The following is a 288,358-nucleotide window of genomic DNA, read 5'->3' on the forward strand; positions in this document are numbered from 1 at the left end:
ACTCTTTCGATTTCTTTATATATATTAGTGAATAGATATTTTTTTTAAAATTTCACACTTATCTTGATGGTTGTTCCAATAGGCTTGGCTTTATTTCTCTGTAACTTCCAGCTGCAGTGAGGTAAAGTGCTCTGTAACTTCCAGCTGGAAGTTACAGAGAAATAAAGCCAAGCCTATTGGAACAACCATCAAGATAAGTGTGAAATTTTAAAAAAATATCTATTCACTAATATATATAAAGAAATCTAAAGAGTTTTACTCGTTATATAGATGATGGAGGCTGGCAAAGGGACAATAGAAGTGTTATGATGGTCCCAAATGTACCCCAGTTCAGTGAGATCACAGAATATATGGGTATTGGTCTGAACACTTCACTAATACTAATTTAATTTAATTTGTATATAAAGAGCTGTGATAATAGTTAATAGTAAGCATACCTAAGGTTGGCCACATTACTTTGGACTTAACAGTATAACAGATTTGGCACTCAGTTGTGTAATTACAGAATACAAGCTTAGCGCCAAGTGTTTTTGGCGCCTAACATTACCGCCCTTTATTGAATCGAGCTCAAAGAGTGCAAGTGGCAAGGGAAATTGGTCGCGCTCAATGACAATGGTTAGTTAAAAGGGAGTTAAGAAGAAGCAGTGAAGCCTTATTCTAGATGGAGATTTCTCTTTGGGAGAAGTGTAGAGCGGATTCCAGTTCAGATTCTCAAGGTGTACCGTGCATAGAGATAACTAATTATATTTACTCTGCGTATACTGTTTATTTTGAAGGCAGCAGTTGTTATTGTCCACAGATGCGGAAGTGCTCTCACTCCATGAGCTGAACATAATTAGCAGGAAAGAGGCCGACTCTGCCGTTGCACCATCCACGCCACCAGCCTTCATCCACCATCTCGATGTTTGTAATGAGGTCTTTTGGATCAAAGGAAATTTCATCATCACCCTCTGCAAAAGAAAAACCAAGAGGATAAAAGGCTGCCCAACCTGTTCTGCAAATAGGCAGATAAATTGCACTAATTTTCAAAGGGAAACTAAGTGCATGCTTTCTCTTGGAAAATGACCCACATGGACTCATATTTACACATGCTGTTTGGTAAGCACACGTTTCCTTGAGGTAGGCACACTGATTCTGAGCACCAGTTCTGTAATGGCATCTGTATACCAAGATACTGTTATAGAATACTGGAATACGTAAGTTACGCACAAACAGTTACAATGGTCAATGGCAGGTATAAGTGTTCACTGGCTGTGAGACTGACAGTTTGGTTTTCTTGCCTTTCTCTTTAGCACACTGTGGGTACTATCAGATGCAGACTCTGCTTTTTGACATCTCTTGACATAACAATATATCTGCCAAAAGATGATCCCGTGTTGGATCTTTTTATCTGTCTGTGCTTTGCTTATAAAATGTGTTTTATATTCTACACTCACGTATAGGAAAGTTTTTGTTCCACCCCTATTTCTGTGAGTTCTTTGGTTTTGTTACATAGGGGGTTTCTCCTTCTGTTGCTTTTTTTATTTGCCCGCCTAAGTGTTCCCTGAACTGCCTGGAAATGGGAGGCCTATCCATGCCCTGCCCATGTGCACACACCCCTTGTAGTTATGGGCTAATCAGTGATGTAGGGAGGGACGGAGGTGCCCTCTCACTCCTTCCTCCCCTCCCCCATGCCACACTTGCACCCTCCCTTCCCCCTGTACCTTCTCCGGCCTGCTGCTCACGCCAGCATTGGCTTCCCTCTGATGTCACATCCATAACCCGGAAGTGATTTCAGAGGAGAGTTAGGCTGGCATGAGCAGCAGGCCAGAGAATTTGCTCACACCGGTGAAGATTTAAGTAGGTACGGGGCGGGCGTAAGCATGGCATGGAAAGTGTGGAAAGGTATCGGCGCCCCCATCACGATGGCACCAAGGGCTATACTTTAAAATCTTTGGGCAGCCACCGCATAGCATCAACAAGCAGGCCTGCCCCAGAACTCTTCATTCTATTTCCGGGGGCAGGCCTGCTCGTTGACACTGCTCAGCGACTGCCCGAAGATTTTAAAGTTCAGCCCCTGGAGGAGGTGTGTGGGGGGGTGGGGGGGGGGGGGTGTCAGGAGCTAGTGAGAGGCTGTGTCGCAGGATTCTGCTGGGCCCAGCCCTTGGGCCCCTCCAAACAAAATAGTGTTCCGCTGCCTATGTTTATCCCGATGTATTATTTACTCCCTCTTGTCCTTTTCCTCATGTATAATGAGTCCTGTGAGTCCAAGTACAGTGGTGCCTCGCATAACGGACGCCTCGCACAGCGAACGCTGCGCACAACGAACTTCTTGTCTTGATTCGTACAACGGACTTCGTTTCACACAACGAAGTCGCCCGAGCTGCATCGTTCAGTGGCGCTACATATTTTAAACCTCCCCCCGCCGCCACCGCATATTTTTAAACCTCCCCCCCCCCGCCGCCTGGGGACAGGACAGGACATTCCCCTCCCTCCCACCCTTTACACGCACATGGCGCGGGATTAAGCCGAAACTGTGCGCTCCTGGAAGCCTTTTCCCAGGCGAACAGACAAGCCGGAAAAAAGTCTTGTCTTCAGTTCCCTCCTTCCACCCAACTCGCCCTCAGTCCTTCCCCCTCCCCAACCTGAAGAGCACAAAGGTGCATTTACCCGCCTGAGAAAGAGAGCACAAAACAAGCCCCCCCCCTCCCCCGCCCAAGTCTCGAGGCCCACTCCGCAAACCCTCTCCCCCAGAGGTGGCCCGCGAGGACTTGCGCCCGGTTCTGCGCTTACCTATCCGCTGCCAGGCCTGGAAGAGTCCGCACAGCAGCAGCAGTAGCCGCCCCGCACCTCCAGCTCCGCACATCTCTCCCGTCCCCGGCCGCCTTCACCAAACAGAAAACTTTTGGGCCTCCGGTGGGAACTGGCGTCCCAGGCCACGGTAAATGCGTCTTGATGCTGGTCTCTCTCTCTCTACCTGGGCAGCCCCACCTCTCCCCCGTCCCTCCCCGCTCGATAAAGTAAAACCCTCTGTACCGTCTCTGCAGGGAACAGCTGATGTTAGTCAGGCTCAAGAGCTAAAATGAGAATTGTTTAACCCTTCCGCCTCCGGTTTAACCTTTGGTAGCAGGTTCGGGGCTCTTTAACAAGGATCGCTTCTCCTAGAGCAAAGGTTCTCAACCCGACGTAAGAGCCAGACAGGTTTGGAAGCGTGCGGCTGGGTGAGGGAGAGGGCTGGCAGACTCTGCATATAAGGTGAGGTGGAGGGAGGGAAATGTAGGGCTGCAGAACGAATTATTTTCTTTTACATGTATTCTTATGGGAAAACAGGGCTGCAGAACGAATTATTTTGTTTTAAATGTATTCTTATGGGAAAACGCGTTTCACACAACGAACGTTTCACATAACAAACTTGCTCCTGGAACGGATTAAGTTCGTTGTGTGAGGCACCACTGTATACCCTCCCTACATTTAATTTGAATTGCTATTGTTTTATTTTAATGTGTATATTTTATTCGATACATATTGTAAACCGTTTAGCTATTCCATGATAAAAGGTATATCAACTATGAAATAAACTTGGCAACTTTGCGCACGAGAGAATCTAGATTTGCTGTTTATAGAAAAAGGGTGTAAGTCTGTTATGCACCCAGGGGCTGATTTACAGAATGATTTAAGTGGACCAGAGAGACTCTGGCTCACTTAAATCGTCCACGGCTGCTCAGCTGCCAATATACCAGGCAGTACTGATGAATATTGAATATAACTGGCCCCCATAAAAGTGGACTGGTCAGGGGCAGTACTGGTGGGAAACCGGGTCTTAGACAGGCCCTGGTAATATTCAGCTGAGGCCTGCATAAGCTAAGTGGGTGACTTTAGGACAGCTGAAATTTGGACCCTGACTGAATATCGAGCCAGGACTGTCTGCATGTATTTTATAAGGAATGTATGTGCGCTGGAGCTGATTCTATACGCGGCGCCTATGTAAAATCTTAAGACGCCTGAAATGTAGGCGAGAGTTTTAAAGGCCTACATTTCAGGCACCTAAGTTTTTGGGAGAATCACGCTTAGCGGCGCCTAACTCACAATCTGCCCACAGAAACACTCACCTAGGCGTAAGGCGCCACTAAGCGCATTGTAATAGGTGCCTATTTTTTATAGAATCAAATAGGCGCATATCGCCCAATTACATTTTTTTTAAGCAATTACTGAGGCTGTTGAGGGTATTTTGCCAATTAACTTTAGAATCAGCCCTTCTGTGCCTCAGCCCAAACTCTACCCCAGAACACAATTACACATGTTTCAAGCACGCTGTTGTACAACTCCTTGAAGTATAAACTATTTAATCCCCCCCCTTTCCTCCAAACAAGTTAATTCTTGCCCAGACATGACTTTCATACACGTACCTCCCTGATAATCGTACAGAGCCACAGCAGAAACTCCACCAGCACCAGCTTCATACAAGTTTGGCTTTGGTTCTACAACAAAAAGAAGGTTCAGAAGCACATCACATGGGAAGCAGAGAACCAGTGAAAAACCAGACACCAATAGACCGATTCTCAAAATCTACCTCTGGGCAGTGGCGTAGCAAGGGTGGGAGGTGCCCGGGGCGGCGGCACTCCCCTGCGCCCTCCTCTCTGCCCCTTGCTCCTTCCTTGCCAATCCCCCCTCCCACACACACACACACTCCTTTTGCACCCTCACGCCACACTCGCGCCCTCCCTTCCCGCCCCTGGACCTCTTTAAATCTTCGCCAGCGTGAGCAGGTTCTCCAGCCTGCTGCTCGCGTTGGCGTTGGTTTTCCCTCTGATGTTACTTCCTGGTCCCGCAACCCAGAAGTTATTTCCAGCTGCAGGCTAGAGTAGTTGCTTGAGTTGAAGATTTTAAAGAGATATGGGGAGGAAGGGTGCGAGTGTGGTGTGGGGAGGGCGGGGCAGAGAGGTGCCGGTGCCCCCACCATGACGGTGTCCGGGGCGGTCCGCCCCACTTATTACGCCACTGCTGATGGTGGTAAGGCCACTTAGCGCAGGAATAGTGCACATAAAAATCTGCATAGAATGCTCAGAGAGCGAGAGCAACAGCCCCACCAAAAAGAAAAATCAAGGCAAAGGGTCCGTGTCACCGGGTGGCGGCACTTGTGCGAGTGTGTGTGTGTGCATTTGGGTGTTTGGTTGTCTGGGGGTATGACTGTGGAGTGTATGCTATCTGATTGTTGTGGTTTGAAGCCGAGTGCTTGGGGTTTGTGTGTGGTTGATTGGGGGTTTTGTACTTCAAGAAGGTCAATTGCGTTGGGCATCCGGCCATTGGGTTTCTGTATTGTGCCCATCTGCTGTTCTGGTTTTCTAGTATTGTTTTCTCTACCTGTTATGTTTTCTGCTTGTTTTGACCCTGGTTGTTGTTCCCTTTGCAATTGCTAATAAAGACAATTAAAAAAAAAATAAAAATGCTCAGAGAGCTTTAGTGTGCATCAGTTAATGTAGCTGGTTTTAAAAATGGTTTGGATAAGTTCCCGGAGGAAAATTCAATAGTCTGCTGTTGAGACAGACAGGGTAGTATGGAATGCTTCTACTATTTGGGTTTTTCATCATCAAAAAAGGGAGTATTATGGCTAATAAAAATTTTTTAAAGAAGATTTTTCTACAGTTCATAGACAACGGCGCGAAAGACAAAGGCGCACCCAGACAATTGAACGCAGCGTGGAGGTGTGCGCCGCTCAAAAGTACTGTTTTTAGGGGCTCCGACGGGGGGTTTTGTTGGGGAACCCCCCACACTTTACTTAATAGACATCGCGCCGGCGTTATGGGGGGTTTGGGGGGTTGTAACCCTCCACATTTTACTGTAAATTTAACTTTTTCCATAAAAACATGGAAAAAGTGAAGTTTTCAGTAAAATGTGGGGGGTTACATCCCCCCACACCCCCCACAACGCGGCGTGATGTCTATTAAGTAAAGTTCCCCCCCACGCCCCCCCCCCGTCGGAGCCCTAAAAACAGTAATTTTGAGCGGCGCGTGCCTCCGCGTTGCGCTCAATTGTCTGGGCACGCCTTTGTCCCAGCGCGCTTTTGACCTGACACCTTTTTCTACACACTGGTGTCACAATTTATAAATGACTCAATGTAATATAACACTCATACAGCACCCCGGTTTATAAACAAACTCTCTCAAGTGGTAAATAAACTAGGAGGTTGAAGTAGAGGGTTGGATATATTGTGAAGTGATCCGTGTGTTTTCCTTCTGACTATTTGGGTTTTTGCCAGGACTTGGATTGGCCTCTGTGAAGATGGGCTGCTGGGCTAGACAGACCATTGGTCTGACCCAGTAAGGCTGTTCTTATGTTCTTATCATGTGTTCATTCCATATACGGTTACAGTTTTTATCTTAAGAAAGTGATTTATATATAAAATTCATCAATATTTCAATTGCTTTTACAATGGTGCTCGTGTTATCCTGTGTCAATTAGGGTTACCACATTCAGTGCTCCCCCGGCCATTTGCGGGCGACGATTCGCGGTCCCAGTCATTCGTGGTATTTTCCGACTGTGAATGACCAGGCAGGAGAGAGCAGCCAGAGCGCTGGCGAGTGAAGGAAACCACTCGCGGTATGCTCCGACCGCCTCTTCCTGGACAAAGGCAGGCCTCACCAATCAGGAGCTGCGTGTCAAAGCACTAAGGGCACTAAGGACATGGGAAGGGGCACTAAGGACATAGGAAGGAGGCACTGAGAGCACTAAGGACATAGGAAGGAAGTAGGGAGGGAATAGAAAGGGACAATTGTTGGGCCTGAGTGTAGAAAGCGGCCAAGGAGAGAGAGGGACAGAAAGAAAGAAAGACAGAAACACACATCTACTCTAGCACCCATTAATGTAACGGGCTTAAACACTTGTTTTAAATATTTCTGGGCCATAGACCATAGTAGTCTGCCCAGTACTGTCTTTAGGTTCCCACAAGCGGAGTTGCCGTCAAAGCTCACTCCAGACCATAAAGCGTGCCCAGCACTGTCCTCACGTTCCAAATCACTGGCGCTTCCGTCGAAGCCCTCCCCAGCTCATCCTAAACCGAATCGCCACATGCAGGACACAGGCTGTGCAAGATTGGCCAGTATCAGCCTTTGTTTGTATTATACCACTCATTTTCTACGTTCATCCCACGCTTTCTTTAATTCCATCACCGTTTTCAACTCCACCACCTCCTTTGGGAGAGCTTTCTGGGCCTTCGCCACCTTCTCCAAGTAAAATAATTTTCTAACATTACTCCTAAGTCTACCACTTTGCAACCTGAGTTTAGGCTAGGGTTGCCAGATTTTGCTATGTAAAATCTGGACTCCCTAGACCCGCTCAATTCCACCCATCCTGCCTCATTACGCCCCAGTCCCGCCCCCCTGCTACCCAATGCAATTTAGAGGCAGCTTTTCAAGGTTTTGAAAGGCTGTCTGGACCCCCGAACATGTCCTCGAAAAGGAGAACATGTCCAGGGAAATCCGGACATCTGATAACCCTAGTTTATGCCCTCTAGCTTTACTATTTTCCTTTCGCTGGAAAATATTTGTTTCTATATTAATACCTTTTAAGCATTTAAACATCTGTTTCATATCTCCCCTGCCCTCTAGAATAGGGTTACCAGACGTCTGGGAAAACCTGGACATGTCCTCTTTTTAGAGGACTGCCCGGGCTCCCAGATGGATTTTCCAAAACCTGGCATTTGTCCGATGAGCTCTGGCCGCATCTGGAGGGCCTCTTAAGCATGCACGGATAACATCACATACGCATGCTCCAGACCCTCCAGATGCAGTTGGAGCTCGTCTGGAAGAAGAGAGGAGGCTTTGTGGGGGTGGGGGCAGAACGGGGCAAGATTATGTGCTTGGGTTTCCCAGAGAAAAATATGGTAACCCTACTCTAAAGTACACATAGGGTTACCAGAAGTCCGGATTTTCCCGGACATGTCCTCCTTTTGAGGATATCCGCACAACTTTTCAAATCCCAGCACTTTGTCCAGGTTTTGAAAAGCTTCCTGACAAAATCAGGAAGGAGCATCCGCACATGCTGCCTGGGGGCGGGGCTGGTGGGCGGTACTGGGGGCATGGCCATGTGTCCGGATTTTCCCAAAGGTAAACTTGGTAACCCTACGTATACATATTCAAGTCTTCCAGTCTCTTCTCGTATGTCTGTTGATGCAAGCCCCATACCATTTTCATTGCTTTCCTCTGAACTGTTTCAATTAACTGTCTAAATGATACTTACGGGGGTTTCCAATGTCTGGCACCTCTTCATAGTCACCACCTGCTTCATTGTCTTCCTCATCTGGGGGATCTATCATTTCTTCATAGTCCTCATCCTCCAGATCTTCATTGCTTTCACAAACTGGAGGTTGTTCTCTGATTGGAGCAGCTGGTATACCATCATAGTCTATTTCTAGGTCTGGCGTTCGGGGGGGAAGCTCTGGAGGTTCTTCATAATCTGCTTCTTCCTAATAAGCAGTGGAAGTACAAATGAATCAGAGAGACCTTTCAAAAATCCTTTTTAACACCTCCCCCCACTAAACCTCATGTCAATCACAGCTCCCAGTAAACTTTACATTTGCTATGGGAATGCAGCAATGTAGGTTTTTGAAATATAATCATAAAAGAGAGAGACCAAGAAATTAATAGCAAACACAAATGATATATCCTAATGAATCATGTATGGGCAGGATTGTAGCTCTGGAAGCACAGCCTGTATGAGCAGAAGCGACTGGGAATCGCTCCTGTCCTGACTATGCCTTTGCATCACAAGGGCTTATAAGATAGGGGTGGGGGCCCAGTGGAAAGGGCAGGTCCAGGAGAGGGGTGCCTGCCTTTGTTCGGGGAAAGAGAGGGAAGGATGTAGTGGAGTGTGTGTGTGGTGGGGGAGGGGAAGGAAAAGACGCAGTAAGTAGTATCTTTATTATCTGACATTTCAATTGTCCGACAATGTCAATCCCAGATAATTGGAACTCCTCCCGCTGCTTCTGAGCATATGTAAATGCTGGTGGTGTCATAAGAACATAAGAAATGCCTGCACCGGATCAGACCTGGGGTCCATCCAGTCCGGTGATCCGCACACGCGGAGGCTCAGCCAGGCGTACCCTGATGCATACATTAGTCACTCGTATCCCTCAATGTGTCCTGCAAGAAGATGTGCGTCCAATTTTCCCTTAAATCCTAGAATGGTAGTTTCCTCCACCATCTCTTTCGGGAGAGAGTTCCAGGCGTTCACCACTCGCTGTGTGAAGCAGAACTTTCTGACATTTGTCCTGGCCGTGTCCCCTCTCAGCTTCAGGCCATGACCTCTGGTCTGAGTCTGGGTCACATTCGCCAATGTGAATAAAGCTATTTCTTGCTCTCCATCCTTTCCCCCTGCTGGTGAGTGAGCTTGCTCCATTTTGTCGATTCCTTTTAGCAATTTAAAAGTCTCTATCAGATCCCCTCTCAGTCTTCTCTTCTCAAGGGTGAATAAGGTAAAATTATGTTCTTACCTGTTAATTTTCTTTCCTTTAGAAGCAGCAGATGAATCCAGAGACCAATGGGATAGCTCACTTCTACCAGCAGGTGGAGATAGAGAAACTGATTAACAGGTGTACTTATTTGCTGGCACTCCTCCTGTCTCATCAGTATAGCTCCTTGCCCAAGCACATTTAACCATCAGTAGGTATAGCATGTAAAAAACTTCTTTCCCAGAACACCTCGCGAACAGCAACGATACAGAATACAATCATGAACAACACCCAATCACTAAAAGTTGTACACGAAAAACTGACAACCAGATACCAGAAAGGGTGGGGCTCTGGATTCATCTGCTGCTTCTAAAGGAAAGAAAATTAACAGGTAAGAACATAATTTTACCTTCCTTAGCAAAGCAGCAGATGAATCCAGAGACCAATGGGATGTAGCAAAGCAATCCTTAATTTGGGTGGGAAGCAAACGCCGCCTTCGCAACGACCGAAGCATCAAAAAACCCCTATCGCATGTGCCCGCACATCCATGCAGAGACGCGGAGAGAAGGTACTCTCGGAAGACCAGTTAGCCTTGAGACAAATCTCCTCCAAGGCAAAAACCCTCTGGGCCGAGCCCAAGAAGCAGCCATCGCTCCAGCGGAATGGTCATGAAGTTCAATCGCCACCCGCTCCCCTGCCAGCAGGCAAGTATAAAGAATGTCCTCCTGGACCATTGAGCGAGGTAGGCATCGGACGCCGCCATACGCCTGAGGCGTTCCTTGAAGAATCCCAAAAAGGAGATATAAACCACTAACAGTTGTTAGAAACCGATCTCGCGTAGAACGCTACATACGTTTCAAAAAATGCAGTGAATAAAAGTACTGCTTCCACTATCTCCTTCCAGGAAGAAGGAAGGAAAAGCGAGCATGATGTAAAAGAAAGGATGACACCCCCCTAGAAAGAAATAGTGGTACCATCCGAACTGACACCCCATATGACGGAAAGAAGGAATAGGAATCCCCATTGAACAAGGCCTGCAACATCGCAACTGCAAAGCTGAAGCCATGACCATAAGGAATCCCATGGACCACCGCACAGCTCTTTAGAGCCCCAAAGGACAAGGCTAAAATGAAGCCATCGGTAACTTAGAAGAAGTACGTGAATGAATTACACCAAACCGGGCTTTCTAAGAGGTGCATGAATATACCGCCTTCTCTTTAGGAACTGAACTACAGGAAGCTGAGAAGTCAGCGAAGGGCCATATACCTAGTTCCTGTAACAAGCCAAGAATGGTAATTGAAGCTGAAGGGAATTGAACGCTATGCCATCGGCAATATACCTGTGCTAAAAAGGAACTCAGGAAGGGTGCAACTGTTGAGAAGTATTCAAGAAAGGAAACACCTCCAAAAGGAAGCAGAAGCCACAGGAGAAGACGTCTGTAGCGCCTGGATAAGAGAAGAAACATCCTGCTTCGCATTACCGTCACACGCCAGTCAAGACTGCTCAAAAGCTAGGTCGTAATACCAAAGTAGTATGAATATCCATGTTGATCTCAATCAAGGAGAGCAAAGTCGGAGATAAAAGGAAACTTCTTAGTCCGGCTGTCGAAAGGCTCAACAGATCCACATAGCAAGGATGGCGCAGCCAAGCCAGAGATTGTACCAATACTGTGCCCCTAAAGCGAGCTTGAGATGGCAAATCCAAGCTATCATCAGCCAGGGGAAAACAGTGAAAAAAGAGAAACCAGAGGATTTTTTTATTTTTTTTATTTTTTTTAAAGCCTACAGCACCTGGTATTCCCAGGTGGTCACCCATCCAGGTACTAAACAGGCCCTATCCTGGTTGGCTTCTGAGATCAGACGGGATCGGGCACATTCAGGGTGGTATGGCTGTAAGAAAGAAGCCACACTGTTACCCCCTTTAACTCCCACTTCCTGTGCCCGCCTAAGAAGCTAGGAAGCATGGAATTGTGAGACGAGGCCATGAGGTCAAGTTCCAGGAGATCTTATTTCCACCACAAAAAAAGTGGAACACCTGAGCCAAAATTCCCAATAACCAGGATGTAGAAGATATCACTATAACTAACGTCTACACTTCTAGAGCGTACGCAGTGCTGTACACAGTAACATCCAATAAATGAGCTATGCTCAGATTTCGCAGAGAGAAAGACTAACCAAACTCTTTTCCTGACCTGAAAAATGATCGGTCAACCGAATAGAAAGATGAGGGTCCACCCATCGAAGTAGAACAACCACTGTACCTGGCAACTGAGTACATCACCTACTGCCCAAGCTGCAGAGAAACGCCCCCATCATAATACTGACTGAAAGGGCCCTCAGCAGCATTCCGGAAGAATGGTCTGAAGCTCCAGAAAGGAAGCCTGACCATGCTCAAGAGTAGAAGAAGGAACCAGAACTTAGTCGCCTCTGAAGACCAGACTCCTGAAGCTGAGGATGGAAGCCACCGAGCCCCCCAACCCGACAGGCCGGAATAGTCGGTGGTCATAAGCTAGTCCAGGAAAGACCGAGGCATGCCCTGGAAAGACAATCTTTCTGAGCCCCTAAATCATACAAAGCTATGCAGGAGAAGCCTAGCAACTAATAGGAGCCCAGAGATACCGAGAACCACTGGAATAAAAGCGGCTGCTGAGCGTTAGAAGGGAAAGCAAGCTGAGGTTCCCAGAGGGGTCAGCAATATGGATGCTAGAACCTGAACAGAATCCCATACTCTTAGCCATGGTAAGCGAAGAACGCCAATCTGAGATCGAGACTCCACACTCAAGGCTCTGGAAAGAAATACAAGTCTCTCCTATAAGAATAACAGCCTCGACCCGATATACCTATAACTAGTATAGGAAAAAAGAGCACTGCGAATATGAAGATGCGCATGTAAAGAAACCACCCGCTTCGTGTCAGTCAAAAGACCCGACTGGAAGTCGTCCGAATCAAGCAGGCAGTCAAGCATAAACAGACAAATCGCCTGGCAGTGCCAACGAACCCTTGGGTAGGTGAAATGGAATGTGCCCCAAACCGAAAGCGCTGCTCCAAGAGAGGCAGGCCAACCTAGTGCAGACTCAGAGTCCATAGAGAAAATGTAAATATCTTCCCAGGTTGACTGCAGAAATGGGTAACCCTGAGAAACTAATGCAGCCGAATGGAATCCAGCCTGCCCAAAGCCCCCATCTTGGCCACCCACTAATAAGTGGTACCCTAAGAACTACAAGAACTGTCCCGAGGACCAGCCACACTTCAAAGAGAAACGCAAAACAGAGAGACTCTGGAAACGTGAGGAGGATGCAAAGGTGCAAGCATCCTGAAAAAAGTTCACAGCTCCCTGACATGACAGTAAAGCGACTACTCCTTCATGAGAAAACTGTCAACCTGGAAAAAGAACACCGTCTTGCGATGTGAAGGGGAGCATGAGGACATTCAGCAACCTGCCTGAGCTTTACGCAAGCAAAGGAAAGACAAGGCGCACCAGGCGTAATCCAGAAGCAGCATACGCCTCTCCAGAGAAACGAGCTGTACCTGGCCGAAAACAGACCAGGTTTCCACTCCAAAAGAGAGCGTAAGGGGAGAATTCATTGGGCATACAGTGCCAGCTACCCTACGACCTCGCAAGCAGAGGATCTTGCCCTTAGGGATCAGCCGCCACTAGACCATGCTTCTAGAGCGGAAGGCCGTCTAGCCTTTTTTTTTTTTTTTTTAAATAGACTTGAACCTTCGCCTCTTCTTTTGGAGCCATATCAGCTCTACTCCTTAGCTGGGGCTTGAACCTCAGCTCCTTGTTACTAACCCAGCACACAACCCTTGCGCCACCAGGTTTTCACAGACAAGCTGGCCCACAGCAAGAAGAAAAGAACCATCAGGCCTCAAGAGAGACCCTCCACTCAGAATTCCTGCAACTACCCCGCAGAAACAAGTCAAGAGCCCAAGCAGGCGGACGCAGCACCCAGGCAGAAGGCCTAAGGAAACCTCCAACACCGCCGCACGTTATCGGAACCCCGAGTGAAGAAATGAACCACACGAATGATACACTGGCACGCCCTTGACACCTACTCCACCTTGCTGTTCGCTAACCCCTAAGGCAGCAAAACCAAGCGTAGGCAGCCAAACTCAGGGCAGAAACTTAATGTGGAAGTGCCTAGGGATATAAATGAACAGCCCCCAATAACAACCTTATTTTTTTTTTTTTTTTTTTCTTGTTAAGAGAAGCATGTGGACAACACCACAGCAAATGGAGCACTGCAATACGGGGCACAGCTGATTTCACACAAAAATAAGCCGCGGTACACGCTTAAGTTAGCTGTAGGACATGAGTCAATGAACCCCGCGGCGCTGGGGGCCCAAGCGCGGGCACTTTCCTGCCAGAATCAAAACCGGCTGGCTCCCCCAACAGCGCTGTACAAAACAGACCGGGAGCTCATAGCCAAAACCGCAGCCCACCGCTCCGCAAAGCAGACGGCGAGGCCCGCGCTGAGAAAGGCAGCCGCCCAGAATAACTCCCCGAGTATTGCAGTGCTGGCGACCCAAACTCGGACCGTTTCGCGCCAAAAGAGGCCGGCTCCTAGAACATTGCCGCTCACACCGGCTCGGAGCCCATAGCCGAAGCGTATAAAAAATGCAAAACACACCTCGGGGAGGAAAGGGGAAAAGGCGCATGGCTCCCAACAGTAGGGGAGCACAAGCTCGCACCACCCACGCTATAGAACGATTCAGCTCCAGTTCAGATAATGTAAAACACACCCGGAGCCGTCCTCACAATTTGCGGCCATATCGAGAGCCACACAGTTACATTTACCCACGGGCCGTGGCAGTATCAAGAAACAATGTCCCAGAAACTACCAACCCCACAGCACAAGCGCTAGGGTAAGAAAAAGAAGCGCTCCTTAGTTATGCGCAGGAATACAGAGGCCACCAACCTCACTGAAGCAAGCTCATACAAAAACATATTCCACCACAAAACAAAACTGCCATAGTCAAAAACCCACAGCTCTCACACAACCACAAAGTTCAGAGACCAGTAGAATAAAACACATACTCACAATCTACTGGATAGTGCCGGTAGACGCCGGCAACACCTGCTGCCCAGCACGAGCAGGGCAAAAAAGTCAGCTGTGTAGGCCCCCTTTTTTTTTTTGTTTAAATGGGAAAGAAGAAAAATAGGGACCAGGGCAGACCCTCTATCATTGGAGGGAGGGTGAGGCAGGGACAAGGGGGGGCCCAAGTGTAACCTCTAAAGCCGGCACCGATTAGCCGGACACCCCTGTCTCACTGAAGAGAAAAAACTCAACAGGAGAAACAGAATGGCAGTCTCACTGAAGAGAAAATCTCAACAGGAGGTAATAAAGTTCCAGCCACAGCCAGAATCCAGGAGCTAGTTGAATAGCGACTTCCACCTGCTTGGAGATAGAGAATACTGATGAGACAGGAGGAGTGCCAGCAAATAAGTACACCTGTTAATCAGTTTCTCTATCTCCACCTGCTGGTAGAAGTGAGCTATCCCATTGGTCTCTGGATTCATCTGCTGCTTTGCTAAGGAATCCCAGTTTTCTGAGGCGATCCTTGTAGCTCAAGTTCTCCATACCTTCTACTAGCTTCGTTGCTCGCCTCTGCACCTTCTCCAGCAGTGTTATATCCTTCTTCAGGTATGGAGACCAGTGTTGGACACAGTATTCCAAGTGTGGGAATGCTCTATAAAGCTCTATAAAGCGGCATTATGACCTCCCTTGTCAATCTAGCTTCTATTTCTGCAGGATTTGTGCTAGTATTTCATAAAGATATGTGGGTGCCTATAAGTCATTTTAAAACAGGCACCTTCACCACCTGTTCAAAATTACCCTCTTATACATAAAACTGATTTTGCATTTTTTTGGTTATAGTAAACTTATGTTGGAGTACCACTCAGGGCGCTACCTGATTTTTACCTGGGTAAATCTAATATCAAGCAAGCAAAGGTAAGAAGAATACCCCGCCTTAAAGTCCAAACCAATCCAATAAAAGGCAAGGTTAGACGTCTATTCAACCAATGGGTAAAACTTTATTCAAAAATGCTTTTATTCCTAGTTTTTCCTATAGTCCTACAACTAGGAATAAAAGCATTTTTGAATAAAGTTTTACCCATTGGTTGAATAGATGTCTACTTTGCCTTTAATAATTTTCTCCCATCAAAGAACCCTTAGCTGGGGTAGAGAAAAATATCCAGGAAGTATTAGATGAAGCTTCCCATATCTCACTGTAAAGAACAGATGAGGTCTGCCATGAGATATGGGCAGCAGAAGTTCTAGTACAAAAAAGCTGTGTCCCTAGCTTGTCTTCTGGAGCACCTTCTCACCTGGCTGGTACTTTTTCCCTCCAGTGTGGGAGTCTGCCTCGGTTCCTCTCTAATGATTACTCTCGGCCTTGGAGCTGGGACATCAGTGGGGACCTCGCGGTGCTTCTCTTCTTTCTCCTCCTATACAGGATATGAAAGACAGATGAAAATCTGATTCTTCCGAAGATCACTCTGCCACTTCTGCATTTCTCCATATTGAAGCTTAACCGCTAAAAGGAAAAACCCACGTGCACTTTCCGTCCCTTGAACTAATCTCACCATAGGTAAATGTACCTGCAGAGGGGGAGGGAAATTTTTCAATGAGGCTTTTCCCGCGGGTTCCCCCATGGAAAAAGCTTTGGAATTTGTCTCTCTATACAACATTCACTTATTAAAAAAGTATCTACAGTAATTCCTGTTGGTAAAATGTTGCGATTATGATAGTTGAGAATCAACATGGAAACCTTGTTTGGGGTAGAAAGGAAATAATGAAAGACAATTTAATTTTATACCAAACTGGTCAATGCTGTGTGGGAAGAAGAATCCAGTTGTGATAGTAGATCGCACATTTGAGTGCTCGGGGCCAGGCTGCATTTTGGTAGTCTACAATGGGTGAGATGTAGTGTACAAAGAAAGAAATGCATTTAGGACTGTATAAGACTCATGGGAAGAAGAAAATCCCGAGTTGGATAAGGATTGATTTTCCGTTGATAAGTCACACTTGTATGACTGCGAGCTGGGATCAGACCTAGGTGGGACTAATTGGGCAGACTTGGTTGGCCAGCTGGTCTTTGTCTGTTGTATTTTATATTACATTGCTATAACTCTTCTGTACTTAACTACAATACTAACCCACATCAATTCAACAGTGGCCAGTCCAAGTCCCGAGAGAGGCCAGGGCTCAAATCTCCGCTGCAGTCTGTTTCACAAGTCCACTGAGCTCATAACGAGAGCTTAAACAGGATCATGTCAGTATGTGAGTTCCACACCTTTCAAATCTTACTTTTCCTTGTCTTCATACACCAATAGAAGACTAAGAATAAGGATTTATAGACTCGGCCTCCTGTACATCACCTGCTGCTGTTGCTGCTGTCTCTTTAATGCCTCTTCCCTTTCACGATTTTCTCGGGCTTGGCGGCGTGTTCGCTCCTCCTCTGCCCGCTTCCTGTTCTCTTCTTCTGAGGACTTGGCCATGTTCTCAAAGCGAGCTTTCAGGTTACTGGCGCTGCTCGATGCTGGGGAAGAGAAAGCACATGTTGTAGGAGCTGGCAATCACAGAGGGAGTTTCCAGGCTTAGGAGAAGAAATCAAAGTGATTAGGGTTTTGAATGGATATTGCACTGGGCATCCTTTTTGGGATGGGAAAGAACAAATTAATAAATGATGGTGAGGTACTGGAAGACAAAACTGAACCCAACCCAAGCTGAGGGCTTTCATGCGTAGTCATCATATCCCATCACAAGTTCTACAAACAAGCAGGTCAATATTTAAAGCCACTTATCCATATAACTTCTGCCATTATATGGATGAATGACTCTGGTAGCACAGAGTATGAATATTCAGTGGAACTGTCTGGATAGTACCACTGAATATTTGTTCAGACCGGCATGGCACTATCCAATTACCCCCAAATTCTGTATATAGCATAACGTCATTCGTTGCACGTGCAAATTGATCTGAACAGTCAATTTGTACGCACAACTTAATTGTTTAACATGACCAGTCAGTGCTAATAATTGGCAATTAGCAACTCATAATTGACGCTAATTTGCAGCTGCTTTTGGGGGACAACACCACTCACACTACAGAAGCCCAGTGTGTATAGACCCCCCTTGTGACATCACAGGTCATGTCAACTGTGCAACTGTCTGAGATGGGAAATTTAACTGCAAAACATTTGAAAGGTCAAAATAAAGAAACAGGTCTGCAGCGCCACATCTTTCTCATTTTCTCCAAGCCTGGCAGGAAAGTCTTAAGGATGATCGTTGCAAAAACGCAAGTCTGACCATGTCTCCCCACTCCTAGGCAAACTTCACTGGCTCCCAGTGATTTCCAGAATCCATTTCAAATGCTCCTGCCTGGTTTTTAAGATCATTCACAGCATCCTTCCTCCCTTAATCCCACTATCTTATAACTCCTCGAGTCCTGACTCTACCAGACCCACCCAAAGGTATAAATTATCCTTCCCCTCTCTACACGGTATTTGCTATGCAGGCAAACTGGGAAAATCCCTTCTCTTCAGAATCACAGGTCTTTGGAACGACCTTACTACCCCGCTGCGGAACCTGGGCTCCCTCCAATTGAAAACCTGGCTTTTCACTAAAATGTAATTCTATCCCCCCTTACTCTTCTCTTCTATATATAAGTTCATGTAAACCTTTTTTTTTCCCTTCTCTTCCTTTATTTTAAGTTCTTGTAAACCGTGCCGAGCTCCACAACATCCGTGGAGATGATGCGGTATATAAACTTAAGGTTTAGTTTAGTTTAGTTTAGTCTTCTGCCCAGGACTGAGGCACAGATAATAAACTCAGTATTATTCACCCTTGATCCATATACCTAGGGTTACCAGATTTTACTTTAGTAAAATCCAGACCTTCTAGCCCCGCCCAGTTATGCCCCAGTCACTCCCCCAATCCCGTCCTAGCCCTGCCCCACCCCCTCTGCCTGCTCTTGTCAGGCAGGAGGGCATCTGCGCAAGCACGGATACGATGCAATGACATTGTTGTATCCATGCCCTCCTGCCTGATGCGATTTTGAGGAAGCTTTTCAAAACCCGGACAAAGTGCCGGGTTTTGGAAAAGCCCATCTGGACCCCCGGATACACCCTCGAAAAGGAGGACATGTCCGGGAAAATCTGGATGTCTGGTAATCCTACATATACCGGTCTATGTATCGTGCAATGGTGCGCCCACATCTGGAGTACTGTGTCCAGTATTGGTCGCCGTACCTCAAGAAGGACATGGCGGTACTCGAGGGAGTCCAGAGGAGAGCAACTAAAATGATAAAAGGTATGGAAAACTTTTCGTATGCTGACAGGTTGAAGATGCTGGGGCTCTTCTCCCTGGAAAAGCGGAGACTTAGTGGAGACATGATAGAAACCTTCAAAATCCTGAGGGGCATAGAGAAAGTGGACAGGGACAGATTTTTCAGACTGTGGGGAACCACTAACACAAGGGGTCACTTGGAGAAATTGAGAGGGGACAGGTTTAGAACAAATGCTAGGAGGTTCTTTTTTACCCAGAGGGTGGTGGACACATGGAACGCGCTTCCGGAGGTTGTGATAGCCCAGAGCACATTGCAGGGTTTCAAGGAAGGTTTAGACAAGTTCCTAAAAGAAAAGGGGATTGAGGGTTACAGATAAAAAGAAGAGGTAGGTTACAGAAATGGACAGGAACCACATTACAGGTCATAGACCTGACGGGCCACCGTGGGAGCGGACCGCTGGGAGCGATGGACCAATGGTCTGACCCAGTGGTGGCAACTTCTTATGTTCTTATGTTCCTCGGAACCATGGGTAACGACACTCCTTCAATGGGGACTTCAACTTGATAGATCTGAATTAGGGGCCACAGTACAAATCCAGCACAACTCCTCTAACTAATCTAATCTAAGATTTCTGAATCGCTCTAATACTGTTTAATTTAAGGTGATTTACATCCGAAAGAAGCCGTAATAATCTTGAGCACCTGGGTATAACGTAGTAGACGGACCACTACAGGCCTCGGCTACTTGTTCGGCGTGGTCAATTCATGAGAAGCACTGCTCTTAAGATCACTAATCTGGATCACCATTAAAACTATTCTAACTAATTGAAAACATCGCAACAACCTCTCTTATTCCTCTTGGTGAAACTTGGTTTGTTCAGTTATGCAGTATGAAGGAATCACAGCAAAAAAAAACCCCTAATTCCTATCACAAGTTTCTTCATATCTGGGAGCCCCGGTCAGCTTATTGTGATTTGATTTCTACCAATGCTGATAATTGCTGATTGCATACGCTTCAATTCAGAGCCTTAATACATGCTTTTAACATATTGCACTTCTCTATTATCATCTGTTTGTCATCAGATTCAATAGACATATCTGGTCAGGTTATTTTTTTTGCTGTTAGGAAACATGACCACATCACAGAGGCATACCTCAACTCACACTGGCTTCCAATTCCGTCAATAATACTATTCAAATTCTACTGTCTACTATTTAAAACCATAAACGGCGACAGCCCAACCTACCTGAACAACCGTCTCATCCAAACTACAACAACAAGATATAGGAAAATCCACACTCCATTCACATACCCTCCAATCAAAGAAGTCAAATGGAAAAAAACTATATGATGGCCTCCTAGCCACCCAAACGGCAAAACTCGACAACTAAATCTCCGATCTACTAATTATGACCCCAGACTACAAAACATTCAGAAAAGAAATCAAGACTCTACTCTTCAAGAAATTCCTGCAAACGACTTAATACCCCTAGCTCCTTCCTACTTCCCAATACCACTCCCTAATACCTCCCCGATTCCCCAAAGCAACCTCATCTACTCCGTATCTCCTCTAGAAATGACCAGATATCTTCTTCATGTAATACCTTTATTGTAATTCTTTTGTAATTCGCCTTGAACCGCAAGGCAATGGCGGAATAGAAATCTCTAATGTAATGTAAGTAACTTCACACATGATCACCTCCACTCTAATCCTATTGTATAGTTCTAACTGAATCACTGTCAATGTACCGATCATTAGTTGTATATATTTTATGTTTTGTACATGTTTTGAAAATCAATAAAAATATTAAACTAAAAAAAAGAAAGAAGCCATAATAATTCTACGGGAAGATAAAATTATTTGGATAAAATGATATCCTTACAATTCTGTAGATAAAAATACTAACTTTACAATCTATCATATGAAAATGTTTCAAGCATTTTATGAAATCTCCAATATCTAATTTATGTCCTCATTTGCCTAGGTAAATCATTCTAAATAACAATAGCAACTTATGCAAAAGAGGAGCAAAATTGACGTTTAAAACGTATACCTCTAAGAGGGGGAAATTGCAATCAAAATGTACTACTCAATGTATTAGATGAATAGTGCAAACATGAAAAGAACACAGTGAGATGATCAGAAGTCTCTGCCTGTATAATATGATGAATCAGACATCTTTTAATAAAAGGCAGTGTATGGGAGTCATCAGTATCTCCTTCTTCTACACAGCATCTTTCATGGCTTTGATGAAGTCACTGAGACATACCAGCCTCCACAGGTCGGGTCTTTTCATAGGAACTGCTTGGTCCTTCCATCTGATTAAAGCCAACAGCACTCTGAGGACGGGAAAAGAACCAAGTGTAAAATCTTATGTTCTGCAGATTCTGGGAGATGCAGTACCCCAGTAGGAGGGCAATTCTACAATGGATAGAAGCCTATTTTATAAAGGAACACAGGCACCCACTTTCCCTCACAGAATACTAGCGTAACTGAGACAAAGCATGCCTACGAGGTCTGACCATGAAGTTCACGAACTTGCCTCCGTGCGCTTATGTCAGCAGCACTGTACAAACAGCTCGGTAAGGTCTCATAACCTAGGTATATCGGTGTCTCGCAGCTGTGTTCGTGTCGATGTGTGGCGGCGTCTTGCTGAGTGGCGTTCATTAGTGTTGCTGTGCGTTTTTTGCATGACGCCGCAAGAATGTTGGCGCTTGAATTAGACCAACGGCCAAATATTGCATTTCTTGTTAAATGTGGCAAGAATGGACGTGAAATCCAGGACATGTTTACGGGGATGACGCCATGAAAAAAACGGCAGTGTACAAGTGGATTAAGCGTCTTCTGAGGGGAGAGAAAGCGTCACTAGTGAAGAAAGGTCAGGGCGGCCATGTAGGCACGTACTTTTAGAGTTGGTGAGATCAGGGAAGGGGTCTGGATACAGCCATGTATTACACACTTACTCCCAAATTCCGTATATGTCGCCTAAGGTTGTGTGTGTACATTGCTGCGTGTAGCCAGTGTGTGTGCACAACTTAATTGATTAATTGGCCTAATTAGCACTGATAATTGGCAATTAGCATCTCATAATTGACGCTAATTGGGACCACTGACATAGTAGGGGGGCGCAGGGGTCAGTCCGCCCCAGGGGGCGGTCTTTGTAAAGGGCGCAGGCACCCGTCCTCCTCTCCTACCCCCCCATCATAAGTGTGCGCCCCTTCCCTTCCCTCCCCTCGTACCCCTCTCATTTTTCCTGCACGAGCAGCATAACGAACTTGCTGCCCGCATTGGTGTCGCCTCTCTCTAATGACACTTCTGGGCCCCATGCCTAGCAAGTGAAGTCAGAGGGATAGCCGTATACAGTGCTTCCCTGCAAATTCGCGGTTCACAAATCGCGGACTCGCTCATTCATGATTTGCTCCGACCACTTCTTACTGTAGTAAAGTTGGGCTACGCCAATCAGGAGTTGCATGTCAAAGCAGCTCCTGATTGGTGTAGCCTGACTTTACCACAGGAAGAGGCGTTTGGAGCAGATCGTGAGTGATTTCCTTCACCCACCGGCACTCCAGCTGCCTTCTCCTGCCTCTCCAGCTTCCCTCTCCCTGCCTCCCCTGCCTTTTGACAGGTTGAAATTTGCGGGGGTGGGGGTGGTTTCCTGGAATGGGAACCCCGTGAATTTTGGGGGAGTACTGTAACAAGTCTTAATAAAATAACTAAAAGTTACGTGCGTAACTCTGAAAGCATGATTCTATAAAAAGTATGCGCCAGTCGCAGTGCATGAATTTGAAACGGGGGCGGGGACAGGGGCAGATCAGAGGCATTCCTAAAAGTTATACACATTGGTTATAACTGGCTTAAGGGCATGCACTTAAGTCATGCATCGCAAACAGGCCCAAAGCACAATTCCATAAAAGGTACCTGCACCTTGCAGACTCATGCTTCATTATCATTCTAGTCGGCACCATATTTTTAGGTGCCAAATATAGAATTTGGGGATTATTTCATAAAATGCATGCTCCTCAGCAGTGTAAATGTCAGTACCCACAATCCAAGCTCCATTTCTGCAGGTTTGTGCTGGTGTCTTACAAAGACACTCAGGCCCCTATGAGCCTTTATAACATAAGCTCAAAATACGCGCCTTGCTGGGCTGTTAACCTAGGTGCCTTGTTTTAAAATCAGGGGTGTAGCCAGCTTTCTGATTTTGGGGAAACCCACAGGTGGACTGAGGGAGAATGTATTCCCTCCCCCCCCCCATAGTGTGTTAGAAATAACGCCGTTGCTGGCAGGGATACTGAAGCTCCACCATCCACAGAAATTTGCTGATGAACAACTCCCCTCCCTCCACATGCTACTGCCAGCCGCCAGCTCCAGGACTGAGCATGCACAAGGAGTCCCAGTGATCCAACTGAGGATGGCTTACCTTGTCCATATTCTCCTGCTGCACTCCAAAACGACCTCCGAATCCCTTGGCATAGTCTAAAGAGAATAAAGAAGAAACGGATTGTTTCAAGTATTCCAGTGTTGTACTTTTCAGGTTCAAAGACTAGAAATAAAAGTCCTTTCTGCTCTTTGTGGATGTGCTTTTAGAGCTGCAAAGTCAAAGATTCAGTAGCAAGGTGGGAAATTCCCTTAGGGGTTCATTTCCTAACAGTTAGCTTACACTAACAGCATTAATATATGTTGCATAAAATGGACCTCATGGTAAATAACACACATTAATGTTTTTGTCTATTTTTATATTTATTAAAATCTTGCTATATCGCTCTTTCTGATGGACAGGTCAGAATGGTGAAAACAAAATTTTTGAATATAAATAAAAGAGAGAAATAAAATCCATGAAATAGAAGCGTATCATTCAACCAGAGATAGTATTCGAGCAACCAAATCTTTTTTTCACACAGTCTTGACCTAGAGACCAAACCAAAGACTATTGGTCAAAAACCAGTGTAAATAGCAGAGTCTTTAGCAGAACCTTACATTTTTTCAAGGAGAATTCTTTCCTTAAGGAATCTAGAAGGGCATTCCACCATAAAAAAGTGTGGCAGAGCCCAGTCCTGGACCCTGTGGCCACTCACATAAACAGCCTAGACACTCTTGCAAGTATAATAGGTATTTTAAATGATCATATATACTTGAATATAAGTCGATCCGAGTATAAGACGAGGTACCCTTTTCCCCCCAGAAAAGAAGGAAAAAAGGTTGACTCAAATATAAGACGGGGTGCGTTTGTGTTAATATTCATGTGCCCTGTCAGGATCTGTGCCCTGCCTCCCTCCCTCCCCTGCCAGGCTCTTCACTCAACCCCCCTCATGCCATGCCCTGCCCGGCTCTTCACCCTGTCCCCCTTCCCTCTCTGCCCTGCCAGGTTCTCCATCTTGTCCCCCTCCCTCCCTGCCAGGCTCACCACCCTGTCCTCCCTCCCAGGCTCTGCACCCAGCCCCTTTCCCTGCCCTGTACCCTGTCTCCCCCCCCTCTCTCCTGATGTCCTGCAGACTTCCACCCATAACACAACTCACATAGCAGATAGGCATCTATGTGTGTTACACATGCATGCTTTTAGCCACAGTAAAGGAAGGCAATTTTCAGCCATCTGATTTAAACAAGTGAAATTATTTTTGCCTTTGTAAATGGCTTTGAAAATTGTCCTGTATAGTCAATTTTTAGCTGTTTCTCTGTCAGTTGTCCAGCAGAAAAAGAGCAGATGAAATAAAAATTACCTGTCTGTGATTCATGAGGCTTCACTTCCTCCTTGTAATCCCAGCTGTGGGCAGCTTTGTCCTGACGGTCCCTCTGTACTCCAAACTTTCCACCAAATCCCTTAACGTAGTCTAAAGAATGTTTTTAACAGAAAAGTTTGCTTCAAGTATCCCACCGCTTTTGCTGAGTTCATATATCAAGACCAACGAAAAGAAAAATGTCCTCTCAGAATTTTGTAAAAATGAAAATATTACGTTATAAAAATGACAAAAATGACTTCCCTCCACTTCAGACTCACCAAGCTCTGGAACAACCTTACCTCCCCCCTTCGGAACCTGCGTGCTCTCCAACCCCTTCCGTAAACATCTGAAAACCTGGTTATTCTCAAAAATCTAACACTTCCCTCCTCATTTGACATCCTAGCCCTCTAACTTCCTTCTTTCCTCTGATCCTCATCTAGCCCTTTCCTTGTAGTTCCTTTCTCATTACAATTCCTGTAAACCGTGCCGAGCTCCACAACCATGGAGATGGTGCGGTATATAAACCTAAGGTTTGGTTTAGTTTAGTTTAGACAATCGAGGGACCACCAAAGCCGTGAGTGGCCCTTCCAATAAACTTTATTTTAAGAGTGTTTCACATAGCAACATGGTAAGATGGAAAGAATTTGGGCTTGAAAATGAAAAGAATTTATGTAGGTCACTCAGAATTGGGCGCACAGTTGTGGGTGTGAAATGCAGACGAAGGCTCCGATTCTATAAATTATGCCCAAATTAGGCGCCTAGATCGGGTTCCTTTTACTAAATGGTGGTAGACGTTCCTTCCGCAGGCCGGCGAGGTAAATCCTCCGACGCGCCTAAGAATTCTAAGAGGGCTGGAGCATTTAACTTGCTAATCCGCGGTAGAAACCTCTACTGCCGTTTAGCGAAACCCAGCGTTATATAAAAAGCTTAATTGGTGCCAAAAACAAGCAATTAGGGAAGGAGAAAGGGATTGGGATTTGCATAACGCCTTTTTGTAGTTTTACAACCACAGCCAAAGTGGTTTACTTCAAGCATTTACCTCATAATTGGCTTAAATTATTTATTTATATTTTCAATTTTCTATACCTTTCTGTCACAGGAGCTCAGAACGGTTTACATGAATTTATTCAGGTACTCAAGTTCAAGTTTAAGTTTCAAGTTTATTTAGTTCTTGATGAATCGCCTATTTCAAATTTTCTAGGCGATGTACATAATATAATAAAACAACTTTAAACATAATATAATAAAATTCAAGCAGTAACTAACATGAGAAAAAGAGGAAAGGAGGTAAAGTTACAATAAGGGCATAGGAAAAAAGGGAAAAACAAAAGGTAGGGTAAATAATTTCAAGGCACGCTTTGAGGATATTAATTAAAACAAAATAGATAAGATTAGAATCTTTAAAGATCATATGCATCCTTAAACAAATAAGTTTTTAAGAAATTTTTAAAAACAGAGATATCTTGTTCTGATCTAATGTATTGGGGAAGGGAGTTCCACCATTGTGGACCTGCGACTGTGAACATATCTGCTCTTCTTGTTCCGATGACTTTTAAAGAAGGGACAGATAGTAAATTTAATTCGGATGAACGTAAAGATCGTTGGGGTTTGTATGGGATCAGCGATTTAAATATGAATTGTGGTTCACTAGATGTTAGGGTTTTGAAAATTAAAAACATCAGTTTATACATAATCCTATGGTTAATTGGCAACCAATGCGCATCTATCAGCAATGGGGATACGTGGGCTCACAATCTATCTACATAACACAACATAACATCGTACTTCTTGACCACGTAACCATAGATTCTACGCGGTTTACAAAAGATTAAACTAAAGACAATTTTGATAATGATAGAAAAATTATTTCATCAAGTATTTTGAAAAGAGTTTTCAGTTGGGCTCTGAAATGTTTATAAGAACAAGCGCCAAGCAAGAGCAATCGGAATTCTCTGACACGGGAAGCCGCCTGGAATGCTGAAGTAGGGTCTAAAAATTTCCGGGGCAATGGGGAGGATTAAGTGACTTGCCCAGGGTCACAAGGAGCAGCGTGGGTTTGAACCCACAACCCCAGGGTGCTGAGGCTCTAGCTTTAACCACTGCGCCACACTCTCCCCCTGGGTGGTAGGTGCCTACCGCTTTCAGGTAGGCGTCTAGTCCAAGGCGCCTACCAGAAAGTAGGTGTGGTTAGGGGGCGCATCATGGGCATGTTTTCAGTGTAGGCGCCTAAAGGTACATTAGATAAAGTGGGAGCCCACCAGGACAGATAGGGAAACCTGAATGTAAACCACTTAAGCTATAATTGGTATATAAATACTTAAATAAAATAAATAAAGTGGACTTAGGCCAAGAAAATTCTGGCGCCAGGTTCAGACACCTACCAGTACCTACGTCCACTTTAGGCATCGCTAGGCCCGATTCTCTAGATGGCGCCTAACTTTAGATTGACATGTGCTAAGCGCCGGGTTCCTAGGCATCCATGGTGTACGCACCGCTTATAGAATCGGGCCCTAATTGACTAAACAGGTGCAATCAATTATTGACATTAACAAATGCTAATTGGAGGTCATTATCAGCTTATCTTATTATTATTACACACAGATCTGCCCTACGCTCCTATTCTACAGCCTCTGCGCCTAACTTATCTCACATGAAACGCCAAAGGGGGAGTGGCCAGAGGTTGTTCACAGGGGGAGGCGCCTGGCTAGGCCATGGGTGTGTCAAACAATTATGCATTCCGTAGATTAACATCAGGATGCGCTAAATTGCTGCCTTCAGACGTGAACCTTTATATCTGTCATAGATGAGGTATAATAAGTGGGTATATCTAAATATTAGCGAGCAAATGTTGATTTACACTAGTATTCTATAACCGAATCTGGGTGCTGAGATACTGCTACAGAATTTGCGCTCAGCACACTGCCTTTTGACATCTAACTTTTTGGCAGATTTTATAGAAATTCCCCTTGGGAAACGGGATAGCACGAGATTAGAGCTCGTGCTACACATTTAATTTACAGAATATTGTAAGTTACCGTACATGTGTTCCCGCTGCACTTAGGGGTTCACACTCAGGCCAGCTCTATGGCTGGTGTAAATGCGAGTACCTAAAACTTAGGTGCATTATTACCCAGTTATGTTAATACTCTTATAACAGTGGTTTTCAACCTTTTTACACCTATGGACCGGCAGAAATAAAAGAATTATTCTGTGGACCGGCATCGGTCCGTGGACCGGCGGTTGAAGAACACTGGGCTAAGTCGTGGGCCAGACCCCGCCCATCTCTACCCAATCTCCACCCCAGACCCCGCCCCCATAATAGTACTAATTGCACCTTGCACGTCCCGTGCCTCATCTGGAAGCCTTCCCTCTGACGTTGCAACGTCAGAGAGAAGGCTTCCGGTTCAGGCGCAGGATGCCCGTAGGAGCCACTGCCCGTGGCTTTGTGCACTGAATCAGTTAGGAAGAGGCAGCTGGCTCGAAGGTAACGCCGCATCGATCGTACCGTGGACCGGCGGTTGAAGAACACTGTTTTGGGCCTGATGCACGTGCTGGCCCTGTGGACCGGCAGGAAATTTCTGTGGACCGGCACTGGTCCATGGACTGGTGGTTGAAAAACACTGCTCTATAAAGCAAAATAAGGGCCTACATTCCTTTATAGAATACGCTCCTACCTCGTGTCCTGTACTCCTAACAAAATGCGTGTATGCCTCTGAGTCACGGCTGCATGCACAGTGAGGAATCTTCCTTGTGATGTTTCAAGGCAGAGTACAGGAGTGGTTTGCCAGTGCCTTCTCCCACACAGTGTGTGGCTCCATTATTTTGCTGCTGCCCAACTTGGGGCCCTGCACATGGTATTCCCCAGTGGTCCCCCATCTAGGTACTAGCCAGGTCTGACCCTGCTTAGCTTCCAGAGCTGGCCTACCCAGGGCAGCCAGGCTGTAGGCTTAGGACTCAGTACCTTCACCTAATTCCTTTCTGTATGGAATATTTTAATCATAGGCAATATTAATAACAATAATAACAGCTTATATACCGCAATACCGTGAAGTTCTATATTCAGACTTCTACAATGAGACAAGCTCATAAATACTTTTTACTCAGGAACTACAGGATGTTCCAATTTTCTAAGTGAAACTGTCCATTTACTTTCATTTTGAAACCTTCCTGTGGTCGCTTGGGCTGGCTTTTTCTACAGAAACTAGTTCAATGAAAAATAAGATGCATACGAAGGGGGTGCTAAAAAGTTCTCAGCCCAACCCGAGAAGAGAATGCCGTGGATGTGGCTCAATCAAATGATCTGAAACCATGTCAAAAACGTAGAATTTCGTTTCTGCAAATTGGCACTTAACAAAATAGGATAGCGCTCTTTTCAGCTACAGTGGCAAAATAACGCTCAGAATTGAGGAAGTTGGTTGGTTGGGTTGAGAAATTTTCAGCACCCCCCTCGTAAAGTTGAAAATGAAATCTGCACATATTTTTTTCACCTCCATGACCCCCACGTCTCTGGAAATGCCTCCTCTTAATGCTATTAATAGAATGCATTATGAGCACACTTTTAGCTGCACGGAGAGCAATTTTCAGATGACCACTTTACACCGCTAAAACACTTTTTACCTTTGACAATGACTTTGAAAACTGTTCTGTACGTTCTATCAGCTCTTTAGGTGATAATTCAATGGGAGGAAGTAGATATTACCTGTCTGTGATTCATGAGGCTTCACTTCTTCTTGGTAATCCCAAGTATGGGCGGCTTTGTCCTGGCGATCTCTCTGTACACCATACTTTCCACCAAATCCCTTAGCGTAGTCTAAAGAACATATAATAGAAAGGTTTGTTTCAAGCATCCCACTGCTTTTAAAGAATTCATATATCAAGTTCTCCCTATACTTTATAAAAAAGAATCCATTGCTTTATAGGAATTACAAACAAGAGACCCATATAGCTTGAGAATATTTCTGTATCTTTCTGCCATGTTTTTTGGTCTCGGACTGTATTTCTGGTATTTGAAGATCTTTTTTCTTAGGGTTACCAGATTTTACTTTAGTAAAATCCGGACTCCTAGACCCATCCCCAGGCCTGCCCAGGTCCAGTCATCCCAACCCCGTTACTTGGACATTTCTTCGCATTCGGTAATCCTGTTGGACATCCTGATTTGGGGCCCTCCCTAGTCCCAGTCAAAACAGGCCCAAACAGTCTCCCTTGCTATTTGGGCATATGGCAGTGTTGGATATTCAAATCTTGCCTTTGGAAAATTGGGATTTGGACATTTCAGCATTTTGGGATGTCCATATGCTTTGAAAAGAAGCGTCATAGTAAGCATCAAAGTGAGTATCAATCCATTCTTTATGCTAATTTCAGTGCACCTTATATGTTATCCTCCGAGCAGAATAAAAGTCACTCTAATCGTCTAATTCTTCAGTTTAATCTTTACATCTATAAAACAGGAAATAGACACTAGGGACAGAAGGTATTGAGACCACTCACTTAGGGTTACCATATTTTTCTCCGGGAAACCCCAGACACATGACCCCACCCCCGCCTCTAGCCCCACTCCATTCCACCCCAGCCTTGCCCAGTTCCACCTCAAGTCCCACCTCCACAAGGCCTCCTCTCTTCTTCCAGACGAGCTCCAGCCGCGTCTGGAGGGCCTGGAGCATCGCGGATGTGTGTGACATCATCCGTGCAGGCTTAGAGGCCCTCCAGATGCGGCTGGAGCTCGTCGGGGCTTTACAAAACCCAGACAAATGCCAGGCTGGACACATCTGGTAACCCTATACTCACTCAACACAGTACTGCACTTCCTCTCGCACAGGGTCCTTTAACTTTGCTTATATTTACACAGATTCTCTTCCTGCATATCCTTCTGTTACCTTTTTGGGATTCATGCTTCTCTGTGGTTCCCTTGTAGTCAAACCCCACAGCAGCTTTGTCCACCTTGTCCTTCTCTACGCCATAGCGACCTCCGAATCCTTTGGAATAATCTGAAAAATGACGAGGCATTAGGAGAGGTATGTGTTGGCAGGATCCACCTTGAGAAGGACATGGAACAGGAAGGAAGAGGTGCTGAACTTGCCTTTCTGGGAGCCATGTTTCTCCACTTCTCCTTTGTATTCAAATCCAACCGCTGACTGCAAAAAAAAAAAAAAAGCAAATAGCATCTGATAATACGCCACAGTCCTTCACCCGTACATCACCTTAACCTGACTGCAGGAAGAAAAATACTGCAGGAGCTGATCCTTTTGCCATATATACCATTCTATACGTACATGAAACAGACCATTGTAATAACATTTTGTACCTGCTACCAGCCATGCATCAAGATCCAGCTGCCTCATCTCAGACCCTGTCTTAAATAACTTTGGCCTTTAACTACCCGTACTTGAAAACTGACTGCAGAAAAGACAATAGCATCAACCTGATTTCAAGATCAAACTAATGTAAAATAAGCGTCATTCTCCCTTCTTATAGGCAGTGCCTTGAATACGTTTGTACACCTAATAGCCAGCCTGTTAAACCTCACAACTGACACTGCACTGTCCATCCTTAGCATCCACTATCTCCTCCTCTCCCTATAGGCTAAGGCTCTTTACACCTGAATTGTGAGGTCACAGATCATTATTGTTATAAGCTAAGGCTCTTAACATTTGCATTGCAAGGTCATAGAAGCTTTATGATTATAGAAACTTGATGGCTCATTCGCAGCATCCACTATCTCCCTCTCTCCCTATTGCTAAGGCTCTTTACACCTGCATTGTGAGGTCACAGATCATTATTGTTATAAGCTAAGGCTCTTAACATTTGCATTGCGCGGTCATAGAAGCTTTATGATTATAGAAACATGATGGCCCATTTGCAGCATCCACTATCTCCCTCTCTCCCTATTGGCTCAGGCTCTTTACACCTGCATTGTGAGGTCACAGATCATTATTGTTATAAGCTAAGGCTCCTAACATTTGCATTGCGAGGTCATAGAAGCTTTATGATTATAGAAACATGATGGCCCATCTGCAGCATCCACTATTTCCCTCGTAGCCTAGATTTGAATACTGCAAGAGGTGGTGCTCACCTTGTCGGCTCTGTCTTTCTGCACGCCATATTTCCCTCCAAAGCCTTTCGCAGCATCTGTCTGTGATGAATGTTTTTCCAGCTCGGCTGTGTAGTCATGGCCCAGGGCACACTGGAAAATGCAATGGACACAAAGACACCCATATAATACACTAATTCAATGTAATTACAAAAAAACCAAAACATGTTTTTTGGATTCTTATATACCACCCCCTCATGAAAATATCAAGGCGGTTTATAATAAAGTAGAAGGAAAAGAACTATATCGATAACAGGAAAGGTACACAAAACCCTCAACACACCAACCAGTAAATCTAATCATCGGAGCTGAATGCCTGGGAAAAATAGTGCACACACCATATAATAACTTACACACTTAACAGAACACAAGAGAAATAAAATATTTCTAATGCTCATCACCTACCTCGTCTTACACGTTCCTTCCTCCTACCCCTGTCACTAAATTGTCTTCTACCCCTTCCCAAATCTACTGATGTTACCTCGCTGTCCTTACAGCACTTCTTGTTGTACACTGTCTTGGACTGAAAAGGTATGACGGGATATAAATAAAGCTATTATTACCATTATACGTGCAACAGAAAGCAATGGCACTGCCCATCTCCTTTAAAAGATCATATAATACAAATGTGCATGTCATCACATTGAACTCCCAGGAGCTCTCAACTTTTCACCCCCACAATGAGATGAGATCCTAACATTCCCACCAACTGTACTCCTTCTTTCAAGGAAACTGCCCTTCCTAAAAATTAACCCACAAGCCCCACCGGCTGAAGACTCAGTAGCCCGCCAACCCCCTTCAAAAAAATGCAGCCATTATGAGCATCAGCAGGTTGGAGGACTGTAATTGATAGCAACGCTGAGTCTTCAGCTGGTGGGGTTTGGAGATTCCCACCAGCTTAGGTATTTAATTTTTAACATTGTGGAACAGTGGGGGAGCAGTGGGATGGAAATATGTGGCTACCCAACCTACTTGTTGGCTTATCGAAAAACTGGCTACACCACTAATACAGACAGCACTCAGGAAAAAGGAGGAAAGAGACCACATACACTGGAATTGGACTCCAGAAAGGTTCTTCTGCTCAGCAAGGAAGTTATGAGAGGAAGCAAAGCAGATAGTCAGCCCTGAACCATATAGCTAGACGGGAATATGTACGGTAGCGACATAGCTAGAGCTCAAATATTGGGGGGGGGGGCAAGTTCAACTTGGTAGGGTATTAGGCCTATCTTCCTCTTTCTTCTCCTTCCCCATGTTGCTACCATGTCACTCACATATCATTTCACAAAGGAACCTGCCACTCCCCTCCACACGCCCTCTTGCAGCCAACACAGTGCAACCTCACCCAAGATCTCACAAGATCATACACAGCACGTGCTGTGCGAGCGGTTCTGGCGTATTCCCAGGGCTGGCTCCAGAACAGGCTCCGGACTGATTCAGCTCCCGGAGCCTGGGGATTCTTGCCAGCGCACTGAAGTTGTAGACCCTGCCCCCGGGGTGGGTTCTTTTTCCTGCTTCCTTGTTTCCCTGCAACCTTTTACTCTTTACATCTAGTTTAAAGTAGAGCCTGATTTCTTCCTCTAACATCTGAGAGCAGCCCCTGTTCTGCCAGCTGGGTTATGACACCGACTGTGGCTCCCCGGCAGTTCATCTTATCCCCATTGCCATTACCTTATCCATTCGGTCCTTTTCCGTTCCAAATTTCCCACCATATCCATAAGAGGCCTTGGGTCCCTCGCTCAGCTCTTTTTTCTTAATGGCATCATGCTCTTCGTGCACTCTGTCCCTTAACTTCTGAATGCTAAGAGCAAAGAGAAGGATTTAAGGCACAACATTAAAAAAAATGCTCATTGGGGTTAATTTTTCAAATTGGGACAAAGACTGCACATTGGCTTTGCACTCATTTTTGAAATGAAAGTTGATGCACACTCTTGCTTGAAATTCGCAGTGGGTGAAAAATCTGTGGTTATCAGCTACTTGCTTTTTTAGTTGCGGCTAAAATGTTATGTTGAAAAGGTATACCACCAAGCAAGGACTAGATATTCAAAACCTCTTAAAAAATTCTTCAATAACTGTACGTGGAAGCCTCAGTCCCACCACTCCGCCGCTTTACTGTTTGCACCTGCGGGGAGAATTACGTGGTAACCTTCATCATTGGCTATTCCGCATTCGTAAATATTTGAAGCATAAATAATTTTAAATATATTTCAATGTGCATTTAAAGTGCTATGTGCCATCCTCTTTTTATTTACTTATTTATAATACTGTACTTATCTCTGTGTCTGCCAACCTGGGAGCCAGACCCTCCTCGAGGGCCGCAATCCAGTCAGGTTTTCAGGATTTCCCCAATGAACATGCATACATGAGATCTATTAGCATACAATGAAAGCAATGCATGCAAATAGATCTCATGCATATTCATTGGGGAAATCCTGAAAACCCGACTGGATTGCGGCCCTCGAAGAGGGACTTTGACACCCCTGATCTAAGGAATAAAGAAGAACCAGCCCCTACAAGAGAAGTCAGAGAATTGCCAAGAGGACATAAAGACTGCTTCCTTTTTTACAGCTCCCTGACAGATTCCAATAGAGATGGCAGAAGGACAGCTGCTGCTACAGGCTCTTCATGTGAAGCTAGACCTCCTCATTTCTCTATGCTTCCTTTAACAGCTGGTTTCCCAAAGCCCTAATTTGGTCAATTTCAAATGGTTTAACACAGTCACAGCTTCCTCTTCCTCTTTAGTTACTTGTTGTTGGCTTCCACTTCCTGTAGTCACCCGTTGCCTTGGCAATTGATAAGGCAATAGTCAGCTCGTTTCGTGACAAGGCTGCAAGAAGATGTAATGATTTCTTTCTGGTGACCACTTCTGCCACCCTGCCTGCTGCAGTAGGTTGTCAACGAAACTGCCAGATTCTTCAGGTCTGCCCCCCATTTGTTGCTCATTTCTGTATGGGACGTGTCCTTTGCCTTTGACTCAGATTATCTAGGACTGGTACAGGAAATTATGTTACCACAGAGACTATTAGTGTGCACTGCGCTGTCCCTGAACCTTTGGAGTCTTGGTAAAAAACAAACATTTTACCAGTGACGTAGCGAGGGTAGGAGGTGCTCGGGGGTGGTGGTGCCTATCCCGCCCCCCTCTTTCCACCTCCTGCTCCTTCTGTGTGTTCCCCTCAACCTTCCTCGCCCCCTGCCACACTCGCACCCTCTCTTCTCCCCGTAACGCTTTAAATCTTCGTCAGCACGAGCATCTTCCAGGGCCAGCTTCTCGCTCCGGCGTTGACTTTCCCTCTGTTACTTCCTGGCCCCACAACCAGGAAGTAATTTTAGAGGGCAGCCAGGCCGGCGTGAGCAGCAGTCTGGAGACACTGCTCACACTGGCAAAGATTTAAAGGAGTACGGGGGTGGAGAAGGGAGAGCGCGAGCACGGCATGGGAAGATGGAGAGGTGCCAGCACCCTTATGAAGATGGCGCTCTGCCTCCCCTGCCCTCCTTACGCCACTGCATTATGGGAGAAGAATCAGCCTTGTGGCTAGAGCACCAGGCTGAGGAATCAGGAAAGCCAGAGGATGAATCCTACCTCTGCCACGGCCACGCCTTGTGATCTTGGGCAATTCACTGTCCCCCAAATTCTATAAATGGGGCCTAAAGTTGAATAGAATAGGGGCTAGATTCACAAAGCAAACCGATCATGTACCGATCAGTTTATGACCAGATTTCCCTCTCCTGCGATCCGCTTCAAATCCGTGCATGCAAATGAGGAGACACGCATGCAAAGTAGGCAGGGACATGATTCACAACACAAAATTCATGATCCGATTGGGCTGGCCGATCAACTGAAGAAGCGACTGCTGGGGACCAGTCGAAAACGTCTTTCCAACTCTGGAAGCCCTGCTCGCCGCCCTCTCTTGCCTGTTCGCCGCATCGCCGCCCCAGTTCTCTGCCCTGATTTCCCCGAATCTCTCCTGCACTTCCCCATGGGTTAAAACCACGGGCTTGCAGGGCTAAAAACTAATTTAAAAAAAAGTTTAAAGTTAAAAAAAAGAAGAGAAAAAAAAGATCATGGCTTCAACGGGCATTCGCATGCGTGGGGATCGCAGAAAACGATCCGTGCCAGCAGATAGAGGCGTTCCTCCGATCGCCCCCATCTGCATATTTTAGCTTCCAGAATTCGTCAGACCTGCCTGGATCGGGTCCGATCGGGCAGGTTGATGAATCTAGCCCTAGGTCCAATTACGTGTATAACATAATTAGCTAATTGGAGCTACATATTATCACTTAATTGGAGATACATATCTAATCTAATCTAATCTAAACCTTAAGTTTATATACCGCATCATCTCCATGAGAATGGAGCTCGACACGGTTTACAAGAACTTAAAATAGTGGGTAGAGAAGAAGAAAAAGGATTACATGAACTTATGTGTAGAAGGGGGGAGAGAAAGGGGGGAAGGATAGAGCTACAATTTGCTGAAAAGCCAGGTTTTCAGTTGTTTGCGGAATAACTGAAGGGAGCTCAGGTTCCGCAGTGAGGTGGTGAGGTCGTTCCAAAGACCTGTGATTTTGAAGAGAAGGGATTTTCCCAGTTTGCCTGAATAGTGGATGCCGCGTGGAGAGGGGAAGGCTAGTTTAAGCCTTTGGGCAGTTCTGGAGGAGTCGGGACTGGAGGAGTTGAAAGACAGTGGGATAAGAGGAGGCAGGATTCCGTGAATGATCTTGAAAGCCATTGATCATATCAATTAGTGCTAATAATTGCAACTAATTAGCATTGCGTGTATAAAGCACCTATTCTGTAAACTGGTGGCCTGATTCTAAAAATGGCTTCCCGACTGTAGGCTTCGGTAGGCATACTACTGCTGTCGAATGGACCAGTTGGGATGCCTATGGTTAAAGGCACGGTAAGTTTTAAGAATCCGGCCCACAGACCATAGAACTCTGCCTGGCGCTGGACTTAGCTCTTCACAGCGGGAGTACTTTTTTAGATTCCGTCCTAGCGACCATACTCTTGACCATTCCTTACACTTTCATAAAACTGTTCTGTTTTTCCACTTTGCATTAGTGTGTTGACCCTGGCACCGATATTAGTGTAATTTACAAAGAGACAGTTTCCCCCTCTAGATTCTCTTTAATACTAATTATGACCATTTTGAATGGAACCAGTACTAGAACAGATCCCTGTGACACTCTGCTGCCGCTCTCCGCTCCCTATCATTCAATCCGTTCTTATCCCAATTGTGCACATATGAGGTGTAATATTTACTCAGAAAATATTTGAGTTCCACATAAAAACTATGTAAGAATGATGTGCTTGTTATATACACATATCTGAATATGTGTAAAAAAGATGGAAAGATACCATGAGAATCTCACATATCTATTCTTCCTACCACCGCCCATATACCGTGTTACCCTGAAAATAAGACCCGGTCTTATATTAATTTTGGCTCCAAAAAACACATTAGGGCTTATTTTCGGGGGATGTCTTATTTTTTTCATTCAGAACAATCATCTCTCCCTTCCTGCCCTCCACCCCAATTCTTCCTCTTTCCTTTCTCTCCCCCCTCCCCCCGTACAGCATCTTTCCTCTCCTCTCACTCATCCCCTTGTGCAGCATATTTCTATCCCTCCCTCCCTCCCATCCCCCTGTGCGGCAGAATCCCACCGACCCTCCCACCATGAGACTGACATACCTCTGCTCCGAGGCCTCCAAAAACAACAGGGGGTGGCAGAGCTCTGAACGGGCTGCTTCACGGCCTTCCCCCTGTCGCATCACTGATGTCATCAGTGAAGTGGCAGAGGGAAGGTCCTGATGGGGAAGACCCCGGTGGGGAAGGCCGCGAAGCAGCCTGTTCAGTGCGCTGGTGCCCCTGCTGCTTGAGGAGGCCTCGGAGCAGAGTTATGTCGGGTCTCACCGGGGTGGGGGGGGTCGCTGAATTGACGAGTTTGATTTTTTGGCGAATCGGGCAGCACTAGTGTAAGGGATGGAGTCGATGAGTATTGGGAACATTTGGGGGGTGGGGGGGCTTAAGGGGTCGATCTTAACTAGGGCTTCTTTTTGGGGTATGGCTTATATTAGGAGCATCTTTAAAAAAATCATGCTAGGGCTTATTTTCAGGATAGGTCTTATTTTCGGGGAAACACAGGTTTTTCCTGAGGGCTAAGGACAAGGGTTGAACAAGTGAACATACTTTATGTGCTCAGCACGTCCAGAACCTTCTATGGTTTTTGCTCCCCATCTCTGCTCCTTTTCTGAGATATCATTCTGAAAAACAAACCAGCAACAAGCATCAAATTATCTTAGAAACATTGCAAACCGGGTTGGTTTACTACTAAGCAAAACTAGGTCGACACCTCAGACAGCTCTTTCTGGAGAGCAGCAAAGAGTAGGCACAGTCTAGAGACAAACCAATAGGTCTTGAAAGCTGCTCAAAGAACCATGAGCATGTGGATAGCGGCAATTTTCAAATAGATGATTCACCTGGGTAAATGACTTTTGGAAACTGCCCCTCCACATGCTAGCTGGCTCTGCAAACCCTAAAATTCAATGCCAGAGTCCAGACATTTTTGTCATTTTCTCTTTCAGAATGAATTATATTTCTCAAACTAGGCTAAGAATGATCAAAAGTCTGACCTCCTCTCTTAAACTTTATATATATAATAGAAAAGTGCCACTATAGCCATAACCTTTCAACATGTCCTTTCACCACTGCGCCATTTTGGATTTCTCGTGACTAGGCCGTTTCTAATGTTTCACAGCATTATTTGGATGTTACCAAACTCAGTGCTACCTATGGGATAGCAGGAGGTTTAAAAATATTGATCTATGGGCACCTAAGGCAGGAGTTCTTAAGCTGGGGCCCTTTATTTTAGAGATTAGTGAAAATACAGTTATACTTTTTTTCCCATCCAACTGAAATTAAGGCCTCTTCTATCAAACTGCGCTAGCAGTTTGTAGCTCGGTGAGCCGTGCTGGATGGCCTGAACTGCTCCCGACGCTCATAGAGTTCCTATGAGCGTCGGGAGCAGCATGGGCCATTCAGTGTGGCTCTCTGTGCTAAAAACCATTCCCAGATCCCGACGCATACTACAGCTATCAACCTTGTAATCTCCCTAGGAATGCCCAGGCTAATTTCTTGTTGTAAACTGCCTAGAACTGAAAGGTATTGGTGGGATGTAATGTAATGTAACTAGAGTAGCTACTGTGGATCCAATAATGTAATTTTGTCCTGGAACTATAAGGGGATAATGTTTCTAGAGAGTTTTTCAAGCATACTATACAGTAGATATATGCCTATAAATGTCTCTTATAAAATTACCCATTATGGAGGGAATTCAATAAATGGTGCCAAAAACTCATTGCCGAAAAACCTGAGCGCTAAACGCTGTTCTACAAATGGAGCATGTCCTCGTAGAATAGTGTTTGGCGTGGATCCTGCGCCTAACTTTTGGGCACTGTACTTATGACTGCTAAAAGCAGATGTAAATGTTAGCACCCAACTTAGGTGCACTTTGGATAAATTTTAAAAATCCATATGCTCATGGTTCCTGTCCCTTTTCAGATACACACGAATGAAGTTAGTTGCCATGCTTTATAGAATAGTGTGTGCATTTGTGATGTATGCACAGAGCTGGATGCAGAAATTTGGGTGCGATAGAATCCAGGGGTACATGACCAGGATAGGTTGGTATTTGGACAGAGCACAGGCAGATTCAAGCATCCACACACAGGTCATAAAATATACAATTACATGCCTACTTCAGCCATGTATATTTAGACCAGCTTCCGAGCAGGTTTAAATGTCTACAGCCATATTTCAGTTGCTTTTGTGCTGGTATCTTATAAAGACACGTGGAAGGGCATTTTCGATATGATATCTAAAGGCCAAACTCTATAAACAGAATCCCGACTGTAGACAGCGGTAGGTGTCCTACCACTCTCTAAGCAGCCAATCGGAACGCATGTTTTCCCAAAAAATAAAAGGTTTTCTAAAAACAAGCAACCCGAGGCAGGCCGCCTACATTGTAGGCGTCTGTCAGGGGTGCAGGGAGGCAACTAGGGATGTTTAAGCTCGCCCAAGGCTGGGCGTGGGCATGGTTTCACCCAGAAATAGCCTTAGGCGAGCTTAAGCAGCCCTAGACATTTCCCTAGGGCCACGATAGGTGCCTGAAATGTAGGCCAGCATAATGTTGGCCTAGGTTTCAAATAGGCGCGGCCGCTAAACTGATCATGGCAGGAAGGATGCCCAATCCCTCCTGCCGCAAACCCTGAAACAATCCCTGGACCCCTCCCCCCCCCCGGACCTTATTCAGCAAGACTGGCCAGAGGTATGCATACTCCCTCTAGCCGGCAGGCCTATCTCTTCAGAATGGCGGGTCTTCCCCTTACCAGTGCATCCTGGAATGCATCGGGGAGGGTCCTAAGGCCTTGATTGGTCCAGGCGCCTAAGGCCCCTTCCTTAGGAGGGGCTTTAGGCACCAAGGCCAACCAGAGTCTTGGGCCTTCTTTCCAGATCCCAAAGGCCACACCCATGGGGAAATCCTGAAAACATGACTGCGGTGCGACCCTTGAAGACCAAGGTTGGCCACTCCTGTTCTGTGCCTTGGTGCTTAAATTTAGGCACTGATTGCATGTGTACATTATAGAATACTAAGCACAGCTAGGGGTTATTCTATAACTTAAGTTGCTTAGCATTTAGGATTACAGGAGTAAACATGTGGGCGGAGCATATGCAGGCAATGGGTGGGTCTCTCTGTTGCACAAGTAACTTACAGAATCTCTGACAGTGATTTTCAAACCAGTCCCCAGGGACCACCTGGCCAGTCGGGTTTTCAGGATATTCACATTGAAGCAGCATCATGGGGTAAAGACCTAGAACAATTGCTTTCGCCCACTACTTATGAGGAATTTAGGAAACGTCTGAAAACACACCTGTTCCTAAAGTATCTAGATAACTGATCCTCTCTTCTCTCTCCCCTCTATAGCGATTAACTTGTTCTATTGATCACTCTCTAATCAAAAATGGATTTCCTGTCCTATTAACCCTCTTTCTTCCTCCCCTCTTAAAGTCAATCAATTTGTACCTTTGTTTAATCTTTGTAAACCGCATAGAACTTCACAGTATTGCAGTATATAAGCTGTTATTATTATTATTATGCATGAAAGGAATTTGCATGTACTGCCTTCTTGGTATGCAAATCTCTCTCATGATACTTGGAATGGGCAGACTTGGTGGGCTATAGCCCTTTTCTGCCGCTTTTTCTATGTTTCTATGTTTCTATGTGCTATCATGTACAGTTTGGCCCAGAGTCTCAACTTTGGGCAGATATTTTAATGTTTTTAACCGAGATTCAGGGTGCATACCGGCACCTAAAAAATTAGCACTGGAATTGCATCTACTCAGGCGCGATTTAGGCCGCCAAACGCCACTGTAGGCACGGGCAATGCCGCAAGTGGCATTAGGCAGCCCATAGCCCTTCCGTAGGCGTGATTCATGCAAATGATAGGCATCGGAAAGGTAGGCATGGCAAACCCTGGCTTACATTTCCAGCCTATCTCTCCTGCAGGCGTGATTCGGGAAACAGCGCCAAAACATGATTGACCCATGATCGGCAGCCACTCTTTAGGCAGCTGCCCATATCAGCACCATTTATAGAATGCAGGCCTTTGTGGTTAAACAATGTTTTTTTGATAATGAGAAAACTGAGATCTATAAGGAAATATTTTGAGATCGAACCTTTTAGGATTTTGGTGCAGTCCTTGATTTTGTCCATGATAGATGAGAATTGCCGCCTGGTATTGGTTATTTGTTCCAAATTTCTTATTAATCGATTGCAATTAGTTCAAAATTCAGCTGTAAGATTAATATTTGGCTTGTGGAAATTTGAGCATTTACAACCCTATTATAGTAAACTTCATTGGTTACCTTTAGAAACTAGATTAAAATTCAAACTAGGAGTCACAGTTTTTAAGATTATGGCAGGTAATGCCCCTAGTTACTTGGTTAATCTAGTGACCTTACTGCTGAGTCCTCTTTCTAAATATCAAACAAGAAACTCTTTTCAACTGAAATTTCCTAAGGTTAGAAAATTAACTACAGATTAGAGAGATAAGTTTCTTTGCAATCTGTGACACTAATTACTATATATTCTTATAATCACAGCTATAATCCAATTAGAAATTTTTAATTTATAATTGTGCAAAATATATTGTTTAAAATATATTTGTGAAGTGCTCAGACCAGGAAACCCATATATTAGTGATGTCACTATAATGAGGTTTGCAAGGGGACCATCATCGCCTTCACAAGTCCCCTACCCTCCCTAAATACTAAAGCCTATCTAATAAGTACATTCAGGTTGCGGTACTTATCTGTGTTGGGGAGCAATTAGATGTTGACTCTCATTGGTGACTTGTTAAAATTAAAGTGCAGGTGCTTCAGTAAAATTTGACTGTTCCTGTACTCAGTGAGCCTTTACAAGGTAATATTTGAATTTAAGATGTTTATAAGAACTTGAATAAAGGGCTCTTTATGAACTCAATAGTGTTTAGATTTTAGATTTTAAAGTCACCATTATTAAATTTATTTTTAAGTTGATACACACTGTTTGTTTGATTTTTTCTTAGTGTCCCTCCCTGACGAAGAAACGAAATCCGGGTCGGAGGGACGGGAATTTAGTTAAGAAAAGAAAAAAATATTCAGGATTTTACTGAAGCACCTGCACTTTAATTTTAACAAGTCACCAATGAGAGTCAACATCTAATTGCTCCCCAACACAGATAAGTACCGCAACCTGAATGTACTTATTAGATAGGCTTTAGTATTTAGGGAGGGTAGGGGACTTGTGAAGGCGATGATGGTCCCCTTGCAAACCTCATTATAGTGACATCACTAATATATGGGTTTCCTGGTCTGAGCACTTCACAAATATATTTTAAACAATGTATTTTGCACAATTATAAATTAAAAATTTCTAATTGGATTATAGCTGTGATTATAAGAATCTATGGTTAGAAAATAAAATCTATTAGACAATGTTCTTTGTCTGTTCAATATCAATCAATTGGCTAGTTTCTGGAACCAGCTTTCTTTAGAACTGCGTTCTTCCAGGAATTATTTTTGGTTTAGAAAAGTTAAAAATATTTTTTGTTGTTTCAACATGATTTAATTTACTTGGGCTCAATTATTGTAATATAAGTTTCTACTATCTAATTCTGTAATTTCTGGACAAGTTGGCCTGGTTTCTACTTTTGTTATCCGTCCTTGAACTAATTAGGTAAAGACGGAATAGAAGAACCAGTAGAACATAATCATTGTGGATATCCCGGAAACCCAACTGGTCCCTGAGAACTGGATTGAGGACAACTGCTGTGAGTTAAGAGCTCAAATGCAGTATTTAGGGACCAGCAGTTACGCCTGCCATAGACATGCCATAACAATTCATACTTATTTGAGCGCACCAATGCTGGAGTGGAGGGGGGTGGCCTAATGGCTAGTGCAGTGGCCTGAGAACTGGGGGAACTGGGCTTGATTTCCATGGCAGCTCTTTGCAACTCTGGGCAAGTTACTTAATCCTTCATTGCCCCAGGTCCAAAATAAGTATCTAAATATGGGGTCTTTTTATTAAGGCACGCTAATCAATTTAGCGAACACTAATCTCTAGTGCATGCTAAATCAGTTAGCATGCCTTAATAAAAGGACCCCTATAATATATAAATCATCTTGATTGAAGCCATAGAAAAGTGGTATATCAAATCCCATCACCTAGTTAGATTGTGAGCCTTCGGGACAGTAAGGGAATTTCTAAATACCTATTCTTTATTTATTTATCTTATTTTTATTGTATCCTTTAATGTATATTTCTCTGTAAACCTATATTACTTATAATTTTAATGCACACTATTGTCTATTTTCTGTAAACCGCTTAGAATCCTAACGGAGTTTAGCGGTATATAAGAAATAAATTACATTACATTATGGTATCTGGATGCACGGATGCTGTTATAGAAATAGTACTCAGTATATGGCATCAGCATGTTCAAATTATGGCACTCAGTTATAGAATTTCCCCTCATGTCCTGAGCTCCCCTGGGAGAACGGTATAGAAAATTGAATAAATCAATAAATAATGCGAGTAACAGGTTCAGGGTCCAACTTGCTAAGGTTTTCTTCCATAGATAGAGAACAGAAAATTATCCTTAGTGAATCAGCCCTGGGAAAAGGGAAGAAGGGGAAATTAGTCTCAATTTCCAGTTTTTTCAACATCCTTGACCTGTTAACAAATCACAGAACCACTTAAGGCTCAGGCTTTACTCCTCAAGAAGCGAGATCTCCTAGTTGCTGATGATTTAAAAGTGAAGGATACAAATAAGGGAGAAAACTCACCACGAAATCGGGATCTGTTTCCCAGTCATCCCCCTTAGTGTCTTCCTTCACAGTCACACTGTGACCCACCACGGACTTCCACATCTGCAAGGAAGAATAAAAGGCGTCGTAGGTTTCTAGAGAAGATGAAGCAATACGAAGGTGGCCAAGTAGACGTTGTTCTCATACTCATATTGTACCTGCCCTGGGATGGGGAAATATACACATAGAAGACAGACACAGCTTGGCAAGATTCCAAGTTTATTTAGAATTTACTACACTGCCCAATGGACAGATCTTCAGTGCGGCTTACAATCTAAACATAATTTAGAGCGAGGGACACAGTCATCGTAGCAAAGGTAAGGGGGGGGGGTAGAAACTGCTATAGCAATATAGGATAGTGGGTAAAGGCAAGTCATAAGAAAATGCCTAATGTCGTTCAAACTCGTATGAAAAGTGTAGGAAGCAGGGCCTAACAAAAGGAAGCTTTGAATTGGAAGGTTCTAAGGTCTAATTGCCTCTAACAGTGTTAGGTGCGTACATTTTTTACTTGGAAAGCTCTTGCAGTTTCTAGAAACCAGGGCTGATCCTTTCGCCTAGTACACGCAGTAGGGAGAGAGCCCTCTGTGGAAGGAAACTGAGCCTTGGTCTTTGGCTCTTTGCTCCCCTGGCCCCCCCTGCACCATCAAGAACGATGAAGTGTGTGACATAAGAACATAAGAAATGCCTCCGCTGGGTCAGACCTGAGGTCCATCACGCCCAGCAGTTCGCTCACGCGGCGGCCCAACAGGTCCAGGACCTGTGCAGTAATCCTCTATCTATACCCCTCTATCCCCTTTTCCAGCAGGAAATTGCCCAATCCTTTCTTAAACCCCAGTACCGTACTCTGCCCTATAACGTCCTCTGGAAGCGCATTCCAGGCGTCCGCCACGTTGGGTAAAGAAGAACTTCCTAGCATTCGTTTTGAATCTGTCCCCTTTCAACTTTTTCGAATGCCCTCTTGTTTTTTTATTTTCTGAAAGTTTGAAGAATCTATCCTTCTCTACTCTCTCTATGCCCTTCATGATCTTGTAAGTCTCTATCATATCCCCTCTAAGTCTCCTCTTCTCCAGGGAAAAGAGACCCAGTTTCGCCAATCTCTCAGCGTATGAAAGGTTTTCCATCCCCTTAATCAGACGTGTCGCTCTCCTCTGAACTCTCTCGAGTAACGCCATATCCTTCTTAAGGTACGGTGACCAATATTGGACGCAGTACTCTAGATGTGGACGCACCATTGCCCGGTACAGCGGCAGGATAACTTCTTTCGTTCTGGTTGTAATACCCTTCTTGATTATACCTAGCATTCTATTCGCTCTCTTAGCGGCCGCTGTGCACTGTGCCGTCGGCTTCATTGTCATGTCCACCATTACCCCCAAGTCCCTTTCTTGGGTACTTTCATTCAATAACATCCCTCCCATCGTATAATTGTACCTCAGGTTTCTGCTTCCCACATGCAATACTTTACACTTCTCAACATTGAACTTCATCTGCCATCTCTCTGCCCATTCCCCTAGTTTGTCCAAGTCCCTTTGCAATTCTTCGCAGTCCTCCTTTGTCCGAGCTCCACTAAATAGTTTGGTGTCGTCCGCAAATTTTATTATCTCACACTTCGTTCCTGTTTCTAGATCATTTATGAATATATTAAAAAGCAGCGGCCCGAGCACCGAGCCCTGTGGAACACCACTTGTGACCTTCCTCCAGTCTGAGTAGTGGCCCTTCACCCCTACCCTCTGTTTCCTACCCTCTAACCAGATTCTGATCCATCTATGCACGTCTCCGTCCACCCCATGGTTCTTCAGTTTCCGGAGTAGACGTTCATGAGGCACCTTGTCAAAGGCTTTCTGGAAATCTAGGTATATGATGTCTATGGGGTCTCCTCTGTCCATCTGTTTGTTAATTCCCTCGAAGAAGTGCAATAAGTTAGTCAGGCCCGATCTCCCCCTACAGAAACCATGTTGGTTGGTTATCAGAAGTTCGTTTTTTTCAAAATGTTCATTGATGTTTTCTTTTATCAGTGCTTCTGCCAGTTCACAGGGGATGGAACGAGTGAGAAAACAGTCAAAGAACCCGGCAATTGCTGCATGGATTTCTGGTGGATCTGGAGGAGTGCCCACTTTAGAATAGAACTGAGGCTCAGATTCTCTATAGGGCACTATAGGGTGTCAATCACGTGACGGCGCCCTATAGAAAATCATGCCACCGTGAAATATAGGCACCAGAAAAGTAGGCCAGGGTTAGTTCAGCTTGCAGTTACCCGCCTAAGTTATACAGGCAGACTGCGTGCAAAAGTTAGAGATGGAAGAAAGCAGGAAGCTGACAACATAAGAACATAAGAACATAAGAAGTTGCCTCTGCTGAGTCAGACCAGAGGTCCATCGCGCCCAGCAGTCCGCACCCGCGGCGGCCCATCAGGCCCATGACCTGTACGGTGATCATCTGAACCCTTAAATCCCCTTGGTCTCTATCTAAACTCTCTCTATATCCCATCTCTACCTCTATCTGTATCCCTCAATACCCCTATCTTTCAGGAATTTATCTAGAAGAAATCATAAGTGTGAGAATTAGAGTCACTTCGCCCTTCATTGCCTCAGGTATCAACTTAGACCTCTGGGGCAGGGACTTAACTACCTACTCGAAAACAGGCCTTGAGCTAGGACCCGGAAAAGCAAGTGATCACATGTGAGTTCAAGGAAGACAAGAGAGAGGAGGCTAGAAATGTGAGAAGGAACCTTTTGAGAAATGTTTGCCCTGCAGGCTGGGAAGTTCCTTCTCATCTGAGTTGCTCAAATTGTAAACAAACTCCAGTGAAGAAGCAACCCAGGCAGAACTTTGTAACGTTCCATAAAGAATGACTAGGACACTGTTTTCTGATTTCTCATTAAATGTTTTTTTGTTATTGATTTTTTTGCCACAGTGACTCATAGCCTAATAAAAGATTAGCATTCCTCCACCTTAGTCTCATGAGATGCTTCTTAAACCTCTTCTGGAGGCACTGCGGACTCCTAAGGCAGTGCGTCTCAATTCTCCCTAGTACCATTCAGATTTTCAGCAAAATACATAGGTTGTATAAGATGCATCTGCATATAACACAGACCCATTATATGCAAACCTGTCTCATGCATATTTATTGTATGGTGATCCAAAAACTCTGACTAGCAGGAAGGACTGAGAAGAACTAATTTCGGAATTTGAGACACCAAAACATGGTCGGTGTATACATCTCAGACACTGGTGATTTTTCCATAATCTCTAGTGCTATTTAGGTCTTATTATTTCAGTACAATTAGTAGTTAAAATCCCAAGCTGCTAAAATTATCAGTTGCGCCAAATCTGAACATTTTGAGGGAAGATCAAAGAAAATGAACTACATTTTTTTCTCAATTTTACTATTGCTCCAGTGATCTAGTGCCATTGCTGGGTGTTTTTATGTGGGAGATCTAGATTTAATCTCCAGGTCGGCTGGAGCTAGAGATACTGAGGAGATGGCCTTCGAGTACCGGCGAGGGAAGGATTCCTACTTAACACATGGATTATGGCATGTAAAATGAATGTAGATATAGGGTAAATTTAGTATTCTAAAATGGCATGAAGATAGTGTGTAAATACTGTATACGCAGTAAAGGATATGTAAATGCACCATACCAGGATGCCCAAAAGCTTCAAAACCATCAAAGAACACCATCTGAGGCTCATGTATGGAAAACACCACAGAAACACCCTAACTGTATAATAACACAATTACTAAAGCTCATATATTGTAACACCATTACTGAAGCTCATATATCGTAACACCATCACAGAAGCTCGTATTGCATCACCATTACTGAAGCTCACATATTTAACACCATTAAAGAGCTCATAAATTGTAACTCATGTATTGTCAACACCCTTACTGAAGCTCATTGATCATAGCTCATGTATCGTAACACCATCATAGGAGTTCATAAATTGTATTGTATCACCATTACTGAAGCTCATGTATCGTAACACCATAATAGAAGCCCATTGATCATAGTTCATGTATTGTATCACCATTACTGAAGCTCATGTATCGTAACACCATAATAGAAGCTCATTGATCATAGCTCATGTATCGTAACACCATCATAGGAGTTCATAAATTGTATTGTATCACCATTACTGAAGCTCATGTATCGTAAAATCATTATAGAAGCCCATTGATCATAGCTCGTGTACTGTAACACCATTATAGAAACTCATTATAGAAACAGCTCTGAATTGACTACCTAGTCATTAGTAGCAGTATAGAAGCTTTCAATAAACAATAACAGCAACACCTTATATAGGGAAGCAGGGCATTTATGTGCCATATTCTGAAGGGAGCCCTGCTCCATAGTTCATTCCTATACATTGCTGTTGCCAAGAGTTGGGCTCCAGAGAAAGAATAGCGAGGGAAGAAAAATGGGGTAAAATGCTCAGGGAGCTGTTACTGATGGATCATAGTACCACAGATCTTGCTGCTACAGCTTGTGAAGGGGTAGAAACCTAGGGGGTCAGTAAGAAGCACCCGGCCAATAAAGGCATTTCTTCAACTTAAATAAAAAATCACTTGGAGGCCATATCTAAAGATCTCAGACCTATTGCATATGAAGTTTTCCTCCAGAAAGTACTGTCTAGGCCAGGGGTGTCAAAGTCCCTCCTTGAGGACCGCAATCCAGTTGGGTTTTCAGGATTTCCCCCAATGAATATGCATGATATCTTTTTGCATGCACTGCTTTTATTGTATGCTAATAGATCTCATGCATATTCATTGGGGAAATCCTGAAAACCCGACTGGATTGCGGCCTTCGATGAGGGACTTTGACACCCCTGGTCTAGGCTAATCATAAGGAGAGGAAAGAAAAGCTTTGGGGATGGATAAGATAAAGTTCAAAGTTACATCGCAGAGGCAAAAGAGATCAAGACAGACTTATTCTTCTATTAGACTCTCTTATTCAGCCTTCCAATATGACTCTGTCATGGCTCCCACCAACTCTCAGTCACCCACTACTGCATTTTCATCTGCTGAAGCTCTCCTATCCTCTTAGTCTCGCTTGTTTCTCCCTCATTATTCTGTCCTCCCATGGGAGATTCCCTTCCTACTCTTCCTGAGATATTGCCTTTTTTGTCACTCATAAGAACATAAGAAGTTGCCTCCACTGGGTCAGACCGAGGTCCATCTCGCCCAGCAGTCCGCTCCCGCGGCGGCCCATCAGGTCTGCGACCTGTGGAGTGGTTTCTGACCACTTCTATAACCTACTTCAAGTTATATCTGTACCCCTCTATCCCCTTATTCTCCAGGAACCTATCCAAACCCTCCTTGAACCCCTGTACAGTGTTCTGGCCTATCACATTCTCCGGAAGCGCGTTCCATCACACTCATCCCCTCACACTTCTCTCTTTACACTTACACACCTAACCCATCTTCTTTGCAAATCCACCCTTCTTCCACCACTGTCTTCTGCTGACAGTGTGTTCCTGGGTGCTCCTCTGAACTTATGCTGGGTTTGTTCATTCGGTAGCTTTAAACCAGTCTGTATCTTTTCTTTGAGGAATGCCTCTAGAGTAGACCTTCACATGTGTGCTTACTTACCTCAGCTCAGCTTGGGCTTCGGCCTTGCAGATTCTTTTCTGCCCACACTCAGTGCAAATGCTGTTTCGCTTCTTTCTCAAAGGTGCATTCCTCTGCTCAAGTTCCTTGTTTAACAGTTCACTTCTCTGCATGTGTAAAAGCCACTTCCTGCATCTAAGCTCACTTGGCTTTCCGAAAAGTCTTGTTCCGTCAGTAGCCCAATCACTCTCAGGAAAGCAGTCTTAAATTTGAATACAGATCATTGCCTCTTGCCTCAGAAACTTCTACAGCAGGAACAAGAACATGTACATAACTGCTACTTTTCCGAGCAGGAATGGCTACTATAAAGAGCAGAAAAAATGCATTAATTAACTAAGCAGGAGAAAAAGTACTTTGTATTGAGTGGTAAAGCAGTAAAATATCATTCCAGAACAGGAGTTCTCAACCCAGTCTATGGGACACAGGAAACCAGTTAGGTTTCAAAATACCCACAATGAATATACATGCAATAGCGATGCATGTAATAGAAGCAGTGTATGCAAATTTATCTCATGCATATTCATTCTGAATACTGTATCTAGAACAGTGCTTTTCAATCCAGTCCTCAGGGCACACCTAGTCAGTCAGATTGTCAAGATATCAACCATGAATATGCATGAGATAGATTTGAATACAGTACCTCCTTTGTATGCAAATGTATGCAAATCTATCTCATGCATATTCATTGTGAATATCCTGAAAACCTGATTAGGTGTGCCCAGAGAATTGGGTTGAGAACCCAGGGTTACCTTATTTCTTCCTGCAAAAAAAATGGGACATGTGGCCCCGCCCCCAACCCTGTTCTGTCCCTGCCCCACCCCCACCTGAACCCCTTCCTCTCCTTCCCTGAGCTCGGGGCCGTGTCTGGAGGACCTCCGAGCATGCATGGACGCGACGTCGTGACGCCACACGCATGCATGGAGGCCCTATAGACATGGCCCCGAGCTCCTAAACTGAAAATCCACCTGGACAGTCCTCTAAAAAGAGGACATGTCCAAATTAGAGTTGCGTGGGGACAGAAATCCTGCCTGTCCTCGCAAGGAATCTCCTCTGTCCCGTCCAACCCTGTGAGGAATCCCCTCCAGCCTTGCCAGTCCCCATGAGGAATCTCCTCTGCCTCACCCGACCCCATGAGGAATCCCTTCCATTCCCGCCCATCCCCCAAAAAAAGTTACCTGTCCCCATAAAAAGCAACAATTACTTCAATTAGTTTGATTTTTTTTTTTTTTTTTTTAAGTCTTAGTTTATTTAAACCAACAATAAAATACAATATAAACAAATAACAGTGAACAGAAATAAGAGATGCGTACATCACCAGAAAGAGTTAGAATATACATTAGGTCATGTGACTGTAGGGTCGACCATTTCTTGTTAAAAGAGTTGGATTTTTTGGCAATATAAAGCTCATATCTGTAGAGCAAACAAATTTGGTTCCACCATCTAGCATAGGTAACTTGTGAGAGGTCTTTCCAAGATCCACAAATGGCTTTTAATGCAGCAATGAGTAAAGAATCAAGCAATACAGCATCAAATCATTTAAAGCAGAATTGAGAGAGGCACTTTTCAAGACAATGGTTGCATAAGAAAAATGGGCCTAAACTGAAATGGAAACCCCAAAACAAACTCAGCAAGTACTTCATTTTGTGCTAAACACAAAATGGCATAACCATGCAAGAGGACTGGCCATTTAGAGCTTAGCCCCCCTCAAAATTAACATCTCCCTTGCTGTAGCTGGTGGGACATTTTGTTTTTCCATCATCTTGGTCCCAGTTTCTGCTTTTGCCCATCTTCTACTAATTCTCTTTCCAGGCCTCAGGAACCCTGGTTCAATCCCCGTGGGAGTCCTGTGAGCCTGGGAGGGTGGGGGGGGGGGGGGGGGGAATCCCTACGGGTGTCCCATAGACCTAGGGATGTTCCCTGTGGGAGTCCCGTAGACCTGGGGGGATCCCCGTAAATCTGGGGGAGGGAATCCCTGTGGGGTCCCCATGGGACCAGTAGGATTTCTGCAATCCCCGTTCCTATGCAAACCTCTGATCTGAGTAAATCAAGATGTATGGTAACCCTATAGAAAACCAGACTGGTTTGGTGTGTCCCGAGTACTGGGTTGAGATCCTCTGTTCTAGATGAAGCTGGGCTACTTATATAAGAGAACTCCTCAAGGGAAAAAGTATTTGGTCTGGCCACAGACTGGTTAAATTGCTTGGTCAGGGCAAGCTAGGGTTACCATACATCCAGATTTACCCGGTCATGTCCTCTTTTTGGAGGACTGTCCAGGTGGTCAGACAGTTTTCTAACCCATCAGTTTGTCTGGGTTTTGGACTCTGAGTCCAGTCTAAATTTCATTTTCCTTTGGGGGGGGTAGGAAGAATGAGGAGGCAGCGGGGGTCACCCACCTGTGGGAGCTGTCTCAATCGCCTGCTGCGTGCATCCCCCTTCCTTTGTACCTCCAGTTGAAGTTGTTGCTTGCGGCGGTCAACATCGTGCTCCATGCAACTCCGTCGCACTCTCCCTCTGACATCACTTTCTACGCACGGCACCGGAAGCAATGTCAGCGGGAAAGCTGATGGGGTCGCTAAGAGCACATTCTTGACCGCCGCAAACAACTTCTTCAACTAGAGGTTTGGGGGAAGGGAAAGAAGGGGGGGAATGAGAAGAGGCGGGGGTGGGGGTGTCGGTACCCCATCAAGGCGCCCAGGGTGGACCACCCCCTCTCCCTGCCATATCTTTTCCTTGTATGTACAAGTCATATGCAGTGAAAGCTCGTATGCAGATTACAGACAAATGAAGGCTTAGTTACCTGGCCAAAGTCTCTGAAAATTCTCTCCTATTGCTGTTGCATTTCTTGGGTGCAGTTAGAAAGCAATAGGACACTAACTTTTTTCTAATATACCTCAGACCCATCGTATGGCAAATCTAACTCTTCAGAATGGTTCACTCTTGGCATGTGTTAATGTTGGTACACTTCTCCCTCTGTATTCGCGGTTTCAGCATTTGCGGTTTTTAGCTTGCTGGCTCCTCCCCTCCCAAAAAATTACATCTACTTGCAGAGAGAAATCGCCGATTCCAAGTGTTTATAGAGAAAAATTGCCGATTCCTGGCACTTTCTTCACCATGTGTTGCCTCTCCTTCAGGAACAGGACAGGTCTCCCAACATGTTATTCGCGGTTTCACCACATTCACAATGGTTTTTTAATAGAAAACAGCGAATCAAGTTTCAAGTTTATTAGGATTTTATATACCGCCTATCAAGGTTATCTAAGCGGTTTTTACAATCAGGTACTCAAGCATTTTCCCTCTCTGTCCCGGGTGGGCTCACAATCTAGCTAACGTACCTGGGGCTATGGTTTTTCTGTATTCGCGGGTCTGTTAATCCCCTATTAGAGCGAATACAGAGGGAGAAATGTAGTTTACCCACAAGTCCAGGAAGGGACTTCTTCAGATCAGGCAGGCTGAGGTAGGTCAAGGTTCAGCTACACCAAATAGTCACCGAGATCTATGCCAGACTTATCTCCAACTCCCATTGCACGTATTCAAATTTTAGTCTGCAACATTTTTCCTCAGTCACTGATATTGTACATGTTTGAGCAAGAAAGGAATGCAATCTAGAAAGACCAGAACAGAATATTTGTTAAGTGGGAGAGACATCGTGATCAACAAATCAGATTTCTGAATGCTTCTGATCATGCTACGGAAAGATACTTAAGAGATCAACTAGATTTGACTCTATTAGGAAGATCTGGGGTAAAGAATGACATGGGGACACATTTTCCCCCGTCCCCACGGGAACTCATTTTCACGTCCCGTCGACTTCTTTTCCTGTCCCTGCCCCATTCCTGCAAGCTCCATCCTCATCTGCACAAGCCTCAAACACTTTAAAATCATAAGTAGCAACATTCTAAAGCTCAGACTGTGATGTCATAATGCCTCATTCCACCAATGCCTAAGCTCCGTCCTCATCTGCACAAGCCTCAAACACTTTAAAATCATAAGCAGCAACATTCTAAAGCTCAGACTGTGATGTCATAATGCCTCATTCCACCAATGCCTAAGCTCCGTCCTCATCTGCACAAGCCTCAAACACTTTAAAATCATAAGCAGCAACATTCTAAAGCTCAGACTGTGATGTCATAATGCCTCATTCCACCAATGCCTAAGCTCCGTCCTCATCTGCACAAACCTCAAACACTTTAAAATCATAAGTGTCTGAGGCTTGTGCAGTTAAGACAGAGCTTACAAGAATGGGACAGGGACAAAACTTGCGGGGACAGGAAAACATTTGTCCCCATGTCGTTCTCTAAACTGGGGGCTTTCTTAAAACTATATTAACTATTGTGATGGCAGATAAGCTGATGCAACCACAGCTGTTATCATCCTAACTTTAATCAAGGTAAGTGTCTGGCGAACTATATGCACATATTATACACCGAAGCTGCATATTTTTGTATCCTCTCACAGTGAGCACGAGTTTGAAATGTAGAGTTTGGTGTGTTTGAAGGTATTATTGATTTTTTATTTCAAGACTATTGATTTTTGGAACAAGCTGATTTTCACCACAATTTTATTTGATTATGGTAATTACAATGCGAGAGGTCCTGGGATGTTCTCACTGACTGTACCCATCTGAATTGTGGCCTAAAGCCATTCTATGTGTGGTTCAGTCTTGGTGAACCTGCGCTAAGAACTGAGGACCCTTGAACACACTTAATATTATATTATATTTTGTAATTATTATAATATTAGTTCACACAGTGGTGACTGTCGATTCATTTATTCCATTTCAATAGCCTTGAGAGTTTATAATATATATCTAGAGCAGGAATCTCAAAGTCCCTCCTTGAGGGCTGCAATCCAGTCGAGTTTTCAGGATTTCCCCAATGAATATGCTTTGAAAGCAGTGCATGCACATAGATCTTATGCATTTTCATTGGGGAAATCCTGAAAACCCGACTGGATTGCAGCCCTCAAGGAGGGACTTTGAGATCCCTGATCTAGAAGATATTTTTGTTTTGTTCCATTTATACACCTTTGGTGGTGGTGGTGGTGATGGTGGGGGAGGGGGAGGTCTTTGAAATTACTTCATCACCAGTACTACTTGGTCTTACATACAGTCATTTCTGGTATTACCCTGGACCTGAATACAGACATCAGGGGATGTCGCTCAGGCTGCAGATAGTGTTATCACATTGGGCTTCAACCTCGCTATGCTTGTCACCCCTCCCTTAAGTCACTTCACTGGCTCCCTATCTGCCATCGCATACAGTTCAAGATCTTATTGCTAACCTAAAGTGTGTTCATTCTGCTACCCCTCAGTATCTCCTCTCTTCTCTCTCCTTATACACCTCCAAGAGAACTCTGTTCCTCAGATAAGCTGCTCTTAACTGTACCCTTCTCCTCCACTGACAATTCCAGCCTTCGTTCCTTTCATCTAGCTGCCCCCGAGTTTGTCTGTCAAGCCCCTTCCCTTGTTTAAAAGCTGACTGAAAACCCACCTTTTTGATATAGCTTTTAATCCTTAACCCTACTCCTCTGCCCTCCAACCCAGCCAGCTGATAAACCTTCCCCTTAACTGTATCCATGACATCCTGTTTGTCTGTCTTGCCTATTTAGATTGTAAGCTCTTTCAAGCAGGGACCGTCTTCTTTGTGACTCTGTACAGCGCAGCAAAATAATTCATAGTAGTAGTAGTAGTAGTAGTAATAGTGTAAAGAGTTTGTCTTTGGGAAGCAGAGCTGAGATTGTGATGTCATAATGCCTCATTCCACCAATAAGAGCCAACTTCATCAGTGATGTCACAATGGCTTGATTGTCCTGTACTCCCCTCTGCTCTTCAACCCTGCCAGCTGATTAACCATTCCCCTTAACTGTATCCATGACATCCTGTTTGTCTGTTAGATTATAAGCTCTTTTGAGAAGGGACTGTTTTCTTATTCTTTGTGACTCTGTGAAGCGCTGTGTGCCTCTGGTAGCGCTATAGAAATATTTAATAATAGTAGTAACGCAGATAAGCCTTTATTTTTGACATTTCAGTGGATTTACTTGCATTGCACAGAGCACTGATTTACACTCTTCCCCCCTCAACCTTTACAAAAGCACATTAAGAGGTTTTTAGAGCCGGCCAGCACGCCGAATGCTCAGCTCTGACACTCATAGGAACACTATGACAGTCGGAGCAGCGCAGAGCATTCATAATTCCTCCTCATTTGTATATGAAGAGGTTTTTTATACCTGAGTTGTTTTGTTTTTTTTTTTAACCCTGCTATACCTGCCATCTGTCTCTGTAGGATGGAGGTTGGGTTCTGAGGTTTTTTCCTTCTCATTTTTCATTGTATTGTTTGTTTTGCTTCTCTGGGTACTTGCTGTTGTGCCCCTTTATTAGTGTTTGATACACATATGTGCCTGTTTTGTTTTTGATGACAAGTAGAAGTGTGTTTAGTTATTAGTCTACAAGATCGAGCCTTTTTTTTTTTTTTTTTTTGCATACTTCTATAAACAGGAAAGAAAAAAAATGGACTCCAGCTCCACACCAACCACCTAGAGTTCTTAAATCTTACATTAAGCAAAAATCTGATTCATACAGAAACACTCAGAATGATAGATTAATTGCTTTTTTTTTCTCTTGCTTCTTTACTTTCTAATGCTTATGTTGTAGTGTAACTTTGGCATTCTGCTTATTAAGACTGGTAGTGTGTTTTTGTATGGACATGCTGTAACTCAAAATGCTCTTGTAAATGGGTAATACAGAGGTTGTAAGATCAAATCCCGGTGCAGCTCCTTGTGACCCTGGGCAAGTCACTTAACCCTCCAGTGCCCACCGCTTTGAATGTCAGTTTTGAATGCCAAAGCCACAAAAAGGCGGTATTACATTACATTAGTGATTTCTATTCCGCCAATACCTTGCGGTTCAAGGCGGATTACAAAAGAAGTTATCTGGCCATTTGCAGAGGAATGGAAGAGAAGAGAAAGTTGCTTCAGAGAATTGGGACGAGTCTTGCAGTGTGAGTTTGTCTTCAAGGATTTCTATTTCTTTTCTGAATGATTTGTAGTTTGGGGTAGAGAGCTGCACGGGGACGACGGGCATCCCGCGGGTTCCCCCTTCGGGTCACGGGGATCCCGTGGGGACGCCCCCTAGGGTCGCGGGAATCCCGTGGGGATGCCTCCGAGGGTAGCGGGGTTCCTGCGGGGCTGGATGTACTAAGTCGCGCGGCTTTTCTCCCTACGTGCTCTGCTTGCAGCACAGAGCCGAACGGAAATCTTCCCGACGTCAGCGCTGACGTCGGAGGGGAGGGAGGGCTTAAACAAAGCCCTCCCTCCGACGTTAGCGCTGACGTCGGGAAGACTTCCGTTCGGCTCTGTGCTGCAGGCAGGGTAGGTAAGGAGGAGTAGCCTCGCGGCTCGAGTGGCTACCAAGGGAGGGGGCGGTCCGCCCCGCCCCGGGTGCAGCACAGCCGGCCAGGTCCCCTTACTTTTGTGGCGCTTTCCCGACCGACCGACAACAGCCCTGGTCCAACAAACCTCCCTGCCCTTAACCGCGAATCTAAATTACATTCTTACAGCAGCTGTAAGAAGGAAATTTAGATTCGCGGTTAAGGGCAGGGAGGTTTGTCAGACCGGGGCTGTTGTCGGTCGGTCGGTCGGGGAAGCGCCACAAAAGTAAGGGGACCTGGCCAGCTGTGCTGCACCCGGGGCGGAAGAGAAGGAGGGGGGAGAAGGACGCTGAAAGCACTGGGGAAGACAAAGGGGTGGAGAAGGACGCTGAAAGGCCATGGGGAAGATGGGGGTTGAAGGACACTGAAAGCATTTGTGGAAGACAGAAGGGGGAGAAGGACGCTGACAGGACATGGGGAAGATGGGGCGGGGGGAGAAGGACGCTGAAAGCACATGGGGAAGACAAAGGGGTGGAGAAGGACGCTGAAAGGACATGGGGAAGATGGGGGTGGGTGGGTGGAGAAGGACGCTGAAAGGCCATGGGGAAGACGGGGGGGGGTGGTGTGGAGAAGGACGCTGATAGGCCATGGGGAAGACAGAGAGGGAGAAGGACGCTGAAAGGACATGGGGAAGACAGAAGGGGGAGAAGGACACTGAAAGGACATGGGGAAGACAGAGGGGGAGAAAAACACTGAAAGGACATGGGGAAGACAGAGGGGGAGAAGGACATTGAAAGGACATGGGGAAGACAGAGGGGGGAGAAGGATGCTGACAGGACATGGGGAAGATGGGGGGGGAGAAGGAACCTGAAAGGAAATGGGGAAGAGATAGTGGGGAGAAGACGCTGGCAGGGAAGAAGACAGAGATGCCAGACTATGGGGGGAGCGGAGGGAAGATGGGTGCCAGACCAATTTGGAAGGGGGGAGAAAGGCACAGTAACAGAGCAAATGGAAGACGCAGAAGGAAGAGAGACAGTGGATGGAAGGAACTGAATGAGAACATGAGGAAAGCAGAAACCAGGCAACAAAGGTAGGAAAAGAATTCTATTTCTTTTCTTTTTTTTTTTCTTCTTCAGGATAAAGTAGTATATTAGTTGTGTTGATAAAAATTTATAAACAAAAGAGGCTCTGGTAGAAACCCGTTTACAAAGTATGTATTCTTCCCAATTAATATTTCCAAATTAATAAAGTCTTTTTGCTTATTTGTAAATGGGTTTCTACCAGAGCCTTTAATTCAGTAGCATGATTAAATGAAATAACTATTTCTGAAGTTTATAGGGACGGGCGGGGACGGAGGGGATTCCTCACGGGGATGGGCGGGGACGGAGGGGATTCCTCGCGGGGACGGGTGGGGACGGAGGGATTCCTCACGGGGACAGGTGGGGTTCCTCACGGGGACGGGTGGGGACGGGTGAGACTTTGGCAGGGACGGGTGGGATTTCTGTCCCCGCGCAACTCTCTAGTTTGGGGTCATTATCAGTAAATTGGAGAGTTGGTAGTCTAGTTTTGCTGCTTGTGTGGCTAGAAGGCCATCGTACAGTTTTTTCGTTTGACGTCTCTGATTGGGGGATGCGTAAATATATGTATTTATTCATAAAGGGGGATACCCCTTTATGAATAAATACATATATTTACAAACCAAACTGAAAACTAGGACCAGGCTTTGGTTGATCAGAATGGACACTTGCTCTTTTCAACCTAAAAATGATGTTACTAAAATCAATCAAGGAATACACAGCATTTCACTTTAAAATATATATTTTATTTTATACAGTATATAATTCTTTTTAAAGAGTCTGTAAACATAAAAAATTTGGTCACTATATAAAGTAGAACAAAATAGAATCCACAAGAAATCCATTGGGTAATCTTTCTATAAACAAACAATTTACAGGAAGGATGGTAGGACAGCGTATGGCTTGTCATATTCCCAAATTCATTTGAAGTCAAAGCACTTCTTTATGAACGCCAGGGACTGGCCACAATATTTGTCAGAAGCTGACAAACATAACAAAATATTTTAGTGGGGGAGGAGGGAGCAAAACAGAGAAATGACAATCCTCAGAAATGATCTGCCACTCTGAAGCAATAAAATATTACCAAATGACTTGTCTGATGCGGTGGAATGGTTATGTCTCACAAGGTTAGCCAGCCAGACACACAAAATGGGTTTACAAGAAACTAAAGTATATTTATAGCTAGAGCCTGAACAATCCGGAACTATAGCTGTATCATTTTCCATTATGGTCTTGCTCTATTTATCCCTTTTGGATTTGGACAATTTGAAGTGCAAAAGTGGAGCTTTCAATAGTAATACCCCTAGCTCTTGGGGAGAAGCCCCTGCTTGCCCTGGATCAGCAGCATGGAATGTTGCTACTCCTTGGGATTCCGGAATCTTGTTATTCTTTGAGATTTTGTACCCCTTGGGTTTTGGCCAGGTACTGGTGACCTGGATTGGTCACCATGAGAACAGGCTACTGGGCTTGATGGACCATTGGTCTGACCCAGTAAGGCTATTCTTATGTTCTCGTCTACAGATCACAAATTTGGAACCCACAGGAAAAGCCAGAAATGTACTGCACGCCTGCGGACAATCTAGACAGTCAATGCTCACATGCAGTTATCAAAAAAGTTAACCCACGGTAGTTGTAAAACCTTAGGGATAATTTCAGCACTTTGGAGAAGATAGTCATGCCGCTAACATGAACAACGATCGCTTCCATGCCTTAGTGGCACGCCTGCAATGTTACCAGTTAACATGCAGTAACACCATAGCCCTTCAAGTTAACTGCAAGGTACAGTTCCACCTATTCCACACCCCATAACAGGGCTTTCCAAATTAGATTTTAAAGCATCGGTTAACACAAGCTAACAGTACCAGCAGTAGTACAGTGAGGGAGGGAGGCGCCGGGCTGGTGGCACCCGGCATCGCCGCACCGTGTAGCCCTCCTCACTCTTTCCCGCCACACAAGCGCCCCTCCATCGCGTGCCTCTTGAGAGGTTTACCGGCACAAGCAGCATCTTCCACCTCCTGCCTGTGTTGGCTTCGGCTCCCTCCTGGTGCCATGTCCTGGCCCCGCGAGCAGGAAGTGATGTCAGAAGGGAGCGGAGACTGGCACAAGCAAGAGTTAGACAATGTTGCTTGTGCTGGTGAACATTTCAAGACATACACTGGGGGAGGGGGCAGAGAGAAGAAGAGGCGCTAGCACCCCCACCAAGACAGCGCCTGGGGTGGTCCGCACCCCACCCCCCTTACTGTGCCACTAAGTACCATGGTAATTCTATAACAAGAAGCCTATTCTATAGCGGAAGGCAAGTGCTTTTTTTTTTCTTTATAGACTACTAGCCTAACCAAGTACTTATGTCCTTAAAAGTAGGCGTTAGCAATTACAGTAGCTGCAGAGCTACTGAGTAAATGCTTGTTCCTAAATGTCGGACTTACAGTGCTCTATAAGTTTTATCTCCTTGCAAGCAGGGATTAGCAGAATAGTGCTTAGGCAGAATTTTGGCATTTACACACATATGTGTGTGTGTATCTGCCCATTATTCTAAACATGCCGATTGTATGCGCAAACTGATCGCGCCCTATGTTATTGGCTTGGCCCTTCAATGCGCATCAACAGCTGCGCTAAATCCCTGACATGCATAATCAGCCCCCAGGAGGTAGTGCTACAGGCCTGAAGGCGCTTCGGGAAGGAAGCGGAAGAGGACTTTTCTTTAGTCCGATTTGTTCTTACAAACCTCCCAGCCCATTCTATGGGCTTTTACAAAGGTTATAAGATGAACATTGGTTCTTGAAGGAAAACATATTCCTTCATCTACCCCGGTATAGTCTTAGCAATTATTTCTATTTTGACCGGGACATCTTGACTGCTAAAGAACGGTAATGTACAAATTCGGCACCCAATGGGAAGTTCTTTTCTAAAATGAGTATTTGAGGTTTACAGGTCTATACTGCTGAAGCTGCCGTTGCCTCTTCATCCCTTTCGCGTACTGCTGCCAGTCATGTGATCACCGATAGGCAGAACAGCAGCTTCTGCTGGATAAAACTTTATTTTTAAGGCGTCTGAACACATGGTGCTCTGTGATCCTAGCTGGAAAGTGCACTAGGGAGTAAGCTACTGCAAAGTGGTCTCGGATGGACCCATATTTTGTAGCTCCTCAAACATCCTTCCTTTCCAAATACATTTAAAAAAAAAAATGTTTAAACCCAACCAGTGTTTGCTTCAGATTTCTATCGCACGGTTCAACCTTTCGTTCCCACCTCAGTGTGGCGCTACAAACTGCCCCAGCTATTTATAACCCCGCCTTTTCTCCTCCACCTCTTTCTTCACAGATTGATGGTTACGGGAATAGGGATTGAAGGCTGTCCCCAATGCTCAAAAGGGAATTGTAAAAATACCAATCTGTTCGGCATCTTGCATTAAACTGACGCAAAGCTAAACAAGGTACCCACATTAGCAACTGAACTACAGAAATACATGCTGTATTTCCTAATCACCTTCCGGGAATCTGATCCTTAACTACCAAACACTGATGTCCACATCATCCAAACATAAATACGCACACGTAAAATTATTTAAACAGATTTCTCATTCTAAGTAGTTCAATTGCACTTTGATATGCTGGAAAATATTTGGGGAAAACTGTACTACACAGAAAACCCCTGAACCTAGCTCCTTCACATGGAATCATCAGTGAATGTCACCGTTACATCTGACGAGCAGCACAAAAGGATGTAGAGTCTCGAGTCCACAAAAATGTAAATACTCTAGATTGTTTTTTTTTCCCCAAAGGAGGAAGGAGCATTTTCTGTTTTAAGGCTTTCATTATTTTGGGGAATCATCTCTTCCTGGGGAGGCACATTATCTCTGCACGCATTCAGAGATACACAGAATCTCCTCTGCTTGTATATACTGTATTTACTTAGGAGCCGCTGTAGGCCTGCATGGGGTGGTAGCAGGGGTCATCCCAACACACCAAGGACCTAGTTCCAATTCCAGGTCTCAGGCTATGAGAAAGGCTGGACTTGATCTCAGTCTTATACTCGCACACAAGTTAAGACCCCGTTTGAGTGCAGAGTTCTATTACTCAGGAATGGCATTGTTTAGCAGATGTAATGTTTTTGAGCATTACTTTAATGGTAAAATTATTTGGTTCCCAGTTCCTGTGCCAAAGCATCATCCTCCTTTCACTGCAATGCTATCTTTTCTTTATAAGGAGCACATTAAATGCCTTAGTAATCATGTCTCTGAAGATATAAACACCAGCTACCTGTTTTCTATGAAAGACTTTCAAGATCAAAGAAAAACCTACATATTCCCCACCTCAGTAAAACAGCTAAACAGACCCAATTTTTTTTGCTACATTAAATTAAAAGGACAAAGAGAAGTTCTCTGTAGTGAGGCTGCTCTTACCGAGTCACATCACCATAAGTCTTATTTCTCTCTCCATCTCCCCTGACAGGATCTCACCCATCACCTTCATTTTACTGGTGTCTGCTAGGAAAAGCAGCCACATGCTTAATCAAAGGCAGAAAACTAGTGTTAAAGCCACACTGCCCTCTGTCTCCTAAGAAAGAGTGGTGGTACATTCTGTGACATTACACAGCGAGTACTAGTAACAGAATCATACTTTGCATTCATTTTGCAGGAGATTCCTTCAGATGTAAATTTTTTTTTTTGTCAGTAATGGATAAAGCCAAGGATCTCTATCCTTAGCATGTGGATCAGTGATTATTCCACCACGGTGGCCACTGCTTCAGCCCAACAGGGAAAGGAGCAGCTTTCGGATAAAACATAGGACTACACACCATGTGTCTGTGAACTTTGGATCTCTGGGTGTGACTGAATTTCCATCTGTTTGTAGGAAGCAGCCACCGTAACAGACTTCAGTGAGGGAGAGACTAGAGGCCGATGTTTCAGGCTTGGGAAGAATCAGAGCCAATAAATATACCAGAGCAGATCTGGGCTCTCACAGGTGACCAGTGAAGCAGAGGAAGAGGAGGATGTGCACAACCAGGAAGTACACAGCCAGCAACATTGGTGTTCGTGTCCGGGAATAGAATATGTACTGTAGGAAACGTCTCAGGCCAGAGCTACTCCGGGGCTGCAACAGGGAAAAAAAAAAGAGAAATCATGAGGCGGCAGAAAAGGTGTTTTGTTAAGATCCGCAGACATTCATACAAGCAATTAAAATGAAAAATGCCTGTATGATGGGAGCATCTAGAAAAAGGAATGTTATGTCAAAGTCCACACCTTATTAACTTGGGGGTTTATTACAACCCCTACAAAATTGAGGAGGAATTCATTATTATTTAGACCGGGTGTCAAAGTCCCTCCTCAAGGGCTGCAATCCAGTCGGGTTTTCAGGATTTCCCCAATGAATATGCATGAGATCTATTAGCATACAATGAAAGCAGTGCAAGCAAATAGATCTCATGCATATTCATTGGGGAAATCCTGAAAACCTGACTGAATTGCGTCCCTCAAGGAGGGACTTTGACACCCCTGATTTAGACAATGACCCCCTACTTCAAGAGCAAAGAAATTCCTGTTTAGTGGACTCTACTGCTGGTGCTGCCATCGCTGCAACTATACTACATGCAAGATTTGGGGTTTGCGGGAATTACGTTTTGGCAGTTTTCAGAGCCCAAGAAAAGATCCCCACTGCTTTCAATGTTGACTTTGCTGTTGAAGCATTAGAATATCTTCAAGGAGGGTTGAAACGAGTTATGGGAATTATAGTAGAGCAAAGTGAACCCCGATTGTGAGATATAAGAGGTCATTTTGTATGTGGAAAGGGCTTTTATAAAACTGAACGTTTGAACACAAACACAACTATATGTGCTGACAAGATTTGTGTGGAAGGACCAGACGTGGAGCAACAATGCACGTGTGTATTTTATAAATATCACAGGTGCGCAAGAATAAGTGAGGTGTAAGAAAGGAAAGTTCCAGTCAGCAAACAATTTTATTCAGTTTCAATTGTAGAACATCAGCCTCATTCAGACATGCAAGATGGACTTGAAACGGCTGTGTTTCGGCAGAACATCGAGTCAACCAAAGACTTTTAAACAAACAATGTAGCTTCTTAGTATAGACATAAGCAAAGGGCTCTTAGAAACCAAACAAAGCCCAATAATGCTAATTGCAAGAGAACAGTATCTTGCTATTCGTGTAATTGGGCTTTATTCTGTTTCTAAGAGCCCTTTGCTTACTATATATCAAACGCTTTGCAGGGCCACATTTTGGATTTGTAGGTACTTGGAGGGCCTCAGGAAAAAAATAGTTAATGTTTTATTAAAGAAATGACAATTTTGCATGAGGTAAAACTCTTTATAGTTTATAAATCTTTCCTTTTGGCTAAGTCTTAATAACAATATTGTCATTTATAGCTAAAGAGACATATGATCAAGAAACTGTTTTATTTTACTTCTGTGATTATGATAAACATACTGAGGGCCTCAAAATAGTACCTGGCGGGTCACGAGTTTGAGACCACTGCTATATATCTATATTTAGAAGCTATGCTGGTTTGTTTAAAGGTCTCTGATTAACTCCTAACACAGGCTGTTCTGTTGAAACACGGCCATGTCAAGTCCATCTTGCATGTCTGATTGGGACTGATTTCCTACAATTGGAATTCAATACTGTGCTGAATGGAACTTCCTTGTCTTACATCTCACTTACCCTTGCATTTTTGTGTTCATAGAAACATAGAAACATAGAAATAGACGGCAGATAAGGGCCACGGCCCATCTAGTCTGCCCACCCTAATGACCCTCCCCATGAGGTAAGTACAAACCCCCACACACATTTACACTTTCTTTGAAGCAGGTGTACAATTGTGCACGATCATTTGCATGCTATTGAGACTAGTCCTGGGTAGGGGGTGACTAAAACTGGGTTGGGTTTTGTTTTTTTTTTGGTTTTGGCAGAAACTAAAAACAATATTGCCTACCTCCGACCCCAAAGAAAAGCAGGGCCCATTACAAACTCACTCTACAGAAACCTCGTTATGGCACGTCCAGAATTTACCACACACTGGTTCAGAGGTACGCTAATAAATGAAAATCCTGACCTTTGGTGTTCACAGAAAAATCTGTAGAATTAAAGTTTGCACCAATGAAAACATTTGCCGAGCTGTTACTAAGGATGCTTAATGTCTACTGGCCCTTAGTAGCATCTTTGTAGGACTCATACATTGAACATCAATTCTTGGAGAAACCTCTTGAAAATGGGAGTAGTCGAAAGTGTTCTAGAGCAGGGGTAGGCAATTCCGGTCCTTGAGAGCTACAGGCAGGTCAGGTTTTCAGGATACCCACCATGAATATGTATGAGATGGATTTGCATGCACTGCCTCCTTGAGATGCAAATCTATCTCAGGCATATTTATTGCTGACATCCTGAAAACCTGACCTGCCTGTGGCTCTCGAGGACCGGAATTGCCTACCCCTGCTCTAGAGGAATATTTAATGATGGGCTTCCAAACAGACGCTTCACAGAAAGGCTTAGAGAATAGAGTTATTCACCAAACACTCCAAAATAACATTTTCAGACATGAGATGTTATGACCACGATCTTGAAAATCCCAAATCCTCTAAGTTATTTAGTTTGAGAAAACTATCCACTTATAAAATGAATTCACTCGTTGAGCTGGTTTAAGAGATTTTAAAAACGCATGAATTACATTTACTATCTTTGTTCGATAGTGGCTTTTCTTACCTTACTAAATGTGCCTTCCATAGGTTCAATCAGCAGTGAGTGCTCATGGGATGAAGATACCTCAGGATCCTGGTTGTCAGTCCACTCATCTGACCTGCAATACAAGGTCACACATACTATCCCATTAATCACAAAGGAGAAATGAATGGAGACATAAGAGGGGCATGTTCAAAAACACATCTAAGTCCCAAAAAAACCCATCCTGCTCATAATGCCCAAAAAACATGTCTCTCTCATAACCATAATTAAACAGGAAAAACATCTAGATTTCCGGTTCTATTATGGCTGCGAGATAAGATGTTTTTACACTTAAAACATTCAAAGTGAATCGCCATTTTCCAAAATGAAATGTCCAACTTTTGAATGACAAAAAAAAAAGGGATGTGAACATCTGTGTGGCAACATTTTCAAAAATATAGCCAGATAGAATCTGCATAACAGAGTAATCGTCCAGTAATTAGTGCAGTGGATTGTAAAGCAAGGGACACATGTTCAAACTACCCATTAATTTTTTTTTTTTTTGTAAATGTGATCCCTCCAGGACCTGAAAAATACCTTCAATCATATATTTAGGTGCAGTAGATATTCTTCTATATCTGGAAGACTCATATTAAAAACAAAACACTTCAGAGAGTTGACGTGGGGAATTGAACCTCTGTCTTCTGGTTCACAGTTCACTGTATTATGGACCATTTGGGTCTTTATCTGCTGTCATCTACTATGTCACTATATTAACCTCTAGACCAATGGTTCCCAACCCTGTCCTGGAGGACCGCTAGGCCAGTTGGGCTTTTGGGATAGCCCTAATGAATATACATGAGAGAGATTTGCATATAATGGAGGTGACAGGCATGCAAATCTGCTCCATGCATATTCATTAGGGCTATCCCAAAAACCCAACTGGCCTGGTGGTCCTCCAGGACAGGGTTGGGAACCACTGCTCTAGACTACTCCTCTGATCTGCTTACTGCTTTGTTCAGAATGGCCAAAATACCTGCAGCTGACATACGGACTGGTTTTCCTTTCCAGTTTCACTTTCAGGGGAGAGGGACAGAGACAGCAGCCACTAGGGTAGGATTACCAGATATCTGGATTTCCCCGAAAATGTCCTCCTTTTGAGCACATGTCCGGGGGTCTGGACGGCTTTTCAAAACTCGGCAATAGGTGTGGTCTTATTAAAAACAAGAACAAATGTCTTATTAAAAACCAGTTCACTCAAAAGGCAGTAGGAGTGTGAATGTAAATCCACGCACACAATGCAATGTGTTTGCTCTCCTACTACCTTTTGAGTAAACTGATTGCAAAACCCTTCTTGTTTTTAATAAGACGTTTGTTCTCTATCAACATCATTTGCATATTTGTCCCCTGATGAAGACAATTTGATATTGTCGAAACCTGGATCCTTATTTTGGATGCAATAAAGGCTTCCCTTTCTGAACTTTTTGACGCCTTGATTGCCCCCCCCCCCCTTTTATCTCGTGTTTGCCTAGTTTAAGGGGGTGGAATTCTCTCCTTTCTTTGCTGTTGGTACTTTGGTCTATCAACACAGTCTAACATCTACAATCTGAAAAGAGGCACAAGGCGCCTGAGCAGAAGACATGTTCCCTACCTTCTGATGCGCTCTTCTGCCGCAAACAGAGCATCTTCAGCAGACAATCTCAGGTCTCGTTCTTCAGCCAGTTGCCCTTCCATGCGTCTCAGCTCCAGCTCCATAATGCTTTGATACTGTTTAGCTTCTGATAATCTAATAGGAAGAGAAACTGAATTCTAGCTTTACCCTCCTGCAATCGCATCCCGACATTTTCAGCCTGGCTCTTGGCCATCTAAATAGCCATCTAACCGCCGATATTCAGTGGGGGACAGCTGACTACGTCACGCTGAATATCCCGGTTTCCGGACTGGCTGAGGACCGGTTATATCGCTGCCAATATTCAGTGGCTCACCAGCTAAGTTCGGCGGCGAAAGACAACCACCTAAAAGAGTGGTATATCATTGGCTGTGAGACTTAGCCGGCTCGAAACTGAATACTGGCAAAGCTGGCTATGTCTTGGCCGGCCAAAATTAGACTGGAAATTCAATGCCGGTGGCCAGATATGGTGCCGGCAATGAATTTCAGGTATCGCTGCGGACTGGCGGGAGATTTTCAGTGATCTCCAGCAGTCTGAATATGAACAGTTTATCTGCACCCTCCCAGTACTTCAAAAACAACTAGACACTAGGCAGATGCTGAGGTAACCTATACCAATTCACTAATAATAACATCTCACTTTACAGAAGTAACACTCCATCTGGTGTGATGTTTAGACATCAAAGGATCTCTTTACTGAACCACCCACAGGATATTTCTGTTTTTTTTAATTTAAGACATCTATATCCCGCATATCCAAAAATCTATGGAGGTAACACAGAACATCAAAACATAAAACCATGACATTAAAACCAACATATCACACATAAAACATTCTAAAACAATCACATTAAAAGAAAAAAATCTGATCTTTAGTATATACAATTCTTTCTTCACACATTCAACTTCAATGTCTGTTATAAATTTTGAAATGCATTTTGAGAAAGGTAAGCCTTCAAATGCTTTCGAAAAAATAAAAATGAAGAGGTCTGACAAACTTTAAAGTGCTATACGGACTAGCCCCTAAATACATAACTGACCTTTTCTCCTTCTCAGCCAACAGACACAAGAGAAGCTCACATTCGAACTTCTTTCCCCCCCCCAATTTTAGGATGTAAACTGAAAAAAACACCATGATCACCTTCTCTCACATCAGGCAGCATTATGGGGTAAAGATCTAGAACAATTGCTTTTGCCCGCTACTTATGAGAAATTCAGGAAGCGCCTAAAAACACATCTGTTCCTGAAGTATCTAGACAACTGACCCATACATCTCTTTCTCCTCAATAACGGTTCTCTTGACCTACTAACCACTATCTTTCACCTCTTTTAAGTTCAATCAATTCGTATCCTTCTTTGAATCTTTTGTAAACCGCATAGAACTTTACGGAACTGCGGTATATAAACTGTTATTATTATTATTAACAGGAAGAGCGTTCCCTAATTGAGGACCCACCATTTCAAAAACACGAGAACGAATGGTAGAACGCAAAGAAGGAAGAGCCACTAACTGCTTTGTCTAAGACCTCAAAGAACGTGGGGGTACATATGGCAACATTAAACTTGCCACCATGCTCGATGAAATTGGATGCAAGGCCTTATAAACTAGTGACACGATCTTGAACTGAATTCTCCAAACCACTGGAAAAAAAAAATCAGGCTTTTTAAAAATTCTGTTTGTCTGAACAGGAACTACTCAGGATGCTAGGGTTTTATCACATTTGTCCTGAATTTCAGAGAGCAACTGCATTTCGGAATGAGATCTGAGCTATTATCTGTAGACTGACGCCTCCTGGGGTCATAAAGAAAAGGATTCAGGTTCGCACAGACTCGGCTGATGGGAGCCATTTATTTAGTGGAATGTATTACCCAATAATATGCATCCACCAGTCCTTCCATTACCTTTCCAAACAAGGGTATGGAAGCAACATGTCTGTAGTTTAAAACCATGTCTAATGAGATTATCTTAACCCTAATTCCTAAAAATAGAAGCATCACCCGAAGAATTTAGAATAAAGCCTCCAGACATATCATAATTCAATCATTTTAAGAACCAGCACAGAAAATTAGAGAAAGGCGACATAAGCAGGTAGCTGGACCAGTATCTAATACACAACATGAATTAGCAAACTTCTTAATTAAAAGGTATAATGTCTTCATCCTGAATAGGAGAGAGTCCCAGATTAAAAGGTTTTACCCAATTCAATGGCTGAACACAACTAGTTTGGAGATCAGGGCCGACTTAACTGATGGACCAGGTGAGGCTCTGGCCTAGGGCGCCGTTGCTAAAAGATGCCACCCAAAGTTGTGACATCACCGGCCCATAAGTTAAACTACCTCTCCCTCCCTCTTTGATGCTGCTGCCTGGTTCCGGCAGGGTACGGTTTCTTAGGCCAGCTGCCGCAAGGTGAGAGGGCCAGCATCAGAGGAGGAAATGCAGCCCTTCCCTCCTCTGATGCTACTGCTCAACACCGATGCTACTGCTCAACACCGATGCTGGCCTAGGAAGCTGCAGGACAAGGGCAGTAGCGTTAGAGGAGGGGAGCCTTAATCTCTTGATCCGAACCCGCTCGGAGATCTGTTGGTACAAGTATGCATGTTGTACCACAATGTGTGCACTTTTGGCAGACCCATCTTGGGATTATTTAGTTATTATTTAGCTCATGCTTTTTTTAAGACTCCTACTACTGTTATTATTAAATATTTCTATAGTGCTACCAGATGTATGTAGCACTGTACAGAGTCACAAAGAAGACAGTCCTTGCCCAAAAGAGTTTACAATCTAAACAGACAAGACAGACAAACAGGGTGCCATAGATCAGGGCCCCATAGATCAGGGCCCAAGTCCAGTCCTCGAGATCTACTGGCAGGCCAGGTTTTTAGGATATCCGCAATGAATATGCATGAGAGAGATTTGCCTGCACTGCCTTCTTGGTATGCAAATTTCTCTCATGCATGTTCATTGTGGATATCCTGAAAACCTGGCCTGCCAGTAGATCTTAAGGACCGGACTTGGGCAGCCAATAGATACAATTAGGGGGAATGGTTAATCTGCTGAGTGGGTTGAAAGGCAGTGGGGACTAGGGTTATGGATTGAAGGCTATATCAAAAAGGTGGGTTTTCAGTTTGCTTTTAAACAAGGGAAGGGGCTTGGTGGACAAACTCGGGTAATTTATTCCAGGCATAGGGGGGAAGCTAGACGAAAGGAATGAAGTCTGGAATTGGCAGTGGAGGAGAAGGGTACAGCTAAGAGCAGCTTATCTGAGGAACGGAGTTCTCTTGGAGGTGTATAAGGAGAGAGAAGAGAGGAGATATTGAGGGGTAGCAGAATGTAGGTCAGCAATAGGAGTTTGAACTGTATGAAGGCAGATAGGGAGCCAATAAAGTGATTTAAGGAAAGGGGTGACATGAGTATAGTGAGGTTGGTAGAAGATGAGTCATGCAGTAGAGTTTTGCAGAGATTGCAGGGAGGAGAGGCGGCACTGCGAGAGATCAGTTAGAAGTAGATTGCAGTAATCTTAAGTATAGTTTAAAGTGAATTATATATAGGTACAATGGATAGTTCTTGTTCCTGCAGGACTCATAATTTCATTTTGTATCTGAGGGTTAAGCTGATATATCCAAGGGCATAAGGAGCATCACTGGGATTTGAACTCCCTGGTTCTTAAAACCACTGCTTTAGCCACTAGGGTTATTCCTAGACTGGGTGGTGTTTTTGCCAGAAAAATAGCAGATCTTTTCCATGGGTGACAGGACTTAAATCCTCACATATTGGTGATGTCTCTGATGGAGCCTGGTGTGGGAAACATTACTCCAGCAACTTTTCTAGATGCCTTTGAGTAAGTTCACTGCCTGTCAGACATTACCACCTGGATGTCTCACTGCCATCTAAAATTGAATTGGGCTATAACTGGGCGCCTAAATGTTATAAGAACATAAGAATATCCTTACTGGGTCAGACCAATGGTCCATCTAGCCCAGTAGCTCATCTTCACGGTGGCCAATCCAGGTCACTAGAACCTGGCAAACCCCCAAATAGTATCAACAATCCAAGCAGTGGCTTCTCCCATGCAACTTGGGAGGGGCATGGAATTCCCAGTATTCTTATGTGTTCTTTCTCTGAACTACTTGTACCTTTCATTAACTTTTTCTTCTTCAGTTTTTATTGCTGTATATTCCTTAAATCATCTGTGAATTTGTATCTAACCTCTTCATGTAAGAATATAAACTATTATTCTACTACAGGGGTAGGCAATTCCAGTCCTCGAGAGCCACAGGCAGGTCAGATTTTCAGGATATCCACAATGAATATGTATGAGATGGATCTGCATGCACTGCCTCCTTGAAATGCAAATCTATCCCAGGCATAATTATTGTGGTAGCCTGAAAACCTGACCTGCCTGTGGCTGAGGACCGGAATTGTCTACCACTGTTCTACTGTAATATAAACAGTAAACCCCAATTGCTTTTTATGGGCCTCTTAAATGAGAATTACTTGAACCTGTATTCAATATTTCCCTGCTATTATGTAACCTTTACTTATTAAGATAATGTAATTCCCCATGTTACTATATGGACCTCTTGGCTTGTAAATCACCTTGAACCTGTAGTGTATAAGTGCAATAAAGAAATTCAGATTACCGTATTTTCACGCATATAACGCGTGCGTTATACACGATTTTTACAAACCGTGCATAACCTTGCGCGTTATACGCGTGAGCGCGTTGTACAATGTTTTTTTTTTCATTCCGATCTGGCATCCCCCCCAGCACCGCAAAACATCTCTTACCCAATTGGGCACCGGCACCAGCACCAATGCACAGGATGTGCCAGTGCCAGTGCCCGAAGATCCTCCCTCATTGGGCTGGGCGGTGTGAGGGAGATCCTCCTTCTTCCTTGTGCCGGGCTGGACTGGGCTTTGAGCATTTGCGCATGCTCAAAGCCTTCTGGTCTCGCTCTCTCCGAGATTCTCAATCTGAGAATCTCAGAGAGAGCGAGACCAGAAGGCTTTGAACATGCGCAAATGCTCAAAGCCCAGTCCAGCCCGGCACAAGGAAGAAGGAGGATCTCCCTCGCACCGCCCAGCCCAGCCCAGCAACAACGAGGGAGGATCTTCGGGCACTGGCATTGGCACGTCCTGTGCATTGGTGCTGGTGCCGGTGCCCAATCGGGTAAGAGATGTTTTGCGGTGCTGGGGGGGATGTAGGATTGCGGGGGAGGGGGGGTGACGCGAGCGGGGGGGAGGATGCCGGTTCGCAGGCCAGAAGAGTAAGCGGGAGTGGGAGGAGGTTATAGCAGCATGCGCGGTATACGCGTGTGTGTGCTATATAAAAATTTCTTTACAGAAATGCTTTGGACCCGCACGCTATATGCGTAATACACGTATGCGCGTTATATGCGTGAAAATACAGTAGATTATTCGCATTTAGGCGTGCAATTGCTGCATTTAGGCCTGATCATTTACATTAGCCATCTATAGCATAAGTGATCATGCCTGAAGTTGGCTGTGTAACGAAACAAATGCTAGACTTCTATAACAGATTTGGTTCCTGGCCAAAGAATTTACACACACTGCCACCTATGTTCCCTCATGTAACCTGATTTCTGAACTGATGCCTTCATGTGAAACCAACAGAGATATGTAGGCAGGCATTTTGTTATGCAGATCCTTTTATCTGGATTAAGCTTGGGTGGATCCTAAACTCAAGATAGCATAGTTGGTTTTAAGAAAGGTTTGGACAATTTCCTGGAAGAAAAGTCCATAGTCTGTTATTGAGAAAGACATGGGGGAAGCCACTGCTTGCCCTGGATCGGTAGCGTGGAATGTTGCTACTCTTTGAGATTCTAGAATCTTGCCACTCTTTGGGGACTCCACATGGAATGTTGCTACTCTTTGGGGATTCCGCATGGAATGTTGTTACTCTTTGGGATTCTAGAATCTTGTTACTCTTTGGGGTTCTGGAATCTTGCTTACTCTGAGATAATGGAATGTTGCTACTCTTTGGGCTTTTGCCAGGTACTAGTGACCTGGATTGGCCACCGTGAGAATGGGCTATTGGGCTTGATGGACCATTGGTTTGACCCAGTAATGCTATTCTTATGTTCAACTTAGCCATTGACTTTTTTTTTTTTTTTTGCTGGATGCAGGAATTCAGAGAGTATTACTGTCTCAGATCTCCATTTTTTAGCTGATTGTTAACGCTAGTTAATTGTGGGTTTTGTTTGTACAGCCACCATGTTATTGTTATTTTCATTGCTATTGCTTTTGTTTTACATTTATATAAAAGTTACTTCGCATATAATTTTACTTCGTTGCCTTGGCGTATTTTTGAGAAGGTGTTTTTGGTCTCTGCCAGTTATGAGAAAACGTTTACTTATGGCTTTGATGGAGAAAATTCAAGAAAAAGGATTTAATTGCTCAGGATAAATGGAATGACAGGAATAACATTCACCAAAATTTCAGCAGGGTCTCTGGAAGAGCAATCCAAATAACTTCAAAGCCAATCACAGAAAAAGCAGGTCATCTTTGCGGGGAGCCAGCAGACCCTGTATTAGGAATGATGCCATAACAGGACACAGCAGCAGACCTTACCTTAGCTGAAGTTCCTTCAGATCCATGGGGCAGGTCTCAGCAGGTGGTTCATTTCTCTCCTGAGGCGCTCCAGGAGCAGTATCCGCCATAACAGTTACCTAAAAAAAATGGTCTCTTTAACAAAAATGTTCTAATTAGTTGAAACAATGCAGAATCAAGGGAACTGGATCGCTCAAGAAATAGTCCATAACGAACAGTAGAGAGAGCTTTTTTCAAAGTGAAAGAAGAAAGATACCATACACCTAGAGATGGATCACAAGTTTGTGAGCCCCTGGTTCAGCTAGCACATAGTCCCCTCCCAGGCCACAACTGCCAAGTATATAGTTTTACTATCCATCATACAACATACATGCAACTGTGCAAGTACATTTATATACGTAAGCATATAACATCAAGTGATGTTTTAAAGTTAAACAAATATGTGCACTGACAGAAAGCAATTACTAATACATGTTGTTAGGTGCCATCGACTCGTGTTTGAGTCCTAGCGACTTGATGAATTGCAGATCTAAAAAGAAATCGGTTTTGTGCCAGTCCAGAAAGGTCTTCCAGCGTCCTCCTCATGGCTGTTTTCAATGTGTCCAGCCATCTGACTGCAGGTCGTCCTCTTTGCTTGGTTCCTTCGATCTTTCCAAACATGATGTCCTTCTCTAGTGATCTCTCTTTTCTGATGGTGTGACCAAAATATGACAGTTGTAACTTCATCATTTGGGCTTCGATCTCTTCCAGAACTGATTTGTTAGTTCTTCTGGAGGTCCATGGCACACCTAAAATCCTTCTCCAGCATCAAAGCTCAAATGAGTTGATCTTCTGTCTTGTTTCCGTAGTGTCTAGCTTTCAAAGCTTAACTGACCACTGAGAAAATGAGTGAGTGAACAAGTCTGATCTTCGTTTGGAATGTTACCTCCTTGCCTTTGAATACTTTGTCGAGAGCCTTCATTGAAGAGTGACCAAGTGCTATTCTGTGAAGTATTTCCTCCCTGCTATTTGCTTCTTTGTTTACAAAAGAGCCTAGGAGATAGAATAGAAGTTACAAAGGATTTCAATTGCCTTCAAGCTCAAAATCTTTATCATTTTCTGTGTTCACGATCTTTGTCTTATGTTCAGTTCTAATACCATGTTATGACTTTCGGCTTAGAATTTTTTTCAGTAGATACAGCATGTCTTCTTTGCTAGTGGTGATGAGCGTTGTATCATCTGTTGTTTATATTTTGGCCACCAAGTTTGAAATAGACATTCTGTTCTTCTAAATTTGCTTTTCTGAAGATGGTTTCACTGTACAGGTTGAACAGGTAAGGTGACAAGATGCATCCTTGCCTGATGCCACATTTTTATTGGAAACCAATCAGTGTTGCCATATTCAGTTCTCACTGCAGCGTCTTGATTTTCACATAGGCTCTTATCAGCTGAGTTATGTGTTTGGGTATTCTCATTTGCACCAGAGTTCTCCATAGTTTATTGTGATTCAGAGAGTCAAAAGCTTTGCTGTAGTCGATAAAGCAAAGGTATAGGGACTTTTGGTATTCTTTGCTCTTCTCTAATATCCATCTAACATTGGCAATAATGTCTCTTGTTCCTCAACCTTTTCTGAAACCAGCCTGAACGTCAGGTAGTTCTTGCTCAATGTATGGAGCTTTCATTGTATTATTTTCAGCAATATTTTGCTGGCATATGGAATTAATTGTCCTTGGCATCACCTTTCTTTGGTATAGGTACGAACAGTGATCTTCTCCAATCGGTTGGCCATGTTTTTTCCTTCCAAATCTGTTGACATAGTCGAGTGAGAGCCATGATAGCACTTTCTGAGCCTTTTATTAATTCAATTGGAATATCAAGCGACTTGTTTTTCAAAAAAGCTTTAATTGCTGCTGTAACTTTTTAAAATATCTGGTTTTCCTTCAGCTTCAGTTTCCAGTTCAATTTCCCCAATATTATCCTCATTTTAATGCTTTCTGGTTCATTCAATATCATTCCATTGCCATCTTTAAGCATCCCTAGTCGAGGTTGGAATTTCTGCTGCAATCTCTCAATCTTCTGATAGGCTAATCTGGTTTTTCCATTTACAGGTTCGGATTCAATTTCCTGTCAAATTTCCTTGAGGCATTGTTTCTTGTCTTGCCGAACTTGATGTTGAAACACTCGGACCATTTGTGAAAGTTTTGCTTTTCTTCTTTCTTCTGCTATTTTTCTGTTTTTTTCCAAGATCCAAGGTGATTTCTTAGCTTTCTTTTTCTTCTGGAGTGTTTTTTTAGCTTCATCACTAATTACAGTTTTGATGTCATTCCATAACTCTTTGGACTCTCTTATCTCCTCTATCAAGCAAGGCAAACCTGTTGTTTAGTTTTATCCAATAGTCTGATGGAATGTTTTCAATGCCGTATTTTGGGAAGTCTTTAATGATCTTCTTGCAAAGTTTTACCTTGATCTTGCATGTCAAAAGCTCTGTTGCTCACTTACTCCCTTGTTTTACAAAGCCGCGCGGCAACGGTCCCGAAGCCCTTTAAATCTCTATGGACTTCGGGGCTGTTACCGCAGCGCAGCCACTAGTGCGGCTTCGTAAATCAGGCCCTTAGACATAGTACAGTACAGTATTTTCACAGAAGTTTTCACTTGCTTTTCTCCATGAAAACTCATCCATCACATTGTATAGAATACAAAATGTAGTCTATATAGATACCCGTAGATAGAAAAGAAAACATTTTGCTTGGTCAGTTGCTGTTAGCGTTATAGGGTACTGACACAAGCATTAACAAATGGTAAACATCAGGGTTTCAGCAGAGTTTATAAATAAATTTATCACCCTCCTGAAAAACACAGCTACTGGACAGTAAAAAGGTAGGCTACTACACAAAGCTCCCCTTGATAATGAGAAGCCCCCCCACCCAAACGTTTAAGCCCTTGAGTCTGGGCTTAGTAGACCCTGCAGGGATCTGTTCTTGCATATACCACAATACGACTAAAAATATACGCTGGATCTTAAGACGGTTAACATCGACTTTTCCTTTGCGCACAGATTCTGCTACCATAATTCTTCATTGCTCTACATACTTATAACTGCATATTTATATTTAAATTTGTTAATTTTTTTTTGAAACTTTTTGAAATGTATAATTAACTGCAAAAATTTCTTAACTGAACTATATGTGTTATTTTACCTCAACCCATATGCATTCCTGGGAATGTTTCCTCTAAATCTACCTATTTGTACTGCAGGAACAATGTGAATTAATTTTCTGAATGAGGGATGAACTGGGATATGTGCGTTGGTGTATGTACGATCCACAAACACCAACCAGCTGTTCTTTGGGAGATATGGAAGGATAGTACAAAGTGAGTTCATTTTGAACGTTGTTGAGATGGCGATTCAACAGCCTGAGGTCTAACATAGGGTGAAATACGCCATTCTTTTTGGGAATGAGAAAGTATTGAGTAGAATCCCAGACCTTTTTGGAGGAACTTCTTTCTATACAATGAAATTGTGGGAGAGATGTTATCTTGCTTTGAAAAGTCAGCAATTACTGTGGAGGACAACAAAACTTTGGGAGTCAAAGAGGGGAAATTGTCTGCACCCATTGTGGATGATAAGAGAGGACCCAAGAGTCCAAAGTGATATTCTTCCTCCTGCGATGGTTAAAAAAAATTTAACCTGCTTCCCACTGGCTGATTCGTGTAAGGTGGGATGAGAGGAGATTGACAGTCAAAAGCTTGGAGGCGGATTTTGTTGAGGCTGTGTGGTAGCCTAACTATTTTCGGTCTCTAGGATGTTGTCTGGAAAGTTGGGTGGAAGCTCATCTCTGGTAATGAGGGTTGTTATAATAGCGAGACTGTTGATATAGCAACCCAAAAAGGACAGTGATGTGGACCAAGATTAATTGTGATTAAAATGTTTAATTATGCAAAAAATTGACTAATCACATTAACTCAATTAATTAATTAATTGTGATCATGGTACAATGTTTAATTATGCAAAAAATTAACTAGTTCATCACATTAATTAACTCGATTAATCCACACCCCTAATGTTAATACACGTTAACATGTATTAATGTGCATTATTTAGTACAGGGCCCATTTTAGACAATAGAATCTATTTACTAACAGAGAAACATAGAAATATGATGGTAGATAAAGGTCAAATGGCCCATCCAGTCTGCCCAACCGCAGTGTCCACTATCTCCTCCTCTCCCTAAGAGATCCCTCGTGGCTGTCCATGCTTTCTTGAATTGAGATACAGTCTTTTGTCTCCACCATCTCTACTGGGAGACTATTTCACGCATCTACCACTCTTTCTGTAAAAAAGTATTTCCTTAGATTACTCCTGAACTTATCACCTCTTAACCTCATTCAAATGAAAGAGACTCACTTCATGTGTATTTATGCCACATAGGTTTAAACATCTTTATCATATCTCCCCTCTATTGCCTTTCCTCCAAAAGTATACATCTTGAGATCTTAAGTGTGTCCCATATGCCAGTGTCTCTCAAACTGTGTGCCATGGCACAGTGGTGTGCCCCAAAGAGATTCAGGGTGTGCCATTAGAGATTCCAGAATTTTATTTTAATTTTCAAAAATTCCCTTCATAAGTATACACTAGAATAGATGACACGTGTGTCGCATATACATGACTCTGAGTGATACAACCGCCCAGACAAGCATCATTCTTTGACATGATTGGTTCTTGAAAACTAACGATAAATAATTTTAGTTTCATTTTTACTTTTTATGCAGTAGTTATCCGAACTTGAGCAACAAAGCAATCAAGGCTTTGCTACTGTTTGGATCTTCTTATCTTTGTGAACTTGGATTTTCAGTTCTAAGAGAAATTACATCGAAAAATGAGCATGGCTGCAGATGGTGGGTGATGAAATGCGTGTTTGCTTGTCTGTTGACTATCAAGCCGTGTTTTGAGTTAATTTGTACTCAAAAACAAGCACAACTATTATTGCACTGATTAGCAATTCTATCTACTTTAGTTTCACCATTGTTACAGTTACCCACACATAATTTAAAGAACTTTAAATAAATAACTCTCAAATTTACCCCCTCCCAATTTACAAAACTGCGCTAGCATTTTATATCGCTAGTTGCGGCAGTAACAGCTCTGACACTCACGGAATTCCTACGAGCGTCAGAACTGTTACCGTCACGGCTGGAGCTAAAAGACGCTAGCGCGGTTTTGTAAAAGGGAGGTGGGTAATTTTTTGTAGGATTTGCAATTTTATCATTTCAATTATAATGTGCCGTGAAAAACATTTGCTCTGTTTATTGTGCCGAAGCTAAAAAGTTTGAGAGACACTGCCATATGCCTTATGACGTAGACCACTGAACATTTTTGTAGCCTTCCTCTGGACTGACTCCATTCTGTTTCTATCTTTTTGAAGGGTGGGGCCTCCAGAATTGTACACAATATTCTAAATGAGGTCTCACCAGAATCTTATACAGGGGCATCAATTACTCCTTTTTCCTACTGGCCATACCTCTCCCTATATAATCTAGCATCCTTCTAGCTTTCACCGTCGTCTTTTCAACCTGTTTGGCTACCTTTAGATTATCACATACTATCACACCCAAGTCCCACTCCTCTTTCATGCACAAAAGTTCTTCAACCCCTAAACTGTACTGTCTCCTCGGGCTTTTGTAGCCTAAATGCACGACCTTGCATTTCTTAGCATTACAATCTTAGCTGCTAATTTCAGACCATTTTTCAAGCTTCGCTAGGTCCTTCCTCAAGTTATTCACACCATCAGGGGTGTCTACTCTATTGCAGATTTTGGTATCATCAGCTAACAAGTTAAGGCCAGATTTACTAAAATGTGCCAAATCTGAAGCCCCTTCCAGACCTATCCAACTGAATGAGGATTTTATTCCTATAGCAGGATGAAAAAGAAGGGCATGGGGAAAATCATCTTTCACGTCATAGTTTATTTTCTGTATTCTGTCTCCACTGTCCTGATTTATTCCCAGTGCCACACAAGTAATGAAGGGATTTTTTGATTAGTATCTATTGTGCATTTTCCTCTGTCCAGATTTCCTCTCACCATGTCCTTGTGCTGAGGTCGGAGTTCCTGCAGTTGTCTTTCAAGAGTAGCGCAATGGGCTATAACTTCACTGTAGCGCTGATTGCTCTCCCGCAGGTTCTGGCTGCTGCCTCGCAGCTGAATGACGAGCAAATTCTTTTCCTCATAAATATGAGAGAGCTGCAGAGAAAATGGATTATGCACAGTTAGAAATAACAAAGACAAGAAACAGGGGGACCTTATAGACCGCTATCCGACTGAACTTCAAAGCGGTTCACAAAATAACAATAGTAGTCAGAACAGAAATACATACCACATTTCCCCATATATAGGCCGTGGCCTATACATGGGTTTTGCAAGCCTGCCCAATGAGTGCAGCTTGCATAACTGAGGCGGCCTATAGTGGTTTTTAAAATCATTCCCCTTCCCTCCCTCACTGGATGGCAGACAGCTGCCTCCTCAAATCTCGCGGCCAGCGGTACAGGGCAGAAGTGATCTTTTCGATCTCCAGCCCAGACCCGCGCTGCTTCCTGCATGGCTTTGCCATCAGTTCTCATGGGACTGAGAACTGATGGCAAAGCCATGCAGGAAGCAATGTGTGGCTGGGCTAGAGATCGAAAAAACTGCTCCTACTGCTGGCCGCAAGATTTAAGGAGGCAGCTGTCCGCCGTCCAGCGAGGGAGGTAAGGGTGGGAGGGGGGATAATTTTTAAAAACAGTATAGGCTGCCCCAGTTACTGGTAGATAAGCCATGGCTAATACAATGGGGCGGCTTAACTATCAGTTTTAAAACTTGCATAGGCATTTTCTGCGGCTTATACAAGGGGGCGGCCTATATGTGGGGAAATACGGTAATAGTAAAGTAAAACACAACAAAAACACAAATTTTGATTCCAATCCAATACACCACTACTTCTCATTTCTTGCTGCAGCAAGGGTGATTTGAGCAGTGCCACGGAGATGTTCCATTAGACCACATCTGATCCAATTCCATTAGTTACTGATATTGGCACGGTGGTATTTTAACTTTTAATGTACGTAGATAAAAGGGCATTACAAGGAGGAGGTGGGGGTGGGCTGGAGTTAAAGTACACTTAGAAATTCAACTTTTTTTTTTAAATTTATTTATTTATCATTTTACACAAAAAAATTATCAAGCATTATATCTTGTACAGTAAGATTGTATCCTAATACATATATAATAAGAAGAAACATATAACATATTTTCTTACACTTAAACACTTATTATATATGTATTAGGATACAATCTTACTGTACAAGATATAATGCTTGATAATTTTTTTGTGTAAAATGATAAATAAATAAATAAATTAAAAAAAAAAAAGAAATTCAACTTTCCCCTCGAGGCCTGACCTGAACATGTAGCGAGTACCAAGTTGCATCCAAAGACTTTGCTGGTCCAGTTTTGAAAGGGAAAGTCCACAGGGTGATCCTACTGAAACTGTTCTTCCAAGTTCAAGTGAATTTTGGAAACTGGCCCCCTAACATTTTTGATTTAGTAGTTTAGTTCATGAAAAGGGAGAACAGAGTCTAGCATTCTTGTTAGAAATACGTAGATTTCTTTGGAAAATGCAGGGTGCTGATGGAGGAGTTTGTTTTAAGCAGCTGCAAACATGTGGTAAGAGCAGATAGCGTATCTGGTTTTAAGAAAAGTTCCTGGAGGAAACGTTCCTGGAGGAAAAGTCCATAGTCTGAGAAAGACATGGGGGAAGCCACTGCTTGCCCTGGATTGGTAGCATGGAATGCTGCTACTCTTTGGGGATTCTGCATGGAATGCCGCTACTCTTTGGGATTCCGGAATCTTGCTACTCTTTGGGGATTCTGCATGGAATGTTGCCACTCTTTGGGATTCCGGAATCTTCCTTTCTCTGAGATTATGAAATGTTGCTAATATTTGGGCTTTTGCCAGGTACTAGTGACCTGGATTGGCCAACTTGAGAACGGGCTATTGGGCTTGATGGACCCAGTAAGGCTATTCTTATGTTCACTATTGATGTTCCTTGCATTTCTCAATGGCAACACCATATTGATGCACAATGCAGGTATCGACGAGACCACTGCCTCTGAAAGCTCTTGCACAATAGTAGCTCTAGATACTACCAATATTTTATCTTTTTATTTAATACATTAAAGTCTTGCTTATCCAACCTTCACTTACCTGACCCTCTGGATTACTCAACATACCCACTGATGTCACAGTATTATTATTGAGCTCTCTTTCTCAGCATTGCTTTTAGTTAAAAGGCAGCAGTGTTAGGTAAGTTAAGTTTTACACTCTTTTATTGATATTTTATTGATATGGAAAAGGGTGGGAGGTGGGGGGGGAATAAAAACATGTATAATAATATTGTTTAAGAATGCCAAGTGTGTTATGTAAATTAATTGTAATAATACTGTACACTTGTTGAAAGAAATAAAAAGGAATAAAGATTTAAAAGAATCCCATATTGCCCGATACAACCACCACAAAAAAAAAAAAAAGTTTTACACTCTTTTTTTTCACTGCTTCCTCTATTCACTATTGTTCTTTTTTATCCCCCCTTTTCTGTATTATCCGACTTTTAGATCTCCAACAACCCGTCAGTTCCACTTACATCAGATAATCGAGACTCCACGCCAAAGGTATAACAAGTCACAAAAGAAACCATTTTCAGTAGGAACATCATAACTGAGTCTTACTGGCAGACTTTTACCAGTGCAGATAACACCGAGTTATACCATGGACTTAAAGAAATGCCACTAAGGTACCCTCAAGTGTTAACAGGCCCAGGAAATAAAAGGCACTTGCAAATACGGTTTGCAAACATTAGTCTTAGCACTCAAAACAGCAAGTAAAACATTAGACCCGATTTTCTTCACTGTGTTTTGGAAACAGAAATTGGGATATGGTTGGCTAAGGGAAAAGTAAACTGGAGGATGTTAAAAATTTGAGACTTGACATGCTGAATTATAGAGCTACCAATTAGCTCCAAACCATGAAAGAGACCTTTACCTCTTTGGGTTTTTTTTTTACCATTTTGTGTATTACTTTACTCTGGCAACACATGTTCAAAACGTTGTACTAATAAAAATGCTTACATCTGAACCACTTTAATCCGGTCTTCCATTATTTTTCTCTCTACTTCTCTAGTTTTTCAAAATACGAGACCTGGCTTAAATTAGTCTTCATGGATAAGAGCTGCCAGGATGACTTGTGTGGGAAAGACGCATCAGCAGCCCATGCTGGCCCAGAATTCTCCCTAAATCGTGACTTGGTTGGGAGCGGCACTACAGAGCAATTGCTGTACCTTGCTGTTCAGCTGCTGGATTCTCAGTTCTTTCTGGTGCAGCTGATTAAGGGAGTCACTGAGCTGGGATCGAAGGTGGTCAGACTCGGCATGATCCCCATGATGGGCGTCTGGGCAGCTGGCTGAATCCAAAGAAGCCTGAATAGAAACATAGGATGATGTTCAAAAATTCTCCCCTCCTCACTACTAGGATTAAACAAATAGTTCTGAACCATTGGCATTGTCATGCAGTTGCTTGATGGATTTCATGAACCTCCTATCAAAGAAACGTAATATTGGTGAACTTTTACGCACACCCTATAACGGATGCAATAGGGTAACCAGAGTATGTGGGGTCACTGTCAGTGGTGTTCGCAAGGAGAAATGTGGGTCCATCCCCAGACTGGAGAACAAATCTATACCACTGTAAATACCACCTTCATTACTACGAATGTGGTGGTGTTTTCTTCCCCCTCCTGGTAAGACAAGTCAGCAAATGCTTTTAAGAAATCTTTTTTGCCATTGCTTTTACAGACTGTTTTATTGAAGCTTGGTAAATGATATTTGAGCTCTTTGAGCCCCGCTGGAGGTTTGTGCTGACTTTTTCTCTGGTGTTTTCTCCCATGTTCAGCACTGGATTCTTCCTCTTGGAAAAAGAACAGTTGAAACACGATCTGTGGCGAGGAAGTTAAGGGGAGCTTTCAGAAATACTTGGATGTTACCGTTTTGGACGTGGAGTGTGGATGGGCTATTTTTGGATGCAGTTTTGTTTTTGGCTTGATTTTCACTGAAGATTTGGGGACTTGGGAACACAAGATTTTGTTGGCCAGATAAGACAGAACGCCATGGCACATTAACTATTGCCTTCCTGATCAGGAGAGGACATCAGAGAAAACAGCTGAGATAAGCATTTTTAAAAATCTTTTTCCTCTGTTTATTCATAATTGGAGGTAGGGAGGGTGTGTGCTATGATGGATATGTTTAACATTTTTTTAGTCTGTCTTTGGCATTGCTGATGTTGATTTCACTCAGAACATTTATATTTACATTACATTAGTGATTTCTATTCCGCCATTACCTTGCGGTTCAAGGCGGATTACATAAGGGTTGTCATGAAGTTACAAAATACATAGGCGGATTACATAAGAATAGTCGTGAAATTAGGTAATACATGATGGGTAATTTGAACATTTTAGATTTGATAAGGAGTAGATAGGTCAGTGGTCTCAAACTCGCGGCCCGGGGGCCACATGTGGCCTGCCAGGTCCTATTTTGAGGCCCTCGGTATATTTATCATAATCACAAAAGTAAAATAAAACCATTTTGATCATATGTCTCTTTACCTATAAATTACAATATTATTATTAAGACTTAGCCAAAAGGAAAAATTTATAAACTATAAAGAATTTTATCTCATGCAAAATTGTAATTTCTTTAATAAGAAGAAATTAACTATTCTTTCTGCGGCCCTCCAAGTACCTACAAATCCAAAATGTGACCCTGCAAAGGGTTTGAATTTGAGACCACTGGTATAGGTGGAGCTTGGGATTGATCTGGTCGTGCTAAATAGGTTTTATGTATTTTTTGAAGAGTAGGGTTTTTGTTTCTTTTTTTGAAGGTTTTGTAGTTTGTGGTCGAAGACAGCATATTGGTGAGCTGTCTGTCTAGTTTTGCTGCTCTGGTGGCCATTAGGTTGTAATATAGTTTTCTTCGTTTGACATTTTTGGTTGGCGGATGTGTGAATAGTGAGTGGGTTTTTTGTCATCATTTTGCTGTATGTGTTTTTGAATCTACTTGAATTCTCTTGTTTTGTGATATATTATCCAATGCCCATGCAATAAGATCTGTGTTGGACGTACTAGTAGATCTATTAAAGTACGCCTCACTGAGCACAAGTCTAGGGTAAATACTGATACTGACACTGCTCCAACTGTGGAACATTGGAAAAGAATGGGTCACACTATATCTGATATCAAATGGAGAGTAATTGATATGGTTTCTGTTGGGAGGGAGGGTGGTAAATCACCAGAAAGCTGTAAATGTAAAAGAGCAAAAATGGATTTTTGTTCTAAATGCCCTAGAACCAGAGGGATTTAATGAAGAAATAGATTGGATGTCCCTGGTTTAGTTTTAAAAAGCATTTTTTGCTGTGTTCAGTTTTTTCTGTATTCAGATTCCTTTGCCACTTCTTGTGTTGCTATTGGTCCCTTGGTTTTGCTTTCTGCTTGCTGTGATTGCTGGAATCAGCTGCCTGTTCAACTCAAAAAAAAACGGAAGTGAAGACAGACGCCAACACTTTGAATGAAATTCACTGGAGTGTGACATCAGAACTGCCTGCTGTAAGTGCTTTTTTCCTGGCTGATAGTTTAAGTCTTTTAAATACTTTTTCTACAAAATGCTTTTTTTATAAAGCTGTTTTCTATGAAGCTGTTTCTTATATATTTGAATGAGTTCACATTACTAGTGCAACTAAGGCATTGTAGGTTCTCTGATTTAAATGGGATCTTTGAACATATATTTTCTATACTTCTAGAATTTTGGGCTGGAAGTCTTGACCCTGATGAAAATTTTGAAACATGGCATGTCGGTGGAGGCGCTCCCATAATGCACTTTAAGAATAAGATAAGGTCTTATTTTTACTTCTAAATTTGCACAAAAAACTGCTGCATTTGCACTTTATATATAAGAAGAAAAGGTTAAAAATATACAAAAAAAGGATCCATTGAAGATATTGGCTCATATTATCCTTCTATAAACTCTAAATAAAGGAAAGCGAACCCTCTGAGGATTCTACACACTTTAGAAAAACATTCAATGGTTTATAAGATAGTACTATGAATATGTTTTGATATGCTGGGGAGATTCGGTGATCTATGAATATATTAAAATCTTTATAGGAGTAGACTCCCCCGTAAATTTGCGGTTCGCGAATCGCAGACTCAGTCATTTGCGGTATTTTCTGACTGCCTCTTCCAGTCAGAAAATACAGGGAATGACTGAGTCTGCGAATCAGCCTTCTGCACAGCCAATTCCTCCTCCTCTCTCCCCTGTCAGCCAATCAGCCTTCTGCACAGCCGATTCCTCCTCCTCTCTCCCCTGTCAGCCAATCAGCCTTCTGCACAGCCAAACCGCCTTCCAGCCTAAATATTGTTTTTTTTAGCACCCGCTGCTGCTGATCCGCTCCTAAACCGCATTTATGGTTTTTTGAAATTCATGGGTGCTCCTGGAATAGAATCCCTGCGAATTTCGGGGGAGAACTGTATACCACATATACAGCCAAAAAGGATCAATTCAATTATAATCATGAAAAGAACTCCATTTAAATAGAAAAGAAAAAAAATAACATTTCTAATACATAATATTATATAACATCTAAATTAATAAAATTAAATTAAAAATTAATACAAATTATAGGCCTAATTTTTAAATTGTGCACACACAGTACTAGCATATTGTGTGTGTACTGGCACATTTTTGAAAACTTCAGGGGTAAAAGGTTGACTTTAAGAGGGTGTCTTAATATTAAGAGATGAAATAGCCTGCACTGAAAGGGCCATGATGAATTGTCCTGCGCTGAAAGGAACACTTTGAAAGGGCTGGGCTGAACTAGCCATGCTGAAACGACTGTGCTGAATTGTCCCATTCCCACTTTAGAACCCTTTCAAATTCTGTTCAAATCTTTTGTCTCTTATGCTAGAAAAAGACTTACCTGTTTTTGGTATTGGTCATTGGTGACCTTTGCCTTAGAAAAATCAGACTTCATTTCGTGCAGAAGTCTCTGGAGGTCACTGATGTGCTGGTCTTTGTCAGCCAGGGCTGTCAGGTATTGCTCCTTCAGTCTCCCACCCTGGGATTCCCAAAATGTCTTTTCCTCTCTGCAGAAAGCACAAAGTAAATGTGCTTAATGCTGATCTCTATGACTCTCCACTGGAAATAGCTGGGGACTGTCCAAAGTGCTGTCTTAATTATCAAATTACTTCAAGGCTGGCAGTCAGGAGGAGCCGAATGAAAATTAGGGCTTTTCACAGCATTAAGGACCCCTTTTACACAGCTGTGGTAGCGAGTCCTGGCGTGGCAAAAGCAATGCAACCCATAGGAATTGAATGGGCTGCGTTGCATTTGCCACGTGGAAATTGTTACCGCTGTTTTGTAAAAGGAGTGCTTAGCCAGCCAATATCATGGGTCAAAATCACAATTAAAAGTAAATGAGGAACTAGAGATTTTAAGGGCAATTCAACAACCTAGGTGACCATATTTTACACAGTATCTGGCAAAAACAGGAATCCCTCCCCCAACATTTTTCCAAATAACTCCACAACAAATACTGTTGACAGGTGTTACTGCAAGGTCCTCTAAAAACTGGATGATCCCTGGTTTTCCAAATGACATCCTTCAGAAAGTGACCATTAAGAGCCATTTTAGCAAAATGGAATTTAGTGAAAAAGAAAAAGCTGCAATTCAATTTTTGCGACACAATAAGGAGTATAGTGCAAAGCATCTGCTATGGGAATTTCCTAATAAAGGTTGGACCGACGTGTTTTCAAAGGCCAGACTAATAATTTCCAGGGTTTATTTTAAATGTGCCTGCTTAACATTTAAGATCTTGCATGGCATCCTTGCCCTATATTGGTAGCATGGAATATTGCTACACCTTGGGTTTTGGCCAGGTACTAGTGACCTGGATTGGCCACTGTGAGAAAGGGTTATTGGGCTTGATGGATCATTGGTCTGACCCAGTAATGCTGTTCTTATGTTCCTTTCATTTCCCTGTCTTGGAATTCTGTAAGATCTGACATTACCGGATCTGCTCAAAAATGTAAATTGTCCTTTCCTACGTTGAAAGGCGTTACCCACATTGGCAAACTAGGGAGGTCTCTACTTTTCAAAATTATTGAGCTGTGGAATAATTTTCCTATTCAACTGCGCGATCTGGGCTCTTTCCAGCCATTTCAAAAACATCTGAAAACGTGGTTATTTCCAAAGTTGTAAATTCCGCTCCTATCCATACTATTCCAAATCCATATTGTATCTGTTCTCCTTTCTAAACTGTGCCGAGCTCTACTGGTATAGAGAAGATGCGGAATATAAGCTTAAGGTTTAGTTTAGTTTAAACAATTACAAAATATTTTGAAACGATAATGGTACATGTTTAGAACAGCAGTGCTTACACAACTCTGTGCTCGGGTACCCTTGCAAATGCTAGCAGGGTATCTAAGCACATATTTGCAAGGGGCGGAGCATGGGTAGAAATTAGGCGGGAGTCCCACTTTCAGAGCATTGTATATTATGTGCATCATTGTCACATTTAGGTACCTGCTCTTAAGCCAGCTCTAGGGTTGGTCTTACAGCAGGTGCCTAAATGTTACTACCGTGTTTCCCTGAAAATAAGCCCTAGCAGAGTTTTCGGGGTAGGTCTTAATATAAGCCCTACCCCTAAAATAAGCCCTAGTCCCGGGATTCGCCGGCAGTTTCCCTTCCTTCCCTCCCTCCCATCCCTTGTGCAACAGAACCTTTGAGCAAACACCATCTCTCCCCCTCTACTCGCTGCGCAGCCGAATCCCCATCCTTCCCTCCCTCCCATCGGAACCCCACTGTGAGCCTTACTTACCTCCCTAAACAGTGTCAGGCTAGCAGCGCTCTAACAGGCTGCTTTGGCCTTTGCCATGAATTCACTTCTGCGTTACTGATGAGATCATCAGTAACACGGCAGAGTGAATTCATGGGCAGACAAGGCCGAAGCAGCCTGTTTAGTGCTGCCGGCCCGACGCTGCTTAGGGAAGTAATAGGGCTCGCAGCGGGGTTCCAATGGGAGGGAGGGAAGGATGGGGATTCAGCTGCGTGGCGGGTGCTAGGGGTGGTGCTTGCTCAAGGGTTCTGCTGCAGAAGGAATGGAAAGGAAAGGAAGGGAAGCTGGGTAAGGGTCCTGCTGCACGAGGGATGGGAGGGAGGGAACAGTCCTGCTGTGTGAGGGATGGGAGGGAGGGGAGGAAAGATGCTGCACATGTGGGGGAGAGAAAGAAAAGAGGAAGAATTGGGGTGAAGGAGAGGAAGGGAGAGATGATCATGTGCATACCCCGAAAATAAAACCTAGTGCCTTTTTTGGGCCTAAAATTAATATAAGACACTGTCTTATTTTTGGGGAAACACGGTAGCATTCTATAATGGAAACTTGGCACTTATATTCTATACCCCTAAAAACTGAAAAATATAGGATGTGTACATATAAAAATATATAAATTACAGTATACCCCCAATGAATTCGCGGTTCAGAATTCGCAGCCTGTAGTTCGTAGTTTTTCACTGTTCTCTTTAAAAAAAAAAGGTACACAAGCGCCAAAGTCCCTGACTAGAGGCAACACTGCTGAGATTTTTGGGGTTTTTTTTACAGCAACCGGCAGCCTCTTTATCCAGGTGGTTGCTAGGACCGCAAAAACTTCTCTTCATGGACAGGATGGCCTCTTCAACGGCGCTTCACGAATCTGGTGCCAGGAAATCCCCGATGCCACATTCTTTGCCAATGGCTCCTCCCGCCTCAGGGCCAGAGTCAGGTACCACCAGAGGAGGGAAGCCCTTTTCTGCCGCCAGAGAAAAAGAAAACGGCATCTGCAGTCAGCACGAAAAAGATGCAACCGAATCCGGAGGCTTGTAGAACACCTCCCCTGCCAGTTTGCATGAAGCCAGTGTGAGGCCAGCAGAAACAGCCGACGTCTGCTTCATCTTCTAAAAGAGTTTAAATTATGAAAATATGCTTTTTTTTACCACATCTAATATTCGTGCTTTTTAAAAAATTCACGGACACTCTAAGAACATAACTCCCGTGAATTTCGGGGGTCGACTGTATATGATATAAAGCAAAAAAAAAAAAAAAAAAGATATAATTTATACATTTTTATGTTTACATCCTATATTTTTAAGTTTTGGGGGTTTTTGGACACTATATGGGATTTTTTTGTGTTAAACTCCTTTATTTTAGTACCTGTATTCTATAATCATGTGGTCTCAGGGAACCTAAATGGAGGCACCCACTTAAAGACTACTTGGGCGACAATGAACAGTGTCACTACCCACCTCAGTCCAGGCATTTCTCTGCTTCCCAAGATATCATTATGCCAGTCTTTCTCTGTACTCTCTGATCTCATAAACAAAAAGAAACAAAATCTTCCTATCTTATTTTATTGCCACTGAGAAGTCAAACGTGTCAAAAACACTGGTTGAATATGCTAAATTTGGTGAGCCAAAGCAATAAATCAAAATAATAAATGAAACCTATTAAATTTGATTAAGTTGTTAAAGGTCCTCGGTATTCACTCCTCTGTAGTCAGGACAAGCCTGTAATGAGAGTTGTGAGCCAATGTTACCCATAGAGAATGACACGGGGAAAAAATCTGTCCCCATTACTGCCCCGTCACTGGACCACCGTCCCCTTCACCGCCCCATCCCTGTAGCATCCACCCTTCCCTCTCGCCACCTCACTGCCCTTTGGCACCCTTTGCGTGGTTGCGGAAGTTGCGTTAGAGGAGAAGCTTCTGCCCACACACGCACACGACGGCACATACGCTCCAGCGGCTTTCAACAAGTCTCAAACCTTAAAACACGCTGTGAAAGTAAGGGGAGGGAAGGAGATAGATAGATTCGGGTAGGTAGGAAGGAGGGAGGGGGCCTTGCACAATCGGTGACCGTGCGCGTTCCCTCCCTTAACTGTGGCAGGAGAGATTGGGCATCTCTCCTGCTGCGGGTCACAGCAGTTCGGGTAGAGGGGTGATCGCATCATGGAAGGGGAGATGAGCCATCTCTCCTGCTGCGATGGTTGCCGGGCCACTAAGCTGATTGCACCAGCCGCCATCAGCTCAGCAGGCCCTTTTTCAGCACTTATACCTGTTATGACTTGGTCTAAGTCAAAATGTATAAGTGCCGACTAGGTAACCTGTCGGAAAGTTTGGTTATACCTGCCATATGCCTAGGTGTAGGTCGGCCCACCTCCCGCCCTTTCCCCTCCTCTAAAAATGTCTCTTTTCGCTCTATGCATTTAGAGGCAAGGGAAAGGCCTAAGCTGCTTTTAGATATGTCTACAACCAGCTTTGGTTATGGGTACTTAGACGATCAGGCTTTTTGGTCGTCCAAGTACCCATTTAGGCCACTTTTTAGACTTTTTTTTTTATTATGAGCCCCAATGTATCTCAAAGTAAAATGGTGCTTCAGGTTATATCATTCAAACTCTCTGATCTCATGCCAGCCATATTTCAGTTTCCAACATTTCATGTCAGTCATCTGTCTGGCTTCTCAGCTGTATCAGATTTGCCCCTATGCCCACCCCAACATCCCCATGTAAATCTTAAGCTACAGGAAGAGAATGTTCCTGGATTCTTACTGTAGTAACCTCTTGTTACTATGAAAAACCTTAACTTTCATTGGTCTTTGGGTAAAACTATATTTGGGTGCATATTGCACCCGTTCCCTACATACTGTCTGCAGCAAAACCAGAGACTGCAGTACGAAAGGGCTGTAAATTGTGGACAGATAACAAGGGGCAAAGTACAATTGTGTAGCAAGATGGCAGCAAGAAGAGCAGATTGATATGGTTATGTGATCAATTCTAACCTGAGCAGCTGGAGCTCCTGCTGCTGGAAAGCATTATCCAACCTCAGCTGCTCCTGGAGATGTTGCTCCTTTTCTACCTGCTGCCAACTTGCCTGTAGCTGGGCTTTTAGGTGAGCAATGTCAGATGTTTCCTCTCCAATCCGCAAATACTGCTCCTGTAGGTTCTTTAATTCATTCAGCTTTAAACGAAGAAAAGAACAGCCAGAGACTCAACCAATTCTACACCACAGAACAGATTAAATATTAAGAGAAAAACCACTCTCTAAAATTCACACTGAGGGATTGCAGAAGGTACACAAACATACATAAAATCCACTCACAGCATTAAGAGGCTTTCACACACACGGAATTTGGTCACATTTGAAGAGCAAAATGTAATCAGTTGTCAAAGGATGTGATGGGATAGAAGATGATCGATGGCTTACCAGTATGTCTCTGTCATTCTGCAGTGATGACAGAGCATTTTTCAAGCTTTGAATTTCTGCTGGGCTAGATGACGCCGATTGCTGCTTCTTGTCTTCCAGCTTCCTGATCTTATCCAGCTCGCTCAATAGTTGATCCCTTTCATCCTGCAGGCTTGCCATAGCTTTGAAGAATGACTGTAGTTGAGTAGAAGCAGCCTCCAACTCTGATGCTAAATGGTTTTTTTCTTCATCCTTAGATCGAAGCTGGTGGCTTAGTTGCTCAATTTGAGATGACACGCTGCCTTCTGTTAAACTGCTCCTCAGGGTTGTAAGATCAGCACTTAGAGTGTCTCTTTCCTTTACAACTGAGCTACGTTCTTCCTTTAGGTGAACCAATTCTTTCTCAAGATTCTGAATCATTGAGTGCTGGACCTCTAGATCTGACAAGTATTTCTTTCCCAGTTTTGATAGTTCTTCCTGGGTTTGGTCTCGGCTGTCTTGGAGAGAACTCATGGACTTCCCAAAAGACTGGATTTGGGATTTAAGGTCTTTGTTTTCCTCAGTTATGGTAAAAAGTCTCTGTTCCATCTCCATTAGCTCTCTAGCCAACTCTGCCACCCTCTCTTCTGCAGTTTCCGTTTCATTCCTCATGATTCCTGTATCATGTTTCAGGCTTTGCAATTCCTTCTCATGTTTTTCTTCCACTGCCTGTACCTTATTGGCAGCCTCTTTCTTCACACAGATTACTTCCTCTTCCAACTCTTCTATCCTCTTCTGCAGATCAGAGATATTATTGTTCAGCCTCTCAATGTTTTCCGCTTTTTCCTTTAATTGTGCCTCAAGTTCCACAACTGTGTTATCTTCTTTCAAAGCCATCACATTGTCATTCAACTGAGAAATATGTAATTTCAGAGTCTCTGCTTCTTCTGTAATTTTCTGCTTGTCCTGTTGAAGAGCATTAATAATATGTTTGAGATCATCCACCACCGTCTCTGAATCTCTCAGCTGCCCTTCCATATTGGCCTTTGCATCCTCTAAAAGCTGTATCTGCTCCAGTTGTTCTTTGAAAAGTTGTTTTTGCTGGGAATCCTTCAAAGTAATCACATAGTTCAAATCCTCTCTGTACCTCACTAGTTCGGCTGCCAACTTGGCATTTTCAGAGTTGGTATCATCCATCCTGCTAAGCAGACCTCGAACTTCCTCTTTCATTGTGTTGTTCTCAGTTGCTGCCTCCTGAATAAGCTGGTCTTTATCAAGGATCACGCTTAAGTGACGTTCCTCAAGCTGCTTGTACTCTCCAAGCACTTGATCTCGGTCATCCTGAAGAGAAGACATGGACTTCATAAAGGAATCCAAATTCGACTTGAGCTGTTTACTTTCCCCTTTCATGGTCGTCATCTTTGCAGCGAGATTAGTGAGCCTGTCTTGTAGTTTCTGTCTCTCAGTTTCTAAAAGTCCTCTTTCTCCTTCTTTCTCTCTCAACCTGTCCTCAAACTCCTTAACATCTCTTACATTTTGCTGTTGAAGCTCTAATATGGCTGTTGCCACAGCCTCCTCCTTGGCAGCAAGTAAGTTGATAATCTTCTGCTCTTTTGTCCCTATCTCTCCGTGCAACTTGTTGATTAACTCTTTGGAAGAAAGGAGGTCAGCTTGAAGCTGTTCACAACTAAATTTGTAGTCCTGCAATTGGGCCTCTTGCTCCTTGACTGCTTTTTCTTTTTCTTCTTTCACTGTCTCACTCTTGGAATATGATAGAGTCATTTCCTCCAGTAGGACTCTTAATTTCTTGTCTTCCTCAACCAGTTTCATTACATCTTTCTGGCAATTATTGTGTAGTGCATTTGAGTCGTTCAATTGTGATTGGAGCCTTTGGATTTCCTCTTGAAGGGTTTCCAGTTCTCTTTGGCGATTTTGTACATTGGTCTGCAGTTTTAATTCCCAGTCCTGCTTCTCATGTTCCAGTCTAGAACAGACAACAGGGAACACATTCTCCTATAACCATTCATTTCAATTTAACAAAGACAGACATAGAAATTGCATGGATTTTGTTGCCAGCAATTACAGCTTACCTGAATATTTCCGCAGAATAACCAACAGACAAAACAAATTTAAAATAGGCTAAAATCATCATAACGTCAAACTTTTTTAATGATATCCTTTCCATTATATCTAAGTACATTTTACTAAAGCAATACAGGTTGCAAACTCCATGGCAAATGATTTTCCCCTTCTCATTCCCACCTGTGACAGTTCTTGTACTTTCAACTGGAAAATAACAATGCAGTTAGAACAGAAGCATAGAACATGAAAGCAAATAAAGACCATATAGCCTATCCAGTGTGCCACACCAGCTGGTTAGCTCTACAATCCCTTCTTCTCCTTCAGGGATCCTCTAGGCTTGTCCCATGTATCTTGAATTCAGACATTCACCTTGACTCCACCGTGTCCAACAGAGGCAGTTCTGTGCATCTACCACTATTTCGGTAAATAAATATTTTCTAAGGCTTGCTCCCAAGTCAACTCCCTTTTAACTCTCATCCATGGACCTCTCCATTTCAGAGATTCACCTCCTAGCAATTATGTATTGGAGATAGTTAAGTGTCTTACTCTTATATCTCCCCTTTCCTACTCCTCTTCCAGAGTATACATGGTCTTTGGGTCTGTCCCCACATGCTTTATGATGAAAATTGTTAATCATTTTAGTAGCTGCTCTCTGGACCAACTCTATTTGAATGTGTGGTCTTCAGAACATACACAGTACTCCAAATGGAGAGACTTACACAGAGGCAATATCATAATATGAGCAGCTTGATTAATTGGAACAAACTGTGCTATTCTCCTGGAAAATGCCCCAGTTCCTATACTTTACTTTTTATAATGACAGCTTTTAAAATGATCAATCAACATCTCGGTGGGGGGGGGGAAGAAAAAAAAAAGACCTCAAAAACTGACTGAACATGTATACAAATTTAATTCTTGATGATCTCTATATGCACTAAATTTATCCAAAAGAAGAACCTCAGAGAGAGGCATAAATTGCAATTATATACTTTCTTAAGCTCCTCCAGAAAATTCAAAGTTTGATAAAACAGTTGCCACTGCTGCTGTGTTCACCACTGAAGTACACTTCCCCCTCCATATTCACGGTTTCCGTATCTACGGATTCGCGGTTTTAAACCAAAAAATGCTTTTTCATTTTTCTGGCTATTTTAAACCCCCTTAAGCCTTACCTGGTGGTCTAGTGGGTTTTCGGGGCAGGAGCAATCTTCCCACGCTCCTGCCCCATGCAGATCGCTCACAGGAAATGGCTGCCTTGAGCTCCTGTCGTAGCCATTTCCTGTGAGCAATCTGCAGAGGGCAGGAGCATGGAAAGATCGTTCCTGCCCTGAAAACCCGTTAGACCACCAAGTAAGGCTTAACGGGGGGCTTACAGGGCTTAACCTTTTCCTATCGTAATAAATTTTATGTTACGCTGGTTCCAATCGTAATTATTTTAGCAAATTTTTGTATTATTCACCACTAGTCTTTAAGCCCGTTACATTAACGGGTGCTAGAGATTCCTCGGCTTCCTCCCCCTCCCTTTCCCCTTCCAGTCTCGTCAACCCCCTTGTTTCCCTTTGCACAGTCTCCCTGCTTCATCCGCTCCTTCTCCTGCGTGGGCCACCTGAGCAGAGAGGACTGGGCAGAGGGGGCTGCCAGCCGGGGCCGGCAGAGAGGAGCTAGGCGGTTGGAGGAGTAGCAGCAGCCACTGCCGATTGAAGGCTCCGTCCCGCCTTCGCCTCCCTGGATTTGCTAGAGCGGCCTGCAAGGTTCGCTACAGTGGCTGGCGAACCTCAGCAGGCCGCTTTGAAGAGGACCAGCAGTGGGAGGGAGGAGTCGCTGGCACATGCGCTAGCGCAGGCGCCGTGAGCACTGGCACAGAAACACAGCTCACGCCACCAGGACTCACGGATTTTCGACAGCGCATGCGCGCTTAGCCTTTTATTATTATTTTTTTCACCATTATCATTTACGTCTATTGTAAACATCTAATATAATAAAATGCTAAGCGCGCATGTGCACTCTTACCACCGTGTTGCCTGATCTGTAGTTCCGTGGTCGGCAGAGTGCGCATGCGCGCATACAAAGGTCCCTCTCTCGCAGGTGATGTGCGATCTTGCCAGCTCTGTCTCCCTTACACTTCACGGCCGACATTTGCAACATGGAGGCAGGGAACACGCCAGTGACTCCCCCCTCTTCCCCTCACTCCATCTAACATAGCGGTCTCGGCAGCAACTCCCCCTCCCTTCATCAAACACAGTGTTCAAGACCAGACCGACGACCCCAAAACAATTCAAATTTGGCTGTAGTCCTCCAGGAAACATGGCACAGCAGACCGAAGACAGCAGGAGAGAAAAGAGAAGGCAAGTCGCGACCAGCCACTCAGACTTCAAGCCACCTGAGAGTGAGTCATGTAAAAACCGGAGCACTGCAAACACAGATTGAGGAAATGCCACAGCCAGTCGCGATCTCCCGGAAAACAGTAGGGGAGCCGCACCAAAGCAGAAACTCCACCAAGGGGAGCAGCTGAGGGGGTCCAGTTGGAATCCGCATCCCCCAAGCAGCAAAGGAAGGCCGATTTGACCGTTGGAGCCAACGGTCAGAAAGTTATTATACTCCTGGATTAAATAATAAGATCGAAAAAAAATGAATTAGACCAAATTAAAATTAAAAGAATAGTTAAAAGAATAAAAGATGCTAAATAACATAAAAGAAAACAAATAAAAACCCGGAGGCACCGAAACTGACACCCATACCAGGCACAGTCTTTCAATACTGTAGAACCCCAATTAAAAAGTGGAGGGGGAGGGAAATGCTGCTGCACAGGGAAGTAGGGGGAGGGGAGGGAAAGGGGGCCAGGGAGCCAACTTGCTATGCTTTGAGGAAAGGGGTGTCAGGGAGAGAAACAGACAGAAAGAAAGACAGGGGGCCAGAGAGACAGAAAGAAATACAGACAGACAAAGGAGGCCAGGGAGAGAGACAGACAGAAATAAAGAAAGACAGACAAAGGGTGCCAGGGAGAGAGAGAGAATAGCAGGAGAGAGAGAGACAGAAAGAAAGGAAGAAAGAGACAGGAGTAGGGAGAGAGACATAAATAAAGACAGACAGGCATATATTCTAGCACCCGTTAATGTAACGGGCTTAAACACTAGTAATGTAAATAAGTCATGTCTGTAAATTCAAATATTTTGTGTTCCTGGCTCTTTATTAGTCCCTACAGACTGTTCATCCACTGTCTATGTAATTTTTGGAATGTCCCGTCATCTGGGACACACGATAGGAAAAGGTTAAAATAGCTGCGGGAAGCGGGGGTTAGGGGCAGGACCGGCCCAAATATTATTCAGTTTTTCAATATTCACAGGCCGGCTCTGCCCATAACCACCACGAATACGGAGGGGGAAGTGTACTCTAAATTGACTGTTTCAATGCTTCTCTAGAATTGGGAAAGGGGCAAAGGCGAGTTCTTTCCTTAAAAGCAGAAATAAGGAAGAGGTTTGGAACTACAGGGATTAGTCAATTAATGGAAACACTTCTTAAACCGTGGATAGTGAGGTTTTCAGTGGATTGCAGGACCCATTCAGCATGGTTTTACTAGATGTAGGTCTTATCAGACTAATCTAATCTAAACCTTAAGTTTATATACCACAATCTCTCCATAATTATAGAGCTTGGCACGGTTTACAAGAGCTTAATATAAGGAAGGAACAACTTAGTGAGGTTGGAGGTTGAGTAGGGGGGAAGGAGAAATTAGGTTCTTACCTGCTAATTTACTTTCTTTTAGCTTCTCCAGACCAGTAGAGGTTAACTTTACGATTGGGTATATATCTAATCATGACCAGCAGGTGGAGACTGAAAACAAAACTTTGGGACAGTATATCCTAGCCCCTCCTCTCTATTTCCCTCAGTCTGCCGAATAGCCAAGCAGAACCAAGAACTGGAAACAACAGAGAGAAAAAACAATACTCCGAAAGGAGTAACAAATAACATACCCAAAAAAATGCTGTTGGAAAATGCAGAGGAGAAATTCCCGAAGGAAGAAGGTCCCCACAGCTCGCCAGCTAAGCCAGCCGAGCCACAGCCGCTGTTCTTCAATTCTCCCCGGCCCTAGAAAAATACTAGAACCCGCAGCAAAAACCAAAAACTGCCCGCGCAACAGCCCCAACAACAACAACAACAGACAGGGTGGGGACCTCTACTGGTCTGGAGAAGCTAAAAGAAAGTAAATTAGCAGGTAAGAACCTAATTTCTCCTTCTTTAGCACTCTCCAGACCAGTAGAGGTTAACTTTACGATTGGGACGTACCAAAGCAGTCCCTCTCACGGGCGGGACCCCCGAAGGGCCGATACCAGAACACGCTCACCGAACACCGCGTCCCGACGCGCCTGAACATCTACCCGATAATGCCGAACAAATGAATGCAAGGAGGACCAAACCGCAGCCTTACAAATATCCACCGGAGGCACGAGCGACGACTCAGCCCAAGAAGCCGCCTGACCCCTAGTGGAATGAGCCTTGAGAAACTCCGGAACCGGCTTCTGACTCAGAAGATAAGCGGAAGCGATCGTCTCCTTGATCCAGCGCGCAATAGTAGCCTTAGAAGCGCCAGCCCCCCGACGAGGACCCGCCAGAAGCACAAAGAGATGATCGGAGCTCCGAAAATCCCGGGTCCGCTGCACATAAGCATGGAGGACCCGACCGACATCCAACTTGCGCAGCTGTCGTTGCTCAGAAGAACCCTCCCGACTACCCAAGACCGGGAGGACCACCGATTGATTGACATGAAAAGGAGAAACTACCTTCGGCAGAAAGGAAGGAACAGGCCGCAAAACAACCCGCTCCTTTGAAAACTCCAGGAAGGGAGCCCTACAAGAGAAAGCCTGTAGCTCCGACACCCGTCTAGCGGAAGTAATGGCCACCAAAAAGACCGACTTCAGCGTAAGGTCCTTCAACGAACAGCCATCCAACGGCTCGAAAGGAGGGCGCACTAGAACAGAGAGAACCAGATTGAGATCCCAAGAGGGAATCGAGGGCCTTATGGGAGGCCTGAGCAACTTGGCCGCCCTAAGAAAGCGAATCACATCAGGAATGGCTGACAAACGCTGACCTGTCACCAGCCCCCGAAAAGCCGACAGGGCCGCCAGATGAACCCGAAGAGAAGACCAGGCCAGGCCCCTATCCAGGCCATCCTGCAAAAACTCTAGAATGTTAGGCAGAGAAGCGCGAAAGGAGACCACTCCCCGCGCTCGGCACCATTCCTCAAAAAGACGCCAAACCCGTACATAAGCCCGAGAGGTAGAAAGCCTCCGGGACCCCAAAAGTGTAGAGATCACCTTGTCGGAATATCCCTTCTTACTCAGGCGGCCCCTTTCAAGAGCCAAGCCGTAAGACAAAAGGGAGACGGGTCGAACATGGGAATGGGACCCTGCGTCAGAAGATCGCACTCGAGAGGCAGAGGAAGAGGATCCGCCACCAGATGCCTCACCAGATCCGCATACCACGGACGACGAGGCCAATCCGGAGCCACCAAGACCACCAGCCCCGGATGGCGAACAATGCGAAGCAGTACTCTGCCTACTAATGGCCAAGGAGGGAACACATACAACAGCCCCTCCGTTGGCCACGGTTGGACCAGAGCATCCAGACCCTCGGCCAGACCGTCCCTGCGACGACTGAAGAAGCGGGGTACTTTGGCGTTGCCACTTGTAGCCATCAGATCCATCAGGGGCTGCCCCCAAGCACGCACTAGCAACTGAAACGCCTCGGCGCCGAGACACCACTCTCCCGGATCCAAGAAGTGACGACTGAGGAAGTCCGCCTGAACGTTTTCTACCCCGGCAATGTGAGAGGCCGAGAGGTCCAGAAGATGCGACTCCGCCCAAACCATGAGCCGAGCCGCCTCCTGCGCCACCAGAGTGCTCTTGGTGCCCCCCTGACGATTGACATAAGCCACCGCCGTGGCATTGTCCGACAGGACTCTGACCGACTTGCCCAACAAAAGGGAGTGGAAAGCCAACAGCGCCAGCCGGACCGCCCTGGTCTCCAACACGTTGATCGACCAGGAGGCCTCCTCCGTGGACCAGGTTCCCTGAGCAGAGTGACCCAGACACTGGGCCCCCCAACCCAGGAGACTCGCATCCGTAAGGAGCACCGTCCACTGCGGAAGATCCAGACCCACCCCCTGAACTAGGTGAGGGGTCCGGAGCCACCAACGCAGACTGCAGCGCGCCAAGCCTCGCAGGGGAACCGGAACATCCATCCCGTGCCTCTGGGGAGACCACCTCCGGAGCAGAGCATACTGAAGAGGACGCATGTGGGCCCGCGCCCACCTCACCACGTCCAGGGACGCCGCCATCGACCCCAGGACCTGGAGGAAATCTCGCGCCCGAGGACACCGGGACGCCAAAAGCAGGCGAATCTGAGACTGCAATTTGCTCACCCGGGCCTCTGGGAGGAAGACCTTCCCCAAGGAGGTGTCGAACAGCACCCCGAGGTACTCCAGACGCTGAGCCGGAACCAACCGACTCTTGGAAAGGTTGACCACCCAGCCCAGCGACCGGAGAAACTCCACCACCCGAGCCGTAACCCGGTAGCTTTCCTGCAACGACTTGGCCCGAATTAACCAGTCGTCCAGGTAGGGGTGTACCAGAATGCCCTCCGACCGCAAGGCTGCCGCGACGACCACCATCACCTTGGTGAACGTCCGGGGAGCCGTGGCCAGCCCAAAGGGAAGCGCACAGAACTGATAGTGCCGACCCAAGATCGCAAAGCGCAGGAAACGCTGATGAGAGGTCCGAATAGGAACATGCAAGTAGGCCTCCGTCAGATCGAGAGAAGTGAGAAACTCCCCCGGCTGAACCGCCAGAATGACCGACCGCAGCGTTTCCATACGGAAAGAGGGAACCTTGAGAGCCCTGTTGACCCCTTTCAAATCGAGGATGGGCCGAAAAGTCCCCTCCTTCTTGGGCACCACAAAGTAAATGGAGTACCTGCCCGTGCCCCACTCCGGGGGGGGCACCGGAACTACTGCCCTGAGATCTAGCAAGCGCTGAAGGGTCTGGCGAAAAGCCTGCTTCTTCCCCGGAGTCTGACACGGAGAAGCGAGGAAAAAATCCGGCAGAGAGCGGGCGAACTCCAGGGCATAACCGTCCCGCACCACCTCCAGGACCCACTGATCGGACGTGATCTCGGCCCATTTGGGAAAAAAGTCGCGCAGCCGGGCCCCCACCGGAACCAAGGGGGGCGCCGGCAAGGCGTCATTGTGCAGGACGGGAAGCGGGGGAACCGGCGGAGGGGTTCCCTGCCCCCCGACGGGCCCCCCGAAAGGGCTGCATGCGCTGGAAGAACCGACCCCGGGAAAACCCCGGAGACTGGAAAGAAGCAGCCCCACGCCCAGGGCGATACTTGCGAAATTCCCGCAAACGCCCCCGGGCCGCACCCCCCCGAGACGCCGGGCGGGCACGGTCCTCCGGCAAACGGGGAACTTTCGAGTCCGACAGAGTCTGAATTAACTTATCCAAGTCCTCTCCAAATAAAAACGACCCCCGAAAGGGAAATTTAGTAAGCTTAGCTTTGGACGCAGCATCCGCCGCCCAAGCGCGCAGCCACAACACACGCCTTGCGGCCACGCCAAAAGCCATGGACTTAGCCGAGATCCGCACCAAGTCATACAGAGCATCCGAGAGGAATGAGGCAGCCATCTCAATCTTTGCTACCTCCTGATCCACCAGAGACCAGTCGTCAGACTCTCGATCCAAGACCCGCTCCGCCCACCGAAACACGGCGCGAGCGACCAGTCCCCCACAAATAGCCGCCTGGACCCCAAAGGCAGAGACTTGAAAATTTTGCTTAAGGATGGTCTCCAATTTGCGCTCCTCAGAGTCCCGCAAGGCAGAACCGCCCTCAACAGGCACGGTATGCCGCTTGGAAATAGCCGAGACCACCGCATCCACGACTGGCGAAGCTAACGTAGCCCGATCCCCTTCAGGAATGGGATACAGGCGAGCCATGCTGCGCGCCAGCCGAAACGGCGTCTCCGGCGTTTTCCACTGCTCAAGAATAATATCCCGAATATCCTGATGCATAGGAAAAGAGCGGGAAACGGAACGGATCCCTCGTAACAGAGGGTCCCCCACACGCGGAGTCTCCGGCGGCGCGTCCTCAAAACGCAAAGCCGAAGAAACCTGTTGAATAAGGTCAGGCAGCTCATCTCTCTGAAAAAGGCGCACCACGGACGCCTCGTCACTGGAGAACGGGAAACCCGACAACCCGCCGCCAGCTTCCGTCCCCTCCAGAGGGTCCTGGAATTCCTCAGAAGGGTCCAGGTCCTCCTCCATACCGACACGTTCCTCCGACCACAAATCCTCGTCCCACGACACCCGCGGACGCTTGGACAAGAGAGGCGGCGGAGGGGACGTCACGTCAGACGAGAGAGGCAAAGCCGCAGGGAGCGCGGAGGAAACCCCACCCCCCGAGACCCCCTGGGCGCAACCGGGACCCCCAGCCGCCTGAAAATAGGCTTTGCATAATGAAAAGAAAAAATCAGGGGAAAAACCCCCCGAGGGTCCCAAGGGACTCCCTGCCACAGCAGGGGACCCAGCAGAAACCTGCCCCTGCTTAGACAAAACAGGGGGAAGGTCACCTGAGGTGGAAGACAAAATGGAGGGGCCAGACAGAGAAGATGGCGTCTTTCCCGCCAAAACAGCTCCCTCCACAGCCTGAAGCGGCTGAGAGACCTGAAAAGTCTCAGCCGCTAAAACAGGCAAGCCGGCATCAGCTGTCAAAATATCAGCTGAGAGGGAATCCTCTAAAACCCGACCGTCGGCGGCTCGGGGAATCCCTCCGTGGGCGGACGGAGAAGACCGGGCTTCTCCACCGTTCCCTGCCGACTCGCGAGGCACCATCGGCGGGGAGCTCTGGGCGCCTGCAGCCGCTGCCGACGGAGCTCCTCCACCGCACCGGCCTGAACACCGCTTGCACAGGCCGGCCGCGAGTGCCTCGCGTCTGGAGCACAATGAGCACTTTTTCCCTTTAGAAGTGCTCATTGCTCCATACGCGACCTAGCTGTAAAAAAGTGCCGGTTAGTTGAAAAAATACAGTAAAATACAGTTTTCTTAAAGGGATACAACCCTCCAGACCAGCACTACCTCAGGATTTTTTTTTTTTTTTTTTTTTTTTTTTTTACAGAACAGACTCCACAGGCTCTCGAAGCAATATGCCTTGCTTGATTTAGGGGGCAAGGCTTACTGCTGAGGCTCCTCTAAAAAAATATGGGGAGGTGGAGGAAGTGGGGGGAGGGACCCCGCTCGTGACCCGCCGGGTTTGACACCCCCGAGGTCGGACGAACCCCCAAACAGAGTCCGTCCAAGCTCCGTCCGGCTAAAAACAGGGACAATAAACCTCTAAACAAATTCCAACAGCCCTACCAAGGGAGATGGGTACAGATCACTCAACACCTGCTGGAGACTGAAAGAAGACTGAGGGAAATAGAGAGGAGGGGCTAGGATATACTGTCCCAAAGTTTTGTTTTCAGTCTCCACCTGCTGGTCATGATTAGATATATACCCAATCGTAAAGTTAACCTCTACTGGTCTGGAGAGTGCTAAAGAAGAGAGCATTACATTTTTGTGAATAGTATAGTTTTCAGATGCTTTCGGAATAGTTGGAAGGAGCCCAGATTCCGTAGTGGGGCAGAAAGGTTATTCCAAAGCCCTGTGATTCTGAAGAGAGATTTCCCTAATTTTCCCGCATAGAGGATACCTTTTAGCGAGGGGAAGAATCGTTTAAGTTTTTGGGAGGATATGGTGGTATCAGGACTCAAGGAATCTGATAAACTGACTGCATGACCAGAGTTGAAATCAAGAGAGCACGCTAAATGCTGTGTGCTTAGATTTTAAGAATGTTATTTAATTCATTTTTTATTCAGTCCTCCCCAAAAAGCTTACACAGTTCTGCACAGGCAACTTATAAACTGAGTGCCCTGGTTTAGACCCTAATGTTACTGACCCGAGTAAGAAACTGGTTGAGCAAAAGGCGACAAAGGGTAGTGATAAATGGAGTTCACTCAAAGAAAAGGGGCATTACCAGTAGTGTGCTACAAGAATCAGTTCTTGGGTCAGTTCTTTTAACATTTTGTAAGTGATATTACAGAAGGGCTCTCTGGAGGTTTGCTGGAGATACTCCTGTTGGTGTGGATAGCATTAGGAGAGATCTAGCAAACTTGAAGCATGGTCCAGAATTGGCAGCTAAGATTTAATGCCACAAAATGCATGGTCATAGATTTGGGCTGCAAAAATCCATGGGAGAGGTACAATATAGGGGAGTGAAGTACTTCTTGTAAGGTTTGTTAGCGGCTCCCACAATATATGGTTGGTGGGGTCACTTGAGAGGCGCCCTTACACACGCCAGGTCCCAGGTTCAGTTCCCTCACTGAAGATTCACCAGGAGTAGAATCAAATAAGAAACACAGCAAAGGTGATTGCATAAAGAATATATTATAGAAATAGTCTTATAGAAAAGCAATATTTATAAGCATTACAATTAATGAGAGAGCAAAGCAGTTTCCCTGCCTTACAGAGTCCAGAAGGAAGCGTGAAGTTCCAGGGAAAGGCAGAGAGAGAGAAAAGGGGGCTGGGGTGATGCTTCGTGTTCCATAGATAAAGAGAAGGATAGACAGAGAGATAGAGAAAGAGAGAGCTGCAGATGTGTTGCAGAAAGGAGGCTTTTATAGCTTGGAATCTTATTCTGTGTATAGAAACTATTGTATGTCCCAGTATCTTTCTGTTTAGAATTTGTAAACTGTTTGAAACAATGGTTAATTTAATTGATAAGGAGGGTGTGATAAGAACATAAGAACATAAGCAATGCCTCTGCTGGGTCAGACCTGAGGTCCATCTTGCCCAGCAGTCCGCTCACGCGGCGGCCCAACAGGTCCAGGACCTGAGCAGTAATCCTCTATTTATACCCTTCTATTCCCTTTTCCAGCAGGAAAATGTCCAATCCTCTCTTAAATCCCAGTACTGTATTCTGCCCTATAACGTCCTCTGGAAGCACATTCCAAGTGTCCACCACACGTTGGGTAAAGAAGAACTTCCTGATACTTGCAGGCATGGTAGATGGGATTAGTCTCTGGCTTCTTTGTCCCATTCAAGCAGCCTATCTTCTTGATAAACAATCCAGTCTGGCTGAATGATTAATGTATGTGAATTCTGTGCAGGAGCACAGAATTCTGCATCTAGAGTCAGATAATTTCCCATAGGCCTTTGCTGACATTAGTTATGCCAACTGAAAATGCTGTTTGCTAGCAATAGCTATGCTGACACTTCTGTGTACAAAAGAAGAGCAGGCCTTATGGGTTATTGTATCCGACGATATTAAAATAGTCAACCATGTAGAAAAGGTGATGGCAGAAGCCAGAAGCCAGAAGGATGCTTGGGGGCATAGGAAGAGGAACAGCCAACAGGAAACAGAGAGGTGATAATGCCGATAATGCCTCTGTATCTCATTTTTCAAAAAAGCTATAAACAGGATGGAGTCGGTCCAGAGGGAGGCTACTAAAATGGTCTTTATCAGAGCATATGTGGACAGACTTAGAAATCTCAATATGTAATTTTGGAAGAAAGGCAGCAGAGTGAAAATATGATGGAGACATTTAAACAGATCTGTGGTATACAGTACTTCACTGAAATTCGCGGGGGTTCCATTCTAGGAGCACCCGCAAATGCGGTTTAGGAGTGGATCAGAGGCGGGAGAGGACTGCAGGGGTGGCGGCAGGTGCTAAAAAAACAATATTTAGGCTGACAGGTGGTTTGGCTGTGCAAAAGGCTGATGGGGGAGGGGGAGGGAGAGGCTGTGCAGAAGGCTGATTGGCTGACCGGAAGGAGAGGAGGAATCGGCTGTGCAGAAGGTTGATTGGAATCGATGGCTGTGAAGAAGGCCGATTTGCGGACTCAGTCATTCCCTGTATTTTCTGACCAGAAGAGGCAGCCAGAAAATACCGCAAATGAATGAGTCCGCGATTCATGAACAACAAATTTGCGGGGGGTCTACAGTAAATGCACAGAAGGCAAATCTTTTTCAATTGAAAGGAAACTCTGGAATAAGGCTAAAATAGAACTGCTCATCTTCCTGCCTAAATCCATCTCTCCGTTTCCCTCATTCTCTCTCTCTCTGTGGACAACACTCTCATCCTTCCTATTTTGTCTGCTCGTAATCTCGGGGTCATCTTTGACTCTTCTCTCTGCTTCACCGCCCAGATTCAACATATTGCTAAAACCTGCCACTTCTTCCTCTATATTGTTACCAAAATCCAACCTTTCCTCTTTGAGCATACTACCAAAACACTTATCCACGCTTAGATTACTGCAACTCGCTACTCTCAGGCCTTCCACTTAGCCATCTCACTCCCCTCCAATCCATCCAGAATTTGGCTGTACGACTCATATTCTGGGAGAGGCGCTATACTCACATTACCCCTCTCCTAAAGTCATTTCATTGGCTTCTCATCCATTTCCAAATACAATTCAAACTCCTCTTACTGACCTACAAATTTACTCACTCAGCTGATCCTCACTCTCTCTCTTCACTTATTTCCCCCTGTGATCTCCCCATGAGTTCTGCTCAACTGCCAACTCCAGACTCTGTTTCTTCTGCTTTGCTTCACCGTATGCTAGGAGCAAACTGCCCGAATCCCTACGGTGAGCTCCATTTCTGGCAGTATTCAAGGCCCAGTTAAAAGCTCACCTCTCTGAGCGTGCTTTCGACTCCTACCTCCTCTCACCTTGAGTTCTGCATCCCCAACCCTATATGTCATGTCTGTCTGTCCAAGTTAGATTGTAAGCTCTTCTGAGAAAGGACCATTTATAAATGTCAAAATATACAGCGCTATATAAGTGATAAGTAGTAGCCGTAGTAATGAGGGACACAGGATGAAGGTTAAATGGGATAGACTCAGGAGTAATCTAATTAAATACTTTTTTTCTGATAGAGTGATGAATGTGTAGAACAGCCTCTTGGTGGAGGTGAAGACTGTATATCGATTCAAGGTATGGGAAAAGTACATATAATCTCCAAGGCAGAGGAAGGGACAGTACACCATATGGATAGGCAGACTGGATAGACTATATGGTCTTTCTCTACTGTCATTTTTCTGGGTTTCTACGACAGTTCTATAACTGGTTCTGTTATTAAAAAAAAAACAATCAAGTGTAACCTACTGTAGGTGCACATAATATTTAGTCAACCCAAATTCTAACAGCCAGAGAGTTGGTGGAAGGGGAGGTGGGGACTTTAAATGTGGCAGGGACAGCAAAACGTACAGTATTCTGTAAGTTATACATGTAAGTGGGAGCCCCCACCTATGTTTCACCCAAGCTTCATCCCTGTGTACATCCTCTTGTAAATAAGAATCATGCAAGTTAAGTAGCTATTTGCATAATAATGTAAATACAAGCACCTAGATTACAGAATTGTCCTTTATGTTTAAAGGTCTGAGACAAACTCCAAGACCATGCATTATCAATAAAAGCACTTGCCTGGGGGATACCATTGCTGAACTATCATGCACTTAACATGCCCCTGCTCAAGCTGATGCTCACCAGTAACCAGAACTGTTAGAGAATAATGTTAAAGTTCTAATTAGTGTTTATTGTCTCCTTTTGAAATAACCCATGGCCCTATTTCTGCCTCTTCCATGTATGGACAGAAGTACCAAATGCACCATGATAATTAGATGATCTTCTTATATCAAATTACCTGGACACTTTAATCCGTAGCTCCTCAACATGAATGGCCATCTGCTTCACCTGATCTTTCAGCACAATGCACATGTCTTCCTTGGCTCTGATCTCCTCTTCCTTTTTCTGGATAGCATCAGTGAACTTTGCTTCCCATTTCTTGGTTTCATCTAATACCCGATCCCTGTCATCTTGGAGGGATGACATACTTCGAGTGAAAGCAGCTAGCTCGGCCAGGTTTTTATTTAGGGACCCCTGAAGCTGCTTCGCCTCCTGGTTCTTATTGTGCAAGGAATCTTGAAGGTCTCCGATCGACGCTTCCATGTGATCTTTTTCTCGCTGTACACCTTCCAGTTTTTCTTGCACATTCTTCAGCTCCTTCACATGCTTCACTTTTTCTTGTTCTATTTTTTTCTCAAGTTCTTGATCCTTTTTCTTCATTTGACTATTAGCGCTTTCTTTGTGTGCCTGCAGCTCTTCTTTCAGTTTGAGGCTGTCTGCGAGAATCCTTGCTGCCTCACTCTGGGTATCATCCAAGATAACTTTGAATGAAGCCAGTTCAGCCTGCGCTTTCTTGCTGTCTTCAATTGCTTTGGCTTGGATCTTTTTCACTGCTTCATGCTCCTTTTGAGACTCATTCTGGACAAATTCCAGAGCTTTCACAGTTCGCTCTAGGCCAGTGATTGTCTCTTGATATCTAATGCAATCCTTCTGCAGCTGCTTCACTTCCTGCTGCTTTTCTTTCAGCAACTCTTGGAGTTCCTTTGTATGCATTTTTCTTTCCTTATCTTCTTTGTGAGCAGATTTCAACTTCTTCGTGTACTCTTTCTGTACCTTTAACTCTGTCTCTGCTTTCTCTCTCATTAGTTGTCTATTCTCCTCTTCCAGACTGCATATTTTTCTTTGCAGGCTCTGCAATTCTGACTCCAGGCTGTCGTTTTTGGTCTGGAAATCTATGGCATCTTGCTGATAGTTTCCAATACTTCCATTGAGTTCTGCTAGTTGATTCATGAGCCTTTCCTCCAAATCGTCCTTCTCAGCTTCCAGAGATTCTTTCAGCTTTGTCATTTTAACCAGTTCATCTTTAGCATGTTTGTTATCCAGCTCCATCCCATTTGCTGCCTCCTGAAGGACTTTTAGTTTATCGCATATGCATGATAATTGACTTTGTAAAGCATTCTTCTCTTCTCCCACATTCTGAAAATCTGCTTTAATGAAGGATATTTCTTCTTCCATGTCTTTTTTCTTCTTTTCTAGTTCTAAAATTTGTTCTTTAAGTTGATTCACTTGTTGAATATACATATTGATCTCATCATGAGAGCTGCATTCAGTTGGTTTTACTTCTTTCTGCACTGTAGATGGATCAGAAGATTCTGAACCAACATCTCTACACTTCTGCTCTTCAGTTACCTTTTCAGGATTTGCTTCTGTTGCAATGACTTGTTTTGCTTCTATCATGGCTCCTTGGGCAAGGCCAAGTTGAGTTTTCTCTGCTGTTTCCTTCAATTTAGATTCCACATTTTGTAACTGGTGTTTCGAATCTTTCAACTCTTGAGCAAGAGAATCATTTTCCATCTTTGTAATTGTAAGCTGATGCAAAATTGATTCATATTCTGATTTCATTCTCTCAAGCTCCTCGTTAAACTTGGACTTCTGTGAGGCAGAACTATCTTGCGCATCAGCAGGTTGTAACTCTGTTTGTAGCCTCTCATTCTTCTCTTCCAGCGCCAGGATCTTCTGTTGCTTTGATTTTGCAAACTTTCTCATCTTCTCCTTCATTCCCTCTATTTCCTGTTCCGTTTCCTGCAGTTGTTTCTCTACTACTTTTTTTTCTGCCTCCACATTTTTCATCTTGGTGAAGAGTTCCTGTTTCTCCCGTCTAACAGTCTCTATGGCACGCTGCATTCTGTCTGTCTCATTGCTGACATTCTCATAGGACTGCAAGAGCGTTTCATACTCTTTTTGCAAATTTTTATACTTATCCTGATACTCTGATCTTTCAGCATCCTGGGAATTTCTGAGACACTCTCTCTCTTTTTCTAGGTTTTCTTTGTCCTGTGTGATGCTCTCTAGAGCAAGCTTCAAGCTTTCGCAAGAAGCGTCCAGATTTTGATTCTCTACGAGGGCTTTGTCAACCTCTGCAATTAGATTTTCTCTTTCTTCTTTAAGATTAGTTATGGTTTGTAGCAGCGTATCATTTTGTTTAGTCAGATTTGACATGTTATGCTCCATGTTAATTAGCTTGTTTGAAAGATCATCAACAGTAGCTCTGGCTGCAGCTAGATCCTCTTTTAATGACTTAGTCTCCTTAAGTGCCTCTTTTCTAGAGATTAAAGCAGCCTGTAGTTTTCTCTGCATTTGATGATTAGACTTAACTTCTTCAGCCCCTTCTTCTTGTTTCTGTTGAAGCTCAGCAACTTTCATTTGGAACATTTTGCTCTTTTCTTCATACTCCTTGGTTTGACTCTTCAACTGACTTTGCAGAGCATTGATCAAGTCTTCTTTTTCTAACACTACCTTCTCCATATTATCAAGAGAGATATTTTTCTCTCTAAGCTGAGTGCTAAGGAGTTCGGCTGTGTCACTTTTAATATCTACAAGGTTTCTTAATTCTTCAATTTGTGGTTTTAGGTCTTTTAGATCTGATAGACTTAAAACCTCTGATTGACTATGTTCCAGCTCAAGTGTTAAACTTGATACACTAGTTTCTGCTTTATCACACCTCATCTTAAGATTATCTATCTCTGAAACCAATTCTGTAATATGTTCTTTTAAGTGAAGGACTTCAACTGATTTCAATGCAAGATCATCTTCCACAGAACTTGCCTTTAACTCAAGTTCTTGTTTTTCAATTTGTAACTTTTCCAGTTGTTCTCTCAGCAGCTCCTGAGATATATCTATAATCTTTAAAGAGTTATTGTCTCTGTGTGTATCTTCTTCTATTTCTGAACTAGAAACTTCCACCCACTCTTGCCCCCAGCTGGAATCCTGGGAGGTGACCTGCGGCTGTAATATTAAACTAGATACTTGTTCAGAAGAGGTCTGAAGACACACTACTGTTTCATTACCACTACCTAATGTCCCTTGACTTGCTCTATACTGTTCTAACTGTTTTTGGTGCTCTTGCAACTGCTCTTGGATGCTCACTTGATATTGTGTTTGTTCATCAAACTTTTCCTGAAGCAGGTTATAATCCTCCTTCCTCTGTTTCAACTGTTCTCTGTGGTGTCTGTCCTTCTCCTGGGCTTTTTTTATTGTGTCTTTGCGAGATGCTAATACCTCCTGAACCTTTTTTTGAAGTTGCTCATTTTCTTGTTCCAGTATTGAAATTCTACATTGCAATTCCATCCACTGTTGGTCTTCCTTTTGGCCATCAGAATCTATGTTCACTGGGTCATTAGCAACGGACAAACCAGCATCTTCTGCGTTCTGGTTACACGTGGTTAGTTTTTGGATGACTGATAGTTCCGTTTCTAAAGCCTCGATGAGATCAGCTTTATCCTGTATGTCTAGTGTCATTTCTTTGATCAAGGCTAGTAATTGCTCTTCAGAGGATGCTGTCTTTGCCAAGTCTTTCTTGTTTATTTGTAGCTCTAATTCTTTTTCAGAAAGAGGATAATTCAAAGATATTTCCTTTTCTTGAATTTTGGAAGTCTCCTCTTCCTCTGTACGTACTTTGGTTGTCTCATGGCCATCGCCTTCCCTGGAAGCAATATTTTCTCCAGATTCCGTCTGAAGCAGCACCAGCTCCCTTTCGAGTTTGTCAACTTTTTTCACCAGTTCTTTCCTGTTGGCAACAGCTACTTGTAATTTCTGTTTTACCTGCTCATTTTCTTTATTCTGATGCTGTAAAAGACTTTGTAACTCTTCTTTCTCTGCTAGCAACTTATCACTCACTTCACCTTGTGGTTGGCACGGTACATATCTCATTGCTTCCAGCTGAACCTGCAGCTCTTCCTTCTCCTTCTGTAGTATCACTATATGTTTGTCTTGATGGACCTGATTTTGTCTTATTACGTCTAGCTGATCCAGCACAGCTTCCTTCTCATTAATCTCCATCATTTCACTGAACTGATGAAGTTGTTTCTGGAGTTCTATTTGAATCTGAGGATCTTCCTCTTTTCCCAATATATCTTTTGCTTCCTCAAGCTGTAGAAGTTGTTCTTTTTGGAGAAACGAACATTCCTTTTCATTATAATTTTCTATCTTATGTTCTTTTATCACTTCATTTTGCTGTAACGAGCTAGTATGCTCTTTATGACGTTTTAGCTCTTCCCTAAGAGTATGCTTTTCTTCATTCAGCTGAACAATTTTCTCAGACATGCTATGACTTATTTCTGCAGCCTGCTGATCTTTCTCTAATAGAGATAGTTTAAGGTGTTCCATTTCCTTAGTTTTTTCAGAAAGCTGCTGTTCCATCCTTGCAGTTTCCAATTCTTTTGAAGCAATCTTCTGAGCAAGTTCTTCCACTTTTAAAGAACCCTTCCTCAGATGTTCTTCTAAACCAAATACCTCTTTCTCCTTTTCCTGGAGCTGGTTTCTCAAATGCTTTACGAGTGTTTCCCGTTCAGAAAACTGAAGTTGTATTTGATCTAGATCTTTCTGTATAGCTTTAATTTTCAGGTCTTTAGACTTAGATTCATTTTCTAAACTAGTTATCTGCTCTCCTAGCATACTCTGCTGCATACTCATGCTTTCATAGTCGGACATCCTCTGTTTTTCTACATCACTCACATCATCCTTTAGTTTTCTGACCTGCTCTTTCAGCTCTTGTACAGCAGAGGTGTCCCTTTCTTGAGATATAAGGCATTCCTTTTTAGTCATATCATGAAATGTACTGTTAGAGTCTTCATTGATCTTCAGACCTTCTATTTTATCTGTTTCTCTCTCTACATCTTGATGGAAGTATTCTTCTGCATTTTGTGGATCTGGGATATGCTTTTGCAATCTCTGGCATTCTTGATCCTGGGATATATTGAGTTCTAGAGCAATGCAAGCTTTCTCTTCTGCAAGTCTTCGTTTTCCCCCTTGTTCCTCTGAAGAGTGAAGAACTTGCTCTAGGTGAAAAGCACCATTTTGCTCTTCTTTAGCCATTTCAACATACTGCAATGGTGAGGCCTGTTTCTCTTCAGTCTCCTCAACTCTTCTTATTCCAGAGAATACCACAGATTCAGTTTCTGTCTCCACTTTCTGTAGCTTTGCTACTTCCTCTATCTGTCCCTCTGGATTGCTTTCAACTTCCGTCTCAACCCATCTTCCTCCTCTGTCTTGAAGCTGCTTTTTCAACTTTGATATCTCTTCTAGTGCATCATGCAGATCCATCATCAGTATAGAAAGCTCTTTGGTTCTGTATGTAGTTATATTCACCAGCAGATCCCCTTCGAAGCCTGGCCTGCTCATCTCACAGTGTTCATCTGTACTGACCTGCATCAAGAAACATTGAAAACCATCTGAAATACTCTGGAAAGTTCTCTGAAGGAAGCATTTAAGCTAAAGCCCTTTTGATAAACAGAAAACTTACTAAAATCATTAGTCTTAAGTTGACTAATGCAAACAATTTATTTTAATTAAGCATTTGGTAAGCTGGTCTTACTTACTAAAAATATAACATTAATTTCTGTATCATCCGGTTTTGACATGTAAAGTTCCTGTTTGACATCATGTATTCAACTACAACACAGAGATCGACTAAATCTAACTTACTGGATGTGCCTTCTTATAAAATAATGCATCTTGAAGAATATCGGTCCGCAATATTTTATCTAGTGGGCCCAATCCTCTGGAATGTTTTGCTTCCTAATGTACAGGCACAGAGATAGAGATGAGTTCAAGACTATTTTGAAAACTTTTATTATTTTGAAAGGCTTTATCAACTAGCCTGAATATTCATGATGTGATAGTTTGGTACCACTGCTACTGCCTAAGTACTGACAGTTCAGGTCATTATTTTTATTAATTAATTTTTGTCTGTCTTATGAGTTTATTGTTTTATATACTGTAATTGGAAATATGCATGCTTGAGTGTCATCTGCCTAGAGCAGGGGTAGGCAATTCCAGTCCCCAAGAGACACAGGCAGGTCAGGTTTTCAGGATATCCACAATGAATATATATATATGATGGATTTGCATGCACTGTCTCCTTGAGATGCATTTTTATTGTGGATATCCTGAAAACCTGACCTGCCTGTGACTCTCAAGGACTGGAATTGCCTACCCCAGGCCTAGAGCACAGGTGTCAAAGTCGGTCCTCGAGGGCCACAATCCAGTCGGGTTTTCAGGATTTCCCCATGAGATCTATTAGCATACAATGAAAGCAGTGAATGCAAATAGATCTCATGCATATTCATTGAGGAAATCCTGAAAACCCGACTGGATTGTGGCCCTCAAGGAGGGACTTTGACACCCCTGGCCTAGAGTAACAGAGATAGTGTACAATTTAAAATTTGTAAATAAATGTATCTAAAACATCCTGAAGCTGAAGAGGGCTCATATCCAAGTAAATTTTATTCCCTTATACCTTTTCTATAAATCATTTCATCCTATTTTTCAACTTGCATATAAAATATATAATTTCCAAAGCATTTCATACAATCAACTTGAAGTGGAATTCATACAAGAGAGGGAAAGTCAAAGCAGCAGCAGTAAATGGAGGAGGAGGGAAGGAGAGAGGAGTGAAATTCTAGGATCTTGCTGGGAGTGGGTTGTTGAACTATTTTTAGACAAAATAAATTTAGAAACTGGTTTGCTATTTATTACTGAAAATTAAGCACAAGCTATTAGGATCCTCTCTCACACACCAAAACAATTAATTGTTTGCCATGCAGAATGTCCGAGTTGAATTCCCAAGCCTGGCTTCTACTCCTGGGTCTGACCCACAATGGAATTGTGTGTAAGCAGTGTTCATGGTTCCCAACCATCACACATAGGTAACATGACAGAGACTAGGGCCTAGTACTGACTTACTAAACATAAGCATCTCGCATACTGGAAAAGAAACCCCCAAACTAAATACAAATTGGCAATCTAAACATATGAACAAGCTAAACTGAGAATACAACCAAGTTTGGTATAGTAGGCTTGTTTTTCAGTGGAGAAAGACGCGAGAGACCTGCTAAGTTCCAGGTGAGGTCAGAGGAGAGTAGAAAGATCCAGGAGAACTGTCACGACTATGTTTGCAACCATTTAACATTGGAAGATCACCCAAACTTACTAGTTAAAAAATGTTATATAATTTTCTGGAAGCTTCAGACAATAAAAAAATTCTTTGATAGGGCATCATTTAGATTATTGGTACAATCATCCATTCTGTCCATTCTGGATTATTGTAATATAATATATGTGGGATCCCAAAAAAAGCTTCAAAAAAGACTGAGACTTATACAGAATATGGCAGTCCATTTAATTTTTGGGGTGAAAAAACATGATCATATTACTTCATCCTACAAACTGTTGCATTGGTTGTCTTTTGAGGTTAGAGTACTGTTTACGTTTGGTTGCACCAGTTTTAAAGTACTGTTTGGTCTGGCTCCTAATTACTTGTCTCTGTGTTCTGAAAGATATAAACCTAAAAAAATAACTCGAGGGCAATACTTATTTGTTTTCCTGATTATTAAGCCTTGTCGCCTCAAGAGATTATTTGATAAATTGCTTGGTTTTCAGGCAGGTAAAATGGATTCATGGCTAAGTTCTATTATTTCTCGGGCCCATTCATACATGTTCTTTAGGAAACTATTGAAAACTGATTTTTATTCGAAAAGTTTGTAAATTGATGTTTCAGAATATGGATTGGAAATTTGTACATTGATTTTACAGTTGTACTTTTTAAGGAATATCTATCTATTTTCACGAATGCATTTTATTCAATTATTGTATAATTTTAGTTGTTTTTAGATTTCGTACTTTTATTCACTGTTTGTATATTTTTAGTACTGTATGTGAACCGCCTAGAACTATGTGATAGGGCGGTATATAAAAAAATAAATTATTATCATCTCTCTTAAGTGTCAGGAGTTTTAAAGAACAATGAGAGAGAGGATATGGTTGGGAACAGAAGGCAACAGGCAAGGGGAATCTCATCATCTCTTTCCATCCCAACATAGAGGTTTACCTGCAGTAATTCCTCTGCTGCCCCCACACCTTTATTCTGAGCCTCCAGAAGTGCAAGACGAGAGTTCAACACCACTGAAAAACATAAAAGAAGAGAAATATATAAACCTTTGACCAAAACAGTAAGCTTCAGAATACAAAAATGTCCCCAAACCTACACTCCTTGGAGCATCCAGTCTCTCAGGTCTCTCCCCTCCCCAAGGCTGATAAATTATATCTGCTTTGGCTGTCCTTCCAAACCACAGACTTCAGCAGTATCATGCAGGGTGAAAACATTTGGTCTATCATTTTCTTCCTCTTCCCCAGGTCTATTCTATTAACCAACTCCATCATTATTTGAAGGGGTAGCCTAATGGTTAGAACACTGGGCTTGATATCTGGAGGTACTCAGCTCAAATCCCACTTCTACTCCTACTGATCTTGGCCAAATCACTTAACCCATCATTGCCCCAGGCAGTGGCATAGTAAGGGGGAGCGGGGGTGGAGGGTGTGGACCGCCCTGGGCATCATCTTCACGGGGCCGGGGGGGCACCAGCACCTCTCCTCCTCTGTGCTCCCCACCCTGTATACCTCTTTAAAAGTTTGCTGGTGCGAGCAGCATCTTCCACTTGCCTCAGCTCCCTTCTGATGTAAATTAAAGAAGTAAGGCCGGTATTGGACAGACCTGCACGGTCTGTGTTCCATATATGGTGATTCGGTGTAGGATGGGCTGGGGAGAGCATCAATGGGAACTCCACTAATATGGAACATGAGGATGAAAAGAAGGAACAGTACGCATCACAGCAGAAATCCATAATATGCAGAAAAGATCCCTGCAAGAGAAAGCTTGACGCTCCGATAACCTGTGGGCTGAGGAAATAGTCACCAGGAAGACGGTCTTGATTGTGAGATCCATCAGATATGCCTGTTCTAGAAGCTCATACAGAGGACGAGCCAAAGAGCGAAGAACCAGATTAAGGTTCCAGGTCGGAGAGGGAAGGTGCAAGGGAGGCTTTAGTTGCAGTGCGTCCCACAGAAAATGAACCACATCTGGATGAACTGCCAAGGAGCCCCTCAGGGAAAGAGAGCCTATACAAAGAAAGACCAGCAATCTGTATTCAGAGCGAAGCTACTGCTAGGCCTTTCTTCAGGCCATCCTGCAGAAACTCCAGGACCCGAGGAATCGATGAAGAGAAGGGTTCACCTGTCTCAGGGCACACCAGGCCTGGTAACACCTCCAAGCCTTCCTGTGGACTTCCGTTTGCTCTGAAGCAATGCGGCAATAACCATCAAAGAACAGCCCCGGCTAGACTTTTTAACTAAGTATGCCTGATAAAGCATAGTCACAAATTCCAGGGGAAAACCAACCTCTGCACCTCAAATTTGGAATGCTTGGAAGATTTGTGAGGTTTATTGCCAGACCTGCGCTTGCGTTGTTTCACTGAAACATCGCCAGCGCACTCCCCAGGGCCCCCTGACGCTATTTTTGCAGGTGTCAGGGCAGAAGGCGCATGACGACCCTCCCTGTAGGCCGAAGGCACTGCATCCAGACAAACCTCGCCCCCTCCCCCCCTTGCGAGCCGCAGCACATCTGGAACACGGCTGCACATCCGACAGCCATCCATTGCAAATGAGACATGAATCCATAACATCTTGTCCTGGGGAGGTCATCTATGTGGTTTTCTTTCAAAAATGAAGGTAGCAAGTATAAAAAATAACTTTATTTATTTATTTAGATTTTTATCCCGTCCTCCCAATAGCTCAGAACGGTTTACAAATGAACATACACAGTGCGGAGTAACTAGACATATAAGTAGTACAACAGGTTTAGTGGTTGGATTTATAGTTTTTAGAGAGAATTGAATACAGGGAGATTAAGCAGAGAGAGAGAAGGGGGAAATACAGTAGTTTAATTTAAGGAAAGTTATAAGCATATAGATGCAATTTTTTAGTGGATAGAGTAAGAGAGGGTCATACTGGAATTTCGGGAAGGAGATAGGAGAGTGGAGGGTGGGGCTTAAGGGGGGGAGAGACAGAGGAGATCTTTAATTGAAGAGGAGGGTCTTTACCGATTTACGGAATGCTAATAATGAGTTCTGTTGTCTAAGTTGGGGGGGAAGTTGGTTCCAGAGGTGTGGAATGAAGTGGCTGTAGGATCGTTTGTGGGCAGTTTCTGTGAGCAGGGATCTTCCGGGGGGGACGCATAGGCGTGTCTCTGACTTTGAGCGGAGGGTGCGAGTGGGGTTGTAGATGGGGAGTTTGGATTTTATGTAGGAGGGGGTGGTGGAGTAGATTCTCTTGTGGGCAATTGTTAGGGCTTTGAAAGTACAACGTTGGCTAATTGGGAGCCAGTGTTCAGCATGGAGTGCCGGGGAGATGGAATCGCGGTAGTTGAGGTTGTGTAGGAGGCGGATGGCTGCATTTTGGACCCGTTGGAGGCGTCTGATATTATTTTTGGTTAGTCCGTTAAATAGCGAGTTACAATAATCCATTCTGGAGAGGACATATGCGTATAGGAGTTGGGCGAGGTCTGGTTTGGAGATGTAGGGTTTGATCCTTTTCAGTTGGCGAAGGTAGTAGAAGGAGGTGGAGACTACTTGGGATATGTGGTTGGATAAGGATAGGTGTCCGTCTAGGGCAGGGGTCTGCAACCTTTAAAACATAAAGAGCCACTTGGACCCGTTTTCGAAAAGAAAAAAAAAACTTGGAGCCGCAAAACCATTATAAAACAAATCTAACACTGCATATATTGTTTCTTATCTTAATGCTATATACAGGATCACTAAATTGAAAATAAAATCATTTTTCCTACCTTTGCTATTTGGTGATTTCATGAGTCTCTGGTTGCACTTTCTTCTTCTGACTGTGCATCCAATCTTTCTTCCTTTCTTTCAGCCTCCTGTATGTTTCCTCTCCTCCAGACCTCATTCTCTCCCCCAACTTTTTCTTTCTGTCTCCCTGTTCCCCCTTCTTTCTGTCTCCGTGCCGTCCCCCAAGCCACTCGGTTTGCTGCCACCGCAATCGGGGAACAGCCCCCAAGCCACCACCGTCCCAAGCTTTCCCTGCAGAAGTGTTGCGCTGACCAGCATTCCGCTCCCTGACGTCAATTCTGACGTAGGAGAGGAAGTTCCGGGCCAACAAGGCATTTCTCCTCATTCCATCCAGCCTGAGCCCCATCTCTCCTTGATCCAGCATTTCCCTTCTGTGTCTGTCAGAATTACCATTCCACCTATTTTCCAGCATCACCCTTCTTTGTGTCCATCTCACCTATATCCCTATCTCACCACTTTTTCAGAATCTTCATTTGTCTCTGTCCTTATCTTTACGCCATGTTCACCATTTGCCCTTTCAATGTCTTTATCTCCCCCCCCCCACACACACTTTTTCAGCATTACTTCTATGTCTCTATTTCACCTCCTCTTCATGTCCCCTCTGTATCTCTATCCTTATTCAGTAGGTCCTGCTTACCCTTTCTCTTCTTTGTGTCACTATCTCCATTTTCAGCTTCCCCCCCCTTTTCCTTTGTTAATGCACCCTGTAGCCAGAATCTTTCCACCCTCCCTCCACTCCGGCCCAGCCCAGTATGAAATATTTCCTTTTGTTTCCCTCCCCTCTCTCTTTCTCTCTCTCTTCTCTTCCCTCACCCACGAGTCCTGCATCTGGCCCTCTCCCTTCTACCTGCACCTGGCAACACCCCCCTGCTCCGCGGCTCTCTTCAGCAACTCGTCAGCAGCGGTGATCAAGACAAGCTACCGACATCGAGGCCTTCCCTCTACGAGTCCCGCCTTTGTGGAAAAAGGAAGTTGAAACAAGCGGGACTCGCAGAGGGTAGGCCCCGACGTCAGAAGCTTGTGTCGTTCGCTGCTGCTGAGTTGCCGAAGAGAGCCGCGGAGCAGGGGATGTGGCCGGAAGCAGGTAGAAGGGAGAGGGAGATAGGAAGGCTGTAGATCTCCGGAGCATGACACCGACCCCGGCCAGGATGATTTCTTTTTCAGGCGTGCATCTTACAAGGCGTCGCGGCGGGAAATAGCCATGCTGAGCAGTGAGCTCAGCACTACACAGATGAAAGCCTTGCTTGCTGATTGGTCCGGCGGCACGGCGGGGCGGGGCCGCCGGACCAATCAGCAAGCAAGGCTTTCATCTGTGTATGTGCTGAGCTCACTGCTCAGCATGGCTATTTCCCGCCGCGACGCCGGACTTGTAACTGCATGCCTGCGTGACACACTACCGGAGCCGCAGCAAAGGTGGAAAAGAGCCGCATGCGGCTCTGGAGCCGCAGGTTGCCGACCCCCGGTCTAGGGTTACTCCCAGGCTGCGAACTTGATCTGCTGCCGTTAGTCGAGTGGAATCCCATGTTAGTGTAGGTCGTAGGTATTTGGTGTTTTTGTTTCTGATCCATAGGAGTTCGGTTTTGGATGCGTTAAGTTGAAGCTTGTTGTTTGACATCCAAGTTTTCATGTCAGTGAGGCAGAGTTCGAGGTTAGCAATTTGGGATGGCCGATTTTCGCCTAAGGGGAGGAGCAGCTGGATGTCATCTGCATAAGAGTGGATTTTGATTTTATATTTTTGCGCTATATCGATGACGGGTTTGATGTAGAGATTGAATAGAAGGGGGGATAGAAGGGCGCCTTGAGGAACGCCATATTTGATAGGCTTAGGGTTAGATTTATGTGTCCCTAGTAGGACTGTTTGGGTCCTTTGGTGAAGGAAGGAGGTGATCCATTGGAGGGCTGTGAAATCAAATCTGTACGCGTGCTCGCAGTAGACTTTTGAATCTTTAAGATTTTATTCCCACTCTCAGCTGTTGGACCGGCCATGGATTCTTGGGGAGGGGAGGGGATGGGAGTGGAATTGATTATATTGTTGAAAATGTTATTTCCTGAATGGTACTACTGTTTGTATTTGCTTCTTACTGCTGGAATAATAAAAATCATTTAAACATAAAATCAAATCTGTAAAAATCCAAGATAGAAACTGAGGGCCTGTTTTGAGTAAAAATAGTCCGAGAAAACCATAGCGAACCCTTAAAAACAGGGTCAAAGCGTGTCAAAGGAGCTCCTGATTGGTGAGGCCCGACTTTAGTGCAGGAAGAGGCGGTCGGAGCATACTGCGAGTGATTTCCTTCACTCACTGGCGCTCCGGCTGCTCTCTCCTATCTCCCCCACTAAAAACCGTATTCGCGGTTTTTCAGCATTCGCGGGGGTTCCTGGAACGGAACCCCCATGAATATCGGGGAAGTACTGTATTGCACTATAGAGGAGGAAACGTGATGAGGCGTAAGTGATTAATCATGCAATTAAAATTTTTAATCACAATTAATCGTGCGATTAAAAATTTTAATCGATGTACAGCCCTACTTAATACTTATCATCCATTTCTATTCTCCTCTAACACTGTTTTACTGTACCATTTTCAGCTTTCACTTTCTCCAAATCAGCCTTGCGGACAATCAAATTTTTCTTTTCTTCTTCCAACTTCATTACTCTTCTCTGCAGTAAAGTCACTTCTTGCTCCCAAACCGGTTGGGAACTGCTTTCATTTTCCTCCGGTTTCACCTCTCCCTGATCTACACCCTTCTACAAAATACAAAGCACAAAAAGAGCCAATCAGGAGTGGACATGCACAACAGAACCAAAACAACCAAAGGCGACCATTGGAAAGCCATCTCTATAGTAGCGTGTCCATTCCACAATTATCTGGTTTTTCCAGTACAGTAAAACCTTGGATTGCAAGTAACTTGGTCTGCAAGACAAGCAAACCATTTTATCAAATTTTAACTTGATATACAAGCAATGTCTTGCAATACAAGTACATACAGTATACACACTTGACAACTGAGCCGATGGTTCGTCTCTCTCTGATGCTGCAGTTTAGTGACTGTTCTAAATGAGTGAGGTCTTGCAATACAAGTACGTATAGTATTTTGAATTAAAGTTTTTGGGTTGTGGAACGAATTGTCTGAGTTTCCATTATTTCCTATGGGGAAATTCGCTTTGCTATACGAGTGCTTTGGATTACAAGCATGCTTCTGGAACGAATTATGCTCGTAAACCAAGATTTTACTGTATTTTTAATATCTAAGAATCCATCAATAAGAAAACAATTCAGGCTGCCAGCAAAAAAAGTCAACAGATCTCTAACAATATATGTGAAAAAGACTCTTTGAAAAATTCATAAAGACCAACTAGTACCTGTTCATATTAACTTGTAAATATCAGTATGGGTTCACTATCTGGGGTCAAAGCTGGACAGACATTATAAACCACAAAGCCTTTCAACTTTATGAGGGGAAGGCTGACTGCTCAATACATAAATCATGTGGAATGATGGTGTAGGAAGCCAAATGCAGCATTTCAGTAATTAAATGAAACCCTTAATTGAATTTCCTGGGAAGATTATAAATGTTTATCATCAATATTTGTGGCAACCTCTTTAGAGAGGACAAATGATTTAAATATTTCAAAAATTACAGAAAATTTATATGCAACCAACATACATTTATTTCTCTGGGGACAATTAATTATATTAATACATTTATCAGCTGTTTTAGACACTCTTTATAGATTTGTAAAAAAAATAAAAAAGAACTGAATATGGGAGGAGGGTAGCCTTCAAACAGTAAACTCTTATTATTTTTACCTGCAGGTTTTACATCTGTTCTCAAGGGAAAAGTACAAACATCTTTTCCTTTTGAAAATTGTCATGGAAAAACAAAATGCCCCCCCCCCCCACTATTTGTCAATGCTTTTTCTGCAGGTATTTTTCCTCTTGAAATTAACAGGGGTATAAGTCAAAATGCTTAGCCCTTAACTGGCAAAAAATGTACCATGTTGTTGATCCCACTTTTCACCAAACACAATGTCCTTCTCCAATGATCTTTCTCTTCTGAAGGTATAACCAAAATAAGACAGTCGTAACTTCATCACTTGGGCTTCGAGTGACCTAGTGACGACTGTCTTATTTCGGTCACACTGTCAGAAGAGAAAGATCATTGGAGAAGGACATTATGTTTGAGAAGATTGAAGGAGCCAAGCAAAGAGGACGACCTGCAATCAGATTGACGCTGGAGAACCTTACCAGACTAGCACAAAACCGATGTCTCTAGATCTGTAATTCATCATGTCGCTAGGACTTGAGCATGAGTTAATGGCACCTAACAACAGCAATAGCTGGGAAGTATTCAGACAGTCGATTTACCTGGGTACATAGCTTATTTTCTACTGGATTTGTGAACTGAAATACAGGCAGAGGTCCTTAAAAATATCTACGAAATACAAAATAAATTAGCTAACAAAGAAATCAAAAGAAAAAATTCCTTGAACATTGGGGAGGAAAATTAATCAGCTTTTTAAAATGTTAGTTTGGCAAGGATTAGAGTATTTCTTCTTCCATTTAGCTTTTTATTAAACATTTTTAATAACAGCAGAAAGGATTAGATGTTTCTATGTGTCCCAGTGAGAAGACTCTGCTCATCAAATTTCACTGTGCAAAATTTCCTACATCATCCACCCAGTTTACTATACTGATGTTTCCCATCGTCTTTTCCAGTTACTTTTCTAAAAAGTGTTTAGTTCTGCTTTTGTCTAATGTTAAATAAATATAATTGACTTAAAAAAAAAATATTACATTAAATTTTCTAGGGAATTATCAGAAAACCCCATCCACCAAATAAATATGAAGTTGTTAATCCTTAAAATTTCCTATCGATTTAAGGCGCTAACAGCAGCCAAGCACCTGCTGGTTTGGAAAGACGAGCAATGTGCATTGTTCTCCATTTCCCCCCAAAACTTCTGTACCTGGGAATTTTCCTGTGACTCTTCCTCAGTGCAGATGGCTTCTTTCAACTGCTCCTTCAGGTTTTGCAGATCACCTCCGAGCATCTGATCCTGGATGTTTTTCTCCGACTCCAGCTCAGTTTGGAAGCCTCTCATCTCCTCCAGTCGCTCCTTAAGACTCTGCATCTCTTCTCTATGCTTCTGATTCTGAAGCTCTCTCTCAGACTTCAGCTCAGCGTGGACTGTCTCTGCCTCCTCCAACTTTTTCTTAAGGATTTGTACTTCCTCTTTCAGATTCTGTTCATCTGCATTAGCACAGATTCGCCTTGCTTCTTCCAACTGTTCCCTAAGGCTCTGTATCTCCTCTTCACGTTGTTGCTCTTGCATTTTTCTTTTAGGTTCCAAATTAGCACCGATTCTTCTCGCTTCCTCCAGCTGCTCCTTAAGGTTCTGCACCTCCCCTCCATACTTTTGTTCTTGGATGTTCCTCTCAGACTCAACGTTAGCGCAGACTTTCTTTGCCTCTTCCAACTGCTCCCTTAAACTTTGCATCTCACCCTGTAGCTGGTGAAATAACTGTTCCTTCTCCTTCGTTTCTGCTTTTGATTTTTCCAGCATGGACTTAGAAGCCTCTCTTTCTGTATCCAGATCAACTTTCAGGGATCTCATCTCAGCCTCCACCTCACACAATTGCTGTGAAAGAATCTGTAGAAATCAAGAAGTAAAAAATATAAATCTATAAGATAGAGTTCTACTCAGAACTAAAGGGCCTATTTTCCAGGACACGCGCACACATCCAACGATATGAATGCAGCTGAAAATATCTCATCCATGTCAATTACTCCCTCCCATCCTGACACATTCTGAAAATTAGACGTGAATAAGACTCTAAACTCCAAAATTATTTGAGGACATACAGATAGATATTCATGCACACACTGATCGTCTTTCCCTTTGTAGACAGGCTAATCAAAATGAGCTCCTTAAGAGTTTTTAGATTATCAAAACTTGACAAAGAATAATTTTGCCTGGGCAACATGCTGCCTAGACAAAAAAGCAGTGCTGGACCATTTCAGGGTACGCTTCACTTTGGCAAGTTCGCGCTCAAAGTCTGTGCTGACTGATCAAAGCTGTCCATGTAACTGACACCACCAAAATAGCAAGCCTATGATCTGGATGATGGCTATTCAGACTGAATACCTGAATTAAGTTAACTGGATGACTCTGGTTAAACTATACCCAAAAAGTCAAACCTCTTTCTTACACAGTTTCAGACCCATCAGCTTGAACACTCTGAAGCAAGCTCAAAAGAAGATGCATCCACCAAAATGGAAAGAGTCACATTCAAGACTAGAATAAAAAGTTTTTAACTAATTCATTAAAATAGCAGGAACCACTGCAGGACACTTCTGTAGTTGTTATAATTAAATCAGACATGTATGTTTCTCACTTTAATGTTTCCTCACACCTATTCCTATTATAAACACAAGTTTTGGGACACACTAAGCATATTAATACAAGTTAACCTTTTAGTACAGAAATTCATGCATACACAAGCTCTTTAATTATAAATACAGTTTTAACAGACAGCATTTGTCTTCAGCTCTTGTTACATCATTCTACTTTTAATTTCTAGCCGATACATTTTTTTGTGCAACTTTGCCTCAAGCTAAAATTCCATAAGCCTATTGCCCTATTAACAGATATTCAATTTTCATAAGAATTGCCCTACTGGGACAGACTGAAAGTCCATCAAGCCCAGTATCCTGTTTTCAACAGTGGCCAACCCAGGTCCCAAGCACCTAGCTAGATCCCAAGTAGTAAAACAGATTTTATGCCGCTTATCCTAGGAATAAGCAGTGGATTTTCCCCAAGCCATCTCAATAATGGCCTATGGACTTCTCTTTTAGGAAATTATCCAAGCCTTTTTTAAACCCTGCTAAGCTAACTGATTTCACCACATTCTCCGGCAACAAATTCCAGAGTTTAATTACACGTTATGTGAAGAAATATTTTCTCTGGTTTGTTTTAAATCCACTACTTAGTAGCTTCATTGCATGTCCCCTAGTCCCAGTATTTTTGGAAAGAGTGAACAAGCGATTCACATCTACCCTTTCCACTCTACTCATTATTTTATAGACCTCTATCATATCACATCTGAGCCGTCTCTTCGCCAAGCTGAAGAGTCCTAGCCATTTTAGTCTTTCCTCATAGGGAAGTCGTCCCATCCCTTTTACCATTTTTGTTGCCCTTCTCTGTACCTTTTCTTTTCTTTTTTTGTAGTCAATGCTTTTATTTATTTCTGGAAAGATGGTGTTTTGTTCTGCTTCCAAGCATCATCCAGTACAGAGAGAAACTAGGAACCAACATTAAATTATTTTTCTTTCACAGCTGGAGTTTGTTTTTTAGGCTTTAGTTTGAAATAAAGAAAGGTCATCGCAATTCCTACAAATGTTGCCAACACACAATTCCTCCTGCCTGTCATCGTGTACGAGTTGAAGAATTTCTGGATTCCGGTGAAGTTGTACTGTGCACCAGAATCATGTCCTGCCATAGTTGCTGATTCTTCCCCTACCGGGCAGCCTCTCTGTACCTTTTCTAAGGCCGTTGTATCTTTTTTTGAGATATGGTGACCAGAACTGCACAGTCTATGTACAAAGATAACAACTGTGTCATCATGTGCTTCACAATCACAAATCCACACTGAAAACTAGTACAAATTAAGAGATTCAATGTTGCAAAAGGTTTAGCAACAACTACAGGCTGCAATTGACAGAAAGGGACACGAAGCTGTAATGCAATTATACACTCAATATAATCCAAGAAAAAGATTTTGACTTAATTTTTCAGGGGCTCAGTATAACCTAGAAAGCCAAAGCCAGGGTTAATGTGAAAGTCATGTCTCTTTAAAAACTTGCTATACTTGAAATCAAAAGAGACAAATGTAGGTGACAAATCTCTGAAGATAACAGCAAAACTACATATTTAATATAATTAAATTAGAGATTATCTGGGAATAGGGGTCAAACAAGTGATTTCCTATAAACCTGTGATGTGGGGGTTGGGTTTCAGTTTGGGGGACATTTCTTATGTATCTGGGTAGTTTGTTGGTACTGTACATTTAAAATTTCAATAAAGTATTTTCTAAAAAAGAAAAAAAAACCAAAAAAACACACAAAAAAATAACTAAAATGATACGTTAGATTACATTAAAACACCGCATTTCAAGATTTTTAAAAAAAACCAAAACTACTGTGTGCTGAAAGCCCGCTATTTCAAAATTCATGTCTCAAGAGACTAATTGTGTCTATATAGCTTTATAATTATACCACATAGCATATTATTCCATGAGTTAGTCAAACTGATTTCCAGTTAAAAATAAAAGCAGCGCAGAGAAATGGGGAGTACAAAAATTGGGGGGAAAGAAAAATGAACAACATAAGGACATTTGACTCTAATACCTGTTTCTTCTGATCAGCATTCTCCAACTCCTGTTGCAACATCTCCACCACTCGAGTGCGGGCAAGCAGTGCCTCTTTCTGCTCTTCCTCCTTCCTCTGCAGTGCCTTCAGTGCCTTAGGGAGAGACAATGGCTATAGCACCTCACACAATGCTGGCATTTTACAGTTTCAGTATGGGAATAGCAGCACATAACACCATGGTTATCATAGACAGATGGAAGAGGTTCTAGAAAAGAAGTGAGAGAGGGTAGACATAGAACAGTGGTCTCAAACTCACGGCCCGGGGTCCACATGCGGCCCTCCAGGTACTATTTTGAGGCCCTTGGTATGTTTATCATAATCACAAATATAAAATAAAACAGTTTCTTGATCATATGTCTCTTTAGCTATAAATTACAATATTATTATTAAGACTTAGTCAAAAGGAACTCCATTATAAATTATAAAGAGTTTTACCTCATGCAAAATTGTCATCCTATATAATAAAACCCTAGAGCGCGCATGTGCTTTTGAAAAATCGTGATCCCTGGGGCCGTGTTTTCTGATCCCTGGCCGCTTTCCATTTTAGAACGCGGCCAGGGATCACTCTGGCCACTCCCCTCCTCACTCACCAATCTGAAGCAAGCTCCTCACCAACAGGAAGCAAGCACCTCACCTCCCGGCCTCGCTCACCGCTGCTGCTGATCCTTCTCTTCGGGCAGCCTGCGATCGTGGCCGGCTTTGGCGGGCCTCGCGGGCCGCTTTCCAGCCTCGGTGGCAAGTTCCCTCTGATGCACGGGATTGCGTCGTGAGGTAGTGTGCTTCCAGGTTGGGGAGCGGCCTGTGAGGTTCACTGAGGCCGGCCACCATGATCGCGGCCTGGAGCAGGCCAGAACACGCCGGGATGCAGGGAGGGTAAGCAGGGGAATAAATACAGGGAGCCAGAGGGAGAGGGAAAGGGGGCTGCTTTGGGGGAGAGGGGTGTGCTGGGGGGAGACAGAAGGGGCCATGGAGAGATAGGGAGAGGGAAAGGGGGCTGCTTTGGGGGGGAGGTGTGCTGGGGACAGACAGTTTTGCTCTGGGGGGAACACAGAAGGGACCATGGAGAGACAGGGAGAGGGAAAGGGGGCTGCTTTGGGGGAGGGGTGTGCTGGGGGAGACAGAAGGGGCCATGGAGAGATAGGGAAAGGGGGCTGCTTTGGGGGGGAGGTATGCTGGGGACAGACAGTTTTGCACTGGGGGGAAGACAGAAGGGGCCATGGAGAGACAGGGAGAGTGAAAGGGGGCTGCTTTGGGGGAGGGGTGTGCTGGGGGAGACAGCTTTGCTCTGGGGGGAAGACAGAAGAGGGCCATGGAGAGACAGTTAGGGAGAGGGAAAGGGGGCTGCTTTGGGGGGAGGGGTGTGCTGGGGCAGACAGCTTCTTCGGGGAGGGGGAGACAAAAGGACACAGACAGTGGCCAAGGAGAGAGAGATAAAGAAACACAGACAGACACACATATGTTCTAGCACCCGTTAATGTAACGGGCTTAACGACTAGTTTCTTTAATAAGACATCAACTATTTTTTTCTGAGGCCCTCCAAGTACCTACAAATCCAAAATGTGGCCCTGCAAAGGGTTTGAGTTTGAGACCACTGGCATAGAATATATCTTGAAGAAATTGTGAGAAATGGGCTCAACTGAAGCCCAGTTAGCACTGAAGAAAACATTGTGACATTTTTGACGTAGCCGTGCAGTCCTCTTCTGAAATGGGGAACAAACGTTTAGGGTTCCTTTTATCAAACCGCGGTAGAGCTTTTTACCACGGGTCGACGAAGTAAAAGCTATAACACTTAAGGGAGAAATTCTGTAAAAGGCATTTAAAAATACAGGCGCCTATCTCTTGTCAATCACACTTAAGCAACTATTACAGAATCGCACTTGTAATGTAGGCCAGGGTTTTAAAGGCCTACGTTATAGGCCCCCAAGTTCTTTAGAGTATCGGGCCTAGCAGCACCCAAGTCCTTTTCCACCCTTAAACACATCTACTTTGGAGTTAGGCGCCTATCTTTTATAGAATTATGCTTAAGACAGGCGCCTATCATCCAATTAATTTTTTCCCCCCCAATTATAAGCTTGTTAAACCTCATAATTGAAGCCAGTTTACTAATTAAGTTAGGCATCTATCTTTAGGTGCCTCTTATAGAATGTCCTCCTAAATGTCCCTGGCTGAGATACAGGCAGCCAGTGTGCAGCGTCTTTAGTTCAGATGGCATAAGATTCCCTTCTAGAATATACCGAGAAGTTGATCCCCTTGAATCCACAGGAAAACCTAAATGTCTTCCTCAGGGGTCCCGAGTGGTCTCTTCAAAAGATAGGTGGATGTAACAACCTACGTCCAGTACTTTCCTCTAGCATTCCTGTTCCTTAAGACTCTGCACCTCCTCTCTATGCTTCTGATCCTCAAACCCTCTTTCAGACTTCAGCTCAGCGTGGACTGTCTCTGCCTCCTCCAACTCTTTCAGATTTTGTTCATCTGCATTAGCAGATTCGCCTTGCTTCTTCCAACTGTTCCCTAAGGCTCTGTATCTCCTCTTCAAGTTGTTGCTCCTGCACCACTCTTCTCGCTTCCTCCAGCTGCTCCTTAAGGTTCTGCACCTCCTCTCCATACTTTTGTTCTTGGATGTTCCTCTCAGACTCAACATTAGCACAGACTTTCCTTGTCTCTTCCAACTGCTCCTTTAAACTCTGCATCTCACCCTGAAGCTGGTGAAATAACCATTCCTTCCTCTTCGTTTCTGCTTTTGCTTTTTCCAACATGGACTTAGAAGCCTCTCTTTCTATATCCAGCTCAAGTTACCTGTTGGAACGCTAGAGGAAAGTACGGACTTAGGTTATTATATCCACCTATCTTTTGAAGAGACCACTCGGGACCCCTGAAGAAGACTTAGGTAGAAACACGGACCGTATTGGGTCCTCTTCAATCTTTAAAGTTGTGGATGATTTTCACTGCTCCAAAGTTGTGGATTATCTTCTTAATAAAGTCTGCTTCAGTAACATCAGACTCCACAATCTCTTCTAGAATATCCCATGAGCATTCTACCAGCTGAATTTTGCACAACCTGCAACACCCTCACAAATTTCGTAGGACCACATAAGTAATAATCTAAAAATGACACAGAAAAATCATAAGGCAGTAAATACCATAAATATTGTCAAAGTCTTAATTTAAAGAAATACTAATGCTAACCACTTTTTAAATCTGACACCTCCTGAGATCCAAAAAGCTTTCCAAACCCAGACACACTGAGATGGCTTTGTTCGATGCATACCTCCTGCATTTCGGCACCAGCATTTGACTGGGCAGCTACCTGAAGAAGCTCCTCTTCGTGGCGATGGACCTGCTCCTGAAAACGGGCATCCTTCTCCTGGATCACCTGCTGCAGGGAACTCAGCTAGGGAACAAAGTCAAGAGAGAACACTCCCTCAGTACACACTATGGACTCTAGCTAGCTAAGCCGTTTTCATTTCCTGGATGTCGAAGCGCTTACTGTCGAGATTCTGTTTGTCAGATGTTGCCTCACTGTTTTTATTTGAGGTTTACGATTCGTAGGCTAAACTATACAGACTAGTTTGTAAATCTGTAGCCCACAATCTCTAAATAATACCATATAATTTCGGTACTGTTTTGCACATTTTGAATAGCACATATAGTTGAATTTTATTTTTCTCCTGCTGCCATCTTGTTTCCTAATTATAGACTTTTCCATTTTATGTAGAACTTTTAGCTTTTGCGGCAGCTGCAATTTTAGGAAATCCACAACATAGCAAATGACGGCAGATAAAGACCTCTCTGCCCCCCACGCCAGGCTTGTGTCCTTCCTTCCCGCCTCCCCATACCTCTTTAAAATCTTTGCCAGCATGAACAGCTATTCTAGCCTGTTGTTGACGCCAGACTGGCTCCCTCTGAAATTACTTCCAGGTCAAGGAGCCAGGAAGTGACGTCAGAGGGAACACGAGCACCAGGCTGGAGAAGCTACTCAAGCTGGTAAAGATTTAAAGAGGTATGAGGGTGGGAAGGGAGGGCATGAGTGTGGTGTGGTGGTGCAGAAGGAGTGGGGAGGGGTGGGGTTGGCGCAGGAGGGGGCAGAGAGGAGGGCGCCACTGCGCCTCTTACCCTCATCACGTCACTGCAAACAGTCACATTTATTTTATCAACACAATGTTGAACCAATATTGCTAACTAATAAGTTAGGCATGAGATGGATTTGAATACAATTGAGTCCCTGCATGGCAATTTATCTCATACGTGTTCATCCTAAAAACCCGACTGGCTGAGCATGTTCCAAAGAACGAGTTACGAGCCACTATTCCAAGCATGGTCTGTCCACTGATTAAACTTCCTATCATCGTAGATTTATGACGCTGGATTATAAGAATATGAAAATATTGATGGCATAGAATCCCTAGTACGTAAGGAGATGTGCAAACTTCTTTAAAAGATCAGGACTGATGAACACTAAACTTTTTCTGCAAACCTTGTTTTCTGCACTCGGTTTTTGAAGGGTGCATCATGAAAAAGAATTGATTTCTTTTACTGATAAATAATGGTTTAGAATATTTTGACTCACTTTTCATCATTACTCTCCGAATTACTGCTCTGCCCATAACAATGCATTAAAGCTATATTGTTACAAATGTTTTAATTCATCCATATTAAAAAAAAAAAACAACAACAACATGACTGCAAAAGTATTAATATAGTCTGGAAAGCACTAATATAGTCTGGAAAGCACAAACCCATTCTATTGCTGCTTGCCAGATGCCATAGGCAGTAATTTCCAACATGCATTTCAGTTCTCCACTGAGTGACAACTGGAAAAGTCTTTTAACACTTAAAGATACTCTGTAAAAAGAGCCTGTACAGCCTGCTGGTCACTCAGGGCTGGCTGCAGGGGTTTGCAAACTGTGCAGTCACAGCGGCCTCACAAATCTATCTAATGTACCTGGGGCAATGAGGGGATTAAGTGACTTGCCCAGGGTCACAAGGAGCAGAAACATTCAAGATAATGAAGGGAATAGACTTAGTAGATAAACACAGGTTGTTCACCCTCTCCAAGGTGGAGGGAACTAGAGTGCATTCTCTAAAGTTAAAAGGGGATAGATTCCGTACAAACGTAAGGAAGTTCTTCTTCACATAGAGAATGGTAGAAATCTGGAATGCTTTCCTGGAGGCTGTTATAGGGGAAACCACCTCCAGGGATTCAAGACAAAGTTAGACAAGTTCCTGCTGAACCAGGACGTACGCAGGTAAGGTTAGACTCAGTTAGGGAACTGGTCTTTGACCTACGGGCCGCCGCGGGAGCGGACTGCTGGGCATGATGTACCACTGGTCTGACCCAGTAGTGGCAATTCTTATGTTGGGTTTGAACCCAAAACCTCAGGGTGCTGAGGCTGTAGCGTTAACCACTGCACCACTCTGGAAATCAAAATGTATTAGAAGTGAGCCAAGTAAAGGACAATCAAGCCATTGTGACATCACTGATGAGGTTGGCTCTTATTGGAGGAATGAGGCATTGTGACATCACAATATCAGCTCTGGTTACCAGAAACTTTTCATATTATTTATTCAGTTTTCTATACTGATCTCCCAGGGGAGCTCAGAACGGTTTACATGAGTTTATTCAGGTACTCAAGCATTTTTTCCCTTTCTGTCCTGGTGGGCTCACAATCTATCTAATGTACCTGGAGCAATAGGGGGATTAAGTGACTTGCCCAGGGTCACAAGGAGCAGCGTGGGTTTGAACCCACAACCCCAGGGTGCTGAGGCTGTAGCTTTAACCCCTGCGCCACACTCTCCCGATTACTACTGATCCCTCTATGCCACAGTTTTACCTGTTCTGTGTGTTGGGCTGCAGCTTGTTTTAGACTGTTGTTGGATACCCCCAACTGTTCTTTCAAGCTGGTGACCATATCCTGGAGCTCCCTACACAATCCTTCCTTCTCCTGCAAATTGCGCTTTAATGCTTTGAGTTCCTCCTGGAAATTGTGCAAACCAATCAGCTGTAAAGATAAATAACAGTGTAATAAGACAGATAACTGGTCCGCCCCACCCTTACCACCAAAGGCACTGCCAATGCCAGCAATACATGTTGCCGAAGATGACCCTATTTTGGCTATGCCTTAATAGTTCCCTGAGCTGTGATATAGGGGAAGGCAAAATGAAATACTACCACAGCAATTCAGTTTACAGTAGAAAATTGTTATCTTTCCCTACATCAGTACATAGAAAGAGCAAGTGAACCTTGTTACTTGCAGATACTTTTGCAATCTAAGAATTTTTCCAACTACCCCTTTTAATATACTTATCTTCATCTACTTACCATATATACTCAAATATAAACCAACCCGAATATAAACCAAGGTAACCCTTTTTTTCCCTCAAAAAAGGAGAAAAAACGGTCGACTCAAATATAAACCTGGAGGGTTTATATTCAAGCGCCCTGCCAAGCTCTGCACCCAGCCTCCCTGCCCTGCCAGATTCTGCACCCAGTCCCCCCTCTCTCACTCAATCCCCTGCCAGGCTCTGCACCCTGTCCCCCCTCCCTCCAGATATCTTACAGGCCTACTCCGGACCTGCTGTAAGACCTGGTTGTCCAGCGGTGGGCTGGGACAGGAGCGACGCTCCTAGCATTTATGAGCGATTGCTCATGTGCTCAGTTTAGAGGGAACACAGATGCCAGTCTGGTAAGAACGCCCATAATACCTGAAGCTATCATAGAGCTTGGTATCCCTTGCCAGTTTCACATTCAGGAATAGCAGCCAACTTTTCAGAATAACTGAGGGGTCCTTTTACTAAGGTGTGCTAGTGCGTTTTAGCGCGCCCTAAATGCTAACACGTCCATTATATCCTATGGACACGTTGCCACACGTTAGCATTTAGCGCGTGCTAAGATGCACTAGCGCGCCTTAGTAAAAGGACCCCTGAGTATGCTAAACCCATCGTAAAACTAACCCTCTCTGGACAAAGTGAGGGCATTTGCTCAATACTGAGAGTCCTCAGGTACCCACAAAGCTGGCACATATCAGGGGAGAGGGAAAGGCGATGGCAACCATTGGAGGATTAAGAGGTGTAATATTTAATTCCTCCAGTGGACAGCTGCTCAATCAGAGCACCTCTCTGTAGCCTGGACGTGCCAAGTACCAGATCTAAATAACAAATGTCCATCTTTTTAGACATCAATGTCACTTCTCCATCTGTGATCAATCTCTCGGCCCTTCCTTAGTCCTGCCCAAAATATACCCAGACCACATACACCCCTTGCCACATGAACATGTTGCAGTGTTAAGACATCCATACACACTTCAAACTCTAAAATAACCTGTTCTCCTGCTTCTCTTTCTCTTTCCATATCAAAGCAAATTGGCCTGAGCAAGTTTTAAACTATGGGTGATGGCCTTCCCGATTATCCAGGGTCATGCACCGAAGTATATGATGGATCTAAATAACATTTTGTACCTTCTACTAAAACATTTCTTAACTTTGAATTACACAAGTTTACTGCATGAAAGATACAAATGTATCCATTCAACTGCTTTTCCTGACCAGGATGCTAGAATTTGGAATATGTTACCTGTATCAGTCAGAAGTTATCATCCAGTATGGGCAGTTTCAAAAATATTTGAAACATTTTTTTGTTTAGAAAATATCTATTAAAGCCTGAATGAATGTTTATAAGGTTCTGAATCTTCTAGACTGTGATATTACTGGAGAATTATTTCCTTATCTCTTAGTTTTATATATCAATTCGTGTAAGATGTTTTATAGTTTTATTTTAATCAAAATTATAATGATAGATCCTCTCTTTCTCTACAGACTAATTATGTTAATTTTGAATAAAAGTTATAATGTAACCTGTTAGCGACCATATTTGCTCTTATGATGTATTGATTCTCTGCTTGTTGAATACTTCCTTGATCTGTCTCTGGTATTGGCGGGCAATAAGCGCGAGACGTAATATAATGAAAGAGAAGCTTGTTTTTTATAAACCAGCTTGGCTGCTATGATCACATCAAAGCAATTTACTTAAAGTTCCAGGTACAGAAATTGGGCTATATTCACTAACCCCCGTTTCCATGTCCGATCCATGCCCGAGTCAATTTTGGTTACCTGGAGTCGGAGTCGTGGGTACCAGAAACTGAGGAGTTGAGTCAAAGGATTTATCTACCGATTCCACAGCCCTGCTAGGGCTGTGGAGTCGGAGTTGGAGACAATTTTGGGTACCTGGAGTCATGGGTACCAGAAACTGAGGAGTCGAAGCATTTATCTACCGACTCCACAGCCCTACTTTTCCTAGCCACACAACCAACTAACCACTAGGCAGACAGAAACACCATCATGAAATCAATTATAGCTAAGGTTTAGATACAGGACATGCCCCCATTCTTACCTGACCAGGCGACTCCTGAGGCTCTGCAGAAATCCCCGACGATGCCTTCTTCAGCTCATCAATTTGTTTATTCAGAGAGACCACTTTTGCCTTTGCCTGAAGTTTTAGCTTTGCTAATTTAGCATCTCCCAGATCCTTTTCCTCCTAAGAAGGATAAAGAATCTCAACACAAATAATAAAAATATGCACACATACAGTGGCGTAGTAAAGGGGGGTGTCATCATGGTGGGGGGCGCCGGCATCCCCTCTCTTCCCCCCATACCTCTAGTTCACTGCCCCAAGTAACAACTCAAACGTGCTCCTCGCGACCGCGCTGTCTCCCGCTGAAGTCTCTTGAAGGTGCCGCACATAGGAAGTGACATCAAAGGGAGAGGAAGTGGTCGCAAGGAGCACGTTGAAATTGTTGGTCATGGCGGTGAACAGCTAAAGCTAGGGGGGAAGGGAGGGGCCGTGCATGGCAGGGGGAGGCCAGGGAAGGAGCAAGGGAGTGGAGACGAGGGCAGTGGAGGGGGTGCCACTGCCCCGGGCGCCTCTCACCCTCGCTATGCTACTGACTAGAGGTATGAGGGAAGGGCGGGGGGATCGGGGAAGGAGCGCCACCGCCCAGGCGCCTCTCACCCTCGCTATGCTATTGACTAGAGGTATGGGGGAAGGGCGAAGGGGGTCGGGGAAGAAGCGCCACCGCCCAGGCATCTCTCACCCTCGCTATGCTACTGACTAGAGGTATGGGGGAAGGGAGGGGGGATCGGAGAAGAAACGCTACTGCCCAGGCATCTCTCACCCTCGCTATGCTACTGACTAGAGGTATGGGGGAAGGGAGGGGGGAATCAGGGAAGGAGCGCCAACGCCCAGGCGCCTCTAGCCCACGCTACACCACTGCCCAATTATCAATATAAATAGTGACTGAAATTTTCCCCAACATTTCCTTCCTAGAAAGAAAGTAGCATGAAAATGGAGGCTGCAAATATAAGGCTCTAAGACTTGCATCCCCAATCTATCTATCTCATCATTTCGATTTTCCAGGCACAACTTGTACACGTAGTGCCTACTTGTTCGCTTTCCCATCCTTGAAGGGCTGTATCTACAAAAGATTCCTCGATAGAACATTATCATTCCAAGCAGGCAAATGGAATAAATGTTTAACCAACTTTATCTCAAACGCTCTTTCTTACCAAACTTTTAGGAAGTCGATCAAAACTTATGTCTTTGACAAATTTCTCCGACTCCATTTCTACCATGATGTACTTCTAAAACGCTTCCAGGAAAAATTTGATTAATCTTACTATGCTAACGCAATTTTGAAAGGTTTTTGAAATATCGCTGTCTCCTGGAATCCTCAACCAGAGAGATGAATTAAAAATAATGTCAGTATTCACGTGATAAACCTCCCTGATGATGGTCTCAACTGAAACTCAGCTGGAGTTGGAGGCTAGCGTTGATAACTAAAAGTGGATCAAAGAGTTGGCTCAACGTAGTGAATATGATACTTTTTTTAAACTTGTGGATTTTGGACACTTTGAATACCGTTTGGGTCTAGCTACTGGACTGTGACAATTGAAGAAGAAAAGGTGTGACAATTGAAGAAGAAAAGGACTCCGATTAGCTTAGCAGAGAGATAAGTGTGCATTGATTTTCTGGAATGAACTTATAATCTTCATACTTAGATGAACTTTGAAGACCAATTGATGATTTATGTCAACTATATAAATGAAGAAACCAAAAGAAACTCTGTGGAATGACGATGTTCCTTAAATGAACTTTATTTGAAAAATGTCAAAGTTCCAAAGGTACAATAAAGCATCCACATAAAATAAAATCATCCACACAAAAGTAATTCTGAAGCAAAACCAGATCAGGACATCCAGCAGCTGCTCCAGTGTTCCACTCTGGGTTTTAACAGCAGATCCATGACTGCACTTCGTCGAGCAGGCACTTTCAACACTTCCCAGCTCCAGCCAGGATTTCTGGACTTGAAACTCAAGTTCTCTGGGATTTTATGCCTCCAGAGAGACAAGAGGGGGCTAAGCCAGTAACTCCCCCCCCTTTTCTTGTGTCGCGCAGCAGGTAGGACATGGACGGTGCTCTGCCAGCCATCCAGTGCAAACCTGGCACGATACTGGGTATTCTCGCCTGAGGATTTTGAGCCAAACAGAGGTGTTTTGAGGCAGGTAGAGGATTTTATTTTAAAATCAGGAAATCTAAGATGGCCGCAGCAGCATCGATTTTAGCATCAAAAATGGCCCATGGTAGCTAAAGGGTCAAAAAACTTAGTGAATAGGATTTTAGAGGTGGGGGACCTTATCCCTAGCCCCCCAAACCCTCAGAAATCACTTTTATGGACCCCTCAATTTTTCTCAGAGGCTCTAACCGCCTGTACTCACTGGGCCATATTGGTGCTGGGAGCTGCCTGGACTTAAAATGCAGTACGAGAACCTCTGCCTCAGACAAACCTGTAAACCGGGATAGTTCATTTCTTCAGACTGCTCCTCAGTCCTACCAGCCGGACTGAGACCTCGAACCCTCACCAGAGCTCACGTGCGCAGGCGGAGGGGAGGAAGTGCAGTCAGCACGCGATCCTGGTGAAAGCCCACCACAGGGCCACTCAGTTTGCGCTCAAGCACTCTGTGGACAAAACCTGGAGCAAACCTTGCTTTCAAGGGAACGGTCACTGAGCTCAGGCTGGCCAAGCAGTTTGCTTATTGGCTACCGACTTCTGCCCTCAGAGTCTGTGTTCTCTAGCAGCCAGAGATGTCCCGAGACTAGGATCCTCTGCAGCACCAAAAAACCTCATGACTGAATAACAAAAAATCTGAAATTAAAGAAAAATAAACACGAGAAGAACAGACAAGCTCCTACAACCTCATACATAGAGATAAAACTGAGGAATTAAGAGGAAAGCCCATAGTGATGGGAGATGGAGCAGAAAAGTATAAATGAGGCTCTCTACACCAGATCTCATGAGCAGAGATACACAACCCACGTGTTCAAGAATAATGTGCCTTCAGGATTAGAAGGTATAAAAATAGCTATACATATGACAAAGACATATTACTGAGGATGCCGATTCCCAGTCTTTGTTCTGGTATCTCTCTTTCTCTCACACAGTGCTCCACTCTGCAAACTCAGGGTACAACAATTTGCCTCCAGCATGCTCAGTACCTTCAGTGCTGCTTCTTTCTGCTGTAACTGGGCATCTTTATCCCGAATCAGTTCTTTCATCTGGACTACTAACTGCTCTGTGTGTGCCAGACGCGCCAACACATCTTCCGACACCATGTTTCTGGTCTCCACATCAATCTCTGGCACGGGTTCCTGCTAACACGAAGCAGCATGTTAAAAGTATGGAGGAAAAAGCCACATACAAATCACCAGGCCAGTAAAATTTCCCTAATCTGAGGCGAGGGAGAAATACAATCGGTAGATTATCAACTATATAGTTGCTTTTTAATATTTTAACAAAGTTAAAATAAAGAGTTGAAAAAAAATCTCACAGTTAATCTGCTCCTTAGTGTCAGTATTCTCAAATTCAGGAAAGGAGAAATGTTCATAGAAAGAACAGTGCAAATTGTGTACAAAACAATTTCCTTAGGTCAGAGGAAAAGCTAGAGGCTAAGGCTCTTCAGTTTGAAGAAAAATGGGCGAGAGAAGATTCAATGGCAGTTTATCAGCTCATGAGGGGGATGACCGGGTAAACAGGAAACTGGGGTTTACCTTTTCAAGTAGTATTAAGATCAGGGGATATGATAAGAAGCTGATATGTGGCACTTTAGACTAATTGAAGAACGGTACCTTCTCACTCAACACACCACACAAAAGCTGGGGAGTTTGTTGCCACATGATGTGGTTAAAGCAGCTAACAGTTTTGAGTGGTGGGATATATAAATGTTTAAAATAAATATATGGAACCTAAGTGGATCACAATACAACATCAGAAATTTAAGTCACACAAACAGTAGAAAAATGAAGACAGACAAAAATATCTGGAAAAGTTAAGATAAGCGGGAAGAGTAGGCAGGAAAACAAAGATATAAATGGAAGAAAAAAATAGCCAACACAGGCCCGGATGCACTAAAGTCAACATGCGTCTAACAATCGTTGCTAAACTGGTTGAACCGGTTTAGTGTTGACCTAATTCAACCGACTGACGTACACAATGGCTCACCATGCGCTTTTCTGTGCGTCCGTTGCAGCCACTGACTCTACTATGCAATTGATCTCATTAGTATTAAAACGAGGTCAATAATATTAAAATCAGCCCTAATATCACTTCGCGATGCACAAAATATAGAGATTATTTCTAATGACCCGAAAAAAAACCATAGGAGGGGCCTTAGGGACTTGGGCCAATCAGGGTCTTAGGTCCCCTTTCCAGTGCATCGTGGTAGACTTTCCCAGATCCTGGAATCTTCCTCTTTGGTTCTGACAAGTTTCATGCTTAATCTAAACACACTGTCTGTCCTAGGCAAGGTCCAATTGCATCATGATTTTGACACTGCTCCCTTTGCTAGTAGGCAGTTCTAGGCATCAGCCACTAGCCACCCTCTCAAGAGAGATGCATTTTCTTGTGATTTTTTCTGAACTGTTCTGCTGTAACTTCAGATCATGGTTATTGCTAATGAATTTCTTTTTCTATGGAAAATTTCACTTTCATGTACTTTACTGCAATCCGGTAATTAAGAAAGCACACAATTTAAAATATTACAGGGTTTTGGTCATCAGAGGCACATCATTTTGTAAGAAAATAGGAAGCACTCACTGTATTAGAGAATTCTGTTTCCTCGGCATCCCCATCTCCTGATAGCTCATGCAGAACCGTGTTTGCAATTCCTGAGAGACGACTCAACATCTTTAAACTGAAAGCAAAATCAAAACCACAGATATTATTGATACTGTTTGTTAATAATATTCCACACTAGCCTATAGACCGAAACAAAACAAGAAGTCTACCCCAGCAAAAGGGGTAAAGGGTCATGGATTTGATATGGGTTACAACCAAAGCACTTCACATTTATTACATGCAGGTACTTTTCTCTGTCCCTGGTGGACTCCCAATCTTTTTGTGCAAACATAATGCAAAAATTTTGCTCCCCAAAGCAGTAACCAATAGACTGAATGCAAAAAAATGTGCAACAGAGAGAGAGAGAGCACACTGCATGAATGTGCAGGTCTGTGCTAGCAGCAGCAGCTATATCTTGCACACGTTATCTGAGTACAAGAAATTATATCAGCACTCTGCCCTTAAATATTGGTACTGCAAAGCTTTTATGCACACAATAGCATTCCACAGCACTCAAGCTATATCTAGAAGACAGAGGCCTGCATACCAAAGCTCTATAACAAAGATAATAAGAGTCTACTAATTATAGACCCTGTACTCCAAAGCTTCTGATAACAAAACCGTTACAAGCCTCAAAGAACCAGTCACAGAATATCATTTGCACACCGTATATAGTTTCAGTGAAATTCTTTTGTTATTCTTTGTTATTCTTTTGTTATTCTTATTCCCTAGTTTATGGACATCCACTGAAGTACTCCTGAATGAGAGCTGACCAACTTCTAAGATTCCATCAATATAAAGGTGATAATGTATTTCGTTTTGCAAAAAATAAATTATGGGTAATAAGGACCTGATTCTAAGGACCTGATTTTAGGCAGCGGTAGATATCCTTGTCTGGCAGCCAATGAGGACACACGTTTTCTAAAAAAACAAAAAAAAACACTCAGGCAAGGAAGGACACCTACATTGTAGGTGTCTATCACAGGTCTACAGAGATGCATATGGACACTTAAGCATGCTCAAAGCTGGGCGCGGTTTTGCCCGGAAGTGGCCTTGGGCATATTTAAGCATCCCTAAGCATCCATAGATCCGTGGCAGATGCCTGAAATGCTGGCCTGCGTTTCACAATTGTAAAAGTAGACAACTGCAGCTGGCTGAGCTGGTTGCAGCACAGGAATCCCCGCAGTTTCAGGGAGTCCTGCCGGCTCAGCTGATCAGAGATTCCCATGTCATGATCAGCTGATGGCAAGGGATCCCTTGGCAAAGATAGGCGGCTTTATATTTGCAATCTGGCAGCTGCGATTCTCTAGCCAGCGCCAGTTAGAGAATCAGAGAGTAAGGCGTCTGTGCTTTAAGGTAGACGTGATTCTGTTTGGGATGCCAGTGCATGATTGACTCATGATTCTCAGCTGCTTCTTAGGCGGCCACCGAGACCAGCATCCTATACAGAATCAGACCCTTGGTGTGTTAATGATATCTGTCATAAACATAGAAACATAGAAATAGACGGCAGATAAGGGCCCACGGCCCATCTAGTCTGCCCACCTTAATGTCCCTCCCCTACCTTTGCCCTGTGAATAGATCCCATGTGCCGATCCCATTTGGCCTTAAAATCAGGCACGCTGCTGGCCTCAATCACCTGTAGTGGAAGACTATTCCAGCGATCAACCACTCTTTCAGTGAAAAAGAATTTCCTGGTGTCACCTAGTAGTTTCCCGCCCCTGATTTTCAACGGATGCCCTCTTGTTGTCGTGGGACCCTTGAAAAAGAAGATATCTTCCTCCGCCTCGATGCGGCCCGTAAGATACTTGAACGTCTCGATCATGTCCCCCCTCTCTCTGCGCTCCTCGAGCGAGTATAGCTGTAATTTGTCAAGCCGTTTTTCGTATGGTAGATCCTTGAGTCCCGAGACCATCCGGGTGGCCATTCTTTGCACCGACTCCAGTCTCAGCACATCCTTGCGATAATGCGGCCTCCAGAATTGCACACAGTATTCCAGGTGGGGCCTCACCATGGATCTATACAATGGCATAATGACTTCCGCCTTACGATTGACGAAACCCCTTCGTATGCAGCCCATGATTTGTCTTGCCTTGGACGAAGCCTGCTCCACTGCCTTGGACGAAGCCTGCTCCACTTGGACGAAGCCTGCTCCACTATCCACTAAATATCATTAAACTTGGTATACTGTAGTTTCCAACTGACATAAGTTCAGGGGTAAGCAAATCAGGTTCTGGAGTGCCATAAATCAGTCAAATTTTTCTGGATCTCTACAATGAATATATATGAGGTTCATTTGCATTCACATCCTAATAACTATGAATTAGATTTGGTTTTTGTATGAAATTATCATTGCACGTGGGCGATTGGGATAACACCACCGTGGGACTTGAGATAGAGAACTTTGAAGAGGAGTGAAAGTGGATCAAACCTTGAAGCAACAAACAGAAAAGTGGATTTATCTACTGCTTTTGGATTTGTTTGGTTTGTGATACAAACATATGGATAATTGAAGGGAATGATCACGTGCCCGACACTATGAGGCAGGACCTACTTTTACTCGAAAAATGGTCAAATACTTGGCAACTGAGTTTAACGACAAAAAGTGTAAGGTTATGCACCTTGGTAGTGGTAACCCCAGCAGAACATACATCCTGAATGGTGAAACCTTAACAAGAACTGTCAAGGAACGGGGCCTGGGTGTAATCATTAGCAAAGATATGAAGACTGCCACTCAAGTGGAGAAAGCTTTGGCCAAGACTAGACAAATGCTGGGTTGCATCCGAAGAAGTTTTGTCAGCCGAAAGCCTGAAGTCATAATGCCGTTGTACAGGTCCATGGTGAGACCTCATCTGGAGTACTGTGTCCAGTTTTGGAGGCCACATTATCAAAAGGATGTGAAGAGAATGGAATCGATTCAGCGAATGGCCACTAAGATGGTCTCAGGACTCAAGGATCTCCCATATGAAGAACATCTAAACAGGCTACAGTTATATTCTCTCGAGAGAGGGGAGACATGATAGAGACGTTCAAATAACTTACAGGCTGTACCGAGGTGGAGGAAGATATCCCTTTTCCTACAGGTCCTATGGCAACAAGAGGGCATCCGCTCAAACTTAAGGGTGGGAGATTTCATGGTGACATCAGGAAGTACTTCTTCACCGAAAGGGTGGTTGATCGTTGGGATGGCCTTCCACGTCAGGTAGTTGAGGCCAGCAACGTGCTCGACTTCAAGAAACGATGGGATAAACATGTGGGTTCACTTCGGGGAATTGCTTAGGGGAGAGTTATTTTAAGGGGAGGGTTCTTTTAAGTGGGCAGACGTGTTGGGCCGACGGCCCTTTTCTGCCGTCATACTCTATGTTTCTGTTTCTAGTGTTGCGTTTAACATCTGGAGAGGTTACAAGGAGAACGGAGTGGAGCAATGATGGTTCTCCGTATCATTGGTCTCTATTCCAAGTGACTGGTGCATGTGGGGGTACTGAGCACACTCATTACACTAATGGAATATATTATATGAAAATTACAAATTAAATTTTTATAAGCCGGGACTTTATTAGTAGCAAGGGGTGCTTTTTTCATGTTTGGGTTCCCAAATTGTTATATTAGTTCATTTGCATTCAAACACTCTACAACTCACTAATGGCTTTTGAAGATCAGAGTTGCTTATCCCTGGGCTAGTAGAATTTGACAACCAAACTCAGAAAAGGAAAACCATAGTTCTGGATCATTTAATTAAATCTCTCAACTGGACTACTGATTTCAGTCAAACTGTGAAGGGCTGTGGCAGGTATGCTCTTACAGTCTCCAAGGCAGACAGACCTGTTTCTCCTCAAATTGGTTTCCTTTTGAAATGGACATCCCGTGAGAAAAGAAGCAAGAGGCTGCAGTGGAGTTTGTATTGGCTCACAGTTCCACCTGCAGACAACCCGGGAGAGCGGTACCGGGTTGCTGCTTAGCTAACCAGAAGAGCAAAGAGGGAGATCCAGCGAGTTGGGGTGTTTTCTGTACTTCTTGAAGATTACGGTAGTTTATTCTTCCTTTATGTATCACACTGAAAGGAAGCAGTACCTAGATTTTATGAGCAAGAAACTGGATTGAAAATTATCCCTGCTCCTCGACACTGACCATACAATGCCAAGAAGAAAATATGTTTTCCAACTGATACACAAAGCAGCTTACAGTATTGTTAAACTTTAGAAACAAACTGTTAAGTTCCTTTCCTCAAGAGCTTACATATGGTATAATGGTGGAGAGGGGTCTGAATTCTACCTCTCAGTTTACTGCTGTAACAACTAGGCTTATCTTTTTCTTCTGATGTTTAACAATACATGCAGAACAATAAAAATTACAGGTTTAAATAATATGATATAGGAAAGCAGGTTGCACGAGTGCAGAATTCATAAGTAAAATATTTCCCCCAAATGACCATGCTACTACCCTATTTGCATTCAGTATTATTCAGAAAACATTTTTAAAATATTGAGGAAGAGGGATGCGACATGCTAAAGCTCTCTCTCTCTCTCTTCAATTCCAAATCAAATCCTCTTCGCTTATCCTAATGAAACATGTTCTGTACTGTCTTTTTTTGTCTGAAGCCTGGAGGAAGGGGAAAGGTCAGATAAAAAAGACATCTATAGTAGTGTGCAAAAGTCTGGCAGCTCTTAATTCTGTTTTGAAGGTTCACTGTAAAAATCAAAAAAACTCTGGAGTGACGATGTTCCTAAATGGACTTTATTTGAAAGTGTCAAATTTCCAAAGGTACACTGAAATCATCCACATAAAAATAAATCATCCACATAAAAGCCTTAAAGGACCTAGTCCGCTAGGGATACAGGACCCAACACGGTCTGCGTTTCGACAAAAAGTCTTCTTCAGGGGTCCCTGGGGGTCCTATAAAGGTGAATACGTGGGAAACAATTGTGTGGTGAGCCGGAAGTGAGACTGAAGAACACTTTTTTTCGAAACGCGGACCGTGTTGGGTCCTGTATCCCTAGCGGACTAGGTCCTTTAAGGCTTTTATGTGGATGATTTATTTTTATGTGGATGAAATTATTTTATGTGGATGATTTCAGTGTACCTTTGGAACTCTGACACTTTCAAATAAAGTCCATTTAGGAACATCGTCACTCCACAGAGTTTTTTTGGTTTTCTCTGGATTTTCTTCTTTGGATTTTGGGGTCAATTCCTTTTGTTTTTTGCTTGAAGGTTCACTGTGCAATTTTTCACATAACATGCATTTCAGCAATTGCTCCTCTTTCAAACGCAACTGCGTTTTTTATGTTGGATATGTATTCATATTGTCCACTGCTTTGCAAATAGTAAAGTTAAACAGAATCAGATCATGCAGCATAAGTGGATTTAATGCCAGGCAATCCCAGTTACAAAATCCTGAGCAGAGCTCACCTCAGTTACTCAGGCAGTGCTTTGACAACTACGTGGTGGCAGTTCTTCATCTACAGTGAGCAGAAGATGTTTGGAATGTGGACTGAGGAATGTAAAGCAAGAAAAAGCCGTTGTTGACAGAGAGAGTCAAGCGAACAAAGAAGTACGGTATTCAAAATGGACTTGTGGGATGTGGAAGAGGTACTTCCCAGTCACAAAAGCACTTTCTGGCTTGTACATACATAAGATGATTTTCAGGTGAAAATTACAAGCTAGGATGTTTGAACATGTGTTTGTCAAACACCCACTGAAAATCATGTCTTCGGGTTGCATAAGAACAAGTGGTACTGGGTCATCTACAAATCGTCAATGGCATGGAACATGCCAAAGAATATATTAATACTGTATACTGCTGAAGTGCATGAATCCATCAACAAAGGAACTTTTTTCCAGGTAACTACATATTTCAGGACACCACCACCTATACTATCAAGCAAAAGCAGCTGTTGATGTGAAGAAATCCAAATCTCTGTACTCCGTTGGCCAACCCAAACACCAGACTTCAATTTAATTTAAGTTATGCCACAAGTTCTCAAAGTATCCTGCATCAAAAAACATAGAACCATGATGGCAGATAAAGGCCAAATGGCCCATCCAGTCTGCCCATCCACTATCTCTTCCTCTCCCTAAAAGATTCCACATTCCTGTCCCTCGCTTTCTTGAATTCCGACGCAGTCTGTCTGCACCAGACTCCACCACCTCTACTGGGAGAATATTCCATGCATCTACCACCCTTTCTATAAAAATGTATTTTCTTAAATTACTCCTGATCCTATCACCTCTTAACTTCATCCTATGCCCTCCTATCCGAGAGCTTCTTTTAAAATGAAAGACTTACCTCATGGGTATTTATGCCATGTAGGTACTTAAAAATTTCTATCATATCTTCCCTCTCCTGCCTTTCCTCCAAAGTCTACATATTGAGATCTTTAAGTCTGTCCCCCACATACCTTATGATGAAGACCACTGAACATTTTAGTAGCTTTCCTCTGGACTGGTTCTATTCTTTTTGAAGGTGTGGTCTCCTGAACTGTACACATTATTCTAAATGAGGTCTCAACAGAGTCTTATACAGGGGTATCAAACCTTTTTCCTACTGGCCATACCTCTCACTATGCACCCCTAGCATCCTTCTAGTTTTCACCGTCACCTTTTCAATCTGTTTGGCCAACTTAAGATCAACACATACAATCACACCAATGTCCCACTCCTCTTTCGTGCACATTAAGTTCCTCACCCCTAAACTGTACCATTCCCTCAGTTTCTTGCAGCCCAAATACATGACCTTGCATTACTTAGCATTAAATCATAGCTGCCAAATGTCAGACATTCTTCAAGCTTTGCTAGGTCCTTCCTCATGTTATTCACACCATCAGGGGTGTCTACTCTATTGCACACTCTGTATATTACAAACACACTTAAAATGAAACATGGAAAAAAAAACCCCGATGGTTATAAAAAGGATGACGGTTTACTAGCATCACCTTAAATTCCAAAGCTATACAAGGGAAAGGGGATGGGGACCTGTATACACCTTTTTTTGAGGTTACACATTCAAAGTGATTTACATATATACAGGTACCTATTTTGTATCTAGGGCAATGGAGGATTAAGTGACTTGCCCAGGGTCATAGGGAGCAGCGCTGGGATCGATCTCAAGGTGCTGAGGCCACAGATCTAACCACAAGGGCACTCATCTATGATGAAACAGTATGACAATTTTACAAATACAGGCACATTAAGAGTTATAGGCAACCCATCTTACCAGATCAATATAGAACAGAACATATACAAGAACTGTCATACAGTACAACGTGATTTTAATGAATTTATACGCTTAACCAAAGAGCGTAACTGGACATGGAAGGCAGATTTTTTACATAGGAGCAAGTGACCATGATTTATGATACATTTCTTTGCTCTTTCTCTGCCCAGCCCCCTTAAGATACCCTGTTTCTCCTAAAATAAGCCCTAGCATGATTTTTAAAGATGCTCTTAATATAAGCCCTACCCCGACCCCCAAAGCCCCCCTCCTGAATGTTCCCCGACTCCATCCCTGACACTAGTGCTGCCCAATTCACCCAAAAAAACCGGAGTCAGGCCTCTGGCGAGGTATGTCAGTCTGACGGTGGGAGGGTCGGTGGGGTTCTGCTGCACAAGGGGGATGAGTGAGAGGGGAGGTATGATGCTGCACATGGGAGGGGGAGGGAAAGAAAGAGGAAGAATTGGGGTAAAGGAGAGGAAGGGAGAGATAGATGATTGTTGTACATCAGGGATCTCAAAGTCCCTCCTTGAGGGCCGCAATCCAGTCGGGTTTTCAGGATTTCCCCAATGAATATGCATTGAAAGCAGTGCATGCACATAGATCTCATGCATATTCATTGGGGAAATCCTGAAAACCCGACTGGATTGCGGCCCTCAAGGAGGGACTTGTACATGAAGAAAAATAAGACATCCCCCCAAATAAGCCCTAGTGCGTTTTTTGGACCCCCAAATTAATATAAGACACTGTCTTATTTTCGGAGGAAACACGGTATTATCCCTTCCTTATGTAAAGCAGCCGTTTAAAAAGCCTGTCAACCTACGCTTCAGTGTAGTTTTACCACAAACGCTTTTCTCTTAAAGCCACATATTGCGCTCAGAGGATTCGCACGCCGCTCTTTTTCCCCTTCGTCCGGCTTCTCCCGGACTCGCCGCCACGAAATCCCGGACTTCGTCTCCGCCCCTCGGCCACATCAGCACCCGGGAAGCAGAACCGCACTTCCGGGTTGCCCTAAATCCCGCCCCCCACCCCAACCACCTTTGCATGTATTATGAAGCAGTTTAAGACGCTTCCCTTGCTTGACCTCATTCAATCAATATAGGATAGTTACGGCATCCCCCGCCCCCTGAGGAAGGAGGCTTCTTGGACTTCCAAAAGCTAGGCAACCATGAGTGGTTAGTCTAATTAAAGGTATCCCCTTACTTCCTTTTGTTTTCATTGAGTATGATTTAAAGCGATCGCAGCTCTTTAGCCTTTCTTTCCCGGCCCTCGGAGCGAGGGGGAGGAAAGAAAGGGTTAATTCAGTTTTGTTTTGCTTGGTTGGCGGAGGTGTGGCTGGTTTGCAATCTAGACCAGGTCTTTTCTTCCGGCTGTCATTGTGATGCCAAGCCTCATTCTGGCGCTCCAATAGTTTCTTTCAAAAATATCTCAAGCCTCATTCTGACGCTCCAATAGCTTCTCTCAGGGTATTCTAAGCTTCATTATGGAGTCGCCACCCATTTCTTTTTGCGGCATTCAGCGCGGTTTTAAGGTGATCGCTTTGATTTGATAAACGTGACGAATTTTTGTTGCTAGGCGCTTTATCAATCCTATATCACCAGTATTTGACCTTGTTCTCTTCCCCACTTTCCTTGCTTTTCCTCCTCCATTCCTCCAGCAGTTGTTTCCACTATTCTCATTCCCACTATGTTTTTCGGTGGGCTACTATGGCACCAGAAACAGCAGGACGGATTGAAGCATCATTGCTTTCAGTAGTGGTAAAACCCGGTTATCTTAATCCATCCTCCTTCTGGAGTCATTGTTTATTTTTTTAGTATTGGTTATCAGAGATGACTGTTCTCTTCCCCCCCCTCCCTTTTTTTTTATATTTTATAATCCTCTTCAAACTATGGGGTAAGCTGCAAAATGTTAGACTCTGTATTGTGTTCCTTCAGCATTTGGTTATTATAACACATTTTCTCTTCCCTAATCAAAATACCACAAATGTAAGTACCAGGGCTGTGGAGTCAGAGTCAGAAGCAATATTTGGATTACTGGAGTCGGAGTTGATAACAATGTGCCAACACCAACTCCTAATAGAGTTAAATTGTATGTCATTCAAATATTATAATGCATAAGGGCCCCCTTTTTAAGCTGCACTAGAGGTTTTTAGTGCGAGCTGGTGCAGTAAATGCTCAAACGCTCATAGAATTTCTATGAGCATTGGAGCACTTACCTTACCGGCCCCCGCTAAAAACCTCTAGCGCAACTTGATAAAGGGGGGGGGGGGGAGTTAAATTTCTTATTTCACAGAAGGCTCTTGACAAAGGGGTCCTTTTATCAAGCTGCGGTAGGGGTTTAACGTGCGTAATACCACGCGTTAAACCGCCTGCCGCGCTAGCCATTAACGCCTGCATTGAGCAGGCGTTAATTTTTTAGCCGGCCGTAGGGGTTCGCACGTGATGAAATGTCCGACGCGCTAACCCTGCTAGCGCGGCTTGATAAAAGGACCCCAAAGTATTCAAAGGCATAGAAATAATACTCCAAAAGAAGATCAGACTTGTCCACGCACTCATTTTCTCAGTGGTCAATTTCGGATGCAAAAGCTGGACACTATGGAAACAAAACAGAAAGAAGATTGACTCATTTGAGCTTTGGTGTTGGAGAAGGATTTTATGCGTGCCATGGATCGCCAAAAGAACTAACAAATCGATTCTGGAAGAGATCTATGTCACTAGAAGCCCAAATGATGAACTTACGATTGTCTTAATTTGGTCATACTGTCAGAAGAGAAAAATCATTGGTAAAGGACATCATGTTTGGAAAGATCGAAAGAACTAGGCGAAAAGGGCGACCTTACAATTAAATGGCTGGACACATTGAAAATAACCATGAGGATGACGCTGGAGGACTTTACCAGATTAGCACAAAACTGATTTCTTTTTAGATCTGTAATTCATCAAGTCGGTAGGACTCGAGCACAAGTCAATGGCACTTAAAAAGAATTTGATTAACCCATTTATTTCAGGATATGTTCTTTGATGATTACAAAATGTAATATATTTTTTGATATTTATATTAGTGAAATTGTCTCCGTCCCATCCCTGCAAATTCTGTCTGATCCCAGCCTCACAAGCCTCAAATAGTTATGATTTTATATTGAAATCACTTTATTAAAGTATAAAAAGAAACAATACAATATTTTGTACAACTGCCATTTTATAAATCAAATACAGAAGGATCAACAATACCAGTCTCTCCCCTTCCCCCTCACAAATATCCCCTCCACTATTGAGGCAACTGAACAAGCCAAATTACAACAAAATGCTGCATAGAAAAATCATGCAAAATGAATCTGTCACACACATAACACAAATGCCAAATCCATAATAGTTGACCAAAAATGATAAAACATAAACCAAAATCCTAAGAAGCCACACCTTGCATTTAGTACTGTACAACTCCTATATAGATATATAAATAAAGGAGTCAGAGTTGAAATACATGAATAAATGAGTCAGTCAAAAATTTAAAGTACCAACTCCATAGCCCTGGTAAGTACAAAGTACAGTGAAAAAACAGGAAATGATGTCATTGATGGTGGGACACGGTAGAGGGAAGCTTGCAGGGCTGGCACTAGTTACCTATAAGAATTGCTGCCAGCGATGGCTCTGGGGAAGGGGGACAAGGTATTTCAGGGAAAAATGGGCAAATGCTGGGCCATAGGCTATCCTGAAGAAGTAGGTGCCGGTTTGGGGTAGAGGAGAAGAGTAAGACTCCACCACTGTCTTGGGGGCCTCATGGCCCTATAAACTAGATGGGCCTGAGGAAAAAATGGGTGGGTCTGAGCTTATCCATGGCTACACCACTCCCATTTTTTGTGCAGTTGAAACAACAAGAAAAATTATATTAAATATTAACAATCAGTTACTTATAATCACATAATAAAGGTGTTAAAAATAAAATAGTACGAGAGGTTTTTAAAAAAAAAATAGGATCAGTGACTGACATCTGGAACTGATAAGGTTGATCCTTAATCCCACAGAAAATGCGAATCCAGCAAAAACAAAAACTGTGGAGATGGTGATGTTCAGGATGCAGGCTTTATTAAGAAATATACAAATCCATAATCCACATAAAATATATCTAGGAACCAAACCGTTGAGAACTATGGACTGAACATAGTCCGTGTTTCGACAATACTGTCTTCCTCAGGGGTCCCTAAAAGTCCTGATATAGAAACACGTGGATTAAAAACAATACTGAGTCATAACTCTGCGCGAATGAGTTACAACTCAGTATTGTTTTCAGTTTTTAATCCACGTGTTTTTATATCAGGACTTTTTACCCCTGAGGAAGACAGTATTATTGAAACACGGACCGTGTTCAGTCCATAGTTCTCAACGGTTTGGTTCCTAGATATATTTTATGTGGATTATGGATTTGTATATTTCTTAATAAAGCCTGCATCCTGAACATCACCATCTCCACAGAGTTTTTGTTTTTACTGATAAGTTTCAGACTTGAATCTTTTAGTATTCCATCAGTTTCTGAGCAGGTTTCTAATATCCCTTTTTCCTCTCTCATACATATTTTTGAACACCTTTGTTTTTGAAAGGTCACTTGGGTAGACACGAGACCAGAGACGTGAAGAAAGTACAAAATATCTTTATTCAGCATATGTAGGACTTCTGAACAGCAAACGTGCTGCAAGGAAATACTACAGTCATTTATACCATTCTCATATACATATTTGGATGTCACAAGGGGGTTTCTATAGGTTAACTATTGACAGTTTTACATCTTTTAATTGGTCCTAACACAGAGTGCACCATTGGCTATCTGAGTGTCCTTATAAGCCTATAGCAAGCTACACAACTTATCTATGCTTTGCAGTTTCACTTTTACATGTCCAGGAGGGCGAGGTACATTACCACTTTCTTTAATATACGTTAAGCAGGCTATAGTGTAGGAAGATAAGGCACACATTTTTACAGGCAAAGTAATGCAGGCATAATCACATTAGAAGTTTGGTAGCCCCTTCAGTTTTGTCACTGGAAGTCACAGTTTCAATTGAGCTGGGTCTGAGCTAGAGGTTTGCACGGGAATGGGGATCGCGGGAATCCCGTGGGCCCCGCGGGGTTCCTGCGCGAATCCCCCCCTAACCCACGGGGACCCCCCTCTGGCTCACGGGACTCCCACGGGGGTGGAAGGCTTTGGAAGCAGGGTTCGTCCATATAATATAATGGACACGTCAGCCTTAGTAAAAGAGGGGGGTTTATAAGTTAATTACCTGAACAGAAAACAAAAAAAGGGTTCCACCAAAGAGATTCCACAAGCAGCGCAAACACAAAAGAAACTGTGGAATTGATGATCCTGTCAGAAGTAATTGCTGCTTTTTATGGGGAAGGGCGAGGATGGAGGTAATTCCTTGCGGGGACAGGTGGGGGACGGAGAGGATCCTGACGGGGACAGGCGGGGATGGGTGGGATTTCTGTCCCCGCACAACTCTCTAGTCTGAGCTTACCCATGGCTACACCACTGTCATTTGTATTTTGTGCAGTACAGGAGAAAATACATTCCTGCTTCTATTTCTCCAGTGTTGTACTGCATGCAGAATTCAGCTTTTGACGTTTCCAGTTTAGATTTTGTCTGCACAGTACAGTGGTGCCTCACACAACGAACTTAATTCGTTCCAGGAGCAAGTTTGTTATGCGAAAAGTTTGTTATGTGAAACGCGTTAAGCGCAGTGACTAACGACTGCCTGCAGTGCCTGCGCGGAAGGATGCAATACATCGGCAGCGATCGTGGAAGCTCGGGCGACTTCGTTGTGTGAAACGAAGTTCGTTGTATGAATCATGACATGAAGTTCATTGTGTGCAGCGTTCGCTGTGCGAGGCGTTCTTTATGCGAGGCACCACTGTACTCATTTGTTTGCTATTTGCAAAGGACATCCATATTTTCCATAGTGATATATTTCTTGAACATGTAGAGTCTGTGTGGGGATTTGCAGCAATCCAGCGTGTCTTCTTTTCTCAATAATAGGAATGTTCTAAGAAACTGTGTAACATTTGTAATGCTGCCTTTCCCTAGACTCTGTGGGCATTGCTGTTGGGGGTGGGCTAAGGATGGCCTTGCTTGTGAGTACTGGCACCTTTTATGCTAAAGAAAGCACTGCTTATCATTGTTAAATCAGAACTGACTGCGCCTGCCAAATTGGAAGTGACTAATCGAAGACTATGTGTAAATCCTCTTTCAGCAGTTAAAACCATAGCTGGCTAGAAGCGGTTCTCCAGCTGCCTCTCTGCTCATTGACTGCTGCAATAGGGGAAATCTGACGGGTGAAAGTCCACAGAAAGCAAATGGACACTGATACGAAACCAATCAAAAAATGTCAGATGGGTACCTGCTCTCTGAAAAAGAAAAAAAAATAGCTTTAGCGCAGTATTTCAGACAGACCACATATATATGAGTGCCTAGCAAGCAAAAGAAGGAGCAGATACAACTTCACATCTCTCAAATGTTTCTTTTGGAAGCTGCAATGATGTATGGCTGAGATTCATGTTTATGTGTATACTAGTATTTTAGCCCATTACATTAACGGGTGCTAGAATATATGTCTGTGTGTCTTTATTTCTATCTCTCTCTCCCTCCCGCTGTCTGTCTCTCTCCCTGGCCCCCTTTGTCTGTCTTTCTGTGTCTCTCCCTGCCCCTGTGTCTTTCTTCTTTTCTTTCTATCTATCTGTCTCTCTCCCTGCCTCCTAAGCAGCACCATTTCTCTCCCACCACTTCCCTGTGCAGCAGCCATAGCAGAATTCCCTCCCCCTCCATTTCCCTCCCCCCATACCACTTCCCTGTGCAACAGCAGCATTTCCCCTACCCCTCTTTCCCTTCCCGTGGTCTGGCCAGCTCCCTTAGTCCCTTACTGCCCCCCCCCTTCCCTTCCTGCGGTCCCAACAAACCTTCCAATTCCAGCAGCGTCTGCAGCACTGTACACACGCTGCTTCGGGGCCTTCTACTGCCCAGCAAATCAGGGCAGTAGAAGGCCCCGAAACAGCGTGTGTAGAGTGCTGCAGACGTTGCTTGAATCGGAAGGTTTCAGGACCCGCAGCCCTTGCTGGACCCAAAGCGAGCTCTGGGGGTTTTTGGGTTTTTTTACGTGGGCCCAGCCGGAGCAGGAGGAGAAGCCTGGGAGCCAGGAATTAAAGTCCGTTGGAGGAGGGAGGAGAGCAGCTCCTCTCCCTTCCAGCTCCGGTCCAGCCCCCGCTGACATCACCCTGGCCAGTTCACAATCCGAAGCCGTGGGAGATGCGGCGCTGTACGGCCTCTTCTTTCTGCTGCCGCGAGTGTGGGTTCTGGGGAAGGACAGCAGCGGCGGCGGCAAACTTACAGGAGGGAGGGAGGGAGTACTATTTACTGCAACTTACAGCCTTCTCATAAGATCTTCAGATGTGCTTCTTATAGATTTTGTGCTTCTTGGCTTTATCCTTCAGACGGCAAGAGCCGCCGCGGCCGACAGGCTCCGTGCCACCGCACGCATGCGCACTCCTACCTGCGGGTCCCTACAGCGCATGGAAAACGGGAGCATGCGCACTTAGGGCTTTATTATATTAGATTGACTTGATTATTACACTTCAACCATTTAGGTGCATATGATGAGCATCTGTTCTCTGATCACCTGATACAAATTACTATATAAAGGTTTGCTGTATGTTTATGAAAAATGTGTCTAGGCACAGAGCCTGTATCCTGTCAGCTCATTTAGGCTGTTTATGGCCCCCCTGTGATCAAGCTGCGTTAGGGTTTTTATCGTAGGCTGTGGTGGTTTTATGGTTGGAGCGATGCTTGTCGTTGATGCAACTTGTTTGTTAGAAGTAATTTTAAGGAGAAGGGGCAAGATGGCGTCTGGAGCAGGACGCTGAGAGGAGCACTTCTCTCTTCTGGGGAAAAATTTCCTTTATTTCAACTTTAACGTTTATATTTCAATGCCTAAAAGAAGAGGGAAAACGAGGGGTATCCCTCTACCTACCTCGGGCTTCTCGACGCCGAGGCAAACTGTGATAACAGCTTTCACAGTTCCTCCTTCCATGTCGGGCGCTTCCGCTGCTGTGGAGAGGGAACTCCACAGCTTGGACAGCGAGATGTCTCTCTCGCTGAGCCCACGAGGACCGCATACCCCTCCCATCCCAGGAGAATCTTCGTCGCAGAGGAATTGGCAAGAGGGCTCCCCCGGAGTGTGGGGGGAGGCTCATTCACTCTCCGAAGTGAACCCGGAAGTGAAACACACAGCAGATACGCTGACTCCGATGTCGGAGAGTCAGCGTCCTGGGGGAGAGGAGCCATTGGTAACCAGCGTCGGGGAGGCTGTAGGAGTTCAGAATTCCATCGCAGGAGCAGGAGCCGTACCAAAGCCGGCCAGTATCCCCCTCCTCGGATCGTTGGTGAAACCACAGGCTGTTACCCTGGATTCTATCTGGACTGCGATAGAGAATTTGCACCTGGTATGTTCTAATTTTCTTACTACAACTCAGAATTCTACTTCCAGGATAAGCTCCCTAGAAACTATTACCCAGCAACACCAAGTGGACTTAAAAAAATTAGATAAAGAAACAACAGAGACTAAGAATTTAATTTCTAAACAAACAACAGATAAAATGATGATTTTGAGGAAGATTGAAAACCTGGAGAACCAGCAAAAGAATTTAAATTTGAGGATTCTTAATTTTCCGGTTGCCAAGTTCATGTCTCCTCAAGAACTGTTTAAGAACTTTATGTTGAATGTTTTAAATGTACCTGAAGTAAGTCTTCCTCCGATACAAAGAATTTATTACTTAAAACAAGTGCAGAAAGAAAAAGCCTTAGTGGATGAAAATGCTCAATTAGATGTTTCCGCTATTCTGCAATCTTCTGATATTGAAACTCAGGGAAGAGCAACTTTATTGGTCTCGTTGGTATTTCTTCAAGACAAAGAGATGTTGCTTAAATTATATTTTAATTTAAAGCAGATTACATATTTGGGAGAAAGGGTATATATATTTCCTGATGTTTCGAGGTGGACACAATCTAGGAGGAAAGAATTTCTGCTATATAGACCAAAGGTGGTTGCTTTGGGGGCAAGTTTTCAGTTGCGATTTCCTTGCAAATGTTTTATTTCCTATCAAGGAAGTAAATATATTTTCTTTGAACCTGCCCAATTAGGTTTTTTCCTTGAAGGTAAAGGTATCTCTACACAGTCCGAATGATAAAGGTTAATAATGCGGTTGATTTATTTTGGATAGGATAAGATCAGGCTGCTCTATTTCTTTATTTCTATTTTTCTTTTGTATATTTCCCCTTTCCCGAGGGGTTTTTATTTCATCTTGTCTCTTCTCTCTAGGTTGTGGACTGTATTATATGATTTATTTTGAATGTTTAAATTTCGATTCTTGGTTTGTATTATGACTAAGAGACAATATTTCTGTATTTCTTTAAACATCTTTGTATATAGGATGTATTAAAATGATAAATAAAAAAAAAAAAAAAAAAAAAAAAGAAGTAATTTTATATTTTGTATGTCATATGTATTGTCATATGTAATTTTATGCTTTGTATGTAAGTGTGTACCTCGCCCTGGATAAATAAACAAACATACAAGCAAAAGCGTTGATGTTCATAGAATTCCTGTGAGCGTCCACACTTTTACTGCAGTGGCTCGTGATTTTAAAAAAACCCTAACAGCTTAAAAAGGGGACTATAGTTTTAAAATATAGGTGATGATTTCTACTTCTGTAGTACCTGTGGGCCATTTTTGAGCTTGGCATCAGCAGCATATAAATGCCTTCTGCCGTGTTGTATAATGAGTATTTGAGGACCTTTGTCTTCACCTCTGAAGACACATGCATACTACCGTCATTGGATAATTTCTGTATTGGTCCTGCAACTGTAGGAAAAGGACATATCTACAGAATTACTTAAGCAAAATCGTCAACAACAAAAAAAATAAATGTTTAATATAGTTTAATTTACAAAACATACAACCCAGATTTTACAAGGTAGATTAAAAATGTTTTGATGAAGGCTTTATTTTATAACAATAAAAGAGTTGAATAAATATAAGGCAAAAATGAAAGCCTCTGTCTCAAAAACTGACTGCTTCAACCTTTTCCCCACTGGTATATTTTCATCAGAATCTTAAGGAGCCTTGCACTAAAATGTATTAAGCAGATAATGCACGGCAAGCTCAAAACTAATGCTGCATCAAGGAGTGTTCTCACTATTTTTTAAATTGCAATTGTGCATTAACGCTTGGGTTAGTGTATGATGCCTACTCCTGGTTAATGCAGGAGCAGTTAGGACCGAAAACTAGGCACTAGGAAAAATTAGCGCTATTCTATAAAGAGTGACTCACATACCCGACTTTGGGCGGAAGAACGTATACCAGCTGAAACCCGGGGCTCCTATTACAAAGCCGCACTAGCGGTTTATCACGCGTAATAGCGCACGCTAAACTGCCAGCCGTGCTAGCCGCTACCGCCTTCCTCTTGAGCAGGCGGTAGTTTTTCGGTCAGTGCAGGGATTAGCGCGTGATGAAAAGTCGCGCGTGTTAAACCCGCTAGCGCGGCTTTGTAAAAGGAGCCCCTGGTGTAAATCCTGGTGTACAAGTTGGGCATAGAGCCCCGGAATTCTGTAACAATGCGTGCATCTTTTATAAATGCCTCAACCTAGGGCAGGGGTAGGCAATTCCGGTCCTCGAGAGCCGGAGCCAGGTCAGGTTTTCAGGATATCCACAACAAATATGCATGAGATAGATTTGCATCTCAAGGAGGCAGTGCATGCAAATCCATCTCATACATATTCATTGTGGTGATCCTGAAAACCTGACCTGGCTCCGGCTCTCGAGGACCGGAATTACCTACCCCTGACCTAGGGTTACCAGATTTTTCCATGGAGAAACCCGGACACATGGCCCCACCCTATTCCACCCCAGCCCCAGCCCCGCCTTGTTCTGCCCCATTCCACACCCCTCAGTCCCACCTGTTCTGCCTCCTTACCCACCCCCACAAAGCCCCGTCTGTCTTTTCCGACCTCCTGACCGCATCTGGAGGGCCTCTGAGCATGCGCAGATGTGCGTGTGACAGAAGCCTCACTACCTACAAAGTTATATTTTCCCTCTGTCAATTTCTGTGTAATATGTTGTTCCCTCACTTTCTGCATATTGCAATTCGCTGATTGTCCAGCACTATTCCTTGGGTTGCATAAATGAAACCTAAATTACATACTTAAGATTCATATTTTCCTTTTAACTATTCCTTGTTAATAAGTTGTACCCTCCCTACTTGCATTCTGTAATTCACTGACTGTCCAGTTTTATTCTGTAACTCATTTTATTCTGTAATTTGCTTCATTCTGCAATTTGCCTTATTGTCCAGCTCTATTCTAAAATTTGCAGATTATCCAGCTTTATTCCTTGGGTTGCATACATGAGATCTATTCTACATACTTAAGATTCATATTTTCCTTTTAAGTATTCCTTGTTAATAAGTTGTACCCTCACTTCTTGCATTCTGTAATTCACTGATTGTCCAGCCTTCTTCGATGTGAACCACCCAGAAGTCATTCGACTGTGGCGGTATAGAAGAATAAAGTTATTATTATATTATTATTATTATCATCACCATCTGTGCATGCTCAGAAGCCCTCCAGACACAGCTGGGAGGTTGGGGTTTTCCAAAATCTGGATAACCTACCAGGTTTTGGAAAGTCCGTCCAGACCCAGACAGTCCTCTAAAAAAGGACATGTCTGGGTTTCCCCGGACATCTAGTAACTCTACCTCAACCCTCCTGTTCCCCCTCCCATGGCCACATCCCCTGCTGGATTGCACGAGAGAGGATTTGGGCACGGATCTTCATAGAATCGCGCACAGCCATATCCATGCACAAATCCAAATTTAGAGGCAAATAATATCAATAATTGCTCATTAACAGCCAATTATTGATTGTTGATGACGCATTATCTAACTTGGACATAGATCTCGGGATCGCATGCAAATTTGGGTGCCCAAATTTGGATGCTATGCATCAGTGGTTCTTAAACCTGTCCTGTGGGACCTCCAGCCAGTCAGGTTTTCAACATATCCCTAATGAATATGCATGAGGCAGATTTGCATGCCTGCCACCTCGATTATATGCAAGTGGGAAGGAGCAGGAGGGCAGAGAGGAGAGGTGCCGGTGCCACCCCCAAGGCGGCACCCAGGGCAGTCCATTCCCCCACCCCCACCCGTGTTTTAGCATGGATCCCTTTTATGTAATAAGACCTAATAACTGGCGTTAATGGTAAAATAACACATTGTAATGGTAGCTCTTGTTTATAATTTCCCCCTTAATCCCTCCTTTAAAGGGCTGGCCAAAACAAGCACTTTATAAAAATCTATAGATGCCAGGGATTAACTGAAAACTCCCATATGAAGATATTGGTCATTCCCTTTCTGAAATGGGGAACACATGAGCAGTTTTTTTGACCCACTCATGCCAATCTCCCTTGTAATTTCTCTATATTATGGACATCTGTGGGTGAAAAATCTATATGTACACTTGGATGTTGTTTCGATGTGTAAATGCTGGAATCTCCACTTGGATATAGCGCATAAGGTTTGTAGAATAACCCTCACCATCTTATATTGCAGCAGATAATGTAAATCAGTGTTTCTTTTTTTTATTATTATTTATTTATAAAGTTTTAAAATTTTAACAAGCATACCATCTTGTACAGAAAAGTGCAATCAAGAAAACATATCTTTGATTATTCTCAAAATGAAAATAAACCAAAATTACATAAAAGGTAGTAATTCCAACTTAACCGTACACTAGTCCTCAATAATGGATCCAAGATTCAGGAATTAGGAGTGAGTTTAGTACAATAACAAAATTAACCAAAACACGTCATCTGTGCTGAAAGAGAGCTTAATAATTAAGACACCGATGTTACTCTTTTTCAAGGCGCTTCATGGAGAGGAAAGCAGTCAAATGAGACGGTTCAAAGAAAATATATTTAAGGGAATTATACCTTATTACACACTTACAAGGGTATCTAAGAAAAAATAATCCCCCCATCTGAGTCACACCTGGTTTTAACAATAAAAATTCCCTCCTTCTTTTCTGAGTTTCTCTTGAAACATCAGGAAAAACTTGAATATGGAAGCCAAGGAAATCTCTGGATCTATTTTTTAAAAAAAGTTTAAGAATCCAATCTCTGTCTGGAGCCAAAGCTACAGTCAGTAAGAGAGTGGCTGGACTAGCCACCTCTCTATCAGATTGTTCCAATAAAGCAGTGACATCCAAAGGATTTTCCTGTGGACTACCATCGTCGTCTTTTTTTTGAGATTCCTGATTTTTTTTAATAGGCAAATAGTACACTCTTAACAATGGTGGCAATGAACCTTCAGGAATTTTTAAATTTTCCAGAAAGTAGCGTTTTATCATTTCTCCTGGAGGAATTGAGGCAACCTTTGGAAAATTAATCAAACGTAAATTGTTAAACCGACTATTGTTTTCAAATACTTTAAATCAGTGTTTCTTAACTCAGTCCTGGAGCACCCTCTTGCCAGTCAAGTTTTCAGGATATCCACAGTGAAAATACATAAATTTGATTTGCATACACTGCCTCCATTATGTGCAATTTTTTTCATGCATATTCATTGTGGATATCCTGACAACATGACTGGCAAAAGGGTGCTCTAGGACCGAGCTGAGATACAACGATGTAAATCATGTAATGCCACCTCTGTAGGTAGGGTTACCAGACATCCGGATTGACCTGGACTAGAGAGTTGCACGGGGACAGAAATCCCACACATCCCCACCCATCCCCGCCAGGATCCTCTCCGTACCCATCCATCCCCGCCAGGATCCTCTCCGTCCCCACCCGTCCCCATCAGGATCCTCTCCGTTCCCACCCGTCCCCATCAGGATCCTCTCTGTTCCCACCCGTCTCCACCAGGATCCTCTCCGTCCCCACCCATCCCCGTCAGGATCCTCTCCGTCCCCACCCGTCCCCGCCAGGATCCTCTCTGTCCCCACCTGTCCCTGCCAGGATTCTCTCCGTCCCTACCCATCTCCGTCAGGATCCTCTCCGTCCCCGCAAGAAATTACCTCCATCCCTGCCCGTCCCCATAAAAAGCAGCAATTACTTCTGACAGGATCATCAATTCCACAGTTTCTTTTGCTGTTTTCCTTGTGGAATCTCTTTGGTGGAACCCTTTTTTTGTTTTCTGTTCAGGTAATTAACTTATAAACCCCCTCTTTTACTAAGGCCGATGTGTCCATTATATTATATGGATGAACCCTGCTTCCAAAGCCTTCCATCCCTGTGGGAGTCCCGTTGGCTAGAGGGGGGTCCCCGTGGGAGTCCCGTGGACCAGAGGGGGGTTCCCTTGGGAGTCCCGTGGGTTAGGGGGATTCCCGTGATCCCCGTTCCCATGCAGACCTCTAACCCGGACATGTCCTCTTTTTAGAGGACTGTCCGGGTGTCAATGTCTTTCTAACCTGTAAGGAGTTTGTCTGGGTTTTTGACTCGGGGCTGTGTCTGGGAAGGCCTCCGAGCATGCATGGATGTGACACGATGGCATCACGTGCGTGCATGCGGACTTCATTATGTCGCATCTGCCACGAGCTTAAAAGGTTTGTTTGGGGGCTGGGGTGGGGCGGGGCCACATCTGGTTAGCGACCGATAGACCTGCCCAGTTCCACTCATTCCCTGCCCCATTATGCCCACGCTGCGCCCCAGTCCCGCACCCTCAGCCTGATCTCGGTTGGGAGGGCATCTGCGCACGCTCAGTTTCTAGGTGATGATGTCACGGACGTGTGTGTGTGACATCACCACATCACCTGCGCGGATGCCCCCTCCCGATGCATAAGAACATAAGCAATGCCTCTGGTGGGTCAGACCTGAGGTCCATCATGCCCAGCAGTCCGCTCACGCGGCGGCCCAACAGGTCCAGGACCTGTGCAGTAATCCTCTATTTATACCCCTCTATCCCCTTTTCCAGCAGGAAATTGTCCAATCCTTTCTTAAACCCCTGTACTGTACTCTGCCCTATTACTCCCTCTGGAAGCGCATTCCAGGTGTCCACCACTCGTTGGGTAAAGAAGAACTTCCTAGCATTCGTTTTAAATCTGTCCCCTTTCAACTTTTCCAAGTGTCCTCTTGTTCTTTTATTTTTCGAAAGTTTGAAGAATCTGTCCTTCTCTACTCTCTCTATGCCCTTCATGATCTTATAAGTCTCTATCATATCCCCTCTAAGTCTCCTCTTCTCCAGGGAAAAGAGACCCAGTTTCTCCAATCTCTCAGCGTATGAGAGGTTTTCCATCCCTTTTATCAAGCGTGTCGCTCTCCTCTGAACCCTCTCGAGTAACGCCATATCCTTCCTAAGGTACGGAGACCAATATTGGACGCAGTATTCCAGATGCGGGCGCACTATCGCCCGATACAATGGCAGGATAACTTCTTTTGTCCTTGTTGTAATACCCTTCTTGATTATGCCTAGCATTCTATTTGCTTTCTTAGCGGCTGTTGCGCACTGTGCCGTCGGCTTCATTGTCATGTCCACCATTACCCCCAAGTCCCTTTCTTGGTTGCTCTCATTCAATAATATCCCTCCCATCGTATAGTTGTACCTCGGGTTTCTGTTTCCAACATGCAATACTTTACATTTCTCAACGTTGAACTTCATCTGCCATCTCGCCGCCCATTCCCCCAATTTGTTCAAGTCCCTTTGCAATTCTTCGCATTCCTCTTTAGTCCCAGCTCCACTAAATAGTTTTGTATCGTCCGCAAATTTTATTATCTCACACTTCGTGCCTGTTTCTAGATCATTTATGAATATATTAAATAGCAGCGGCCCGAGCACTGAGCCCTGCGGAACACCACTCGTGACCCCCATCCAGTCCGAGTAGTGGCCCTTCACCCCTACCCTCTGTTTCCTACCCGCCAACCAGTTTCTGATCCATCTATGTACGTCTCCGTCCACTCCATGGTTCTTCAGTTTCCGGAGTAGACGTTCGTAAGGCACCTTGTCAAAGGCTTTTTGGAAATCAAGGTATATGATGTCTATGGGGTCTCCTCTGTCCATCCGTTTGTTAATTCCTTCGAAGAAGTGCAATAAGTTCGTTAGGCACGATCTCCCCCTGCAGAAACCATGTTGGGTTGTTTTCAAAAGTTCGTTTCTTTCCAGATGTTCATCGATGTGTTCTTTAATCAGTGCTTCCGTCAGTTTCCCCGGAACCGAGGTCAAACTCACTGGTCTGTAGTTTCCCGGGTCACCTCTTGATCCCTTTTTAAAGATGGGCGTGACATTGGCTATCTTCCAATCCTCCGGGATCATGCCTGTTTTCAAGGATAGGTTGCAAATTTGCTGCAGTAGTTCCGCTATCTCCTCCTTTAATTCCTTCAGAACCCTGGGATGGATTCCGTCCGGACCCGGGGATTTGTCAGTTTTAAGTTTTTCTATCTGCCTGTGTACATCATCAAGGCTCACTTCCATGGATGTTAATTTTTCTGCTTGATTTCCATTGAATATTTGTTCAGGTTCCGGTATGTTGGTTGTGTCTTCGTTTGTAAATACTTTCAAAACTCAAAGTGCCAGGTTTTGAAAAGCCATCCGGATGCCCGGACACGCCCTCTAAAAAGAGGAGATCTCTGGGTAAATGTGGACATCTAGTAATCCTAGACAACGCTAGGTGTAGGTGGGATCTGAGTTATCTGCCATGCCCTTAACATGTGGTAGGTTTTTGTCTTTGTTTATATATTGTAGACATTGGTATGGTTTATGGTTTATTAAACTTGTTATACCGCTCATTCATTTTACTGGTCCAAGTGGTTTACAAAATATAGTAAAACTAAAATGAAAATAATATTATCCTATGATACTATTCTGTTTGGCATGGCTATGAGGAAAAAAAGTCAAATATCAGCACATAATAACAAACTATTATTAATCTTGACTGGGGTTGCTATTCAGCATATCACCAATAACTGGAAAAATTATACTAATCTTAATTATACATTTTGGTGGAATTTGGTATGCCATATTTGGTGTCAGGTCAAAAGCGCGCCGGGACAAAGGCGCAAGCAGACAACTGAGCGCAGCGCAGAGGTGCGCGCCAAAGAAAAAGACTGTTTTTAGGGGCTACGACAGGGGGTGTGGGGGGGAACCCCCCCACTTTATACAGATTGCACCACGTTGTGGGGGCGTTGTGGGGGGTTTGGGAGGTTGTAACCCCCCACATTTTACTGAAAACTTTAACTTTTTCCCTGTTTTTAGGGAAAAAGTTACATTTTCACTAAAATGTGGGGAGTTACAACCCCCCAAACCCCCCACAACGCCGCAGCGATCTGTATTAAGTAAAGTGGGAGGGCTCCCCAACAAAAACCCCCGTCGCAGCCCCTAAAAACAGTCTTTTTCTTCGGCACGCACCTCCATCTTGCACTCAGTTGTCGGCGCGCGCCTTTGTCTTCCACGTTACTGTCTATGAACCGCCATATTTTTAAGATGGAAAGAGCAATTGCAATACAGAAAGGGAACTATAATAATTTTATAAAGATCTGGGGGCCATTGGAACGATATTGTAAGGAGTAAACATCATTTTCCTTGGATGAATATATGTACACATTGGGGGGTGGGAGGGAGTTTTTCTGGAAATTTCACTATATTATATTTATGATATAATTGATTATAATATTTGAAAGAAGGTGGGTGGGACGGGATATAATTTTTATGTCTGTAGAATTATATGAGAATTACAAGTGTTATTATTGTTACTAATGATATATTCCTGTACGCTTGCTGTAAGTTTTCAAAATGAATAAAGAATTAAAAAAAATAAAATAAAATAAAATGAAAATAAAACAAATATAAAAAGGAACTCCATTATTAGATAGTATAGACCAGGGATTTCAAAATCCCTCCTAGAGGGCCGCAATCCAGTCGGGTTTTCAGGATTTCCCCAATGAATATGCATGAGATCTACGTGCGTGCACTGCTTTCAATGCATATTCATCGGGGAAATCCTGAAAATCCGACTGGATTGCGGCCCTCGAGGAGGGACTTTGAGATCCCTGGTATAGACCTAATCCATATAAACAGCAGGCACACTAAGGAACATTCACTCTTACAAAAGACATTCACTCCTAAATAAAATCATATAATTACCATTAAGCTTAAAATTATCCTAAGACTGCTAACTGAGAATCAAGAAGATAGGTATGAGTAATATAAGATTGATTTAAATCTAGGGCTCCTTTTACTAAGTCGCATTAGGGCTTTAACGCGTGGAATAGGATTGTGCTGGCCTTAGTTCTAGAAGCGTAGCGTGCGGTAATTTCCTGCGTGCGTTAAAAATGCTAGCGCACCTTAGTAAAAGGAGCCCCTAGTCCAAACGCTTCTTTAAAAAAAATACTGTTTTTTTAACATCATTTTAAAAGATTTCAGATTTGCCTCTTGGCATATGATTCCATAAATTTGGAACTGCAAAATAGAATGCTTTATTTCGAGTAGACGCCTATCTAGCTCTATGAACAGAAGGCATTATCATTCTATTATCCTGAATAGATCTCAAAGTTCTTAATGGCGAACAAGGAATCGAATATGAATGTAGATAAGCAGGCTGTAAACCAGTGGTCTCCAACTCAAACCCTTTGCAGGGCCACAGTTTGGATTTGTAGGTACTTGGAGGGCCTCAGAAAAAATAGTTAATGTCTTATTAAAGAAATGACAATTTTGCATGAGGTAAAACTCTTTATAGTTTATAAATCTTTTCTTTTGGCTAAATCTTAATAATAATATTGTAATTTATAGCTAAAGAGACATATGATCAAGAAACTGTTTCATTTTACTTTTGTGATTATGATAAACATACCGAGGGCCTCAAAATAGTACCTGGCAGGCCACATGTGGCTCCCGGGCTACTAGTTTGAGACCACTGCTATAGGCTAAGGCTCTTTACACCTGCATTGTGATGTCATAGAACTTTATGGTTATGGAAACATAGTAACACGATGGCCATCCACAGCATCCACTATCTCCTCCTCTCCCTATTGGCTAAGGCTCTTAACATTTGCATCTCCTCTTCCTATAGGCCAGTGGTCTCCAACTCAAACCCTTTGCAGGGCCACAGTTTGGATTTGTAGGTACTTGGAGGGCCTCAGAAAAAAATAGTTAATGTCTTATTAAAGAAATGACAATTTTGCATGAGGTAAAACTCTTTATAGTTTATAAATCTTTTCTTTTGGCTAAATCTTAATAATAATATTGTAATTTATAGCTAAAGAGACATACGATCATGAAACTGTTTTATTTTACTTTTGTGATTATGATAAACATACCGAGGGCCTCAAAATATTACCTGGCGAGCCGCATGTGGCCCCCGGGCTGCGAGTTTGAGACCAGTGCTGTAAACAGTATCAAATTCTATGCGCAAGAAATAAAGCTTTAAATTGGATTCTATAACAAATGGGTAACCAATGATATTGAAAATAAAGGGACGTTACCCTATCAAATTTTTCTTAAAGCCTAAAACTTTTATTGCAGTATTCTGTAGGGTTTGTAATCTTTTCAGATTCCTATTAGAGGTCCCCAGGTAAACCTGTTTCTCAAAGAAATACACAGCATACAAATGGGGAAAAGCACATGGGCACATGGATTTGGCTTTCCTATTTCCTCTTTCGCCTGCAAGACCAGATTTGCTCTGACGGCCTGTTTTGGAAGAGAGCATCACAAGGTCGGCAGGAGAACTGACACCGTTCCGAAGCATCAAGAAATAAAAGTCATTCTACAGAGCGCCCTTAACCAGCATCACCGCCTCCAGTGTCTAAAAAGCAATTTAGGAGAAAGAAAAGCAGGACTACTTTTAAACAAAGCAGCTACCGAGAGTTTTATCGCAAATGCAAATTAGGCAATACTCTGAAATGGAATATTTTATAATGATCAAGCTTGGGATTTAAGCTCTCATATGGGTATGGGGGAGGAAGACAGCCAACATATCCATCTTATATTTTTCATTTATTAGCATATTTATAAAAGAGCCTGTATTTCAATTTCACTGAATGAAACATTCATGAGGGGGGGGAGGGGAGTGGATCTGCATTCAGGCTTGATCTTAGAATACAAAGACTATACACTTCCCCCTCCCCATTCGCGGTTCCTGCACTCGCGGTTTCATATAATCGTGAATTTTTCTGGGGAGGGGTAAAATAAAAAAAAAAACCCCAGTCTTAATGTAAAAAAAAATCCATCTTTTTTTCTTCCCTGCCACCTTCCCGGCCTTACCTGGTGGTCTAGAGGGCTTTCGGGGCAGGAGCGATCTTCCTATGCTCCTGCCCCGTGCAGATTGCCATGAGGAAATGGCTGCTGGGAGTTCCCGTAGTCTCTCGAGACTACGTCGGGAACTCCCTACAGCCATTTCCTGATGGCGATCTGCACGGGGCAGGAGCGTAGGAAGATCGCTCCTGCCCCGAAAGCCCTCTAGACCACCAGGTAAGGCCGGGAAGGCGGCAGGGAGGTGGGGGTGGGTCAGAGCCGGATAATTGCGGTTTTTTGGCATTCGCGGTCCGGCTCTGCCCGTATCCCCCGCGAATGACGAGGGAGAAGTGTACCTGTATTCTTCATCATACCAATCCTTCAGAAAAACTCTGAAAACTCACTTATTCGCCATGTTTATCTGATCCTTCGAACCCCATCCAATCTAACCACAGTCCCAACACGCACCTCCTCCTACCTGTACAACCCACCCTCTCCCACTAAACCAATGCTGTAATCTCCCTGTTCTCTCCTCTTGTATCGATACCTGCGCTATACACACTGTATTTCTACTTTACTGTATACCGTCTTGAACTGAAAAGGTATGACGGGATATAAATAAAGCTATTATTATACAAAAAAAATCCAAAAAGATGCCAAATTGAAGTATATGTGATAAAGGCAATAAAGGCACCAGGGAGGAAATTCTGTAAGGGACAGCTGAAGTTAGGTGGCGGTAGGCGTCTGAAGCATGCCTAACTGTAGCGCAGTTTTTAACACCTGCTGCGGCGGTAAAAGCTCTGACATTCATAGGAATTCTATGCGCATTGGAGTTGTTACCCACCTGGCCGGTGCTACAAACCGCACTATGATTTTGTAAAAGTGTGTGTGTGTGTGTGGGGGGGGGGTGTTAATTATTTTTAATCGTCTTTAAGTGGCGCTATAATTGAATGTGCCTTTAAAAGCCAATTACAAAATAACATAAAAAATAGGCAGTGCTAGATATCTTCCATGACTACCGTATTTTCATGTAGATAACGCGCACCCGTGTAAAACGCGCACAAGGGTATAGCGTGTGGGGAACACAAATCTATGTAAAAAAATTATTATATACCGCGCACACGGGTATACCGCGCATGCCGCCCTGACTCTCAGTTCGCCGCCCCGACTCTCCGTTCACCTGCCCCGACTCTCCTTTCACCCGCCCCGACTTTCCGTTCACTGCCCCGACTCTCCTTTCACCCGCCCCGACTTTCCGTTCGCTGCCCCGACTCTCCGTTCGCTGCCCCAACTCTCCTCTGGCTGCCCCGACTCTTCTTTCACCCGCCCCGACTTTCCGTTCGCTGCTCCGACGTCAGAGAAAGGGCGGGACCACCAGAAGAGGAAGCAGCGCAGCAGGGCTCAGAGAAGGGGCAGGACCGCCGGCAAAGGAAGCAGCTGGGCTCACTGGCATCCGGAAACAAGGTAGACAGCTTCTCCATGGGGGAGGGGGGGAGGCTGTGGGGGTGCGAGCGGTTCTTCGGGTGGGAGTGCGAGCGGTGGGGGTGCGAGCGGTCCTTCCGGATGATGAATCGGGCGTCGGGGGGGGGGGAACTATGTAAAAAAAATTTTATATAGTGCGCTCACACGTATAACGCGCAAGGTTATGCACGGTTTGTAAAATCGTGTATAACGCGCACGTTATATGCATGAAAATACGGTAGTGCCTCTGGGGCTCATAATCCAAAATTTAAAACGTCTAGAAACAAGCCTAAGTTGGCACTTGGACGTCCTAATCGCAGGGACGTCCAAGTGCCGATAATTAAAACCAACTTCTAAGCTGCTGTGCGTCCAGAGATCAAAGGGGTGTGTTGGGAGATGTGTTATGGGCAGGAATCGGGCAGGCTTCAACCTGGAAGTACCCCAGCCATAATCAAAGCTTTTTTTAGAGGGAACTTAGATGCTGGCAGTTAGATCTGTTTGAGTTGCGTCTAAGTTCCACAAAGGCGCCCCAACTGACCAGAAGACCACTGGAGGATTTAAGGCTTGACCCCCCCTTAAACCCCCAGTGGTCATGAGCCCCTCCCACCACACAGAGAGTGAAAAAAAATTGTAGGCTTCCCATCAGCTGATCGCGGCAGAGGAATCCCCCATCAGCTGAGCCGATTTCAGGGATTCTTGGTGGCTCAGCTGATGGGGGATTCCCCCTGCCAGGATCAGCTGAGCCGCAGAGCCTTACACCCCTCCCCCTGTCATACCGGACCTCCCCGATCACCCCCTGAAATCCCTGACATTCCTCTGTCATCCCAGACCTCCCCCAATATCCCATGACATCTCTGCCCCCTTCCCCCAACATTCCTGAGGCCCCTCCCACATCCCTGGATCCCTTCATACCTTCCGGTGAGAAAACAGCAGGACCATGTGCTGCAAAAGGCAGGGCTTCCCCTGGCCATGCATCTTGGAATGCAGTGGGAGGGGGCCCTAATTGAGCCCTGATTGGCTCAAAATGGTGATTGTGGTTAGAGCAGTAACAGTTCACAACCTATCAAATGTTTCCCTCTTTACTTCCATTTTCCCCGCCTCTGTTTACCTCCCATCACCCTAATTTCTGAGACCACCAACTCTATTTCCCACTACTTGGTTATTCACATGTCCCATCCTTCTATCACGTGTCCATCCCTTCAGCTACATTCTTATGTCCTTACCCTATGTACAGAAGCTTTCAATAAATTATTGTCCGTTGTACTGTAAATGCTGAGCCAGCATGTTGTGGAGGTGCTTCGTGCTTAGATAGTTACAAATAGGCTGTCTCAGGAATGTCTCATGTCCCTCCCCTCTTCCTTCCTCAATAATATTACCAGTTCTGTAGACCTCTGCAGTAGAGGTCTGCATGGGAACAGGGATCACGGGAATCCCGCGGATCACACAGGGGTCCCACGGGAATCCCCCCTAACCCACAGGACTCCCACGAGGACCCCCCTCTGGCCCATGGGACTCCCACGGGGACCCCCCTCTAGCCAACGGGACTCCCACAGGGATGGAAGGCTTTGGAAGCAGGGTTCGTCCATATAATATAATGGACACGTCAGCCTTAGTAAAAGAGGGGGTTTATAAGTTAATTCCCTGAACAGAAAACAAAAAAAGGGTTCCACCAAAGAGATTCCACAAGGAAAACAGCAAAAGAAACTGTGGAATTGATGATCCTGTCAGAAGTAATTGCTGCTTTTTATGGGGATGGGCGGGGATAGAGGTAATTCCTTGCGGGGATGGGTGGGGACGGAGAGGATCCTGACAGGGACGGAGAGGATCCTGGCGGGGACGGGCAGGGATGGGTGGGATTTCTGTCCCCGCGCAACTCTATTCTGCAGTTTGCAATAATTAACACTAGTTTATTCAATTAACATTACCACACATTATTACTGTATCAATGTGTTTCTGTGTATGTGTTGTTACGTATTCCCTAAGTTATGTGTTGATACCTTTTTCTATTGTCTCTATATATTATTACATTCTGCAATAATTAACACTGTTAGAAACATATTAGTAATTCATTATATTATGAATTTCATTTCTTACAGCGGCACTAGAAAAGGTTCAAAGAAGAGCAACCAAGATAAAGGGGATGGAACTCCTCTCGTATGAGGAAAGACTAAAAAGAGATGACTAAGGGAGAGATAGGACTGAAGTCTGTAAAATCCTGAGTGGTGTAGAACGGGTACAAGTGGATCCATTTTTTTTACTGCATCAAGATTTACAAAGACTAGGGGACACTCGATGAAGTTACAGGAAAATACTTTTAAAACCAATAGGAGGAAATATTTCTTCACTCAGAGGAACGCGTTGCCAGAGGTTGTGGTAAGAGTGGATAGCATAGGGTTGAACCATTTCCTGGAGGAAAAGTCCATAGTCTGGATCGGTAGCATGGAATGTTGGTACTTTTTGAGATTATAGAATCTTGCTACTCTTTGGGGATTCTGCATGGAATGCTGCTACTATTTGGGGATTCCACATGGAATGTTGGTATTTTTTTGGATTCTAGAATCTTGCCACTCTTTGGGGATTCTGCATGGAATGCTGCTACTATTTGGGGATTCCGCATGGAATGTTGGTACTTTTTGGGATTCTAGAATCTTGCCACTCTTTGGGGATTCTGCATGGAATGCTGCTACTATTTGGGGATTCCGCATGGAATGCTGGTATTTTTTGGGATTCTAGAATCTTGCCACTCTTTGGGGATTCTGCATGGAATGCTGCTACTATTTGGGGATTTCACATGGAATGTTGGTACTTTTTGGGATTCTAGAATCTTGCCACTCTTTGGGGATTCTGCATGGAATGCTGCTACTATTTGGGGATTCCGCATGGAATGTTGGTATTTTTTGGGATTCTAGAATCTTGCTACTCTTTGGGGTTCCGGAATTTCCGGAATCTTGCTTACTCTGAGATAATGGAATGTTGCTACTCTTTGGGTTTTGGCCAGGTACTAGTGACCTGGATTGGCCATTGGTCTGATCCAGTAAGGCTATTTTTATGTTCTTAGGGTCTGTGGTAGCCACGATTCTGGGTGTGGTGCCTGTTGGTGTCTGATACGCGGCAGGTGATCATTATGTAGGTGCCCGCCACAGCAGGCACTGCTTCCAGAATCAGCCCCCTACTGTATTTGCTTTTATATTTATTTCTAAAATTTGTAGGCTGCCCAACGGTTTAAAAATAACATACATAATTGTGTAATAGTACATACAAAACAATGTTAATAACTAAAACAATATCAAACAATATCAAATTATCTCAGCCATTTCAATAAGTCCATTGTCCCCAATTTGAAATAGATATGTAGGTCTTCAGTGATTTTTTTTTTTTTAACTGAGCTATGCTCCTACAGTAAAGGGTCGACTCCCACAGTTTGGGTTCAATAACATAAAACAAATTGAGGCTCTATACTGTGCTAAATGAATTAGGTGAAACGAGGGGCTATTTTCCGCCATTTTAATTTAGCTTATTGGTGCAAGCGTTAATTATAAGTGACCTGGCTTAATGTAATCTAACATACGTGAGGCTGTTCACAGAGGTCGATGAATCGATTACAAACAGTACAAAATACAGCACTGCATTGACCCCCCCCCCCCCACACACACATAGCGCAGGTTTTAGCACAGGCAGCGGCGGTAACTGCTCCGACGCTCATAGAATTCCTATGAGCGTCGGAGCAGTTACAGCTGCTGCCATAGAAACATAGAATATGACGGCAGAAAAGGGCCACCGGCCCAACAAGCCTGCCCACTCTAAGAACCCTCCCCCCTAAGCACTTCCTCGAAGTGAACCCACATGCTTATCCCATTTTATCTTAAAATCGAGCACGTTGCTGGCCTCAATTACCTGAAGTGGAAGACTATTCCAATGATCAACCACCCTTTCGGTAAAGAAATACTTCCTAGTGTCACCATGAAGTCTCCCACCCTTGATTTTTAACGGATGCCCTCTTGTTGCCATAGGTCCTGTAAGGAAAAAGATGTCTTCTTCTACCTCAATACGGCCAGTAACATATTTGAACGTCTCTATCATGTCTCCCCTCGAGAGAGTATAGCTGCAACTTACCTAGACGTCCTTCATATGGGAGATCCTTGAGGCCTGAGACCATCCTAGTGGCCATTCGCTGAACCGACTCCATTCTCAGCACATCCTTTTGATAATGTGGCCTCCAAAACTGAACCCGATATTCCAGATGAGGTCTTACCATGGACCTGTACAACGGCATTATAACGTCAGGCTTCCGACTGACAAAACTTATTCGGATGCAACCCAGCATTTGTCTAGCCTTGGATGATGCTTTCTCTACTTGATTGGCAGTCTTCATATCTTCACTGCCAGCTCTAAAACCCGTGTGCCCACTGCCAGCTCTAAAACATCCAGGGTGGGGGGAGGGAATTGTATTTTGAAAATTGATATTACTTGTTTATACTAATGTAATCACTAAACGTGTCTTATTATATTAATAATTGAGAGGAAGGTGGGTGGGTGAAATTGATGGTATTCTATATTATTTGTATAAGAAATAGTGCGATCTCTGTAGTATTTTATGTTCAATCAAATGTATTGCACTGTTTTTAGTTTGAAAAGTAATAAAATTTTATAAACATACAAAAAAAAAGGATGGGTTAATGCTTTCCTTAAAGAAATGCGATCATGTACCTGATGGCTATCTTGAGTTACATTGGTTGACCGTACAAGGAAGGGAGCAATTTAAGTTTGCTTGTGTATTCTACAAGGTATTGAATGGGTTGGCCTTTTCTTACCTGGTGGAGAGATTGAAGTGTGCTGTTTATCTTGGAACTGCTCAAAGAACCAGTCCTTTTGCTTTCCCTATAGTTCGGGGTTGATCAAGATGCAGTTATGTGGAGAAACTGCTTGTTTTTCAGGTGGTCCGGCTTTATGAAGAATTGGCCTGTTATTTTTGATCTCCTGGTGCCAATCACGGTTTTAGGCGACAGCCGAAAACTTATTTGTTGGATAAGTTTATTGTACGTGCTTTGTCGTGAATTACGATGATGTAGTATTGCTGTATATCTCGATAATGTCTGGTTCTTTTATTTGTATACATCACTGAACTTTTATAGGTTGCTATGGTATAAAAGTCAATAAATCTAACAGATTCTCTGAAGCAGATCTCAATTGGCTGATGGAAATGTAATGTGGCATTAAATCCAGCAATACCTTAAACACTAAAATAAACATAGCACTAGGGCAGTTCTTGATGCCCAAACTCATTAGTTCTTTCTCTGCTATTGAAATAGCAGTCTTTATTGGATTAACCAACAGCTTTGCTGCTTCCTTGGGACACAATTTATAGATTGCAAACATTAGCATCCCTTTGAGTCAGCATCTGAGCAGATTAGAAGCTTACTGGCAGCTCTGCAGGGTTGGTCTGCATTTAAAAAGAAGCTGAAGGAGCAGACTGATCACAGAAGGGAGCTTTGTGAACATTAATACCACAGAAGACGGCTCGTCAAGGCGTTTTGACTTGCCACAACAGGATGGGCAATGCCAGCAGTTGCACTGTAGATGACCTACAGGCTGTAGAACTCCATCACTGGTACAAGAAATTTATGGTAGAATGCCCCTCCGGACAACTCACGCTACATGAATTCAAACAGTTCTTTGGGCTCCGAGGGCTAAGTGAAGAAGCCAACAGCTACATAGAACAGATGTTCCGCACTTTTGATATGAATAAGGTAGTGTGTGGATTCAATTTACACTGTGTTTGTGTAGAGAGAGAAGGCTGGACACGCTTGCTAAGTGGCGAGGTAACAATATATTCCTCCTGGTTCTTCCAAATCTATAGGTAAACGTGACTTAGGGACATTTCTTAAATGGTTATTAAGTTTGTATCCAAAATGGTTGGAACTGAATCTGTTCTGACCATAATTTAATCTGCCCCTTTTCCCCAACACTCGGACTAGCCCACTTCCCACCTCTTATATCGTAGCTTAACCCAACCTGGCTGGCAATCTGACTCGCTGCTTTGGCACCTTGTTCTCTTGCTGGATTCAGCTCAGCGGTGGTGCTCTCTAGGCAGTGTTTCTCAACTCAGTCTTGGAGGACCCCCTTGCCAGTCAGGTTTTCAGGATATCCACAATGAATATGCATGAAAAATTTGCTTATAATGTTGGCAGTATATGCAAATCAAATTTTTCCATATTCATTGTGGATATCCTGAAAACATGACTGGCAAAGGGGTACTCCAGGACCGAGCTGAGAAACACTGCTCTGGCGTGCCTCAAAAAGATTCTGGGTGTGCCACAAAAGATCCTAGAATTTTACTGTATTTTAAAAAATTCCCTTCTTAAGTATGCGCTAGAATAGATGGCATATATGTCGCTTACGCAAGAGTCTTTCAATGTTACGAGCATCTGCTTGCATAAGGATACAATTGCCCAGACAAGCCTCATTTTAAGGCATGATTGGTCTTTGAAAACTAATGGCAAGGATTTTAATTTTTCTATGTAGTAGTTATGCTAACTTGAGCAACAAAGCCATCAAGGCTTTGTTACCGTCTGGATCTTTTGATCTTTGCGAACTTGGATTTTCAGCTCTGACAGAAATTTTAAACCGAAAAAAGAGAACGACTGCAGATGGTGGATGATGAAATGCCCTTGGCTTGTCAACTATCGAGCCACGTTTTGAGTTAATTTGCAGTCAAAAACAAGCTCATCCGTTGATTAGCAATTCTATTCTCTCTACTGTAGTTTCACCGTTGTTACAATTACTCATACATAGTCAATATGCAGTATATCAATTTTTAAATAAATAAATAGCTTAACGAACTATAGATCTCAAATTTAAGTTTTTTTAAAAACTTGCCGATTTTACTAGCTGATTTAGCGCACGCTAAATATTAGAACATGCTACATGCTAACGCGTCCATTATATTCTACGGATGCTTTAGCTTTAACGTGTGCTAAATCGGCTAGCGTGCCTTAGTAAAAGCCCCCCTTAATTTTTTGTTGGTTTTGCAATTTTATAATTTCAGTTAGACACTGCTCTAAAGGATCTGTGATACCATATAGGTGCTGATGAAGTGGGTGTGAGAAGTGGCACAGGGTAGGGTGGAAGTAATTCCTTGTTGGGGGGGGGGGGATACAGGAGGAGAAAGAGAAGTGAGAGTGGAAGAAGGAGAGCTACAGCCTCAGCACCGGTTGTGGGTTCAAATCTCATGCTGCTCCCCTGTTACCCTGGGCAAGCCACTTAATCCTCCACTGCCCCAGGTGGATTAGATAGGTTGTGAACCCACTGGGACAGATAGGGAAAATGCTTGAAGTACCTGTATGTAAACTGCTTTAAGTGTGGTTACATAGCTACAAAAAGGTAGTGTACAAGTCCCAATCTTTTCCCCTATAGAAATAGGCAGTGATACTCAGCAGCCTTATATATAAGCAAAGAAAAAAAAAAGACTATCCTAAATTACATAACATATAACATAGTAACATAACATAGTAGATGACAGCAGATAAAGACCCGAATGGTCCATCCAGTCTGCCCAACCTGATTCAATTTAAATTTTTAAATTTTTTTCTTAGCTATTTCTGGGCAAGAATCCAAAGCTTTACCCTGTGCTTGGGTTCCAACTGCCGAAATCTCCATTAAAACCTACTCCAGCCCATCTACACCCTCCCAGCCATTGAAGCCCTCCCCTGCCCATCCTCCACCAAACGGCCATACACAGACACAGACCGTACAAGTCTGCCCAGTAACTGGCCTAGTTCAATATTTAATATTATTTTCTGATTCTAAATCTTCTGTGTTCATCCCACGCTTCTTTGAACTCAGTCACAGTTTTACTCTCCACCACCTCTCTCGGGAGCGCATTCCAGGCATCCACCACCCTCTCCGTAAAGTAGAATTTCCTAACATTGCCCCTGAATCTACCACCCCTCAACCTCAAATTATGTCCTCTGGTTTTACCATTTTCCTTTCTCTGGAAAAGATTTTGTTCTACGTTAATACCCTTTAAGTATTTGAACGTCTGAATCATATCTCCCCTGTCTCTCCTTTCCTCTAGGGTATACATATTCAGGGCTTCCAGTCTCTCCTCATACGTCTTCTGGCACAAGCCTCCTATCATTTTTGTCGCCCTCCTCTGGACCGCTTCAAGTCTTCTTATGTCCTTCGCCAGATACGGTCTAAAAAACTGAACACAATACTCCAAGTGGGGCCTCACCAATGACCTGTACAGGGGCATCAACACCTTCTTCCTTCTACTGACTACGCCTCTCTTTATACAGCCCAGCCCACTCAGCTATACAGATGGCATATGAGTAGCTCAGCAGGTGCTGTTTCCTAGATAAGCAGCTTTGATGGACTTTCAGTCTCTCCCAGTATGACAATTCTTATGTTGGAGAATGTGGCCCTTTTCTGCTGTCATTTTCTATGTTTCTATGTGGTGAAATCAGCTTAGCGGGGTTTAAAAAAGGTATGGATAATTTCCTAAAAGAGAAGTCCCTAGGGCATTATTGAGATGGCTTGGGGGAAACTACTGCTTGTCACAATCTCTCTAATATGCCTGAGGTAATGGGGGGGGGGGGATTAAGTGACTTGCCCAGGATCACAAGGAGCAGTGTGGGTTTGAACCCACAACCTCAGAGTGCTGAGGCTGCAGTTTTAACCACTGCATCACACTCTCCCCCTATGGCTGAAAATCTGTTTATGTAGATTCAACCAATTTAATCCTATAACGCCTTATATTTGTACATGTAGATCCCAACTAAGCATTTGCAGTTTATCCCAATTATGATACTGTATTCATCATTTTTATTGTTCTTGCAGGATGGATATATTGATTTCATGGAATATGTTGCAGCTCTCAGCCTTGTTCTTCGGGGGAAGATAGAACAGAAATTGCGGTGGTATTTCAAGCTTTATGATGTGGATGGAAATGGTTGCATTGATCGACATGAGCTGTTGAATATCATCAAGGTAGAGGATTATCTGAATTTTGCTGCATCCTTCTATTACCTAGGGTCACTAGACATCTGGGTTTCTCCGGACATGTCTGGATATCTGGACGGCTTTTCAAACCCTAGCAGCACAGTGTCTGGGTTTTGGAAAAGCTTCCAGAAGAAGAGAGGAGGCTTTTGTGGGGGCGGGGCATAGGGTGGAATGGGGTGGGGGCTAGAGGCGGGGCTGGGAGGTGCTGGGGCTGACTGGAGTGAGGCTGGAGGTGGGACAGGGCGGGGTCATATGTCTAGGGTTTCCTGGAGAAAAATATGGTAACCGGAGCGGTGACATTCCGCAATGAGCTGCAGATTATTGCTGTGATTTTAATGAGCAGTAGTCCTACTGCTTCCCACAGCCTTTCCACAGTGGCACTTTCATGTTCAGCAGAGGTCTCAAAGTCCCTCCTTGAGGGCCGCAATCCAGTCGGGTTTTCAGGATTTCCCCAATGAATATGCATGAGATCTAGGTGCATGCACTGCTTTCAATGCATATGCATTGGGGAAATCCTGAAAACCCGACTGGATTGCGGCCCTCAAGGAGGGACTTTGAGATTCCTGATGTACAGCTTTAGCTTTGCTGTGAGTCTTGCTGCATCTGCCCCAGAGTGTTCATAGAACACCCCAAAAAGACTGAACAATGAACATGAAGGGGAAACACCTTCTTTCAGTGCAAAATCCGTTACACGATCTTCCTGCTCTCTTGTTTGTTTCAGGCTATCCGCGCTATCAATGGCTGTGACTATGATATCAGTGCAGAGGAATTCACCAACCGTGTCTTTGAAACGATTGATGCCAATGGAGATGGTGAGGGCCCTTCTGCTGTTGTTGTGTTTTCCGCTCAGGTCTTTGGTTATTTTCACCCAAATGTCTCGTATATTTGAGGTGAGCATAACAATTTGTTGGGTTTTTTTTTTCTTTTTGCTTTCATTTTGTTAATAGATTGTTTATTTAAAACAACAACAAAAAAAGCAAACACTTTAAAAAAGAAACAAAAAAAAAAAAAGCGAACACAATTTTTTTTAAAAAAAGAAAGAAATAATATAAAAAGTTTGGCTCTGGGTCCTGTTTCCAGAAGAGACAAGAAATTACTCCTGGATCCTCTTCCCATACCTTCCAGCTTCCCAGATTTGAGCCTCTTAGTCCCTCTATGGGATTCTTCACAGGATGTGAGAAGTCCCAAAATGTAGCTGTCCCACTGCTATACCTCAGGCTGAACCATATTTAATTTCTGCCATAAAATTAAATAGTGATGGCCTTAAATTGGCCAGAACCAGCTTGTATTAGTGTATCAGTCAAACAGGAGTAGCTGGGAATCACTTTTATTCTGGGGTCCAAGGAGAGGGCCCAGGAGGGATTTTTTTTCCCATACCATGCAGGCCCCTCATGATTAAGGTCCCCCCCCCCACCTTTCTGGCTCTCCAACCCTCTTTTTCCCCATACCATGTAGGCCCCCCCATTTGCTCCTGCCCATGGCCGTGCTGGATCCAATATGGCAGCCTTGACCTTTCACTAAAGTCTTGTAGTATCACCAGCGGTCATGGTAGCACTATTTGACTATAGTGAAAGGTCACAGCTGTCATAGTGGATGCGGCACGGCTATGGGCAAGAGTGGATCCCGTCAGTCCACCATGGATATTCAGGTAGGCCCAGGGGGACCTAAGGGAAGTGGAAGGGTTCATGAGAATGAGGGGTTGTCTGTTCTTTTGGGGGGAGGGGGAAACTACAGGTATGGGGCCCTAAAATGTTTATTTTATGTTGCCTCCCATGACAACAAGAAAGGGGGTCGAGAACCCCTGAACAAAATGAATACGTCTATAAATAACCTGGGAAATTAAAATTTTTTGATTGCGCAGTTTCTGTTGAAGAAGCCACGCAGCACTCGAGCGATACACCACTTATGGAAACTTTTCATTCAGAGCTTCCCTGGGAGTTTCTCACGATGTGAGATTTAGATGTTTAAATGCTTTTGCGCCATCTACTGGATGACCATCCACACCCCTGAGGCAGGCTTCCTCTTTGGAGCCGAAACACGGACCGTGTCGGGTCTTGAAGAAACCACAAGAGTTTGGTTATTTTATATTGTAATAATTGACTGTATCTAATAAATTTTACCATATCCAAGGTTGAAGTGTACAGTCATCTCCCACTTTCTTTTTGTTGCATATTGAGCGTGGGCTGATTTGCCTTCTTCTGTGCATTACACTTGCCCATTCTTAATGAAATCAATCCAAAACAGGAAGCAGATAGGAACTCTGTTCCAGAATTGAGACAACCTCCTAATATTGGGGGGGGGAACCTGGTGATCCTAATTGTAGAAGGTCAGGGTTAAGATAATATCTTATGAATTTCACGGTATTGCAACAGTGACCCCCCCCCCTCGAACTAAAGCTTCAGAGAAACACAGAAAAATGAAGGCAGATATGATCATAAGAATAGCCTTACTGGGTTAGCCCAATGGTCCATCAAGCCCTGTAGCCTGTTCTCACGGTGGCCAATCCAGGTCACTAGTACCTGTCCCAAATCCAAAGAGTAGCAACATTCCATATAGAATTCCAAAGAATAGCAAGATTCTGGAACCTCAATGAGAGCAACATTCCAGAGCTGAGATTGTGATAACATAATGCCTCATTCCCCAGTGCCTCAGAGCCAACCACATCAGTGATGTTACAATGGCTTAATTGAGTAGCAACATTCCATGCTACCAATTCAGGGCAAGCAGAGGCTTCCCCCATGTCTTAATAACAGACCATAGACTTTTCCTCCAGGAATTTGTCCAAATAAAGATCATGTGGTATATCTAGTCTGCCTATCCATGATATCTACTATCCCTTCCTCTCTCTTACAGATCCTATGTATTTGCCCCAAGTTCTCTTAAATTTAGATACAGCCTTTGTTTTCACCACATCCACTGGGAGGTTGTTCCACGAATTCACCACCCTTTCAGTGAAGAAGTATGTCTGTGGATTACTCTGGAGTCTGTCCCCTTTCACCTTCATCCTATGTCCCCTCATTCCAGAGCTTCCTATGCATTTATGCCATGGGGGTATTTAAATATATCTATCTCTTTCCTCAGTGGACTGCATTTACCATGCCCTCTGTCACCTTCTACTCATCTTAACCCAGTCAATCGCTTTAGGGCCCATATTATGGGCACTCAATTTTCATTTATAAGTCATCTATTTGGAACTGTGTCAAAGGCTTTGCTAAAATCTTAGTACTGGGACTCTTTTCCCTGGAGAAGAGGAGACTTAGAGGGGATATGATAGAGACTTACAAGATCATGAAGGGCACAGAGAGAGTAGAGAGGGACAGATTCTTCAAACTTTCAAAAAAATAAAAGAACAAGAGGGCATTCAGAAAAGTTGAAAGGGGACAGATTTAAAACAAATGCTAGGAAGTTCTTCTTTACCCAAAGTGTGGTGGACACCTGGAATGCGCGTCCAGAGAGCGTAATAGGGCAGAGTACGGTACTGGGGTTCAAGAAAGGATTGGACAATTTCCTGCTGGAAAAGGGGATAGAGGGATATAGATAGAGGATTACTGTACAGGTCCTGGACCTGTTGGGCCGCTGCGTGAGCGGACTGCTGGGCACGATGGACCTCAGGTTTGACCCAGCGGAGGCATTTCTTATGTTCTTATGTTCTTACACTACATGTAGCGCTCTCTCTTGATCTAACTCTTTAGTCGTTCAGTCAAAGAAATTAATTAGATTTGTCTGACAAGACCTGCCTCTAACAAAACCATGCTGCCTTGGGTCCTGCAACCCATTGGATTCCAGAAACCTCACTATTCTCTGTTTTGGAAGCATTTCCATTAATGTATTTACTGCATAGGTCAAACTAACAGGTCTCTAGTTCCCAACTTCCTGCTTACTTTTTCTTTTATGGAGAGGAACCACATCTGCCCTTCTCTGTTCCTCTGGGACTATTGACTATAGGGAAGCATCAAAAAGGTCAGAAGGAGGAGCCTCCAGAACTTCCCTAAGTTCCTTCAGTACAAATGCATGCATACCATCTGGTCCCCATTGCTTTGTCCATCTGTATATTAGCTACTTCCTCATGAACACAAAGCTCTGAAAATCATTCAGGGTCTAGCATACTTCCACTCCTATTTGTCATCTGTGGTTCTACTCCTGGCCCTTCATCTGTGAACACAGAACAGAAATATTTGTGAAGCAATTCCGCCTTCTCCATATCTTCTCCATGAGTATCTACATCCATACCTTCACCCTTGAGTCTCACAATGCCACTTTTGCAATTCCTCCTATCAATAACATATCTGAAAAATATATCCCCGCCCCCCCCCCCCCCATTTTCCTTTTATGGATGGGCCTGCCCTAGGCCATGTTTTGGCAAAACCGCTTGCATCAGGGGTTGGTTCCACAGCTCTTTCCAAAACCCCATAAAGGGCTCAGGACTGGAGAGTAGATGGAGGCTGAGCCCTATATGGGGTTTGGGAAAGAACCATGGAGCTAACCACTAAGTGCTATGAGCCGCATTGCCAAATTTTTAGGTGCCATTTATGGAATCTGGGCCTAACTGGGCATATTTGGTGGCACTATTAAGTGTCACTGCGGGTTCATAGTCAGTCGCGTGCGAGACACCAGCGTGCCGACAATCGAGCGCTGACAATCCGGCGCAAGAAAGAAGCATGCTGCGGGAAAACTTAGTTTTAAAGAGCTCCTAACTGGGGTGTGAGTGGGGAAACCCCCCCCACTTTACTGTATAGTGTTCGTGCTGCTGTTGTGTGTGTGGTGGGGGGGAGGGGTTGGGGGTTTGGAACCCTCCATTATAGAGAAAATGGAACTTTTTCTGATTTTTTTCTGGAAAAGTTAAGTTTTCTCTATAATGTGGGGGGGTTGCACCCCCACACACCCCCATGGCAGTGCGAACACTATGCAGTAAAGTGTGAGGGGGTTCCCCCCCACACCCCCGTTGGAGCTCTTTAAAACTAAGATTTCCCATGGCGTGCTTCTTTCTTGCGCCGAATTGTCGGCGCTCGATTGTCAGCGCGCTGCTGTCTGGTGCGTATGCCCAGTTAACCCTGGACAAGCGATCCAAACCACCAGGCGCCTCTCCTGACTGTTCAAATCGCTTTGAATATCAACCCCGTACATTTCAAAGTTAGGAGCAGAAGTCCTTGGAAGACTGGCGTTCCGGATGATTACCGATGTGTCTGATTTTGATGCCTAGCCCAATGGGATACAGGTGAGCTACTTGAATTGGGAACGGTAGGGGAGGATGACAGGGCGAGGTGATCTGAATTCGGACATTTTCTTCCTTCGTGTGATGCAGGTGAGCTGTCATTAGAAGAGTTTGTGGAAGGCGCCCGGAAGGATGAAGAGTTCATGGACGTGATGATGAGGAGCCTGGACTTGACACACATTATGACCATGATTAGTAATCGACGGCACAGTGTCTAACGAAAGAGAGACAAGAGGGCCGTGCAAAATAAACATTTTGCAAAGGAAAGAATGAGTATGGGAAGACCAGGGTCTCTGACTAATTAAAGTGGACAAGGTGGTCTTTGTGATATGGAAAGAGAATGATACCTTTATGTTTTTCTCATCAGGGTGGGGTCTCTCTCTCTCTCTCTATCTGTCTGTATTAATCTCAGAGGTAAGAAACAATTCTGTCTGTTGCATGAAAATTAGGGGAAGGGGTAAAACGCGGACCTGGCGGACCTCGCGGGTCTAAAACTGCACGTCCTTAAAAATCTGAGGTCCGTGCTGCTTGTAGTTAGTTTCTGGCTCTGACAGACCTCGATGACAATTTAGCGCTGACAGATCCGTCTCAGCATAGGGAGGGAAAAGTATTAGGATCCGTCAGCGTTAAAATCTCATCGAGGTCTGTCAGAGACAGAGACTAGTGCTGGCGTTTGGAGACTTCTTTTCCATAACGCACGTCCAAAACCTATGTCCCCGCTCTCTTGGCTTCTGCTCTGTCGCTCCAGCACTAGTTTCTGGCTCTGACAGATCTCGATGAGATTTTAGCGCTGACAGATCCTAATACTTTTCCCTCCCTATGCTGAGACGGATTCATCAGCGCTAAATTGTCATCGAGGTCTGTCAGAGCCGCGGACCTCAGATTTTTAAATTTACTGGGGCTGCAGGAAACCGGTTTAAAGGATTCGTTTTAGAGCCGCTCCAGCACTAGTCTCTGGCTCTGACAGACCTCGATGACATTTCAGCGCTGACGGATCCTAATACTTTTCCCTCCCTATGCTGAGACGGATCGCTAAATTGCCATCGAGGTCTGTCAGAGCCAGAAACTAACTATAAGCGGCATGGTCTCAGATTTTTAAGGACTTGCAGGTTTAGATCCGCAAGGTCCGTCAGGTCCGTGTTTTACCCCTTCCCGAAAATTAGTTTTAGATAACCACTTCACTAATAAGAAATATTGAAACTAGCTTTTGTGTGTGTGAGAGACAGGCTTTTTAATGATGTCGCAGAGGTGCAGGACAATTTACAAAACAATTTTTATTTATATACTGCAAATACCTCAATAAAGATCACTCCGGTTATTTATTTATTTATATACCACTTATATCCTGAATGGTTTACATTCAGGTACTTTATCATATTTCCCTATCTGTCCCGGTGGGCTCAGACTCCATCTAGTGAACCTGGGGCAATGAGGGGATTAAGTGACTTGCCCAGGGTCACAAGGAGCAGTGAGGGATTTGAACCCACAGCCTCAGGGTGCTGGGGATGTAGCTCTAACCCCTACGCCACCCATTCCCACATAGCAAGAGATGGAGACAATGTCAAGAGTTACAAATCTAAAAACAACACAAATTAAAACAAGTAAAATTACCCCTTTAACACGTGGAGGGGCATTTTCGATAGGATGCCTAAGTCTAAATTTGGACGATTCCCGAAAAATGTCCAAAATTGGACTTCCAGAAGGGTCCATTTTCTAAAATGATGGATGTCCACACTTTTGGGGGGGAAAATCGCCTCGTTGGATGTCTTGGCCACCAGGATGCCCAACTAGATGTCTGACCTCAGGACGTCTAACTTTATTCCCCATTTTCGACCACAATAATGTCCAAGCTGAAAACATCCAAATGAAGCCCAATTGGACATAGGACGGGTCAGCTTTGTAATGGACCGGCTACACAGAAATGCCAATAGAACATTGCGGCACTTTAGAAGACATAACCTCCTAATAGAAACATAGAAAGATGACGGCAGAAAAGGGCTATAGCCCATCAAGAGTGGGCAGACTTGATGGGCTATAGCCCTTTTCTGCCGTCATCTTTCTATGTTTCTAATAATGTATAGTGAGCCCTCCAAACCCCCCCCCAAACCTACTATACCCACTTGTCCACCTCCCCAATAGCCCTTATGGCTGCAGGTGGCACCTAAGTGTCCAGAAAGTCAGTTTTGAAAATGCCTACTTGGACGTTTTGACTAGTAAGATGTCCAAGTGTCAGTTTATGCTGTCTTTTGGATGTCATTAACATTATACGGTCTGGTAAATTTTTCCAAAATTTTGCGGCTTGATAAGCAAATGTGTCCTGCTTTACATATCTGAAGCACAGCTCAGATCTGCGATGAGGAAAAGAAGTTCCACATGCATGGCGATAGTGATTCATTGCAGAAAACACAGGATGTGCTACCTTCACAGACTGTGAAAGCAACAAAGGTGACTGAATGATGTTTGATCTTGTTTATTGAATAGAAAGACTTGACCCGATATTTGCAGGCAGCGTTAGAAGGACATTTCTGGATGCCGATTTTTCTTTAGTCATCAGCATACATGTAATGTAATACAGAAATAAGTCTTGAAGACTGAACGTTTTCACGAATATTATCTTGACATAAGTTCAGACTCCTGAGGCAGGCCCGTTAAGGGCTGAAACACGATCGTGTCGAGTCTTTCTATTCAATAAACAAGATCGGACGTCATTCAGTCACTTTCGTTGTTTTTTCTGATAGTGATTCATTCACATAATAATATGCCCCAACCTTGTTTAAGATATGATTAGGGCCCCCTTCACTTTCAGCAGGAGGGGTTTCAAGTGCTGTTGTTTCTAAGTCACAGACACATGAAAAGTCTTATCTGTATTAGTGTCACTGGATTTCCATCTTGGTAATAAAGAAATAACACATTTTACCAGTGTTTTGGATGTATATAGATTATGCTACACATTATAATCTATAGATCAGACTTTATTAGATAAACTTATACAGTGTCTTGATTCCCTAGTGGTAGTATCATGAGATTACCCCTAGGAGTTAACTGGTGCCATTTTTAACCCAGTGCTAGAGAATGACACGGGAACACAGGGCAGGGGTGGGGACAGGGATAGAGCCTACGAAGACAGGAACAAACATTGTCCCTGTGTCATTCTTTAAAAACTAGAGATAAGTATCAATATGTCTTAGACAACTGGCAACTGAATTCAATGATTTAAAAAAACTGCAGAAGCTGCTTTTGAAATTAAATGAACTACTGTTACATGACATTTTGTCTTGCCTACCTTTGATGTGGCAACAAGACTCTTGTCTGCTGATCAGACTCCTACCACCTGCAGTGTCCTTCCATCATGTGCCCAGCTGCGCAAGCATATAACTGTTACTGCAACAGATTCATCCATTGGAGGGCGACGAAAATGATAGGAGGCTTGCGCCAGAAGACGTATGAGGAGAGACTGGAAGCCCTGAATATGTATACCTTAGAGGAAAGGAGAGACAGGGGAGATATGATTCAGACGTTCAAATACTTGAAAGGTATTAACGTAGAACAAAATCTTTTTCAGAGAAAGGAAAATGGTAAAACCAGAGACATAATTTGAGGATGAAGAGTGGTAGATTCAAAGGCAATGTTAGGAAATTCTACTTTACGGAGAGGGTGGTGGATGCCTGGAATGCGCTCCCGAGAGAGGTGGTGGAGAGTAAAACTGTGACTGAGTTCAAAGAAGCGTGGGATGAACACAAAGGATCTAGAATCAGAAAATAAGATTAAATATTGAACTAAGGCCAGTACTGGGCAGACTTGCACGGTCTGTGTCTGTATATGGCCGTTTGGTGGAGGATGGGCTGGGGAGGGCTTCAATGGCTGGGAGGGTAATGTGAGTGGGCTGGAGTAAGTCTTAACAGAGATTTCGGCAGTAGGAACCCAAGCACAGTACAGGGTAAAGCTTTGGATTCTTGCCCAGAAATAGCTAAGAAGAAAAAATTAAAATTGAATCAGGTTGGGCAGACTGGATGGACCTTTTGGGTCTTTATCTGCCGTCATCTACTATGTTACTATATTGTTTCTGACATCAAGGAACATTTCCAACATTGAAAAGGCACTTGTTTTCCTGTTCATCCACTACACATTGTAGGTTCTCTTCTGCACCCATGTCTGAAAGACATTGCAATTATCATCCTAGATGTTGTAGAAACACAGGCAACTGAATCTTTGGGAAGGTTGTAATGAAACCAGATCAAAATGGAATGGTGCTGGGATTTGAAAAAACCATCCGGTGGAAATCCGGACATCTGGGAACCCGACTGCATCTCTGATTTCAACGGGTAAAATCAAGGATTACAACTACCGCATTGCTTTGGGATATAAGTTCAAAAACAAGACTGACCAAAAAGCCTCCCTCTTGAAACTGATCCGAGGGGGAGGGAGGGAGATGATGATGCATATAAGAACTGAGATGCAACTCTACCAAATGGGCAGATTGGGTGTGTGTGTGTGTGGGGGGGGGGGGGGGTTTGTGCCATTATATACTAGGTTGCTATATTATGATAACAAGTAAGAGGCAGTAATTAGTAGAGATTTGAAAGATGGAAGCAAGAAGGGGACAGTGAGGAAATTATGGAGACTACTGGGGGAAGGGAGGGGGCACAGGGAGAAGTGAAAAATAAGCACCAATGGTATAAAAACCAAATTTTATAGAAGAGGTGCAAATCCAAGTGGAAGAACGGGAAGTGTTAAATGAAGAGTCACACAAAGAAGTGCAAAACAGATGAAGGTGCAAAGAGAAACACTGTGAAGTTGCAATTTCTTCTTCATTCTTGAGCTTCTTTAAAGCATTAAGCAATGCTGCCATCCTGTGGCCATTATAAAGAAGTGCCCTTTATTTACAGCGGTTTCTACTTTTTATGGCTTTCTGACATGGATTAACTTACACCAGGGGTCTCAAAGTCCCTCCTTGAGGGCCGCAGTCCAGTTGGGTTTCCAGGATTTCCCCAATGAATATGCATGAGATCTATGTGCATGCACTGCTTTCAATGCATATTCATTGGGGAAATCCTGAAAACCCGACTGGATTGTGGCCCTCAAGGAGGGACTTTAAGATCCCTGACTTACACTGATCTTTGAATGTAGTAGAAGAGGAGAGGAGGGGAATCACAAGTCACGGGAGAAGTAAGGAAGGCTTGGGATACTTGTGGAGAGCTAATGCAGGCCTACTGCTACTGATCTTTTTCTCTAAAGCAGTGTCTCGCAAACTTTCTGGCCGGCGGCACACTAAATCCAGTGCCCCGGCCGGAAGGCACCTGGAAGTCCGTGGAGGCACATCTGGCCATGCCCTGCTTTAGTAGAGGGATCCGAGAGGTGCAGGGAGAGGAGGAGAGCCATCTGCGCCTTCTGACTTCCTACAGGAGAGGCACGTCCTGTGGGCAGTCAGCCAGCGTGGATGACTCTCCCCCTTGGCAGTGTTTCGTGGCACATCTGAAATCTCAGGAGGCACACTGGTGTGCCACGGCACACAGTTTGCGATACACTGCTCTAGAGATAAGTATGTTTTGAGCTTGACCTCTCTAGTTTCTTGCCTCTGATGCAGCCTTCAGGTGAAATGTAGCCATGTCAGGCACATGTTTTGTTGAAATTAAACTATTCTTGCATCGCAGATCATCTGCCTCCCTTATATCCCCTAAAATGAATTGAGAAGTATGAGGTGGGATAAAGGGCAAAGAGAGAGAAGTGATGGGGCATCAGAAAAATTGTGAATGAGAATCAGAATAGGTGTGAAGAGAAAGTGAAACAGTGGTGTGTGTGTGTGTGGGGGGGGGGGGGGGAGGAGGGAGGGTAATGTGAGTAAGACACAGGGAGAAGCATGAGAAGGACCCAGAGAGTCAGGGGAGAGATATACATTGAAGGACATTTGGTTTAATATCATAGGTATCTAATATGGCCTATATATTCTTGATGATGGGAGGAAGACTGTGTAAGCAATTTAAATAGAGAAAAGCATATACTGTATATGATAAGCTTATCTTTAGTAATATTGGCACTAAAATTAAAGGAAGGACCATAATTAGGGTTAAGATAAAGGTGTATGGATGTATACATTGTCACAGGGTGACTTTGGAGACAGAGAAGGCAGGTCATATGAAGTCTACTCCCTGGCCTAAACCCCAAAAGATCCATGAGAAAAGTACTCCTGAGCAGCAGTGTTCCCATTTGTTTTCTGCCTGTGGTTGGAAAGGAAGGGAACAAAATATTATGGGAACCAATGATACTCGGGAAGCAGTTTCTAGGGGGGAAGTTAAATCAGGTGAATCACAACATCTACGGGGGATCAGATTCACAGCAACACCAGGTAACTTTCAGAAAATACCACATGAGGGAACAGCTGAAGCCTATCAGGGTTCCTATAAAAATAGGCAGTTTGCTGTGGGGGAGAGAGCCACAGGAAAAATATAACCACAGAGAAAGATGCCTAGAGTCAGGAGAAGTATTGAACACCATGGAACCCAGGTTAGTCCAGAGTTAGATTAAACCTTTGATACTGCTGGTGTTGAAATCACGGATAGTTGCCTGGAAGGTAATGTTAACGAAGTTTACCCGGATGACTTTGTGGACTTTGATGAAGCAAACTCTGAATTAGAGGAGACTGCTATGGAGACAGACTGTGGTTAAAAGCAATGCCGGTGTGAATCTGTGTTTCAGCAATGAAGATAGTTTTTGGTTTATTTTTTTTCAAGTAACGCTGTGGCTGGGAACCCGAGACAATTTATGCTGAATGCTAATTCTCTAAGAACTATGTTTTTTTTAAGGCCTAAGTTAAAGGAAGGTTTTAATTGAAAACTGTTTTGTTTTCCCTTTTTGTCTGTGCTGGATATGGGAGTATAGACTAGTCCAGGCAGTGGCTGGCAGAGATTTTTGGGACCTACAATTGGGGACAGACCAACCACCTGTAAATGTGGAAGGAGGCCCTTCTGCCCTGAGTGTTTGGCTGTAAGCTCAGGGTGGCCAGTCAGGCCTTACTGATTAAAGAGTTTTTTTTACATTTGTTATGCGAATATTCCCTGTTTAGAAGGTTTAACTCTGAAAGGAATTTGACTAAATTGGAATCCTACTTTTGGTAGGCCTCACCAACGACCTGTACTGGTTACACCTCTCTATACAGCCTAGCATCCTTCTGCAACAGCCACCACCTTGTCACACTGTTTCTCTGCCTTTAGATCTTCAGACACTATCACCCCTCTCCCGTGCATATCAGCCTCTCACCTCCCAGCACATACGGCTCTTTCTGATTTCTAATCCCCCAAGTGCATTACTCTGCACTTCTGTGCATTGAATTTTAGTTGCCAGATAGTAGACCATTCCTCTAACTTTTGCAGATCCTTTATCATGTTTTACTGATGTACTATAAAGCACCCCTTTTACAGTATTAAATGATCTCTCACTTGGATTGCTGTAACATTGCTCCTCTCTGATTAGTCATATTTAGTCAGTCCAAAATACAGCACTTTAAATCCTAAGTCACACAAAGAAATTTGACTGCATAACCGCCCTTGTGATTCACTAACATTAGCTTCCTGTCTTCTATCTAATTCAATTCAAAACCCTCTTAGGTTCACCACCACTGGTTCCCTATTCTGGACTGGATTCAACCCAAGGTCTTAGCATTGTGTTTCAAGGTTCTTCATTCAGGAAACCCACCTTATCTTCTCTAATCTTGTCATATACCCCAGTGGACATAAAGCTGAATTCAGAAAAAACAGTTTTTCATTGCTTCTCCATGTCCATATGATCATTGATTATAAATAAGCGTAATTTGATATTGGACCAAGGCCTGACTATATGAAAAATCAGGTGAACTCTTTGGTTAGAAAATGATTCTTTACCCTCTGGAAGCTTCGATCTATCGGGACTTATTTTGATGTTCCATTGTTTAGACCAGTGGTTCCTAACTCTGTCCTGGAGGACCACCAGGACAATCGGGTTTTCAGGATAGCCCTAATGAATATACATGGAGCAGATTTGCATGCCTGTCACCTCCATTATATGCAAATCTCTCTCATGCATATTCATTAGGGCTAGCCTGAAAACCCTATTGGCCTAGTGGTCCTCCAGGACAGGGTTGAGAACCACTGGTTTAGATTATTGGTGCAATCTTTTATACTCTGTCAACTTGATTACTGCAATATTGCTTATTTGGCAGTATCTCAGGGAAATATGCAGCGATTACGTATGATTCAAAACTCAGCGGTTAGATTGGTTGGGGTTTTTTTGTTGTTGTTGTTTTTTTTGGACTGAAGAAGTATGACCGTATAACACCTTTTTTTGAAAACTGCATTGGTTGCCAGTGGAGGTGCGGGTGAAGTTTAAGTTTGGTGGCTTTTGTTTTAATTTGCCTTGCCCCTGAATATTTAATCGATCTCCTCTCTTTTGCAACTAATAAACATAAGAGAAGTTTGCATATGAATTTTGCCTTTCTGACCGTAAAAGGTTGTAAACTTAAAAAAAAAAAAATCAACATCTTTTGTCGTACCAGGCAGCTTCATGGGGGCAAGGATTTGGAACATTTGATTATGTCCTCCAATTCTTATTTGGAATTTTAGGAAGTATTTAAAAAAAACATATTTGTTCTCTAAATATTTGAGTAATCTTCCAAACTTGTACTTTTATAAACCGCATAGAACTTCAAGGTCCTGCGGTATATAAGTTGATTGTTATGTTTTGTTTTTTTTTTGTCATTTGGCCCAATTAGTTTCGTAACGTACTATGTATCATTGTACTGTCTACTTGCATTGAGATATCCTGCATAAATAGTTCGAGTTCTCCCTTACTTGAATCCTTTCTCAATTCTTGTTTCATTGTCTTGTCTTTTTATTGTTAAATTGTGAGTATTTTCCTTAGATCTCGTGTATTTCTTTAAAATGCACATATATATTTTATATGGATTATTGATATAACTAAGAGAAACCACCACAAATTCTGCAGCCCTTAAAGATATACCTTAATTAGGTGGCACTATAAATAATTCATCCCTGGCCTCTTCCACTAGCACCTGCAATTTAACATGGCTCCTTTAAAAGTGAATTAGAATTCATATCCTGAAGTGCTAATTTTCTAGAGAAGAGCTGAAAGCCAAGACAGCAGCCTAAAGTATCTTTTTTTTCCACCGAGTGAAAAGATACTAAATTATGCCTTCACATTTTATGCAGTTCTTCAGTATTTATAATGCATAAGGAGCGCGTCTCTCCTGTTGGGGATGGAAATGTGGTATTCTCCCGTGGTACATGTCAGCTGCTGATGTCAGAACCTCGTTAATTAACCACCGAGCTTCGGCTGAGTTATTTATCGACGCTCGGGCTCCCTGTTGAAATGGAAGTTGTCTCAAGCCTGCTGATCTGAAATGCCTTTAAAAAAAAGAACAAACTGGCAAACTGGTCCGTCGTCTGGGTGATATGCAATACGCATAATAGGGCTGATTTATTTCATTGTAGCTCTATCTATATAGCACTGTCCCCTTCAAAGAGAAATGGAGTGTAGATTTAATAATATAGCCTGGCATATGACACTTCTGGGGTTGTTTTTTTTTGCTCACGCACTGCTTTCTGTGTATCAGTCTGCCTCTTTCACTAGTCAAATTTCATTTCACGCGTTGGGGCACCAGCTTCTGGTACCTATGTCTTTTGTATTAACTCATGAGCACGACAGAGTTTCGAGTCAATTACGTGCACTTACGAAATCATTTTCTCTATGCATCCTTACCTGAAGCATACTTTTCCATTCCATGACTCCAAGACATTTTATCACCGTTTTAATATGTGCTACAGCTATTGGGCTTGATAGTCAAAGGATTTATGATCTAACTCGAGAGCTACGCCTCTTTGAAAATTTACTGCAACTAAAGTTTCTAAACTTATGCTCCAAAACTCTTAAATGGAGTTGAGGGTGGGGGCAAACAGGGCAGCTGCCCTGGGTATCGCAGCTCCACGGAGCCCCCGTGGGCTGGGATGATTTTCCCTTCTCCCCACCTAGTTCCAAACACCCCTTCACCTTAAAAAAAAAAAAAAAGTAAAGGAGTCACTGGCAAGGCATCGATTCTCTAGCGCTGCTTGGCGGCTTTCCCGGCGCTGTTCTCTGCTGCAGTCCACCCTGTCTCGACGCAAATTCCTGTTCCCATAGAAGAGAACAGAAGACCATAGAAGAGAACAGTGCTGGGGAAGCTGTGAGCAGCGCTAGAGAATCGCTACCATGCTGTTGACGCCTTTGCATTTTAAAAGGTTGGGTGGGGAGAAGGGAAGGGACATTTCTGGTCCGGAGGATTTTTAAATGAAGAGAGGGCACTTGGTGGGTGAAGAAACTGGCAGAGGAGGCAGGGAGGAGAGGAATGGAGGGGGGGGGGGGGTCCCCCCTCAATTTCTATCCTGGGTCCCGGCATGTTTAACACTGGCTCTGAATGTTCATCCCTAAGTGTTTTGTGATGTGTGTAACTTGTAGTAGTCTATACAATATGTACACAAGGTGTAGACACTTCCTTACTCTGCCCATGTGTAGACTCCCTTGCAATTATGTGCTAATGATAATCACTATTTTACAGAATAGCAGCGTCCCGCAAACTGAAAAGCCACGGCACACTAAACGTAGCGGCAGTGGCTCGAGGCGTCCAGAAGTGCGTGGACATGACTTCACACGCATGCATGGCATCACACTGATGTCCATGCATGCGCAAAGGCCCTCCAGACTGGCCCTGAGCAGCCAGTGGGGGAGGGGTGTGTATGTGCCAGCAGGGAAGAGAGCCGTAGAGGAGAGGCATGTCCCGTAGACAATCAGTTGGCGCTGGCGCCTCCCCTCTTCCCCAGTGTTGCAGCACACCTGAAATCTTAGCACATAGTTTGTGATACACTGGAATAGCATAGAAACATAGAAGATGATGGCAGAAAAGGGCTGCAGCCCATCAAGTCTGCCTACTCTGCTTACCCACCCCCTGTCTATGCCCTAATGACCCAATTTCCTTATCTTGACCCTCGTAGGGATCCCACATGGGTATCCCATTTATTCTTAAAGTCTGGCACGCTGTCTGCCTCGATCACCTGCACTGGAAGCTTGTTCCAATGATCAACCACTCTCTCTGTGAAGAAATACTTTCTGGTGTCGCCATGAAATTTTCCGCCCCTGAGTTTGAGCGGATGCCCTCTTGTGGCCGAGGGTCCCTTGAGAAAGAAAATATCATCTTCCACTTCGACACGTCCCGTGAGGTACTTAAATGTTTCAATCATGTCTCCCCTCTTCCTACGTTCCTCAAGAGTGTAGAGCTGCAATTTGTTCAGTCTCTCTTCGTACGAGAGACCCTTGAGCTCCGAGATCATCCTGGTGGCCGTCCGTTGAACCGATTCAATTCTGCGCACATCTTTACTGTAATGTGGCCTCCAGAATTGCACACAGTACTCCAGATGAGGTCTCACCATGGCCCTGTACAACGGCATTATGACTTCAGGCTTTCGGCTGACGAAACTTCTATTGATACAACCCAATATCTGCCTTGCCTTAGATGAAGCCTTCTCCACTTGATTGGCAGTTTTCATGTCTGCACTGATGATTACTCCTAAATCTCGTTCTGCTGAAGTCCTAGTTAAAGTTTCTCTGTTCAAGAAGTACGTCCTGCATGGATTTCCGCTTCCGAGGTGCATGACCTTACATTTCTTAGCATTGAAGCCTAGTTGCCAGGTTGAGGATCAACTTTCCAATGTAAGCAGGTCCTGCGCCATATAATTCTGTAAACTGCATTCACTTACTATATTACATAGTTTGGCGTCATCGGCGAATAGTGTTATTTTACCTTGAAGCCCTTGAGTCAGATCCCCTATGAATATGTTGAAAAGGAGTGGACCCAGGACCGAGCCCTGCGGCACTCCACTGGTCACCTCCAATGTTTTAGAGAGGGTACCATTAACCACCACCCTCTGAAGTCTGCCACTCAGCCAATCATTGACCCATGCAGTTTGTGTCTCTCCTAACCCCATCAATTCCATCTTGCTTAGCAGCCTGCGGTGTGGGACACTGTCAAAAGCTTTCCTGAAGTCCAGGTACACGACGTCCAAAGACTCTCCCAAGTCCAACTTTCTTGTTACCCAGTCAAAGAAGCTGATGAGATTGGATTGGCAGGACCTACCCTTGGTGAATCCATGCTGACTGGGATCCCGAAGATTCCCTTCATTCAAGATCGTGTCCAATTTGCTTTTAATTAGTGTTTCCATGAGTTTGCACACTATTGATGTGAGACTCACCGGTCTATAATTCACAGCCTCTGCCCTGCAACCCTTTTTATGCAGAGGAACGACATTAGCTAATTTCCAGTCCAGGGGAACTTTCCCCTTACTTAGGGAGAGATTGAATAGCTCAGCCAACGGTTTCGCCAGGACATCGCTCAATTCTCTGAGCATTCTTGGGTGCAAATTGTCTGGTCCCATGGCTTTGTTCACCTTGAGTCTTGCCAGTTCACTGTAAACTTCACCTGGCATGTAGTTCATTTACACACAAGTGCCAATTATCTTGGCACTTACACATGTATGCATGTATAATTACACCTGCACAGTGATAGAACTGACCTTGAGGTGCTTAACTTAGGAGTATAAATTATAGACAGGCTTCTAATTCCTTATGCTCCTACAAGATCTCTCTGTTCGAACACCTAAGATCTGTTACCTATTCCCTCACTTCACCACATTAACACGACTCGCTCAACTTTGGAATTATCTACCAATTTACTTACGCGAAGAAACCTCACTAGATCGCTTTAAATCTAATTTAAAAACATACGAGGGTCATTTCATAAATAATGCACTTTTATTTTTTTTTTTAAATTTGCATGTTTGTTTGTTTTTTTTCCAAGTATTTCTTTACAATCCTTCAATAGTTTCCTTGCTGTGCAATGACCAACTCCCAACGTCCGGGAAACTTCCTTATTCCATCCAAGACACTGTTTTGTTCAGTTGCCGAATGGCTCGGGTACTGGCGGAAGAAAGCTCTTCCAGAGATGCAAAACGATGTCCATGCATAGGTTGTTTCAACTTTGGAAAAAGATCAGTCTGGTGGTCTCATGTCTGGACTGTAGGGAGCATGAGAACACCTCCCAGCCGTATTCACATAGTTTTTCAATGATGACATTCCCTAAGTATGGGCGAGCATTGTCGTGAAGAATGAGTGGCCCAGCCAAGAGCAACTGAGGTTGGGTTTTGTGTATTTTTGTGGGTATGTTTTTTTGCAAACAATCACGATAATACACTGCTGTAAAACTTCTTCCACGTAGAACTTTGTTTGTGATGATGATGCTTTCATAATCATAAGCAAAAATCATCATTTTGTTTGACTTTTGAGCTCATTGAAATTTTTTTTGGCTGTGGGGAAGATGGAGCTCTCCACTCATCATTGGAAAAACTACGCAAATACGTCTGGGAGGTGTTGCCTCTTGTTCCCTACTGTCCATTAGACTTCGACCTGTTTCCAAAGTTGAAACAACCTATGCGTGGACATCATTTTGCATCTCTGGAAGAACTTTCTTCCACTGGTACCTGAGCCATTCGGCAACTGAACTAAAACGGTGTCTTGGATGGAATAATGAAGTGTCCCGGACGTTGGGTCTCGGTCATTGCAAAGCAGGGAGATTATACTGAAGGATTGTAAAGAAATACTTGGAAAAAAACCAAACATGTAAATTAAAAAAAAGTGTGTATATGTATGAAATGACCCTTGCACTTATTTAAAGATGCCTTTGATCTATAGACCTCGATTTCCACATCTTCTTGCAGACGGGACACCCCTACCACTTGTGTTAACCCTAAATGTCTTGTCTGTCCTGTCAATTAATGGAGTTCTCCCCTCTTTGCCCTTATGTTTCAGTTTGTCTCTCATGATGTGTTCAACCTAGTTTTTAATTTATGTAATCCGCTTAGAAAACTGATAAGCGGATTATGATTAGCAAATTTTAAATCTTGAAACTCGAACCTTTTTTTTTTTTATGGTTCATTTATATTGAGTTCTAGAGATGCCCGGAATAAAACAATAAAAAAATGAAGCAAATTCAGGAAGATAGAAAATAAGAAATCAGAATAAAACAGGCCACACTTATTACTTACACAATCCCACCTGGCTAGAGATCCAGCAGAAAGCAAAAAAAAAAAGTAGGGGGAGACCCAATACAGTTCTGACTCGAGGTTAAAAAGCCATTTTATTAGTCGGACTCGATACAGATTTGCGTCTTTGTGTGGAGGCACTTGCCTCAGGATTCAACACATTAGACTGCATGGGTATGAATACCAGTAATTGACAGCAGAAAAAGACCTTCTCGGTCCATTCAGTCTGCCCAACAAGGTGAACAGAGCCTCATCCACCAGTCCACGTAGGCCCAGGTCAGCCATGTTTAAATGCTGGTTGTGAAGTCGCCACCATACCAACCATGTAGGCAGCCAAATGTGATGGAGATGATACATGGAGGGGCATAATCGAAAGGGACGTCTAAGTCTGTTTACGTCCGTCTCGTAAGTCGTCCTCTCGCCAAGATACATCAATCCCCTCTTTAACCTTTACTGCTCCAACAAGAAATCCCGCAGAATTCAACTGTTCGCCTACCCCTCGCTAAAGCTCTGTCATCTTAAAAGATTCCTAGACAAAACCTTTGCCTTCCAAGCAGCCAAGATGAACCCATGGATCGCCCAAATGATTCTAGAGGCTCCCACTTACCTCGACTTCAGAAAAACACTCAAAACTTATCTATTCAACAAACAAGCCCTGTAACGCCTCCTCTCCGGAAATACCTGGCCACACGCTCGACCCTTTCCCCCCACTTTATTGATCGCTGTCTTCCAGCTCCCCTACCCTCCTCCTTCTTCATCAGCCAAGTTCGGCTAAAGTTGTTGTAAATCCAATAAATGGTGGTAAATCGGCCAGTTCGGCCCTGCCCCCCCCCCCTCTATTGATCGCTTTCCTCCTTCTCTCCTTCCCACTTCCGCTTCTTCAGCCATGTTCTGCTGAAGGTGTTGTAAATCTAATACATTGTTTGTAAATCGGCATGTCAATGCGGATCCTAATGTAATTGTTGTGAACCGCCTAGAGCTCAATGGGCATGGCGGTATATAAGAATAAAATTATTATTATTATTATTATTATTAATAAAAAGAGCCTAAGACACTTTTTCGAAAGAGACGTCCAACTTTTTTTTACTTTCGAAAATCATCTAATTATACGTCCTGCCAATCTGATCGTCCAAGCCGCTAAATCATCCATCTTTATACATTTCCATCCAACTTTCCGTCCAAGTCCAAAACGCCTAGAACAAGCCCTGTTGGACGTGGGAGGGGTCTGCAAAGTGATGGATTGAACATCCAGACATGCCACCTAAATAGTGGGGTACCTTACAGGGCACTGCTGTGAACTTCACAAAAAGGGTGCCAAGGCTTCTCCTCCCTACAGCTCCCTTACAGGTCATGGTAAGTCCCCCAAACCACCTCCAGAATCCCCTAGACCCTCTTATCTACTACCCCAATAGCCCTTTTGGCTGCAGGAGCCACTTATATGCCAGTACAAAAGGGTTTTGGGGGTGTATAGGGCAGTGCACATGTTTCAGTATCAATGCAGTGATAACAGGGGCTTATGGGCATGGGTCCTCCTCTCTATGGGTCCCTAACCCACCCCCAAGACGACTTAAGCTGCCTCTGGGCTGGACGACTAGGCTTTCCTATGCCAGGCGGCCAGGTGATGATGGTCTGGAGGCTGAAATTTAAAGTTGTGAATAAAATTTTTGTGGGGGGGGGGGTTTGGTGATCACTGGGGTAGTGTGTGGGGGTCTGTGTTATGTGTTTGCAGTGCTAATTCCACATAACACGACACGTTCTCTGCGTTCTACAACTCAAGGGTTGCTTATGGTTCCTTCCTTGAAAATTATTGGAACCAGACGTCATGACATATTTTCAGTAATGGCCCCTCTTACCTGGAATGCCCTCCCTTTATACATAAGAGAAGTTAAAGACCTTAATATATTTAAAACCAATTTAAAAACATTTCTTTTTAAAGCTTCTTTTAATCTTTAAACAATCCTTTTTAACAATTTTATCCCAATCCTTATGTTTTTCCCCTACCTGGCTTTTTCTTTTTTCTCATTAGAATAACAGTAATTTTGTAATTTTACCTTATCTTTTCCCTTCCCTTATGTATCTGAGTCTGTCTGTTCTGTCAGTTTGTTTTTATCCCCTTTTAAAGCTGTACAACATATTTTAATGTTACTCGCTTAGTATGTAATAAGCGATTTATCAAATTCGATTAAACTTGAAACTTGCTTATCTGGTGACCAGTGTTCCCTCTAAGCGGGCGGGTGTTGTGAGCAAACTTTTTTCACCGTGAGCCAAAAATATCGGGCGCCAGCAAGTTATGAGCCAACTCGCCCGATTCTCCTCTCGCCGCCCTGCCATCTGCCGTACGCCTCTTCCGATCGTGCGCTGTGACGAGAAACGTGTGCGCTGCGATGTAATATTTTGTGCGCCAGCGCACGCCAGCGCAGCTTAGCGGGAACACTGGTTCAAATGGTTTTATTTATTTCCCCAAATTTATTTTTGTTATACGCATTGAAAATATTTGATATTGCGTTTAAATCAAAATCTCAATAAACTTGAAACGAGTGCCCGTGAGATTGTGGGAGGGTTAAATACTCAAAACTTAGAAGTTTTTGCTACGCCAGCTTTCTGGTATCTTTACATACAGTGGCGTACCTAGCATATGTAACATCCGGGGCCCATCATTTTTTGGCACCCCCCCCCCCCATCTGTAAGAAAAACATGATTTTTAGTAACAAACCACACGTCACACATGAGTACCTAGGAAAAGGCAGCATCTTACATATTGCAGTGAGCAGTACATCAATACACCCATTGTAAAACTAAACAAGCCAGACCAGCACAGATCAATCCTACACCGTCAATCCTAACAGAAAACCATGTCTTTCGAACACACAGAACACAGAAAACACCTTCGCCTAGTAAGGAATATGTAATCACAAACTAACCCCTCCCTCTTTTACAAAACTGTAGTGTGGATTTTAGCTACGGAGGTAACAGCTCTGATGCTCATAAAATTCTGAGCATCAGAGCTGCTACCACCAAGGCTGGTGCTAAAAACGCTTCACAGTTTTGTAAAAGGGGGGATAAAATAAAAATACATAGACAAAGGTTAAATTGAACCAGCAAGAAGCTGGACTCTGCATACAATGCTTCACAGAAACAGTGACACATGTCTCCTAAAGCAATAAATAAATAGAAATTTTTTTCTACCTTTGTCTTCTGTGGTTTCTCCTTTCCTCATCTTCTTGTAACTCTCTTCCTTCCATCCACTGTCTGCCGTCTCTCTTCCCCTATATGGCATCTTCTCTCCTTCTATGCCCCTTCCAGAAACTGTATGCCTCCCCCTTCCATCTCTCCTTTCACCCCATTGGTCTGGCATCTCTCTCCTCGCCTTCCCTCTCCCACACCTCTCCTCATAGTCTGGTATCTCCCCTTCCCTGATTCTCTGGCATCTCTCTCCTTTCCTTTTCTTCCATCTTTCGCTCCCCCTCCATGCTCTCACATCTCCCCCTTCCTTTTCCCTTAGACTGGCATACCTTCCTCCTACGCTCCAAGCCCTGGCATCTCCTTTAATTCCCTCCCTCATCTTCCTTCTCCCTCCAGCTGGGTACCGCAACACTCTTCCCTGCAGCTCTGCACTTCCCCACAATTGCCATGCTTCGGTTCCTCTTCTTCCTTCCTTCCTCCCCCCCCCCCCCCGCGGGACCCTGCGGCACCATCAACTCTTACTCCCTCTAATGTCGGCCCTGCAGCTCCAGACTTCCTCGCACCTTCTCCCCTCCCCCTTTGGATCGCTATTATTTTAAATGTTATAGCCGCGGAGCTGTATCCATCAGTGGAGATGTCTAACCTCGGCCTGCCCCGGAACTCTTACTGCAGCAGACGCCCGTCTAGGCAGGAACAGGAAGTCACTGTTGCAGTAAGAGTTCCGGGGCAGGCCGAGGTTAGACATCTCCACTGATGGATACAGCTCCGCGGCTATAACATTTAAAATAATGGCGATCCAAAGGGGGAGGGGAGAAGGTGCGAGGAAGTCTGGAGCTGCAGGGCCGACATTAGAGGGAGTAAGAGTTGATGGTGCCGCAGGGTCCCTTGGGGGGGGGGGAGGAAGGAAGGAAGAAGAGGAACCGAAGCATGGCAATTGTGGGGAAGTGCAATCCCCCCAATGCGTCCCCTTACCTTACCGACGCGTGTGTGCGCTGTGAAGAGAAACTTTGCGCTGCGATGTAATATTTTGTGCGCGAGCGCAGGCCAACGCAGCTTAGCGGGAACACTGCTGGTGACTTTAGGTGGGTTTTTGTGACTTAGACCATGTTTTGCATGGTCTAAGTCACAACGTCCAAGTTCCGTCGATCCTGGGCTGTAACTTTCGGTTCTACATGCTGTACGACTAAGTCTAAGCCAGCCCACGTCCTGCCCAACTCCCACCCTCGACACGTCTCCCGAAACGCCCCGTTTAGCTGTGGACGTTGAGCGGCACTATGAAGGCCTATGTCGTTTAGAAATACGTCCAAAACCCATTTTTATTTTCGGTGCTTGGACGTTTTAGAGAAATGTTCATCCAAGTGCCGACTTAGGCCGGTTTTTGGATGTTTTTCTCTTTCGATTACGAGTCCCTTGGAGTATTCTGACAGTATTCAACTTGCCAATCAAGATGGCTCCCTCTCCCTCTTTAGCTGCACAGTTCCCCCACTTGGTGGCGTAGCGAGGTTGGCGCCCCTCCCTTGCTCTCTTCCTCACCCCCCTCTTGCCTCACGTGAACCGCTTCCCTCCCCCTACCTCTAATATTCCTGGCGTGAGCAGCAATCCCCCCCCCCCAACCTGCAGTCGCAGCAGCGTCTGCTCTTCTCTGTCACTTTCTAGGCTTGGGTCCATGAAGTGACATCAGAGGAAGAGCTGACACTGGCATGACAGCAGGTTGAGGGGTTCATGCTCGTGCCAGGAATGTTACAGAGGTATGGGGGGGGGGAGTGGAGGATGGGTGCCTATGCCCTCACCAAGACAGCACCCAGGGTGGACCGCCCCTCTTCCTAAGCCACTGCCCCTGCTTGCGTTACGTGATGATAAAATGCTCAACCCACTGGAGTTGGCAAATCTCCACCTGTCCCTCGCCATGTGTGGGACACTAAATTTCAGGTTTCAAAAAAAGTGTAGCCCAAGGAGAAGCAGTGAATTTGGTTGAACATTATTCTACTCACTTGGTATTTGTGTAGTATATTTGATAGGACAAACTCTTTCTGAACTTGCTTCTCTGTGGCGTTATGGCATCGGATGTCACTGAGTGTGGTGTAAAAAGTCAGCCGCTGTAAAAACTGTGGCTTTTAGTTTCAGATTACGTTAGCCGTGATCCTGGGTGTGGAAGCTATATTTCCTGGACGTGAACTATAGTCTTTAATTTTTTTTACATTATTATAGTCTGGCTTAGAGACTGTGGGGTTAGCAGAGGGAGGCAGACTGCAAGCTTTGACGATCCCCAGTGGCCCTCACTGGTTCACATTCACACAACCGATCCTGAGTTTCCGGTTTGTGTTGAAAGCTTTCAGACCGTTTCAGTGACAGTTTTGGATTTGGCCAAAACTGGGGGGGGGGAAAAAAAACAAAACACAGTTTGGGCCAGCATCTAAATAGAAGGCACGCCTCAAAATTAACCATGAAGTACTTGCAGGAAAAAAACCCAGAACTTGAGTGGAGATGGCCAGTTCTGTTCAGGATTTGTGGGGTGTCTGTCTTCTAGTCTTACCATAATTATAGATCAGGGATCTCAAAGTCCCTCCTTGAGGGCTGCAATCCAGTCGGGTTTTCAGGATTTCCCCAATGAATATGCATGAGATCTCTGCATGCACTGCTTTCAATGCATATTCATTGGGGAAATCCTGAAAACCCGACTGGATTGCGGCCCTCAAGGAGGGACTTTAAGACCCCTGTTATAGATGAAGGGTTTGCAATGGACTTCACAATCCACAATATTTTGTGAGACCTCAAACATACAATGCATGCAAGGGGACTAAGGGTTCCTTTTACTAAGCCGCGTTAGGGCATTATTAACACACGGAATAAACACAGAAACATAGAAAATGACGGCAGAAAAGGGCCACGGCCCATCTAGTCTGCCCACACTAATGACCCACCCCCTAACTTCCTCCGTGAATAGATCCCACATGCCAATCCCATTTTTTCTTAAAAATCTGGCACGCTGCTGGCCTCAATTACCTGTAGTGGAAGATTATTCCAGCGATCAACCACCCTTTCGGTGAAGAAATATTTTCTGGTGTCGCCATGAAATTTCCCACCCCTGATTTTCAACGGATGCCCTCTTGTTGCCTTGCGCTAGACACTAATGCCAGCATTGAGCTGTCATTAGTTCTAGCCGCCTAGCGTGCGCTAAAATGTTGCATGCGCTGAAAACGCTAACGCAGCTTAGTAAAAGGAGCCCTAAGGGTTTCTGAGCTTTTTGGGAGAGCGGGGAGAGTGTGGCTCAGTGGTTAAAGCTACCGCCTTGGCACCCTGGGGTTGTGGGTTCAAACCCACGCTGCTCCAGGTACATTAGATAGATTGTGAACCCCCTGGGACAGACGGGGAAAAGTGCTTGAGTAACTGAATAAACTCATGTAAACTGTTCTGAGTTCTCTTGTGAGAACGATATAGAAAACTGAATAAATAAATAAGGTGATACTGAAGGGGCTTCCAAACATTTGCACCTGCCTTATTGATACATATATTTTTCTATTATCTGTAAAACAATTGCAAATAGTAATTATGCATTGAAACTGCACAAAGATGTGGTTAATTCTATATCATAGAGATTGTTGGCTTTAGTTCACTTAGGGATTCACTGAAACATAACGTGCCCTTTGGTTCTTGAGTATTTGCACGCAATTGTAATAAAAGAGAAAAGGAGAACTTATACTGGAGAGCTGTCAGACATGCTGCTACTATTATTATTATTTCTAAAGTGCTATTGGACGCAGCCCTGAACATTAAACACACAAGACAGTCCCTGCTCTGAAGAGCTTAGAATTTAATTATGAAAGACACGCTGGACAAAAATGGTGAATCAATATGTGCTGCTCATGCAAAAGGAGAAGAGGTAGTGTAGGGGGCTTCAGGGGGAACGGCAGACAAACGTGGTAGGGTTAAGACTTTAAAAAACACAGTTTTGAAAAAGTGGGCCTTCAGCCTGGACTCGAATGCCGCCCACACAGCCAACCCAGGATTAGGATGCTGCCATTTGCTCACAGCAGTACTTAAAGCTACAGCCTCGGCACAGCCTGCTGCTCCTTGTGACCTTGGGCAAGTCACTTAATCCTCCCCCTCCCTTGCTCCAGATACATTAGACAGATTGTGAGCCCACCAGGACAGACAGGGAAAAGTGCTTGAGTAACTGAATAACTTCATGTAAATCGTGCTAAGTCCCCTGGGAGAACGGTAGAGAAAATTGAATAAATAGTGCGTAATAAAGTTTTAGCCTCTGATAACCAGAGCTGGTATTGTGACATCATAATGTCTCATTCCACCAATACCTAAGAGCCGATATCATCAGTGATGTCACAATGGCTTGATTGTCCTATACTTGACTCACTTTTACTACGTTTTGACTTCTAGAGTGGTGCAGTGGTCAAAGCTACAGCCTCAGCACCCTGACACAACATTGTGGGTTCAAATCCACACTGCTCCTTATGACCCTGGGCAAGTCACTTAATCTCCCCCCCCCTCCCCCCGGCTCCAGGTACATTAGATAGATTGTGAGCCCACCAGGACAGTAGGGAAAAATGCTTAAACCTGAATAAATTCTGAGCTTCCTGGGGACAACATTATAGAAAACAGAACCAATCTATTAATTCCTTTCCAAGAGCAGTGTAATTCCCTCCAATTGCTTTCATGTACTTTTTCCTTATCTTCAACTGCTCATCCCAGGCTCACTGCTCGGGGCAAAAAGGTTTACAAGTGCCCATGCTGATGTCTGCAGTATTTATCGCTAATTAAACCCCCTTTTTTCAGGTGTTATGCTTGGCCCGGCGTCTTCCCAGCGGGAGTGAAAGTTCTTTTTGCCAATTTTTCTGGACTTTTGTTATATACGTATTGACATTCTTTAGATTCTTTTCTAATTTTAGTCACTTTAATGGTGTCAGGGCGTTAAATGGGTTTCCAATTTAGGCAAAATGTACCTCATAATTCTATTATCGCTTGCGAAAACCACCAGTATTACCAGGAGAATTCACAAAATGCAAATTTTGATCTCAAAATTTGACAGGTTTTCCAGCTTAGCCTTTCATTGACGAATTGTGCATTGTGTTTTATGATGCCTAGGACCGAGCCTTGCAAAAATCCGCCTAAATTTCAGCAGTGCTGAGCCATCACGGCCTTCAACCAGTAAAGGATTTATGCTGACGCTAGATGAGGAATGCGGTTCTTCAATCACTTTCCAGCTCTAACTCCTTTGCTTGGAATGCTAGTCTCTCCTCTCACATCCTCCTCAGCTGGGAGTAATTGTTGACCATACAGTTCATTTTCTTCATCATTTCCCTCCCTAAAAGCAAAACGGATGCAAGTAAATCTATGTTCCTATGAGGATGGTGGCCTGGATAAGACTTAACCAATGCTGACCACTGCTCTTTGCTCTGACTGAATGGAGAGGTGTAAATCCATTTACTACTATTTATCACTTATATAGCACTGAAAGGCCTACACAGCGCTGCACATTTTGACATTTAATAGTCGGTCCCTGCGCCCGCTTCCTCAGTGCTCACGAAACCAGGTGGGCACAATTCCAGGAGGGCTGGTTCGGCTTATGTGCATGCGGATACAGGCAGGCACAATGTAAGCAGGAGGGGGGGGGTTCAGCTTGCATGCTCACGAAGACATGTGTGCACAATGCAAGCAGCACGGATCCTCGTGCACCAGATCCGATCAGTGGACGCATAATTCATGAGGATCCAGTGCATTCATCCTTCTCCTGCATCCCAGTCATTTCTTTTGATTCAGGCATCTTCAAGTGATGAGTAGAAAAGTTGTAACGGAGAGCTGTAGAAAATCCGACCGATGGGAACGGGCGGAAACTAAAGATTGGGGATTAGGGGGAAGCAGGGGGAAATGGGTAATGCTCGGGCATGCCCAGTGGGGCCCGGGCACTGCACGTGCTCAGAGAGAGAGAAAAAAAAAATCTCTCTGAGCTATTGCAGAGCTTATCTGCAAATTGGGAGCTGTTGGGGCAACACCCATATGTGACTGACTCATCCTGCTTGTCCTAGGACAAAAATGCAGATCCCTAAACATACATGTACAGATGCACATGTTCTTCCTCCTCCTCCAGGAGTGGTAGGAACGTACACAAAATGCTGTACAAATTTGCCCTGAAATAAAGTGTTTGCTTCAGAGCTGGGAAGCCTCTGTTTGATGGGCCCCTGGATCACGGTCTTTACAGCTCAGCCCTCACCAGGGCCACTGAGAGAAAATCTAGGCCTCGGTACAAAGATTTCCGAGATGACATGTTTAAGGCCAGTACCTGAAACGAAATATAGAACATAATTTGCCATATTGCTATTGAGAATTTTGTTAGTGGTTCGAAAGTTAGGACAATATTGCTATTGGCTTTCCGCTAACTGTCAAGTCGTTTATATAGTCTTGAATCTCTCTAACTTAGACAAAAAGGAACACAATGTCAGTGGGACCTTTATGCTACAATTACAGCATTTTCAAGGAACTTTACCTGTGGAATTATTTCTTCCTTTACTGTCCTGTAAAGTTGGCTTTGCAGTCCACGGTGAATCAGTGTGGCTCGTGTCCCGTTTTCTTCTTCCACACAGGATTCAGTGGGGGAAAGTGGAGTAATCCGAGCTATAAGTTTGAAGCTAGGAATGAACACGTAGAACACTTGTCGATAGTCACTTGAGCAAAATTTTGTTCGTTGAATCTTGACTGCACCGTACACACCGTATTATGTCACCAAGTGCGTATCATTGTTATGGCCTTCTATTGCTTCGCGCTCACTCAACGCTTCACAATCTTGCGCCATTCTTTGTCTTGGTTTGTAAGGACATCTCCTTCTCGAGACAACGGCATGTTTTGGTTTTTGTGATGTTTCTTGGACTTCATTGGGCCCCCTTGAGCTTCATAGGCCCTGGAGCGATGTACCAGCTGCACCCATTTTTCCTCAGGCCTGGCCCTCACGGACTCTCTCCCAGGATACTACTATTACTATTTATCATTTATTTAGAAAACATGTTCCAAGTGACTTCGTTTTTTATTGGACTAACCTAGTACACCTGTGGCTATTAGGTCTATGAATGGAAAGCTTATTGGCTTATTTTTTTTGACCCTTCCGATTTTCCACAGGAGTCCCCAGTCTGTGGGATCTCGGTACCATAGGTTCCCGATTCTCTCTTAAATGAATATCATCGCACTGAGCCACTTGTTGTTACAGAGCGTTGTTCCACATTCCCAGGCCACATCATAAAGGAGCTGGTCACACGTTCCACTTTGAGTCCTCCTCCAGCACAATGACCCTCCCGAATGCTTATCTAATTGTAAATAGACTGAACATTCATCTACTTATTTGCAAAGGCTGTGTTTGCGTCCTTATTCAAAAACCTTAATTGTTTTGTACCGGGGCCTGGATTTATTATTTGCAGCACAATTAAGATTATTTGTTTTTTTGCAATCGTATGATTTTACAGGGGCCATTTCCAGTGACTGGCCTTGGAATATCTGTATTTTTTGGCCAGCACCAACTTAACCAGTTAAGTCAATATTCCACGCTGGCTGGTTATGAGCATTAATAAATGGTAAATCTTGGGCTTCCTGAAAGATAGCCCACCCCCCCTGACTTTTGGGTCCCTGAGCCTGGGCCTATTAGTCCTGTGCAGGGTTACGTCTTTGGCTCCACCCACATGCACACTCCCTGTGCAGTTGTGTGCTAAAGCATTCAGGCACTCACTTGTAGAGTATTGCTTAAGTGTAGTTAAGCACCTACTGACACTTACCCCAGCATACTCCTCTCAATATTTAAAGCTATTTAACCAGTCCGACTGGCTAAATAGCATTTACTATAACTGGCTGATTCAGGTTGGAGTTTGGACATGGATTGACTAGGGTTACCAGATGTTTGAATGTCCCCAAACATATCCTCCTTTTGAGGACATGTCTGGGGGGTCCAGACAGCTTTTCAAAACCCGGCACTTTGTCTGGGTTTTGAAAAGGCTGGTGAGATTGGGGCCTGGGTGGGGGTGGACCTGGGGCAGAACAGGGCGGGGTCATAGAAACATAGAACATGACGGTAGAAAAGGGCCACGGCCCATCCAGTCTGCCCACACTAATGGCCCATCCCCTAACTACCTCCATGAAGAGTTCCCACATGCCAAATAGAAACATAGAACATGACGGCAGAAAAGGGCCACGGGCCATCCAGTCGGCCCACCCTAATGGCCCACCCTCTAACTACCTCCATGAAGAGATCCCACATGCCAAATAGAAACATAGAACATGACGGCAGAAAAGGGCCACGGCCCATCCAGTCTGCCCACACTAATGGCCCACCCCCTAACTACCTCCATGAAGAGATCCCACATGCCAATCCCATCTTTTCTTAAAATCTGGCACGCTGCTGGCCTCAATTACCTGCTGTGGAAGATTATTCCAGCGATCAATCCCCCTTTCGGTGAAGAAATTATTTTCTGGTGTCGCCATGAAATTTCCCTCCCCTGATTTTCAACGGATGCCCTCTTGTTGCCGTGGATCCTTTAAGGAAAAAGAGATCCTCTTCCACCTCGATACGGCCTGTGACATATGCATCTTTTTACCAGATGGAAAGTCTGGTAACCCTTCGATTCTATAAACAGTGTTTAGCTTCTAGGCACCTTTTGGAAAGGTTGTCAATCAACCGCTAGAATTTATAGCATTCCGTAGATGTTGAAACCTTAGGTGCGCTGCCAGTTAGGCCAGGGTTTTCTTGACCTAACTTAGCGTGCCTAAGTCAATCCTAGGGTGAACTCGATTTTCCCGAAGGAAAATCCGGACCCATGGCCATGTTCCCGGGCCCATCCAGTTCCGCCGCATCAGTCGGTTCCATCCCCAGCCCCACCCCCAGACGGCATCCACACATGCGCGGACCCGATGCAATGATATCTCATGCATGTGATTTGTCATCGCATTGCGTCGGCAAATGTGTGAATGCTCCTTCCTGATTTTGACAGGAAGCTTTTCAGAACCCAGACAAAATGCTGGGTTTTGAAAAGCCGTCCAGCGGGAATGCTATGCTCGTATATTATATAGAGGGTATATTACCCAAGCTCAGCTTTTCAAATTTGGTGGCATTGCCTCGCCTCTGTGTCTCAAATGTGGTCGAGATCCGAACACGTTTTCACATGCCTTGTGGGATTGTCGGTGTATTCGGGCTTTTTGGGATGAGGTGGTTAAATATTTGGGCTCCCTTTTGGAAAACATTTTGTGGTGGGCACCGTTGATCAGGTGGTACTGGATATACCGGGGGCTTTTGGATCCTTGCCCAGGGAAGCTCGTTGGCTGTGTCATAAGGTGTGTCTCCTGGTATATTAGGCAGCAATGGACCTCATCGAATCCTCCGTCTTTTTGGCATTGGAGAGCTCGTCTCCATGCGTTAGTTCTGTGGGAGGCGCGTGAGGTGGGGGGGGGGGCTCCCTTAAACGTCGTCGGAGCTTTTTGCTTCTTTGGGACCCCTATTTACGTTCCTTGTCCCCTAGGGGACGCAGCCTTCTTCTTAATACCCTGGCTTAATGGTGCACTCTCCTGGCTGGTTCTGGATCCCGGCATCTCTCTGCTCTGGGGGGGGAAATAGGATTGGGGGGGGACCGTTTTTGGAGGGGATGCCTTGTTCATTTAGGTGCCCTGGGGGGAGTCCAGACCCTGGGGGGAATTTGGTCTGTGGTTTTTCTTATTCATGCCCTTGCATTCCTCTCCATTTCAGGATAGGGGGGGATGGTGAGTGTGTTTTGCGGGCAGGGGGGAACAAAAGGGGGGGGTCGGGGGTTTATGGGTGGATATAGCTGACACATGATTTGTCATGCTGTACTTTGTTATGCAGATTTTTGCCTCCGTTCATTATGTTCTGTCACCTGTTTTCTTCGTTCTGGTGTTTTCATGTCAATAAAAATTGTTTACAATTTGAAAAGCCGTCCAGACCCTCGGACATGTCTGGGGAAATCCAGACGTCTGGTAACCTAGTCAATCCATGCCCAAACTCCAACCTGAATCAACTACTAACCACATCCTGCTTGCCATGTAGATGCCAGTGGGTGCCTTGGCATAGACACCTATCTTGAAGTGGCAGGTGCTGCGAAGAATTACAAAGGGACCTGAACAAGCTAGGGGGAGTGGGCGACGAGATGGCAGATGAAGTTCAATGTAGAGAAATGTAAAGTATTGCATGTAGGAAGCAAAAACCCGAGGTACAGTTATACGATGGGAGGGATGTTATTGAGTGAGAGTTCCCAAGAAAGGGACTTGGGGGTAATAGTGGACACGACAATGAAGCCGTCGGCACAATGCGCAGCGGCTGCTAAGAAAGCGAATAGAATGCTAGGTATAATCAAGAAGGGTATTACAACCTGAACGAAAGAAGTTATCCTGCCATTGTATCGGGCGATGGTGTGTCCGCATCTGGAGTACTGCGTCCAATATTGGTCGCCGTATCTTAAGAAGGATATGGCGATACTCGAGAGGGTTCAGAGGAGAGCGACACGATTGATAAAAGGGTTTGGAAAGCCTTTCATACACAGAGACTGGAGAAACTGGGGCTCTTTTCCCTGGAAAAGAGGAGAATTAGAGGGGATATGATAGAGACTTACAAGATCATGAAGGGCATAGAGAGAGTAGAGAGGGACAGAAAGAGAGAGAGAGAGAAAGAAAGGGAGAGAAACAGAAAGAGAGAGAGAGAGAGAGAAAGAAAGGGAGACAGAAAGAGAGAGAGAGAGAGAGATATAGAAAGAGAAACTGGGACTCTTTTCCCTGGAGAAGAGGAGAATTAGAGGGGATATGATAGAGACTTACAAGATCATGAGGGGCGTAGAGAGAGTAGAGAGGGACAGATTCTTCAAACTTTCAAAAAATACAAGAACAAGAGGGCATTCAGAAAAGTTGAAAGGGGATAAGATTCAAAACCAATGCTAGGAAGGTTTTCTTCACCCAGCGGGTAGTGGACACCTGGAATAGGCTTCCAGAGGGCGTGATAGGACAGAATACGGTATTAGGGTTCAAGAAGGGATTGGACAAATTTCTGAAGGAAAAGGGGATAGAGGGGTACAGATAGACTACTACACAGGTCCTGGACCTGTTGGGCCGCCGCGCGAGCGGACTGATGATGGACATCTGGTCTGACCCAGCAGAGGCACTTCTTATGTTCTTAACCCTCCATTACAGAGGAAACTGCCGTTTGACTTTGTTTTTTGGGTATTCGGCAGTTCCACTGTAATGGGGAGTTCCCCCGACACCCCTCCCCATGCAAGCGCAAACACTTGTAAGTTTAGTGGGGGTGTTCCCTCCCCACACCCCTCCTCGGAGCGCTAATAGCAACTGTTTTAATCCGGCACGCACAAGTCCTTCTTGGCATTGTCTGCACGTTCTTGTCTCGCGTGGTTATGATGCGCCACAGAAAAATTAAATCTAACAAAGCAGACTAACCATACAATCAAGCAAACGGCTTCGGGCAGTAGGTATTAATGAGTTCCAAAACGGTTCCCATGTAGATTGCAGCCTCTTAAATAGGTTTTTAATGGTGCTTTCAATTATCAGTGCTGATTAAGCCAATTAAAAAAATAAGTTAGATACCTAAACCGGCTAGGTATGCTGATCTAGTCACCTAACTGAAGGGGTCCCCAAAGTCCCTCCTTGAGGGCCGAATCCAGTGGGGTTTTCAGGATTTCCCCAATGAATATGCATTGAAAGCAGTGCATGCACATAGATCTCACGCGTATTCATTGAGGAAATCCTGAAAACCCGACTGGATTTGGCCCTCAAGGAGGGACTTTGGGGGACCCCTGTCTTATAGAATCAGGACCTAGATGCCCATTTTCCTTTGTAGAATAGGGTTCTAAGGGGCACCCAGTGGTGCCCAGTTATACAAATACCCCTTAAGTGTCTGCACTAATGAAATTAAGCTAGCAAACATGATCTATATCAGGGGTGGGCAACTCCAGTCCTCGAGGGCCGGAATCCAGTCAGATTTTCAGGATTTCCCCAATGAATATGCATTGAAAGCAGTGCATGCAAATAGATCTCATGCATATTCATTGGGGAAATCCTGAAAACCCAACTGGATTCCGGCCCTCGAGGACTGGAGTTGCCCACCCCTGATCTATATACAGCAGGGGTCTCAAAGTCCCTCCTTGAGGGCCGCAATCCAGTCGGGTTTTCAGGATTTCCCCAATGAATATGCATGAGATCTATTTGCATACATTGCTGTCAATGCATATTCATTGGGGAAATCCTGAAAACCCGACTGGATTGCGGCCCTCAAGGAGGGACTTTGAGATCCCTGATATACAGTACAAATGCACAGTGGCTACTGAGAGGGAACAGATGCTGGCTTTATTCATGACTTTCAGGCTACAAACACATCTATTTTTTTTTTTTTTTTTTTCATTCTAGTAGCTCTCGATTTTTATAGTCTTAATGAAGAACAAGATGTAGTATCGCCGTCATATAATTTAATTTTTATTTTATAAATATTCATTGCCACATGATAGGCACAGAACAGTAGTCTTTTAAAATAGCTGGTATATATTTAATAGCATAAAAACAATAATCGTTTAGCAAATAGAAAACACACCACATGCCACAGCTAATTGGTTCCCTTCAAAAATGTTTTCATAAACTCCCTGTAAGCAACAGAGCTTGCAAAAAAATAAAATAAAAGTCCTTTTGTCAGCTAAAACAAATTTAGAATGTCATTCCTGAGAAACTGTTTTCAAATCTCCTGTTTAATATCATTTAGGAGCTGTCTGACTAAAGATATAGTCCAAATGATGTATAAAGTAGAAAGCCCATCATAATTAGAAAAGGAAAGCATAAAAATGATAAAAATTAAAAACCAGTGAAACATTGGAATATGCTTTCACTTCTGTACAGCACAAGAAGAATCTATAATTCTTTAACGTATAAATCTGCAACAAATTAGAAAAAGCATTTTACCTTTAAACAAAATAAATTAAAAGCAAAGAGTGTAGAAATTCAGCTGGTGGCAGCCAGCAGTGTTCAGGATTTTGAGTGCTGGGTCATAGTACATAGCACTGCAAGGGTCTTTCACCCCCCTTCCTCCTTAATCGCCAGCTGCCACAGGGGATCCCATGCCCTCCCTGTCCGCCCCCCTCCACCAAAGTGCCACCGGCGGTAGGGATCCCATACCCTCCTTCCGACAAAGAGTTGACCCAAAAAGGCTTCCTTCTATCAAAGCTGACAGCAGAGGGGAAGCTTTTTCAGGTCAGCAGAAGATCCCAGTTACCTCCTTCAGGGCTGCACCCTCCAGCCTTCAGCCACACAGGGATGCGTCACAGGCAGCGGCTTTTGCACGCTGCACACGGCTGACCCAGAAGCCTTCTCTCCAGAGGGAAGCCTTGTGGGTTAACCATGTGTAGCATGTAAAAACTGCTGCCCGCAATGCAGCTGAAGGCAGGAAGAAGCAGCTGAGCTGGATGGCCCTGAAGGGAGTGAGCGGGGACATGATTGTGGGAGAAAGGAGTGGAGGGGGGCATGAACTCGGGACAAAGGCTGGAAGGGAGGGGGGCATGAACTCGGGACACAGAAGGGAGGAAGGAAGGACACACCAACTTGGGAGAATTGTTGGGCATGAGTGAGGGAGGGAAAGAAAGAGACGATGCTTAGGATAGGCGCATAAGATGTTTTCCTCTCTGTTAGAAATCTTGGTATTATCTGCAAAAAGGCTAACCTTAACCTTCTAACCCTTCAATGTAACTCGGAATCATATTGAACAAAATCAGCCTGCACATAATTAACTTGCCTCTTGTTCGCTATGTCTGTATCTTGTATGCCTATCTTACGTACGGGCTGATTGTAACCATTTATGAGAATGACTATATATTTCAGTATACAGTATTATAGGTTTGTAATTGATATATTCTTTTTTTTCCAATAAATTTGATTTGTATTTAAAAAAAGTTAACAAAAAGTATGTGTGTGTGTGAATATATATATGTGTATATATATATATATATATATATATATATACTAGAATGAGAGTGTCATATGTGGTATAATAATGTTATCAGATGATGCCCAGCAGTCAAATATAGCTGCAAGCAAAGAGACAGCAGAAGGAACTTAGGGCTCCTTTTACAAAGGTGCGCTAGCGGCTTTAGTGCACGCTTAGTGCACCTTTTAAGCAGGCGGTAATTTTTCAGCTAGCGCACGCTATAACGCGCGCTAATCTTGTGAAACAGAGTATGACGGCAGAAAAGGGCCCTTTTTGTTAACTTTTTTAAATACGATCAAATTTATTGGAAAAAAAATCAAAGAATGTGATAGATTCAGTAATAAACTGAACAAAGAGCAGCCGTTAACGCCACCAAGGGCCCTTTTCTGCCGTCATACTCTGTTTCACAAGATTAGCGCGCGTTATAGCGTGCGCTAGCTGAAAAATTACCGCCTGCTTAAAAGGTGCACTAAGCGTGCACTAAAGCCGCTAGCGCACCTTTGTAAAAGGAGCCCTAAGTTCCTTCTGCTGTCTCTTTGCTTGCAGCTATATCTGACTGCTGGGCATCATCTAATAACATTATTATACCACATATGACACTCTCATTCTAGTAGAGAGGTGAATAGCCTGCCAGGGCTTTTAAGATCAGCTGGTTTAATTCTAAGGACTGCAAATCCACTGTAATTCCCTGTTCTCCTTTCAGCCTACATTCTTTGTGCAGCATAAGCAGTACAGCGTTTTTGATATTTACTGAAAGGATTCTCCTACTGTTCACTGCTTTCATCTGAACTATTTTAAGAGGTTTTATATTGTAATCTCCTAAGCAGCTAGTGTCGGATTCTTTAAGGTAAAGACTTCTGAAAAGCCCTGGGGAGTCCCACATCGGTCAGGATATCCACTCTAAAAAGCATTTGAGGGAACACACGTCAAGTGTGCTCTTTGCGCAGAGGGAGCGCACGTCGAGCGCGCTCTTTGCAACCAAGTTTATTCCAGTTTTGACATCCTGCTTATCAAAATATGTCTAGACGGCTTACAACTAAAAATAAGATAACATAAAACATAGAGACATGATGGCAGATAAAGGCCGAATGGCCCATCCAGTCTGCCCACCTGCAGCAACCATTACCTCTTCCTTGGTAAGCACTACAGTGAATCCTTACCGATCCTCACAGCGGTGGTATACTGTGGGTTTTCAGCAGCTACGGGCAAGTGTTTCCATTTGGAACCACACAAGGAAACGGCGATAGAGACAAACAAACTGGACGGCAAGAGTCTTCTGTTTTTCTGTCTACATTTGGACCCCACCAACACACATCACAGAAGCCTTACACTTTTGTTTTAGGATCTCCCAGATCTTCCACCAGTGCCCCTCCAGCTCAAATGTGATCACCAAAAGGCATATACCTAACGAACCTATTGCACTTCTTCGAAGGAATTAACAAACAAATGGACAAAGGGGACCCCATAGACATCCTATACTTGGATTTTCAAAAAGCCTTTGACAAGGTATGCCTTGAACGCCTACTAAGCAACGTCAGAGGGAAGGCTTCCAGATGAGGCATGGGACGTGCAAGTTGCAATTAGTACTATTATGGGGCGGGGTCTGGGGTGGAGATGGACGGGGTCTGGCCCACGACTTAGCCCAGTGTTCTTCAACCGCCGGTCCAAGGACCGATGCCGGTCCACAGAATAATTCTTTTATTTCTGCCGGTCCATAGGTGTAAAAAGGTTGAAAAACACTGACTTAGGCGATCTAAAAACAGGTCAAGTGACCAGATAACCACTGCAGACACAGCCTACACCACCATACAAATCGGAATAAAAACATACATACTTGCCTCCAGAACATCAGCACCTGGCATAGGAAAGCCAGAGATGGCATAGGGGGGGGGGAGAGGCTAGTGAAACATAGAGAAGAGGACCCAGGCCCATAAGCCACTCTAACCACTGCATTCACAGTGAGCCCACCAAAAAACCCTAAAACCCCACTACTGCCATATAGGTGGCACCTGCAGCCATAAAGGCTATTGGGGTTGTAGACAGGTGGGTATAATGGGTTTTGGGGGTCTCACCATGACTTGCAAAGGAGTTGTGGTGATATTTTTGTGGCACCCTTTTCGTGATGTTCACAGCAGTGCCCTGTAAGGTGCCCCACTACTGTTTCCATGTATGGGTGTCCAGTCCATCACTTTGTTGGCCCCTCCCATGTCCAAAAGATCTTGTTCTGGGCGTTTTGAGACTCGGATGATTTTCTGGACGAGAATGGGGTATAAAGATGGACGTCCTAGAGGTCTGGACGATCAAACGGCTGGACGTAGAAGTAGACAATTTTTCAAAGAGTTTTTGGATGTATTTTTTTTTTTTTTGAGAATGGACTTTGGAGCGACTAACGCCTGGGCCCAAAACGGACTTAGACATTGTTTTGATTATGCCCCTTACCAATATTGGTATTGGATCCCTAGTGCAGTGGTTCCCAACCCTGTCCTGGAGGAACACCAGGCCAATTGGGTTTTCAGGCTAGCCCTAATGAATATGCATGAAGCAAATTTGCATGCCTATCACTTCCATCATATGCAAATCTCTCTCATGCATATTCATTAGGGCTAGCCTGAAAACCCGATTGGCCTGGTGTTCCTCCAGGACAGGGTTGGGAATCACTGCCCTAGTGTGTGTCAAGTTAGGATACAACCTTGTATCGCAGACTAACTCATTGTAGGTTCATAGACAAAATCGCGTGAGACAACGGCGCGCCGACAACTGAGCGCAAGGTTGACGGCGCGCCGAAGACAAGCACTATTTCAAAGAGCTCCGAAGGGGGGTGTTGGTGGGGAACCCCCCTATTTTACTTAACAGACATCGCGCTGGCATTGTGGAGGATTTGGGGGGTTGTAACCCCCCTCATTATACTTGAAACCAAACTTTTTGCCTGTTTTTTAGGGAAAAGTTCAGTTTTAAGTATAATGTGGGGGGTTACAACCCCCCAAACCCCCCACAACACCAGCGCAATGTCTGTTAAGTAAAGTGGGGGGGTTCCCCCCCCACACCCCCCGTCGGAGCCCTTTAAAATAGTGCTTTTCTTCGGCGCGCCGTCAACCTTGCGCTCAGTTGTCTGCGCGCCGTTGTCTCGCGCGATTTAGTCCCGTCACTGTCATTGTAACCTGTTAACATATATTATGTATGTTTAACCTGTAACCTGTTCTGAGTTCTTTTGGGGAAAACGAGTTAAATAATAAATACATTTTGTATGCATCAGATGCTCAGGTCCTCTCTATGACTACGCAGAAAGGCCTATGTCACATAATGGGGTTTCAATGTTTTTATGCTCCGGTAATATGAGGGGCCGTTAAAGTTCTCAGCTCAACCGAGAATGATGGGGAGCCATGAAATGTATGAGTTATTTCACACTTTTCTTGACCCCTTTCATTTCTTTCCATATCACTGAAACGAAAAGTGCTATGAAGAGTGTGGAATAACGTGTAAGTTTCATGGCTCCCCATCATTCTCTTCTTAGTTGGGCTGAGAACTTTTCACCTGCCCTTTGTATTGTGATGTCATAATGCCTCATTCCACCAATGCCTAAGAGCCAACATCATTGGTGATGTCACAATGGCTTGGTTTCTCTATACTTGTGCCCTTTTTACTAGATGCATTTGTCTCACTGAAGGGAAAAGTGTCAAGAAAAGTGTGGACTAACGTGTAAGTTTCATGGCTCCACATCATTCGTTTCTTGGCTGGGCTGAGAACTTTTCAGTAATATTTGTTTATTTAACATGTGCTATACCACAATTTCTGTACCCGACAAGTGTAAGCAGTTTACGGTCTAAAAATGTTTGTCGAAGCCTATTAATACGTATTCTGTGTTGCATGGTGACAAAGTCCTACTTAAGAGGATCCTTAGAGGGGAGCTGTTAATTAACTGATTAATCGGCACCTGTACAATCCACGTGCCTGTTACTTTGTAATGATGTTTTCCAATAATTGAGAACGCTGCTTAATCCACATTCATTACTGTGACCGTCCAGGGCTAAGAATCAAATACTTTAAATGATTTACGCAAATGGAACTTGTAAATATTATCATTTTGAAGAGCACATTTTTTTTTTCCCCACGATTGCCTCGGCATCATTAATTTTGATTTTAATTAATTAAATGAATTATAGTTTTTAGTCCTAAGTCTGATAGTTAACACTTTGCCTAGCTGAGGATGAAATTTGTGTGCTAATTGCATATAATTACCATATTGAATTAGTTTATGTGCTTATCATTTCAGAATCTTGAATTGAGGTTTCCACTGAAGCGATACACAGGCATTTAGGGTTCCTTTTACCAAGGTGCACTAGCGTTTTTAGCGCGTGCTAGAGGAAAAACTACCACCTGCTTCAAAGGATGCGGTAGCTAGCGCGCGCGGCATTTTAGCGCACCTTTGTAAAAGGAGCCTCTAATTTTTAATTTTTTTTTTTTAGAGACTAGATCAATGGTTCTCAACCTTTTGAGTGTTGGAACACACCTGACAGATGATGTTTACGTATCTGTGATACACAACGTATGTGTTGATAGATGGAGTGATTTTTAGAAAATGGCACTTATCTCATAGAGGCTGAGGACCATAATTACCAAAGGGGAAGGAGATGGAAAGGGAAAAGAAGCTTTAATGTTTGGTCAGCTGTCGGTTGCAAAGCTGACTTGGTTAAGTGCGAGGCCCTGCCTTCAAAAATCATGTGTGACAGTGTTCAAAAACTAGTTCTTCAATCCAACAAAAAGTGAGATTTTAACACTCCTGTTATGACACTGATTTCAAATTATGTTTCTTGAGCCGCGGCACACACATAAGGTAGTGACCGCAGCTCAAGGCACACGAAAGTGCACGGGCGTTGCCATGATGATGTCATGCTCATGCGTGATATAATCAGGCTGATGTCCGAGCATGCGTGACGGACCTTCAGGCAGGCCCCAAGACACCAGTGGAGGGTGCCAGCAGGGAAGAGCGCTGGAGAGGAGAGGCACTGGCTGATTGCCGACAGGACGTCTCTCTCACCGCAAGAGGCATGTCCTGTAGTCAGTCAGCCGGTGCCTCTCTTCCTCCCCAGTGTGCCGCGGCACACTTGAAATCTCAGGAGGCACACTAGTGTACCACAGCGCACAGTTTGAGATACCCTGATCTAAACCATAATACACTTCTCTGAAAATCTGTGCAATAAACTCCATTCGTATTCCTCTTCTTGCTCCGTTTGCACTGTTGTGCACTATGGGGAAAGTACCAGAAATGCCTCCCTACCAATGCCTGTTAACGCTGTTTATAATGGCAAAACCATGGCACCATTAAAACAGTGGCAAGGGTAGGAGGTGCCCAGGGTGGGAGGCAGTGCCCCACGCGCCCTCCTCGCCCCCCCGCCCCCGCTTCTTCCACACCACACTCATGCCCTCCCTTCCCCCCTATATCTCTTAAAATCTTTGCCAGCGCGAGCAGCTTCTCCAGCCTGCTGCTCTCGCTAGCTTTCCCTCAGACATCACTTCCTGGCCCCCCGCGACCCGGAAGTGATTTCAGAGGGAGACAGGCCAGCGTGAGCAGCAGACTAGAAATAGTTGCTTGCACTGGGGAAGATTTTAAATGGGTACTGGGGAGGCAGGGAAGGGAATGTGAGCATGGCGTGGTGGGGGTGGAGAGGTGCCAGCACCCCCACCATGATGGCACCTAGGGGGGTCCACCTCTGACCCCCTTACTATGCCACTGCCATTAAAGCACCTAGTTACACCTAAATATGATGGGCCAAATTTGCACTTTCATAGATGCTTTAGGCCACTGAATGCCATTATGGGCGTGGCTAATGCTGGAAGTGGCCTAAAGTGCTTACACGATAACACGACAAAGATAGGCACTGCCAATGTGGGCCCAGAAAACCCTGGCCTACATTTCTGGTGCCTATCTTTTTCAGAGGCGATTCTCTATAGGGCGCTGTCGTGTAATTTGACACGCAATTGGCGGTCACTGTGTAAGCAACCGTCTATCGGTGACCTATAGAGAATCCAGGTCTATGTTAACTGAATCTTCTCAATCATAAAATGCCTAATGTGTGGCGGCAGCCAAAAATGCAAACAGGATGCTAGGAATTATTAAAAAAGGGATGGTTAACAAGACTAAGAATGTTAAAATGCCCCTGTATCACTCTATGGTGTGACCTCATCTGGAGTATTACGTTCAATTCTGGTCTCCATATCTCAAGAAAGATATAGCAGCGCTAGAAAAGGTTCAAAGAAGAGTGACCAAGATGGTAAAGAGGATGGAACTCCTCTCGTATGAGGAAAGACTAAAAAGGTTAGAGCTCTTCAACTTGGAAAAGAGACGGCTGAGGGGAGATGATTGAAGTCTACAAAATCCTGAGTGTAATAGAATGGGTACAAGTGGTTTGATTGGTTTTTTTTTTTGGGGGGGGGTTCCCTCCACTCCATCAAAAATTACAAAGACTAGGGGACACTTGAAGTTACAAGGAAATACTCTTAAAACAATAGGAGGAAATTTTTTTTTTTTTTTACTCAAAGAATAGTTAAGCTCTGGAACGCGTTGCCAGAGGATGTGGTAAGAGTGGATTTTAAGAGAGGTTTAGCCAAGTTTCTGGAGGAAAAGTCCATAGTTGTTTTTGAGAAAGACATGAAAGAAGCCACTGCTTGAACCTTGTATTGGTAGAATCTAGAATCTTGTTACTCTTTGGGATTCCAGAATCTTGCTATTCTTTGGGATTCTGTATGGAATGTTGCTACTCCTTGGGTTTTGGCCAGGTACTAGTGACCTGGATTGGCCACCGTGAGATCAGGCTACTGGACTTGATGGACCATTGGTCTGACCCATTAAGGCTATTCTTATATTCTTACCCCGTTAAATAGCATTTTCAATCCTTTTTTGACAAATATCTGCCTATAATTGACCTTGCATACTGTACACCTATGGCTAGTTTTACTCTAAGAGTAGAAAGTGCATTTGGTTTTCATCTCGATGCAGACTTGTTTTAAAATGACTTTTGAATGATTCAAAGACTGCCATTTTTTAAATTTTTAATTGTCCAAGTCTGTGTGAAGTGATGGAATTCTCTAATTCAAAAAGCGAGAAAGTGGGAGCAGATGCTGGGCTAGAAGAGACACAGTCAGTATTTGAAGATGCGTGAGAAAGCGGGAGCAGATGCTGGGCTAGAAGAGACACGGTCGATACTTGAAGATGCGCGAGAAAGCGGGAGCAGACACTGGGCTAGAAGAGACGCGGTCGGCACTTGAAGATGTGCCTGCTGAATGGAAGAAAGAGTGAAGAAAAGAGGAAAGCAGAAACCAGAGACAGCAAAGGCAAAAAAAAACCCAACCTTTTTTTTCTGTAGGATATCCGATAAAGTAGTACTGTAGCTGTGTTAATAAACATTTATAAACAGAAAATGGAAATAAGATTTTTTGGACTCATTTTAAAATATTTTTGACTAACTTTACCAAAACCCTGTTCAGGTCAGGATACCATAACTTCAGCATACTGTACTGAACTGAGGAAGGAGGTTTTGATCTCTAAAAACTAATTTGAAAAATGTATTTGTCCAATAAAATGATATCTTCGATCTTTTTGTTTTATTTCTGATACGTTAATTTGCCTTGACCTCTCTGAAAAATGCAGAATATAAATGATAAAAAAATTTCTGCATACAGTGAGCTTTGTGGAGTTTAATTATGTGACTACCATTGTGTATTAAGATTATTAATATGAAGAATGGATGGAAGAAATGGCATTACAATTGGTACTATTTTTATGGGGGAGGAGTCTGGGGCAGAGCTTACAAGAACATAAGCAGTGCCTCCGCCGGGTCAGACCACAGGTCCATCCTGCCCAGCAGTCCGCTCCCGCGGCGGCCCAAACAGGTCATGACCTGTCTAAATCACCAGAAGGGGCCCCCATGCCACCTTGGTTTCCTATTGAGTCCTATCTTCCCATCAAAGTCCTAGCCCTCCGGTCTTGCACATGCACGACCTGGTTGGGATTCTATATTTATTTTCTGGTTAGCTTTCTCAGTATCCCACGATCCTTTTATCCTTCAGGAATCCGTCCAGTCTCTGTTTGAATCCCTGTACCGTACTCTGCCTAATCACTTCCTCCGGTAGCGCATTCCAAGTGTCCACGACCCTCTGGGTGAAAAAAAACTTTCTTGCATTCGTTTTGAACCTATCTCCCTTCAGTTTCCACTGCCACCACACCACGTTCACCATAATTGAGCTCGAACTACAGGGTTTCTGGGTACAGAATACAATAGCACTGATGAACACAAAGTAGAATGCTAACTAAGGGGAAGCACGCCAGTGGTTACTTATAAAAAAATTACTGCTTAATTGGGGAAGTGAGGCCTAGATTTGTTTGAATTGAGTATATTCTTTAGTGGATGCATTGATTTCTTGTAATTGGTGGCATTTTGCTACTGATTCTCCCATATTTTGACCCACCTTTCCCTTACAAGTTTCAACACAATTTCTCAGAACTGTTCTACTCAACCTAATTGCTTATCTGTTCTCTTTTCTGGCAAATCCTGTTGCTTTGCAAGCAACAAATCCTTTCTCACACCAGCCCTACACCGCTACTTCTGGGGAAACCCGGAATGATTGTAATTAGTGACATCACATATGGAGTGGTATCTTTGCTGTGCCTCACCCTACTGGAGAGGTTGGTGTTATGGTGACTCTGAGAAGACTAGAAGAACCCTACCATCCTGCCATACCCTGTCTGTTGCAAGGACCACAATAAAATTAAGAAAGAGAAAGGCGTGACTAAAACACTCAAGTTGGGAATTTAAGAATAGCTTTACTGGGTCAGACCAATGGTCCATCAAGCCCAATAGTCTGTTCTCATGGTGGTCAGTCCAGGTCCCTAGTACCTGGCCAAAACCAAAGGAGTAGCAACATTCCATGCTCCCCCCATGTCGTTCTCAATAACAGACTATGGACTTTTCCTCCAGGAAATTGTCCAAACCTTTCTTTAAAAAAAGCTATCTGCTCTTATAAATGCATTCCACAGCTTAACTATTCTCTGAGTGAAAAAAAAATTCCTCCTATTGGTTTTAAAAGTATTTCCCTGTAACTTCCATCGAGTGTCCCCTAGTCTTTTGTAAATTTGACGGAGTGAAAAATTGACCCACTTGTACCCGTTCTACTCCACTCAGGATTTTGTAGACTTCAATCATATCTCCCCTCAGCCATCTCTTTTCCAAGCTGAAGAGCCCTAACCTTTTTAGTCTTTCCTCATAAGAGAGGAGTTCCATCCCCTTTATCTTCTTGGTCACTCTTCTATGAACCTTTTCTAGCGCTGTTATATCCTTTCTTGAGATAAGGAGACCAGAATCGAACGCTTTTGAGAAGCCAATAATATTAGTAGAGCTCATGAGAGATAGATCTGACAGCTTTTTATCACTGCTTCATTCTGCTTTGGTAATTAGAGCATGGTTATTGTACTCGGCATTTACGGTATATTGATCTAGAACCTAATGGGATTTTTTTCAGATAGTTACCATTCTTTCTTTTATTCTGTGAAATCACTCAGTTTATGAGAAGAAAAAAAAAAATCTTATTACCATGTTACTGGGATGATTCAGAAGTTTTTTTCAGGATATTCTATTATGGTTCTACTGCGTCACTGTAGTATTTTTATGAGGTGGTCAGAAGCCAGATTAATCTGAATCTCTCTGCATCTGTTTCATAATAAATCCTATGAATGTTAATAACCACCCTATACATCTGCTAGCTGGCATTTTGAAAGTTCAGCACGAGCAGTTGCGGTTTATATGCCAGTTGGGACGGGACAACATTAGCACTGATTACCAGGGCTGTTTCTCAGAGGCGCAGCACCTGCTACAGGGGACGCAACTCAAGGTCGGCTCTGCCTTCAAAGTCTTTGCAAGAAATACAGGTCCCTGGATTCTACATTTTATTTCAGTCTTTATTGTAACATCTAAGAGTGCAAATATGTTGTCTAAATAAAAATGGCAGCTTTTTTTAAGCATCTGGGAGTGAGAGGTTGTATTGTACATGCCAACAGGAAGGCGTGAAGTACCTGGTTCTATAAACGGTGCTTAACTATGCCTAACTTTTAGGCGCCAGTTGGAGGAGTCAATCTACTGCTAGATGCCGCTTACACAAGGGCGAATCAAAAATGAAAGGCAATTGTTAAATTATGCGATAACCGGAACAGATCTAGCGAAATGCAACATATATACTCGTACATTGTCCGTTGGATAGTTCATCCACACACAGTGCAACGCTCGGCCTTTGGTCATGTGGCAGCCACAAGGTCAGAAACATGGGCGCCCCATTGCAAGATTGCACCACAGTAGCGCGCTTTCTTTAGGCAGAGGGAGTGAAGCCTGTGGAAATTCACCGTTGGATATTGACTCAGTATTTACATAGCACCATAAATCAATAACAAGTTCATGAGTGAGTAAAAAGGTAGGCACTAGTGCTGCCCGATTCACGATTCGAATCGGTTCACCGATTCACTTAGGGTGAATCGATTCGAATCGGTTCAAAGCAAAAAAAAAATCAGCTTTAGAGGGCGAGGGGGAGGGTCAGTCGGGAAGTGCTGTTGTCGGCTCCCACCCCCCTGGCCTTCTGCTTCCCCCTGGCCTCCCCGCACTGTTTACCTTCCAGGAACAGCCTGCAAACAAGATCACGGTGCTAGCGATCTTAGTACCGCTTCGGAGCTGTTTCCTCCGTCGCGGTCCCACCCCTTTTCTGATGTCAGAGGAGGGGCGGAACTGCGACAGAGGAAACAGCTCCGAAGCGGTACTAAGATCGCTAGCACCACGATCTTGTTTGCAGGCTGTTCCTGGAAGGTAAACAGTGTGGGGAGGCCAGGGGGGAAGCCGGACCCCAGTGGGAGGCCAGGGGGAACACGCAGGCCTTCCAGTAGGGGGGGGGGGGGGAGAGTGATCAGGCAGGCAGGCCTTCAGGGGGGACAGGCAGGCAGGCCTTCAAAGGGGGGGGACATGTCTTCAAGGGGGGGGGGACAAGCATTCAAGGGGGGACAGGCCTTTAGGGGGAACATGTAGGCCTTCAAAGGGGGGGGAGAGGTCTTCAAAGGGGGGAGAGGTCTTCAAGGGGGGGACAGGCAGGCCTTTAGGGGGAACAGGCAGGCCTTCAAAGGGGGGAGGCAGGCCTTCAAAGGGGGGGGGGAGAGGTCTTCAAAGGGGGAGAGAGGTCTTCAAAGGGGGGAGAGGTCTTCAAGGGGGGGACAGGCAGGCCTTTAGGGGGGACAGGCAGGCCTTTAGGGGGGACAGGCAGGCCTTCAGGGGTGGGATGCAGACCTTTAAGGGGGGGGACAGCGATAGGAGACAAGAAAAAATCATTCCGGAAATGGAAAAAGGACCAAACTGGGGAAAATTGGAAGGAACACAGGAAACGCCAAAGAGAATGCCATCAAGTGGTTAGGAGAGTGAAAAGGGAATACGAAGAGAGGCTAGCCAGGGAGGCAAAAAACTTCAAATCGTTCTTCAGATATGTTAAAGGGAAGCAACCGGCGAGGGAGGAAGTAGGACCGTTGGATGATGGAGACAGAAAGGGAGTGATAAAGGAGGAAAAAGAGGTAGCCGACAGGTTAAACAAGTTCTTCTCGTCGGTCTTCACAAGCGAAGACACAACCAGTGTACCAGAACCTGACGTGATCTTCCATGGAGACCAAGAAGGAAAACTGTCAACAATAGAGGTGAGCCATGAGGATGTCCTCCAACAGATAGATAGATTGAAAAGCGACAAATCACCAGGCTCAGACGGAATCCACCCTAGGGTACTAAAAGAACTAAAAAATGAGATAGCGGGAATACTCCAACGAGTTTGCAACCTATCCTTGAAAACTGGCGAGATCCCGGAGGACTGGAAGATAGCAAATGTTACACCTATCTTTAAAAAGGGGTTGAGAGGAGACCCGGGAAACTACAGGCCGGTAAGTTAGACATTGGTTCCGGGCAAGATGGTAGAAGCACTGATAAAGGACAGCATCTGTGAGCACATCGAAAAAAATGGGCTGATGAAAGCGAGCCAACATGGCTTCTGCAAGGGAAGATCATGCCAAACAAACTTACTGCACTTCTTTGAGGGGATAAACAGCCAGTTGGACCAAGGGGAACCCATAGACATCGTTTACCTTGACTTCCAAAAGGCCTATGACAAGGTACCCCATGAGTGGCTACTTAGGAAGCTGTGGAACCACGGGGTGAAAGGGGACATACACAGATGGGTAAAACACTGGTTGGCAGGCAGAAGGCAGAGGGTTGGAGTGAAGGGTCACTACTCGGGCTGGAGGAGGGTCACGAGCGGTGTTCCACAGGGGTCGGTACTTGGACCGCTGCTGTTCAATGTATTTATTAATGACCTGGAAACAGGGACGAAGTGTGAAGTTATAAAATTTGTGGATGATACTAAACTCTGTGGCAGAGAGAACGGGTACCGGCACCCCCACCAAGACTGCGCCTAGGGCGGACTGCCCCTGCTCCCTCTTACTGCACCACTGAGAGGGAGGTGTCTTTCATTGATTCCATCTTGCAGATATCTGTGCCTCTCATTGGTTGGTTATTCTCTTGGGAAGAGCTTGTGCTGGTCATAGGCATGTGTGGTATTTCAGCATTCAAATTTATGGAATAGTTGTATTTACATGCCCAACTGCTAATTTTAGGCAGTAGAATTTAAACCAGCCGTAGACATGGTGCATGTGGTTGCACCAAAAGTTTGGCATGTACACTCTCCCTCTGTATTCGCAGTTTCAGCAATCGTGGTTTCAATTATTCAGTTTTTAGCTTGCTGGCTCCTCCCCCCCCCCCCCCCCCCCCAATTATGTCAGCTTGCATAGAGAAATTGCTGATTCCAAGCATTTTACAGAGAAAATCGCTGATTCCCAGCACTTTCACCGTGTTTTGCCTCTCCTTCAGGAACAGGCCAGGATTCCCACCATGTTGTTCGCGGTTTCACCATATTCACGATGGTTTTTGTAATAGAAAACAGCAAATAACATATGAAAAAAGTATTTGCGGGTCTGTTAATCCCCCCCTATCACAGCGAATATGGAGGGAGAAGTATATAGGGGTTACCAGATTTTCCTGAGGGAACACCATGCCCCCAGGCCCACCTAGTTCCGCCCCGCCCCCAGGCAGCGTCCGTACATGCGCAAATGCGACGCAGTGACATCGCACGCATGTGACGCCACCGTGTTGCGTTTGCGGATGCACAGATGCCCCTTCCCGACGCGACCTTGACTGAAGCTTTTCAAAACTCGGACAAAGTGCCGGGTTTTGAAAAGCCGTCCGGACCCCCGGACATGTTCTCAAAAGTAGGGTATGTCCGGAGAAATCTGGATATCCGGTAATAGAGAATGACACGGTGACAAAATTCATCACCGTTCCCGTCCCTGCGGATAACCGCGGGAAACCATCTTCATGTCATTCTTTAAGGAGAGAGGGAAGAATCAGAGTATGAATGGCCACAACCACTGACCCGCAAGCTTTGCTTTGAAGAATGCCAGTGTAGAAGGACTGAGGTTGAGATAGACACTACAGAATGACAGTCTCTGGAGTGCCGCAGGGCTCGGTCCTGGGTCCACTCCTTTTCAACATATTCATAGGGGATCTGACTCAAGGGCTTCAAGGTAAAATAACACTATTCGCCGATGACGCCAAACTATGTAATATAGTAAGTGAATGCAGTTTACAGAATTATATGGCGCAGGACCTGCTTACATTGGAAAGTTGGTCCTCAACCTGGCAGCTAGGCTTCAATGCTAAGAAATGTAAGGTCATGCATCTCGGAAGCGGAAATCCATGCAGGACGTACTTCTTGAACGGAGAAACTTTAACTAGGACTTCAGCAGAACGAGATTTAGGAGTAATCATCAGTGCAGACATGAAAACTGCCAATCAAGTGGAGAAGGCTTCATCTAAGGCAAGGCAGATATTGGGTTGTATCAATAGAAGTTTCGTCAGCCGAAAGCCTGAAGTCATAATGCCGTTGTACAGGGCCATGGTGAGACCTCATCTGGAGTACTGTGTGCAATTCTGGAGGCCACATTACAGTAAAGATGTGCGCAGAATTGAATCGGTTCAACGGACGGCCACCAGGATGATCTCGGGGCTCAAGGGTCTCTCGTACGAAGAGAGACTGAACAAATTGCAGCTCTACACTCTTGAGGAACATAGGAAGAGGGGAGACATGATCGAAACATTTAAGTACCTCACGGGACGTGTTGAAGTGGAAGATGATATTTTCTTTCTCAAGGGACCCTCGGCCACAAGAGGGCACCCGCTCAAACTCGGGGGCGGAAAATTTCATGGCGACACCAGAAAGTATTTCTTCACAGAGAGAGTGGTTGATCATTGGAACAAGCTTCCAGTGCAGGTGATCGAGGTAGACAGCGTGCCAGACTTTAAGAATAAATGGGATACCCATGTGGGATCCCTACGAGGGTCAAGATAAGGAAATTGGGTCATTAGGGCATAGACAGGGGGTGGGTAAGCAGAGTGGGCAGACTTGATGGGCTGTAGCCCTTTTCTGCTGTCATCTTCTATGTTTCTATGTTTCTATGGTATCCAGAGCAGATATTGTGATGTCATAATGCCTCATTCCACCAGTGCCTAAGAGCCAATCACATCAGTGATGTCACAATGGCTTCATTATCCTTGGCTCACATAAGAATCAGAGTATGAATGGCCACAACCACTGACCCTCAAGCTTTGCTTTGACGAATGCTGGGGTAGGACTGAGGTTGAAATAGACACTAGAAAATGACATGGGATTATTTCCCGTGGTTATCCGCGGGGACGGGAACGGTGATGAATTTTATCACCGTGTCATTCTCTATCCGGTAACCCTAAACATATTCCTTTGGGCTTGCTCTAGTATTCTGTAACATTATAGAATACTACCTGAGCGCCCCCTGTTTTGACGCATAACTTTAAGCGCCATTTATCAAATTCCTCACTCAGGGCCTGGATTCTCTAACCAGAGCTATTGTCCGCTGCGGCAACAATGCTAGTTACAGAATCGCACCTCCGGCAAAGGTAGGTGCCAGCATTGTAGATCAGGGTTTTTCAGGCCTATACCTTTGATGTGGATTGCACCTCCATGGGCACTTTACAGTGCCTCATGCCACATCTGGCATGAGCCATACCTACAGTGGCATTAGGTGCTGTGAAGTGCCTACAGAGTTGCGACTCCAGTGCTGATTTATAGGCACAGTTTAAATGGCATTTTTCACCGAGCTTAGGCACCTACCAGCACCTAACAAAATGGCGCTGTTTAGAGAATACAGGCTAGAGAATGACACTGGGACCGTTTACCACGCTAAACCGTGGTCACCGTAGTAAATCCTCATTAATGGGGACAAGACCTTTTACTGCCCCGTGGAAGCGGTGAAAAGTCTCTTGCTCCTTTGGTAAAAAAAATTGCACCCGTGTCAGACTCGGCATCTCCTCCCCAGCTCCTCTTGGGCCTATTTTACCTTCAGGAGCCAGCCATGCCATGATGAAGACAGAAGGAACCTAAAACCAAAGCCTGAGACCAATGTGATTTGAAGAATAAAATTACCATACAACAAAAGGTAGAATTATTTTTTTATTTTTAAATATTTTGTGATAATATTTCAGATTTGAAATATGTATCCTGCTAGAGCTGGTATTAGACATAACTGGGAACCGCAAAGCCCAGGCTGTGCTTCTTTAGCTTTCAGCTGGCTTAGGGCTCTCTCTCTGACCAGGGGGCAGTTGCCCTGGTTGCTCTCCGCTAACACTATTCCTGCCATGTGTGACTGAAGTATTCTGTAATCTTGATTTTTCTATGTAGCATTCTGTAGTAATTTGGTTTGTTCAGTTTTCGCAATAGTGGATGGGATATTTGTGAAAGGGAGGGGAGACGGGGGTTTGTTGATCCTTCTCTGTATTATTTGTGTTCATAAAATGACAATTGTATAGAATAGTCTCTTTTTATACTTTAATAAAATAAGTTCAATATAAAATCATAACTATTTGAGGCTTGTGCAGGTGGGATCTGACATCTTGCAGGGCAGGGATGGGGAAGAGGTGGGAACGATGATTTTTTTTTTTTTGGGGGGGGGGGTTCCCCCCCCCCCCCGTGTCATTCTCTAATGCAGGCCTTAATGTCCCATAACTGAAATATATGTGCTGACCTGGTACTTTATTATCTTGGCAAAAAATGTCCCAGTTTTATCTTAACATCCGTTACTTGGATGGAAATTCATTTCTGCAGAGTTTCAAACGAAGAACCGGTAAACCCCGAAGCGTCAGCAGATCATTAATATTCGCAAGCGGGCTTAAAACAGAAGAATAACAGAACAGTTACCAGATTAATGTGTCTTTTAGCTGGTCATTTTAAAGGTGAATACATTTTCACTGCTGGAAGATTAATTAAAGCAATCATTTCAGGGAAAATACTGTCACCTGGAGGCTTCGGGCATCATAGTTAATGGACTAAAACCAAAGCAAACAGCAGTTAACAAATTGGTGACTTTGAGTAAAATGCACCACTACAAATTAAGGCTTGGATAATGCTGGTATTTGTCCCATTTATATTCTTGTGTCTGATGCTCTATACTCATCCGATACTTGGATTTGAAAAATGAGTTTCTTCCATGACTCGGCCCTCTGGCTGTTTTCTCTTAGTTGTCTCGTAGTTAATCTGAAGTTTTTATTCTTTCTTGAAAGTTACTTGCTAGAGTGGCAGTACCATCATTTCTTATCACTATCTTCCTTCTCTGTTACTTTTTACATTTTATTGAAATGCAACATCTGGATTTTAAAGTCAAGTTTCTTTGACTTGTTCCGTGTAACATAACATAAGAATAGCCTGGATCAAACTAATGGTCCATCTAGCCCAGTATCCTGTCTTCACTGAGGCCAATTCAGATCACAAATACCTGGTAACCCCACCCCACCTCCCCAAGTAGTGGCAGTCCATGCCACTGATCCAGGGCAAGCAGTGACTTCTCCCATGTGTGTCTCAACAGCAGTTTATGGACTTTTCCTCCAGGAACTTGTCCAAACATTAACTGCTACATTAACCGCTCTTACCACAACCTGTGGCAATGCATTTCCTCCTATTGGTTTTAAAAGTATTCCTCTAACTTCGAGTATCTCCTAGTCTTTGTAAATCTTGATGTAGTAAAAAAAAAATCGATCAAGAGGTGCAAATCATTTGCATGTAAACTCCCCGACTCAATCGCTCAGTGAGTGATTGAGTCGGAGAGCTCTGACAGTAGTGACAAGCCCTGTCAGTGTCACTGCTGTCAGGGCTTCTGCCAGCTTTTTTTTTTTTTTTTTTAATAGGCCAGATATTTTGCAGATTAATACATGGAAAATATCTGGCCCATTAAAAATAAAGAAAAAAAAAACCCGATCCAAAATAGCCAAGCAATTGTTAGTGAATTAATCGCTTGGCTATTTTGCATGAGGTTTTACTAATTTGCATAGGTGGATCGGATTGTAAAATAGGCGGTAGACCATTTAGTGAATCGGGTGAGTAGCAACGATCGCTGACTTTAGTGAATTGGGGCCTTAGTACCAGATTCTAGCAAGTCTTAAAAAGGCTTCACTTAGGGCCCTTTTATCCAGCCCAATAGTGTGGGCTGGTGCAGTAACATAAAGGCCATAGGGATTTAAACGGCTTTGCCTTTAACCCCGTAAAATAAGCCCTTAGTGAGCTTTCACAGATAGTATGCAGGCAGTCATGCCATGCCATTTGTTCTGAGCTCACTTACCCTTCATTTGCATGCATGACCTCACAAATGTTTGTTTTGCTAATGCTAAGATCTATCGGGATCTCTTTTAATATGTTCAGAAAGGCCTTCCCATAACTCTAATTCTAGTATGCATGAGAGCAGTTTGGGGCATCATAACGATTTTTGTGTAGAAACCTAGGTCCTGTTTTAACATAGATGCAAAAAAAAAATTAACTTAGGCTCACATTAAAACATTCTTACCATTCATTTTGTTGCGTAGACCCTTAGCCATTTGGGAATTTTAATGGCAGTGCAGTTTCTTAAATTGTCATGCACGTGAATTTGTCGATCGGTGGGTTTGCACTTGTGTGCCCTCAACAGGACGCCCAATGTCGCGATATTTGGGGAAAAGGACTTAATGAAAACAAGAACGATTTATAGCTGATGGCTTCAAAAGACTCGGCGGGCCTGAATTACGAGAGCTCAGCACTATTTTTCAAATAAGAATAAGCCTGAGCAAAAGTTTGACTTGTGACTAATACTTCTAGCCCTGTAGGCACATTCTTTCACTGCACACCTTGTCAGAGCTGGCAGTTCTGCTTATGAGTTCTGGGAACTAGCTCCGGACCTTTCCCAGCTGCTTGGCAAGACTGTGGGGCTAGGAGGTGACGGATATCTTGTCAGCATGGGAAGGAAGGACTGTTAATCTGTTTCTGTTTTCTTTTAATTTTAAGTTGTGGTCAATAGTTCATGGGTCACGTGCCAAGAAATCAGTAAACCAGATACAGCTGCCAAGGGCTGTTCATGAAAACCGAGCCTCAGATTGTTGAGGTTTCTCATCAAGACAGGGAAGTGCTGTTTCTTTTGTAAACAGAAGTTTGACACATGCTCAAAAGCTGGAGGTATTCATGGCTGTGAAATCACTGCTCGGTAGGGATAAGCTCATCTTTATACTTCTAAATATATCATAATAGATAATACTCTACTTGAATCAGTATCTCAATTGAAAATTCTAGGAATATTAATTGATACAGATCTTTCATTTCATAATCATATAAGTGAAATAGTTAAATCTTGCTTTTATAGATTGCGGCTTCTTCGATCTATTTCCTCCTTTTTAGATTCCAAATCAATCAATATTTTAGTTCACTCACTAATTATCTCAAAATTAGACTATTGTAACTCTCTTTTGATCAACATAACCCAAAAAGAAAAGAGACGGCTTCAAATAATCCAAAACACCGCAATCAAACTAATTCATAAAGCAAAAAAATATGATCATGTAACCCCATTTTTTATTAAATCACACTGGCTTCCTATCTCACATCGAATCACCTTTAAAGTTATATTCTTGGTTTACAAAACATTAATCTTTAATGAGCCTCTATTCATATCAAAAATGATTGTCCCTTATAATTCTTCTCGTTCTCTACGATCATCTTCATTGAATCTGCTTTCAATCCCGTCTTTGAGGGTTATCGGCACAAGACGAAATGATATGTTCTCAGTAGTGGCACCTTCCTTGTGGAATGCCCTTCCAAATTTTATTAAACTTGAAAAAGATATCACTTCTTTTAAAAAAATTTTAAAAACATATTTATTTCAAGATGCATTTGATTTATGATAAACATATTCCAATTTCCTGCATTCTTATAATAATCAACAAAAAAAATTTTTATATACCTATTCCATTCTTACCTAATGTGCTTCCCGTTTTATGTAATTTCACTAAATATTACAATTGTAACTTTTTCCCCTCTTACCTACTCATTCATGTATGTCCAAATCCTCTGTCTAATGTCTTGTCCCACCATATTAAATGTATTACCAATATCTGTTGGTTTTTAAATTGTACATCGCTTAGATATTGTAATAAGCGATTCATCAAATGAAAATAAATTTGAAACTTGTAAATTTCCCTTCTTTTCCAAGTTTCATTCAGGAGAAGGGATTTTGCCCACGCTTTTTTTTCAGATGTGGTTCATGGTGAGTTAATAATACTCACGTGTAGTACAAATTTTCTTGTTTCTAGAAGGCTTGCCATCTAAGGAGTCCTTTTTAATAAGCAGTGGTCCACACTAATGGGTGCTTGCCGCAGCAAAAAATGTCTTACCGTGGAGCATATTCAGATGTTCTGTGATCATTTTGGGATGTATTTAGCAAAGAGCAGGGTCTGGGTTGGACAGTGGGCATGTTTTGCGTTAATCAGTGCAGCTGCATTGCAACACACTAATTAGAGCATGCTTTGCGTGTGAACCCTTACCGCATATCATGTGAGCGGGTCAAGTGGTATACCTGTCACATATCCACCCCCCAGGCACCTGCTAAAACCAAACACACAGGGTTACATCCATACAGCAAACACTCCATTAAAATCCCTGACCAGGTCTTCCCAACTCCTCCTGGTCAATCCCTGGATCCTCTCTGGATTTAGTGTACCCAGGCTTCTCCTGAGTCCCTCCATTAGCCCTCCAGGTCTTCGGCAGTGTCCGATGTCATTTACCGGACCCTCCGCTGGATGTCACAGTCCCAGCCGGTCCCTCCACTGGCCCACTCCTCATTCCTTTGGCCAATGCTAACCAGGTCCTTGGTCTCTCCCAGTTTCTCCATCGCTCCGTCATCTTATCCAGTCTAACAACGGCGCCTTAACGTAAGATTGACATGTACTATCTTTGCTAAAGTGGCGTAAGGCTTTGGTAGGTGTCTCCAGAGGCGCAATTCCTTCTCCTTTTATGTAGGCATCAGGAGGGGCTTCAAACTGAATGTTGACCGCCATTTTGAAACTGAGATTCTCAATTAGGCACCGGTAGGGCGCTTATGTTTAGGCTCGGTTTTAATAGAATTTCCCCTTTAGTGCACATTGATGGCAAATCTAACGTGTCCCGCGTTAGGCCATTTTTTTGCTGTATTAGGTGCACTTTAGTAAAATCTTAATAAAAGGCCTCTTTGTAGGCGATGTATCAAGGAAAACTGAAGCATCAGAGGAAGGAATGATAGAAGGTATGGATAGGTGGATTAGATAGGCTACATGCCTTCATTTTTCTGTTTTTATGGAACGCGCCAATTATGTCTATACTTTCTATGTAGCCTTTTCTGAACCCCCCCCACACCCAGTTCAAAACAGTGTACATAAAACAAACATAAGAACATAAGAAGTTGCCTCCGCTGGGTCAGACCAGGGGTCCATCGCGCCCAGCAGTCCGCTCCCGCGGCGGCCCATCAGGTCCATGACCTGCAAGTGACCCTTTGCCTAAAACCTTTTAATCCCCATTATTCTTCTATCTATACCCTTTCATAATCCTATCTCTACCTCTATCTATATCCCTCAATCCCCGTATCCTTCAGGAACTTGTCTAATCCCTCTTTGAATCCCCTTAATGTACTTCTTCAAAGGCTTAGAAAGGAACTCCAATTAAAACGGAACAGGCAACACTCAACAACTTCATGCAGCCCCTAATCTAATATTCTAAAACTATTCCAAAAGGCCTCAAGGGCCCCAGAAAAATCCCGCATCCAGAACGAACATCAAAAGCCAAACCAAAAAAGTGAGGTTTTTAATCTGGATTTAAACTTTTTATTTAAAGTACCATAGTCACATGTGACGAATTCAGTCTCGGGTCCCTTACAGATGGCACAGACATATCGCCACGATGGACAGAGCAAAATTTTGACAGAGGGACATAAGCATGAATAGTGCCCACCGAACTTGCAGGAGCCAATCCCTTCAAACACAAATATACCATCACAAGCAACCTGAAATGTATACGATCTTCTTATTTCAGCCAGTATAGCTTCACATAGTATTCGGTGACATGCTCAGTCCTTTCCAAACGGAAGAGGGTTCTAACCACTGAATTCTGAGCGCTCAACAAGGTTCCTGGTAAATCCAAGGTGTTAGTTCAGGGTTGAAGGGGTCAGGCCAAGGGTGTGTTTGTGGGGGCTTTTAGAGCCTCAAGGGTTTAAACATTCTCCAGCTCCTGTCAAATCATCTCCGGGAACATCGTATCCCATGTTAGCGTGCCGGTGTTTTGGCGACACCTTAACAACCCCTCTTGAGGAGCTAACTCTCTATGAATAACGCAGCGTCTGAAGTTCAATGAATTCTGCCTCGTTCATTTTGCATAACAATGAGCTGCTTTACATTTAGTCACAGCTTATTAATATTTTAACATGTTGAATTCAATTTATGTCAAGCTGCATAATTTTCAAATAACATACGTCAATATCATAATGCAGCTTAATAAATAGAGCCTATTGTGGGGGGGGGGGGGGAGTACACCTGCGGGAAGACAAGTCGTCATGATCAATTCGAAAACAAAGATCAGAGAAACTACTGAATTTGGAAAGCAAGATCTGTTCCACTGTGTACTTGACACATACTGTAGAGCAGGGGTGCCCAATACGTCAATCGCGATCGACCGATCGATCAGGAAGGCAACGCGAGTCGATCGCGGAGCCCATCCCGGGCTCCGTGATAGACTCGTGTTGCCGTCCCGATCGACTGGCCAGTCAGCCTTCCTCTCCCCGATGTCCCCCACCGCCGCCGTAAGCTCTCCCTGCAGAAGCCTCGCTGACCAGCATTCCGCTCCCTGATGTCAGTTCTGACGCCTAAGCTCTTTCCGTTTTTACCATGCACCTCAATTTTGCGGGGCCGCAGGACTCCATCACGGGCACCGCCATGTCCGTTGTCGCCACCGCTGCTGCTGCGCCCACATGAACAAACACCGTGCATGGGCCGCCAGGGCGGGCTGCGGGCTCACGCGCCAATCAGCTGCGACCCAACTCTGTCACGTGCCTGTGGGGAAGATGGCAAAGTGCGCGGCCATTGGTGAAAGTCCCATCAACTGTAAAATAGTACTTCTCTTGGAAACGAAGGCTTTAAAAACAGTAAAGGCAAAAATCCATGACTTCATCAGTTTTTCACAGAAGACAACAACGAAGCACTTCCTTTTATCAGGCAAAACTACCAGTCCACAGAGCTGCAGAGGTGTTAACAACTTGGTCTCCAGATTTGCTGAGGATTTCCTATAAAAGACTGCCTGGCGCAATTAAGAGCCTTATTTGACCAATATACTATTTCATTCCCTATTTGACCATACGTAGATTGCGATTTTTAGTTATAGATGCAAAAACTCTTATTTTGTGATGCGTATTCTATTTTGAATAATATGTAGGATTTTTAATTGAGAATGCAGTTCTGGGCCAAGGAGCAACTCCCAATTATATTATCCCACCAGCTTTCCTGAATTTATTGTAGTTTTTCTCTTTTTCCCTCCTGCTTATGTCTGTCAGATTTGTTTTTCATGTACAACAATTATTATTAGATTGTAAGCCACCTAGAATGATTCCCAATGGGTGTGGTAGTAAATAAATGATAAACTTGAAGAAAAAAAGAAAGAAAGAAGGGAAACAGAAAGGGAGACAGAAAGAAAGAAAAATTGGGGGAAAGAATGAGGTCTGGAGGAGAGGAAGCATACAGGAGGCTGAAATAAGGGAAGAAATATTGGCTGCACAGTCAGAAGAATAAAATGCAACCAGAGACTGATGAAATTACCAGACAATAAAGGTAGGAAAAATGATTTTATTTTCAATTTAGTGATCAAAATGTGTATGTTTTGAGAATTTATATCTGCTGTCTATATTTTGCACTATGGCCCCCTTTTACTAAATCGCAATAGCGGTTTTTAGCGCAGGGAGCCTATGAGCATCAAGAGCAGCACAGGGCATTCAGCGCAGCTCCCTGTGCTAAAAACCACTATCGCGGTTTAGTAAAAAGGGAGGGGGGTATATTTGTCTATTTTTGTATGGTTGTTACTGAGATGACAGTGCATAGAGTCATCTGCCTTGACCTCTTTGAATAAAACCCCGGAATATAAATGATAATTAGCATTTTATCTGCGTACAGTGTGCTTTGTGTTTTTTAAAATTTTATTGTTGGTAGATCTTTTTGACTTGGTCATTTTAAAAGTAGCTCGCAAGCCCAAAAAGTGTGGGCACCTCTGCTGTAGAGCTTCATGTCTGTTAATACAGGCAGTCCCCGGGTTAAGAACAAGTTACGTTTTTAAAGCTGTTAGTTCAGATTTGTATGGAACTCAGAACTTGTAGATTTTAAGATTCTTGCTGCTTACCTCTGCTCCCAGCTGACAAAAGGGCCAACTGTCCCTAGTCTACCAGTGTTCCCTGTAAGGTACTGCATTCACAACCACACTGTTCTTATTGTGGCCATTCATCATTCCCGAATCTGCTACAGGTGAAGTTTAGGAGTCTGTGCCACTGGAAATGCTGCTTGGTGAAATCATATGAAGCTGCAACCACGTTCTTAAGAAGCAACATTCGAGAGCTCATATTGTGATGTCATAATGCCTCATTCCACCAATGCCTAAGAGCCAGTCTCAGCAGTGATGTCACAATGGATTGATTATTCTATATTGGCAATTCCTGGGTTAAGAACAAGATACGTTTTTAAAGCTGTTAAGTTGGATTTGTATGTACGGTACTCAGAACTTGTAGATTTTAAGATTCTTGCTGCTCCCAGCTGACAAAAGGGCCAACTGTCCCTAAGTGTTCCCTCTAAGGTACAGCATGCACAACCACAAACTGTTCTTAAAGTGGCCTGCTTCATTCCTGAATCTGCAGCAGGAGAAGTGTAGGAGTCTATGCCACTGAAAATACTGTTCAGTGAAATCAAATGAAGCCGTGACCGTGTTCTTAAGTATGAGTCGTACTTAAGTTGGGCATTTGTAACTCTCGCATAAGAGTTGCCATACTGGGACAGACCGAAGGTCCTAGAGCAGATATTGTGATGTCATTATGGCCACATTCCACCAATGCCTAAGAGCCAACCTCATCAGTGATGTCACAAAGGCTTGATTATTCTTATACAGGCAGTCCCCAGGTTAAGAACGAGTTACGCTTTTAAAGCTGTTCATAAGTTGGATTTGTATGTAACTCAGAAATTGTAAATTTTAAGATTCTTGCTGCTTACCTCTGATCCTAGCTGACAAAAGTGCCAACTGTCCAGTGTTCCCTCTAAGGTACTATATAAAATAAAATAATACCACAATAGCACTGTAAATCCAATCAATAGCTTTTAAAGGTTGAATTATTGCAATTACTATCGCACTGTTGTAATTAAAGTGTAACACGTTTTTAAGGATCATCAGAACGCCACCCAAGCCATAATACTTAAGTGTGACAGCACTCCTCATAGATCCCTATCTCTACGTGTCCTTACACTATTTAAATACTTTAATTTTTTTCTACTTTATTCTTTTGTAACTTCATATTTTCTTAATTGATATGCACTTAGCTTTGATTAAGGTTGTGCCACCCCCCACACCAACGCGCTTCATTCCTTCAGGGTCGGGGATGGAACCAAAGCAATCAAATTATTAACAAAATCTAGGAAATACGACCATGTAACCCTCCCTGCTTCGGAAGGCCCATTGGCTGCCAATCTATCAAAGCATCTCATACAAAATCTCATTAGAATGAATCGTTTTAAACATTATTAAATTACCCCAATTTATTGATAAATATCTTATTCCATATGCGCCATCCCGCATCCTAGATCGTCTGATTGTAAATTGTTTACGGTCCCTTCCCTTCGTATAATAAAGGCAGGACATTTTCTCAGTTGTGGCCCCACAACTTTGGAACACCCTACCAGCTCCCGTAAGAGAGGAGACTTACCTTGAGCGTTTCAAAGGCCGACTCAAGAGCTATGTATTCAAAGAAGCTTTCAACACTTAATTTAATTTTTAATAGTATCTTTCTAATTCCCTCAAGGAACTAAGTAGCAATGTTCCCTTTCCATTTGTTTTTTCCTTATTTGGCTTTCATTCATATCCAATTTGTAGTTCTAACCCAATTTCCTTTTGTCTCAAGTTTGTCGGTCTCACTTGTCCCCTTTAATATGGCATGTACTAGTTGTCTCTTAAATTGTACTTCCTTTGTGCATGTTAATGGCATTGTTTTTACTTTTATTTTTATTATGTTTTTTTGTTTTCCTTTTTATATTTTACATTGTAAACTCGCTTAGAAATTGGATAAGCGATCAAATCAAATTTTAATAAAAACTTGAAAAACTTGATGTGATGCCAAGTTCCCAATCTGTGATAATTATCTAGCTCCAGCAATCACTAAGGAAACTATAATGCTATTCCATTTCGTCAGTCTTAAGTGTGAACATGACCCACGTACCTCATTTCATCAAACCGAGTTTCTGCTAGTTTGCAACTCATTCTGTGGAATTCCCCATATCGCATCCTTTCTTCAATTGCGCCTCGAACCTGCTATTTTTTGAATAAAGGTGGTAAAATCATCACCCCTTTTGCTGCTACACGTTTGTAGAAACTGCAGCTGTCATTTTTCAAATGATCATGATTCTCTTGTTAATCTTACATGACCCAGCTAATGTTAGGAAAGTCTTAGATTTGCCCTTTCACTATAACAGGGAGCTTAATGATAGCTAGTTATACAATATTCTGAATGCTAAGTAACAGTCTTTGCAAAAAAAAAAAAAAAAAGGAAGAAAAACTCCACCAAGTAGTACAACCCTCCCCCCCAAAACCCCCAAAACAGAGATGACCAGACAATCAAGCTGGCAGTGAAAATGTATTGAAAATTCAACTCTTAGAGAAAACAGGTACCCAAGGGCCGTGTTTTGGCTAAACTGCCTGCATCAGGGGGTCATAGAAACATGACGACAGATAAAGGCCAAGTGGCCCGTCCACAGGGTCACTGTACATCTTTAAAAACAAATGCTGGCTTTTACAAAGTCATGGTAGAGATTTATACCTATGAGCATAGGAGCATTTACCTCACCGGCCTGCAGTAGAAACCTCTTAATGCGACTTTGTAAAAGGATCCCAAAGTCAATAAAAGCACATAAATAAATAAATAATAATAATAGATAATGCCAATAAAATAAATAGTCTCCAACAGATCAGTCTCTGAATTTAAGTAGCTTACATGTTAGATTTTGAATACCTCAAGGGGAGGGTCATAAGGACATAAGAATTGCTGCTGCTGGGTCAGACCAGGGGTCCATCGTGCCCAGCAGTCCACTCACGCGGTGGCCCTTTGGTCAAAGACTAGTGTCCTAACTGAGACTAGCTTTACCTGCGTATGTTCTAGTTCAGCAGGAACTTGTCTAACTTTGTCTTGAGTCCCTGGAGGGTGTTTCCCCCCTATAACAGCCTCCAGAAGAGCGTTCCAGTTCTCCACCACTTTCTGGGTGAAGAACTTCCTTACGTTTGTACGGAATCTATCCCCTTTTAACTTTAGAATGCCCTCTCGTTCTCTCTACCTGCCGTTCTCTCTCCCCACAACATTTCCAATTTGTGACCAACGAACTTTCCCACCATAATTCAAATTCATCACCAACGGTCCTCCCTGTTCTCAATCAAGTCAGTGGACCCACTATATATAAAGACAAACTGCAGACCTCACAGCATACCCTGAAAAAAGCCACAGCATGATGACTGAAATATTGGCTCTACCTACCCAGATGTGCTGAGACCCGGACAACAGCAACAATCACAGGAGGGTCTCGGGAATTCCTGAAAATTAGCCGCACTGTTATAGAATAAAGCCGATTTACACACGGGTGTAGGTATTTAGGCCAGGTTTGTATGGGTGCCAAGTGTGAATATAAACTGCCCATGACTTCAGAGGTATTTTATAGAATCATGTTAAGCGCAGTCCTTTTCAGCGCCAATTTTTTAAGCGTCATATATAGATATCTATAATTGATTATAGGTTTGTATCTGTTATTATGTATGTATTGTGTGATTGTGTTTTTTTTTTAATGTATTTGTGATTTTAAGTTCTATTAAATTTTATTGCCTTAATTCCTATTTTATTTTTGATGGATATGTATATCATACTTTTTTTTTCATGTTCTTTATTTCCCTTGGCACTTTAACTTAGAATGTGAGCCTGTTCAGGACAGAGAAGGAAGTTTCCAAGTGCCTTAAGACAATGTAATTTACGTAAATTGTAATCCGCTTAAGTTTAAGCGAAATAGAAATGTTAAAAATAAATAAATAAATGTATGATTTGTAATGCACCTAGCTACTAGGCGTGAGATAAAATTTTAAAATAAATAAATATGGCCCCTACTTATGGAAATAAATATGGCCTCAACTTATAGAAAGGGTAGATTGGAAAGAGTAAACAAGTGATTCACAAGATAGTAGAAATACGGGGCATGCGATGAATCTACCTCAAAGTAGATTTAAAACAAACTGGAGAAAATATTTCATCACACGACGTGTAACTAAACTCTGGAATTCTTTGCTGGAGAATGTGGTGAAATCAGTTAGCTTAGCAGGATTTAAAAAAAAAAAGGTGTGGATAAATTCCTAAAAGGGAAGGCCATAGGTCATTATTATGGCTTGAGGAAATCCATTGCTTATTCGTAGGATAAGCGGCATAGATTGTTTTATTACTTGGGATCTAGCCAGGTATTTGGAACTGGGTTGGCCACTGTTGGAAACGGGATACTGGGCTTGATGGACCTTCTGTCTGTCCCAGTATGGCAATTCTTATGTTTTTATAGAATAGAAATCAAGGGACGTTATGCACATAACTGTTAATTGATGCCAATTAGTACCAATTAAGACTAATTATAGCCTATTATCGTTCATTAATATGCAAAGTTTCATACAAGTTACAGTTTTGAGCACACTACTTTCTAGAATTAGAAGCAAAAATGGGCAGTTCTGTAAAAGTACAGAATTACCAGCGCTTTTGACAGTAATTGTACAACATAAGTGACAACAAAGCAACTAATTTTGGGCTTTTTTTGTGTGTATCTTCGATGAGACAACAGAACAGTTTGAGCTACCTAGTCTGGAACCATGAAAGAAGAAAGATAAGTTATTTTTGAATTAAGAGACAGGAACTATAGGAACCAATTTTTAAAAATGATTGGGGGTACTATACCCAGTGTGTAAATTATTCGTCCCTGGATACAGTGGAGGAGTTTATTCAATATTAGGGCTGCTCAAAAACCCACAGAGCTGGATTCTACAGCAGAAGTCAATTTACTATCTGGAGTATGTAGGCCTTCTCTCAAGCATTTGCTTGAGGCTTCGGACAGTAATTCTTCATTCAAGTGGAAAAAATGTGATTAAAAAGTTGGGGATCAATATTCAAAGCAATTTTAACTGAATATTAATCAGTGGCAAGCTAGAGTAGGAGGTGCCTGAGGTGGTGGAACCTTCTCCCCCGCGCCCTCCTCTCCACACCCCTCTGCTTCTTCCACGTTCCCTGCTCCTTCCCTGGCCCACATACCACACTTGCGCCCTTCCTTCCCCTGAAACTCTTTAAATCTTCACCAGCGGGAGCAGTTTCTCCGGCTTGCTACTCACTTCTGGCCCCATGACCTGGAAGTGATTTCAGAGGGGAGCCAGGCCGCCGCGAGCAGCAGGCCAGAGACGTTGCTCGCACTGATAAAGATTTAGAGAGGCCCCACTCATCCAACTCTTCTCAATAGCATGGCCTACTTCCCGCAGAACCCTCAACCGGATGCTATTAAATCTGCCATCCACTAAAGATCTTCACTATAAACGAGTTTTCCACTCCATACTTACCTTCCTAGGAGTCAAAACTTGGAATGGCCTTACAGAAAAGACCAGAACTGAACCTTGCCACATCATCTTATGAAGAAAACTGAAAACCCATCTGTTCGATACTTAATCTCCTTTACCCTCTCTTCTCTCCCTTTCTCCCTTCCTCTTCTCTCCCCTCTTTCTCTCCTCTTCCTCTCCCTCTTACCTATCGACCTCCTCTTTCTCTCCCCCTCTTACCTCTCTTTACAGTCACCTTGAGCCTGTATAGGTATGAGCGACGCACAAATAGAAGATTAGATTAGAAAGGAGAGTGTGGGCATGGCTGGGGGGGTGCAGAGAGAAGCCGATGCCTCTGCCAAGACGGTGCAGGAGTGGTCTGCCGCCTGCCTCACCTTACTGTGCCACTGCCCTCCCTTATATTTCTACCATGGAGGTATTGAAAAGAAAAGTGTTAAGACAGCGCAATCTTTCAGGCACCATTCAGCAGGAATACTCGAGCAGTCCTGTATTATCACAGACTTGAATATGCAAAGACATGCTTATCATTCCCTACATTACTAAATTGCATGACAGCACTGGGTGCATGGGGAAATTTCTTGCAGGATAAATGTCCTTGATAATCGCGAGTTGTTCGAAGGAGGAGTTCATTTATCACTGAACTTTCTTATTCTTCCTTACAGGTGCCGCTGCTACGCTCGTAATTCAGAGAAAATGAGTTTTTAGTTGGTGATTAGGTTCTTCATTAGAGCTGAGACAGAGTAAACAAGGGAAACTATGAACTATACTACTCAGATTGTTTAGAAGTTGTGCTGCATAATTGGAATGACAGAGTGCATTTCTAATTCAAATATTTCTTCCCCCCTTCAAACCTACGGAAACATTAAAAAAAAAACAAAAAACAAACACACCCTAGATCAGTGGTCTCAAACACGCGGCCCGGGGGCCACATGCGACCCGCCAGGTACTATTTTGAGGCCCTCGGCATGTTTATCATAATCATAAAAGTAAAATAAAACAGTTTCTTGATCATATGTTCTTTAGCCAATGACAATGACAATATTATTATTAAGACTTAGCCAAAAGGAAAGATTTATAAACTATAAAGAGTTTTATCTCATGCAAAATTGTTGTTTCTTTAAGACATGAACTATTTTTTCTGAGGCCCTTCAAATACCTACAAATCCAAAATGTGGCCCTGCAAAGGGTTTGAGTTGGAGACCACTGCCCTAGATCAACAGAAATTCCATAGCTTGTTGGGTGAATCTAAACTGCACTGATAAGAAATTCAACGGTTTGCTCAAAGCAATAAATCCCCCCAAATCAGTGGTTCTCATCTCTGTCCTTGGATGGTCACAAACAGGTCTGGTTTCCAAGATAGCTGCACTGAATATTCATGAGATTTATTTGCGTGCCTTTGACTGAACCAAAAGGTTAATTGCATGCGATGGTTGTCCTGAACACCAGCCCAGTTTGTAAGAGACTGGAACGGAGGCCCATTGGTGGTTGTAAATATTCAGAGGCTCTTGCAAAGGGAATCATAAAATCTGAATGGCAATATATTTTTATCCTGACCTCTGTGTCGCATAAACATTTTCTATAGCACTACGCCACGTAGGCAGAGCTATAAACAAACGCATACAAGACAGTCCTGCTCAAAGGAGCATATAATCTAAGGGAGTGTAGGGAGTTATTGTGGGAATGATTAAAACCAACATGGCGGCTGAACAAATGAATAAGGGGTAAAGAGTTGAAAGCAGCCTCCATAAGGTGGTTTTTAGTCTAGATCTGAATACAGCCAGAGGCGGAGCTTGATTAGGGTTGAAGCAAAAAAGAAGACATGTGGTTCTGCCCCCAGCCCTGCTCTGGCAGGGACTGTATTACATGTTAAATGCACATGTATATAAGGTTGTCAGATTTTCCAATTGGAAAATCTGGACTCCCTAGACCCGCCCCACTGCTTGTTCATATCGGACAGGGAGGAAGGGAAGAAGTCCCTGCCTGACGCGATTTTGAGGAGATTTTTAAAAAATCTGTCCGGATTCCTAGACATGTCTGGGGAAATCGGACGTCTGGTAACCTATAAATAGTAGTGGTAGTAGTAACAGAGGCAGAAAAATGCTGGGTTTTTTTTGGGGGGGAGGGGGAGGGAGCTCTAAGAGCTCCTCCTTAGCCCCAGCAGAATCCTGAGGCATGAACTCTCACCAGATCCCGACTCCCCCACCCCACCTTCTCCCGGCACCGTCCTCTTAAATCTTCGGGCAGCCACCGCGCAGTGTCAACGAGCAGGCCTACCCCCGGAAGTAGAATGAAGGGTTCCGGGGAAGGCCTGCTTGTTGACACTGCGCAGTGGCTGCCCGAAGATTTAAAAGTACAGCGCCGGGAGGAGGTGGGTGGGGGAGTAGAGCCATAACCGACCGGCGACTGCCAATTTTTACATTAGTAAAACCCAGACCCCTAGACCTGTCCAGTTCCACCCATCCCCCGCCCTGTTACGCCCCAGTCCCGCTGCCTACATGGTGCGATGTGGTGAGGTCACACGCATGCGTGGATGCTCTCCTGCCTGACGCGATGTGGAGGAAGCTTTTCAAAACCCGGACAAAGTGGCAGGTATTGAAAAGCCGTCCGGACCCCCGGACTTGCCGTCAAAGAAGGACATGTCCAGAGAAATCTGGATGTCTGGTAGCCATAACCCCTGTGGCCTCCCCCGCTCTGACGCCCATGAGTAGTAAAATGCAGTTCTACTGTCCATATGCGAAGTGACCATGCTGGCATCATCAGTTTTAGATCTATGCCTCCTATTCAGTAAGTTAAAACAAAATAGGTAAAAAGGCATCACTTTGAAGAGGGTAAGTAGGCCCCTACTTGGGTACTATTTTATAAAACAGAATAGTGAAAGATGTATACCAACAATAAATATAGCAAGATACAACAGTAAGTTGGTAGTAAATAAACACATATGTATTCTCCCTTTAGTTTTGTGGTAATAGGTTTCTTTCATCGATCAAAAAACCTCCATAATATTATGGAGGTTTTTTGATCGATGAAAGAAACCTATTACCACAAAACTAAAGGGAGAATACGTATGTGTTCCTTAAGTGGTTTATCTGAGATCTTTTCCTCCATTTAGGTTTATTTACTACCAACTTACTGTTGTATCTTACTATTTTATAAAGACAAGTAGGTGCTTGCCCGTCTTTATAAAATACTAGTGTAAGTTGCAGAAACTGTGCCCAACTTGCATGCATGGATGTTTACACTTAGCCTAGAGGAGGTGTAAATATCTGTGACTATAATTTTATGCACACAAATTAGCACATTTTTATAATCTACACGTATTCTTGTGGGCTCTATTCACGCTCCACTCAAACTCTGTCCTTGTAAATACTGTAAATTTCCTCCTCTTGGTTTTAAAAGTATATAAGCCTAAGATTTAGATTAGATTAGATTTTATCTACTGTAATATATGCTTCTGTGCAAAATGCTAAACTTCTCATTTACGCTTTTGTAGCTGAGCCTATATGCTGCGGATCTGCCCGATTCTGTTATCCTTTATGCTTTGTCGATAAAGCAGCTGTTAATTGAAGGAAAAGATATCTATGACGGAAGAGGCATGATGTGTACTTTCTTCCGTATTTTCTAAAAGGCAATGCTCAAGCATGTGTGACCATATATGTGCAAAAAAGACTGCATCAAATTACCACCTTAGTGGCTAAATATCGCTGCAGAATGGATAATGTCTGGAACCATCTCCTCATTACCCAGATGCATATATTTTTAAATCTATGGATAAGCAAGTTATGTGTACAGCAAGTCCAAGTTTTGCTGTCTGCTAGCAAAAGCGTAGCTTGCTTTGAACACCAGGTTGCAGTATGAGGGGGTTCTTTTACTAGGCCGCAATAACAGATAGCCTCAGCGTGCTATTACTCGTGTCTATCCTGCACACTAAAACAACTTTACCACAGCCATAAAAAGCCCTACATTTATGGCCATGCGTTCCCCCTGCCCATGTCATGCCACCTCCCCACAAAATTAAAGAAAATTTAAGTACTGTGCACTCATGCAAGGTGCTAATGTCATACTAGGGCATGTGTTAGTGCCTAACACAACTTAGTAAAATCGCCCCTAAATCTGGCTCTATATAAATGATGGGGCTTATATTCAGCTGGCATAGGGCAGCAGGCAGTCCACTTGACGCTGGCACTCAACCCAGTTCCTCAATGCCAGGCCATTTCCGGCGACCAGCGCTGAATATCTGGTTATCTGTTTAGCCACTCAGACGACATACACGGATCCATCTATGAATTTATCCAACCCTCACTCAGATATATACCAACTAACACAATGGGGGTTTTTGTGGATAATTTATAAATACCTACATTAAACAATTTTATTTTTGCACATAAAGTGCTTTAGATTATTAAAAGTTGGTGTTTTAATTCATTTATTTTAAACATATAAACGTGTGATAGCTTTGAGGTATGCACAACGGAGTCATTAATATAGTGGCACAACAGCAAATTCTCCCCCTCACCCCCCCCGAGGAAGGCTTCATTAGCTGAAACGCTCCAAATCTAGTGAAAGCATCTGAAGGCGTCGGGTAGTTTATGATTCTAACGTTGGCTATGGCTGAGAAGCCATTAAGATAAGTGTTGTTGCTCTTGCATCAAGTAGATAGTTTTGAATGATATATAATTTAAAAGAAATTTGCATTTTCTATCCGATTTAGTTAGTTAAATTATTCATCTTAATTAATAAATTAATAAATTCAACAAAAATTTAGGGTAGACAGGAGGTTTTGAAATAGATGATTACATTATATGCATTCAGAATGAGGACTTGAAATAACATCTAAGTTATAAGAGGTCTCTTTCCTGAGAATTATGCATTTTTATGATATGTCAACCTCATTATTAAAATTTATAGGGATGAGTTCTATTTTTTAATGTAGGTGTTGGTTTATATGTTTAAAATAAATGAATTAAAACATCAACTTTTAATAATCTAAAGCACTTTTTGTGCAAAAATAAAATTGTTTAATTTAGGTATTTATAAATTATCCACAAAACCCCCCATTGTATATGTTTAGCCACGACAACCTAGCCGCTTATGCTAATATTTGGCATTAATTAGTTAATTACTTAGCAGCTAAAGAGGGGCCTGCTAATTTAGCTGCTGAACATAGCTGGGTAGGCAATGAATATCTGTGCCTAGCTGACTGTTACGTACTATAGCTCAGTGGTTCCCAACTCTGTCCTAGAGGACCACCAGGCCAATCGGGTTTTCAGGCTAGCCCTAATGAATATGCATTGAGCACATTTGCATGCCTGTCACTTCCATTATATGCAAAACTCGCTCATGCATATTCATTAGGGCTAGCCTGAAAGCCCGATTGGCCGGGTTGGGAACTACTGCTATAGCTAGTTAGCAGCTAGCCCAGTCATGGGCAACTCCGGTCCTCGAGGGCCGGAATCCAATCGGGGGTTTCAGGATTTCCCCACTGAATATGCCTTGAAAGCAGTGCATACAAATACATCTCATGCATATTCATAGGGGAAATCCTGAAAACCCGATTGGATTCCGGCCCTCGAGGACCGGAGTTGCCCATGTCTGGGCTAGCCGCTAACTGCAAATATTTCATGAGAGAGATCTGGCTATCTCCTGCTGGACATCTGTGGTTAGGGCGGTGCTGATATGTTATTTAACTGGCTTCTAACATGTGCAATATGCAATTGAAATTTCAGACACAAAAACATAGAATGTGATGAATCCTACGGTTTTTCTAGTCTTCTGCATTGACCTCTCAAAGCCTTATTCCCTGGCTATGCTTCACATTCCCTTCTCTTCTCTGCAGCTGTCCATGAAGCGTGATGGAAATCCTTTACCGCAACTTATTTCTCACTCTGATCTACTGGAAAAAAAAATTGTTTGCTCTTCTCCTGAAATATTTCAGGCGCGTGTCGTCTAATGATCATATATTTCCATGCATGCTGGCAGGAGCACACGTACCCATTAGGATGGAAAGTGCAACGCTTCTGCTCAATGACAGAGCTTATCATTTTCAATTTCCTTAAAAAAAATGTATAAATATTTAATCTTGCAGTGAAATATGTTTAAAATAGCATTTTATGCATTAGGATGTATTCTACTTTGAAGGTTAGAACACAGCGGAAATAACTTATTTCATGAAATAAAAATTTTGCATTTGCATATTTTGTACCTTGAGTGCAGGTTTTAGTTTCATGGCCATTTACGAGCTACATTCTCTATTTTGCCTGTCTAAATTTGTCTGCGTGTCAAATAGACAACTTACATGTACATATACCGGTACTTCAAGGTTGCCTCATAGGAGGCTCTTGAACAAACTTGAACGGCTGAAGTTAGGACCCAAAGTGGTGAACTGCATTAGAAACTGGTTGACGGACAGACGCCAGAGGAGGGTGGTTAATGGAATTCGTTTGGAGGAGGAAAAGGTGAGCAGTGGAGTCACTCGGAGATCGGTGCTGGGGCCAATCCTTTTCAATATGTTCGTGAGCGACATTGCTGAAGGGTTAGAAGGAAACGTGTACCTCTTTGTGGATGATGCCAAGATTTGTAACAGACTAGACACTGAAGAGGGAGTGGAAAACATGAAAAATGATCTGCAAAAGTTAGAGGAATAGTCTAATATTTGGCCTCTAAAATTCAATGCAAAGAAGTGCAGAGTAATGGATTTGGGGGATTAGAAATCAGAAGGAACTGTATGTGCTCAGATGGGGAGAAGAACCTTGGGGTGATAGTATGACAAGGCAGTGGCTGTTCCCAGAAGGACTTCTCCCTGCCCGCTGTGATTTAAGGAGGCTTTTCAAAACCTGGACAAAATGCCGGATTTTGAAAAGCTGTCCGGACCCCCTCAAAAGGAGGATATATCCATGTAAATCTAGATGTTTGGAAAGCCTAATAAACACAGGCTGTGGAATATTTGTGTACGACATGGCGATGACTAAGAACTTTCAGGAAGGCCTTTCTGGGGAGTGAGTAGTGCATTGGTTAGAGCCACAGCCTCGGCAATCTGAGGTTGTGGGTTCAAATCCCATGCTGCTCCTTGTGATCCTGGGCAAGTCACTTAATCCAATAATTGTCTCAAAATTATATACTTATTTAGACTATTAAAGGGGAAAGAAGCCTCAGGTTGTAAGTATAAAACTAAACAGCCCTGGAAAGGGTAATTGCCTCATCGGTCCCTCAACCCCCTCCTGCCAAGTCCATATAATGCTAGTGTTCCAAACTTTTGCTTAATTGCGCCTTTTGCTTATAAGCATGTTATACATATCAAACAGCCTAATGGAAAGAGCACTGGACCAACCACTGCTTTTGCACATCTGGGATTTTGGGAAGCCCCTTAACCAAGTGGAATGTTATGATTTATTCCAAAATGGTGCATAGAAAACACAATAAAATATACAATGACACAAAATACACAGTATAATGGTGTCGTAGACCCGACACGGGCCATGTTTCGGTCGTACAACAACCTTCTTCCGGGGTCCTAAAACGCAAATTAATTACATGTATGAGAAAAGAAAAATGTATAATGTATTAGAAATATGCGACATAGAAATAAGTCGGAGAATGGGAGCAAAAGAGGCAGAGCCTCGTGAACCGTGGACAAAGAGAAAAAGAAGGAAGCACATATCCCCAGTTGTGTGAACTAGAGAATAGTATCCACAGAGAGTGAGCAAAAGAGCTGGTCTTTATACCAAAATGCAAAAGGGTCTAGACCAGTGTCTCTCAAATTTTCTCGAGCTGGGCCACACTAAAGGTAGTGGCCACGGCTTGAGGCACCCAGAAGTGCGTGGACGTTGCCGTGATGACATCATGTGTATGCCTATCAACCTACACACTTGGATCAATTAATAGATTATCCAACCCACAACTGAATATCTGAACAAAGGAGAAGGGGGTATGAAGGATAATTTATACTTTCTTTCAACGATTTTCTTTTGCACACCGGTGTCTTATTTTATTTACAATTAATAGTATACTCTTATTAACCCACTGTTCTAACCGTTTAAATGGTACCCTAATTTAAAAATAGAACTCATCCCCAAAATCTATGAAGAGGTTGAAGTATCATAAAAAGAACCTCAACAAGCTGAGATTAATTCAGAACATCGCGATCCGCCTAATCCACGGTTTAAAAAAAATGGGAGTGCATTACCCCTTATTATCAGAAACTCCACTGGTTACCTGCAGAATCCAGAGTCCTCTTCAAGTTTGCTTGTATTTGTTACAAAGCTATCTTTGGGATTCTTCCAGCTTACCTAATCTCCCAGTTCTCTCCCAATGAGTCCAACAAGAGCACTCGCAGAACAAACCTATTTAATTACCCCTCCTTGAAATCTTACCAATACAAAAAGTTTCTAGATAGAATGTTATCATTCCAGGCAGCTAGGCTGAACACATGGCTTTGAAAACCCATACTTGAGGCCACTACATACACAGGCTTTAGAAAATCCCTGAAAACTCGATTGTTTAACAAATTCTAAATTCCCATACCCAACTCTTCCTCGCTACGACCCTCTTCCCCACCTCGCCCCCATTTCAAGGTCCGAAACTAATTTATACTCTTTCCACCTTGAATCTCATGTACTGACAAAATGTATCTTTATTGTAACCCACCTGTACCCCATGTACTGACACAATGTATCTTTATTGTAACTCATCTGTATCCCATGTACTGACAAAATGTATCTTTATTGTAAACCGCTTCGAACTTCACAGTATAGCGGTATATAAGAAAGAAATTATTATTATTGTTCTCAGTAAAGAGACCTCTTATAACTTAGATGTTATTTCAAGTCCTCATTCTGAATGCATATGATGTAATCATCTACTTCAAAACCTCCTGCCTACCCTAAATTTTAATTGTTTATTACATATTTATTCTTTTTTTTTTTTTTAAAAATCATTTTTATTAAGGAATTAACAAAAGAAACAAGTGAATTACATGGATAAAATAGCAAACAAAGGCAACAACGGACAAGAATACAGGAAATGTAATGTTCTTGCTTTTGGACATTCCTGTTTCTTCTTGGTGTGCTAAATATTTATTAATTAATTAGTTAAACTGACTAGCTAACTGGGGGTACAATCCTTTAATCAATGTTTAACATAATTACTTTGATTTATATTGATATCAAAACTTAACATCCATTTATCAATTGTGTATTTCTAAATGTGTGCTTTATAGAGAAGCAACAACACTTAACTTGATGGCTTTCCAGCCAAAACCAACGTTGGGAGACCTGACGCTCAAACTAGACTTGGAGCTTTTCAGCTAACAGCCTTCTTGCTGATTTCTGTATTGATCCCATTCAATTTTTAATATGATTTCTCTCACTGTCCTCTTGTTTTTAACCTTAATTGTACTCTTTTCTTTTAAATTGTATTTCCCCCCCACTCTCCTCTTGTTTTCATGTATGTTACGTCTTGTCATTAACAAGTATGTTAATTGTCCCCCATTTTAATTTTTAATGGTTAAAACTCTTTGAATTTAAGATTAGCGTTTCATCAAATTTTAATAAACTTGAAACTTGGACTGTTTTTGTGTTTTCCCGAGTGTAACTCACCACGAGCTACTACTAAAACGAGGTGACAAATCCAAAAACCCAATAACGAAAAGCTATATTCCACAATAGTAAATTTAACTTTGCATGAATTTCCACTATTGTGTTCAATTCTAATATGATGTGTGAGCATGCTAGAATGTCCAGGCTTTATCTACTTTTGGCCATTCAAGAGTTAAGTTTAACTTAATCATCAAACAGCTTTTCCTCAATCTGTCTGACCTCTATTTTCTCCCCAGGACATTAATAACACTGATTCACTGTTTTGATTTCTTCAGTGCTATAGTAAATTTACAAAGATCAGCCAGAACCAAGGAACTGGCCCACAGGAAATCATCTAGACCAACTTATCTCTTCCATCCTGCAGACTCTTACCAGTCAAGCATTACCTTGTACGAGTTTAAGCCCCATAACCCATTACAAACTTTAAGGATTAGCACATAGAACTGTGACATTCTTATCTATGAGCAAACCTCTCCTAGACCCTGGAGTCGGCCTCCTCCAGGTATTCACCAGTCAAGCACTACTGAACACATTAAATCAAAACTTAACACTTTTCCTATTAGTTCAGCTCCTTAATCTTCCCATTTTGGATTTTAATTCTGCCATGCTTCTTGTTGTTCTTCACATGCAGGATTTGCCATAGGTTTCTAATTCTTTTCCATTATCAGCACTGCACGTTATTGTTATGGGGAATTGATTTGGAACTCTGAAAACGTTAGTAGATCTCTTATTCATAGAGTTTAGTCAAATAAAAATCCTACTTGAAAATGCAGCTCACGGGCTCTGTATATCTTTGAAAAATTGTATTAATCCTCTTTATGCTGCCTTATAGTACAGCCCTTGCCAGAATTATCTAATGCAGTGCTTCCCAAGCCTGTCCCCACTCCAGCCAATTGGGTTTTCCGGATATCTGCAAGGAATATGTAATAGAGGCAGTGCATGGAACTCCTATCAAATGTATATGCGTTATCCCAAAACTCAACTGTCTAGCAGTTGCCCAGAACAGGTTTGGGAACCAGTAGTAGTCTCCAAACAAAGCAAATCCTCACTCAACAGGAAAAGATGCAAAAAAAAGAGTAAACCACCTTGTACTTTCTTCTTATGTCTTTATTGAAATTTCTTCATATATTCAAGAATTCTTGCTCCAAGCTATACTGCCCGACGGGACCCATTTCGCCAACAATGGCTTTTTCAAGGGTTCCAGCAGGGAGCACTATACAATATAAAATACACATATTATAGTTTACAATATATACAAAATAAATTGTTATAACATAATTTCCTGAAAAATACTGTATTTTAACTTTAATTAATCTCTAAATCTATGTGTATATACATACTAAATTTATCAATTGTTAAATTATTGAATTATTATCAAGTTCATCCTGACTCAAAAAATACCTCAGATATTAATACCTTTGAGAATAATTGCATACAATAGAAGATATAATAAATAATATAAATATTGAATGATATATAAATATCCAATGGATACCAATCCAGTCAAAATAAATAACCAACCAGTCTAAAAAATAATCAAAAATTAAGAATTTGGCTATAAAAATCAGCATTGAATAAATCATGATCATAAACCCAATTATACTGTATAATAACTTTATATATATTAAAAATATATTATAAATACTCTTTTAAAATTGTTATAATAATCTTTACAATAATAAATATATATATAAATTTATTATATAAATTTATTAGAAATGTATTATAAATACAATCTATATAAAAATATATAATAGTTTCTACACAGTAATAAATATATATATATAGATTCATAAATAGATAAAAATACTGTGCTAATTCATTTATAAGTAAATAAATTTGTTAAATTAAATTATAATAAATAAATATAACAAGAAAAGTGTTTAAAAAATTAATCATAAATAAGTGAAATAATAAATACATAATTCTTAATACTTATTTCGTGAACAACCACCTGTGTTTAATTATAGAAATTAATTAATTATTTTTTTAAAAATTTTTAATTGTTCAATTAATTTTTTAAAAAAATATTATGTCCATTGCTGACTATTATTGATAAATTATTAACCTTTTTATATAAATTTATAATCTCCCATATTAAAGTAATTGCTAATACAACGTAATTAATTTTAAGATATAGTAAAACTTTTATTGAAAATAAAACCTGGTAATCATTTATTAAAATTAAATTCATCTAATTGGAATAAAAACTATTGATCATTCAATAAAATTAACTTAATTGATGAAGGCTTAACAATACGTACTAAATTACAACTGCCACTGGACTATGTAAAGCGGACGTTTGTCTCAAAGAATAAACTGATGCAACTCATTAAAGGGTTAACAAAGCCACTTTAGTTAATTCATAAAGATAACATTAAATAACCGGTAAAACGCTACTCGTGTCTGCTTAAAAAGCGTAATATTAATGGTATAACTATTTCTCTTAAAATCGTACGGTATAAAGTGAGTAAAACTCATAAACGGGCTTACAGATAATAAATGAAAAACCCGTTACAGAGCAAAGCTCGCTTTTTAATTACATGACAAACCAGGGAGACGGCTTAATCGTAACTAAAAACTATACTTCTGTTAACTCTTGAAAGGGAGCAATGAGGTCTCTTACTGATTCTATAGCATTCTGAACAAACCTACAGCGATAAAATGTTATATTTAAAGTTACAAACCTTATTTTGGCTACCTCATAGTTCCAGGGCAGGAGCGTACCGCAGCCATATTGTTTTGGCTTATATAGTCGCAAACGCATGCGCTGATCTGTGGAAACATACCACGTGGTCTTCGATTTAGATCAGCACATGTGCAAGCTACAGAGACTAAATTGTATTACAAAACCTACATTAAACACAAATATATTCTGGAATAATTTAAAAAAATAATGAAAAGTAATAAAAAGAAAAAGAAGAGGAAAATACTTTTCATGTTAGTATATGTATAACGACTGGGTGCCAATAAACAAATCATTGAAAAGGTATAAAAGCCGCTTGAAGTATAGAAATACCAAACTGAAGGATTCAAAGACTATTAAAAAGACTATAATGTTAGAAAAAAGGTTTCCAATCTATAAAGCTGTTTAATCCTGCAGGTTCAACGGATCCTAATTTAAAAATCCATTCGCTCTCTTTTTGTGATAACTTCTTTTTTCTATTTCCTCCTCTCTTGTCTTCTCTTACATGGTCTATCGCTAAATATTTAAGATCTTCAAATTTATGTTGATGAACTATGCAATGTTCTACAAGTGGCTCCGATGTAATAGAACATTTAATATTAGATTTATGCTCTTGAATGCTCTAGTGGTCATCCCAACATATATTTTGTTGCAGGGACAGAATATAATATATATGATGAAAGTTGATCTACAGTTCAAAAAATGATTTATCTTATATTCTTTATTATCTATAGGATTACTCCAAGTTTTAGTTTGTATACTCATTTTACAGATGTTACAGGAAAGCTGCTTCAATGTGTGGACCTACTCATGTTGGAAACGGGATGTGTTCTCTCCATGGCGTAGACAGTCTATAGAACTATACATGTGGAAGGTAATATGTGTGAAGGTCATGCAGCACCTATGGGTCAGATGCACAAGCAAATATTAATGAATGGCAATTAACATCAATAAATTTCAAGTTTATTTGGTTTTTATATACCACCCATCAAGATTATCTAAGCGATTAGCACTTAATTAGCACTCGGTTATTGATGTCATTGACCACATTAAACTATTAAATTCTATGTGTATCTTGGGCACAAGCACAAAAACACCTTTTAATAAAATTGCCTTTGTATTCTCTATTTTGCAAAGGCCTTAAGTGGTGGCCAGCTGACCACCGATGGTAACTTAAACCCAGATATTCAATGCTGGGCTTTATCTGGGCCCTGGTAATGATACGAGGGTGAATGAAAAATTAAAGGCAATCGTTAAATTACACGATAACTGGAACAGAGCTAGCGAAATACAACATATGTACTTGTACATTGCCTGTTGGATAGTTTGTCCACGCACAGTGCAGGGCTCGGCCTTTAGTTGTGTGGCAGCCATGAGGTCAGAAACATGGGTGCGCCATTGCAAGATTGCACCATCGAAGAACGGTGTGCAGTAGTACACTTTCTTTGGGCAGAGGGATTGAATTCTGTGGAAATTTTTATGAGTGGGTAAAAAGGTTTAAAGTGAGAAGAACAGGTGCAACCGATAAAGATTGTTCTAGTCACCCATCAACATCACGTACATAAGAGCATATTGACAGGGCCGATGCCTTGATTAGAGAGGACCAACAGATAAGTGTCTCAATTGACTGCAAATTTGGATATCAGCTATGGATCTGCATTTGTCATAATGCATGGTGTTTGTTTATTTTGTATTTTTATACACTTCTCCCTCCATATTCGCGGTTTCAGCAATTGCGGTTTCGATTATTCATGGTTTTTAGCTTGCTGGCTCCTCTCCCCAAATTACGTCAGCTTGCAAAGAGAAATATATGATTCCAAGCATTTACAGAGAAAATTGCTGATTCCCAGCACTTTCTTCATCGTGTTTTGCCTCTCTTTCAGGAACAGGCCAGGTCACCCACCACATTATTCGCGGTTCTACCATATCAACGATGGTTTTTTTTTAATAGAAAACAGCGAACAACACATGAAAAAGTTATTCATGATTTTTCTGTATTCACGGGTTTGTTAATCCCCTATCACAGTGAATACGGAGGGAGAAGTGTACCGCTCTTCGATAGGTCAGTGCGGTGTACATCCAATTAAAAGGAAAAAAAACGACAAATATTCACGACAGAAAGATAAAATGAAAAAATAAAATAGATTAAAAAAAAAAAAAAAAAGATGACTTGGGATACAGGAAAGTCTGCTTACTGATCTGCACAAGCAACAGCGCGTGGAGGTTGTGACCCAGTTCTTGAGACAGTATGAAGAAGATCCGAGAATTCTAGAGAGAATTGTCACCGGTGACGAGACATGATAGATCATGAATGAAGTAAAGGAAGCGGTGATCACCTGGCTTTGGGAGCAACCAAAAAAACTTCTCTGCAGGAATGCAGAAGCTAGTTGAACCATCCATCAAATTTGTCGTCTTGCATGGGGACTATGTGGAAAAGTGATATGTTCAATTGCTCACAGTTACTTCTATTAACCCTTTCAGGACCATAAGGATCGTAGGCCAATTTTTGTGGTTTTGACGACATTTTTATGGTAAAAAGGGCTTGCAGATGCCAAAATATAGATTTTTTTTTGTGAAATATCATTATATTTTTTTTAAAAAAATCACACTTCTGGCTTATGGACAGTGTGGCAAGTGAATCTTCTCGTCAACCTGGCAACGACGCTAATGAATGAATGTCGGAACCAGTTTGTTTACATAAAGGCAGTATCATATGGAATCCGTACATATCAAATTTAGAACTGTAGACTATCCCAATCAAAATTTATAGGATTTTAAAGTTATGGGACAAATATGTCCCTTGGTCCTGAAAGGGTTAAAGCCGTTAAATGTATTTTGCCTTTACTTTTTGATTTACCCTCGTATCTAGGGCTGGAAGTTCTTCCAGCATGGCCAATATTCAATGTTGCACCCACATAAGTAACAGCTAGAGTTAGGACTGCCTTTTCTGTGGTCCTATATGCCTGGTTAGCTATACGGTCACCAGCATAGAATATCATCGGTGCTCCTATAACTCCTGGCTCATTGACAACTCCCCCCCCCCCCCGACACTGCCCCTTGATCCAGCAGGTGTCACAATGATCTCACTGGATTTTAAGCAGCATGGTATGGAAAAGTGCTACTGAAAATCCAGGGATGACCTTCTCACTGTAATTTAACGGGGATGGAACATCTCCTGCCTAGTTAAACCGTTCTGAATATTGACTACATCGATAAACACAATGGCAAAAGAGGTGACTGAAGCCCTCATAAATAGCATATCATTGATCATGGCTAATTTGCATACATGTAAATCCCTTCACAAGCACGACTTCAACCCTCCAAACATCCCATTGTAGCATGACATTATGATCTCTCTCCTATTCCGATTTATGAACGCAGGCCAGGACTGTGTGTATCACTCGGATAGTAAATCAAATGAATTCTACCAAATACTAGCCCCGTTCGGTCTGCGATTAAAGGAGAAAAATATTTTAGCTATAAAAGAGATGGACAGATGGAATGAAGTCCGGTTACTGAACAAAATTGCTCTTTAAATCAGGTTTGGCTATTAACCAGGAAAAAAAGCATTTTCAGCTGCTGGCTCCGGTTTTCAGGAGATATAAGATGCACAGAATGAGCCACACTGTATCTTGTACATCTTATTGTGTCTGAAACACTCAATTGTTGTGCACAAGGCATAATTGTATAGTACCGAGCACTGCAGGGCATCAGTCCAATTTGTACCAGCCTGTAGTGATGCCAGAGTCTGTAAGAAAATTACTAACATTGCTACCAGTCAGGAAATAGAAACCAGCTTTAGAAGCAATCCACTTTGATTCCTTATCTCCCAAACGCAGGAAATTAAGAAACAATCGTGAAACAATTGGAAAGAATAGCACTGGAAGCAATTTGGGTCTGTTCTGTTGTTCAGTGTTCACCCAATTAGAGAATAGATTTAGGACCAGACGCTCTGTGCATTTGTCTCAAAGCCATAAAAATAAGAGAAACCTTTTCATGCAGCTGGACACTAGAGCTTAATAGCTGAAGCTAGCGATTTAAGGATAACATTAACAATGTCATGTGGTAGCTGGGTAAAACAAGATAAAAATCGAGGCCTCAAACATTAATGGCATGGTTTTCCTCTTTAGGATTTGGCTAAGTATGACCTTGAACTGGATTAAGGGTGCAATTCTGTAAAAGGCACCCAATGGAACACCATATAATTATCGCCAAAAATCATGGCACCAAGAGGGATTCTATAGGCGAACTTATGCATCCTTTCATGCTTTAAGCAGGGACTTCAGACTTTTACTTTTAATGATGCTTTTAATGGCTGTTTGATCTAATATTTTATTCCTGCCTTCAACCCTTTGGACAGAGGGGAAGATTGGCTCAGCACAGGAATTGATCTAGAATCTTTAATTTTTTCATCTTCCTCTTCACCTATGGACATTTGTATTTTCTTTTATTTATGTATATATGGAGTTCTTGCATAACTGTCACACTGGCCCCCCCACCCCCCCACACACGCTTGTTTTTTGTGAAACTGAGCATGTGCACAAGGGAGGCCTGCCTCCAATGGGTGCTCAATTTTTGCATATGCATGGGGGGGAGCCCTCTCTTGTGCTTGCTCAGTTTCCCCAAAATGCAAGCATGTGTGTGTGTGTGTGGGGGGGGGGGGGGTGTTTGGCTGGCGTGGTGGCCTAGGAAAAGTGCCACCAATTGCCTGGCTTTGCAAGGAGGAGGGCTTCCACTGGTGGGGCTTGGGATCCCTCGCCAATTCAAATATGTGGATATGGGTGTGGTTATAGGTATGAGTAGGGTAAAATTTGGTGCCCCACCTTAGACTCAGCACCTCCCAAATCTGAGGTCTGGCTACCCGCCTGTTTACATCCTTTTTGAAGGAATTCACTCAAGATGGTATACAGCAAGAATAAGTCAAACAGCAATAGACAATTACAGCAGTACAAAAATATTCAAATTGCAATCCAAAGTATGGCATAGGATGCTCCATTACAATGTATTAAACACCATTTTAATGGACAACATAGGATGCAAGTAAAGATGGAATATATAGATAGACAAGATGGAGTAACAGGAATAACCAAACATGAGAACTAATTTAAAGAAATTGTCACATGACGTCAAAAAGATGCTCGCGTATTATCTCAGCTAGGATAGAAGTCGGAACCATTTGTATAAGTGTATTTACAGAGTAGCACTTCAGCAGAATTTTTCAGCATTCACACGCGTGTCTATACATATAAATGCATATATGCCAATATTAGACCCGCCCCCCCAGGCCCACCCAGTTCACCCATCCCTGCCCTGTTATGCCCCAGTCTTGCCCCCCCACCCTGTTGCCTGCTCTCATCAGGCAGGAGGACATCCTCGCAGGTACAGATGCAACGCAATGATGCCATGTGCGCGTGATTTCGAGGAAGCTTTTCAAAACCCAGACAAAGTGCCGGGTTTTGAAAAGCCATCTGGACCCCCCAGACATGTCCTCAAAAAGGAGGACATATCCGGGAAAATCTGGATATCTGATAACCCTAGCCAATATTCCAATCATTTATATGTATTAATCAGTGAATAATTATATTAGCACACAGTTATAGAATTACCCCTTTCATGAACAGAGGGCTTCATTTGCGAGCTTGTAGCTGTTAAGACGAGGAGGAGAGTGTGACGCAGTGGTTAAAGCTACAGCCTCAGCATCCTGAGGTTAAGGGTTCAAACCCTGCACTGCTCTTTGTGACCCTGGGCAGGTCACTTAATACTCCACTGCCCCAGGTACATTAGATAGATTGTGAATCCACCAGGACAGACAGAAAAAAAATGCTTGAGTACCTAAATAAATATAAATTCATGTAAACCGTTCTGAGCCTCCCGGGGAGAAGAGTATAGAAAATTGAATAAATAAATAGTGTGAAGAGTTTCAGCCTCTGATAACCAGAGCTGCTATTGTGACATCATAATGCCTCATTCCACCAATGCCTAAGAGCCAGCCTCATCAGTGATGTCACAATGGCTTCCTTGATTGTCCTATACTTGGCTCACTTTTACTACATTTTGACTTCTAGAGTGGTGCATTGGTTAAAGCTACAGCCTCAGCACCCTGAGGTTGTGGGATCAAACCCTGTGCTGCTCCTTGTGACCCTGGGCAAGTCACTTAATCCCCCCATTGCCCCAGGAACATTAGATAGATTGTGAGTCCACCAGGACAGACAGGGGAAAATGCTTCAGTGTCTGAATAAATTCATTTTAAACCATTCTGAGCTCCCCTGGGTGAACAGTATAGAAAATTGAGTAAATAAATAGTGTGAAGAGTTTCAGCCTCTGATAACCAGAGCTGGTATTGTGATGTCATAATGCCTCATTCCACCAATGCCTAAGAGCCAACCTCATCAGTGATGTCACAATGGATTGATTGTCCTATACTTGGCAAGTCATTTAATCCTCTACTGCCCCAGGTACATTAGATAAATTGTGAGCCTACCAGGACAGATAGGAAAAATGCTTGAAGTACCTGTATGTAAACTGCTTTGAGTGTGGTTGTAAAACTACAAAAAAAAAAAGGCAGTATACAAGTCCCAACTGTTTTCTCTTAAATTGTATTTTCTCGTTGTCAGATCAGAAAGACTTGAATCCAGCTGGTCTACAACAGAACTGCACTTTTGCTAATACATAAGAAGTCATCAGGTCATATTGCTTCTGTTTTGGCTGCTCTTTCTTTCTTTTCTTTTTTTTTAATCTTTAAGTTTCAAACAATCATAATGCACAACAATTATGCACACAAATAATAGTACAACAAAAGCACTTTGAACTAATAAATGTACCTAACAATCACTTTAACCCTCACACTCCCAAATTAATAATCAACTACAAATAATCAGCTTAAAATAATCCTGTGAATCCTCCCTTCCCCCTGGATGTGTATAATGAAATCACCAAAAATAAGATCAATCCGTACAATAACTTATCAAAGGCTCCCAAACCCTCAAAATTTTTTTATAATTACCCCGTTGTACAGTCAACATCCACTCCATTTTAAAAAATGACACAAAGATTCCCACCAAAAACTGTAACTCAACCTGTCCCAGTTTTTCCCATTTCTCAAAATCAGTTGTATAGCAACCCCTATCATTATAAAAAGAAGTTTATTATTGTGAGATGAAATTAGACTTTTAGCTCTCATCATTGTACCAAATAACACCATGTTATGGCTGCTCTTTACCGGTTGCCCGTCGAGTATTGGGTTCTATGTCTAGGGTTTCAAGCCTTATTTTCAGAGGGGTCTTGATACTGCTTCTGGCATATAAGCCTTTGAAGAGTTTGAGTCATCCCAGTAATCTCTGCTCCTTCTGCCGGATGATGTAACACTTCAGTGTATTCTTTGCAGACATTTGCAGCTCTTGACCCCAAGCTCTAAAAGGCGATGCCAGTAGACTTGCGATGAAGTCACAAAAACCCAAAAATAATGGAAGGTGAAAAAATCAATACAAAAACGAGAACCTCCCAAACCCCAAGAGCACTAGACAAGGGGGAGAGACAAGAGCGGGAGCGGCAGAGCTACACACCACAATCTATAAATTATAATTATAAATACACGGGAGAGCCCTCAGTCACACAGCCACCCACTGGAACTCCCAGTGGTACAGGCTGTCACTTGGCTTACACCCAGAAGAGTGTTAACTGTGAAACATCCCCGGGCTCTACTCCGTGTTTTTTATGATAAAGTGCACCCAACAGTGCTAAGTGTGAAAAAAGATATAAATAAATAAAAAAAACACACTCTACCATTCCCGTTGGACGAACAATATCTCTGCTGGCTGTTTGTTTCCACGGAGAAGCTAAGTACAGTACTTCCTGTTGGTATTTTTTGCTCTGCTGGACTTGGACGTTTGATGTTTTGGGCCCCTGGACAAGGGATAGAGACAATTGTAGTGAATGGTAGAGTGTTTTTTTTTTATTTATTTATATCTTTTTTCACACTTAGCACTGTTGGGTGCACTTTATCATAAAAAACACGGAGTAGAGCCCGGGGATGTTTCACAGTTAACACTCTTCTGGGTGTAAGCCAAGTGACAGCCTGTACCACTGGGAGTTCCAGTGGGTGGCTGTGTGACTGAGGGCTCTCCCGTGTATTTATAATTATAATTTACAGATTGTGGGGTGTAGCTCTGCCGCTCCCGCTCTTGTCTCTCCCCCTTGTCTAGTTACAGCTCTTGAGGTTTGGGAGGTTCTCGTTTTTGTACTGAGTAGACTTGCGATGGCATTACGCAACATTAAAGAGGGCGTTTAAAGCGTGGATTTTTAGACAGTCAATTGGTAGTTGAGCTAACGTGGGTATTTTTTTTAGCTTTGAGAGTTTATGGGGTCGGGAGTTGGAATGGGAGGGTAGGAATTTTTGGTTATATTGAAAGATTTATAAATTAGACCCTGAGGGTAATTCTGTAAGTTTGCCATTAATAGGCCCCCAGAGGGCATGTAATTATTCTATAAAGAAAAGTAGGCGTCTGTTTCCCTGTATATAATATTATCTTAATAGGGGATATGTACTTCTTCACCATTCACCAAGGGGAGAGTGTGGCACAGTGGTTAAATCTACAGCCTAAGCACCCTAAGGTTGTGGGTTCAAAACCATGCTGCTCCTTGTGACTCTGGGCAAGGCACTTAATTCCCCCATTGCCCCAGGTACATTAGATAGATTGTAAGCCTGCTGGGACAGACTAGTGGTCCATTGTGCCCAGCAGTCTGCTCATGTGGTGGCCCTTAGGTCAAAGACCAGTGCCCTGAGACTAGCCTTACCTGCGTAAGTTCTGGTTCAGCAGGAACTTGTCTAACTTTGTCTTGAATCCCTGGAGGGTATTTTCCCCTATTATAGCCTCTGGAAGAGCGTTCCAGTTTTCTACCACTCTCTGGGTGAAGAAGAACTTCCTTACATTTGTACGGAATCTATCCCCTTTTAACATTAGAGAGTGCCTTCTTGTTCTCTCCACCTTGGAGAGGGTGAACAATCTCTCCTTCTCTACTAAATCTATTCCCTTCATTATCTTGAATGTTTCGATCATGTCCCCTCTGAGTCTCCTCTTTTCAAGGGAGAAGAAGCCCAGTTTCTCTAGCCTCTCACTGTATGGCAACTCCTTCAATCCCTTAACCATTTTTGTCGCTCTTCTCTGGACCCTTTCAAGTAGTACTATGTCCTTTTTCATGTACGGCGACCAGTGTTGGATGCAGTATTCCAGGTGGGGGCGCACCATGGCCCGGTACAGCGGCATGATAACCTTCTCCGATCTGTTTGTGATCCCCTTCTTAATCATTCCTAGCATTCTATTTGCCCTTTTCGCCGCTACTGTTCATTGTGCAGACGGCTTCATTGACTTATGTATGAGTACTCCCATATCTCTTTCCTGGGGGTTCACTCCAAGTACTGCACCGGGAATGTAACTGTGTCCAGTCCTGGTCGCCGTACCTCAAGAAGGACATGGCGGTACTTGAGGGAGTCCAGAGAAGAGCAACTAAACTGATAAAGGGTATGGAAAACCTCCCATATACTGACAGACTGAAAAAGCTGGGACTGTTCTCCCTGGAAAAGCGGAGACTTAGAGGAGACATGATAGAAACCTTCAAGATCCTAAAGGGTATAGAAAAGGTAGACAGGGACAGATTTTTCAGATTATGGGGAACCACAAGTACAAGGGGGCACTCGGAGAAATTAAAAGGGGACAGGTTTAGAACAAATGCCAGAAAGTTCTTTTTCACCCAGAGGGTGGTGGATACATGGAATGCGCTTCCGGAGGCTGTGATAGGCCGGAGCACATTACAAGGCTTCAAAGAAGGTTTGGATAGGTTCCTGGAGGATAAAGGAATTGAGGGGTACAGATAGGAGTAGAGGTAGGTTAAGGGATAGTCTGAGACCACTGCTCAGGCAATGGGCCTGATGGGCTGCCGCGGGAGCGGACCGCTGGGCAAGATGGACCTCTGGTCTGCCTCAGTGGAGGCAATTTCTTATGTTCTTATGATTTTTGTTACCAACATGTATCACCTTGCACTTATCCATGTTGAACCTCATTTGCCATTTCGCAGCCCATTCCTCGAGCGTGTTTGTCTCGTTGCAGGTCTTCGCAATCCTTCTGTGTCCTCACTGCTCTGAATAACTTTGTAACGTCCGCAAATTTAATCACCTCACTCGTCGTACCAATTTCCAGGTTGTTTATAAATATGTTGAAGAGTACGGGCCCAAGCACCGAACCCTGTGGCACTCCACTCGTGACACTTCTCCAGTCCGAGTATTGTCCATTTACTCCCACTCTCTGTTTCCTATCCGCCAACCAATTTTTAATCCACATGAGTATATCACCCTGGATTCCATGGCTTGCAATAAATTCATGTAAACCATTCTGAGCTCCCTGAGAACAGTATAGAAAATTAAATAAATAGTGTGAAAAGTTACAGCCTCTGATAACCAGAGCTGGTATTGTGATGTCAAAATGCCTCATTCCACCAATGCCTAAGAGCCAACCTCATCAGTTATGTCACAATGACTTGATTGTCCTATACTTGGCTCACTTTTACTACATTTTGATTTCTAGAGTGGTGCAGTGGTTAAAGCTACAGCCTCAGCACCCTGTGGTTGTGAATTCAAACCCACGTTGCTCCTTGTGACCCTGGGCAGGACACCTGATCCCCCAGGTACATTAGATAGATTGTGTAAAGTCTACCTGCAGGGAAAAATGCTTGAGTATCTGAATAATTTCATGTAAACTGTTCAGAGCTCCCCTGGGAAAACAATATAGAAAAGCGGTCTCAAACTCAAACCCTTTGCAGGGCCACATTTTGGATTTGTAGGTACTTGGAGGGCCACAGAAAAAAAATAGCTGAAATTATCAGAAGCAATTAAGGAAAGATGTATAAACTTTAAAGAGTTTTACTTCATGCAAAATTGTGATTTAGATTCTAAAGATTTTCGTGTAGTCCTCTAGGCTTTTTTTGTAGAGGGGAGAATCAATATCCGACTTCTGCCTGGAAAACTTGTGCCTTAAGTGTCCGGTGGTTGCCTCCGCAACCGCCTTCAACTCTCACCTCCTCCAGCACCGGACATAATCACCATCTTACATCAAGCAGTCACCGCCAGGAGAGGTGCCGAATTTCATGAGATTATGTACACACACAAGCTGCACTGCCTCCAATGGTTACCTTACGTTCTGGAACGTTCTGGAACGTTAGCCGCCTCACAAGTGCTTTCCTGTATCTGTATGTGATTGTCCTCTCCACTCCACCTCACAGTCCAGAACAATGGCAACATACTGAGGGCCTCAAAATAGTACCTGGTGGGCTGCGAGTTTGAGACCACTGGTATAGAAGATTGAATAAATACCTAAAATCATAAGAGCTGGTGTAAATACTTGTGCCTAAGTCCCAGTGCTGTTGCATGCAAATGTATGCCCTGTCCATGCTCTACCCAGAGGCTGCTACAGTGTTTCCACAAATAATTGGGTTCTTTTATGAAGATGCAGTAAAAAGTGGCCTTTGCATGCCCTTACGTCAATCTTTCCTGCACACTAAGGTCATTTTTAGCACAGTCAGAAAATGGCTGATTTTCCACTTTCCAAATTAATGGCCATGGGCTAATGTTACTTTTTTACCAAAAAATACCCACAACAAAAGAATAACAAAAATATAACCAAGAAAAATTATTTCTGTGTATTGAAAAGGAGCTATCGATACTCAATAGAAATATTATGATAATTGACCACAAGGAAACAGCATGAATCTCACCTTCAAATAATAATAAAATAAAATAAAAAATATTGTGAGTGTAATGAGGGCCCTCAGTTTGCAAAACTCATAGGAACAACAGTCCCATTAATTAAGAATTGTTTAATAGACCTAAACCTGTGACGGTAACAAGGCTTAGAATATATGAGATACATATTTCTTTTTAAAATTCAAACTCCTGAGGCAGGCCATGATGGCCGAAACACGTTATGTGTCGAGTCTTGATCACAATAAAGGGACTGAGCATCACTGGTCACCTTTTCTGTCTTTCTTGTGCTTCTACCGTGTGAAGGTAGTAGGATCTCCTGTTATGGTGTGATAACAGCACCTATTGAAGGAGCATTAAATCATTTACATTATCTACTGTGGTAACAGTTAAGGGCGTACACATTATCTGTCATGCATTTAACGGTGGTGGGTGTATTTTCTCTTACTTTGTTGCATGGGTAGATGCTGTGCATGGATCCAGCAGGTGCAGTAGAAGCTTTGAAGTTACTGCACAGTAATGTCACACTTTAGACAAAGGACTTCATCGTGGCAAAATTCCTATGGCAGAATTTACTGGGGCAGAAGGGTGGTCAACTTTATAGCTACTGTTTTACATGGCCAATGACTTATTTATGATATCATTCTGTCCGTCTCCAGTGACAAAAAAAGCATGGGATAAACATAGAGGATCTCTAAAGAAAATGAAGAATGTAACTTAAAGAGCTAAGGCTACTACTGGACAGACTTGCATGGTCTGTGTCCCATATGTGGTGATTGGTGTAGGATGGGTTAGGAGGGCATCGATGGGAACTCCACTAACTTGGAACATGAGGCTATTATTGGTCAGACTTTATGGTAGATATCCTGCAAACAGGATGGTTGGATAGGCTGGAGTGAGCTTGGACAGCGACTTCAGCATTTGGAACCTAGGACAATACCAGGTGGACTTCTATTCTATGGCCCAGAAATATCAAAGAAGAGACAAGTTAATTTAATCATGTATTTGTAATGGGTATAACTAATGGGCAGACTGGATGGACCGTTCAGATGTTTATCTGACGTCATTTACTATGTTACCTGGCAGAAACCCAAAGAGTAGCAACATTCCAGAGCTTAGATTGTGATGTCATAATGCCTCATTCCACCAATGCTTAAGAGCCAACCTCAGCAGTGATGTCACAATGGCTTGATTAGATGGCAACTTCAGCATTTGGAACCTAGGACAATACCAGGTAGACTTTACAGTCTACGACTCAGAAATATCAAAATCATGCATTTTTAATGGATATAACTAATGGGCAGACTGGATGGACCATTCAAGTCTTTATCTGCCGTCATTTACTATGTTACCTGGCAGAAACCCAATGAGTAGCAACATTCCAGAGCTGAGATTGTGATGTCATATTGCCTATTCCACCAATGCCTAAGAGCCAACCTCACCAGTGATGCCACAATAGCTTGATAATATGGCAACTTCAGCATTTGGAACCTAGGACTGTACAGTCTATGACCCACAAATGTCAAAGAAGAGACAAGTTAATTTAATCATGCATTTTTAATGGATATAACTAACGGGCAGACTGGATGGACCGTTCAAGTCTTTATCTGCCGTCGTTTACTATGTTACTATACAATAATCAATCTATGAAGGAGATTTACATAAGAACATAAGAAGCGCCATCTCCGGATCAGACCTTCGGTCCATCAAGTCCGGCGATCCGCACACGCGGAGGCCCTGCCAGGTATACACCTGGCTTATTTTATAGCCAACCATATCTTTATATGCCTCTCTCAAGGAGATATGCATCTAGTTTGCTTTTGAAGCCTAGGACTGTCGATTCTGCAATAATCTCTCCTGGGAGAGTATTCCAGATGTCAACCACTCTCTGTGTGAAGCAGAACTTCCTGATATTAGTCCTGAACTTGTCCCCCCTTAGCTTCATTTCATGTCCTCTTGTCCGTGTCAAATTGGACAATGTAAATAATCTCTGCTCTATTTTGTCGATTCCTTTCAGTATTTTGAAGGTCTCGATCATATCCCCACGCAGTCTCCTCTTCTCAAGGGAGAACAATCCCAGTGTTTTAAGTCGATCCTCATATTCCAGTTTCTCCATACCCTTCACCAGTTTAGTCGCTCGTCTCTGCACCCTCTCCAGCAGTTTTATATCTTTCTTTAGGTAGGGAGACCAATGTTGGACACAGTATTCCAAGTGGGGTCTGACCATTGCCCTATAAAGCGGCATTATAACTTTCTCCGATCTACTTGAGATTCCTTTCTTTATCATGCCCAACATTCTATTTGCCTTCTTTGCCGCTGCCGCGCATTGTGCCGACGGCTTCAGGGTCCTATCTATCAGTACACCCAGATCCCTTTCTTGTTCACTTTTTCCCAGAGTTGCACCTGTCCAGGTTGAACCATTGAAAAGAAAAATCCCTTCTAGTTTAAAACACGCAGATGCAGTGCCATTAGCTGTGGCCTCAGGACTAGAGTAAAGGTACTATTTCACTTTTGCTGCATCGCGGGTTTGTCTGGCAGGGATATGTTCTTTTGGGCTACTCCTATTAAGGTCTGCGAATTAAACAGCACAGTCCTTTCAGAGGAGCTGGTACAGGTCATTACTCTTAGCTCACAGAGTCCTCAGGTCCTGGCAGAGTTGCTTAACTCTGAACATTTACATTTGATTTTATGATCCAATTTCTTTCCTGAAATAATATTAGCAGATTGACTTTGGTATTGTGCTTCTGGAAAAATTTGTCTCCTAAATTATTCCTGAGTGAAAAAAAGCAATTACAAGATTTACATATTTAGCATACTTGATACCAAACCATATTTTGTTTGCTACACCATGTGAAGAACATTTTTCTCCTAGGTACAGTTTCCTTGCCAGTAAAATATTCTGTGCCTCATCTAAGTGTGTTTTATCTACAGTAATGTTTGTTTCTTGCTGTTGGCAAACAAAGATACCCACACAAACGGGCACCCCTCCCTCCCCGAAGTACTTGTTCCATTACTGTTATTTATCTAGAAGATGAACCGTTTTGTAGTTCACTAAATCCAAAAAAAACATGTTTGTCCAAAATGGATTGCAATTAACCTGCAAAATTGGATGACACACATCATGAGACATTTAAAATGAGACTAAAACAGATTGGATTATAACATCAATAATAGAGAAAGATCTTTTATATGATGCTGATATGAAAGTGAGTAGAGAGGAGAAATAGCCTAGTGGTTGGAGACTCCTTCCCCTGGCACTCTTTGTGGGCAAAGCATTTGCCTCGCCATTGCTTCAAGTAAACAGAATTGCAGAAATAAAATGGCATGCGGTAAACCAGTGAAGAGTGTGGACTGTTATTCATCAATGCAAAATAGCAAGCACCATTACGGCCAGTGTGTCCTCATGAACTCTCCCTAGCAGGCCACCGTATTTTCCACAAGCTTGAGTAGAGAAAGGTCAGAGTTTGTCAAAGTTTTATTGTCAGTCAGCATCGTGTATCAGGATTTCTCCCATTTTGACACTGGGGTTTTCAGCTCCAAACAAAAACATGCTTCATTTAAATTCAAAGAAGAGCGGTGCTTGGGTGAAATCGTATATACTGTTTTTGCTGTTGTACTTGCTTAATAAAATAGATTTGAACATAAATTCAAAGAAGAAACCCCCCCCAAAAAAACCACGCCAGCAATTAGTCCAAACCACAATTCCCACAATGCCCTTCATTCACCTTCCTTGGTTTAGGCACTTGTGCAGTTTCAGTGATTTAGTTCAAATTGCAATACCCACAATGCCTATAAAAACATAAGATTTGCCGCTGCTGGGTCAGACCAGTGGTCCATGGTGCCCAGCAGTCCACTCACGTGGCGGCCCCAGGTCAAAGACTAGTGCTCTACATGAGTCCAGCCTCACCTGCGTACGTTCCAGTTTAGCAAGAACTTGTCCAACTTTGTCTTGAATCCCTGGAGAGTGTTTTCCCCTATAACAGATTCCAGAAGAGCGTTCCAGTTTTCTACCACTCTCTGGGTGAAGAACTTCCTTACGTTTGTATGGAATCTTTTCCCTTCTAACTTTAGCGAGTGCCCTCTCGTTCTCTTCACCATGGAGAGGGTGACAAAATTCATCACCGTTCCTGTCTCCGCGGATAACCGTGGGAAATAATCCCATGTCATTTTTTAGTGTCTATTTCAGCCTCAGTCCTTCTACGCCAGCATTCTTCAAAGCAAAGCTTGAGGGTCAGTGGTTGTGGCCATTCATACTCTGATTCTTATGTGAGCCAAGGATAATGAAGCCATTGTGACATCACTGATGTGATTGGCTCTTAGGCACTGGTGGAATGAGGCATTATGACATCACAATATCTGCTCTGGATACCAGAGACTATCATTCTGTAGTGTCTGTTTCAATCTCGGTCCTTCTACACCAGCATTCTTCAAAGCAAAGCTTGCGGGTCAGTGGTTGTGGCCATTCATACTCTGATTCTTATGTGAGCCAAGGATAATGAAGCCATTGTGACATCACTGATGTGATTGGCTCTTAGGCACTGGTGGAATGAGGCATTATGACATCACAATATCTGCTCTGGATACCAGAGACTGTCATTCTGTAGTGTCTGTTTCAACCTCGGTCCTTCTACACCGGTATTCTTCAAAGCAAAGCTTGTGGGTCAGTGGTTGTGGCCATTCATACTCTGATTCTTCCCTCTCTCCTTAAAGAATGACATGAAGATTGCTTACCGCGGTTATCCGTGGGGACAGTAACGGTGATGAATTTTGTCACCGTGTCATTCTCTACACCCAACCTCCTTTGGCCACCAGATGTCAGGTGTTTCAGGAATTTCCCCCTTGTATTTTTCAGTGTTTGTAAAAGGCAACTTTCTCCTTCCCCACCTGAAATCTCCTGGGTCAGGGAAAAACTTACTCTGGAGCTTTGGCACAGCATAACTTTTCTCTTTTCTATCCCTTCCCCCAACCTTGTTCCTATTGGGGCTCAGATTACTAGCAGGCTTTTTAAACCAAGGAAAATAAAGTAAGCTGGTTTATCTCCTAACATAGGAGCTGGCATAAGCACGGGTAACGTTTCATCGGCGAGTGCAGTGTGTCTGCCATAGTACACGAAAAAAAGGCACATGTTAAATTCCACAGGCCCAGTCCATGTGCAGATTTTATGCTGGGAATTTGCTGTCTGGAAAGCTTGAAGAAGACAACAGCGAGGTAATACACTGCGCAAGGAACCCCGTCAAAAATGCAGAACAAAACCACAATGGACCTGATACTATAAACAGCGCCTAGGGAAACGGTGCCTACTTCATGCCAATCCAAAATTCCCAACAGCCAAATGGAGATAACGAACTCTGACAAAATGAATAAAATGATCAATCCAAGAGAGAGAAATTTAAAATACAGTAATTTAAACATTTATAGAATCGCGTCTACTGGCGCCTAAATCAAGTTAGGCACTGGTAGGCATCTACAACGTAGGCGCCAGTGTATTAGGCCAGGGTTTTCCTGTCCATATTAGTCCAACAAGCGGTGGTGTCATGACGGAGAAAAATTGAAAACGTCTCCTGAGGTACCTTTATTGAGGAAGCGAAACAGGTGGACCCCTGTCGGGGAAAAGTTTGGATGGCCTGCCCCAGAGCTTCAGAAGCAGAACAGATACGCTTTTAGAGATAAGTGAGCTATGCTTTTTTTTTTTTGTTCAAAATGTTTTATTGGTTTTAAGGTAAAAGTACAAATATATGGAACATTGTAACATACATAACATCACTGTGTATGGAACATAGGTATATTGAAGCATATACATGGGTACTATTCGGATTACATTATAATATACAGAAACAAATGAGTTGTTAAGGTAAATTAAAAATCATAGACCACATCTAAAAGGGGTATATGTTAATTTGGAGATTCACAATACCGGGTAAGAGGAGACCATATAAGATCATATTGTATCAATCTTTTGTTTCGTTCAGCTATGGCCTTTTCATATTTTCCTGTCAAGCAAACAGAGTTCCACCAGGTGTGAAAGTCAACTTTGGATAAATCTTTCCAGTTGTATAGAATATTTTGGATATAAGTGAGCTATGTTTTAATTTTTCTGGCTGCAAGCTACTTAATAATTCTGAAAACAAGACATAATGAAGAAATAAGAAAATATATATAAAAGGAATTTTGTACAAATGATTACTATTTTTTGTTGTGACGATATGGGTCCCAGGAAAACACCTTGTGTGTTATGAACCAAAGTATTGAGGTCTGTTTTTGTCCACTTTGTCTATTATTATTTATAGAAGTCTCAGTTATGTTTGTGTGAATGAGGTTCCAACTATACTTGCAACAGTACATTTTTTGATTGATAGAAGTGGCATAAGCTTATGCCTTTACATGTACACATCCTTATGAATATCCAAACTCTAAGATAGATAGTTTTCATTAATTCAATCACATTTCATTGTCTCTTATAACTTCCAAAACCTCAACTGAATTGAAGTGAATAGACAATGAAATGTGATTGAATTAAAGAAAACTATCTATCCTAGAGTTTGGATATTCATAAGGATCTAGAGATATTGCTCTAAGAGAAAATATTGAGAGTTTAAGCCATTCTAAATATTAACTATTTGTTCTTTACATGTACACATGCATATACCCAATTAAGGAAGGTGCACACCTGTTTTCCTTTTTTGAATAGGCTCGAAACGGGCACCCTCCAAGTCGATGTTCTTCAATGCAAGGCCCTGCGGCCAATGATGGCCCCTGGAGGGCCTTAATCATCATTCTGGCTTATTTTTCTGCTACTCTTTGCCTGTTTACCCAGGCTCATGATGAAAAGGAGGAATCAGATGGGCGGAAGAGCCACTTGCTTGAAGGACAAAGCATTTCTCAGTGGACAAAGAGAATTTTCCTGATTGCATGTTAATTATTGATGTGCTTTTGTGGTTGAATGAACCTGACCTTTAATAAAACTATTATTTTCATGAAATCACTTATGCAGTCAACATCACCGGCAGACACATAAATGTTTCTGCATACCAACTAGATGATTTTCAAATCTTCGTGTTCATTAAGATGTTTTTTTTAGGTGGATGAGTGCTGGAATTATTGCATATTCTTCTGTCCTTCAAGGCCACAATTAATTTTCTCAACATACCAAATCAACCTGCTGAACAGTTAGAAAAGATTAAACTTAAAAAAAAGCATATTTTATTTATTTGGTTGAAGGCATTTTTCTGCACTCAAAGCGAAGTCGATAATCCCCCAGGGATGCAAATATCAACCATAAATTATTCATTACGGGGGCAATTTTCAAAGTGCTGGGTAGCTTGCAGCTCTCTGGGTACATAGTACATGTTTGCTACAATTAGATACTGACAGAGTTTTCCTTAATTTTGCACTGCATGAGACGTATCAAAAGTACACATTTTATTAATTTACTGTAAAACGCTTACCTAGTCCCTGTTTAATCATGGAAAGAGAGGTGATTGTAATTGTAAGAATACTTCAGATCTCTGTCCTCAGGTTGTATGAGGCTTGTGTTCAACAGTCCTCTACATTGTTTATAGTTTATTTCTTTATTTGTATCACACTTTATATAAAGCGGATCACAACAAATGCATACATAGTAAAATAACAGACATCATAACATGTTAGCGGCCAGCGCTCAACTATACAACAGGACATTCAGTTCCCATAATTCATCTTACAAACTAAGTATACGAATAGCCTTACTGGGTCAGACCAATGGCCCAACAAGCCCAGTAGGCCGTTCTCACGGTGGCCAATCCAGGTCACTAGTACCTGGCTAAAACATAAGGTGTAGCAACATTCCATATAAAATCCCCAAAGAGTAGCAAGATTCTAGAATCCCTAAGAGTAGCAACATTCCATGCAGAATCCCCAGAGAATGGCAATATTATAGAATCCTAAAGAGTAGCAACATTCCATGCTACCGATCCAGGGCAAGTAGTGGCTCCCCCATGTCTTTCTCAATAACAAGACTATGGACTTTTTCTCCAGGAAATTGTCCAAACCTTTCTTAAAACCAGCTACGGCTATCCGCTCTTATCACAACCTCTGGCAACGCGTTCCAGAGCTTAACTATTTTCTGAGTGAAAATAAATTCCTCCTATTGGTTTTAAAAGTATTTCCCTGTAACTTCGTCGAGTGTCCTCTAGTCTTTGTAATTTTTGACAGAGTTAAAAATCGATCCACTTGTACCCATTCTATTCCACTCAGGATTTTGTAAACTTCAATTGTATCTCCCCTCAGCCGTCTCTTTTCCAAGCTGAAGAGCCCTAACCGTTTTAGTCTTTCCTCATACGAGAGGAGTTCCATCTCCTTTATCATCTTGGTCACTCTTCTTTTTAATAATTTTTTAAAATTACTTAAGATTTCCTGTTAGCGTATACTGTATACAGTGCGATCTCAGTCCATTCTCAACGGCCTATACAGGAAAACATATGTGGCCTATTTTCTTTCAACCTTAATTGTTTGTCCGTTTGAATGTGTAGATCAACACGAACTACAGAGCGCAACTTTGGAAGCGGAACATACAGCTGAATACTAATTGGTGCTAATTGATTCACACAAAGATAAATCATCAACAGTAAATTATAACGTATTCGCTAGGTCTTTCTTCATGATACGAGATGGGTCATTTCAGAATGGCATGGTTATGTAATTTCCCATGTCCTTTATGAAAACGTTTGGCTTTGCATTCTTTCGGAAAAAAGTGCGTTCTCTTCCAAAAGAGCATTCACACTTTCCAAGAGTGCACACTCTTTCTCAATATGTTGTGTTTTCCCCATTATTTTTGTTTGAAAATGACATAGAATGACATGAGAAATGTTGTTGACATTTCCCACATTTCAAATGAATACACATCACTACTTTCCCAACAGTGACAGATTTTCCTCTCAGATATTCAGCACCACTCGGAATCCGGACAGCAGCATTAAATATCGGTTTTATTTAGCTGCTGTGGCTGACCTTTAAAAATGCTGATCATGGCAGCAGAACATTGGCCCATTAATCTATAATTTTTCATATCTACAATAGATTGCTATTTTCTGTGAAGAGGTCCTCTACAGTAGGATATATTAAACTAATTAGCAGAATTATCTCATGGTTTATAAATATAACTGATTCATGCAGCCATCTTTCTAATTGTCTTTTCTGGTTGTATGTACGAGTGACTTCCAACTTAATTTCTGGGAACAAATCAGTAGCAGTGCCCCATAAAATCTGTCCCATTAACCCCTTTTCTACAATGTAAATTAACCTTACTAGAACACCAGAAATATTGTTAAGACCACATCTCGACCTGTTTTTCTAGAATTCTTCAGCTACAGGCAATCACTGGGTTAAGAACAAGTTACATTTTTAAAGCTGTTCATAAGTCGGATTTGTATGTAACTCAGAACTTGTAGATTTTAAGATTCTTGCTGCTTACCTCTACTCCCAGCTGTCATAAGGGCCAACTGTCCCTACCAGTGTTCCCTCTGGTATAGCATGCACAACCACACACTGTTCTTAATATGGCCATGCATCGTTCCTGAACCTGCTGCAGAAAAGTGTAGGAGTCTATGCCACTGAAAATATTGCTCAGTGAAATCAAATGAAGCCACGACTGGGTTCTTAAGTATGAGTCTTACTTAAGCTGGGTGTCTGTAACTCGGGGACTGCCTGTATTTTTCTGGTTTCCAAGATGGTACGCACTCAGGACAGTTTTGCTCTTCAGACATCTGGTGGTGGTCAGTGATTTTAAAGGCATTTGACCACTGTGGGCTGATTTGTACCAAATATTTAGTGCCAGCCTCTATCTGGGTACCAACGGTGAATATCCAAGCATTCTCTCAGGAGTTAGCCTGATGATATGTGTTGGCACACAGATAGCTATCTAAGCTACTTAGGATGGCTATTTATGTGGACCTACTGGCACTAAAGATCTCCAGTGTATGGACAATTTCAGGGACCATCCTGATTCAACCACTAGGATTATCGCTCCCTTATTTAATAAACTTACATGTACAGGTTCAGGTTTAACATAGACAAGTTATAGAATTGTGTCAGTTAAGCATTTAACTTAGTATAATAATTAGCCATTAATCAATGTTGACAACCAATTATTGGCTACAATTGGTGTTAATTGTTACTAAATATCTGTTATGCATGTAATTGTGTTTAGTAGGGATTCTATGTTGCACATTAGAGAATGACACGGTGACAAAATTCATCACCGTTCCCGTCTCCGCGGATAACCACGGGAAATAATCCCATGCACATGTAAAATCAATGGAGGGACATTTTGAAAAGGACATCTAAGTCCGATTTGGATGTTTCTCACAAGATGTCCAAATTTGGAGTCTCAGAAATATCCATTTTTGAAAGGTGAACCGCTAGACATCTAAATAGTATATATACACGTATATAAACACACATTCATAGACCCCCCAACATTTTTCCAAATAATCCAAAAATGTCCTACTGCAGCGAAAGCTTCTGCCTGAAATTTGAGACATTTCAGAGTACTTTTGTATTCAACAGGAAGGAGTATGTACCTGGTCACGTATGACAAAACATGGAGGAACTGGAAAAAAATTCACAAAAAACCCCAAATGATATTTCAGTTTAAATGTACACTGGTGGAAAATGCTCAATACCTTAACCCCTCAAGAGCACTTAACTGTAAACTATCTTCAAACCATTATAACTAAATAGGTAAAAAAGCCTCAGATGCTGCAAAGCAAACGTTGCTTTTAGATTTAAAAAAGGAGCTTATGCAATTTGTTGGCTCCCTTTCAGCTTTCTATCACTGGCGAGAAACCCAGTCTTTTTCAACCTTTTTACACCTATGGACCTGCAGAAATAAAAGAATTATTCTGTGGACTGGCATCGGTCCGTGGACCGGCGGTTGAAGAACACTGGGCTAAGTCATGGGCCAGACCCCGCCCCCATAATAGTACTAATTGCACCTTGCACGTCCTGTGCCTCATCTGGAAGCCTTCCCTCTGATGTTGCAACGTCAGAGAGAAGGCTTCCGGTCCAGGCGCAGGATGCCCGTAGGAGCCACTGCCTGTGGCTTTGTGCACTGAATCAGTTAGGAAGAGGGAGCTGGCTCCAAGATAACGCCGCATCGATCGCACCGTGGACCGGCGGTTGAAGAACACTGTTTTGGGCCTGATGCACGTGCTGGCCCTGTGGACCGGCAGGAAATTTCTGTGGACCGGCACTGGTCCATGGACCGGTGGTTGAAGAATACTGCCCTAGATTATGCTTGAAAGGACAATCCAAAAACAACAAGCAGCACTTATCTTTCACTGCCATGACTGCTACTTTCTCTTTTGAGTAAATAAAAGCTGACCATGGCCAGCATTTCATGATCTGCTGATCATTTCTTCAGGGCTCTGAAGTGTTATCAACACATAGGGCTCCTTTTACTAAGGTGTGCTAGCGTTTTAACCCCGCGGAAAATACTAACACTAGCTCTATGGAGGCATTAGCGTCTAGTGTGTGCGGCATTGTAGCGTGCGCTAAGCGCGGGCTAAAAACGGTAGCGCACCTTAGTAAAAGGAGCCCATAGAGTCTGTGGGGTAAGGTCACATATGTACATAAAAGATATTTTTAATAAAATATCAAGTGTGTGCCTTGTCAAGAAAGGCGCACATAGGCATAGGCAGGGGTGAGTATGAGAGTTTGCAAGTACTGTACAGTATGATTCTAGCTTACACCGAAGTTAAGAATAGTGTAGAGCTGGGGCTACTGTCCGTGGTTCTGGAATATTTTCATTTCCTTTCTGGTTAGGATCTCAACCTCATGAAACATGGAAAGTAGGCTCACTCGTTTGCATGGCAGTCTATTTAGAACATCCCAGGTACCAAAATACAGGAGAATGTATCCAGAAATGTCAATTTATACCAGAAGAAGGGGATCTTTTGGAAGAGAATCATTTCAACATTCAAAAAGAGATATCTCCCAGATTCTATAACATTTGGGTGGTCTAAAATTGGGCACAGTGGTTAAAGCTACGGCCTCAGCACCCTGAGGTTGTGGGTTCAAACCCACGCTGCTCCTTGTGACCCTGGGTAAGTCACTTAATCCCCCCATTGCCTCAAGTAGATTAGATAGATTGTGAATCCACCAGGACAGACAGGGAAAAATGCTTGAGTACCTGAATAAATTAATGTAAACCATTCTGAGCTCCTCTGGGAGATTGTATAGAAAACTGAATAAATAGTATGAAAAGTTTCTGGTAACCAGAGCTGATACTGTGATGTCACAATGCCTCATTCCTCCAATAAGAGCCAACCTCATCAGTGATGTCACAACGGCTTGATTGTCCTTTACTTGGCTCACTTCTAATACATTTTGATTTCCAGAGTGGCGCAGTGGTTAAAGCTACAGCCTCAGCACCCTGAGGTTGTGGGTTCAAACCCACGCTGCTCCTTGTGACCCTGGGCAATACACTTAATACCCCCATTGCCCCAGGTACATTAGATAGATTGTGAGCCCAGACAAGGAAAAATGCTTGAGTACCTGAATAAATTCATGTAAACTGTTCTGAGCTCCCTTAGGAGAATGGTATAGAAAATTGAATAAATAAATAAAAAAGAATTAGTTATTAGGTTCCAGTGATTAGAGCTAACAAGCACATAATTGACACTCAATATAATCTGAGCACCAATCTGGCTTCTTACTATTTGGTAACAATAAGAACATATGAATAAAAGAATAGCCTTACTGGGTCAGACCAATGGTCCATCAAGCCCAGTAGCCCATTCTCACGGTGGCCAATCCAGGTCACTAGTACCTGGCCAAAACACAAGCTGTAGCAATATTCCATGCTCCAATACAGGGCAAGCAGTGCCCCCCCCCCCACCCCCGTGTCTTTCTCAATAACAGACTATGGACTTTTCCTCCAGGAACTTGTCCAAACCTTTCTTAAAACCAGCTACGCTATCCACTCATACCACATCTTCTGGAAACTAGTTCCAGAGCTTAACTATTCTCTGAGTGAAAATTTTTTTCCTCCAATTGGTTTTAAGAGTATTTCCCTGTAACTTCATCGAGTGTCCCCTAGTCTTTTTGAAGGCGTGAAAAATCGATCCGCTTGTACCCGTTCTACTCCACTCAGGATTTTGTAGACTTCAATCCTATCTCCCCTCAGCTGTCTCTTTTCCAAGCTGAAGAGCCCTAACCATTTTAGTCTTTCCTCATACGAAAGTAGTTCCATCCCCTTTACCATCTTGGTCGCTCTGCGTTGAACCTTTTCTAGTGCCACTATATCTTTCTTGAGATAAGGAGACCAGAATTGAACGCAATACTCCAGATGAGGTCGCACCATGGAGCGATACAGGGGCATGATGACATTCTTAGGGCTCCTTTTACAAAGGTGCGCTAGTGGTTTAACGCTCGTAATAGCATGCGCTAAACCGCCGGACGCGCTAGTCGCTACCGCCTCTTTTTAAGCAGGCAGCAGGTTTTGGCCAGTGCGGGGGTTAGCGCGTGATGAAAAGTCAGGCGCGTTAACCCCGCTAGCTCACCTTTGTAAAAGGAGCCCTTAGTCTTGTTAACCATCCAACGGGCACCAAAATTGAATCATGCGCAGTTCAAAAGAGCGGGCATGGCCATGGGCGAGGCGTAGGTTGGTCAGGGATGATTCACCCAAGATTCATGCAGCGTTACAGAATTGTGGGCTTCTGCATCCAATCTGTGTTCCAAGAGTTATTCCAGGTTATAGTCCTTGAGCCCCAAAGTTGAGTGCCAAATTCAGTGCTCAATGCTATTCTACAGAGTGTTTATCCCAAAGACCCCTTTATAGAACAGCATTGTGCATTCACTTTTATCAGCACTGAACTTTTGGCACCATTTATAGAATCTGTGTGTTTGCAGGCAGACAGTTTTCAAAGGCACTCTATAAGCAGGAGCTTCCATTTAGGTCCAGACAATGAAAGTCCCTTCTACAACAATGGCTGGGTACTTGGATTCCATTACTGAATACTGGTGTAACCCAGCTTCAGTGCACCTAACATTTACATGCCTGCAGTTATGCTGGTCATAGAACTGGTATAATCTAACAAATGGAATTTGTTGCCAAAGAATGGTAAAAGCAGTTAGCGTAGCAGGGTTTAAAAACATTATTAGGAGGGACATTGGGGAAATCTGAATAAATTCATGTAAACAGTTCTGAGCTTCCCTGGGAGAATGGTATAGAAAATTGAATGAATAAATAAATAATTGGATTTTATCATTTATTATTTGTTGTTAATAAAAGGAGGTGTTTGAAGACTAGGCATGCTCTGCTCCCTTTTTTTGGATTTTGTAATCTGTAGTGCACCAAGTTTTGTATCGACTGGCCCCAATGAGTTTCCAACCGCTTTGAATTTTGACAAGGCGGTATATCAAATTTTTTAATAAACCTGAAACCTGAAATATATCGACCAGGAAGTGTGTTTGAGGTCTGAGGGAGGGATGAAGCTGACAGTAGTCAGGGAACTGGGACTGCACTTTGTGGTGACGAAAGCTGCAATGTTTTTGATAGTGGGTGTGAAATTGTGGAATGCTGTACCAGGGAACTTGCGACTTTGCGCAGATTGTGCGAATTTTAAGAAATTATTAAAAACTCAGCTATTTGTCAGTGCCTTCGTATAATATGTTAGAAGTGGATAGTTAAATGATACAGTAATGCAGTTGTGCGATATACAACAAACAGGAAAGAGAATGACAGACAATGTCTTTGTTTTATATGCTGTCTTATTTTAATAAGTGTATGGTTGTGTGGGGTTTTTTTTTTTTTTTTTTTTTTTGTAAACTGCTTAGTTATAGGCGGTCTATACATTTTTAAAATAAATAAATAAATGCATTTAACTGCACGGCCAATTTGCATGCACTGCTTTAGTCGTCATATATGGAATCTGAGGGTTAATGGCCATGTGCTAATATTGCCATTAATGCACGTCAAAGCAACAATAGCAGAGATGATGGAGATCAAGTCCAAATGTTTAACTTTATTAACAAGTATGGCTTCCTAATGACTCGATATGGACCTGTGTTTCGGCTCAACAGCCTGTATCGGGAGTCTGTGGGTCAAAAAAGCCACAGGTGAAATAATAGAACTGGATGTTAAAATACACTTTAAAACAAACTTCGATAGTCTCCGAAATCAAATGTGCTCGTCAGTGAAAAGATAACACCACTCAACGAACGGCCTATGTTCGATCTCCAGCATTGAGAAAATGGCATAAAATTAGTTTTGAATATTAGCCAGTGTATTTCTACACAACAGATGTTTTTAGACTGTTTGGAAACTACTGTATCTGAGATGACGTCTCTGTTTACTGTATTCAAAGGACAGCTTGTAAGGGGAAAATTAAATGCTGGCAAACATTTTTGACTTTCAGCCTATTCTCCGCCTTGAAGCTGGCATCTGAAGCATATATGAAAATCTCTCTCCCCACTTTCCAGATGTGCAGGCGGACAGCTTGGAAATAACTATAAACTATGAAATAATTATTGGATGCAACAGCTTTAAATAGGGAGGAGGTAAGTGGCAGGGACTGAAACCTAGTCAGACACTAGTTACACATAAGAGCTCGGACACTCGGCATCAATAAGACTGATTCCATCTCTGAATCCAATCATTTTAATCGCACCCAAATACAGACAATAAACACAGTTGTGTTGCTGTCACATGTCGGAAGAACTGAGATCATAAGAACCCTAATTAGGTTTTTGTGGAAGGAACCTGATATAATTATAAACAGGTTTGTAAATCTAAGTTGATTACATTTCTACTACTCATAAGAAAGGTTGAACCAGTAAATCATTTAAGACAAAAACTAGTGTGCTCTCTCTACTGATTCATTTCCAAATATCTTATTGAACAGAAGCAGCTTAGAACAGTGTTCTTCAACCACTGGTCCATGGACCAGTGCCGGTCCACAGAAATTTCCTGCCAGTCCACAGGGCCAGCACGTGCATCAGGCCCAAAACAGTGTTCTTCAACCGCCGGTCCACGAGCGATCGATGCAGTGTTATCTTCGAGCCAGCTCCCTCTTCCTAACTGATTCAGTGCACAAAGCCACGGGCAGTGGCTCCTACGGGCGTCCTGCGCCTGAACCGGAAGCCTTCTCTCTTGACGTTGCAACGTCAGAGGGAAGGCTTCCAGATGAGGCACGGGACGTGCAAGGTGCAATTAGTACTATTATGGGGGCGGGGTCTGGGGTGGAGATTGGGTAGAGATGGGCGGGGTCTGGCCCACGACTTAGCCCCGTGTTCTTCAACCGCCGGTCCACGGACCGATGCCGGTCCACAGAATAATTCTTTTATTACTGCCGGTCCATAGGTGTAAAAAGGTTGAAAAACACTGGCTTAGAATAAATAACACATATCACAGTATTAATGTTGACTTGTCAACAGTTCAAAACAAGGTTTGTCTTTGTACCATAGGCAGTGGAATACTATACGACTCAGGAAACTGGGACTGTTTACCCTCGAGAAGAGAAGACTGAGAGGGGATTTGATAGAGACTTTTAAAATATTAAAAGGATTTGATAAGATAGACCAAGAAGCAGAAATGCTAACATTTTCAGATGTGACACGGACAAGAGGTCATAGCCTGAAACTGAGTGGCAGCAGGTTTCGGACAAATGTCAGGAAGTTCTGTTTCACTCAGCGCGTGGTGGGTGCTTGGAACGCACTCCCGGAGGAGGTTGTGGCGGAGACTACGGTCCTGGGATTCAAGCGCAAGTTGGATGCACACCTTCTTGCATATCATATTCAAGTTTCAAGTTTCAAGTTTATTATGTGATTTGATTAATCGCCTAATCTACATTCTAGGCGATGTACAAACAATAACGAATAAATAAAAACTTGGGTAATTATTAAAAAAACAAATAATATTACATAATTACAAAAACTTACAGTCATAAAACATTAGGAAAAATATATTTAAAGGGTTACAATCTGGTTCAAATTTTATATTTCAGGATTAAACAACAGGGAGGGAATAAAAGCACAAATATGAAAATGAGATGATAGGAAGAAATATAAAGTTATTTAATTAACTAAAAGCATCATTGAAAAAAAAACTTTTAAGCTTAATCTTAAAATTAACTAAATTCTTTTCTTCTCTGATAAAAATAGGAAGATTATTCCAGGTTTGTGGAGCAGTTACTGAAAAAATAGTAAGCCGTCGAGTGTTGAGGGATACGGTAAAGTCGGGTCTCCAAAAAGGAGTACCTAAAATGGGCCGCCGCGTGTGCGGAGCACCGGACTAGATGGACCTCGGTCTGATCCGGTGAGGGCGTTTCTTATGTTCTTACTATTTTGTTTGGGGGAGGGGCCCAAGGGCTCCGCTCTAGCCAGCAGAATCCTGCTGCACAGCCTTTCACCAGCTCCTGACTCCCCCTCCCCCTCCTTCTCTTAGCTCTATACTTTTAAATCTTTGGCTAGCTGCCGCGCAGCGTCAACGAGCAGAATGACGGGTTCTGGGGCAGGCATGCTCATTGACGTTGCGCAGCGACCGCCCAAAGATTTAAAAGTACAGTGCCGAGAGGGGGGTGGGCGGGAGAGTATGCCATAACCGACCAGCGACCGCCAATCTTTGGGGAGGCCATGGCCCCGTGGCCTCCCCTGTTCTGGTGCCCAGGCTTTGTACAGAGCTGTGAATATATCCTTACAGTTAATTACAAGAGCTCTGCCAACGTCTCCAGATCCAAGAACCGAGCCTTGTCTCGCTCACTTTCACCGAACGACTTTAAAGAAGCCATTGGTCGTTCTTAACGCAGCCGTTTAGTTTCAGCTCTGTACGCTTAAATAAATCTTGCCTGATGCCATCCTTAATCACTTTTCTCCTAATATAATTGTTCAAAATTATATGAATTGATAAGGTTTATAAATGCATATATTCTATGCAGTAGTGGTGGTTGAGATTAAATTTAATGTTTCTTCAGTAGGATTCCTCCTTCTCATCTGCCTGTGCAGAAGGCAGACGGGGGGGGGGGGGGGAGGAGGAGGAGGAATCAGCTGTGCAGAAGGCTGATAGGAGGAGAGGCAGAAGAATCGGCTGTGCAGAAGGCTGATTGGCTGATGAGGGGGGAGAGAGGAGGAGGAATTGGCTGTGTAGAAGGCTGATTGGCTGATCGGGGGGGGGGGAAGGGAAGGAGGAGGAGTTGGCTGTGCAGAAGGCTGATAGGGGGAGAGGGGGGGAGGGAGGAGGAGGAGGAATCAGTTGTGCAGAAGACTGATAGGGGGAGAGGCAGAGGAATCGGCTGTGCAGGCTGAATGGCTGATGGTGGGAGAGAGAGGAGGAGGAATTGGCTGTGCAGAAGGCAGATTGCTGACCGGGGGGAGGGAAGGAGGAGGAGTTGGCTGTGCAGAAGGCTGATAGGGGGAGAGGGGGGAGGGAGGAGGAGGAGGAATCAGCTATGCAGAAGGCTGATAGGGGGAGAGGCAGAAGAATCGGCTGTGCAGAAGGCTGATTGGCTGATGAGGGGGGAGAGAGGAGGAGGAATTGGCTGTGCAGAAGGCAGATTGGCTGACCGGGGGGGGGGAAGGAAGGAGGAGGAGTTGGCTGTGTAGAAGGCTGATAGGGGGAGAGGGGGGGAGGGAGGAGGAGGAGGAATCAGTTGTGCAGAAGGCTGATAGGGGGAGAGGCAGAGGAATTGGCTGTGCAGGGGAGAGGGGGGAGGGAGGAGGAGGAGGAATCAGCTGTGCAGAAGGCTGATAGGGGGAGAGGCAGAGAAATCGGCTGTGCAGAAGGCTGATTGGCTGATGGGTGGGGTGGGGAGAAGGAGGAGGAGTTGGCTGTGCAGAAGGCAGATTGGCTGATGGGGGGAGAGAGGAGGAGGAATCAGCTGTGCAGAAGGCAGATTGGCTGACCGAGGGGGGGGGGGGGGGGGAAGGAGGAGGAGTTGGCTGTGCAGAAGGTTGATTCGCGGACTCAGTCAGTCCCTGCATTTTCTTACCGGAAGAGGCAGTCAGAAAATATCGCGAATGACTGAGTCCACGAATCACGAACCACGAATTTGCGGGGGTCTACTGTAATAGGCTCAAGTGTTCCAATGATTTAATTATTGCAGCTAATGAACACTTAATTAACACTAATTATGATGTGAATGGTGATCTGGCTATGTACAATTCTGTACCAATAGGCCTCTAAATTGGATTGCGCGTAACTCAGAAGGGGAGGGGGCTATGTCCATGGGAGGGACATGAGTGGTTCAGGGGCAGTCACAAAAGATATGCACAGTGTTACAGAATAGCACGGATCCATGCCCAATTTGGATTTACAGAAGGTTTCTGCTGGCATAAGTCATGCTCAAAGTTGAGTACCAAATGTGGTGCCCAAAGGGTCTGTTTCTATAAACGGTGCTCAACTTGTAGGTGCTGGTATGCGCAGTTGTCAATCAACCGCTAGGTATGCTTTATAGAATCATGCTTAGTGGTGCCTAAGTGGACTTAAGTGTTGCCAGGCATCGTTGAGGTAGGCAGCTGTATCCCCTCTTTGATGACCTCAAGGCTTTATAAGGACTTTCCTGGGATTAATCATTCTGCCCAATGGTCTTGGTGATGGCACTATGTCTGGGTTTTGAAATGAAATCGCATTGGGAGGAGGCATCTGCTCATGCCTTCCTGTCCAACGAACAGGCAATGGGTGGGAGGGGGGCTGGGCTGGGCTGGGGCGGAGCTGGGGCAAAATGGTGCGGGGATGGATGGAACTGAGCAGGCCTGGGGGGGGGGAGGCGGGTCTAAGGGGTCTGGAGAGTTTGTGGCGCAGTGGTTAAAGCTACAACCTCAGCATCCTGAGGTTGTGGGTTCAAACCCACGCTGCTCCTTGTGACCCTGGGCAAGTCACTTAATCCCTCCCCCCATTGCCCCAGGTACATTAGATAGATTGTGAGCCCACCAGGACAGACAGGGAAAATGCTTGAGTACCTGACTAAACTCATGTAAACCATTCTGAGCTCCCCTGGGAAAACGGTATAGAAAACTGAATAAATAGTATGAAAAGTTTCTGGTAACCAGAGCTGATACTGTGATGTCACAATGCCTCATTCCTCCAATAAGAGCCAACCTCATCAGTGATGTCACAATGGCTTGATTGTCCTTTACTTGGCTCACTTCTAATACATTTTGATTTCC

The 288,358-nt window shown here is 43.4% G+C and overlaps 4 protein-coding genes and 1 non-coding gene across 9 annotated transcripts; 1 reads left to right on the forward strand and 4 right to left on the reverse strand.

Annotated features, from left to right (window-relative positions):
* Nucleotides 1-376: 376 nt before the first annotated feature.
* Nucleotides 377-49,716, reverse strand: LOC117366534 (src substrate cortactin-like). The gene is made up of 16 exons (XM_033957976.1): nucleotides 49,517-49,716; nucleotides 43,906-43,989; nucleotides 37,711-37,784; nucleotides 33,194-33,323; nucleotides 31,508-31,618; nucleotides 30,515-30,569; nucleotides 30,312-30,422; nucleotides 29,138-29,248; nucleotides 24,439-24,549; nucleotides 23,142-23,197; nucleotides 20,991-21,060; nucleotides 16,811-16,971; nucleotides 15,758-15,877; nucleotides 8,215-8,440; nucleotides 4,386-4,457; nucleotides 377-950 (listed from the first exon to the last, which is right to left on the reverse strand). Exons 2-16 carry the CDS (start codon nucleotides 43,987-43,989, stop codon nucleotides 814-816), a joined length of 1,629 nt encoding a protein of 542 aa, XP_033813867.1. The 5' UTR covers nucleotides 49,517-49,716; the 3' UTR covers nucleotides 377-813.
* LOC117367310 lies at nucleotides 11,203-11,321 on the reverse strand. Its single transcript, XR_004540733.1, has one exon. It is a non-coding gene; the product is annotated as a 5S ribosomal RNA (ribosomal RNA).
* A 9,741-nt stretch (nucleotides 49,717-59,457) lies between the features above and the next one.
* GOLGB1 (golgin B1) lies at nucleotides 59,458-148,702 on the reverse strand. 5 transcript variants are annotated; one of them, XM_033959492.1, is made up of 20 exons: nucleotides 148,514-148,698; nucleotides 140,463-140,559; nucleotides 138,866-139,018; nucleotides 135,707-135,850; nucleotides 133,152-133,319; nucleotides 130,589-130,711; nucleotides 127,300-127,413; nucleotides 123,860-124,543; nucleotides 121,471-121,639; nucleotides 116,086-116,159; nucleotides 107,998-113,402; nucleotides 92,230-94,171; nucleotides 91,805-91,983; nucleotides 86,916-87,081; nucleotides 83,228-83,365; nucleotides 79,942-80,100; nucleotides 73,904-74,001; nucleotides 67,294-67,428; nucleotides 65,685-65,778; nucleotides 59,458-63,066 (listed from the first exon to the last, which is right to left on the reverse strand). In XM_033959492.1, exons 2-20 carry the CDS (start codon nucleotides 140,550-140,552, stop codon nucleotides 62,932-62,934), a joined length of 10,170 nt encoding a protein of 3,389 aa, XP_033815383.1. In that variant the 5' UTR covers nucleotides 140,553-140,559; nucleotides 148,514-148,698; the 3' UTR covers nucleotides 59,458-62,931. The 5 variants fall into 5 exon arrangements, with proteins under 5 accessions (XP_033815383.1, XP_033815382.1, XP_033815385.1 ...); XM_033959491.1 differs by having other exon boundaries at nucleotides 138,866-139,021; XM_033959494.1 differs by lacking the exon at nucleotides 138,866-139,018.
* On the reverse strand, nucleotides 126,213-126,422 carry LOC117367165 (ATP synthase membrane subunit DAPIT, mitochondrial-like). The gene has a single exon (XM_033959497.1). It carries the CDS (start codon nucleotides 126,390-126,392, stop codon nucleotides 126,213-126,215), a length of 180 nt encoding a protein of 59 aa, XP_033815388.1. The 5' UTR covers nucleotides 126,393-126,422.
* Nucleotides 148,703-174,949: 26,247 nt separating the features above from the next.
* GUCA1A (guanylate cyclase activator 1A) lies at nucleotides 174,950-183,830 on the forward strand. Its single transcript, XM_033959496.1, has 4 exons — nucleotides 174,950-175,147; nucleotides 178,239-178,388; nucleotides 179,122-179,212; nucleotides 183,703-183,830. The coding sequence occupies exons 1-4, from the start codon at nucleotides 174,950-174,952 to the stop codon at nucleotides 183,828-183,830; spliced, it is 567 nt and encodes a 188-aa protein (XP_033815387.1).
* Nucleotides 183,831-288,358: the final 104,528 nt, after the last annotated feature.

This window comes from Geotrypetes seraphini, chromosome 9, assembly GCF_902459505.1.
Source record: "Geotrypetes seraphini chromosome 9, aGeoSer1.1, whole genome shotgun sequence".
NCBI classification, from domain to species: domain Eukaryota; kingdom Metazoa; phylum Chordata; class Amphibia; order Gymnophiona; family Dermophiidae; genus Geotrypetes; species Geotrypetes seraphini.

Excerpts from the sequence above, each read along its gene's own strand:
- LOC117366534 (XM_033957976.1), bottom strand. The coding sequence starts at position 43,989 with ATGTGGAAGTCCGTGGTGGGTCACAGTGTGACTGTGAAGGAAGACACT. Across the intron at positions 37,785-43,905 it reads AAACAGATCCCGATTTCGTG|AATGATATCTCAGAAAAGGA; the intron begins GTGAGTTTTCTC and ends TTTGTTTTTCAG. Across the intron at positions 30,570-31,507 it reads AGAAAGACAGAGCCGACAAG|TCAGCGGTTGGATTTGAATA; the intron begins GTGAGCACCACC and ends TTTTTTTTGCAG.
- LOC117367165 (XM_033959497.1), bottom strand. The coding sequence starts at position 126,392 with ATGGCAGGACATGATTCTGGTGCACAGTACAACTTCACCGGAATCCAG.
- GOLGB1 (XM_033959491.1), bottom strand. The coding sequence starts at position 140,552 with ATGTTGAGTCGTCTCTCAGGAATTGCAAACACGGTTCTGCATGAGCTA. Across the intron at positions 121,640-123,859 it reads AGTCACAGGAAAATTCCCAG|AAGGGTGTAGATCAGGGAGA; the intron begins GTACAGAAGTTT and ends TGTATTTTGTAG. Across the intron at positions 83,366-86,915 it reads ATGACCAATACCAAAAACAG|GCTTCTTTGGATTCAGCCAG; the intron begins GTAAGTCTTTTT and ends GTTTCTATTCAG.
- GUCA1A (XM_033959496.1), top strand. The coding sequence starts at position 174,950 with ATGGGCAATGCCAGCAGTTGCACTGTAGATGACCTACAGGCTGTAGAA. Across the intron at positions 175,148-178,238 it reads GCACTTTTGATATGAATAAG|GATGGATATATTGATTTCAT; the intron begins GTAGTGTGTGGA and ends TTGTTCTTGCAG. Across the intron at positions 178,389-179,121 it reads AGCTGTTGAATATCATCAAG|GCTATCCGCGCTATCAATGG; the intron begins GTAGAGGATTAT and ends TGTTTGTTTCAG.